A 288,358-nucleotide genomic window follows, 5' to 3' on the forward strand; every position below is an offset into this window, starting at 1 on the left:
AATGGTTTAAATGGCTCTGAGCACTATGGGACTTAAAATCTATGGTCATCAGTGCCCTAGAACTTAGAACTACTTAAACCTAACTAACCTAAGGACATCACACTACACCCAGTCATCACGAGGCAGAGAAAATCCCTTACCCCGCCGGGAATCGAACCCAGGAACCCGGGAGTGGGAAGCGAGAACGCTACCGCATGACCACGAGCTACATCTTGCTGACCAGGTGGTAGAATTTTGTCAGGGTTGGCTCTCCCAAGGCCATCAGTAGTTCTAATGGAATGTTGTCTACTCCTGGGGCCTTGTTTCGACTTAGGTCTTTCAGTACTGTGTCAAACTCTTCACGCAGTGTCATATCTCTCATTTCATCTTATTCTACCTCCTCTTCCATTTCCATAACACTGTCCTCAAGAACATTGCCCTTGTATAGACCCTCTATATACTCCTTCTACCTTTCTGCTTTCCCTTCTTTGCTTAGGTTTCCATCTGAGCTCTTGATACTCATGCAAGTGGTTCTTTTTTCTCCAAAGGTCTGTTTAATTTTCCTGTAGGCAGTATCTATCTTACCCCTCGTGAGATAAGCCTCTACATCCTTACATTTGTCCTCTAGCCATCCCTGCTTAGCCATTTTGCACTTCCTGTCGATCTCATATTTGTGATGTTTGAATTCCTTTTTGCCTACTTCACTTACTGCATTTTTGTATTTTCTCCTTTCATCAACTAAATTCAGTATTTTTCGTTACCCAAGGATTTCTACTAACCTTCGTCTTTTTACCTACTTGATCCTCTGCTGCCTTCACTATTTCATTCCTCATATCTACCTATTCTTCTTCTACTGTATTTCTTGAGTTGATATTAGATGGCGACTAAGACTATTATCAACGTTTCACTGAGTTTGAACGAGGTCGTGTAATAGGACTGCGAGACGCTCAATGATCCTTGTGCGATACTGCAGAAAGACTTCGCATGAATGCAGGCACTGAACATGATTGCTGGCAGCGGTGGACACGAGCATCTACGTTCGCAAGGGGACCGGGCTTCGAACGGCTACGTGGCACTACCGGAAGGACAGATCATCTTGCTCGGCGTATGGCTCTGGCGCATCGTACTGCATCTGCATCAGGAATTTGAGCAGCAGTTAGCTACATTGACCCAAAAAACTCCTACAAATCGGTTGCTTCAAGGACAGTTCCGAGCCAGACGCCGTATAGCGTGCATTCAACTGACGTCAATCCATCACCATTTGCGACTTCAGTAGTGTCAAGGGAGAGCTCATTAGACGACAGGTCGGAGGTGTGTTGTGTTTTTTGATGACAGGTGGTTCTGCCTCGGTGCCAGTGATGGCCATGTGTTGGTTACAAGGAGACCAGTTGAGGACCTGCTCCCAACCTGACTCCAAAACTGTACGGCAGTCTGTGCTGCCTTTCATGAACAGCACTCCAGGGGATGTTTTCCAACAGGATAACGTTCGCCCACATACCTCTGTTGTAACCCAACATTCTCTCCATTGTGTCGACATGGTGATGTGGACTGCTCGATCACCATATCTGTCTCCAATCGAGGACGTCGGACGACAACTCCACTGTCATCCACAAACAGCATTAACCGTCCCTGTTTTATACGACCAAATGCAACAGGCATGCAGTCCATCCCACACTGACATCCACCAGCTGTACAAAACAATGTACGCACATCTGCAAGCTTCCAAGCAACATTCTGGCTGTTACACCGGCTATTAACGTACCAACATTTCACGTTTGCAGTGACTTATCTCGCTCTTACATTAGCTTATGATCTTGTAATGTTAATCGCTTAAATGTGTTACCTGGACAAATGTACTCCGAACATTTCATTACTGTACATTAATTATTTTTTGATGTGATTTTTGTCCGTCATTGTAGTTTAGTACTCTTTCTATTATTATTAAATAGGAAACACTGGCTAATGTTCCGCTAAATTACATTTATTTGGTCATAAATGGCTTTCGGATTCTTAGACCACGTTCAGATGACAATTGAATGTCACAAACAGAGAGAGAATGATGTGCGAGTTACACGGACATTATTTGTACAAAAAAGGCGTAGAGTGTTTACATAAGAAAACATTACGTTTTTGTTGTCACACGGAAATAATTACACTAATTAAAAAAGGGAGAAACAAAGTTTTTGTGAGGAAATACATTTAACAACTGGTGAGAAATAAGCTGAATTTACTATATCAGTGTAGTGGTCGTAACGAAAACTTGACGTAACAAAGAGGAAAAGGAAACTGAGTCTAATCATTCAACACTAAACGTTCTGTATCATGTGCTTGTTGAGTTCCAGTATATCCAGAAGGGTCATCTTCTTACTTTTCTTAAGAGAATGTAAAACTTCACATTGCACATCATATGAATGGTTTTTTGTTAAAAGATGGTAGGCAAAATCTGAATATTTCATCCTTAATCTCCAGCTTCTCTCACGCTCAGATACCCTAACTGGCTAAACTCTGCCTGACAGGCTAGTATATACTTTTCGACACTGCTTGTATGTGATTTTATACACACCACTCTGTTCTCAGGGCTGTCATTTGTCTTTACTACTGAATTAAAAAAAAATGGAAAATCCAGTTAGGAATATCAGCAATGTAGGAAAAGACAGATTACTACTTACCGTAAAGAAGACACGTTAAGTTGGAGACAGGAACACTTAAAAGACACTTACACAAACTTTCAGCCACAGCCTTCATCACTAAAAGCGCGACACCCACCATTCATACAGACAAGCAAGCACAACTCTTGCACACCAACTCTTGCACACATGACCCCCAACTCCGCACATGGCGGACATGTGTGCAATACATGTTCTTGCTTGTCCTTATGAATGGTGTGTTTCTCGATTTTACTCATGAAGGCTGTGGTTGAAAGCTTTATGTGTCTTTTAATTGTGCCTGTCTGCAACTTAACGTGTCTTCTATGCAGTAAGTAGCAATCTACCTGTTGAATAAAATGTTTGATATGTTGCTGGTATTATTAAAAAACATATCTGCACTTGCGAGACTTCAACTTTTTTTCAGGCCTAAGTGAAATGTAGCCCTATATATGGGATTTGAAACCTCCCCTTAGAAAAAATTATTAATGATTGAGCTGATAAACCGCTGACGTTATTTGATTTTCAAACAGCTGAGCAGAACTGAACGTACTCATCACAAATCACTTACCTCACAAAAATCTTTGTTACTCGAACTACTGCAATACAGCGAGCGCCAATACTGCCATCTAAATAAAAGATTATAACTACTGAAGGCACTAACTGATATATATATATATATATATATATATATATATATATATATATATATATCAGTTCATGACATCCAGTCTTACAAACTTACTCTCTCTGATGGACACACGTCCAGATCATCTGCTCTCAAAACTCCGCCATCTCTCTCCCCACATCCACCACTGCTGGCGGCTCACCTCCAACTGCGCAACGCCACGCGCTGTTCACATCCAATTGCCCAACACTACAATGGCGAATATTCCAACAATGCGAACCAGCCACAGAGTGCACACAGCACAGCCAGTGATTTTCATACAGAGCGCTACGTGGCGTTACCAAAATAAAAACCTAAACAGCCTGCTTACAGATTCTACAGCAGTTTCTGTAACTACTGAGTGATTACCATAGGACTACGTACAGAAATGCTATAATTTTACGAATTTTCATTTTTCGTAGTATATTATCAATTGCCATCAGGACAGAGTTATAACCATTGCTGGAAGCGATATGTTTGATCGTCTGCAGTTCCTTTTACAAAGGCTGATTCATATAATGGAACAGATATGAGACGATGCACCATTGAATGGAGATCTGCATGTTTGTAACTGTGTGGATGCTGGTAGCTTGCAGGAATTACTGTTTTTGTAGCTATGACTTTTCTGTAAATCCTAAATACGTGTCTACTTGTGATAACGTCTACATTATGTCAAACACATTTATAGAAGAGCCATCCAAATGCACAGGAAATTTAATTTTCTAATGTCGCTAGTTTGAATATTGTAGTATTGTATCTAAGTGCATAGTGGTAACAGTACATGAACACAGCAAATCATCCACATATCTGAACCAGTATTTAATTTTCCAGCTCAGTGACTCATTCCGTAAGAAAATTTGTTCGGAATTGTCCATTTTACATAGTGTAGAAGTAAAAGGTGAATCCACATGTAGGCCATGAGACTGGCTATAATATTTGTTGTGAAAGCTGTAATTAAGTTGTTGGCGTGAAACAATACTAGTTTAGAACTAGGTGGAATTAGAAAGTGTTTAATTCTCTCCACAAAATCCACGGACTTCTTGATACCAAACTTAGATTTGAAAAAAAAAATTTAATGATGTAATCTAGCTCTTTCGCTACTAGACAACAAAGAGCAAAAGAAGATGGCACTACTGAATGTACTTGAACCCCATCTTTATGTGATTTAGTTGAGCCATATAATGTAAGAGCCATAGTATTCTTATTAAGAAGCATACGGCCGCTCATTTCAGGTATAATACTTTTACATAATTTGAAGGTGTTTTTTACTTGTTAATTGGAAGCTGTAGTCAGATCTTTCTATAGATGTTGGAAATCGGAACTATCAAGGAACTGGTTCAATCAGATAACGCAATCATCATTGTTCAAAGGAACTTAACTACTTGATTTATCGATGACATTGTTCGAGATTATTTTCTCATTAAAGTTAGTTAACGTATTAATTTCACTACGTCAGCCTTCACCACTAACATCTGTAGCAGCTTTTACATCGTGGACTATCAACTGTTTTATAGAAACATCATCACCTAACGACTACTCAAGTTGTTAGTGTACGGGCCGAGCTGTTCTAGGCGCTTCAGTCCGGAACCGCGTAGCTGCTATGGTCGCACGTTCGAATCCTGCCTCGGGCATGGATGTGTGTGGTGTCCTTAGGTTAGTTAGGTTTAAGTAGTTGTAAGTTCTAGGGGACTGATAACCTCAGCAGTTAAGTCCCGTAGTGCTCAGAGCCATTTGAACCATTTTTTTTTTTTTTTTTTGTCTTTGACAGAATAACAATGTGATCGGCAAACCTCAAAGTTTTTATGTCTTCTACGTGAACCTGATTTCTCTCCCTAATTTTCCTCTGGTTTCCTTTATAGCTAGCTCAGTGTAGAGACTGAATAACGTAGGTGATATACTACAACGCTGTCTTCCTCCGTTCACAGCCTTTGCTTACCTTTCTTGCCCTTCGACTCTTATAACTGCTTCCAGCCGCACAGGGCATTCTGGAATTGTGGATGTTCAAGGTTTGTGCCACACAGGGACTCGCACCCCGACTTACCGCATCTCACGAGCAGTTGCCACAAGCGCTTTGGCCATCCTCACCGACACAAATTTCCAGCTTATCGCACACTGCAATGCAGCCTCCCTTGTCCGTTAAACTCCTGCTCGGAAAGCATTGATTCCCGTTGCAGTTCGGACGATATTAGTGCATCCACGCTAAAACAAATGTCAAGGAGCCATTGCGGTAGTACAGAAATGCAGATATACGAGTAGTGTCTGTTCCGTTGGACATCTCCGAAACTATTCGTATCCATACATTCCCGTAAACATGACATGTCCGACAGAGCAGACATATATACATACGGGATGTCTCATTTATCTAGCTCACCCAAAACAACTTATCGTATGATGCGTTAAATGAAAAATTGTTTCGACCAACCATTTTTAAAATCATTGCGTACTTCTTGCTGAGGGTATACGCAAAGATGTAGGAGATTCAGGGTGTACGTCAAATTTTTTAAATGGAATCGTGTGCATTTTATTCAAGAATACACTTACCCTCTCCAAGAGCTATTCAAAAATGTACCACACTGTACCATTTTTGTCAATAAAGCGTAGCTGTGCAAACGATAGAGTACGCAAGTTGTGAAGAAACCGAGCTATTTACTGCCTTAATTGTACACATTCAGTATCCAGTGTAATGATGCTTTAGAAGTGTGAGGTTTGTTTAAAGTTTCAAGCCCAAGTGAAGACCGGTACTCCTCCCCAGCCCCCCTCCCCTGTCCTCCGTGCATCCACTTGTTGTTGCTTTAGCGTACTGTACACTGATACCAGTGCACCCGTGCATCAGAGTAACTTAGTAAATGTATGGCCGTACTACAGATAGTGAATACAGTTTCTATTGTGTAAAGATATATGATGCACACGCATGACGATAAGGTAGAAATGCTGCTGATCTATGGAGAAAGTACGTTGACAGGAAACAATTTAGTAACTTCAATTTTATACTTGTTTTGTAAATAAAACTGCCTTTTCCTACTGCTTGTTAATTTATTTATCCCATACGCGTTTCGCCTTTTCTTCTTCTAAGGCATCATCAGTGGGACCTACAATGATACAGTTTTGTTAGTTTTAGATTATTAAACAGTTCACGTCTCGATTTTTTTGTAAAAAAGTAATTACTTACGATTTGCTGATCTGCGTTTCCTCACGTCTGGTCTGGAGGTCGCACTACCATTTTCATTACTGCCATATAATCTTGGCAGAGTGAGAAACGTGGTGAACAGTGTGGAGAAGGCCAGAACACAAAGTTGTGATTATATGGCAGTAGTAAAAGTGGTAGTGCGACCTCCAGAAGAGATGTGAGGAAACGCAGATCGGCAAATCGTAAGTAATTACTTTTTTACAAAAAAATCGAGACGTGAACTGTTTAATAATCTAAAAGTAACAAAACTGTATCATTGTAGGTCCCACTGATGATGACTTAGAACAGGAAAAGGGGATACGCGTATGGGATAAATAAATTAACTAGCAGCAGCAAAAGGCAGTTTTATTTACAAAACAAGTATTTATACGCTTGCTGCGGAAGATGGCCACACCAACAAACTTAAAATTTTATGTTCAGTACTGTTAGAGAACATTAGGATTATTACGTTAGTATGTCTGTCTTGTACTCTACTGTACATACCTGTACTGCAGTTTGGCGAAATTCTGTTAGGCGCAACTACTGCACAGCAAACGATTCCTTAACAAGCCATCGCCTTTCACTGGACGTTTGGTCGTCTTATTTCTCGTCTACGTGACAGGGAGATTTAAATGCAAGACCTCGAAAACGAAGCAGCTGAAGTCTCTGTGCTCGCTGCCGTAGCCGTGAATCCTCACACGCCGTGGGTGTCTCGGAAACAAGTACGCATCGCACTTTACAATGTGATAAATTCCATACTAGCCATGCCCATTTACACCAAGAACTTCAAGGAAATAACTTCAACAATAGGGTTCAATTTTGTCAGTGAGCTCAGCAACAACTTTTGACTAATCCTTATTTCTTCGCAGATGTTCTTTTTCTCCAGCAAAGGAATTGTCAGTATGAGAAATATGTATTAATGGTCCATCAACAGTCTACGATGGATCCTAAAGGTAGAGCATCAACGTCCACGGAAAGTTTATGTTTGGTGCGGTATTATTGGAGATATCATTATCGGATCTCTCTTTGTAAATGACAACCAAAATGGCAGACAATATGCCCGATTTTTAAGACACCCTCTTCCTGTTGTCTTGGACGCCGTACCTCTGAATCAGAGGATGGTCGTGTGGTATCAGCACGACTGATGCCCTGCACATAACGCTTCTTGAACACGAATTCTGGATCGTAAATACCCTGGTAGGTGGACTGGACATGGTGGGCCAGTTAATTGTTGTGTCCAGTCTCCGGATCTTACACCGCTAGATTTTTTTTCTGTGGGGAACTGTCAAAGATTCTGTGTACTAAAATGTTCCAAGAACACCATACGACAGGTAGCAATGTTTTTCTTAACATCATCGGGTAGTTCTTGCTGACGGTATACGTCTAATGTATCCCCACAGATGTAGGAGATGCGGGGAACTTTGCTTGTACGGCCATCACAGAGGAAGCAGTAGCAAGACGTAGGGTGTCCATCATCCACAGAGCGACCTTATGTACTAACGCCAATGGTCAACCATTTTGAGCATGTGACCTAAACGCTCTGTTTATCATGCAGTAGTGGTATCGCAGTAAAAGTTACTTCAAATGACCACGTTACTTCTGCACTGTCATAAGTACTGTAATTCGGTGCTGTGCAATGACAAGATCCAGTTACTTTACAGTGCAGTACTGTTTCATTCAATGTTTGTTGGTAATTTGTGAAATGTGCAAACGCGCCTTGAAGAGGTTGGATGATTTAGTTAATGAAATGCACTGAATTGGTATTTAAATTGGAGAAGTTGTGTATTATTTATAATTTCCATAGCTACTAGTTTCTTGGATAAAATGGTACAGTGCGATGCAGTTTTCAATAGCTCTTGGAGAGGATGAGTGTATTCTTGAGTAAAATGTACGTGGTTCCACTTAAAAAATTTAACTTCTATCCTATATCTCTTACATTTGTGGGGATACATCAAACTTATACCCTCAACAAGACGTACGTGGGGAGGTTAAAGAAATGTATTAAAATTTGTGCCACGGCCGGGACTTGAAACCCGGTCTCCTTGATTACTAGGTAGTCCATGCAGAAGTGTAAGTTATAGCCGTGTAATGGGTGGTATTCATGTCTAATAAACGCAGGCACGGTAGCTCAGCGGGTTCGGTCGGAGGGTTAGCTGCCCTCTATGATAAAAAGCTGAGAGTGGATCAACACCGAACTTGAACGGATGTCATGGGACGTTCGCCTTAACAAAGGCAACGAACAAAATGAGATTCTTAAAAAAAATAAAATAAGGAGAGCTGTGCAACTTCCTGACAAATTAAAACTGTGTGCCCGACCGAGACTCGAACTCGGGACCTTTGCCTTTCGCGGGCAATTGCTCTACCATCTGAGCTACCGAAGCACGACTCACGCCTGCTCCTCACAGCTTTATTTCTGCCAGTACCTCGTCTCCTACCTTCCAAACTTTACAGAAGCTCTCCTGCGAACCTTGCAGAACTAGCACTCCTGAAAGAAAGGATATAATGGAGACATGGCTTAGCCACAGCCTTGGGGATGTTTCCAGAATGAGATTTTCACTCTGCAGCAGAGTGTACGCCGATATGAAACTTCCTATCAGATTAAAACTGTGTGCCGGACAATGACTCGATCTCAGGACCTTTGAATTTCGCGGACAAGTGCTCTACCAACTGAGCTACCCAAGTACGACTCACGTCCCGTCCTCACAGCTTTCGAGTCTCGGTCCGGCATACAGTTTTAATCTGCCAGGAAGTTTCATGTCAGCGCACAGTCCACTGCAGAGTGAAAATCTCATTCGGGAAGGAGAGCTGTATTCAAGTCCAAGCTGTGGTATAAATGCTGGAAGTCACCAGTTTCCCACCCATCCGTTCCCTTTCTTTCCCTTTCCTCTGTTTCATACTCAAATTTGTGAACAGCCTTTCCCTCCCCTATGTTTTAGCCCTGCTACCTTCAGAATGTGTTTAATGCGGAGTACACACTACTGGCCATTAAAATTGCTACACCAACAAGAAATGCAGATGATAAACTGGTATTCATTGAACAAATATATCATACTAGAATTGAAATGTGATTACATTTTCACGCAATTTGGGTACATAGATCCTAAGACATCAGTACCCACAACAACCACATCTGGCCGTAATAACGGCCTTGAAACGCCTGGACATTGGGTCAAACAGAGCTTGGATGGCGTGTACAGGTACAGCTGCCCATGCAGCTTTAACACGATACCACAGTTCAGCAAGAGTAGTGACTGGCGTATTGTGACGAGCCAGTTGGTCGGCCACCATTAACCACATGTTTTCAATTGGTGAGCGATCCGGAGAATGTGCTGGTCTGGGCAGCAGTCGAACATTTCCTGTATCCAGAAAGGCCCGTACAGGACCTTTGACATGCGGTCGTGCGTTATCCCACTGAAATGTAGGGTTTCGCAGGGATCGGATGAAGGGTAGAGCCACGGATCGTAACACATCTGAAATGTAACGTCCACTTCTCAAGTGCCGTCGGTGCGAACAAGAGGTGACTGAGACGTGTAACCACTGGCACCCAATACCATCACGCCGGGTGATACGCCAGTACGGCGATGACGAATACACGCTTCCAATGTGCGTTCACCGTGATGTCGCCAAACACGGATGCGACCATCATGATGCTATAAACAGAACCTAGATTCATCCAAAAAAATGACGCTTTGCCGTTCGTGCACCCAGGCTCGTCGTTGAGTACACCACCGCAGGCGCTCCTGTCTGTGATGCAGCGTCAAGGGTAACCGCAGCCATGGTCTCAGAGCTGATAGTCCATGCTGCTGCAAACGTCGTCGAACTGTTCGTGCAGATGGTAGCTGTCTTGCAAACGTCCCCATCTGTTGACTCAGGGATCGAGACGTGGCTGCACGATCCGTTACAGCCATACGGATAAGATGCCTGTCATCTCGACTGCTAGTGATACACGGCAGTTGGGATCCAGCACGGCGTTCCGTATTACCCTTCTGAACCCACCGATTCCATATTCTGCTAACAGTCACTGGATCTCGACCAACGCGAGCAGCAATGTCGCGATACGATAAATGGCAATCGCGATAGGCTACAATCCGACCTTTATCGAAGTCGGAAACGTGATGGTACGCATTTCTCCTCCTTACACGAGGCGTCACAACAACGTTTCACCAGGCAACGCCGGTCAACTGCTCTTTGTGTATGAGAAATCGGTCGGAAACTTTCCTCATGTCAGCACATTGTAGATGTCGCCACCGGCGCCAACATTGTGTGAATGCTCTGAAAAGCTAACCTTTTGCATAACACAGCATCTTCCTGTTGGTTAAATTTCGCGTGTGTAGCGCGCCATCTTCGTGGTGCAGCAATTTTAATGGCCTGGAGTGTAAGTGAATAGCAGCAGCGTTAACACGGGAGACGGCCGATGCTTGTCCCCGGTGCGCTGGTCGGCCAGCCAGCCAGCAGCGCCGGGCACGGCGATGGGACGCGATGGCCGCGGCGATAAGCGGGCGGCGGCTGGCGGCGCTGGGGCCTCCTTACCTGTGGCTGCCGCCCCGCCGCTGCTACATATTCATGCGAAACCCAATACAGTAGCAGACCGGGCCGCTCTCTCGCCTTCCAGCTGGACGCGGGCCAGCGGCGGTCCGGGCTGGACCACTGCTCGAGGCAGAGGCCGGCGCCGCAGCTGGTGCGCCCCCAGCTCCTGGAAACCCGAGCACCTGCCGCACTCCCGCCAGCATCGCCCGTCTGCCCTCCGTGGTCCACCAGTTATTCACAGGCGGTCGCTTCCGTTCGACTTTCTTCTCTTGGCCTCTTCTCCCCCAAAACAATGGTTCAAATGGCTCTGAGCACTATGGCACTTAACATCTGAGGTCATCAGTTCCCTAGAACTTAAAACTACTTAAACCTAACTAACCTAAGGACATCACACACGTCCATGCCCGAGGCAGGATTCGAACCTGCGACCGTAGCAGTCCCACGGTTCCGGACTGCAGCGCCAGAACCGCTAGACCACCGCGGCCGGCCGGAAAAGGCTAAAGCAGAAGCCTTACCGTTTACAATTGCTACAAGCCCTGACACCCGATGGCAAAGTCAAACGCTTTGAATTTTCGGCGCGGTTGCAACAGCTCATGGAAGAGGATGCGTTCAGTGCGAAACTTGTTTTCAGTGATGAAGCAACATTTTTTCTTAATGGTGAAGTGAACAGACACAATGTGCGAATCTGGGCGGTAGAGAATCCTCACGCATTCGTGCAGCAAATTCGCAATTCACCAAAAGTTAACGTGTTTTGTGCAATCTCACGGTTTAAAGTTTACGGCCCCTTTTCCTTCTGCGCAAAAAACGTTACAGGACACGTGTATCTGGACATGCTGGAAAATTGGCTCATGCCACAACTGGAGACCGACAGCGCTGACTTCATCTTTCAACAGGATGGTGCTCCACCGCACTTCCATCATGATGTTCGGCATTTCTTAAACAGGAGATTGGAAAACGGATGGATCGGTCGTGGTGGAGATCATGATCAGCAATTCATGTCATGGCCTCCACGCTCTCCCGACTTAACCCCATGCGATTTCTTTCTGTGGGGCTATGTGAAAGATTCAGTGTTCAAACCTCCTCTACCAAGAAACGTGCCAGAGCTGCGAGCTCGCATCAACGATGCTTTCGAACTCATTTATGGGGACATGCTGCGCCGAGTGTGGGAGGAACTTGATTATCGGCTTGATGTCTGCCGAATCACTAAAGGGGCACATATCGAACATTTGTGAATGCCTAAAAAAACTTTTTGAGTTTTTGTATGTGTGTGCAAAGCATTGTGAAAATATCTCAAATAATAAAGTTATTGCAGAACTGTGAAATCGCTTCAATCATTTGTAATAACCCTGTAGATGCAACTCTGAAAATTCTCAAAGAAATCGACTGCAAAGTTTTGAATTTTTCCGAGTGTCTTCGCTGATTAAGTAAGATCGGTTTCTTTTCGACAGCGAGTATGGATCTGTTGTACAGTGCTTGTCTATCAAGTAAGCAATCCGGGTTCGATACCAGGCAGACAAAAGCTTTTAAACAAAAGTTAACGTTCTAGGAGCATTTCGCATGCCGAAGTGGCCGAGTGGTTCTAGGCGCTACAGTCTGGAACCGCGCGACCGCTGCGGTCGCTGGTTCGAATACTGCCTTGGGCTGGATGTGTGTGATATCTTTTAGTTAGGTTTAAGTAGTTCTAAGTTCTAGGAGACTGATGTCCTCAGTAGCTAACTCCCATAGTCCTCAGAGCCATTTGAATCTAGGAGCATTTCCGTAAAGTGTAAAATATATGAAGGCGAAAATAAACAGAGGCACTCGATACTGCTAATCGCTGGTTCAAGTATCGTTTCTCCTTTTTTATTTCGTTCAGTTCATTTAAAATTTAAAATTCAGCAAACATGTTGAAACCTTCCCGTCTGGCTCAAATGGCTCTGAGCACTATGAGACTTAACTTCTGAGGTCGTCAGTCCCCTAGAACTTAGAACTACTTAAACCTAACTAACCTAAGGACATCACACACATCCATGCCCGAGGCACGATTCGAACCTGCGACCGTAGCGGTCGCGCGGTTCCAGACTGTAGCGCCTAGAACCTCTCGGCCACTCCGGCCGGCCTTCCAGTCTGCTCTATATCTCTTTTGTTACGCAACCTCCCCTTTTACAATAGCCTATGACACCTTCCTTTACGGTTTCTACCTCTTGCTTATTATTAACAAATGAAATTTTCCCTTTGAAATTTATTCTCTTTCTCAATCTTCTCATGCAAATTTAAATGCTGCTTATTAAAAGTGATTTTCCGATTATTTCGACGAAATATAGAATGTGTCGTCGTCGTGGCCCTCCGTCGTTATCTGCAATAACCCAAAACTGTTCCTTACCTTCTTTACTGTTACTGGATCGCCATCTGACTGCTACATCGAACTGCGACATGAGTATACTTACTCTGTTTTACTATACTCTGTTGGCTGCTGGTGGGCTTTCATAATAAGTGGCTGTATTTATTACCGATGGTGACGTTATTCTTTAATACCAAAGCTGACGTTATTCTTCAATTACTTTGATTGACGTTACGTAATTCATAGTTAAACCTTTTCTTGACAGCAATAAAATTTTGCAAAGTTTTACGTTGATGTTTTATGGGATGGATTATAATCAGTAACGCAATATTGCTGGCAAAAGTTAATTATATTCTGAAAACGAGTTTTCAAATATTTACTGTTGGTAATGAAATGATTTTACAAACGTTCAAATGGGACTCACTTTTTACAATAATCTTACAACCAGCATTGTGCAAACATACCTTCAGAAGTTTTCAATTTCTCAAAAAAAAAAAAAAAAAAAAAAAAGGTTAATAATATAAGTTCCTCTTATGATAATAGTTAGTTGATGTTTCTCTACATCTGTACATCCGTTTGTACGGTAATCTCTTGTAAATCATAGCTGGTGGCTGGCAAGCACACCGCTCCTCTCAACTTCTCGCTTCAGACCTGCTATCGACTCGCTTCACTTCTCGCTTACTACTGACTTCATATGAACGCTAAAGTGCGGTCTCTCCCGCCAACAATGCTTTCTGGTGCGGACAATCCCTGCTACCATTACAAAATGTATCAATGCGCGGTCTTTCCCGCTCTTTTCTTAAAATGTATCTATACGCAGTCTCTCCTGCGCTTTTTAAAATGATGTCATTGCGCGGTCTCTCCCGCCAACAATACTTTTGTGCAGACATTCCCTGCTACCACAATTATTTCCAACATGACAAAAATGTGGTGTCACCGCCAGGCACCACACTTGCTAGGTGGTAGCCTTTAAATCGGCCGCGGTCCGCTAGTATACGTCGGACCCGCGTGTCGCCACTGTCAGTGATTGCAGACCGAGCGCCGCCACACGGCAGGTCTGGTGAGACTTCCTAGCACTCGCCCCAGTTGTACAGCCGACTTTGCTAGCGATGCTACACTGACAAATACGCTCTCATTTGCCGAGACGATAGTTAGCATAGCCTTCAGCTACGTCATTTGCTACGACCTAGCAAGGCGCCATTTATCCTTTGCTATGTATCTAATGAAGCATGAACCATCAGACCGATGTACACCAATTATGGATTAAAGTTAAGTATTACATCAACTACGTACTTTATTTGCTACTATATATTCCCTTAACTGTTCCAGACCTCACGCCGTCTGCGTGAGCTTAACGCGTGCCTTTCGGCATCCTCGCATAGTGACTTGGCTGTCTTGCCAAGTCACAACAAAAAATTAATTATTCCTACTTAATCCTATTAATAAAGTATAAACATCTTTCAAAATTGTGATTTGACAATAGACAATAGAAATATACACGTCGTACACGGTGGCACTCGATACCGGTAATCGCTGGTTCATCTATCGTTTCGGTCATTACTTTTTTCCTTTCTTATTTCGTTCAACTCATTTTAAATTTAAAATTCATCAAACACGTGCTAGTTGACAAACACGAAGGGCCTTCAATAAGAGATGCAACACTTTTTCCCCGAAACCAGCTGTATATCTTCAGGCTCCAGTACATATTATTCCCCACTCTTTTGGCTACAAAGCCCCATTTTTCAACATAATCTCCGTTCAATGGGACGGCCTTACGCCACCTTACTGGGAGGGTATGTATGCCCATATGGTACCACTCTATCGGTCGATGTCGGAGCCAACGTCTTGCCTCCCTCCCCGTCATCCCCGTACCGCTTCTCGCGGAATGCAGCCCTCACTGGGCCAGACAGATGCTATTCGGAAGGTGTGAGATCCTGGTTGTAGGTTGGGCGCGGAAGAACAGTTCAGTGAAGTTTTGTGAGCTCCTCTTGGGTGCGCAGACAAACGTGTCTCAGGCCTAGCGTTCACGTGGAGAAGCTCGTTTGCGTTTTTGTGGCGACCAGTATCCTGAAGTCGTTTCTTCGATTTCCTGAGGAAAGCACAATACACTTCCGATTTGATCGTTGCGCTATGAGGGACGACATCAAACAGAATAACCACTTGGGAGTCCCAGAAGGCTGTCGCCATGACGTTACCAGCTGGGGGTGCGGCTTTGAACTTTCTTGTCGGAGAAGAGGTGATGTGGCGCCACTCCACGGATTGCTGTTTTGTCTGCGGTTCAGAATAGAGATGGGTAGTTCGCGAACGAACAGGTGCAAAGGAAGAGTTCACCAAGATGAACGAAAAGACCGAGGAACGAATTCCAAGGAACGATCAGTTCATAGTTCACTTCGGTCGCGGCGGTCTACTTATAGTTCCCGGGATCGAGGAACGATCGGTTCATAGTTCACTAGTTCACTTCGGTCGCGGCGGTCACATCGGCAGTTCTCGTTCCAGCCTCGGTCGCGTGCTCGTCTCAGTCTCGGTCTCCCTCGGCCGCACTCGTCGTTCTTCGCATGACCACCTGTCTCAGTTCCACTGCCGACTGCTCCTAGTTAGTTCAGTATCCAGTTGTTCGTTTCGTTCACTGCGCTCGCCAATTTTACGTCTTTTCCAAATTGTTCTTGCACTTGGTTCTGGCTATTCAGCGTCCACGACCGGTAATCAAAAAGTAATTTATAGTTACGTAAATTACATAAAAATTACGTTGTATGTAATAGGTACGTCTTTTCAGGTAACAAAAGGGCATATCAGCTCACTTCATTATATCGATGAACAGCAGAAGACATCCTTATAACAAGGCAAGTTTTTTCTGTTATTCATATATTTATTGGTTTCATCGACTTGATTTAGCAGCTATCTTTCAATAATTTGCTTAATTTTTACTGTAAGAAAATTCATATAAAACGATTTCCGCGTATCTTTCATATACAAAACATTACATTTAGGAAGACTCCAATTATTTTTAAGTTTGGTTGTTCCCAATTTGCATTACCTGTTAGTTTGGTTTCTTTGAAAAAAAAAATGTGGGTTGTGGGTCATTTTGGCTCAGTAGGAAAAGCGGTGCCTCTCCATTTGAAAAGACATAGATTGCCATAAAATCGTATATACTTATTATCTCAAAAACATTTGTTCAGAAGGAGCTTTAAAACCGAAAACTTTATTACTGCGAACTTAATTATTATTATTATTGCTGCATTAACTATAATAATGCAACATGAAAACCTAATTTTTACTACACGTGTGACGCAAGTATGAGAAACCACATTTTATTTTATGCTTGCATAAAGTCTCTACTTTGCCTACGAACTCAGAGACAACGTGAAGTATATATAGGGTGTAAACGATTATTGTTTACAACTTAGCATAGCTATGTAGTGGAAGCCGAAGCGAAGAATTTTATACAAGACACTTGTGGTCTATTAAGTTGGGAAACAGCCACCAACAGGTTTACAAGACTACATGAGCTATAGCCTATGCGCGTCGCGTGAGATTTTCATGTTCTCTTCTCCAGCTCACTACACATCGTCATCGATTGTTTCGCAATTGTTGTTTGCATTAGCTTGTTATTTCTTCACTGCCTAATTATTACATGTTTGTCTGTTTGTTGTATCTGCTCGTAACGGAAAACAGATCGTCTGTAATTGGCGAGCAGTCGGGGACGGTTTTCCGTGCGCCACCCTATATTATTTCCCTGCGATCAGCCACACAACGCTACGGTTGGCTAAACGAGAGGTTCTGCAGAATCACAGAAATTGCTTCTAAAAGTGTGTAAGAATTCTGTAATGAATAAAAACTCTATACTCCAGGAGGCAGGTAAGTGCCCCCTCTTGGTGCCCTCCATCCTTCAGTCACCTACACTATTAGTTTTCAGTTTTTCATAAGAACCATATACCAAGCACAAATGAACGGTGAACGAATAAAAATGAACGGTTCCCAAAAAAGAACGATCAGCAGTGAACTACCGTGCCCATACTATCTCTGACGCCGACAGTCTTCAAGCGGAACTGGAACACCTGCAAAAAGTATTTTTGAAGAATGGCTTTTCACCTAGGCAAGTGAACAGAGTGATGAAGACCTACAAACGACGGAACAAGGAAGAGGAAGAGGCCTTCAGGTCGACTGTTTATCTACCATTTATTGGGAATATTTTTTCACAGATAGGCAGAATATTGAGAAAGTATCAAGTGAGAGTCATCTTTCGCCCTCCTTCCAAAATTTCATCACTGGTGGGATCCGTTAAAGACGACCTGGGCCTGCGTAAACCAGGTGTTTACAAAATTCCGTGTGAATGCGGCAAATCATATATAGGGCAAACAACACGAACTGTGCAGGAACGCATTGTGGAACACCAACGGCATACTCGCCTTCTCCAACCCACCAAGTCCGCAATCGCCGAACATTGTATTTCCACAAACCATTCCATGAATTACAACGACACAAAAATTTTGGCCCATACATCAAACTTTTGGAGCTCGATTATCAATGAATCTGTGGAAATAAGATTGTCTGACAACGAGAGTCTCATCAATCGAGATAGCGGTTATCAGCTGAACTCTGCTTGGAATCCTGTTATAGAGAAACTTCGTAGTCGACGCAGTTATCTGCATAAAGATGGAAATCGACCTGACACCGATACGCCAGGCTTTCGCAGTGGAGGGCGCGAGGCGCAGCGCACGGAGCCGTTATGAACGCGCACGCTGAGCAGCGCATGCGCAATGTCACCTCAGAAGGCTTTAAATAGCGGAGCTCAGCGCGTACTCGCCAGTACTACTACAGTGGCATTCACCTGAAGATGGCCAGAAGACTCTGCGCCGAAATATCGTGGCAGGAAGTTACTGATATCCGGCAGTTCTCCCGTGTTTTTATGGAACAACAGCAGTGAACTAGTTCCCAAGGATGAACGAGTTTGCCCATCTCTAGTTCAGAGTGATGAACCCATGTTTCATCGCCTTTGACCATGTTCAACAAAAAATTGTCACAATCAGCGTCGTAATAGCAAGCAATTTCGCACAGACAGTCCTCCGTTGCTCTTTGAGGTCAGCTGTTAGGCGGGGAGGAACCGATTGGGCTCACAACTTTGAGTATCCCGACTGGTAGACGAGTATGTCGGCGCTACCAACAGAGGCGTGCGGCTGTACAGCAAGGTGTTTAATTGTGCCGGTCGATCACCCTGAATCAGAAGGGTCCCCACGTTCCAACATGGCAGGAGTCACAAGAGTCAGAGCTCTGTGCGGCCGGCAGGCACGTCGGAGATCAGAGGTTTGCGCCACCTTGTTGCGATAATGCTCAACGCCTCGTCCAACGACTCACCGTGCTTTTGTTCACTGAAGGGTCGCCGTGGACATTCTGCAAGTACCTATGAATATTTGCGATGCTCTGGTTTTTGCACCAAAAGAGAGTCAATGACAGGTTTCTGTTTAGAATGCACCTCTGTTACAGCCGTATAGCGCTGCCATCTATCTGAAAGTTATGAAACTATAGGGGATGCAGCGGTAATATTGCACGATGTCCCACAACAAATTGCGCACCGAAACTGCCCGAGAAACAGATGTATTGCATTACTTATTGAACATCCCACATATACACACACCAAAAAATTTTGCATCACCTCGGTTCCGACAGTTCCGGAAACTGTACAGAAAATTGGAATAGAGATCAGCATAAACATCATTTCTGCCATTTTAATTGATCATGAAAATTACACATTGCATGTTCTACCACCAAACAGAAAGACCTTCAGAGGTGGTCATCCAGATTACTGTAAACTGGTATCTCTAATACCCAGTAGCACGTCCTCTTGCATTGATGCATGCCTGTATTCGTCGTGGCACACTATTTACAAGTTCATCAAGGTACTGTTGCTTCACATTGACCCACTCCTCAACGGCGATTCAACGTAGATCCCTCAGAGTGGTTGGTGGGTCACGTCGTCCATAAACAGCCCTTTTCAATCTATCCCAGGCATGTTCGATAAGGGTCACGTCTGGAGAACATGCGATGTCGTTATCCTGAAGGAAGTCATTCACAGGATGTGAACGAAGTGGGCACGAATTCTCGTCCGCGAAGACGAATGTCTCGCTAATAAACTGCCGATATGGTTGCACTATCGCTCGGAGGATGGCATTCACGTATCGTACAACCGTTACCGCGTCTTTCATGACCACCATGCCACCCCAAAACATCAGGCAACTTCCACCTTGCTGCACTCGCTGGACACACTGTCTAAGGCGTTCAGCCTGACCGGGTTCCCTCCAAACACGTCTCCGACGTTTGTGTGGTTGAAGGCACATGCAACACTCATCGGTGAAGAGAGCGTGATGCCAATCCTGAGCGGTCCATTCGGCACGTTGTGGGGTCCATCTGTATCGCGCTGCATGGTGTCGTGGTTGCAAAGATGGACATCGCCTTAGATGTCGGGAGTGAAGTTGTGCATCATGCAGCCTACTGCTCACAGTTTGAGTCGTAACACGACGTCCTGTGGCTAGACGAAAATCATTATTCAACATGTTGGCGTTGCTGTCAGGGTTCCTCCGAGCCATAATCCGTAGGTAGCGGTCATCCACTACAGTAGTAGCCATTGGGCGCCCTGAGCGAGGCATGTCATCGACAGTTCTTGTCTCTCTGTATCTCCTCCATGTCCAAACAACATCGCTTTGGTTCACTCCGAGACGCCTAGACACTTACATTGTTGAGCGCCCTTCCTGGCACAAAGTAACAATGCGAAAGCGATCAAACAGCAGTATTGACCGTCTAGGCGTGGTTGAACTACAGACAACACGAGCCGTGTACCTCCTTCGTGGTGGAATGACTGGAACTGATCGGCTGTCGGACCCCCCTCCGTCTAATAGACGTTGCTCATGCATGGTTGTTCACATCTCTGGGAGGGTTTAGTGACATCTCTGAACAATCAAACGAACTGTGGCTGTGATACAATATTCACAGCCAAAGTGTATCTTCAGGAGTTCTGGGAACCGGGGTGATGCAATACTTACTTTGATGTGTGTATCATTTTCATGAAAAATGCATGTCTTCTCATTCCTAATTACATATCACACACGAAAATTTAGTTTTCTACGAAAGATGGTTAACAGAGCTTGTTTCAATTAAAAAGATTACAAGTTTTCTTTATCTTCATGTCTTTTACTCTTCACGGAAATGCATGTAGAGCAAGCGTCCTTGTTTAAACATTTTTCCTACCTGGGAATAGAACCCAGGACGCCACACAAGGTGAGCTATAGCTCCACCACAAAGCCATGTTGCCTGTCGAAAAGGCACTCTTACTTTAGGGTATAAAAAGCGCCCAGAAAAATGTCGAGTCGATTTTCTCCAGAATTTTGGAGAGTTGCCTGAAGCTGCTTTGTATAACTGATATTTCAGTTATGAACTTGCGTTCCATACATATAAAAATTGCAAAAATCCGGTTGCCGTGTGTTGTCCTTGTGAGCAGACATCGGCGCAAGGTTGATGTCACATTTCTTAACTCCAGGAAGCCAATTGATACAGTTCCGCACTGTCGTTAGCCGGAAAAAATACAAGTTTATAAGTATCGGACCACATTTGAGACTGCGTTCAGTTCTTTCTTCGAGACAGAACTGAACTGGTCGCATTTAACGGAATAAAAGCGACAGAAATAACGGTAATTTCAAGGATTCTTCATTTGTGTAGCCATATTGTCCGTAGTTGCTTTACAATTCCCGAGCGTATTTTTGTTCCGGAGTTTACGGCCACAAGTAAAGCAATAAAAAATAGGCTGCAAGTATCATTGTCTAATAAAGAAAGCACCAAAGACGTGCCAGCATTTCCAGATGTAGGCGAGAGACCAAGCGCAAATCACCGTAAGTAAAAACCAACAAACGGTTAATGAACTGCTTTTCGATCTTAAAAACCAATGGAATTGGAATCTTTTTAATTTCGGACCACTGATGACGCTTTGCCTCAATAAGACGAAACGTGTGTAGTGAAAAAAAAAGAAAAAGAAAAAAAAGAAAAACTACGCGTTTGCTTGTAGTTGGAACGACGGAATGACGATACCCACAGTAATTTCAGGAGTACGCAAGGTTGATAGGACCGTTACCGTTTACAATACAGGGGGTTTCAAAATCAATATACGAATTTTAACCCTTGTAGCATTTATTAAATTCAAGTTACAACTTTGAATAATACATCAAATGAAAGAACAACTCAGTTTTTCTTACACGTATTCAATGTGAGTACCATTCGTAACACATTGAGTACATAGACGGTTGCTTGATCACTGCGCCTGGAGTAATTGTTGCAAACATGCTGTTTCTGAAGTCGGGTAGATCAGCTGGTAGCGGGGGAACATACACGTGGTTCTTTATGAACCCACAAAGGTAAAATCCGCTTGGCGTCATATCGTGTGTGAGCGTGAAGGTTGCACAAAACAAGGTCTGTCATACGGCATCTTGCGACCAATCCACATTGGAATGTGGTTTAACCATTCGCGTACTGAGTCATGCCAGCGAGGCGGCACGCCATCTTACTGTCAAATAAAGTTCTCTGCTTCAGCTTCTTCTTGTTGAGGCAAGATCTATAGTTATAACACATCAAGATAACAAACACCATTTACAGTTGCTTTGCCGAAAAAGAAAGACGCATAAACTTTCCGCCAGGATATAGTACAAAAAAAATCATTCAGTTTACTAGAGTCTCGTTGCAGCTGTAGGCCCATTTCGCGGGCATTTGCTGACCTACAGATCCGCACATTATGTGTTTTCACATTTCCACTTAGGTGATATGTCGACTCATCACAGAAGACGACAGGATTCAGAAAATCTTCATCCTCATTCAGCAACATTTCGTTCGCCAAGTTGGCACGAAAACGGTAATCTGCATGCTTCAGAGCGTGATAACAACTGCAATTGCTTTCACGACTATCCTTCCGGAATGATTTCTTGGGACTACGCGTGAAAGACTGTCATTCGTTCAACACGTCGTTCAGTCACTCTTTGTCGTTCGAAATTCTTCTCTTTGCGTAGAGGTATGCAAACAAAACTCTTTCAGTTGCTCTTTCTTTTGATATACACTCCTGGAAATGGAAAAAAGAACACATTGACACCGGTGTGTCAGACCCACCATACTTGCTCAGGACACTGCGAGAGGGCTGTACAAGCAATGATCACACGCACGGCACAGCGGACACACCAGGAACCGCGGTGTTGGCCGTCGAATGGCGCTAGCTGCGCAGCATTTGTGCACCGTCGCCGTCAGTGTCAGCCAGTTTGCCGTGGCATACGGAGCTCCATCGCAGTCTTTAACACTGGTAGCATGCCGCGACAGCGTGGACGTGAACCGTATGTGCAGTTAACGGACTTTGAGCGAGGGCGTATAGTGGGCATGCGGGAGGCCGGGTGGACGTACCGCCGAATTGCTCAACACGTGGGGTGTGAGGTCTCCACAGTACATCGATGTTGTCGCCAGTGGTCGGCGGAAGGTGCACGTGCCCGTCGACCTGGGACCGGACCGCAGCGACGCACGGATGCACGCCAAGACCGTAGGATCCTACGCAGTGCCGTATGGGACCGCACCGCCACTTCCCAGCAAATTAGGGACACTGTTGCTCCTGGGGTATCGGCGAGGACCATTCGCAACCGTCTCCATGAAGCTGGGCTACGGTCCCGCACACCGTTAGGCCGTCTTCCGCTCACGCCCCAACATCGTGCAGCCCGCCTCCAGCGGTGTCGCGACAGGCGTGAATGGAGGGACGAATGGAGACGTGTCGTCTTCAGCGATGAGAGTCGCTTCTGCCTTGGTGCCAATGATGGTCGTATGCGTGTTTGGCGCCGTGCAGGTGAGCGCCACAATCAGGACTGCATACGACCGAGGCACACAGGGCCAACACCCGGCATCATGGTGTGGGGAGCGATCTCCTACACTGGCCGTACACCACTGGTGATCGTCGAGGGGACACTGAATAGTGCACGGTACATCCAAACCGTCATCGAACCCATCGTTCTACCATTCCTAGACCGGCAAGGGAACTTGCTGTTCCAACAGGACAATGCACGTCCGCATGTATCCCGTGCCACCCAACGTGCTCTAGAAGGTGTAAGTCAACTACCCTGGCCAGCAAGATCTCCGGATCTGTCCCCCATTGAGCATGTTTGGGACTGGATGAAGCGTCGTCTCACGCGGTCTGCACGTCCAGCACGAACGCTGGTCCAACTGAGGCGCCAGGTGGAAATGGCATGGCAAGCCGTTCCACAGGACTACATCCAGCATCTCTACGATCGTCTCCATGGGAGAATAGCAGCCTGCATTGCTGCGAAAGGTGGATATACACTGTACTAGTGCCGACATTGTGCATGCTCTGTTGCCTGTGTCTATGTGCCTGTGGTTCTGTCAGTGTGATCATGTGATTTATCTGACCCCAGGAATGTGTCATAAAGTTTCCCCTTCCTGGGAAAATGCATTCACGGTGTTCTTATTTCAATTTCCAGGAGTGTATTTTTATGATGGTACGTTAAATGCAATAAATGCTACAAAGCCTTAAAACCCGTGAATTTATTTTGAAACAACCTTTATACAGACCGTATAAAAGAGAACGACCCGATTTAAAAACTTCATATTTGTTGATGGAAACATGCTCTGACGAGCAAAACTTCAGGACAAAACTGATTTTCCAATGACGTGTCACTGACTAGTAACATAGCTTGACCATCCATAGAAAGAACTGCTATATTTTAGTACAAAAGGTAACTGGAAGAAATACGCAATGAGACGAACGGAAATTACGCAACCGTCTTAGGTTGTTTGCGGACGATGCTGTCGCTCATCATGTATTAAAGTCATCAGAAGATTATAAAAAACTCCAAAACGGTTTAGAAAAGATACCTGTATGGTGCAAAAATGGAAATTGTTCTTAAATAATGAAAAGTGTGTGGTCATCCACATGAGTGCTAAAAGTAACCCGTTGAACTTCTGTTATACGTTAAACCAGTCAAATTTGAAGGCCGTAAATTCAGATAAACACATAGAAATTACAGTTATGAATAACTAAAATTGGAAAGAAGACATAGAAAATGGGGTGGGGAAGGCAAACCAAAGACTGCGTTTTATTGGCAGAACACTACAAAATGTAACAGTTCTACTAAAGTGACTGCCTACAGTGCCCTTGTCCGTCCATTAAAGGAAAGGGCAGTTTGGAAATGGAATTAAAGTTGAGGGAGTTTAAATAAAAACTGTGAGGTTTGCCAGTGACATTATAATACTGTCAGAGACGGGGAAGAATTTCGAAGAAGAGTTGAACGGAACGGTTACTGAATTTAAAACTGCTTATAATACCGGTCAGTTGCAATTAAAACGCAGCTTGTCATCGAGGCCCAGTGTAGGCTCTAGTTGTCGTATGGCAGTGAAACTCGGTAGCGGTACTAATGAGTTAATGCGGAACCGATTTACGCTTGAAAAAATTAGTTCGAATTTGGGTCACCAGGTGCTTACCTGGCGCTGTGAATGCAAGAAAAAAATAAGTCTATAGAAACGTTTCCACATGTAATGGATTAGGAACGAGACGTGGGCAGAAAAGATAAAAAAAAAAAAATTGGCTGTAAGCACTATGGGACTTAAGGTCTGAGGTCATCAGTCCCCTAGACTTAGAACTACTTAAACGTAACTAACCTAAGGACATCACACACATCCATGCCCGAGGCAGGATTCGAGCCTGCGACCACTGCAGCAGCGCGGTTCCGGACTGAAGCGCCTGGAACCGCTCGGCCACAGCGGCCGGCCAGAAAAGGTCAAACAGGTGAAGAAGATATAATGTATATTTTGTTATTAACCATCTTTCAGGAAACAGTGGTTTCCACATATTTGCGGCCTTCCAAAGCAGGAATGACATGCTTACAAGATTTCGATAGGGTGTAGCGTCACGTTGCACCAGACAAAATGGTTCAAATGGCTCTTAGCACTATGGGACTTAACATCTGAGGTGGTCAGTCCCCTAGAACTTAGAACTACGTAAACCTAACTAACCTAAGGACATCACACACATCCATGCCCGAGGCAGGATTCGAACCCGCGACCGTAGCGGTCGCGCGGTTCCGGACTGAGCGCCTAGAACCGCTAGACCACCGCGGCCGGCTGCACCAGACAGTCCCTCTGCGTGTACTGTCTTCTGTCTTCAAAGAAGAACAGACCGCGAATAAAGGTGCTTGTGAATTCACTCCACAAAGTCAGATACAGCAATTGCAGTGGCTTTCAGTGCACCACACTCAGTGTAACAGTACCCTAAATTCGGTAGGCCTTTGTACTATAATTTAAAAAGTACCTCGTTACCTGCATAGAATATTACCTGGCCACGTGTCATCAACTTCGATCCGTGCCAGAAACCTAAGAGCACACCCAAAACGTTGCTGCTGATCATGAGGTTCCAGCTGCTGCACTGTGTGGATCTTGAACGGGTACCAATCGAAAATAGACCGAAAAACTTCCCATTCTGTTGACAATTCTGACTGAGACTGCGCGAACCCTAGCACTACCCAGGGCACATGCTGCATGGTCAGTTAGAGCAACAGCAACCAAGTAACTTCCACTGGGATAGGACGCCTTCCTCTTCAAGGAATCACATAACTGTAAGTAGGCTGTTTATGTTTTCTTATTGGCAACGTTACGTAGCGCTCTGTATGAAAATCACTGGCTGTGCTGTGTGCAGTCTGTGGCTAGTTTGCATTGTTGTCTGCCATTGTAGTGTTGGGCAGCGGCAGCTGGATGTGAACAGCGCGTAGCGTTGGGCAGTTAGAGGTGAGCCGCCAGCAGTGGTGGATGTGTGGAAGGAAATGGCGGAGTTTTGAAATTACATATATTATGACTTTTGATGATATTAAAGTAAATACAGTGTTTGTTCTCTATTAAAATCTTTCATTTGCTAACTATCCCTATCAGTTGTTAGTGCCTTCTGTAGTTTGAATCTTTTATTTAGCTGGCAATAGTGGCGCTCGCTGTATTGCAGTAGTTCGAGTAAGGAAGATTTTTGTGAGGTAAGTGATTTGTGAAAGGTATAGGTTAAAGTTAGTCAGGGCCATTGTTTTGTAGGGATTATTGAAAGTCAGATTGCGTTGCGCTAAAAAATATTGTGTGTCAGGTTAAGCAGTCTCGTATAATTTTTCTAAGGGGACGTTTCACAACGTACCCGTGACTTCGAATTTCATTATCGCCTTCCTTCAACCATTTAATGACGCCGCGCCCCTCCTCAGACCTTTCTTTGAGCGATACGCTCTCAGTGCAGCACTGCAATTGCTGCTATTCACATAAAACAGTGCCACTGAACAGCACGTGGTCTCTCACGTCGATAGGCACACTGCTCACTCACGTTATGGCCTGTCATATGACAGCGTGGATATCATATCGTCACATAAAACGTGTACAACGCCACATCTGCATATGATGGCCAAAATTGGGACATTTTTTTCTATCGCAAATCGGATCCGCATTGAGTCAAAAGCATGTCTGTTAATTGTCGCTGCCATACCATAATTACAGACCGTATGTAGCTGCACTTCAATTATAACCACCCAGTGTGAACATCAAGAGAAGTTAAACAAGTGCAAAGGAGTGCACTGAAATGAAGTAAGGTGAAGCTGAGGGAATTAGACAAGGAGACACTAAAACCAGTTTTACTATCTCGGCAACAAAATAACTGATTTTGACCAACCAGAGCGCACATAAAATGCACTGCAAAAGTAAGAAAGCGTTTCTGAAAAATAGAAATGTTTAAGATACCGGTGTACACAAATTTAAGCATTAGGAAGTAGTTTTTGAAAGTATTTGTCTAGAGTGTAGCCTCCGGATGGACGATAAGTTTTATGAAGTGTAAACGTGGTTCTAAAGGAGAGTACAGACAGTTAGGTAGAACAGTCGGCGATTCCGTCTGAATGTAGCACTGTAAACGCCACATTAAACAGTTTCATTTAACAGCGCACTGTCTCTCAACTCGATAGCGACACTGTTCACTCCTGTTGTGACCCGTCAAATGGCAGCGTGGATCAGGGAGTAAACTGAGCTGTGGCATTACCTGACTAAAGCAAGCGATCGCTTCATAAGGCACATCCAGAGTGCGAAGGACTAATCAAATTGTTCAAATGGCTCTGAGCATTATGGGACTTAACATCTGAGGTCATCACACCCCTAGAACTTAGAACTACTTACACCTAACCAACCTAAGGACATCACACACATCCATGCCCGAGGCAGGATTCGAACCTGCGACCGTAGCGGTCGCGCGGTTCCGGACTGAAGCGGCTAGAACCGCACGGCCACCAAGGCCGGCAGGGCTAATCAATCAAATTTGTAAAAGAGGGAAATGTGCGAGAAATTGTAGAAGGAGATCAAGGCTTCAGCAGAGTAAGTAGATTCAGATGATGTAGATTCCCGAGCCGTGTAAGGCGCCGGCCGGAGAGGCCGAGCGGTTCTAGGCGCTTCAGTCTGGAATCGCGCTACCGCTACGGTCGCAGGTTCGAATCCTGCCTCGGGCATGGATGTGTGTGATGTCCTTAGGCTAGTTAGGTTTAAGTAGTTTTGAGTTCTAGGGGACTGATGACCTCAGATGTTAAGTCCCATAGTGCTCAGAGCCATTTTTGAACCGTCTAGGGCGCTGCAGTCATAGACTGTGCGGCTGGTCCCGGCGGTGGTTCGAGTCCCCCCTCGGGCATGGGTGTGTGTGTTTGTCCTTAGGATAATGTAGGTTAAGTAGTGCGTAAGGTTAGGAACTGATGACCTGAGCAATTAAGTCCCATAAGATTTCACACACATTTGAACATTTTTTTGGGTCTACGTTCCAGTAGTTACGCAGACATGAAACAGCTCGCACACGATAGACTAGCGTGAAGTTACGTGGGGCTTTCCGCAGGTAACGCTCTTGTATGCAGAGGAGTTTTAATGCGCCAAAGTGTAGCCAACGCAGGAAAAGCTGCACATGATCGACACATGTTGGGGTGTGGGTTGACTGTAAGTATAGTAAGGAGGGTCTCTCGCAATATGAACTGTTCTGCTGGGGCCGTAGCTCATCTACGTACTCCTGGCCTGCACGGAAAGTTGCAAGTTTCTCATTGACGTATGGCGCTACTACCTTTTATGTAGTTTACTTTAAATGCATATTTTTCTACTTGTTTAATCCTCCTCGGTGCTTTCGTAATCACAATCGCGTCATGGTCAGCACCGAAGCAGTCTCGTGACTGAAGACGACCACAACAACAGGTAGGCATTCCAGATTCCTGGTGAACTGAGTGCAACCAGCGTGGCCACGCAACTCGGCTTGCGGTGCCGTGGAGGTGTTGTTGTTGTTGTGGTCTTCAGTCCTGAGAGTGGTTTCATGCAGCTCTCCATGCTACTCTATCCTGTGCAAGCTTCTTCATCTCCCAGTACCTACTGCGACCTACATCCTTCTGAATCTGCTTAGTGTATTCATCTCTTGGTCTCCCTCTACGATTTTTACCCTCCACGCTGCCCTCCAATACTAAATTGGAGATCCCTTGATGCCTCAGAACATGTCCTACCAGCCGATCCCTTCTTCTGGTCAAGTTGTGCCACAAACTTCTCTTCTCCCCAATCCTATTCAATACTTCCTCATTAGTTATGTGATCCACCCATCTAATCTTCAGCATTCTTCTGTAGCACCACATTTCGAAAGCTTCTATTCTCTTCTTGTCCAAACTATTTACCGTCCATGTTTCACTTCCATACATGGCTACACTCCATACAAATACCTTCAGAAATGACTTCCTGACACTTAAATCTATACTCGATGTTAACAAATTTCTATTCTTCAGAAACGCTTTCCTTGCCATTGCCAGTCTACATTTTATATCCTCTCTACTTCGACCATCATCAGTTATTTTGCTCCCCAAATAGCAAAACTCCTTTACTACTTTAAGTGTCTCATTTCCTAATCTAATACCCTCAACATCACCCGACTTAATTCGACTACATTCCATTATCCTCGTTTTGCTTCTGTTGATGTTCATCTTATATCCTCCCTTCAAGACACTATCCATTCCGTTCAACTGCTCTTCCAAGTCCTTTGCCGTCTCTGACAGAATTACAATGTCATCGGCGAACCTCAAAGTTTTTATTTCTTCTCCATGGATTTTAGTACCTACTCCGAATTTTTGTTTTGTTTCCTTTACTGCTTGCTCAATATACAGATTGAATAACATCGGGGAGAGGCTACAACCCTGTCTTACTCCCTTCCGAACCACTGCTTCCCTTTCATGTCCCTCGACCCTTATAACTGCCATCTGGTTTCTGTACAAATTGTAAATAGCCTTTCGCTCCCTGTATTTTACCCCTGCCACCTTTAGAATCTGAGAGAGAGTATTCCAGTCAACATTGTCAAAAGCTTTCTCTAAGTCTACAAACGCTAGAAACGTAGGTTTGCCCTTCCTTAATCTTTCTTCTAAGATAAGTCGTAAGGTCAGTATTGCCTCACGTGTTCCAGTATTTCTACGGAATCCAAACTGATCTTCCCCGAGGTCGGCTTCTACTAGTTTTTCCATTCGTCTGTAAAGAATTCGTGTTAGTATTTTGCAGCTGTGGCTTATTAAACTGATTGTTCGGTAATTTTCACATCTGTCAACACCTGCTTTCTTTGGGATTGGAATGATTATATTCTTCTTGAAGTCTGAGGGTATTTCGCCTGTTTCATACATTTTGCTCACCAGATGGTAGAGTTTTGTCAGGTGCTGTCGGGTCAATTAGTGGTGGCGCGGTGCCGGCACTGAAGGCTCTCCGGGCGGGCGTGCGTGGCCGCGCAGAGCTGGCGGTCGGACGGAGCTCGGCGCCGCACCTGTGGAATGCCAGCACCAGCGCGCTGACAAAAACGCGGCCCTTTTTGTGTGGAGCGGCGCCTGCGGTTCCTGGGAACGGCGGGCAGGTAGTGTATAACAATGGGCGCCGGCGGCCGCTTTGTGGCGCGGCGACGCGCAGCCGGTGGCCCGCGTGGGCGCCCCGCCGGCCAGCAGCTTTGTGTCGCAGAAGCCCGCCCCAAACAACGGCGGGTTTTGTTCTCCGACTCGACTCGGACCTCCTGCGCGACAGCTCCACACCCCTTGCCGGCCCCCTCTCGAAAGAAAGCCTCGTTTCTTCCACACTTTGTTTCAAATGTTTAACGGCATCCGTTTGCCCCTTGAGGACCTCGACATAGCAAACGTTAAAACCTGCGAAGATCCCAGCGAGGATCCCCCCCCCCCCCACTCTACCTCCCTGCGACACTCACCCCGCACTCAGCTCGCTCACGAACGGGACCTCACCCCACCCCCTATAGTTCCCTCACAACGGAAGACCGGAAACAGTACCTGCATTTGCGTATGGAAAATACGACTGTCTCCATAACGTTTTTGTTATCAGTATGATTTTTATATTCTTCATTTCTTTAGGTCTAATGAGTCAAGCTACAATTTATAAACATAAAAATATTGAGTCAAGTGAGGATATTGGGAACAAGTAGGCCTATCTATTCTTATTAGATTATTGCTTCTATTCCGTAGCAGAATATTTTGGATGTTTGAGATACAGAGACTAGAAACAAGATAGTGAAGCTAATGCAAATAGTGCAAGCTGTTTGGTGGATAAAGTTTACATTTATGTCTCTACTGAAATAACACAGTATTTTTACTGTGCTGTTTTGGTTTGTGTTTGTTCTGTGTCTTATAATCTGGAAAGATTTTTTTGGATGAATAAAAGAAATAAACTCTGTTGCCATCTGCGGCATCGTAAGCTTTTATTACCGACATACGTAGCATTTCCAACCACATTATTTGTGAGGTGTAGTTTTCCCGAAAGATCACGTTATATTAAGCGATTAATTTGATGATAATTGGCTCACATTATAATTAACAGACAGCACGTTTGTACTTTGCTTTCATTTATTATTTTAAATCATTCGTGACTTTTTGTTCCGCTTGTTGTAAATACCATTAGGTACCGGAAATCCATTTTAAGTTATAGACACTTCTACTTCATCAATAACACACAGTTATAATCGTACTCGTGTCTGTAAACGTTTACATTAATACCTGAAACTTAAAGTCTTTGCATTATACGTCGGAAATTGTTCATTTTCTAGTTCTCGTTCTAGGAGTAACATATCTGCGACAATGTGTATCGTTTTGCTCCGGTTCGGCGGAGCATCTTGCTGATCAGGGGTGGAGCTTAAGTGGGGTGGGCGGGGACTATGTGTCGGGATCTTCGCAGGTTTTAAGCTCATCTCTCGATCATGGGATAGCAGATATTGATTGCCACGCCGGGCATTTGCCACACTTGCCCCTTCGCCAGGTAGCTTGAGTAGCGGTCCCTCAGGTAAGGGACGCCCTTCCCCGCACTACCTGTGTCCGCTTTCACACCGCCGTATCCACATCTTACTCGATACAACCAGTACATAAGGGACCTTCTTCTTCGACATCTTGGCCAAATGCAGAGCTTCTTTTCCGAAATCAAAATATTTACAACTTTTGGGAAACGAAAGCAATACCGACGATTATGTCAGCATGTAATTAGTTCTGCCAAGTATAAATATACATTCCTCTGTGTGTACGGTAGCTTCCTTTCACGCTTACTGATTGCGATAGAAACAGCCATCGGCATGGGAGCAACAAGAAAGGAACGATGAAACGAGAATGCAAATGTACGCTAATCATTTCTTTTTTTATCGCTGCATTTGTGCCTACTTTAATTACTACAACTGCATACCCAAAAGACAATAGGGAAAGAATAAATGGGTTTGTGAATGTTTGAAAAGAAGAACGACATATTCCATATTAATTTACTCTCTAAAAACATTAGTTAATAAAGTGTAGTGGGACAATGTTCAAAACAACTGAAAACACAGAATGAGATTTTCACTCTGCAGCGGAGTGTGCGCTGATATGAAACTTCCTGGCAGATTAAAACTGTGTGCCCGACCGAGACTCGAACTCGGGACCTTTGCCTTTCACGGGCAAGTGCTCTACCAACTGAGCTACCGAAGCACCACTCACGGCCGGTCTCACAGCTTTATTTCTGCCAGTATCTCGTCTCCTACCTTCCATACTTTACAGAAGCTCTCCTGCGAACCTTGCAGAACTAGCACTCCTGAAAGAAAGGATATTGCGGAGACATGGCTTAGCCACAGCCTGGGGGATGTTTCCCGAGTTCGAGTCTCGGTCAGGCACACAGTTTTAATCTGCCAGGAAGTTTCATATCAGCGCACACTCCGCTGCAGAGTGAAAATCTCATTCTGGAAACATCCCCAAGGCTGTGGCTAAGCCATGTCTCCGCAATATCCTTTCTTTCAGGAGTGCTAGTTCTGCAAGGTTCGCAGGAGAGCTTCTGTAAAGTTTGGAAGGTAGGAGACGAGATACTGGCAGAAATACAGCTGCGAGAGCGGCCGTGAGTCGTGCTTCGGTAGCTCGGTTGGTAGAGCACTTGCCCGTGAAAGGCAAAGGTCCCGAGTTCGAGTCTCGGTCGGGCACACAGTTTTAATCTGCCAGGAAGTTTCAACTGAAAACACGTTCACTAAATAGAGATAAGGATATCTATGATTGACATGTCATCTAAAGTCGACTTACTATTTTAAAATTTTAGAAATAAGGAAATGAAGTAATACAGAATGCTACGGCTGTAACGTACGTTGTTGTTCTACATTGCTTAGCTCTGGTATTTACAGGGTCACAGAGAAAGCATCTTAGGTTCTGGAGGGAAAACCGGAATTGTAATTATCTGCGCTACAACAGAAACAAGAAGGACAACTTAAGGAAAAATAATGTAAGCTCACAATCGACTTTGAAGCAGATAGTTCCTGTGACTTAGTATGGGCAGAGGTTATACTCGACAACCGGAATAAATTAATAACTGGCTCCTTTTACCGAGCCCCTGTCTCAGATGAAACAGTTGCTGAACAGTTCAAAGAAAAGAAAACTTGAGTCTCATCACAAATAGGTACCCTACTCATACAATTATAGTTGGCAGTTACTTCAATCTACCTTCCGCATGTTGACAAAAATACGTTTTCATACCCTATTGTAAATAGAAAACAACTTCCGTAATTGTTCTAAATGCTTTTTTAAAAATTATTTTTAACAATTAGTTGACGAGGTGATTCAAATCTGTAAATGGTTACGAAAACACACTTGACCTCTTAGCCACAAATAATTCTGAGCATCACGACGGATACAGGTTGGTTCAAATGGCTCTGAGCACTATGGCACTTAACATCTATGGTCATCAGTCCCCTAGAACTTAGAACTACTTAAACCTAACTAACCTAAGGACATCACACAACACCCAGTCATCACGAGACAGAGAAAATCCCTGACCCCGCCGGGAATCTAACCCGGGAACCCGGGACGGATACAGGGATTAGTGAACACGCAGTCGTAGAAAGGCTCACTTCCATAACAAAGAAATTCACCAAAACTAAACGCGAAATATATCTATTTATAAAAGCAGCTAAAAATTCAGGTGACGTCTTTCTAAGAGATAGTCTCCAATCCTTCCAAACTATGTAAATGGAGACCATATGTGGCGTAAGTTCAAAGAAATAGTATCAACAGCACTCGAGATATTCATACCAAATAAATTAATAAGAGACGGAACTGATCCCCCATGGTACACAAAACACGACAGAAAGCTGTTGCAGGAACACCGCAAAAGGCACGTATAATTTAGACGAACGCAAAATCTCCAAGATTGGTGAAGTTTTACTGAGGCTCGAAGTTTGGTGCGGATTTCAATGCGAGATGCATTTCATAGTTTTCACAACGAAACTCGCTCTAGAAATGTGACGGAAAATACAAAGAGATACTGGTGTCATGTTAAGTAAACCAGCGGAAAGCCTCAGTAAGTACCTTTACTGCGTGGCAGCGACGGTAATGTTACTGATGACAGTGACACTAAAGTGGAGTTAGTAAATGCATTTTCCGAAATTCCTCCACCAAAGAAGACGAAGTAAATATTCCAGAATTCGAAAAGAGAACAGCTGCAAACATAATTTAGAAGTAGATATCCCTGGTGTTGCAAAGCAACTGAAATTACACTGTCAGTGACAGAGGAAATGATCAAATATCTTTTCAGAAAGTCTCTAATGTATAAGAAAAATAGGTCTAATACATTTGTTTCTGATATTCTTTAGTAACAATTAAATTTCAGTAGTAAGATCCTTGCTTTTACTGACCTGTTTAAAGATAATCAACAATTTAGTAAGAAATTTTAATTTTTAAAGGACTATATCTAAATGTACTTACGTAGATTTACATCTATTATAAATGTTTGCAGCTAAACGTAAATTAAAAATATTTGAGGTGCCAAAATTGTCTACCTTAGCATCAGATCAGTTTTGGAATGTCAATTTTAGGTGCAATTCAAAGGTTCAGTTCCCATTTTCTTTTACGAGAGCGTGTACCATCAGTTTAACAAACCATGATATTTTAGGTGATAGTTGCGATTCTTAAGCTTCAGAAAATTATTTTAGAACTCACAATTATTTAATAGTATGGCCATAATATTGGAAGGCAGAAAAAAGTTATCTTAACGTGACAACAATAGGGATACTTTTGTGCGGCTTGAAACACTTTTTAATTTTTACATTAAAGGCTGATTCGCATCACACTTTGCACAGGCTTTGGACCGTGAAAATGATAAATGACCACTTACCATTCTGGCGTGTGTAAAATCAGCCTAAACACGCTGAACTAATGTACACTCTATTTACAATTACAACTTAATATTAGCTCCGATAATGCTGCTTCAATGTTTTAACAATTTTATGTCAGTAACCTGCGAGGACTCGGTGGTCTGCATAGTTTTTAATACATTATTGTTAACATATTTTAGTCCAGTTTCTGAATATGGGCAATGGCTTTCAAGGTAGGGCCTAATGTTGCCAGTCCCTTCATAATTCTTTATGATTCTCTCTATCCTGTCGTCCAGCTTCAAGTGCTTCTTCTTCCTCTTCTTACCTTCAAGATTCACTTCCAATTTCATGTACATGTAGTTTGTGAGCTCTGCTTCCTTTTTCAAGAACTCCACCAAATAGTTGATTTTTTGGGTGAGGGTTTCCAATAATACTATTTATTTTGTTGTGCCACCCTTCAACAGCATTCGTCGTTCGGTGCCTTTTTTCGTAACAGTCCCACATTTCTATTGCGATAACCTCATTCTCTAGCCAGTTATCCACAAAGTAGTCAAAAAATTGAGAGAACCTTCCGTTATCAGGAGCTTCTGTATGAATCTCAATCCATCCATTGCTTATGGCCTCCGGTTTTACAACTGCCAGCGCTGCACACATGCTGACGTGAAGTCTTAAATCCTCGTTCTAGCAGTACTTCTCAGTAAGACAGAGAACACGAGTTCTTCTCCATAAACTCTTCTTCATATGGAAATAGAATCCATTTACTTCAGTTGGGGAAAAACTTGACAAATGGCCGATATCGCAGCTGTCTCAAAGTCCATCTTTACTTGTTTAGGACACCACTGCCTGTTTTATCAGACGAAACAGACGAACATATGTGTCTTTCTTCTTATTAGGGAGCAGTGCAAGTATATTAGGAAGAATGTTTGTTCTTTAATCGGGCCTCCTAAGTCTACGTGTATGGTGTAGATCTGTGCAAACTGCTTGCTGCATCTCTTAAATGTTCCATCCATAAAAAAATGGGAACATGTTTTTAAACTTTCTTTTCCTTTGCTTCCACTGAAAATCTTTATTCTCACCTCTAATCTACCGTCTTCGAGAAGAAAACTACTGCCATCTCCCATTTTTAATAGATCTTCATGAAGATCAATTTCATAAGAGTTCTTAGGCTCTTGTTGGTTCAAATGGCTCTGAGCACTATGGGACTTAACATCTGAGGTCATCAGTCCCCTAGAACTTAGAACTACTTAAACCTAACTAACCTAAGGACATCACACACATCCATGCCCGAGGCAGGATTCGAACCTGCGAACGTAGCGGTCGCGCGGTTCCAGACTGAAGCGCCTTTAACTGCGTGGCCACACTGGCCGGCTCTTGTTGGTTCCCCCACTCTTGACTCCATCGACGACGCATTGTTCTCTTCGTAGATTCTGAATTAGCTATCACTGTAACAAAGTCATAAGCTTTATTATGTAGATTTCCCATTTCATCCGCGTACGATAACTGTGTGGTTTTTTCTCGAGACCTTCTCTTCGCCCTTTCCACTTGCTTTCTCACTTTCAGAGCTGCATCGTCAGGTGGTCCACAGAGATGTTCTAATACACTCAACACTTCTCCGTTCCTCGAAAGCAGCTTTCCCTTGCAATGATCCGCTTTTCGGCGTAAGCACATCCATGTAACAACACCTTCTTTAGATTCTCTGTGTTTAAGATACGCGTAACCTTTGTAATGAGCAGGAGGCCTGCCCTTGTTCGTTGTAATAACTTCCATACTGATGGTCACGTTAGGAACTTCGAAAGCAAACTGGGCGGGCGGGTGAGGAGGATGAGGAGGGGTGGGGGGGAGGGGGGGAGACAAGGGACCCAACCCTTCGGAGCAGGTTTATTTTATTTATTTATCGTATCCAAGACATCACCATTTTACAAAAAAAAATTATATTACAGTGCAAGAGAAGCAGTTATAATACAATAATACATGGTTATAAGGTAAATTAACTACAATAATATAGGAAAGTACTTAACATATAATGATAAGCGCTAAGGATGCGAAACAGATCGATTTTCATATCGCACGTGAAGCCCAATACACTGCAGCTTGAATAGCCTTGTCATTTGCTTCAAATAGGTCTTGAGTCGAACACGGGTTGTTTACTTTCCTGCAGACCAGTAGGTGTTGTGGGTCTTGCTGTTCTCCACACTCGCAGGGCTCGTCTGCACTGATGTAGCCCCATTTTTCCAAGTTTGCTCTGCATCTTGATACGCCTGTTCGTAGTCTATTCAGGGCTTTCCAGCTCGTATATGGGAGTTCAGAGCCAGCTGTGGGTTCTTCCCTGGGGCTATTCCCTGGTCTTCCTGGGTCCACATTGTACCACAGCTCTTCTCGTCGTGCTCTAGGCGATAAAAGAGTTGCTTCAGTTGTTCGTAGGAAACTCTTCCTTGATTTAAGTCGGCGAGGTTGAAGATTGTATCCGAACATTGGATGCCTGGGCTCTGTCTCCTGTTTATGTTTCTCGATTTCTGCGTCAGTCCTTCTTCTGATGTCTGGCGGGGCTATGCCCATGAGGTGGTACAGCTGCTTTGTGGGAGTTGGGCGGAGGCATCCTGTCACGATGCGTCCAGTCTCATTCAACGCTATGTTTACTTGTTCAGCGTGGATGGAATTTTGCCAAACGGGTGCCGAGTGCTCCGCAGTGGAGAAACATAAACCTAAAGCTGACGTGCGGAGAACTGTAGGTTGCGCTCCCCATCTGCTATTTGTTAGCTTGCGGATGATGTTGTTCCTGGCAGTCACTTTCATCTTTGTGGGCAAACAGTGTTCCTTGTAGGTGAGAGACGGTCAAGTTTAATCCCAAGATATTTTGGTGTGTCGCAGTGAGATAGATGTTGTCCCTTCCAGCTTATGTTGAGTTTCCTCCTTGCTTCCTTATTACGTAGGTGAAAAGCACAGACCTGGGTTTTTGCTGGGTACACGAAAGGAGCCTCCCCGAAGATCATGACAACTATCGGGCGTACCTGGGCAACGCTAGGCCTGTGCCTAACGGTCAATCCTTTCAACACCAAGACACCACAAAAGGTTTTTATCAAAGCCAGCGCTAAATATAATGTCCATAAACATTGAAGGGCTCTCTCATGAGAAAGAAGTGCTACTTGCTGTAGCATGTAAAACAACTGTGATCTCTTACTAATCCAAGAGACCCACATTGGCCCCACAAATAGAAGACCAAAGATCCACGGAATGAAATTAGTAATTGAAAGACCACACGAGCAATATGGCAGCGCAATCTTCGCACAAATTGGGCTTAGGTATTATATCTGCAGAACTGACATCTCATGAAGACATCGAAATCTTGACTGTAGAGCTACAGTCCTGCACTGTGACGTCTATATATAAGCCACCGAGCAGCGAGTTCAGATTCAGTGAGCCAACCGACTTCAACTCACAACCAACGAAAATAGTAATGGGCGACTTCAACTGTCATGGATCGGCCTGGGGGTACAGGCACACGGATAAAAGTGGGGACGACCTAGAAACCTGGGCGGACTCAACTGGCCTTAAATCAATACACGACCCCAAACTTCCATATTCTTTCAACAGCAGCAGGTGGAACCGTGGATACAATCCAGATAACATCTTTGTCAGCGAAAACGTAGCACATCAAACCAGGAAGGAAGTGGGAGAACCCGTCCCACATACACAGCACCGAGCTATATTATGTCTGGTCGGAGCAGGTAAAACCGTGGCAAATGTCCGGCGTGGCAAATGTCCGGACACCGCAGATATTATCCAGCGCCGGGGCTGTACTTCTGGACAGTCTGATCGCTGTTTCCAGTTAGTTACCCTGAAACGTTGCACTGTTTGATGGTAATCTTCTCTGCCGCTGCGGCGCTAGCCTGGACAATATTTTTTCAACAATTTAGAGAGCTGCGCATCTATAATGTTGTGACTTGGCAAGACAGCCAAGCCACTATGATTGGTAGCCGAAAGGCACGCGTTAAGCTCACGCAGGCTGGCGTGAGGTCTGGAACATTTAAGGAAGTTAGACTTTAGCAAAAAAAGGTCGTAGCTGTTGGAATACTTAACTTTAATCCATAATTGGTGAACATCGGTCTGACGGTACATGCATCACAAGATAAATAGCAAATGATAAAGGCGCCTTGCTAGGTCGTAGCAAATGACGTAGCTGAAGGCTATGCTAACTATCGTCTCGGCAAATGAGAGCGTAATTTGTCAGTGAACTATCTCTAGCAAAGTCGGCTGTGTAACTGGGGCGAGTGCTAGGCAGTCCCTCTACACCTGCCGTGTGGCAGCGCTCGGTCTGCAATCACTGACAGTGGCGACACGCGGGTCCGTCGTATACTAACGGACCGCGGCCGATTTAAAGGCTACCACCTAGCAAGTGTGGTGTCTGGCGGTGACACCACACATAACATTACGAAACTTCAGAACTGTTTTCACATTGTCGCTACCTGGATTTGATGAACTCACTTACTATTTAATTCCGCCCACCTGCATCTTTTTTTTCGGTTAGTGTCCTTTTCATTCGTGCCTGACACTATCTACGTAGAAGAAAGTTTCTCTCCTTACTAACTTTTTGTATGCTCTTAGTGCTTCTTTATTTTCTGCAACCTCTCCTTGACATTCCTCCTCCAAACAAGGGGCTCCCCTCCTTGTCACCGAGCGAGGTGGCGCAGTGGTTAGCACACTGGACTCGCATTCGGGAGGACGACGGTTCAATCCCGCGTCGGCCATCCTGATTTAGGTTTTCCGTGATTTCCCTAAATCGATCCAGCCAAATGCTGGGATGGTTCCTCTGAAAGGGCACGGCCGACTTCCTTCCCCGTCCTTCACTAATCCCATGAGACCGATGACCTCGCTGTTTGGTTGGGGTTGGGTTGTTTGGGGGAAGAGACCACACTGCGAGATCATCGGATTAGGGAAGGACGGGGAAGGAAGTCGGCCGTGCCCTTTCGAAGGAACCACCCCGGCACTTGCCTGGAGCGATTTAGGGAAATCACGGAAAACCTAAATCAGGATGGCCGGACGCGGGATTGAACCGTCGTCCTCCCGAATGCGAGTCCAGTGAGCTAACCGCTGTTTGGTCTCTTCCCCCAAACAACCCAACCCAACCCAACCTTCCTAGTCCACCTGCAGTGTGTAATGCATTGTATCGATTCCTGGTGACCACTGCAGTCATCTGCGCCATTTCTATGTAGTCTTCCTCCCCATCTCCGGATTCTTTTTCCTCCGCTGTCTCGTAGTATTTTCCCCAGTCACCAATTGTCATATGCTAAACGTATATCTGCCCGGATAGCCATGCGTGTTAACGCGCCGCTTCCTGGACTGGAAGATAGGCCAGCCCTCGGACGAAACCTCCCGGAATGGAATGTGTGTACCCCAGCTGTTTTCCTGTAGCGTTATTCGTACGAAGGTGGGCAAAAGTTTTCTAAATATTTGCTAAACGTGTAACTGAGAACGGACTTGTGTACCAGCCCGATATTCTAGTGGCATGGGGAAAACAACCTAAAAACCACATCCAGGCTTGTCGGCACACCGACCCTTGGTGCGCCACCAAGAGTAAAGAAAACGCATCAAATTGCACAGAGCGAAGATGAGGAAGAAAATTGACTGAAACGATCCTTGTCGGTTCCACCGTAACGGAGAGTTCGTCGTTTCGTATCTCCAAACAACACACAGTCACAAAAATTGTTTACTTCCCAAGCATGCCTGATGAACCTTTACTCATTGCGTAACATGTTACGTGTAGCTATATTGCTACCTTCTTTACAGTGACATCTGGGGAAAACATGCATTTCGAAATACTCTAAGAAATCCGAATGTGTGAACTGAATGTTGTCCACTTTGATGTTTAAAATATTTATTGGTTCACATCGATCCATGATGAACTTCTAAATATAAATTAACATTTTGTCTATCACTTTTTGGTGATTACACTTGTTTTGACACAGTTACCAAAGTTGCCCATTTTCTGAGGTATTTTTCCATCACTGTTTCAAGCCTTTGTAGCATACAAATGTTTTCTCCGATTGTCATTTTCCCAAAAATTTTGCAATTAGAGATCAAGACTAACGGTGTCAAACAATTCCGAAGCATTTCCGTGCATATCAGTCAGTACAGGCTTCAAAGAAAGAAAGGAGTGGGACAGCTGTCCTTGCTGACTCCACAAGATGTGTTGCAAATGTTACATGCGAGTAGATTCCGTCTTCCGACATTTCAAGTCATTCGACAGTGTATTTCATCATCGGATACTAACCAAGACAGGATCGTGTGAAGGATCTTGACAGGTATGTCACTGCCTCGATGAATGTTTGAGTAGCAGAACCAAGTAGCTCATACCGGACGGCGGATGTTTAGCACAAACGAAAGGAAAGTCGGGAGTGAGACAGGGAGGCCTAATAGGTCCGCTAATGTTCTCAATGGACAAGCGATTTATCACATAGGACCAACAACGCTATTGTCTACAGAAAATATTAAACATTAAGTTTCAAAAAAGAAGTTCTCTGCCGTTCTACGATCGTAAAGGAAAGCAGCAGTACTTGGTCAAAGCTTCCACTTGGCGTAATAAAAGGCAGCTCTGTTTAAATACGAATAACTGCCAGATAATGCCAACAACTGAAAGACCTCGATATCATCTGTGATGAACGCCTCGAGGGCGTCATACATTGTATAAGCGTTTAGGGGTAAAACGTAGACCTATATGATTTTAGATTTATTTGGAGGATTCTGGAAAGGTGCAGTGATCCTTTGAGTAAAGCACATCAAAGACGCTGGCACGACCGATTTTAGAATATTATTTCAACGCCTGGAATGTTTATCAAGTAAGCACGACAATACACATGGGACGAATTTCAGGAGCATAATACATTTGTATAATTTGGAGAACATGAATTGCAACCTTGCAAGAAGACTACTTAGCTCTCGCGGAGACCAGTTGGGTAAATTTCGTGAGCCTGTATTCGAAGAAGACAGACCGCTGATACCATCGTATACCTCGAACAGCATCGTGAGACTAAGACAGGAGAGTTTAGGTCGCATACAAAGGCATATCAACCGATAGTTTCTTTCGCTCGGTACGTGAGGGGAAGAGGATATAAAATTGAGTTTATAAGAAAATGTCGATTATGAAGCACTTATCAGTTTCATATTCACCCAGGAAACATGGCGGTAACAATCGATATTCCAGATCCGTTCATTATTCGGTACATGAGTGTCAGGCTAGTAAAGTAGTCCATGATTTAAGAATGCTTTTCGAAAGCATGGCACAGCGTGTTTGCAGCTGACTCGAAAATACCAGGCATCTCTGCGGAAACCGCATTCGGGTAAACTCTTCTCCCTATTCGTAGAAACGTCAATAGCAACAACTGAGTTACTCTCTATCTTACAGGCCTTACTATAACATTATGCAACATAACACAGGTCGAGAGTCTAGATACGTATCGAATTGAGTTCTCCGTTGTGCGTCGCCAGAGCAGGTTCGGGGAAAACTGAATGCTGTCTTTCGCAGGACGTCCTAAGACACCTTACGAGAGTGAAAGATATCTACAAATCTGTTCCCAACCGATACATTGGCATTATGGGCCGTGAACGCACTGTCTAGCTTGCCAAATGCGCACAAGAACTTGCACTGCCTGCAATATCCCTTACGCACTGTTAATACTACCGACGGCTTGCAGTTAAGTAAGAAGAAGAATGATGAACGTTCTGTAACGAGCACATTAACATCAAAGGAACTTAGTACTGGGCATTCAATAGCACGTAACTCATAAGTCATGGTTTCGAAATTGTGATCTTAAGCGGAAAGAGACGGTTGCCATTCAAGCATTAAGAGCAGGCCACATGGCTGCATACTGAATGAAACACCTGTTAAAGTTAATACATTCTCCGTATTGCGGCTACTGTAATAAGATTGAAGACGACATCCTCCATTTTCATTTGAGTGAGTAAAATTTAAAAAAGGCAAAAACACCGTACTAAGAACACACTATTACTATTTATTTATTGATTACTTCTTATTCTAATTAGTTCTAAGTTCTTAGACTCTTAAGCCTACAATTGCTTTTAGAAGTTGATTAGATTTTGTAAGAAGGATTTTTTTATGATACTTTAAGTTTGTGCTTGTTATCTGCTGGGTTCTTTAATTTAAATAGTTTATAGAATAGTTTAACTTTTAGTGCTATAATGTTACATATATTTACATTCATTATATCAATGTGTACAGATGTTAATTTTAAAAATTCCCTTATGTTCTTGCCCTAAGTGCAGAGCACTTACAATTTAATTTTATCTGTGATTCTGAGCTTTGCCCGTGGTTGTCTGCGCCATTTCCCGAAGCCATTTTACATAAAAGAAACGACCGCATTTTTCCTTTATTTACGTTTCGGCGCCACTGTTGCTGCTATGGTCTTCCGTCCTATAACTGGTTTGCTGTCGCTCTCCGTGATACTCTACGCTGTACAAGCCTCTACATCTTCGAATAACTACTGCAACCTACATCCTTCTGAATCTGCTTAGTGTATTGATCTCTTGGTCTCTCTCTACGATTTTTGCTCTCTACATTTCCCTCCAGCACTAAATTGGTGAGCCCTTGATGTCTCAGAATGTGTCCTATCAACCGATCCACTCTTTGCTCAAGTTGTGCCACAAATTCATTGTCTCTGCAATGCTATTCACTACCTCCTTATTAGTGCCGTGATCTACCCGTCTAATTAAAAAAAATGGTTCAAATGGTTCTGAGCACTACGGGACTTAACATCTGTGGTCATCAGTCCCCTAGAACTTAGAACTACTTAAACCTAACTAACCTAAGGACATCACACACATCCATGCCCGAGGCAGGATTCGAACCTGCGACCGTAGCAGTCGCGCGGTTCCGGACTGAGCGCCTAGAACCGCTAGACCACCGCGGCCGGCGTCTAATTTTCAGCATACTTCTGCAGCACCTTATTTCAAAAGCTTCTCTTCTCTCATCCTCTAAATGTTTTATTGTCCATGTTTCATTTCCGTACATGGCTACACACAAGACAAATACTTTCAGAAAGGTCTTCCTAACACTGAAATGTATATTCGATGTTAACGAAGTTCTCATCTTCAGATATGCTTTTCTTACCATTACCAGTCTATATTTCATATCCTCTCTTCTTCGGCCATCAGCAGTTATTTTGCTGCCCAAATAACAAAACGCATCTCATTGACGTTCGTCTTATATCCTCCTTTCAACACCATGTCAATTCCGTTCAATTGCTGCTCCAAGGCCTTTACTGTCTCTGACAGAACTAAAATTTAATCGACAAACCTCGAAGTTTTTATTTCGTCTCCATGAACTTTAACTCCTTCTCCAAATTTGTCTGTGGTTTCCTTCACTGCTTGCTCACTGTACAGATTGAATAACAGAGTGAATAACAGATATTTCTTCAATCTGTTCCTCGTTTGAAAAGCTAGTTGGCATATAAACTTAAGTACTGTGGTAGCAGATCTACGACGTATCTCACCGAGCGAGGTGGCGCAGTGGTTAGCACACTGGACTCGCATTCGGGAGGACGACGGTTCAATCCAGTCTCCAGCCATCCTGATTTAGGTTTTCCGTGATTTCCCTAAATCGATTCAGGCAAATGCCGGGATGGTTCCTTTGAAAGGGCACGGCCGATTTCCTTCCCAATCCTTCCCTAACCCGAGCTTGCGCTCCGTCTCTAATGACCTCGTTGTCGACGGGACGTTAAACACTAACCACCACCACCACCATGACGTATCTCGGCTACGATAATGCGTTCACTATGCTGCTTATAGTAGCTTACCCGCAATTCCATTTTCTTATCTATTATGAAACCGAGTCCTGCATTACCCCTATTTGATTTTGTGTTTATAACATATATACCTGACCTCTATTCCTGTTCCTCCTGTCACCGAACATCACTAATCCCTTCAGTATCTAACTTTAATTATCCATTTCCTTTTTTAAATTTTCTAACCTACCTACCTGATTAAGGGGTCTGGCATTCGACGCTGTGATCCGTAGAACGCCAGTTTTGTTTCTTCTGATAAAAACGTCCCCGTCCGGAGATCCGAATGGGGGACTATTTTACCTCCGGAATATTTTATGCAAGAGGACGCCATCATCATATAACCATACGGTAAAGCTGCATGCCCTCGGGGAAAATTACGGCTGTGGTTTCCCCTTGCTTTCAGCAGTTCGCAGTGCCAGCATGGGGATGCTGTTTTGGTTGATGTCACAAGGCCAGTTCAATCAGTTATCCAGACTGTTGCCCATGCAACTACTGAAAAGTATGTTGCCCATCTTGAGGAACCACATGTTTGTCTGGCCTCTCAAAAGACACCCCTCCGTTGTGGTTGGACCTACGGTATGGCTATCTCTATCACTGAGGCGCGCAAGCCACAGCATCGATAGTATGGTCCACGGTTCACAGCACACATATCATCATCGCCACCATTAACCACACCAGCCATTCGATATTCACTGTTGATGAAGGGTTCTCTCAAGAATTCTCCGTGCATTAACGGTCTCCAGATCTACGCATACACGAAGCTGCTGCAAGTTTTTCATTGTCAGGGACTGAATAAAACTGGGGAAAAAAGAAATTTATGGCACAATTTGATTAAAAGAACGGAGCGGTTGATAGAACACAAGCTGAGGCATCAAGGAATTCTCAGTCTGGTAGTGGAGGGAAGCGTGGGGGTAAAACTGTAGTGGGAGAGCTAGGCACTGTATAGTAAGCAGGATCAAATGGATGTAGGTCGCACTAGCTATGCACTAGCTTGCACAATATAGAGTAGAATGGAGAGCTGCATAAACCAGACTGAAGACCGCAACAACAACAATAATGTACCACTCGCCATTCCACTTCTCCGTCTATTCGTAGTGGTGATGTGTGGTTTGGGGGGAGGGGGGGGGGGGGCTCAACTGCGCGGTCATCACCGCCTGTACAAATTCCCAATTTTTACACAGTCCAATTTTTGTTTCGCAGTCCAGTCTAGCCACTGTCACGAATGAGGATGATGATGAAATGATGAGGACAACATAAAGACGCTAGTCCCCGGGCAGAGAAAATCCCCAACCCGGTCGGTAATCGAACCCGGGACCCCGTGATCCAGAGGCAGCAACGCTAGCCACTAGACCACGAGCTGCGGACGTCTATTCGTAGTCGCCTATACTTTCGTCTCGCTTGATGTCCCACCCACTGCTGTTACGGTCTTCTTCCCCAGCCTGCTTCGTGATCCATTTATCCCTCCTGGTAGCTGCCGACATGCATCTAGTCCTTGTTCGATTCGTTTCACTCTCACCATTCGCGTTTCTTCGGTTCTTAGGAACCTGCTTTACTTGCACTGCATTTGGTTTCTTTCTGCTCCACTTTCCTTTCGTGCAACACCGCGCCAAGTCGCCTTCACAGAAAATTCACTGTGGCTTAATTCGTTTAGCATTCAGCACTCAGCCAAGAAAACGCAAATGGTGAGAGTGAAACAAAGCTTTTTCTACTTCAGCCTCGCCTGGAAACGTAAAAGCCTGTTGAGGTCAGCTTAATACGTAAGAAAATAAATCACAAACTCCAATGATGATGGGTTGTCAGAGTGAAAAGAGTCTGGTGGAACATATCTGACTTAGCAGTACACAGGGCAGGAAAAAATCAAATTACAATTGTTGTAGGGGAGCTGTTGCAGAAGATGGCCAGCCAAACAAACATACGCTCTAAGGCAGAAAAGAAAGACGCACCACGGAAGAAAAATCCGAATGGGACGGAAATCGTTAGATATAATGTAAATTTACAAAAAAAGTTTATAATTTTAGAAAAATTGGATTATTTATTCGAGAGAAATAGCTTGACAAATTGAGCAAGTCAATAAGGCGTTGGCCCACCTGTGGCCCTTAAGCAAGAAGTTATTCGCCTTGGCATTGACTGATAACGTTGTCGTATGTTCTCCTTAGGGATATCCTGCCAGATTCTGCCCAATTAGTGTGTTAGATCATCAGAATGCCTTGGTGCTTGGAGTGCCATACCTGTAATGTTCCAAAAATTCTCAACTGAAGAGAGATCCTGCAAACCTGCTGGCCAAGGTAAGGTTTGTAAAGCACGAAAACAAGCAGCCGAAATTCTCGCCGTGTGCGGCGGGCGTTATCTTGCTGAACAGTAAGCCCAGTATGGCTTGCTATGCAGGGCAACGAAACAGAGTTTACAATATCGTCGACGTACCGCTGTGTTGTAAGGGTGCCCCAGATGACCACCAAAAGGGCCCTCCAATGAAATGAAATGGCTCCCCAAATTATCACTGCTGGACCGCACGTCGGCCAACGGCAAGGTTGCAAGCGCACAGCTGTCGGGTGCGTGTCCAGACACGTCTTCGATGGTCGTCGGTTCTCAGTTCGAAACGGGACTCTTCTCCGAAGACAATCCTACGCCAGTCAGTGAGATTCCAGGTCGAATGTGTCCGATACTACGGCAAACGAGCTTGTTGGTGTACGGTGGCCAACGGTAATCGGTTCTAGGAGCACCGTTAGCTCAACCACCTTTGTGTGAGCCGGCTGTTAATGTTCCTTGTCGTCACTGAAGCACCAGCTGCACGTCGGATCGATGATGAAGATGAACCCGTGGCGCTGAGTGTCTCTCTGACGACTGCTCGGTCCTCACTTTCTGTCGTCCCTCAACATGGACCACTCTGTTCTCCCATGTACTTCCATGGTTCAGCCATTCCTGCCAACAATTCCGTATAGCAGTATCGCTCCTATTCGAATGTCGATCGATTCACCGATTACTCTAGCTGACCTCTTTGAGCCCAACTATGCGTCCTCTCTCAAATGCTGACATCTACGTATATTGATCACGCGCCTGTCTACGAGGCATTGTTACTGACCAGCTGAATACACGGAATGAAATTTGCGAAGACTTTACGCCCTGGCATCGGCAAGTCCCCTGTTTATTATCCTTACCAGCTGCGAGATGAAATTGCGCTGCAGCGTCATATATTGATCCGTCGGCTGCCAAGGACTACAATTTTGCATTTTCTGTCGATACCTGTAGCCTATAAATATCAATTTGAGACCAATTTTTAGAGTGTGTAATGAAATAAAGCGTTTATTCAGAAATTCAAAAAGAGCATCCGAAGAGGGATTTTTACTCTATTTAAGAATTTTACAGCAGTTATGGTGCCTTGCATAAAAATAAATAAAGATAATTCCAGTAATGGGAAATTTTTGGACGTATGTGTGTCTTGGGGGGAAATAGGAAAATATTCTCGCTGCCAAAGGGAAGAATGTTCAGACTAGGTATTTATGTGTGTGTTTGCGTGTCAGAATGGGGATCAGACTTGTATTGGAACCTGTTCTGTTCGTGTTGTGTCCGTAAGGCCTGCTAGACAATGTAAATAGTAACACACTGTTTACAAATGATGCAGTTAAGCAGTGTCTGAAAAAAAACCTTGAGTCATACCTCGATAAAGTTTGCAAAGTCGTACAAATACTGCACACTTTCTTTAACTGTTCACAATGTACAACTGCGCATTTTTCAACTATACCTTGGAATCAGTCAATTTATTTAATTGCATTGATGTAACGAATTGTGGAGATACGAAATGAAATAATCATGTAGGTTCAGTCACTGATAAAGAAAGCTGCAAACGTAACTTCAGTTGTGGGTGCTGGGTGTATGCAGTTAGTCTAAAGAGGTTACTCTCTACAAAACACTTGAACGGCTCATCATACGCGTATATTTTGTTTCTTCAAATCTAAATCCCTTTTCACAACACATACTACTAGTACAGGGATGAACGAGGTATAGCTGGAAAGGTTTCTTGACCGGCTTCTGACACAGCATACAGATTTTGCGCAAAAACGTACTGCTTGTGGAAAATTTTAACATAAAAGAGTTTTTTAACTATCACAGGCAAAAGGGCGTCATGGATGCCCAGCTTCATACCCATGTTTTACAAGCTAACTCATTAATCACGTATAAGAGACTCCCTTCTCATATTACCTTATTACAAACACTATTTTATTTGTTTTAAAGTATTAATTAACTCGATAATTTGTATACAGCCTTGCCACAGATAATAGCCGTGACCTGCCCGTCGTACAAGTTAACTTTACTGAATGAATGTACTTACTGAAACGAAATACCTATTGCTACTACGGCCTAACGTATTTAGTGTGATTGAAAAGTATGTCGAGTTAAAGTTACAGGTTATGTGCCTCTATTGACAGTCCCTGAACTCTGCCCGTTGTGCAAGCCGGGACAAACATTACGAATTCAAAACACATATCTGGACACATGGAAATGTATATAAATTATTGTTTCACATCGTTCGGTCCATTTTTAAAGATGTTATCTCTTCATTCCTAATGACTACACTTATTCGAAATTATAGAAGGGCGAAAGTTTCGCACAGGTCCTCTGGCCCTACCGTATCTCTCAAGTGTCTGGGACAACAGGGGCAGCGGGAATTGTGCAAAAAACTATTTGTCATGGCATAAATTCATCTAAATGTGTTTCATCTTCACCATATAGTACCGTTTTAGTAATAGAAACTAGTTTATCTTGGTTTTTAAGACTCTTTGGATTTATTAAACAAATAATTGTGAAAGTGTTAAGTTTTGGTGTACTTATTGCTGTGCCCTGTGTGCCGCACAACGAAACTACCAACAGAAATATAAGTAAATACGTTAACAAAATGATTAATCATGCTTATCTGATAATGTACAGATTATAACATATTTATCTCACTATAACATATTTATCTTCCTGGACAGTTGTCTTTTTCGACACATAACCTCACTGGCACTTCATATCAATTACAATGTAAAAATAAATGTAAACGTACCTAATGATGACATCGTGCTGCCGAAACTCGTCATGCTAATAACATATTAGTAACAAATGACTGTTGTAATATACACTGCGTCTAAAATTAAAGCAGCAAACCACTATTTCCCCTCCTGTGTCTAATTCACGATATGATCATACCAACTGCCAACAGATGTCCGTGAGATCGTGTCCTGAACGGAAGATGGGATTCTTGTCAACGGACAACCACGCCATCGATGACATCATGGTACCTACCGAACGGGATAGTGTCTTTTGGGTAGTCCTGCATCAATAATCGCTGAGTACACAGTCACAGACGGTGCAGTATGGCGCAGAGGAGACGCCTACCAGGCTGTCTGCGGTGGAGGGCCGTGGGGAGAATGGAATCAGGACAGCCTCAAACTGATGTGAATCGTTCTGTTGTTTTTCGGTCGTGGCGACAGTTTATAGAGATCGAAACTGTATCCCGAAGACCAGGGCTGGGCCGTCCACATGTACGAGGTGCATTCAAGTTCTAAGGCCTCCGATTTTTTTTTCTAATTAAGTACTCACCAGAAATCGATGAAACTGGGGTTACTTCTCGACGTAATCGCCCTGCAGACGTACACATTTTTCACAACGCTGACGCCATGATTCCATGGCAGCGGCGAAGGCTTCTTTAGGAGTCTGTTTTGACCACTGGAAAATCGCTGAGGCAATAGCAGCACGGCTGGTGAATGTGCGGCCACGGAGAGTGTCTTTCATTATTGGAAAAAGCCAAAAGTCACTAGGAGCCAGGTCAGGTGAGTAGGGAGCATGAGGAATCACTTCAAAGTTGTTATCACGAAGAAACTGTTGCGTAACGTTAGCTCGATGTGCGGGTGCGTTGTCTTGGTGAAACAGCACACGCGCAGCCCTTTCCGTACGTTTTTGTTGCAGTGCAGGAAGGAATTTGTTCTTCAAAACATTTTCGTAGGATGCACCTGTTACCGTAGTGCCCTTTGGAACGCAATGGGTAAGAATTACGCCCTCGCTGTCCCAGAACATGGACACCCATCATTTTTTCAGCACTGGCGGTTACCCGAAATTTTTTTGGTGCGGTGAATCTGTGTGCTTCCATTGAGCTGACTGGCGCTTTGTTTCTGGATTGAAAAATGGGATCCACGTCTCATCCATTGTCACAACCGACGAAAAGAAAGTCCCATTCATGCTGTCGTTGCGCGTCAACATTGCTTGGCAACATGCCACACGGGCAACCATGTGGTCGTCCGTCAGCATTCGTAGCGCCCACCTGGATGACACTTTTCGCATTTTCAGGTCGTCATGCAGGGTTGTGTGCACAGAACCCACAGAAATACCAACTCTGGAGGCGATCTGTTCAACAGTCATTTGGCGATCCCCCAAAACAATTCTCTCCACTTTCTCGATCATGTCGTCAGACCGGCTTGTGCGAGCCCGAGGTTGTTTCGGTTTGTTGTCACACGATGTTCTGCCTTCATTAAACTGTCGCACCCACGACGCACTTTCGACACATCCATAACTCCATCACCACATGTCTCCTTCAACTGTCGATGAATTTGAATTGGTATCACACCACGCAAATTTAGAAAACGAATGATTGCACGCTGTTCAAGTAAGGAAAACGTCGCTATTTTAAGTATTTAAAACAGTTCTCATTCTCGCCGCTGGCGGTAAAATTCCATCTGCCGTACGGTGCTGCCATCTCTGGGACGTATTGACAATGAACGCGGCCTCATTTTAAAACAATGCGCATGTTTCTATCTCTTTCCAGTACGGAGAAAAAAAATCGGAGGCCTTAGTACTGGAATGCACCTCGTAATATCAGAAATATCGTTACTTGGGCGTAAGGACACGATGCTGTCGCCTTAGTACTGCACGGCAACTGGCATGTGACATCGCAGCATCCACTGGACGTGTTGTATCGAGGAAAATGGCGTACAGAAGGATTCGGCAGAGTGGTCTTTAGTGTCGGAGACCTGTAGTATGTATGCCTCTGACACCTCTTCACAGAAGGGAGCGCCTAGAGAGGAGTCGTCAACAAGCCCCCTGGACTCTCGAGTATTGGACCGATGTTTTTCTCACAGATGAGTCCCAATTTAGTCTGCAGAGTGATTCTCGATGGATTTGCACCTGGAGGGAGCGTGGAATACGATTTCGGGACGCAACCATTGTGGAAAGAGACTGATATCGAGGACGATCCCTAATGGTGTGGGCAGGGATTATGTCGACCACTCGAGCACCTCTTCATGAAAGTGTGTGGCTAAATCGGCAAGGTGTAATTGCTGTCTGATATCGTGACCAGATCTTGGGACCTCATGTACAGTTGTTGCGAGCTGGTGTGGACCCCGTTTCCTTATAGCTGGGCGATAATGCTCGACCTCAAACAACAAGCGTGGTTGATGTTTTCTTGGAAACGAAAGATATTACACGTATGGCGTGGCCTTCTCACTCTCCCGATTTGAATCCCATAGACCACGTCTGGGACGCACTAGGGACACGGGCTGCATCACATCAGCAAGCACCAACCAGTTTCCAAGACCTGCGAGTTCCGCAACAGGAAGAATGGGCGTTAGTGCCTCAACATCAGATTGATTACATCAGTCACAGCATGCTTCGTCGTTTGTCAGGGCTGTATTACTGCCAGAGATGGTAGCATCCATACTAAGCGCATTAACCAGTTGTCGGAACGTGTGTACAAATACGTTAAGTTGGAAAAAAACGAAAAATATTTTTGTCTACCGTTAGGTATGTTGCAGTTGTTTACGTTCTGTATTCTTTATGTTGTTTTTACTTTAAAACCACATGATTATACTGTTTTGTGACAAAATAAACGCCACCTTCCAAACTTTCGGTTTGTTGCTTTAATTTTGAACACCAGTGTACATTATTTCATAAAAATCTGACAGTATAGTCGCAGCCCTCAAATACCATCCACATATTATTGATGAATATGGGTGTGACAGGTTTGTTTCACTCACGAAAGAGCGACACGGTCATAATGAAAAACGGTAACTGACAGATACTTGTAGGTACAGCAGACGCCAACTAACCCGGGAAAGTTGCCGCGCCAAAAGGGACAACGTACAAATCTGGTATTGTGGGGTGTAAGGCTAGTTCGCGTCCGTAGTAGAATACTACACGTGCGCCCTGGGTAACGCTAAATGAACTAGCACTAAAGGCAACCAGATAATCCAGATAATCTTGTGCTGGATCTCCTGGTAAACACATCATGAGTGATACCGACCAAATGAACGATGAAGAATTGACTAGAGCACTCGGACCGTGCCTCCGAGTCTGCCACCTAAACATTGAAGGCATAAGTAGGAGCAAATGTGAATTTCTCCAGAGAGTTCTCACTCAGAACAACATCGACGTAGTCGCGATACAAGAGACTCATGCGGAAAACATAGATCAGCTGGCCTCTAGAGGAAAAATCCCTGGATTCGAGATACTGGGAGCCACCTATCACAGCAATTACAGTGTGGCAACCTACATACGAAATAAGATAGAAAATGCTTCCCTGTGTAAGATATCTACAGACAACAACATACATGAAGTTGCTGTCAAAATTGGCGAGACCACTATAGTTAACATCTATAAGCCTCCCGGCTGTCCATGGCCTCCAGAAGTACTCCAAGAATATCCCCACCCTGCTATCTACGTAGGAGACTTTAATAGTCACCATGGGAACTGGAAGTACGCACGAAACGACCAGAACGGTGAATCCCTGATGAGCTGGAGTGAGGAGACTAACACCCACCTGATTTTCGACGCTAAGGACCGCGGAACATTTCGATCAGCAGCATGGAGGCGAGATTATAACCCTGATTTATGTTTTGTCACTAAAAACAAAAACAACCAACCGCTAGCCGCAACTCGTGAAGTCCTGTCTGATTTCCCACATAGCCAGCATCGCCCTGTTATCTTAGAAGTCGGAATTAACATCCCAATCATAAAACCTTTTCCTCGCCCACGATGGAATTTCCAGAAGGCAGACTGGGACACCTTTGCAGAAAACCTTGACAAGTGTCTAGGTTGGTTACCCCCGACTAGGGACAACTATGACAGATTTGTGGGAGCAATCATCGCCACGGCTAAGAGGAATGTACCCAGAGGCTACCGGAAAGAGTACATCCCAGGCTGGAATGAGAGATGCGAAGACCTGTACCAGGAATTTACCGAAACCAACGACCAAGAAATCGCGGGCGAACTGCTGGACAGCTTAGACGCAGCTGGACGGGAAAAATGGATGGACACCGTGGAGAATCTAGATTTCACTAAATCCAGTAGGCAAGCATGGACCCTACTTCGTAACCTGGGAGGCAGTAAACGTAAAATAAAAGACACCCACCCGATAACCCCTGACAATGTGGCCGCACACATATTTAGAACCTCAAGAGCACCAAGGGACAGAACACACACCACGACCGTCAAACATGAACTAAGATCCTTAAAACGAAGGGCATCGCCTTCCTCCGAATTTTCCCAGCCTATCACAGCGGAAGAAGTTGCAGCAGCCTTGTCAAAAATCAAAAGTGGCAAGGCTCGCGGCTTCGATGGCATCCACCCGGAATTCCTACTTCACTGTGGAAAATATACTAGAACATGCCTCGCAAACTTCTTAACAGATATTTTAGAATCGGGTAATATCCCACACCAGCTTAAACGAGCAAAGATTATAGCGATACTAAAGCCAGGCAAACCTAATGACATGCCCCAAAACTACCGCCCTATCGCTCTGCTGAACTGTGTCTATAAGCTGCTGGAACGTATCATCTACAACAGAATAAGCGGAAAAATTCTTGAAGTGGTACCGATTGAACAGGCAGGTTTTCGACCCAACCGCAGTTGCACCGACCAGATCCTCTCCCTAGCAACTCATATAGAGGCGAGCTTTCAGAAAAACTCAAAACATCAGTAGCCTTTATTGACCTATCAGCCGCTTATGATACCGTTTGGCGACAAGGCCTGATATTTAAGTTGCTGCGGGTCATACCATGTAACAAGCTGGCCAACCTCATTGATAACATGCTCACAGATAGAAGTTTCAGAGTCATAATGGGCGACTTAAAAAGTGACCAAATGAAGCTCAACAATGGTTTACCACAAGGCTCCGTTCTGGCGCCATTGATGTTTAACCTCTACATATCTGACTTACCTGAAACCACTTCTCAAAAATTCGGATGTGCCGACGACTGGGCAATAGCTGCAAGAGGCAGATCAATGGAGGCAACGGAAAACACATTAACTGCGGATCTAACAAAGCTGGGAGATTACGTCCGAAGGTGGAGATTACGGCCAAACGCGACAAAAACGGAGGTGACATGCTTTCACCTCGACAATGCCCAAGCAAAAAGAAAGTTCAACGTTCATTTCGAAAACAGGCTGCTAAACCATAATAATTACCGCAGATATCTAGGTGTCACCTTTGATGGAACCCTAACATTCAAGGAACACCTACGTAATACAGCCGCAAAACTTAAAACTCGAAATAATATCATACAGAAGCTATGTGGGACTACGTGGGGCTCTTCCGCGGCTGTACTGAGATCTTCGGCTCTGGGACTTGTCTACACAATAGCAGAATATGCCGCACCGGTATGGCTAAACAGTAAACACACAGGCTTGATCGATGCTCAACTAAACTACACAATGAGGATGATATCAGGAACAATAAAGCCAACGCCTTTACACTGGCTACCTATACTGAGCAACATTCCCCCAACGGACCTGCGCAGAGAGAACGCTCTCTTACGCGAGTATGGAAAAGTGCTGAACAACGAGAAACTGCCAATCCATAAGGATGTTCCTGCCCTGGAGATGAACAGATTGCGCTCCAGACACCCCTCTTTAAAAAAGGCAAAAAATACGCATCCTCTCAACCCGGATTATGGCAACCTCTGGAAAACGCGGTGGAGAGAATCTGTGCCCCAAAACCTGCAGAATATGCCATGTATCAATGTCCAACCACCAGGATTCAATTTGCCAAGGAAAACTTGGACGACCTTGAATCGAATTCGGACAAATAACGGCAGAAGTGCAGACAGCCTCCACAGGTGGGGTAAAATCACCTCCCCGAGATGTGACTGCGGTGCGGACCGGCAGACGATTCGTCACCTCTGAGACGTTTTGCAGGAGACCCCAATGAGTTTCTGACCGCGACTGAAAGTGCAACAGACTATGTCACAAATCTGGATGTTTGTTTGTGAACTTTTGTTTGTCATATACACTATTTTAAGCACTTTTATATCTACAACTATATGTTATACACTGTGACTACTCTTTATTTCTGTGTCTTATGATTTTTATGTCTTTTTTTTATATGATGTGTTACATGCCATAAGCTAAATAAATAAATCTGGTATTGTGGAGTGAGAGGCGCTCGTTGTAGGACCTTTGTGAAGTGGTGCGGGTCGAGTATCGTGTGTGCTTGTGGTGGCGAAGGCGAGGGAAAGGGGGAGGGGTGGTGTGGAGGGGGGGGGAGCCGGAGCGTGAGAGCGGGCGGCGCGGCGCCGTGTCGCGGCCGCGTCTGCAGGTGTGTGCAGCCAGGGAGCGGGCAGGTAGCGGCGTGGGCCGCGCTGGAATGTCCGCCGGCGCCACGGAGTCTGGAGAACACCTGCGCCAGCGCGGCTGCGGCGGGGCCGGGCGCGCTCAATGGCCGCAGGTGCAGCCTCGCCTTGTAAGCGGGCTGACCTATACGCGCAGCCGTGACCCTCCGTGTCGCCGCCAGCCGCTCTGCTGGCCGCTTTGTCTCCTCCTGCGCAGCCTCCAAACCGAGTCCGACTTTAGGCAGTCTCTACACCGTCAGTAAAATTTGACAAGTAGCTGGTACGCGGCGTTGGTCGGACATGTATTCCAGTCCTGTCAGTCCATTTCCATCTTACTCCTTTGTCCACCTCCTCATCCTCCCTCTCCCTGTCCATGTCCTGCTCTCCACTTTGACTGCCCGTCTTCTCCTACGCCCCTCCCTTCTTCTCTTTTGTCTATCTCATCATCACTCCTCAATTAAAGAACAATCGCCTACAGTCAAAATCGTGATGAACAAAACCGATGTAGACCGACAGAGCACCTGAAGATGAGTCCCCAGAGCTCGAAATGCGTCGTGCATTGAAATAAAATTACGACTGCGACTGTAGGCGCTTGTACTTTATTTTACGAAAGTAATACAGCCACGTAGGAAACACTGACAGCAATGGATAAAACTAAGTCATCCTTCATCTTCTACATCTGCAGCTCCTGTCCTTCACGTGTTTACAAGGTACGGGTTCTACCTTTATGCAATAACACTGTTTATCCAAACACGTTTCGTCACCTCCGTGGCATCATCAGTGCGTCTTATTTATTGAAAACTGTAAAAAGTGAACATATTTTAGCTTCTAACTCATCTAACAAAGTGAGGCCTTAAGAAAGTTTTTGTTCGTTTTGCTTCTTACCGTGATTTTACATTATATGGTTCTGGAGGACCACGTGTATGGTGACCTGCACCGATAGCTTGTCATCTGCAAACCAAACGATGGAAATACGAGTTTCATCGGCAAGTTAACACGTCCCTTGATTTTTAAACTTAATGCCGTCGAGGCAAAATGTTATGCGTATATATTTGTTATTACTCACGTTTTGTTGCGATTGATCCTCCTTTTCTTGCACTCTGAGGGCACTGCACACACATGTCATTGTACTTTGTGTGCTTTCGTAAGAAAATTCAAACTCGGCGCCAGAATCTCTCGGTAAGAAATGAACGCCGACGGGCTTAAGAAAAACAACATAGTGTTCACCACGTTTTGCCAAGTGAAAAGGCATTTACAAAAAAACGAAATTACAGAAAGTACATTAATAGGTGTGTGCAGTGCCCTCAGAAAGCAAAAGAAAAAGGATCAGTCACAGCAAAACATGAGTAATAAAAATATATAAGAAAAACATTTTGCCACGACAAAATCACGTTGTTTGAAAATCAAGGGATGTGTTAACTCGCCGATGAATCTGATATTTACATTGTGTGGTTTGCAGATCACAATCTACCAGTACAGAACACCTTACATATGGTGTAACGTAAAACCACGCTTACAAGCAAAACGAACAAAAACTTTCTTTATGCCTCACTTTGTTAGGTCAGTTAAAATCTAAAATATGTTTACTTTTTACACTTTTCAATAAATAAAACCCCCTGATAATGGAACACAGGAGTTGAAACATGTTTGGGTAAAAAGAAAAAAACATTGCTTCTGCATAAAGGCGGAACCTACACCCTATAAATTAAGTCATTCTCTTTCCTTCCTCTGTTCATTTCCCTCTCCCCCTTTTCCTGTACACCTCTTCATCCCACTATCTGGGCCCATCTCCTACTTCCCTCTCTTTTTCCGCCTCCCCTCAGCACCTTTTTTCTTCAAGATATCACACCCACCCTAATGGCAGACCATTTTACCCACAGTATTTCTTTCCAGATGGTGACATGTCTACCAAGTTTGGTTGAAATCTATCCATTGGTTTAGGAGGAGCTTTTTACCTGTGGGTTTGCCAGTGCATGCACATCTGAAATATATTTCACACATATTTGTCCTGTATCTGTGGCGAATATCACCCACCAGTTGTTTTTTGACACAACTCTACCTTTATGTCGTCATAGCTTTTGAAAAATGTCTTTTACAAAGATATAATTTTGCAGGTACATTCAGTGGAATGTTTGGGTACTGTCTCCGAAATTTCTTGTGTGTGGTGTTACTAATAAAGACGTAATAAATTGAAGCATCATGCATGATGCGGCAGTTTTTCACGCATCTCAGTGTCTAAGACGTCATGTCTCCTAAACTAAGATAGGTAGGTGGTTCTTACCCCACAGCGGTTGTTGCCTGACAGTAAGAGAAGTATGTACCAAGGATGTCTGGTAAATGTATTCCACTGTCAGAGGCGTCAGAACTATTTCAACTTACTTCATCTCTGAAGATTTGTAACATAACTACGGAATCACCCATTAGTGCGTGTTATATATATATATATATATATATATATATATATATATATATATATATATATATATATATATGCGGATTTTTTTTGTCAGGCTTGCGCGGCAAAACCTTCGTTTTCTTTGTAATTTAGTCTCTCCATAGCAAGGAGATAAGTTGACTAATTACTCTTTTTCCTTGCCCAATTTATTTGTGATGTCTTGTACGCTTCCATTTATTGTAAAAATGACGCCGAGGTATTTACTGTAAATGTACGGACATTTTTAGTTTTGCAGAGTCCTGCGTTCAAGTCTTCTCGTTGATCTTTACCCACACCGTATTTTCGTTCTTTTTTTTAATTGTCAGGCCCCATTTTGAATATTCTTCGTACAGCTTCCTGTACACTTAACTAAACTCTTTTTTGTCTCCCACTATCAAGATCTCGTCATTGGCGAAGGGTAAAGTATACAGTATTTCTTGCCGTACGGGGATTCCCATACCACGACATTTCGTATTTAAGTTTTGCAAAACTTCCTCTAAGTATTCCTTAAATTAGCTCGGTGCTAATAAGCACTCTCTTCTTGAGATCCTTATTTACAGACTGTTCTTGCAACATTCTGTTACATGCTTTTACAACACTCAAAAGTTCCTCATTACCTGGACATACCTATTACCGATACCAAATACTGTGCAATATTATTGAGGGTCTCCCTAGACTCTCAATAACAAATGTGCTGTAATATTGTGCAATATTTGCTCTGGTTCGGAATGTTGCGCGATGAAGATGCTGCTGCTATGGTAATTGGTTTACTTTATGCTACGCAGGATAAAAAAAAAAGATGTGGACGACAAACTGGTATTAGGGGCGTCCAAGATTCACTCACGAAAACTTGTGAGAGAGTCCCTAATACGAATTTTATGTCCACATTTATTTTATCGCCGTTCGCGGTGGCCGTGCGGTTCTGGCGCTGCAGTCCGGAACCGCGAGGCTGCTACGGTCGCAGGTTCGAATCCTGCCTCGGGCATGGGTGTGTGTGCTGTCCTTAGGTTAGTTAGGTTTAAGTAATTCTAAGTTCTAGGGGACTTATGACCTAAGATGTTGAGTCCCATAGTGCTCAGAGCCATTTGAGCCATTTATTTTATCCTGCTTTGCATAAGGTAAACCAATTAGCACAGCAGCATCATCTTGATCGTCCAACATTCCGAAAAAAAAGTAGGATGTTACGACAAATGTGCTGTAATATTGTGCAATATTTGCTCTGGTTCGGAATGTTGCACGATGGAGACGCTGCTGCTATGGTAATTGGTTTACTTTATGCTACGCAGGATAAAAAAAAAAAGAAAGATGTGGACGACAAACTGGTATTAGGGATGTCCAAGATTCACTCACGAAAACTTGTGAGAGAGTCGCTAATACGAATTTTACGTCCACATTTATTTTATCCTGCTTTGCATAAGGTAAACCAATTAGCACAGCAGCATCATCTTGATCGTCCAACATTCCGAAAAAAAAGTAGGATGTTACGAGAGATGAGTAAGAAAATAGAAATGTTAAGAATGAATCGTATGAGTTGTTGCTCGCAAAATACTGTTACGAAGGACAATGTTTTAAAAAATTTGGTCCAGGCAAAGTTATGAATAAATGTATATATATGTTTTTTAAACATTTTTCTATGTGACGCTATTTTACGAGCAACATCTCATACGATTCATTCTCAATTTTCGATGCACTCTAATACGAACACTCTTCCGTCTTGTTTTGAGTTCATTCCCAAAGCAACAACCAAAGTACAACACAACGACGAGCGGCGAACACAAAGATGCCCGAAGACCTAATAACGCGAGAAACTATCAAGGATATTATCAATATTGCACAATATTTGTCGAGGCAGCGCAATACATTCCAAAAGTTTTGGAGGTGTTGAATATTACTGCATAACCTTCCCCACACGTTCAGTACCGTCGCACAACAGAAATACTGCGCAATAATAATAATCGTCCTTTTGCTTTATCTTAATTTCTTACTAATATTCTTCCGCTGCTTACCTCTACTTCGGTGGCACAAATGCACTCACAGCGCACACGTTAAATTTGCTCCAAATACGCAACGAAACTTGTAGAATTTTCAAAACTACTGAACAGTTCTTACGAATTTAGTCGGAAATGAACTTATTACTGACTACAAAATGTTTCTCTGTCTCACTGTTCACCTGATTGCACACTCGTTTTAGTATCTTTGGGTATGGCGCTTAACCAGCAGAAAACGTACATTTACAGTATTTTTATAAACAAGTTCACGTCTACACTGAGGGGATGAAAGTCATGGGATGGCGATATCCACGTATACAGATGACGGTACTGTCGCTTGCACAAGGTAGGAAAGGGCAGTGCGTTGCTGGAGCTGTCATTTGTACTCACGTGATTTCTGTGAAAAGGAATTCGACTTGGTTTTGGCCGTACGATGGGCGTTAACAGACTTTGAAAGCGGAATTGTAGTTAAGAGCTCGACGCATGGGACATTCCGTTTCGGAAATCATTAGGGAATTCAACATTCAAAGATCCAAGTGTCAAGAATGTGCTGAGAGTACCAAATTTCACGCCTTATCTCTCGCCCCAGACAAAGCAATGGCCGACGGCCGTGATGTAACGACCGGGAGCAGCGGCGTTTGCGTAGTGTTGTCATTGTTAAGGGGCTCCGGAAAGGCTCAAAATCATGAAAAGTTCAATTTTTACTTTTTCGCGTTTTTTGAATCTGCAGACTATTACCTTTTAATAGACATATAATTTATTCAATTCCGAAGACTACAACTATTTTTAAATTTTTTTTGAAATGTGTTCTACATGGGCGTGACCCACTGTGGCGCTGTGCGATATGTTAATTACCTTGGTGACGGTGACTCTAAAAGTTTCAAACATGTTCAAGGACTGAAGCCCTATGGTGATGATGTTGTAGTGCAGAAATTTGAGTGTATTGGACACGTACAGAAGCGAATGGGAACAAGACTTCGGCGACTGAAAGCTTCGTACAAACAACAAAAACTCAGTGATGGTAAAGGGTTGGATGGGAAGGGAAGGTTAACTGACAGTGTAATTGACAAAATACAGAACTATTATGGAATGGCTATTAGGCAAAATACACAAAGTGTCGACGAAATGAAGAAGGCTGTTTGGGCTCTTTTTTTTCATACTCCTTCAACCGATGAAAATCCCCAACATAGCTTGTGTCCCAAAGAAGAAGACAGTTGGTGTAAATATAACAAAGGATTGCTAACTGGTGAAGTGTACACTCATAAGCATAGTCTAACTCATGCAATAATGGAGGTGATAAAACCTATTTTCAGAGACTTAGCAGCACCTGAACTGTTGAAAAAGTGTATTCACGTAAAAACTCAAAACCCCAAAGAAAGTGTAAATAGTGTTATATGGTCGAGAATCCCCAAGACTGTATTTGTTGGAATAGAAACACTTCACTTTGGTGTGTATGATGCTGTTGCGACTTTCAATGATGGCAACATTGTAAGGTGCAAGGTATTTAGAAATATGGGAATGAAGATAGGTTCTAACATGGTACAAGCGATGCTTGCTTTAGACGAGGAACGCCTTTGGGCTGCAGACAGGGCTGTGAAGAGTCTAGAAATACAAGCAAGAGTAAACAGGAGGAGGAACAAGAGGAAGCTGGAGGAGGAGTTTGCAGAGGATGAAGATAATCCATCCTATGGACCTGGAATGCACTAAAAAGTTAATCCAATCTTTGTCGCTCGATTCCCAAAACTTTTATTTTCTCATACTAATTACATGTTTTCTAAGGATCTTCCAAACATATTTGTTTCAAACTTTCAGTAAATGTTACACAGTACCTTCTGCATAATTTAGCACAGCCTTCTTCCAAAAAACTGTATATTTTTGAATATATAAATAAAAAATTGCAAAAAAATGTTGTGAATTTTCATTACAATTGAAAAAAAATCGTCTTTAATAACTGAACTAAAATTTTGTAAAATCCCTGTGTTAAGTTGTAGCCCATATTCCAATAAATAATCTGTAAAAAGTTCAACTTCCTACCTCAAATACTTTGTGAGGAAAGATGTAATTTATAAGCGTTATTTTAACATTGCAAGTATAGGGCGTTCCGGAGCCCCTTAACAGGCAAACGATACTGCGTGAAATAACCTCAGAAATCAACGTGGAATGTACGACGAACGATTCCGTTAGGACAGTGCGGCGAAATGTGGCGTTAATGGGCTACGGCAGCAGGCGACCAACCAGAGTTCCTCTGCTAACATCACGACATCGCCTGCAGCGCCTCTTCTGGGCTGGTGACCATATCGGCTGGAGCCTAGACGACTGGAAAACCGTGGCATGATAAGAAGTGGCCGCCCGATTTCAGTTGGTAAGAGCTGATGGCAGGGTTTGACGGTGGGACGGACCAGACGCCACGAAGCCATGGACCTAAGTTGTCAACTAGAGATGGGCAAAACTGTTCTTTTCAGAGATCGGATCAGAACTGTTCACTCCCTGAAATGAATTAGCTCTTTTTCATGACTTACCACTCATCTACAATAGAAAATAAATGGAAGGCACATTGCCCTTTAAACTTGGTTTATTCCAGTACTATACCTGTATTTTGATCTTATTTGATCCTATTTTGAAGTAACACAGATAATGAGTAAGAATTTTGTATTGTTTATTGAAATTTCCACGATATGACAAAGTTTTTGATTATTGATTTATTTTGCACTATCGTGGTTTTTTGGGTGATCGGAAAATGTTGTAACTTGAGATTTACATTAACAATATATTTGGCTATAATGTATTAAAATTTCATTAACCTCATACAAATACATCGCAAGCCATATATTTTTAAAGTGAACGTTTCCTTCCGAAGACGCCTAAAATCGCAAAATCCGTACCAGAGTAAGAAAAAAATATATAAATTTGACTGTAAAACGAAAGTGCTGCATATAGCCTTACGCAGAATAAAACAAGGAAAATATTGGTGTATCACATTTTGCGATACGTTTATCAGTTCGCTCGTAATTAAAGCGTAAATTCGAGTGTCCATAATAAAAATCCTATAGTAAGAGGAGTCGTCAGGAACCTAATCTGATCAGTTTAATCAAATAAAAATAAAATAAAAACAAATGATGTATACATAACATAATAATGTAATATACATAGCGGTATTACTACGAAGAACAATATCCAGTAGAGACGAACTCCGATGCAGAAGCACTGAGTCGAGCAGGTCGAGCCGCGAGCTGTATTACTGCGTGAGCTAAGACCGCAGAGACCAGAGTGACACCTGAGTTGCTTTGCTCAACGCTCTGGCTAGAGTCGAGAACGGTGGGGTGAGCGTTGAGCGGGTGAGTTCCGAGGGTGGGGGGAGCGGTGAACGGCCATCACTCACCCGCTCCGAGACAAATCGTCCATTCCCTTGCGAGCAGGTTGTTGCAAGTAGTTCCTATGTTATCCGCTAGGTGGCTCTCTGTCCTGTTGCTCACATCAACTGCCCAGAGGGCAGGACGTGCGACTGAAACGATCGCCGACAGAGTGCGATGCGAAGTTAAGCTGCGTCAGACACTGCACGCAGCAGACGATGCACAGAGACGGCACGGCATATGTGAAACACAAAATCCAATGGGGCACTGCACAATGCAGGCAGCCAAGGTAGAAGCAGGGCAGAGGCCGGCGCTGGCTGTGTTGTGTGGCGTGCACTGTGCTGTGACCAGCAGAGGCGCTGCTGATATGCTCCGTCTCTCTCTCTCTCTCTCTCTCTCTCTCTCTCTCTCTCTCTCTCTCTCTGCCGTGGGAAACGTTTGGAGCTACCGTTCTTTTTTTCTGAATCACTGATTGTTCACTCCTTTGAAAGATTCAACTCTATGAATCAGTTCAAGAGCGGATCCCCCATCTCTATTGTCAACAAGGCACTGTGCAAGCTGGTGGTGGCTCCACGATAGCGTGGGTTGTGTTTACATGGTATGGACTGAGTCCTCTGGTCAAACTGAATGTATCACTGACTGGACATGGTTAGGTTCGGCTACTTGGGGACCGTTTTCAGTCATTCGTGGACTTAATGTTTCCAAACAACGATGCGGCATTTCACTGTGCCCCAATCGTTCGCAATTGTTTTGAAGAACATTCTGGGTGATTCGAGTGAATGATTTTCCAATCCAGATCGCCCTAGATTAATCCCATCGAACATCTAAAGGGCTTATTTCAACAGTGGTACAAGTCCTTTTTTGTTCATTCTGAGATACAGAGTCCTAAAGTTAAATGAGTGCTGAAAATTCTGCAGTTGAGATACCAGAAATTTTCAAGCATGTGGCTTCTTGCTAGAGGTGAACCTTTCCTTCTGTTTGTCTGGACCATTAATGTCAGAAGCATTATAGACAGAAAAGTGCTGGTAATCGACTTGTACAACTATCGACATAACCCCTTCATTTGTGGGACATAATCGAGAGGTCTGTTCGTACACAAAATTCTGCAGCGGAAACACTTTCGCAACTATGGACAGCTATAAAGTCAGCATGGCTGAATATTTCTGCAATTCTGACTCCACGCCACGTAGAGCTGTAGCAGTTCGCCTGGCAGAAAGAGGTCCGACATCGTATTAGGGTGTATCTCATGGCTCTTGTCACCTCAGAAAATATTTATTAAAGAATGAGGAAGAAAAAATACAAATAAATACGCTAGGAAAATTTCGTCACACGTCGACTGTTTGTATTTCGGAATTTAGCAAAATGAGGGGGAAATTCAGGAAGGCAATTTAAGTTCTGAGAGAAGAAATAAAAATTTTGATGTTTGCCGATGACATTCCAATTCTGTCAGACATGACAAAGGACCTGGAGCAGATGAATGGAATGTATAATGCGTTGAAAAGAGATTATAAGCTGAGCATCAACAAAAGTAAGACAAGGATAAATGACTGTAGTCGAATTAAATGTTGTAGAGAGAATTATCTCAGGAAATGAGCCACTAAACGTTGTACAGAAATTTCAGTATAACTGATTTTAGCAGAAGTAGAGAGAATGTAAAATGCAGACTGGCAATAGCAAGAAAAGCGTTACTGAAACAGAAAAAAGTTTGTGAACGTAGAAGATAAATTTAAATCTTAGGAAATCTTTTCTGAATGTATTTCTCTGGCGACAATGCTTGTGCGCAAGTGAAATGTGGACAATAAACAAGTCAGACAAGAATAGAATAGAGGTTTTTGAAATGTGATGCTTCAGAAGAATTATAAATATTGATTAGGTCGATCTAATAACTATTGAAGTTCACTGAGGCTTTTTGCGGATGATGCTGTGGTATATCGAGAGGTTTTAACAATGGAAAATTGTACTGAAATGCAGGAGGATCTGGAGCGAATTGACGCATGGTGCAGGGAATGGCAATTGAATCTCAATGTAGACAAGTGTAATGTGCTGCGAATACATAGAAAGATAGATCCCTTATCATTTAGCTACAAAATAGTAGGTCAGCAACTGGAAACAGTTAATTCCATAAATTATCTGGGAGTACGCATTAGGAGTGATTTAAAATGGAATGATCATATAAAGTTAATCGTCGGTAAAACAGATGCTAGACTGAGATTCATTGGAAGAATCCTAAGGAAATGCAATCCCAAAACAAAGGAAGCAGGTTACAGTGCGATTGTTCGCCCACTGCTTGAATACTGCTCATCAGTGTGGGATCCGTACCAGATTGGGTTGATAGAAGAAATAGAGTAGATCCAACGGAGAGCAGCGCGCTTCGTTACAGGATCATTTAGTAATCGCGAAAGCGTTACGGAGATGATAGATAAACTCTAGTGGAACTCGGTAGGGGCTTTTGTTGAAGTTTCGAGAACATACCTTCACCGAAGAGTCAAGCAGTATATTGCTCCCTCTTACGTATATCTCGCGAAGAGACCATGAGGATAAAATCAGAGAGATTAGAGCCCACCCAGAAGCATACCGACAATCCTTCTTTCCAAGAACAATACGAGACTGGAAAAGAAGGGAGAACCGATAGAGGTACTCAAGGTACCCTCCGCCACACACCGTCAGGTGGCTTGCGGAGTATGGATGTATATATTTCGTAGCTTATTAACAATGTTATAGAAATAACAGTTGTATAACTGTGTGTGTACGTGTTTCATTCGTATTTTAGTAAAATTTTCAGTTCTAATTTCTCAATGTAAAAAAAAAAAAAAAACAGCATTTTGGAACTGTCGCTTAAATATTGGCTCAAAGCCGGAGTTGCGGCTGGTAGCTGCATTTTGAAGCCGATTAGCGATGTAGATGTAGATTTATACTGAATCGGGTTGGGGAACAAAAGAAAGTTATAGCACATATTGACCAAAAGAAGGAATCGGTTGGTAGGAGAAACTAAGGCATCCAGCAGTCGTCAATTTGGCAGTGGCGGTAGGGGTGGAGCGTAAAAATTGTTGACGTCAGATGGATACTGAAAGGGGATTTAGTACAGAGATATACCAAACCAGTCGTCGGACAGAAGATAATAACAGCAACAACAACGTACTTCAGAGCGAAAGTTCCATCATCAGGTTTTTCGGCACTCGCATCAAGCTTTCCGTCTAGAACTGGTGAACTAGCGGTGCCCGAGAAATGATATGTTGTTATATTAACGTAAAAATCAAATGATTACAAGCAAAAATAAACTACTTTGGTATAAAATAACTGCATGTTGTGAGTAACTGCTTAGTTGGTGGCCCATGGAGAAATTCCTTGGTATTGTTTGCTGTTTACTATACACGAACGCCGGCCGCGGTGGTCTTGCGGTTCTAAGCGCTGCAGTCCGGAACGGCGGGACTGCTACGGTCGCAGGTTCGAATCCTGCCTCGGGCATGGATGTGTGTGATGTGATTAGGTTAGTTAGGTTTAAGTAGTTCTAAGTTCTAGGGGACTGATGACCTAAGATGTTAAGTCCCATAGTGCTCAGAGCCATTTGAACCATTTTTATACACGAACACAGATCGCCAAACAAAAATCTAAAAGCCAAAATTCACATACCCCGTGCTCTTTTATCGATAAAATATTTATCTTTTACAGTATTTTTATTTCGCATAAAACCATTGTGGATTCGTTAAGAAATCATTCGCAGTTCAGGACATCAGTTGCTAAATGAAGTTCTGTTGTCGCTGTTCGCAGCTTGTCTGGGAAAAAAATGTAGACGAGTGCCAAAGATGCAAAGAAAGCTATAAATCGTCAAGACAATGGCTTCTTAAATGATGTCGGTTGTTCTACATCAAATTACCCCACTAGTTGCACGGCGAATCAGAATACCGGCGGTTTCAGTTGAGAATGGTAAAAGAAGCAAAAAATTGTTTAACATCTCCCGTATCACGATATCACACCTTGTATTACGACTCCCGGCAACAACAACGACCTATAAATACACTGACGGAAGAAAAATGGCAGTACCAAAAAATAATCAGTTTAGAGTAATGAGATTTCGGGAAAAAATTTGTCCCAGCCCTGTATTTAAGCCATTTACATTGTAAGATCACAGGTTAATGTTAGCGCGACACAAGCCACTCAAAACGTGAAATGCTGGTAAGTTAATAACGGGCATAATCGCCAGAATGAGTGAAAACATGCAAACTTGCAAGAATTGTGCTCTACAGGTGCCGAACGTCAGCTTGTGGGATGGAGTTCCATGCGTGTTGCGCTTGGTTGGTCAATACAGGGACGGTCAATATGTTTGTAGATGACACTGGATTTGTTGTCCGATGATGTCCGACATGTTCTCGATTGGAGACTGTTCTGGTTATCGAACAGGCCAAGACAACATGTCGACTCTCTGTAGAGCATGTTGGATTACAACAGCAGTATGTGGGCGTGCGTTAACCTTTTGGAAAAGACCCCATGGAAAGCCTTTCGTGAGTGGCAGCATTACAGATCGAGCCATCAGACTGACATAAAAATTTGCAGTCGGGGTGCGTGGGACAATGACGAGAGTGAAACTTCCTGGCAGATTAAAACTATGTGCCGGACCGAGACTCGAACTCGGGACCCTTTCCTTTGGCGGGCAAGTTCGAGTCTCGGTCCACCCAAGCACGACTCACGACGCGTCCTCACAATTTTACTTCCTCCAGTACCTCGCCTGCTACCTTCCAAACTTCACTCCGTTGCAGAGTGGAAATTTCATTCTGAATGACGAGAGTGCTCCTGCGGTGATAGGACATCGCACCCTAGACCAGGGCTTCCCAACCTTTCCAGCTGGTGGACCCCTTCTTCAGCCGAAAATCCATGGTGGACCCCTAGTCAGTCAACAGCACAGTAACTTTAACTTTCAGAGCGAAACCCATGGGAACTGAAAGCTTCTTGATGCAAGTGCCAAGTTCCCAATGGCTCCTCTCCCTCCCGCCCCCCACCCCCGAAGTATCAATAGTCTTTGCTTTAGAGAGGAATGAAAACAACTTGAAATTAACGACCCATTGAATTCCCACTGTATCCAGACACTTACTAGTGGATTTACTTCCTTTGTTCAACACACTATAGCCTGATTAAAATTACTTGGTAATTGAAATTTCACACGATCGAGCTGTCTTCCTCAAAGAGCAATCAACGTCACGTCCAAACTGGTCGTTGTTCTGCTGCTGCCGCTTATGGTCTGTTCACTTCCACTATTTGGCTACTGTTGTGTAAGGAGCATGCATATTTCGTAACGTGTGTGTGTGTGTGTGTGTGTATGTGTGTGTGTGTCTGTCTGTGTGTGTGTGTGTGTGTGTGTGTGTGTGTGAGTGTGGGTGTGGGTGTGGGTGGTTTTTCGTGAAATACGAAGAAAAATGTTCAAGTGTATGTAAAGTCTTCATTTGGTCGTCCTCCCTTCTCATTCATTTCAAATGGAAACTTCCCTTGTTGTGAAGGCGATGGAGAAACTGCACCCTTCTTCAATGATCCTGACTTCAGCCACCGATCCATGTTAGAAGTAATAAACTGATCAAAAATCGACTTATGAAATAGGTAGTGCACCGACAAAGCAAGTTTAACGTTTAATGATGCCTGGGACCGCATACGTGCCAGCGAGCGCTGTGATTGGTCGACAAAGCTCGCTCCGCGCACGCGTAAAAGGTTTCAGCGCATCTAGCGCCGTGAGGCGGGGCACAAACGACCCCCGTATTGTTGCGACACAGTCGATCAGAGAAGCCGCATTCTCCGCCACTAAACTGTGTACGCGTTCTCACTTAGGAACCGCAAAGGCTGCTTGGGGATACGACCTGAAGTAAAAGTACACATGTTTTTCACACGAAAAAAAAACAGTGATGAATTTGATTTTCACATTTTTATTCAATAATTTTACTCATTATTTTACACGATTTGGTGAAAGATGGCCGCGGACCCCCTAGAAAGAGCCGGCGGACCCCTAAGGGGTCCGCGGACCACAGCTTGGGAAGCCCTGGTCTAGACCATAACTCCAGGTGTAGAGGCAGTGCGTTTAGCACGCACACAGGTTGACTGCAGTCCCTCAACCTCCTTCTAACCGACACACGGCCATCACTGGCACAGGGGCAAAACCAGCTTTGATCAGAAAAGATACCTCCACCCTGCTGACTATTGACTTTGCAAATGGCGGTGGTCTGGACTCAGTGGAATGCACGCTACAAGGCGTCTGGCTCGGAACTGTCCTTGAAGTAACCGATTGGTAACAGTTTGTTGTGATGACCTCAGATGTCAGGTCCCATAGTGCTTAGAGTCATTTGAACCATTTTTTGTTGTGTCACTGAGGTGTCAATTGCTGCTCAAATCGCTGCTGCAGATGCAGTACATTCCCGAGAACACCGCTGCCAGAAATAACGTAATGTGGCTACATACCAGACAAGCCTTTCTGCAATAACGCAGAAGGAACATCCAGCTTCTCGTAGCCCTATTACCGGACGCCGTTTAAACTCAGCGAGGTACTGATAATGGCGCCTCTTTGTCACCATAAAGGCATTCATGACTAGCGTCAACTTACCACATCCAACTAAAAGATAACTAACGTTCAAGACGGTACAATATGTATTTCCAGCAAAGTTGATTTGCATTCTCATAGTGGCGCTACTAAAGCCTCTTTTAAGCGACATGCGCGAAATTTGAATAGGCATCATCTTTTACGCGTAGAAACTCGCCTGTGAAGTTTCCTTTATGTTGCGCAACTCCTTCTTGGTATTGCGATTTTTTTTCCGTCAGTGAATGTGGTATTCTTGCCTGCACTGTCCATGCAAGCACCGAGCGCAACTGTAGCGGACACTTGCAAAGCTATATAAAATCTTTTGAAGAAGGACTTGATGACGGAAGGTTAAGTACACCATATGAACAGATTTTCCACTTGCTAAAATCTTTGCCGTTAACAGTTTGTTTGTTTGTTTCCCTGGTTGCCTCAGGGTCTACTGGTCTCGTTTTCTGTATTAACAAATTATAAGAAGCTGCCTTCTTTATCGCGATCGGTGTATTCCTAGCTCTTTAATTTGGAGCCGCGTGTGTGGCCCCACTCTGTCAGTAAATTCAGCAATGAACCCTGTAGGGCTCTGCTTCACATCAGTCATGTTAGGCTTCAGTGCTCTCGCAAAGACGAGAAAAGCGAGGCTGGACACATTTCGCTCGCCAGTCTTCCACACACAGGTGTTTCTGCAGACGTGACGCGCGCAGACATTTGCGAGACAAAACGTAGCGTCTACACCGCTCTGAATAACTCGTCGGTTACATGTGCATCACGCGGTGAATTCATAAGCTGTGGGGAAAGTATGAGAGAAATAGCGGAACTCGTCAGTGTCACATTACGTAAGAAGGCACGTGCGCATAAATGTGAGATTTGTCGGATTATTAAATCAGGAAAGTCTTGAGCAGAGTGACATACAGAAGACAAGAAAGACTAATTGGACATTACTGGGTGAAGACCAGTTTTTTTTCATCAAGGGAAAACACTAACATTGCGCTTACAAGGAACATACCCCCAGTTAGAACGGCTAAACAGAATAAAAACGATCTGCAAGACGGATATGTGTTAATTCTGCTCCCTCACGGTAATTTACCTGTGATGCTCTGGATCTGTGTACAATCGATGGTTGAAGGCTAAGACATTGTGGAACTATAGAATTATGATCAACAAATTCACAAGATTCATAACTGTGGTAGTATTCCGGAACAGCCTAAACATTTGCGTGAAGCAATATGTGTTAACAGACGCAGTGCTTAAAGAGACACATTCCCCGAAATAGAAGCTGTTGTGTTGTCGTAAGTTCTTCCCTTATTCGTCACTGAAGTACGGATGTGAGGTTTCAGGGAAATGCTGGAAACTCATAGGGATGAAACACTGCCGGCCGTTGTGGCCGAGTGGTTCTAAGCTTCAGTCCGGAACCGAGCGACTGCTACGGTCGCAGGTTCGAATCCTGCCTCGGGCATGGATGTGTGTGATGTCCTTAGGTTAGTTAGGTTTAAGTAGTTCTAAGTTCTATGGGACTGATGACCTCAGAAGTTAAGTCCCATAGTGCTCAGAGCCAATTTTTGATGAAACACTATGCACACTTTACAAGCGCAACAGATTGACACGCTACGTCATTTTCGGCACATCCCACTGCAGTAGTCTGATACCAAAATCGACGGGGACCGCATTATGCAGGTCTTTACCATGTGCCGCGTGCTGTTTCAAAATTTACATAAATTAGACTTAAAACTTACTGAACGTTGATCGTACACACGAGCAACCAGGTACAATTAGATTTTGGTTTACTTTATTAAAAAGGTACCATTACCGGTTTCGAACTTCCGCATTCATTTTTAGATGGGTTACATGTTTTTATCAAAACACGTGGACGTTTGTTTAAAGATGAGTTGCCGTGAAATGGCTACCAGAAAAATTTATTTTTGTTGTATTTCTCGAACGAATAATACATGTGTTGTTCTTCATATTTACACATGATATAAGCGGTGTGCCGGAATAAATTCTGTTATTGCCCAACAAACATGAGTAGTAATAAAGACAGCACTGGGTGTATATGTACTCACGAAGAAGAACGTGGCCTTTATTCTTTCGAGGATGACAATAAAAACAAATGTTCTTAGTGGTCATTTCATGGTGACTCATAGTTAAACCAACATAAACGTGTTTTGACAAGAGTATACGCCATCTGAAGACGAATATATAAATTAGAAACCGCGAGCAGCGGTTTTTTTCTGTTCTACATTCTGTATTGCATGACAGTCACGGTTCTCTCTTAATATCACTATATGACAAAATAGTATAGGCTCAAAACTAGCCCTTTTATTAGAAACAAAAATAGAAGCTCATATCTGAATCTGTAACTGAAAGCTGAGACACATGTCAGGTTGCCAAACGGTACTTGTATTCTTCGTCAATTTCGAAAGTTTGTCAGGAAAACTAAGCCTATAAAGTACTTTCATAAACCAGGGAATAAAATTCTAAAAGCTACTCTCTGATAAAACTAGCCACTGCTGTGGGTTGGCGTTGTTACAGAACACGCATTTAGCAACTTCGCCTCAACAATAACAAAACGCGAATTATTTTATTTTCCACTAAAAGTGAAAGTGTTGCCGTTCTAGTAGCCAGCTAACTTTAACTTAACTTCAAGCAGCACTTACTGGAACTTTGAATCGTATTTACTTCACTGTGGCCCTCAACAGTAGAATACTGAAGGGGGGAAATAATGCACTGCTGCTAAATCATCGTAAAGTGTACTAGTACATATTTATTCAAAGGAAGTTGTATGCATTAGTTAATGACATTAGATCTCTAATGGTATGCTACATGCCAAATTAAGTACAAAATGACCTGTTTTATACCCTACAGCAATCTTAAATTTTACCATAGTTTAGTAATCTTACGTTAATTAAGCTCAGATGCAAATAACAATGCTCTCCGACCTAAAATTTTACAACAGTTCCTGCTGTCATTTCGTGTTTTATTCGTGGTTGTGTCAGTTCCCTCGTATAATTCCTTCCATAGTGGCCAATTGCGTTATATTTCGAAGGTCTATACGTATAATATAATCACAATTAGCTAATGTTTTCATGTAAGTCGTGGTTTACCTTTTAGTTAAGGTACTGGATACTGCTAATCTTCACACCTCTGCGTTTGAGGGGGAGGAGGGAGGGAGGTGATTTTGCGTCGTTAGTGAGCAGCAGATGTTCAGTGCAAGCTGTAGCCGGCCGCGGTGGTCGTGCGTTTCTAGGCGCTCCAGTCCGGAGCCGCGCTGCTGCTACGGTCGCAGGTTCGAATCCTGCCTCGGGCATGGATGTGTGTGATGTCCTTAGGTTAGTTAGGTTTAATTAGTGCTAAGTTCTAGGGGACTGATGACCACAGCAGTTGAGTCCCATAGTGCTCAGAGCCATTTCAACCATTTTTTTGCAAGCTGCAAACCTCTAGCGCTCAGCGACGGCTTCTCAAGTTACATTTAGTTTAGTCAGCAGGGCCGGTTTAAGGCCCAAAAAGAGTCAAAGGTACCCAAGTCCAAGACTTGTATACCGGATGTATCATACGTAGCAGAAGTTTGCATTCGTGTGAGAAGTCGTGCTTCCTTGGATCGAATAACTGTTTACTGTTCAGTTCGCTTCGGAAATAAGCATTCCTCTTACGTACGTTCAGTGAATGTAGCTCCATCTTCTGGTGGAGTATGGGACTACAGCTGTTCAATGTTCAATAAAAACAATACCAATCGCCGTTGTATAGGTTTATTTCTAGGCAACCAGTCGCCATGTTTTTCACATTGAGATAATATTATTCCCTTTCTACTTGGTTTGTCGGTAGAAAACTGTGAAATAGTCACCAATAATACAGCTGGTGGTTATAAATAAACTGACGGTGTCCCGAATGCTATAGAGCAGTCTGTATGTATCGCAGGGCGCTGAAACATCGTAGCTATCGTGTAGAAATATTTCCGCTACGAGTCACAATAAAAGGTTATTTATTTGTCACACATCCTCAGATGTTTATACATTCTTGGATATGTTTATATTGCTGGAGATCACTGTATAAATACAAAAAAATTATTTGGTGGTGATTAAACAGAAACAAGTGGGACAATTGTAAGTGGTAAGGCGAAAATATATCTGTACTTACATAAAGATGAAGCATCATTATTATAGTTACACTGTGGTGATAGCTTTTCCACTTAGATGCACATGTATTATCATTTTGACGTCCATATTTCAGTTTTATAAAGTTTAGCTGCATATTTCACTATTACGATGTTCACTCGTGAAACACGCTGTGTTTACATACAAACATGTGAACTTAGCCATAGCAGATGTAAAGGTGTTGCTCATACAGAAATATGTAGGTTATGGTATGTATGAGCATACCACATGTATGACCAACATCTTTACACCTGCTATTTCTAAGTTCTTGTAAACTGTAAAGATGTTGCTCATACAGGAACATGTAGGTTATGGTATATACGAGCATACCATATGTATTTGACATTGAAACCAAATGTGACATTTGTGTATGTTTACCGCAATTAATTTCAGTGTTTGTGTATTATTAATTTTTGACACGTTTCGAAGCACTGATGCTCATCATCAGTTATCAGAAACATTCAAAGGTGTTGTGACCAAGTTATTTCTCGGTTACGAAGGTCATCGTTGTATTCTTGGCTCTTATACCTGTCTACACCGGAATAGCGGGTGGTTGTAATTAAAGTGTAGCTACTCACGTAGAACCATTATGGCCTGTAATTACCGTATATCAGCGAATCTATTACGTAGAACAACCACTTTATTTTTTTTTTTTTTTTACTCGCACAGCTTCATATGTTATCTCGAAGTGTGACTTTGTTAAGTTGTGCATTTTCAAGTCATGCAACAATGTCGCATGTTCCCCGTTTCGATGGGTAGCCTGAGACGTGTTACTAACGCATCGGGACATTAGCGGAACACGACAAATCGCAGAACAGCCCTGGAAGTTGTCCTCCGACTCGTGTTCCAAGACTTTGTCGCTTTGTGCGTACGCGGCTTTAATTGCCAGTGCGACACGTCACTATCCTCACTGAAGTGGGAAAGTATAATTGTCAATTTTTTCTATTTTTCCGACTAAAAAGGCAGTCTAGGGGAAAAAATTTGTGTCCATCACTTGAAACATATGTTTCTCGTTCTACAGTGTGTTAGGGCTCAAAGTGCAGATATTGTGGTCATTGGTACCTTAGTATCTACTCATTTAAGTGTTTTAGTTTCTTTGTTTTCCTTAGTGTCTGACAATCATCTCACAAACACGTCACACAATTTCCTGTCTGACGTTTCCTGCTTGGTCGTAATCGCACCACTAAGTGGACTAGGTCTGTCTGACCAACTAACACACGTATGGATTTTAACAACTGATCTGCTCACCGAGAGAAAACATGCATTAACTGCTTGCTCTTAGAGGCACTAACCAACGTAAAAACATGGACTATGAGAACAATTTTTGCTTTTGACCAACAGTGTATCAATAAGTGTGTGCACTTGATATCTTTGTTATTGTAATTATGAAAAATTTTATCAAATCGTTATTGGCCATTGCCCAAAACAATTTGTAAAATTTTTGTGGGGAGCATGGGGGCTATGTGAGTAGGCTGTTTAGGGTTTGATGTTGGTAACGTCACGTAGCGCTCTGTATGAAAATCACTGACTGTGCTGTGTGCAGTCTGTGGCTGGTTGGACTCATTGTTGGAATAGTCGCCATTGTAGTGTCGGGCAGTTGGATGTGAACAGCACGTAGCGTTGCGCAGTTGGAGGTGAGCCGCCAGCAGTGGTGGATGTGAGAAGAGAGATGACAGAGTTTTGAGAACGGACGATCTGGATGTGTATCCATCAGAAAAACGAAATTTGTAAGACTGGATATCATGAACTGTTATATATATTATGACTTTTGAACATTATTAAGGTAAATACATTTTACTTTATTTGTGCTGTGAAACCTTGCTTCCTGACGGATCTCATGATTCTACGTCAACGGGAAATAGCCCATAGAGACTGAAAGTGAGTTTCTGTCAAAATATGTGACATAAGTGAGTGAAACTTCTGATCGCATTGATTTACAAGCTTAAATTTTTGACATCGGCAAGGGGTCGTCGACTTACGTATTGAACATAAATTTGAACTTGATACGCCAATTTATTCCAGAGAAAAAGGGGTATTAAGAGTCAAACAGACAGATGGTTAAAAATGAAAAAAATGTATTTTCGTGCAATATAGTTACAAATTAACAATTTCCGGATTGTTTCCTTTACTTGTACTGTGAAACGTTACTTCCTGGCAAATTTCTTATTTTTAGATAAACAGGATGCACACTATAAGTTTTTATTAGTGAATAAAAATGTAAATGTCGCGCGACTAGAGCCTCCCGTCGGGTAGACCGTTCGTCGGGTGCAAGTCTTTCGATTTGACGCCACTTCGGCGATTTGCGCGGAGATTAGTGAGTTTTTGAGTATCAAAATATGTGACATTGGCCATGCTATTTGGCTGCATTGATTTAGAAGCTAACGTTTACTATACAGCCAAGGAAGCGTGGACCCTTGTATGTGGCATAAATTTCAGCTTGATACGTCCAGCCGTTCATGAGACAAAGGGGTCTCTTAATAAACGGACGACAGAGAGGCAGATGAGAAATGTCAATTTTTTTGATTGTTACGACTAAAAATTACAGATTTCGGATTTTTTTCCTTTTGTCGTACTGTGAAAAGTCCCCTTTTCCTAAATTTCATGATTCTAGGCCAACTGGTGGCACCCTACAAGTGCTGATGAGTGAGTTTGCGAGTTTGAAAATATGTGGCATGAATGGCCGTATCTTTTGACTGCATTGACTTAGAGCTCCAATTTTTTACACCGCCAAGGGACCATAGACTCCAGAGTGTGAAATAAATTTCATCTAGATACCTCCATCCACTCCTGAGGAAAAGGGTTTTTAACAGTCGAACAGACGCACAGAAACGAAGTGATCCTGTATGGATTCTGTTTTCGCCGACTGAGGCACGGAATCCTCAAAAACGACGGTGGTAGGAGTGAACACGGCGTGAACTGGTTAAAGTGTGACACTAGCAGGCGACGCCACGCTACCCCGTGTCCGCCGCTTGTGGTCTCGCGGTAGCGTTCTCGCTTCCCGAGCACGGGGTCCCGGGTTCGATTCCCGGCGGGGTCAGGGATTTTCACCTGCCTCGAGATGACTGGGTGTTTGTGTTGTCCTCATCATTTAATCATCATCCAGGGAAGTGGCGAAATTGGACTGCGCAAAGGTTGGGAAATTGTACAGGCGCTGATAACCGCGCTGTTGAGCGCCTCACAAACCAAACATCATCATCATCACGCTACCCCGTTTCTGCGCATGCGCATTGCTTAGAACATTCAGGACTACAGAACTCTACACACGGCACAGTCAACTGATCACTGGCGACAGCGACCCATTCGTGACGTGGTTGCGGCTGATTTGCACGCTGCCATATGACGTGCACTCAGCACGTGTGTGGCAAAAAAAGTCGCTCGTGTAAAACATATTTAAGGGGAGTTTAGTTACATAGGAGTACCAGGATTGTTTCAAATTCTATAACATGGAATTAAAAATATGCAGCAGCCGAGTACAGGAAATGCTTCAAACTGAATGTAGCATGTACTCACTGACATAAAGAGCCGAAGCCATGTCCCCTGGACTCGCATGCAGGAGTACTTGGTTACAAGTCTGCTTTCTCGACCATTGTAATTCGAATTTTCCATTACTCATTCCAGAAAAATTGCAGTACTGTCGTTTCAGTTGGCCCTCGGTGTCCTTCCCCTATCCTTATCCGTTTGACCTACTGCTCAGTCTTCGACGACCTCGACGTTGACAACGCGATAACCTCTCGACCTTCATCCTTCCTGCTGTGGTTCCCCAGTTTCGACGTGTAGAGGAAGAGTGGAGCAAATCTGCTAGAGCGTCAGCTCCTTTCATTTTTCTTCTTATTTCTTTTTGTCATAGCTCCTTCTAGGGACTACGTACCAAATTCAGTTTTTCGACTTTTCTTCTAGTATTCCTTCGTTGTTCCTTCTCCCTTTCCTCCGATCTCTCTGTGTCTGTTTTCTGTCAATTTCTTCCCTCGAAGCCTTCCATTTTTTAAACTTTCCTTCTAACCATTTCTTTTCCTATTGCTTCTTCTACTCTTACGTTCCTTCTTGACCTCTTGAATCTTGTTTATTTAGTCACTTATTTACTTTTCTCGCACAGGTATCTGATGTTCTTTTTCTGTGGTGTGGTACCATTCACACTGTAAATATGTCTGTGGTGTCACCGCCAGACACCACACTTGCTAGGTGGTAGCCTTTAAATCGGCCGCGGTCCGTTAGTATACGTCGGACCCGCGTGTCGCCACTATCAGTGATTGCAGACCGAGCGCCGCCACACGGCAGGTCTAGAGAGACTTCCTAGCACTCGCCCCAGTTGTACAACCGACTTCGCTAGCGATGGTTCACTGACAAAATACGCTCTCATTTGCCGAGAGGATAGTTAGCATAGCCTGAAGCTACGTCATTTGCTACGACCTAGCAAGGCGCCATTACCAGTTACTATTGATACTGTGCATAATGTACCGTCCAGAGCGACGCTCATCATTAATGGATTAAAGTTAAGTATTCCACCAGATACGTCCGTTTTTTCTAATGTCTAAATTCCTTGTCCTGTTCCAGACCTCACGCCAGTCTGCGTGAGCTAAAACGCGTGCCTTTCGGCTTCCTCTCATGTTCCGGGGTTGGCTCTCCTTCCAACCCACAAGAATGTCAAAATGGCAATCTGCCCTTCCCCATCGCTTCTGACATGTTTTCTACGTTCTAATAAATTTCATTAAAATTCTGAAGATTTTAGGGAATCTAATATCTTCCTTAGGCTGCCATTCTAAGTTTACAAGCTTGTAAATCAGTGATAAGCTTTCGAAGGCATAAATGCATCACACAGCTGTGTTCTAGAACCTTATTTTATAATTTTTGGATAAGCGTTTTTGTCACTGTTTTTCGTTTATAACGTTTAAAGACTATTTCGGATTACGTATTTGCTTTTTGGATGCGAATCAGGCCGTTCAGGACTTCACAATCTACTTGGGAAGATAGGTTCATCTTCGTCTGTCATATCCTTTCGCTTTTTGCTATGAACCTGATTTGTTTCTTCGGAACAGGTTTTCCCTACACTACTCTTCAGTTTCTGGCCGATTTTTTAAATTTTAGATTTAAAAAATTCTTCCTCTGTTTTGTCTTGTGTGATCATTGCACTTCTACGACCCCACAGTTGGTTGTGCTCTGAAGTTTCAACCTGAAGTACTTCTTTTGACACCATATGAAGGAAAACTGTGGCTTGTCGCTTCGTCATTCATGGTCAGTCGCTAGAGTCAGACACATCATTTAAATATCTGAGTGTAACGTTACAAGGTGATGTAAAGTAGGTAGTCAAACAGCTGAAATGATTAAACGACTCTGATTTACTCCATGAAATTTGGGTGAGGGATCGTGAGCTTGCACAATTATTGGCGTAGCTCCAGTGATTTCAGTGACGTGGTCTTGGGATGTAGTGTGATGTAGTGTTGGAATTCTAACGAAACAGTCCACAAAAATCGAGAGTTCAGTAAACCACTATCTGCCCAGCAATCTCACGTGAGAATCTTTAAGAGAGAGAAAGTTGTTCTGGCACCATGCTGTTGGAAAAGCTGAAACAATCAACAATCACGATGCAGATGTAAAACAGTTTTGTTGCCTAGCTTGTACATTCCTCTGGTACGAGCTCTCAGTGTGCTTGTGGAAATGTGAAACATATTCTTCCCCAAATTCATTCACTAATGCAACCGAAATGTATAGAGAGACGAAGAATTCTTCGAAGTTCCCCCGGCCATGCACTGTATGGTGCACTGCGGAACATTTACGTAGGTGTACGTGTTTCTCGAGCCACACCGAAAGAGGATCCCAGAAGGTAAGTCAGGCGTGGAAATATCTCCTCCCGTTTGCATAATTATGCCAACAAACCGGTTTCTCGTTAAATTTGCGCGTCACTTTACTAACGGAAACACTAAAATCATTCATCGTTTGGATAGAGTGGCTCTTGACTCGCAAGCAGTTTGAGAACTCATGTCACTTGCGACGTCACTTCAACTGCACGTGGAAACCCGGTCTTTTCCACAAAGCACAACAATACCATACACATAGAAAATTTCCATGATGAAATAGATATAAAGGGAGTCAGCAGATGCACAGTCACCATCGAAAAGTTTTGCGGTCAATATAGCAAGTCCGTAAACCACCACGTTGAAATAGTCCTTAGAACCAGCAATGCTGTTAACCAGTCCCTTGCTGAATTATTAACACACGTGCAAACACTAACAGTCCCAACTTCTCACATATTGTGCATATACTGTGACCAACAGAAACTTGTGCAGTGAAATGAAACTTAATTTGAAGAACTAGTGTCTATACAATTATAAATTTACAACATAAGAATGCAATTACGAAGGTACAAAATACATCATTAAAGAACATAATAATACAGATAACACTTATAGTAATACAGGCTTTACAAAAGAATAGAAATTAACATACACATCAGTGTTAGAGGAATTATGACATAAGTAAATAAATAAGAAAAATGAGAAGAGCTTTCGAAAGATTAACTTCACACTTGAGTATTAATGTCTAAACATCTTTACAAAGTAAATAACATATTATTAATGCAAATTATATTTGAGGATAACAGTATTCCTCATCATAGTGAACAGAAAGCATGCTTGGATGTGTGTACGAAATGTTTGCTCGATTAAAAACTGGCGAAATGTCGACTGATGACAAACCTCGTTCTGGGCGTCCATCAACTGCCCGAATCGACGAAAATGTTGGAAAAATTGGAGAGCTTATGCTCACAGACCATCGACAGACAATCAGAGATTACCAGGTTATCTTGGAAGTCAGTTCAGCGAATATTAACGGAAGATTTGGGAATGAAAAAGCTTGCTCCCAAGTTTGCCACTCAGAACAAAAGGAATGTCTAGTTGAAACATGTAGTGCTTTGAAACAACAGCTTAAAAATGATTCAGATTTTCTGTCAATGGTTGTTACTGGTGATGAGTCATGATGCTATAGTTAAGAACTAGAAACTAAGCAACAGTCAAGCCAATGGACGATGTCATAGTCACCACGTCAAAAAAAAGTCATCAAGTCAAATTAAACAGCAAAACAATGTTGATTTGCTCTTTTAATGGCAAGGACATAATTCATTCAGAGCTTGTTCCCCCAGGTCAGACCATCAATCAAACCTTTTGTTTTGAAGCTTTAAGAAGATTGCGCAAGAGTGTTTGTCAAAAAATATCCGATTTGTGGCAGATAGGGGAATAGTTCTTCCACCAGGACAATGCACGTGCACACACAGACACCTTTGTTAGAAGTTTTTGGCTAAAAGTGGCTTAGTTGCGCTACCCACACACCTTACTTGTCTGACCTGGCTGCGTGCGACTTTTTTTTATTCCCATGCATGAAAATGGACGTGAAAGGAAACCTATTTGACAACATTGAAGAAGTCAAGAAAAAACGAGGGAGCAGCTGTCAGACATTTCTAAAGGTGACTACAAAAACAGTTGAAGCACCGGCGGCACAAAAGTATTAGTTGTAATGGAGAGTATTTTAAAGGAGACAAGGTTGTTTTGTAAACAGTTTGTACGTATATAGCTTTTAAAAAATAATTCCGTTTTTTGGATACTCTCTCGTACAAGAGGCTTCCCGTACAAGCAAGTCATCTGATTAGTCACGAGTTTCTGGGTCCCAATGCACTTCGCCCGTCTTTTTTTTTTATTTTTTTTTTTATTTTAAAAAGCCGATGAGTACTTCATTCCAGTTAGTGACGCGGATGGAGATAGCCACGTCTGTCATTCTACGCTGACCTTCGGAGCTTCTAGTTGGCATGTGGCGCCACAGATAGCACCATTTTTTAATCATACGCCTTCTTTCGAGGCATCGACGTCATCACGTGCTGGGAAGTCCGCACACGGTAACGAATTGCTTTTATCACCACTTGTGACTGCTTATTACGCACTGATGGCGTAGAAAATACTCTCGTGAATCTCGCTGTGGAAACAGATGACGGCAACACTTGCGTCACTAGTAGGCTAATAGGAGGTTGGAGTTCGAACCAGCTTTGTGGGGAAGAAAAGGTGACATCGAGTGGCGCAAGTTTCAAAATAACCACGCCAGTAGCCTCAGATCGTTATTTAGTAAACCATAACTTCACATAAGGAGAGAGAAACACTACGTCATCGTTCCAAACATCGTGTCGGCATGGTTTGAGGAATATGTCAAGGACGTGGGGGTCTTCGTGTGATCACCACTTTACCTAAACTCAGTCCCACTCAGCACATCTGTGTCTGTGATTGAGTATGCTGTGTGCACCTAACACTAGTATCCGTAACTGACAGGTGGCAGCTGTGCTGTCATGTATCTGGATAGCTCCTCGTCACTTTCGATGTCTACTGGAGTCCATATGAAGCTGGATCGCCACGGTCGTCGGAAATAGCACTGACACTACACACTCCTGAACATCTACATCTAATTCAGATGTTCGCAGCTGTGGTGGCGTATTCTCGCAGGTGCGATAGCACTTATTACTGCGTGAGTGTCAGTGGATTTGAATAACATCGTGAGTGTAATAAATAATGCACTGGACCGTGATTCTAACCCACACTTAAACGTTTCCCGGGCAATAATGCTCTATCCTAGGAGGTCATTCTTCTCGTCCAACTCATACTTTCGGTGAGCCGGCATCTCTTTCCTTTTCTTTCGAAAAAGCCCTCCATAATTATATCTTATTTAGCAAGCCATCTTACGGTGTGTGGCGTAGGGTACGTCTGCTACTCCCTCGCTTCCCTATTTCAGCCGTCAATGGTTGCGCGAGATGAGCGAATCCTGTCAATCCTCTGTGTGAGCTTCACTGCCATTTCGTAAGATACACGTAGCAAGAAGCAATAAGTTGATCGATGCTTGTAGGAACGTACCCTGTCGGAACAGTAAACCACATCATGATGCACGATGCCTGTTTCTTAGCTGCTGCCACTCGAGTTGGGGGAGCGTCTCGGCGTCGTTTCAGCACCTACTGAACGAAACCATCTACAGCCACATTTAGATAGATACTCAGCAAACCACCGTACGGTGCACGGCGGAGTGTAGCCTATACCACTACTTGTCATTTCTTTCCTGTTCCGCTCGCAAATAGAGCGAGGGAAAAACGACTGTCTATATGCCTCCGTCTACACCTCCGTCTATTACCATGGTAGCACTTCTACATCTACATCTACATACAGGGTGTTTCAAAAATGAACGGTATATTTGAAACGGTAATAAAAACTAAACGAGCAGCGATAGAAATACACCGTTTGTTGCAATATGCTTGGGACAACAGTACATTTTCAGACAGACAAACTTTCGAAATTACAGTAGTTACAATTTTCAACAACAGATGGCGCTGCGGTCTGGGAAACTCTAATAGTACGATATTTTCCACATATCCACCATGTGTAGCAATAATATGGCGTAGTCTCTGAATGAAATTACCCGAAACCTTTGACAACGTGTCTGGCGGAATGGCTTCACATGCAGATGAGATGTACTGCTTCAGCTGTTCAATTGTTTCTGGATTCTGGCGGTACACCTGGTCTTTCAAGTGTCCCCACAGAAAGAAGTCACAGGGGTTCATGTCTGGCGAATAGGGAGGCCAATCCACGCCGCCTCCTGTATGTTTCGGATAGCCCAAAGCAATCACACGATCATCGAAATATTCATTCAGGAAATTAAAGACGTCGGCCGTGCGATGTGGCCGGGCACCATCTTGCATAAACCACGAGGTGTTCGCAGTGTCGTCTAAGGCAGTTTGTACCGCCACAAATTCACGAAGAATGTCCAGATAGCGTGATGCAGTAATCGTTTCGGATCTGAAAAATGGGCCGATGATTCCTTTGGAAGAAATGGCGGCCCAGACCAGTACTTTTTGAGGATGCAGGGACGATGGGACTGCAACATGGGGCTTTTCGGTTCCCCATATGCGCCAGTTCTGTTTATTGACGAAGCCGTCCAGGTAAAAATAAGCTTCGTCAGTAAACCAAATGCTGCCCACATGCATATCGCCGTCATCAATCCTGTGCACTATATCGTTAGCGAATGTCTCTCCTGCAGCAATGGTAGCGGCGCTGAGGGGTTGCCGCGTTTGAATTTTGTACGGATAGAGGTGTAAACTCTGGTGCATGAGACGATACGTGGACGTTGGCGTCATTTGGTCCGAAGCTGCAACTCGGCGAACGGAAACCCGAGGCCGCTATTGGATCACCTGCTGCACTAGCTGCGCGTTGCCCTCTGTGGTTGCCGTATGCGGTCGCCCTACCTTTCCAGCACGTTCATCCGTCACGTTCCCAGTCCGTTGAAATTTTTGAAACAGATCCTTTATTGTATCGTTTTTCGGGCCTTTGGGTACATTAAACCTCCGTTGAAAACTTCGTCTTGTTGCAACAACACTGTGTTCTAGGCGGTGGAATTCCAACACCAGAAAAATCCTCTGTTCTAAGGAATAAACCATGTTGTCTACAGCACACTTGCACGTTGTGAACAGCTTACGCTTACAGCAGAAAGACGACGTACCGCATGGCGCACCCACAGACTGCGTTGTCTTCTATGTCTTTCACATCACTTGCAGCGCCATCTGTTGTTGAAAATTGTAACTACTGTAATTTCGAAAGTTTGTCCGCCTGAAAATGTACTGTTGTCCCAAGCATGTTGCAACAAACGGTGTATTTCTATCGCTGCTCGTTTAGTTTTTATTGCCGTTTCAAATATACCGGTCATTTTTGAAACACCCTGTACATAGTGCGGTAGCCACTGTACGGTGCTTGTCGGAGGGTACCCTGTACCAGTACTAGTCATTTCCTTTCCTGTTTCATCAGCAGGTAGAGCGAGGGAAAAACGACAAATCACTTCACCCTTGTGTGAACCCGAATTTCTCGCATCATATTTTCGTAGTCCTTAGGCGCTATGTATGTTGGCGGCATTAGAATCGTTCGGCATCAGCTTCAAATGCCGGTTCTCTAAATTTCCTCAATAGTGTTTCTCGTAAAGAACGTCGCCTACCCTTTAGGGATACCCATTTGAGTTCCTGAAGTATCTCCGTAACACTTACGTGTTGTTTCGAACCTACCGGTATCAAATCACCTCTGAATTGCTTCGATGTCTTCCTACAATCCGACCTGGTATGGATCCCAAACACTCTAGCAGTACTGAAGAATAGGTCGCACGAACGTCCTATACGCGGTGTCCTTTACAGGTGAACCTCTCTTTCCTAAAATTCTCCCAACAAACCGATGTCGACCATTCGCCTTCGGTACCACAGTTTTCACATGCTTGTTCCACCTCGTATCGCTTTGCAAAGTGATGACCAGATATTTAAACGACTTGACTGTGTCAAGCAGAACACTAGTAATACGATATCTGAGCATGAGCAAACACCCTGCTCTTCTTACGACCTTACCTGTTTGCTTTGCTAAATTCCCCTGGTAACGGATCCAGATTAAGAAGAAATACTCAGGTACTACTCGAACTAGCGTTTTGTGTATTCCCAAAAGTACTTTCTGGGGAGTCTTTCGATTAACGTCATTTGCTCTTACTAAGATTAATTTTAAGCGGTCTCTCCACTTTAAGGCGCTCTGTACACATGCTAACAGATAATGGATAACTGTTTACAAAAATTGTTCGGTAATTGCGTAATCAAACAGCTACGTTATTTCCACATGTTTATGAGCAATACTTTATATCTGTTTACATCTACTCCACCTGCCAGTCTCTGCAAGTCTGCCTGCATTAAGCTACAGTTTTGTTGCATTTCGACATGTGTTTGCGGAACAGCATCATCCGTGAACAGCCTCTTGGATATTCCGATGGCATCCGCTGGGATATTTTTATACATTGTGAACAGTAATAGTCCTGACAATAAAATTCTTCTGGGTTTGAAGCCGCATTGTCATCTGTAAAATTCCGACGTTTCGGCGACTGTTGCAAGGCGCCTTCCTCAGGGTGTATTGTTAACAGTTAGCAGGACGCTAATATACTGGGTGATCAAAAAGTCAGTAAAAATTTGAAAACTGAATAAATCACGGAATAATGTAGTTAGAGAGGTGCAAATTGACACACATGCTTGGAATGACATGGGGTTTTATTAGAACCAAAGAAATACAAAAGTTCACAAAATGTCCGACAGATGGGGCTTTATCTTATCAGAATAGCAATAATTAGCATAACAAAGTAAGACAAAGCAAAGATGATGTTCTTTACAGGAAATGCTCAATATGTCCACCATCATTCCTCAACAATAGCTGTAGTCGAGGAATAATGTTGTGAACAGCACTGTAAAGCATGTCCGGAGTTATGGCGAGGAATTGGCGTCGGATGTTGTCTTTCAGCATCCCTAGAGATGTCGGTCGATCACGATACGCTTGCGACTTCAGGTAACCCCAAAGCCAATAATCGCACGCACTGAAGTCTGGGAACCTGGGAGGCCAAGCATGACGAAAGTGGCGGCTGAGTACAAGATCATCACCAAACGACGCGCGCAAGAGATTTTTCACACGTCTAGCAATTTTTTTTGGTTCTCATAAAACCCCATGTCATTCCAAGCATATGTGTCCATTTTTACCTCTCTATCTACATTATTCCGCCGTTTATTAAGTTCTCAAATTTATACTGACTTTTTGATCACCCGGTAATAACATGAAAAACAAGGATCCCAACATACTTCCCTAGGGCACGCCTGAAGTTACTTGTACTTCCGACGCTGATTCTCATCCAAACAACATGCTGCATCCTGCGTACTTAGAAATTCTCAACGCTATCGCTAACTTAGTTAATAATCCATATATTCATACTTTTGTTAGTAAACGCTTATGTCGTACCGAGACAAAAACATTTCGGGAGTCAAAAAATACTGTATTTACCTGAGTTCCTTGAACCATGGCTTTGAAGATTTCGTGTGAGAGAAGTGCAAGTTGGGTTTCGCTTGATTTATGTCTTCGGAATCCATGCCAGTTGGCATGGACGACGTCATTGTGTTCGACATGCATTATTGGCCCTAGCAAAGTACGCAGCACTAACTTGGTGAAGTGGCTGTATGAGCTACGGGGTGAAAAACGCAACAAATAAACAAAAAAAAAAAAAAAGAATCTTAGCAAGGCTTGGATTGCTATGTGGGAAACGACTGCACATTGTTGTTTTGTGAGTACTGTTAGGATGGTTCAAATTGCTCTAAGCACAATGGGACTTAACATCTGAGGTCATCAGTCCCCTAGACTTAGAACTACTTTAACATAACTAGCCTAAGGACATCATATACATCCATGCCCGAGGCAGGATTCCAACCTGCGACCGTAGCAGAAACGCGGTTCCGGAGCAAAGCGCCTAGAACCGTTCGGCCACATCGGCCTGCGCTGTTAGGATGGGGCAGCTGGTAAGGACATTAGTTGGCAAAAGCAAAGCTAGATTTGTGTTCGGAACACACTTCGAACCTGCCGCTAATTTTCTGTACTAAGTAGGCTCCACTGCAGAGTGAAAGCTATACTCGGGTGCAGTACGTTTATCTGGCCACTTGCATCCGGCAACTAGCTGTGACCGAAGAAAGTGCTAACGACTGCAGTGCTGATTCTTTCGTCACGTGCGCCTTCCCTAGCAGCAAAGAACGCTCGTTGACTTAAAACGGGACAATGTGAGGTAAAACGTGCCCATCATGATATCGTACCTTTTCGCTAATTAAGAATGATTTTACCTGTTTTGGTTTTTTAGCACTAAAAGTATTTTTATATGAGGAAACGTAGGTTTACGTCCCTTAAAACAACGAAGTTCACGGCACATTCGTATTTTTATTAGCCCTCAAAAAGGCTCAAAAGGCTCTCAGCACTATGGGACTTAACATCGGAGGTCATCAGTTCCCTAGAACTTAGAACTACTTAAACCTAACTAACCTAAGGACATCATACACACCCATGCCCGAGGCAGGATTCGAACCTGCGACTGTAGCAATCGCGCGGTTCCGGACTGAAGCGCCTAGAACCGCTCGGCCACATCGGCTGGCTTTATTATCCATTATTGGTTTCGTGAATTACCATACCTAATTACAAAATAAAGTAAAAGCGCCTAGAACCGCTCGGCCACATCGGCTGGCTTTATTATCCATTATTGGTTTCGTGAATTACCATACCTAATTACGAAATAAAGTAAAATCCTCAAATTAGGAACCAAGACTGTCAACAAGGTACTCAAAATTATATGCTAATGCCAAAAAACTGTAAACACTATCTACGGGTTCGAGAAATACCCATATATAGGGGTGTTAAACTAATTCTGTTCGACTAAACTTGCGACTGGGGAATAATCGGAACCCGAAGCCGATTTTGACACCACGCCTTCGTGGAGATTGTTATTTAATGCGGCTGGGATTATTTGATTTAATTAGATACAGTCGGAGCGTTCCACTGTGAGGCTGTAAATATATAATTAAAAATGTTAGAAGAGCAGTACCGTGAAAGATTCGCTGTCTGCGTTTCTAAATTTGGTACTGGTAAAGAATAGGAAGAGAAGTAAGTAGATGAAGGGTTGTACGGAAATGTGGGGAGCCTAGTACGAGCTGTTTATTCCGCTGCGGTGCAACCTTGAAAAGCGTGCCGTTCGCCGGTCTACGCCAGCTGCTCAAGTGCTGAGAGTTGTGTTCCGGACTGTTTCAAGAACAAGCCTACTGCGCACGGTGGTGACGGCGCGTGTCGCCGAACAAATATTTGCCCGTTGCCGAGGTCCGATGTCCTCTGATTCTGCAAGTTTAGTCGGGATGACGAAATGGTGGGCCGCTGCGCCGGCTAACGACACACTGCCACTCGCCAATGCGTTAGGCGAAGGCGTTGGTTTAATCTAACGCAGACGAGAAAGTATTCCGAAGAATCTAACTCATTTCGTAAATGTCAAGTGTACGCCAACTCCAGACGTACTTTAAGTGGTTCACTGCCCAAGACTGCAGATTATAGGGATTCCAGTTAGTTGTTACGCATGTAGAGATGCTGAAAGTCTTCCTGTATATACTCCAAGATGCTACTCCAGGCGAGTGTAAAAAGAATGTGCGCAACGGAAAATAATAAACGCTAAAATGAAGATTTGACCCCCTAAAGCAGATCCTAAGATCTGCTTAATTCTATAAACTACAATCTAAACATAAATGAAAGTTGACTACTACTAAATGATAAACGTTGTTCCTGTTTATATATTATTATAGATTAAAAAACCTTAATATTACAAAGTTTACATTTCTTAAGTAAATTACTGATCAAGTGTCCAACTTTGCACCTTATTATGACTGCGCGGTCTAATATCAATAACACGAAATGACTGACATCATCTACGTACCAAACACTAGAAGACACTACTTTCAAAGTTGATCTACGGTGGTGTGGAACCTCAGTGGAAATAAACTAACGTGATCACAGCTGTTTAGATTTTGTAGCACCAATAAGCCGAAGCAGTTTGCGATATCACCGTATGTACTCCGTCCGGTGCGTCGAAATGATGGTTCTCGTACTCGACTGCGAGGATGGAAGAACTGCAGCCACAAATAAACTCTTTGAAACACTAGGACGGCAGAAGGCGGTCCTCTGACTAGTATACTCCAAAAAATTTTCAATTGTGTGTGAAATCTTATGGGACTTAACTGCTAAAGACATCAGTCCCTACGCCTACACACTACTTAACCTAAATTATCCTAAGGAGAAACACACACACCCATGCCAGAGGGAGGACTCGAACCTCCGCCGGGACCAGCCGCACAGTCCATGACTGCAGCGCCCCAGACCGCTCGGCCAATCCGGCGCGGCTAATACACTCCAATACTGTCTTCTCCTCCCTGTGTTCTACAGACGAGAAACACGAACTCCCAACCACAAGGACGGAGTTCAGATAACGTCTCAAAGTACAGGCAGAGGAAGTGCTCTCATTACTGAACGCTATGTACTCATCGACCACTTCCAAACCGGAGGTGAAGTGCAGAATCATATAGGTTCACAACAGTACAGTTATTAACTGTTCTAACTATAAACCCTACTGAGACTCTGAGAGCAAAGACATCAAGTCCGTCTGTACCAACAAAAGCTGATATCGAGATATCGAGCGACCGTCAGACGGGCGCTCACAATGGAAGATCACGTCTCTCCAGCGCTGGCTTCCCAGCAAGGCTTCCCCCCCCCCCCCCTCCCCGCCCACTATCGTAATTCCGAAAACGAATCATATTCTCGAAACCAGGGAATATTCTCCCTTTCTACAGATTCTTCCGAATGCCGGCCAACCATATTTTAGTCTTCTATCGTCCAACGCGGTAAGTTTGCGAAGAGAAACCTATACTCGTACAATGGTACGCTTCTGAGTAAAAATCCTTGGAAATAACCCAGCCTGCGTGGTTTCTGAGGTGCCGCTTCTTCGTTCCTCTCGCCTGCGTCCAAGATTTTCAGCGTTCGGAAGTATTATCCGGTTATCCTTCCGGCCCCTGCTACAATAGCGGCCGGCCGTCAGCCTATTGTGCTCCAGAGCTGAGGTTCAAAAAAATGGTTCAAATGGCTCTGAGCACTATGGGACTTAACACCTGTGGTCAGCAGTCCCCTAGAACTTAGAACTACTTAAACCTAACTAACCTAAGGACATCACACACATCCATGCCCGAGGGAGGATTCGAACCTGCGACCGTAGCAGTCACGCGGTTCAGGACTGAGCGCCTAGAACCGCACGGCCACCGCGGCCGGCCAGAGCTCAGGTGCCACGACGTGAATCTAGCTGCTTCCTGTGTTTAACCAGGACCAACACCTCTACGGGCCTTCCACCTAGAGCTTGAGTTCTGCCTGCTGTTTCATCTCCACTGGCGCTCCAACCACTACTAGTATAGGCAATCATTCATTACGTCGTTTCGATAATAAAGACACTACGTCACCTTTCATGCAATAAGAATTAACAATTATTTATAAGACGTACGTGACAATGTCAGTCTCCTTTATATACAGGGCTATTACAAATGATTGAAGCGATTTCACAAATTCACTGTAGCTCCATTCATTGACATATGGTCACGACACACTAAAGATACGTAGGAAAACTCATAAAGTTTTGTTCGGCTGAAGCCGCACTTCAGGATTCTGCTGTCAGAGCGCTCGAGAGTGCAGTGAGACAAAATGGCGACAGGGGCCGAGAAAGCGTATGTCGTGCTTGAAATGCACTCACATCAGTCAGTCATAACAGTGCAACGACGCTTCAGGACGAAGTTCAACAAAGATCCACCAACTGCTAACTCCATTCGGCGATGGTATGCGCAGTTTAAAGCTTCTGGATGCCTCTGTAAGGGGAAATCAACGGGTCGGCCCGCAGTGAGCGAAGAAACGGTTGAACGCGTGCGGGCAAGTTTCACGCGTAGCCCGCGGAAAATTGGCTCATGCCACAACTGGAGACCGACAGCGCCGACTTTATCTTTCAACAGGATGGTGCTCCACCACACTTCCATCATGATGTTCGGCATTTCTTAAACAGGAGATTGGAAAACCGATGGATCGGTCGTGGTGGAGATCATGATCAGCAATTCATGTCATGGCGTCCACGCTCTCCCGACTTAACCCCATGCGATTTCTTTCTGTAGGTTTATGTGAAAGATTCAGTGTTTAAACCTCCTCTACCAAGAAACGTACCAGAACTGCAAGCTTGCATCAACGATGCTTTCGAACTCATTGATGGGGACATGCTGCGCCGAGTGTGGGAGGAACTTGATTATCGGCTTCATGTCTGCTCAATCACTAAAGGGACACATATCGAACGTTTGTGAATGCCTAAAAAAAGTTTTTGAGTTTTTGTATGTGTGTGCAAAACATTGTGAAAATATCTCAAATAATAAAGTTATTGTAGAGCTGTGAAATCGCTTCAATCATTTGTAATAACCCTGTATTCCTATATACGATATACAACCTTTCACATGATACCTAATTGTGTTTATAGATGAAGGCAAAGTATATGGATGAGTTCTTGTGAGGTGCGAAATTATAGCCACCTTACAATACATATACACTCCTGGAAATTGAAATAAGAACACCGTGAATTCATTGTCCCAGGAAGGGGAAACTTTATTGACACATTCCTGGGGTCAGATACATCACATGATCACACTGACAGAACCACAGGCACATAGACACAGGCAACAGAGCATGCACAATGTCGGCACTAGTACAGTGTATATCCACCTTTCGCAGCAATGCAGGCTGCTATTCTCCCATGGAGACGATCGTAGAGATGCTGGATGTAGTCCTGTGGAACGGCTTGCCATGCCATTTCCACCTGGCGCCTCAGTTGGACCAGCGTTCGTGTTGGACGTGCAGACCGCGTGAGACGACGCTTCATCCAGTCCCAAACATGCTCAATGGGGGACAGATCCGGAGATTTTGCTGGCCAGGGTAGTTGACTTACACCTTCTAGAGCACGTTGGGTGGCACGGGATACATGCGGACGTGCATTGTCCTGTTGGAACAGCAAGTTCCCTTGCCGGTCTAGGAATGGTAGAACGATGGGTTCGATGACGGTTTGGATGTACCGTGCACTATTCAGTGTCCCCTCGACGATCACCAGTGGTGTACGGCCAGAGTAGGAGATCGCTCCCCACACCATGATGCGGGTGTTGGCCCTGTGTGCCTCGGTCGTATGCAGTCCTGATTGTGGCGCTCATCTGCACGGCGCCAAACACGCATACGACCATCATTGGCACCAAGGCAGAAGCGACTCTCCTCGCTGAAGACGACACGTCTCCATTCGTCCCTCCATTCACGCCTGTCGCGACACCACTGGAGGCGGGCTGCACGATGTTGAGGCGTGAGCGGAAGACGGCCTAACGGTGTGTGGGACCGTAGCCCAACTTCATGGAGACGGTTGCGAATGGTCCTCGCCGATACCCCAGGAGCAACAGTGTCCCTAATTTGCTGGGAAGTGGCGGTGCGGTCCCCTATGGCACTGCGTAGGATCCTACGGTCTTGGCGTGCATCCGTGCGTCGCTGCGGTCCGGTCCCAGGTCGACAGGCACGTGCACCTTCCGCCGACCACTGGCGACAACATCGATGTACTGTGGAGACCTCACGCCCCACGTGTTGAGCAATTCGGCGGTACGACCACCCGGCCTCCCGCATGCCCACTATACGCCCTCGCTCAAAGTCCGTCAACTGCACATACGGTTCACGTCCACGCTGTCGCGGCATGCTACCAGTGTTAAAGACTGCGATGGAGCTCCGTATGCCACGGCAAACTGGCTGACACTGACGGCGGCGGTGCACAAATGCTGCGCAGCTAGCGCCATTCGACGGCCAACACCGCGGTTCCTGGTGTGTCCGCTGTGCCGTGCGTGTGATCATTGCTTGTACAGCCCTCTCGCAGTATCCGGAGCAAGTTTGGTGGGTCTGACACACCGGTGTCAATGTGTTCTTTTTTCCATTTCCAGGAGTGTATATCTACATATCCTTTTACACTGAGATCACAAAAGTCATGGGATATCGATATGCACATATTCAGGTGGTGGTTATATCGGCTGCACGAGGTATAAAAGGGCAGTGCGATGGCGGAGCTGTGAATTACACTCAGGTGATTCATTCGAAAAGCTCTCTGGCTTGATTGTGGCAGCAGGACACGAGTTAACAGACTTTGAACGCAGGATGATAGTTGCAACTAGACGCATGGCACATTCCATTACGGAATTCGGTGTTCCGAGATACACAGTGTCGTGAACGTTAGTTCTCAGCTCGAACAAGGCAGTGGACTCTGGCACTCACTTAACGACCGAGAGCAGCGGCGTTTGCGTCGAGTTGCCAGTGCTAACAGGCCAGCACTCTGCGTGAAGTAACCGCAGCAATCAATGTGGGACTTAGGACGAACGTATCCGTTAGGACAGTGTAGCGAAATTTGGCATCAGTGGGCTGTGGCAGCAGACGACTGACGCGAGTGCCTTTGCTAACAGCACGACATCGCCTGCAGTGCCTGTCCTGGGCTCCTCGCAACATCGGTTGCACCCTAGACGACTGGAAAACCGAGTGAAACGTCCCCTTACACCAATTGTACACGACTGTGCTTAAACTGACACACAATATTTTTTTTTAGCGCAACGCAATCTGACTTTCAAAGATCCCTACAAAAGATCTTCTTCAAGACTGCATGGAAATCCACTACTACCAGGTGCATTGTCTTTTACTGCTCAGACTTTGAGAAAAAAAAACACTGAAATTTTATTGTGATGAACAATCTGGACTGTCTTTATGGACTGTGAGAAAATTTTAGCTTTTGACCAACATTGTATCAATAAGTGTGTGCATTTGATTTCTTTGTTATTTTAATTATGAAAAATTTTATCAAATCATTATTGGCCACTGCCCAAAACAATTTGTAAAATTTTTTGTGGGGAGCATGGGGGCTATGTAAGTAGGCTGTTTATGTTTTCTTGTTGGACTATGTAAGTAGGCTGTTTATGTTTTCTTATCGGCAACGTTACGTAGCGCTCTGTATGAAAATCACTGGCTGTGCTGTGTGCAGTCTGTGGCTAGTTTGCATTGTTGTCTGCCATTGTAGTGTTGGGCAGCGGCAGCTGGATGTGAACAGCGCGTGGCGTTGCGCAGTTGGAGGTGAGCCGCCAGCAGTGGTGGATGTGGGGAGAGAGATGGCGGAGTTTTGAAGTTTGTAATACTGGATATCATATATTATGACTATTAAGGTAAATACATTGTTTGTTCTCTATTAAAATCTTTCATTTGCTAACTATCCCTATCAGTAGTTAGTGCCTTCCGTAGTTTGAATCTTTTATTTAGCTGGCAGTAGTGGCGCTCGCTGTATTGCAGTAGTTCGAGTAACGGAGATTTTTGGTGAGGTAAGTGATTTGTGAAAGGTACAGGTTAATGTTAGTCAGGGCCATTCTTTTGTAGGGATCTTTGAAAGTCAGATTGCGTTGCGCTAAAAAAAATATTGTGTGTCAGTTTAAGCACAGTCGTGTACAATTGGTCTAAGGGGACGTTTCACGAGGCCTGGTCATATGAGCCCCGATTTCAGTTGATAAGAGCTGATGGTAGGGTGCGCCTGTGGCGCGTACCCCACGAAGCCACGGAACTAGGTTGTCTACAAGGCACTGTGCAAGCTGGTGATGTGGGCTGTGTGTGCACAGAATTAAACGGGTGCTCGGTAACGTTTGGCTTCTTGCAGGAAATTTGCAGCCACTCATGGATTCCACGTTTCTAAATAACGATGTAATTTTTATGGATGACAGTGTGCCATGTCAGAACATTCTGGACGATTCGAGCGAATCGTTTGGTAATCCAGATTGCCCGACACGAATCCCATCGAATATTTATGGGACATAATCGAAGGGGGCAGTTCGCGCACAAAAATCATCCACCGACAACACTTTCGCTGTTATGGACGGCTGCAGAGTCAGCATGGCTCAATATTTCTGCAGGGCACTTTCAACGACTTGTTGAGGCCATGCAGCTCGGGCTGCGGCACTATACCGGGGAGAAAGAAGTCCGACATGGTTCAAATGGTTCAAACGGCTCTGAGCACTATGGAACTCAACTTCTGAGGTCATCAGTCCCCTACAACTTAGAACCAGTTAAGGGGGTCCGTAACGCCTTATACTTGCAATGTTAAAATAACGCTTATATTACATCTTTCCTCACAAAGTATTTGAGGTAGGAAGTTGAACTATTTACAGATTATTTATTGGAATATGGGCTACAACTTAACACAGGGACTTTACAAAATTTTAGTTCAGTTATTAAAGATGATTTTTTTTTCAATTGTAATGAAAATTCACAAAATTTTTTTGCAATTTTTTATTTATATATTCAAAAATATACAGTTTTTTTGGAAAAAGGCTGTGTTAAATTATGCAGAAGGTACTGTGCAACATTTACTGAAAGTTTGAAACAAATATGTTTGGAAGGTCCTTAGAACACATGTAATTAGTATGAGAAAATAAAAGTTTTGGGAATCGAGCGACAAAGATTGGATTAACTTTTTAGTGCATTCCAGGTCCATAGGATGGATTATCTTTATCCTCTGCAAACTCCTCCTCCAGCTTCCTCTTGTTCCTCCTCCTGTTTACTCTTGCTTGTATTTCTAGACTCTTTACAGCCCTGTCTGCAGCCCGAAGGCGTTCCTTGTCTAAAGCAAGCATCGCTCGTACCATGTTAGAACCTATCTTCATTCCCATATTTCTAAATACCTTGCACCTTACAATGTTGCCATCATTGAAAGTCGAACTATGTATTTCTAATAACTTTACTTTTACTCATTACTATACTTCAACAAAACAGAGACTCAAGAAACAGAATTAATTACGAATATTTTCGAGATAACGACAGAGTAAATAAACATGAAACAATCGACAATCACACCAGCGATATATATTGAACCATCACAGGTTAGCCACAACACATACTTTATCTCACATCACTAAAATGTACCTGATGAACACGGACGTTAATAATAACACCATTTGACAGCAGTTTAACAGCGCCACAGTGGGTCACGCCCATGTAGAACACATTTCAAAAAAAAATTTAAAAATAGTTGTACTCTTCGGAATTGAATAAATTATATATCTATTAAAAGGTAATAGTCTGCAAATTCAGAAAACGCAAGAAAGTAAAAATTGAACTTTTCATGATTTTGAGCCTTTCCGGAGCCCCTTAAACCTAACTAACCTAAGGACATCACACACATCCATGCCCGAAGCAGGATTCGAACCTGTGACCGCAGCGGCCTCGCGGTTCCAGACTGCAGCGCCTAGAACCGCTCGGCCACTTCGGCCGGCGGGTCCGACATGGTATTAGGAGGTAACGCATCTCTTTTGTCACCTTAGTGTACACTACGCAAATCACTCTACAGTGCACGGCGTACTGTATTATTGATTCTCCTATTACATTCGCGTACTGAGGGAGTGAAAAATGGCTGTATGCCTCTGTAGTGGCCTGTGTCTCTCATTCTATTGATCCCTACGCGTGATGTTCGAGAGGACCAGCGTAATGATCGCACAATTCTCGCAAAATAGGGTTTGGCGAGTACTAGGCCGTCTTTCTTGTAAGGATTCCCATTTAATTTACCCCAACATTTCTGTTATACTTTCGTGTGGACTTTGCCCATTCATTAAGATCCTAGCAGCAGGTTACTGGTTTAGATGGATGCCTACTGTGACTCATGCTTCATGCAATCTCCAAATACTGTATTAGCTTCAGTTCTGATTTTATATTTAATGAATGAAAAATTTATGTTGGTGGTCAGTGACTGTTCTGGGACGAAATAAGATTGAAAATTGACGTGATTCACCAAAATTATAGGATATTTTCGAAATGTATACTACTTACCATAGAAAGCAATTGAAACATGTGCAATACAAAAAAGCTCAGTACTAAATACCTAAAAATTATGAAAAGAGTCTCCCTGGAATTTAAATAAAATAGGTAGCTGCAGAATACAGTGACATCGCAAAAAAAATTCGCTGGCATGTTGAGATGAATCTACAGTATAGATATATTAGCATATTTCAGTATATTCTAAATACATTTTACGCCGAAATAACTGAAAACAAAGAACAATTATCTTTATTTATCGAAGACATGCTGACATTGCGATAAACAGCTTTCTTCAAGCACATATAGCCACCTACTAGGAAAATGCAGAAACAAAAAGAAATAATGCTCAGAAATCACATGGTGTAACGTATACGCTACAATCAGGCACAGCAAGCTTAACCAGTTCCCTCAACTAGGAAAAATCAACGTTGCATGTATCGTACACAAAGAGTGAGATGATTATACTGATTTCATTGATCGTCCCATTTCGTATCGCTTCCTAGAATACTTGTAGGTTGTAGCGTGCTCAAGATGTACACCACCGATCCTCTAATCGGATACTGCCGATTTCTTTATCTTTGTAGTAACGAGTAGCTTACGTTAATCGCGATTTAAATGCATTAATTAGACCGAGTCCAAACATTTTTCCAAGTCCGTCTGCATTTGATTACGATCGTCCGGCGACGATATTTTCCCGCAGGTAACAGCATGGTCAGAGCATAACCGTGTAACACCGCTGATATTAACTAATTAGTCGTTTGTTCACATTGAGAACATTAGAGATAATATCAGATATCTTTGAACACATCTGATGCTAATTTCCGACTCAAAACTTTACAGAATGAGTCACGAGAGACTGCATACATTCTGCATTCATCACGCAGATTGACCAGGGTGCTAAAATCAAAGAAACGTGTGGTCATTCATATGGGGTGCAAGCAGCCCTTCTTCCCAAAAACCATCACATTTTCGTTTTCGGAGAAATCACGCAATCAGTCATCGTACAAATAATTTTACTGTCCATCTCGATTACATCAATTTTTAAAATTTCCAACCATTTCGGTCCCACTGAATGTTTTCAGATATGTATATATCGGCTGCAACAGTAACTCGTCAAATTCACCTATAAAATTACATGCATGTAATTGTGCTGTCGTACCATGTTCATCTTTCCTTCTCCCACGTCCATTAGAGTCAGTGCCTTTAGCTTTAATACATCTCCCTCTAAGGAGTCTTAGGCGCTTCACGTTTCATGAACGAGTATGATCCGTGTTTTTTTTCCTCCTGTAGCTTTTTCTACTTATCAAATATTTATGCCATGGTGTTACGTTGTTTCATTTGTTGTGGTGTTTTATGTTGTTTTATGTTGTGTTGGAATATTATTTGGACAAGATTTTGGTTTGTGCTGTTGACTTTCAAGTAATGTACTGTTAACTAAACTCGTTGTTTGCGCAATATGTTGAGTGCCTAAATCTTGGTAAAGCGCTGTTGACGCTGTTTCATTATGAGTTCTTGAGTCTGTAAAGAATCGCCGTGTGATTGCAGATTAGTTCGGCATGTTGACGTCAACGTAGATATCTGGAGCTCTCTAGATATTTAAGAGAATGTGTAAGTTGACTGTATACATCTTTATGTTGGTAACGCCACGTAGCGCTTTGTATGAAAATCACTTACCTGTGTGCAGTCTGTGGCTGGAAGGACTCATTGTTGGAATATTCGCTTGTGTAGTGTTGGATAGTTGGATGTGAACAGCACGTAGCGTTGGGCAGTTGGATGTGAGACGCCAACTGTGGTGGATGTGGAGAGAGAGATGCCAGAGTTTTGAGAGGTTACTATAAGTGGACGATCTGGAAAAAGGAAATTTGTAAAGATGGTTGTCATTAATTGATAGATATGTATGATGACTTTTGAACATTATTAAGGTAAATACATGGTTTATTTTCTATCAAAATCTTTCATTTGCTAACTATGCCTCTCAACAGTTAGTGCCATCAGTAGGTATAATCTTTTATTTAACTGGCAGTATTGGCGCTCGCTGTATTGCAGTACGAGTAACGAAGATTTTTGTGAGGTAAGTGATTCATGAAAGGTATAGGTTATTGTCAGTCAGGGCCATTCTTTTGCAGGGATTATTGAAAGTCAGATTGCGTAGCGCTAAAAATATTGTGTGTCAGTTTGGTGTTGATCAGATTAAGTAAAGAGAGAAGTGTCTGAGTACGTTGAGTTTTGCTCAGCTGTTTGAAAATCTAATAACGCAAGGGGTTTACCAGTACAGTAACTCATCAATTTTTCTAAGGGGACGTTACAAATGTAACTGTAGAGGAATAATTAATTTGGAGTCTCACTTATTAATTGGTTTATATGAGCTCTTTTATTTCTTCTGGTACAATGAAATATATCTATAGAGCTATAGTAGTTATATATAATCTTATGGAGAACAAGAATCCGTAGAACTATAGTCAGAATAATTAACATTCCAGATTACAACAAAAACTACACTTAAATCAGAGACTTATTGTATTGTTCATATCTCTCTGCGAGATTGTAGCGTATTTGATTCCTGCATACGTCGCATAGTGTCAAACAGTCAATCCCACTAAAAAATTTGTCCATATTAAACTGTGACATTACAATACTTATTTCTAAGTGCTGGCTTCCCTGTTAAACGTAAGACTTCTACTAAGAAGTGCTTTGTGGTGAATATAGTATACAATATTCAAAGTGTATGGTTAAATATAAGAAATGGTCTCATGACCATAACTTTTTCACGATAAAGAAGACAATAAATAAATAAAGATGTATAAAAAATTAATGTTCAAATGTCGCTGTCATCTCCAACAGTCACATTGAAACGTCCCCTTATAACAATTTATACACGACTGTGCTTAACCTGACACACAATATTATTTAGCGCAACGCAATCTGACTATCAAAGATCCCTGCAAAAGAATGGCCCTGAGTAACATTAAACTATACCTTTCAGAAATCACTTACCTCACAAAAATCTTCATTACTCGAACTACAGCAATACAGTGAGCGCCACTACTGCCAGCTAAATAAAAGATTCAAACTACGGAAGTCACTAACTACTGATAGGGATAGTTAGCAAATGAAAGATTTTACTAGAGAACAAACACTGTATTTACCTTAATAATCATAATATATATAGCAGTTCAATTTCAAAACTTCCACCATCTCTCTCCCCACATCCACCACTGCTGGCGGCTCACCTCCCACTGCGCAACGCTACGCGCTGTTCACATCCAGCTGCCGCTGCCCAACACTACAATGGCAGACAACAATGCAAACTAGCCACAGACTGCACACAGCACAGCCAGTGATTTTCATATAGAGCGCTACGTGGCATTACCAATATAAAAATCAAAACAGCCTCCTTCCATAGCCCCAATGCTCCCCACAAAAAATTTTACAAATTTTTTTGGCCAGTGGCCAATAATGATTTGATAAAATTTCTCATAATTACAATAACAAAGATATCAAATGCACACACTTATTTATACAATGTTGGTCAAAAGCCAAAATTTTCTCACAGTCCATAAAGACAGTCCCGATTGTTCATCACAGTAAAATTTCAGTGTTTTTTTTTTTTTTTCAAAGTCTGAGCAGTAAAAGACAATGCACACGGAAGTAGTGGATTTCCATGCAGTCTTGAAGAAGTAGTGGTGTCCTTCCAACGGAAAGACAGGGCTGACTCTTGACATGCTGAAAGGTAATGGGCCACAACAGAGCAAAGCCACAGCAGAGCCATTCGACGTTTTGAAGAGGATTGGTAGGTAGGTCATCACAGAGCAGACCCACTGTAGTCCTGGTAGAGAGTATGGTATTGGTGGGCCACCAGAGGTGCAGACCCACTGCAGTCCTTGTAGAAATAATGTTACTGGTGAGTCAGCAAAGGTGTAGACCCACTGTAGTCCTTGTAGAGACGGCCAGCAGCCATCTGTTGCGACTGTGCAGGTGCACATTCACCATCGAAGAGTCTTGCGGAGAATATAGCAAGTCCATAAACCACCACTTGTGCACTCACAAAGTTTTTGGAATTGTCCTTAGAACCAGCAATGCTGTTATCCAGTCCCTTGCTGAATTATCAACACACATGTAAACACTAAGAGCCCCAACTTCTCACATATTGTCCATATACTATAACCAACAGAAATGTGCGCAGTGAAATGAATGCTTACAAGTTACTTAATTTGATTAACTGGCGTCAATTACAATATTATAACATGAGAATACAATTACAAAGGTACAAAATACATCATTAAAAACATAACAATACAGATAACATTTGTAGTACAGACTTTACAACAGAATAGAAATGAACATATACATCAGTGTTACAGGAATTATGACATGAGTACATACATAAAAGATCAGAATAATTATTGAAACATCAACTTCACACATGAGCATTAAAACAAAACAGAATAAATAATGTCTAAGCAATAACATATTATTAATGCCAATTATATTTGAGGATAACAGCATTCCTCATCATAGTGAATGTAGCTTAATATTAAAAGAAGAAAAAATTCTATGAAACTACACAGAGACAGGAAGAAAACAAATACACAAGGGTACACAAACACATAGTGGGATAACACAAAAGGAAAGGACAGGGTTTGTTTTCAGTGTAACATTTGGTACTGCAGTCCACCCCACAACTTCATTCGATAGATCTTTCGTCTTATTTCAACATTTGTTTCCACCAAAAAAATCCTGTCCAAGCATGCTTTCTGTATTCTGCTCACATCCTCTTTCAAAAATAGTTTTTCTCCACTGTGCACTACTTTTTCTGGCCAAACTATTTTCTTATAGCTTCTTAATGCATTTCTTCCAATTCATTATAGTTAGTTTCTTATATAGTCTACCCCTTCTTAATAACTTAAATCTACTGAGCTCAGATGCTAAACTAAGGGACGAGGTAATGCAGCAGCGCAAAACGATTAACACAAACATCAATGACAAAAAAATTCAAATTGGCAAAGCAATTGCAATATTACAACTAATATAAGGCACTGTGCAGCAAACAAGAAAACTAAAGCATTAGTAAAACTGGCTTAACAGAATAATACAAAGTCAAATTCAATAACACTATGCCTGGCAAACAGCAGCAACTTATACCTAGACATGACATAGCTCAAGCAGAAAAAATATTACAGTAAAAACAACAATGCAGATAAGGGAAATGTATATTCACACCTTAATGTCTATGTAATTAAAGTGGTGCACCACAACAACTTATTGTAAAAAAATATTACCACGTACTTGAAAAGAAAATTATGTGTTACTGTTACTAGTTCCTTCTTAATGTTCTTTCCTTTCCAAGTGCTCCTTTTTTAAAGAATGTGGATCATAAAATAATTATTTAATAGATCTGTTGACAGAAAGTGTTCACATTAGCAAATGCATTTTATTTTATAAAAGCAATGCTGCAACACAGCCTGAAACCAGATATCAAATGAAATAAGCAATTACGCAAACCAAAGCATAAAAATATCATTCAATAGTCATGTGACATTTCAAAAGTTAGTAGAAATTCTCTCAACTCTCGTAGAAAGACGCTTGTCGTAATCAGGTGTGCAGATGTAAAAATATTTCTCGTCATTTCATTAGGCATTTCAGTAAATATCATAAATTACGAGCTCCACAGTATGCTTTCAACAAGCAAATGTCAATAGCGAGGATAATGGCCTCCCTTTTTTTTCTACCTGTGCTTCCGGAAAGGCACACCCTAATGGCTTGTTCTCCAGGTGTCTGACACAGCTGTGTGCCGACGACGCACGTGCAGGTGGTCACTTAACTTTTTTACGGAAATATTTACAACAGCAGTTTCCACTACAGTGACAGTCTCATATAAAAATATTTCACAGGTCGAGAATTTGCATTGCAAATGTGGAGAAACAAAATCTTATGAATATAACAGTGTCCAAAAAATTTTCGCCGGCATTGTGATACATTCACGCATTTACACACATTTCATAACTCTTAAAGTACGATTCTTGGTTTCCAACATCCTTTTTCACAAGTCAAGAGTCCCTAACTTCTATTCATTACTAATATACATATAAACACGTTATCACATTCCTCATATAAGGTAGCATCATCTTATTGACATAAACATACCTCAACAGCATAATACACATCGTCGTCGTAAAAATAACATCACAACACCTCAGTCAAATCTCAAAAAAGTCGTAGCTTTCTGCAACAATTTCAAACCATAAAAAATATTCTCTGCTCATTTCAATAGTGTCATCTGCCTCAAACGTACTTTAAAAATCGTGATCCCATAGAAAATACATCATTCAAAGCTCTCATAGTATCACAATGGTTCTGAAAAAATATGAACAGTTCGCAAAGTACAGACAAAATACAATTTCTTAAGTGTGAAGTTACCCAACTGTGTAATTGCGTAAACATCTGTCACTGACGTAGTAAAAAGTTTGTCCCTCTCAGTTACATGATCAGATAGCTGTGTAATTCTGTGTTGGAGAAATATGGTACCGATGTGTAAAGTTGTATAAGCAAATACCATATTAGCTAGAGCTCCTTGTGCTTGCCACACACATGGTACACAAAGTAGGCGTGTACCCCCCTGAGGATTAATGTAATTATACCCTCAGGTGTTACAGATTACAGCAATGGAATGAAATGTATCACGGAAAACTTTCTTTGTAATTCAAAAATCTTTAAAAATAAATGTTTTAAGTACAAAATTAATCACTGAAATGCATGTCCTGTAGCGCTAAAGGTGCATCTTGTTGTAAGATAATCTCTGTGGAAGTATCGTAGTTATTTTCCTCCGAAAGCTAAGTTCTGCAGAAGACAATGTACTTACCTCATGATAAACAAAAGTGAAATGCTTTGCATATAGATATCTTAGTTATTACGCTTATTGTCGTGGTGAAGAACGTACTGTGCTGTAACGTATTGTTGTGCTACGAAAGAGGCTGTCTCATTGTAGCTATACCACAAAAGTTACTACTAAAACATGTTTTACTTCCCAGAATAATACAGAAAAACTGTGCAGATATGAAACAGAAACACCGCAAACAGATTCTAAGTCTGACAAAGCATACTAGTAATGTAAAGTGAAAAGTTATATGTCAAAGACAAAGTTAAAAGGCAGATTATCTTTCAATAAACGGTTTTACATGTGAAATGTGGTGTAAACCTTTACTCTTCCTAGTACACAGAGTTTCAACTCCAACGCAATTATCATGTGGTATACGTCGGATTCTGTAAGGTCCATTGTAAACTAGAAAGAATTTGTGACTCAAGTGTTTCTTCTTATGTGACAATGAATGAGCTTTAATGAGAACTTTCTGACCAATATATAATTTCTTTGCATTTGCTTTACCGTGTAGTTTTCTCCTTTTGTCTGCTGCAGATTTTATATTTTTAAGAGTCAAATCAATTATGTCTTTGTGTCGAAGTTTACGTGTATTCGGGAAAGGTACAAGCTCTCTGATTCTGTTCGGTGGTTCTTCATTCTTCAGTACAAGAGTAGGTGGTAAAGCAATGGAGTCATGAGGCATTTCATTCAGCACGTTTTGAAATAAGTGTAAATATCTGTCCCAATGCTGATGCTTCCTGTGACAATAAAGTCTGCAAGGCTTATTGATTTCTTTCATAATCCGTTCGGAGGGGTTACAATGTGGTGAATACAATGAAATAAAAACAAGTTTGATTTTATGATTCCGAAGCATGCGGGACCAAACAGCAGATCTGAATTGCGGTCCGTTATCTGAAATGACTTTACTAACGTGTCCAACTTCACGTAAGAAATTTTTAACAAAGGCGTTGGATACAGACCGTCCAGTGGCTTTACGTAACGGAGTGAAAGAAACGAATTTTGAAGTAAGTTCAACAGCGACTAGAACGTACGAAAATCCATTCAATGTTCTGACAAGGGGACCCAAGAGATCAACAGCAGCAAATTCTTTTAATTTAGAAGGAATAATAGGAAACAACGGAGCACGATGTGAGATGACAAAGTTTACAAATAGACAAGACTCTTCGAATTTGCTTTTCCATATTGTTAAAATAACAAGTCGTTCGAAGAATATGATATCATTTTCGTGGATCAAAATGTGCGTAGCTGAGATGAATGTACCAAATGAGCTTATTAACAAAATTGTCTGGAATGCAAAGTACCCATAGCTTGTTATCAACAGTGCAGCGTTTGAAGAGTATGTTGTTTCTAACCAGGTAATAATGCCGAATCTGAGTGTGTGTCTTTTCATGCCATTTACTTTTGATGTCTTTCCAAATCGGATCTTTATCTTGTTCATGAGCAATGTCCTTTAAAGATGTGGTGATGAAGTTTTCAAAGGCGACTTTCTGAATGTAAAGAATACTGAAATTTTTCTCAAGGTTGCCTTCTGTGTTACTTTTCTCAAGCCCAGCTGGTGCGCGTGACAGCGCGTCCGCAACAATGTTCTCCTTGCCGGGAATGTAGACTATTGTGAAGCGGAATTCTTGCAGAAACAATGCCCAACGTTTTAACCTGTCATGATTTAACTTTGAAGACATAAGAAATTGTAATGCACGATGATCACTGTATACTTTTACGTGCTTACCAGAAAGAAAGAAACGGAATTTGTTAAATGCCCAAACGATCGCTAAAGTTTCTAATTCAGTAACGGAATAATTTTTTTCAGATTTTGTTAGCACTCGGCTAGCAAAAGCAATGGTTTTCTGAACAGTAATGTCATCTTCTATGGCTTCTTGAAATAAATGGGCACCAAGACCGACTTGAAAGAATCCGTGCTAAGGCAGAAATCTTGTGACAGATCTGGATGAGCTAGTATTGGCGCGTGAAGTAACGCTTCTTTCAAAGAATTGAATTCCAACTGTGCTTGTTCGTCCCAGTTCCAAATAGTATTTTTTCCAGTGAGAGAACAAAGTTTTGGTGTAACAAGAATTTGCATATTCAGAAAACGACGGTAAAAATTTACGAGACCTAGAAAACTGCGGACTTGTTTTTTTGTGGATGGAACTGGAATGGCTCTGATTGCTTCTAACTTTTCAGGATCCGGCTGATTGTCTTCAGAAGAAATAATATGCCCAAAAACTTCACCTTTGTCCTACCGAATTCAGACTTTTCCAAGTTAACTGTAATTCCAGATTCTGCAAAAATACGTAACAAACTGTTGAGGATGCGATTATGTTGTTCCCATGAAGCTTCTGCTATTAGAATATCGTCCACATATAAGGTGATGTGACGTTTTAAGAACTCAGGTAATATGGAATTTAACCCACGAATGAATGCTGCTGAAGAAATGTTCAAACCAAAAGGAAGTTTCCGAAACTGATAACAAACGCCGAAACAAAGGAAAGCTGTGTATTTTCTACATTCTGGATGAAGTTCGATTAGATAAAAGCTGGATCTGAGACCAGTGGAAGACAACACTTTTACACCATTAAAATTTTGAAGAAGTTCTTCCATCGTCTGCGGCCTCTCTGTTTCAGGAATAATGATAGTATCGATTTGTCTCGAATCTAAGACAAGCCTGATCGATCCATTTTTCTTCTCAACAACATGTAATGGGTTGTTGTATGAGCTTACTGCAGGCTCAACAATGCCCTCATTAAGCATAGATTGTATTTCTGTTCTAACACGGTCCCTATAAGGCGCCGAAATTACGTATGGTCTAACACAAAATTTAGTATGCTCACGAACACGAAATTGGTATTGAAATCCCTTGATCGTTCCTGTTTTGTGAGTAAAAACTGTGGAATGTGCTTGTAAAATTTCAAAAAGGTCCTGCCTATCAGTGTCATTACAATTCTCAATTGTTTGAATTTTATTCTGAATTAACTCATTAATTTCAAATATGCCGTCGATATCATCCCTGTCAGTACTTGCAGAGTGATCGTTAGTGTCTAGTTCCGTAGAAAATTCCGAACTGTTGTCTAACAGAACGTAAAGCCGATTAATTTCCTCATCATGGTTTGAGAGCCAGTCTTCAAATTTCAAAGCTATTGACTTACCTTCTTTCTCTAAACTTATTTCAGCATCGTGAAAGCTTAAGACTGCTTTGTATTCATTCAAAAAGTCTACTCCCAGTATAATTTCCGTCGACAATAATGGAACAATAAGAAAGTTCATAGAGAAGCTGTGGCTTTGGCAAAAGAATTCTAAATTGGTTTGTTGGCGTACATCTACACTTTTTCCAAAGATTGCACCTTGTAATTTAATCTTACGTAACGGAAGTGTGGGGCAATCGTTCGATTTGTTGCATTTGCTAAAAGCTGTTTCACTAATTACTGAAATGGGACTGCCAGAGTCAAGTACTGCCGTAAATTTTACGTCATTTACAGAAATGTGAATCACAGGATATGCAATGTTGTTATGTTTTACGTCGTGTTCCTGGAGTAAGATGTCCATAATGTCTTCCATTTTTACGTAATTACTAGCTACGGCAGCTGCGTCGTCAGTTTCATAAGTACGTCTTGTGGCTGCCAGCGGTGTGATTCATTGCCTATTGTCTCTTTGTTGGCGCGCGTCGTTATTGGGATTTGGAGACCTAACTTCTACAAATTCACCGTGAGGAGAATCCCGCCAGTTCTGATGCAGTTCAGGTCTGTCGTTACGATCATATCGTCTGTCGTCATGTCAGTAGATTCCATAGTTTCTTTCTTGTCGGTCACGTGGTGGAGAATTTCTCCCTGAGTCGTAACTGCGCGCTGGACCGTTGCGTCTAAAGTTATTCTGTCTCCCTTGATAATAATACTTCTGGTTGCCAAATTGTCTGTTTCTCTGATTGTCTCTGTGATAGTCATTACTGCGGAAAGGTGATCTTTCCCTGTAACTATTACTCTGCCAGTGGTTGTGATATGGATGGTGTCTGTTTTGGTCACGATTTACGTTGTAAGAATAGGTTTGTCGTGGCCATTTATTGTTCCTGTCGTCATGGAATTGTGACGGATGTGACCTGTACTGATTGTTTTCCTGTTTTCGCATCCCGCGACTGTCTGTGTCAATTTCTAATTCTTGTAAGAGTCCCTGAAAAGCTTCAATGTCGTCTTTGCAACGTCCTGCCAAAATAATATACCGTAAATGTTAAGGTAATTTGATTAAACAAATGCGGATGAGTTCTGAGGGGCTGTATGGGTTTGACAGGTACTGATTCTTGTGCAACATGTCTTCAAAATATTTGACAAGACTGGAAAATTCAGATTGTTCAAAGTGTTTCATCATCATGATGCTATGTTTTACTCGGTCTTGTGTAGCTTCTGACCAATATGCTGAGAGGAACGCATGGTAAAATTCTCCTTCACTATAACAATCGTGAATGACCGATCGCATTCTTAGAGCTGGTTCATTCTCCAAGTAGCCACACATAAATTCTAATCTGTGTTCTAATGACCAGTTGGGAGGAAACCAATGAGAGAATTGATGAAGCCACGCTTGTGGATGAATGTCGTTGGCAGAATTCTTAAATGTTTTGAATTTACGTGTAGTAATGAACAGCTTATAGTCAAAGTCATCGTGTCGGCGAGTAGCATATCGGTCATTGTTACGTCGTGTCAGCGGTTCCATCTCAAAATTCGGTCCACCTTGCCAATTCCTTTCATAATTACCGAAATGCCCTGTGTTATTATTTTGTGGCTTTTCCGTATTTCTAAGTTCCTCTTCCCGTGTTGGAGCGCGAGTGTCCTCTGAAATATGTAATTCTTGTATCACCTGCGTCAACTGATCTTGTACTTCCCGGATTTCTCATTTGTACTGTGTATTGATTTGATTTTGATTTTGTTTGAATTTTCTTATTTGTTCATACTCTTCCGTGTCAGTAAAAGCTACAGGTCTTGTGTCATTCAGATCATCATCTACCTTTGTAGATAAGTTAGTGACCTGATCCGAAAGTTCGGCTACTTTCTCCGATAGTGAACACATTTCCTCAGTGTGTTTTTCTGAACCAAGTTTCAGAGTGTCCATTTGTGTTGAAATCGAATCTACTGTGTCCTTTAAGTTTTCCTGAGTTTTTGCAAGTTGCGTAACCGAATCGGTAGATGCAACTGAGTCAATTTTAGCCCACAAGGTCTCATGATTTTCATGAACAATGGTTTGCAGTTCTTTTATGTCTGCTTCGTGATTCTGTAATGCATTTTCATGCTGCGAAAAAACAGGTTGAAAATGCTCACAAATTTGTGTTTTTACGTCATTACAGATTTTTTGACATTTCGATTCGATGTTATGTAACTCAGTAGTTAAATTTTCACGTGTTTGTTCAAGTGTGGTGTCTAATTTTTTAAGATTTTGTTCCACTGTGTCTAACTTTTTAAGATTTCGTTCCACTGTGTCTAACTTTTGAAGATTTTGTCCCATTGTGTCTAACTGTTGCTGTGTTTGTCTCTGATTTTGTTCCATTTGTTGCATTAGTTGTAATAACAATGCATTAGTGTCTGGAATCTGTTCCTCTACGCTTTTCGGCAGTGAATTTGCACCGGCAACATTCACATTTTGACAAGCTGAAAATGTGTCTTGACTCATTTGAGAAAACGGTGAGAACCCAAAACCTGAGTCTACAGTATTTGCAATATTGTGTTCTGTCATTTCGGATTCCTGAGGCGAACTGTTGCCGACCGATCGACCGATAATGCTTCCCTGTTCACTAATTGTTTCACTGTCTACACCATTGTTTGCAGCCCGCTCCATTTCCCTATGAACAATTACCAAACTACTACTTTGAACATTAGTTAATTCATTACTCGGTGGCGCTAAGACACTGCTTTCGTCTTCACTGTCATTTCTCAGTTTACTTTGGAGCCTAGTATTACGTTTTTCACACGCCATTATTGTCACAATATTTCACACGACAACACAGAAAAGTACAATTTTAAGAGCAAAAATAAGAGAACACATTAACATAGAACTGAAAATAATATCTAGTTAATTGTAGCTGCGAAATATTTGGTGCAAATCTATATGCATGCCACAACTGTTTTACTGCACGACAATGAAAGACTGCAACTACAAAGGAGATTCTCTCTACAATTACGCAATAGCAATAAACAAAATCTACACTAATTACACAAACTACAAGAAAAAATCAGAAGATTCCAGTGAGGTATCCTCGGCTAAGGGTCGACATATGAAACGACCCCTTATAACAATTTATACACGACTGTGCTTAACCTGACACACAATATTATTTAGCGCAACGCAATCTGACTATCAAAGATCCCTGCAAAATTATGGCCCTGAGTAACATTAAACTATACCTTTCAGAAATCACTTACCTCACAAAAATCTTCATTACTCGAACTACAGCAATACAGTGAGCGTCACTACTGCCAGCTAAATAAAAGATTCAAACTACGGAAGTCACTAACTACTGATAGGGATAGTTAGCAAATGAAAGATTTTACTAGAGAACAAACACTGTATTTACCTTAATAATCATAATATATATAGCAGTTCAATTTCAAAACTTCCGCCATCTCTCTCCCCACAACCACCACTGCTGGCGGCTCACCTCCCACTGCGCAACGCTACGCGCTGTTCACATCCAGCTGCTGCTGCCCAACACTACAATGGCAGACAACAATGCAAACTAGCCACAGACTGCACACAGCACAGCCAGTGATTTTCATATAGAGCGCTACGTGGCATTACCAATATAAAAATCTAAACAGCCTACTTACAACATCTTTACCCGCACGGTGTGTCCCCTTAGTCGATTGCCACATGTTTTCTAACGAATACAAAATAGTTGTGGCATAAGTTGCCAAAACAGCTTATTATCTGCACATTCTGTCCATTTTTTGAATCAAATAAGGAAAGTGAAATCCCGATTCTGGGAGGCCACGTGAACGGCGTTTGGTACGGGCGGAACAGGAAGGGTGGTCTACCATCTCAGACGTTGATCAGTTTGGGCCCTTGTAAATCGTTTGTTTGGTACTGTCAGATGAGGACTCGTGGCCAATTTGGTGTCGTCGTAATTCCTGTCTGGTCGGTATTACTGGTCTCACCCATCCAGCTGTGAACGGGCACGAAACGGCACTATTGAGACGTGACGTGGTGTTTAAACTTGTCATTTGTTATGGTTGAAACAGTGGCAACGTAAAAACAGCCAGCAGTTTGTTTATGCTTAAGATCTGAGCAAAGAACGTCCTGAAAAAATAGAAACATCATACGAAAGTTTTCCTTAAGTAAGTTTTCTACCTTTTTCGTAAAGACGTATCTCCGACAACACTGCCTCGAATTCCTCCGCCCAGTTTTGGTAATGAATAACCTTCAGGCTCTTCATAATTGGTTTGCAGAATTTCATCGTAGTCATCCTTCTGTCAGCCTTCAATTTCGAGGAAGTCGATCAAAACATGTTGTTTTTTAAAAAAATAATAAAAAGAGAGACCATAGAACGAAAAACCAATCAAAGTCGCAAATATTTAATTATTATACGATAGCTAATTTGGGGCCGATAACCATTTTCAAATCAACATAACACAGTCGAAAATGGCATTTCTGAAGATGTCAAAAAATGTGTAATGCACTGTTGGTGTATGTTACACATTTTTTTCACATCTTCGAGAATGCCGTTTTCGACTTCGTTACAGTATGTGATCAAAAGTATCCGGACACTCCCAAAAACATACTTTTTCCATATTAGGTGCATTGTGCTGCCACCTACTGCCAGGTACACCATCTCAGCGACCTCAGTAGTCATTACACATCATGAGAGAGCAGAATGGGGCACGCACTTCGAAAGTGGTCAGGTGACTGGGTGTCACTTATGTCATACGCCTGTACGCGAGATATCCACACTCCTAAACCTCCCTAGGTCCACTGATTCGTATGTGATAGTGAAGTGGAAACGGGAAGGGATACGTACAGCACAAAAGCGTACAGGCCGACCTCGTCTGTCGACTGACAGAGACCGCCGACATTTGAATAGGGTCGTAATGTGTAATAGGCAGACATCTATCCAGACCATCACACAGGGATTCCAAACTGCATCAGGATCCACTCCAAGTACTATGACAGATAGGCGGCAAGTGAGAAAACTTGGATTTCAAGGTCCAAGATGCTACCCCAGGCGGGTGTAAAATTAATGCGCGCAACGGTAAATAATGAACGCTAAAATGATGATTTGGCCCTGTCAGACTATCCCCCTGAAGCAGATCTTAGAATCTCGTAATGCTCTTTAACATATAAATTACAACCTAAACAATAATGAATGATTAAGGCAACTAATACTACTAAATGATAAATGTTGTTTCTTATTATACATTTATTGTAGATTAAAAAACAACCCTTTATTACAGATGTCTGTATTTCCTAACTAAAGTTCCTGATCAGTTGCCCAACTCTGCCCCTTTTTATGGCCACGCGATCTAACATAAATAACGCGGAATGACTGACATCATCTACGTGCCAAACACTAGAAGACGCTACTTTCAAAGATGATCTACGGTGGTGTGGAACCTCTGTGGAAATAAAGTGATCACAGCTGTTTAGCTTTATAGCTCTAATAAGCCGAAGCAATTAGCAATATCACTGTATGTACTGCGTCCGGTGCGTCGGAGTGATGGTTCTCATACTCGTCTGCGATGATGGAAGGGCTGCAGCCATAAAATAAACTCTTTCAAACACTAGGACGGCAGAAGGCGGTGCTGTGACAAATATATTCTAATACTGTCTTCTCCTCTCTGTGTTCTACAGAAGAGAACTGCGAACTCGCAGTCACAAGGACGGAGTCCAAATAAGTATAAGCAGAAGAAAAGCTCTCAAACACTGAACGCTATCTACTCAATGACGATTTCCAACCTGAAGGCAAAGTCCAGAATCGTGTAAGTTCGCAACAGTGCAGTGCCTAACCGTTCTAACTATAAACTCTCATGAGCGCAATGACAAGTCCGTCTGTGCCAACAAAGCTGATAGTGATCTACCGTCACACACGGGCGCTCAAAACGGAACACCTCTTCCTCTCCACCGCTGGCTTCCCAGCAAGACTCGGCTCCCCTCCCTCGTAACTGCAGATGGCGAATCATATCCTCGAAACCCCGGAATATTCTCCCTCTCTATGGATTCTTCCGAATACCGACCAACCATATTTTAGTATTTTGTCGTCCAGCGCGGAAAGTTTGACAGGGAATACCTCGGCTCGTACAATGGTACGCGTCAGAGTAAAAATCCTTGGAAATAACCCAGACTGCTTGATTTCCGAGGTGACGCTTCCTCGTTCCTCTCACCTGCGTCCAAGATTTGCAGAGTTCCCGGTTATCCTTCCGGTCCCGCTACAAGGACCGCTAATTTATGAATCATCCCCTTAGAAAAATTATACATGACTGTGCTTAAATTGACACACAATATTTTTGGCGCAACGCAATCTGACTTTCAAAAATCCCTCCAAAAGAATGGCCCTGACTAACATTAATCTATACCTTTCACAAATCACTTACCTCACCAAAAATCTTCGTAACTCGAACTACTGCAACACAGCGAGCGCCACTACTGCCAGCTAAATAAAAGATTCAAACTACTGAAGGCACTAACTACTGATAGGCATAGTTAGCAAATGAAAGATTTTAATAGAGAACAAACAATGTATTTACCTTAATAGTGTTGAAAAACCATAATATACATAGCAGCTCATTTCATCCAGTCTTACAAATTTCAAAACTCCGCCATTTCTCTCCCCACATCCACCACTGCTGGCGGCTCACCTCCAACTGCGCAGCGCTACGCGCTGTTAACATCCAGCTGCCCAACACTACAATGGCAGACAACAATGCAAACTAGCCACAGACTGCACACAGCACAGCCAGTGATTTTCATACAGAGCGCTACGTAACGTTGCCAATAAGAAAACATAAACAGCCTACTTACAATTTGTTGTGCGCCATCGCTCAGGTGCCCCAACATCGGTTTTTCTACTTCCTGTGTTTAAACAGGACCGACACCCTGCCATTTCGTCTCCACTGGCGTTCCACCCTCTACTAGTATAGGCAATCATTCGTTACGCTGTTTTGATTATAAAGACACTCCGTCACCTTTCATGCAAAAGTGTCAACAATTATTTACAAGGTGTTCGTGACAATGGCAGTCTCTTTAAATATTCATATATATGATGTACAGCCTATCAAATGATACCTAATTGTGGTTGTAGATCACGGCAAGGTATGTAGATGAGTGCTTGTAAGATGCGAAATTATAGCCACCTTACAATGGTAGAGCGACTGCTCATAAGACATAACGCCAGTAAATGACAAACGGCGCCTCGCTTGGTGTAAGGAGCGTAAACATTGGACTGTTGAACAACGGAGAAACGTTGTGTGGAGTGACAGATCACGGTACACAATGTGGCGATCCGATGGCAGGGTGTGGGTATAGGGAATGCCCGGGTAAGGATCCCACACCGCGCAGCAATATTGTGACAGAGGACGAACGAGTGTAGTGTAAGCTGTCTCTTTAGTGGACTTGTTGCATCTTCTAAGTGTCCTGCCAATGAAACGCAACCTCTGGCTCTCCTTTCCCACAATATTATCTATGTGGTCTTTCCAACTGAAGTTGTTCGTAATTTTAACACGCAGGTACTTAGTTGAATTGATAGCCTTGAGAATTTAACTATTTATCGAGTAAACGAATTCCAACGGATTTCTTTTGGAACTCATGTGGATCACCTCACACTTCTCGTTATTTAGCGTCAACTGCCACCTGCCACACCATACAGCAATCTTTTCTAAATCGCTTTGCAACTGATACTGGCCTTCGGATGACCTTACTAGACGGTAAATTACAGCATCATCTGCGAACAACCTAAGAGAACTGCTCGGATTGTCACCCAGGTCATTTATATAGATCAAACAGCAGAGCTCCCAGGACGCTTCCCTGGGGAACACCTGATATCACTTCAGTTTTACTCGATGATTTGCCGTCTATTACTACGAACTGCGACCTTCCTGACAGGAAATCACGAATCCAGTCGCACAACTGAGACGATACCCCATAGGCCCGCAGCTTGATTAGAAGTCGCTTGTGAGGGACGGTGTCAAAAGCTTTCCGGAAATCCAGAAATACGGAATCAACCTGAGATCCCCTGTCGATAGCGGCCATTGCTTCGTGCGAATAGAGAGCTAGCTGCGTTGCACAAGAACGATGTTTTCTGAAACCATGCTGATTACGTATCAATAGATCGTTCCCTTCGAGGTGATTCATAATGTTTGAATACAATATATGCTCCAAAACCCTACTGCAAATCGACGTCAATGATATAGGTCTGTAGTTCGATGGATTACTCCTATTACCCTTCTTAAACACTGGTGCGACCTGCGCAATTTTCCAATCTGTAGGTACAGATCTATCGGTGAGCGAGCGGTTGTATATGATTGCTAAGTATGGAGCTATTGTATCAGCGTAATCTGAAAGGAACCTAATCGGTATACAATCTGGACCTGAAGACTTGCCCGTATCAAGCGATTTGAGTTGCTTCGCAACCCCTAAAGTATCTACTTCTAAGAAACTCATGCTAGCAGCTGTTCGTGTTTCAAATTCTTGAATATTCTATTCGTCTTCTCTGGTGAAGGAATTTCGGAAAACTGCGTTCAATAACTCCGCTTTAGCGGCACAGTCGTCGATAATAGTACCATCGGCACTGCGCAGCGAAGGTATTGACTGTGTCTTGCCGCTTGTGTACTTTACATACGACCTGAATTTCTTCGGATTTTCTACCAAATTTCGAGACCATGTTTCGTTGTGGAACCTATTAAAGGCATCTCGCATTGAAGTCCGTGCCAAATTTCGCGAGTCTGTAAATTTTAGCCAATCTTCGGGATTTCGCGTTCTTCTGAACTTCGCATGCTTTTTCCGTTGCCTCTGCAACAGCGTTCGGATCTGTTTTGTGTACCACGGGGGATCAGTTCCATCTCTTACCAATTTATGAGGTATGAATCTCTCAATTGCTGTTGCTACTATATCTTTGAATTTGAGCCACATCTCGTCTACATTTGCATAGTGAGTTCGGAAGGAATGGAGATTGTCTCTTAGGAAGGCTTCTAGTGACACTTTATCCGCGTTTTTAAATAAAATTATTATGCGTTTGTTACTGGTGGATTTGGAAGAAACGGTATTGAGCCTAGCTACAACGACCTTGTGATCACTAATCCCTGTATCAGTCATGATGCTCTCTATTAGCTCTGGATTGTTTGTGGCTAAGAGGTCAAGTGTATTTTCGCAACCATTTACAATTCGCGTGGGTTCGTGGACTAACTGCTCGAAATAATTTTCGGAGAAAGCATTTAGGACAATCTCGGAAGATGTTTTCCGCCTACCACCGGTTTTGAACAAGTATTTTTGCCAACATATCGAGGGAAGGTTGTAGTCCCCACCAACTATAACCGTATGAGTGGGGTATTTATTTGTTACGAGACTCAAATTCTCTCTGAACTGTTCAGCAACTATATCATCGGAGTCTGGGGGTCGGTAGAAGGAGCCAATTATTAACTTAGTTCGGCTGTTAAGTATAACCTCCACCCATACCAATTCGCACGGAGTATCTACTTCGACTTCACTACAAGATAAACCACTACTGACAGACACAAACACTCCACCACCAATTCTGCCTAATCTATCTTTCCTGAACACCGTCTGAGACTTCGTAAAAATTTCTGCAGAGCTTATTTCAGGCTTTAGCCAGCTTTCTGTGCCTATAACGATTTCAGCCTCTGTACTTTCTATTAGCGCTTGTAACTCAGGGCTTTTCCCAGCACAACTACAACAATTTACAACTACAATTCCGACTGTTTCTCGATCCAAGCACGTCCTGTATTTGCCATGCACCCTTTGAGATTGCAGCCCACCCCGTACTTTCCCGAGGCCTTCTGACCTAAAAAACCGCCCAGTCCACGCCACACAGCCTCCGCTACCCGTGTAGCCGCCAGCTGAGTGTAGTGAACTCCTGACCTATTCAGTGGAACCCGAAACCCCAACGCCCTATGGCGCAAGTCAAGGAATCTGCAGCCAACACGGTCGCAAAACCGCCTGAGCCTCTGATTCAGACCCTCCACACGGCTCTGCACCGAAGGTTCGCAGTCGGTTCTATCTACGATGGTGCAGATGGCGAGCTCTGCCTTCATCTCGTAAGCAAGACCAGCAGCCTTCACCAAATCAGATAGCCGCTGGAATCCAGAGAGAATTTCCTCAGATCCAAAGCGACACACGTCATTAGTGCCGACATGTGCCACCACCTGCAGCTGGCTGCACCCTGTGCTCTTCATGGCATCCGGAAGGACCCTTTCCACATCAGATATGACTCCACCCGGAATGCACACGGAGTGCACACTGGATTTCTTCCCCTCCTTAGCCGCCATATCCCTAAGGGGCCCCATTAGGAGCTCCCAACTACCAATAAGCGCACCCTCTGCGATTGCCCGTACGTTGAAGGCTGAGAATCACCCTCTGAAACAGGGCAGGCAGCTGCATCTGGCTCAGCCAGAGACAGTGCCTGAAACCTGTTTGTCAGACGCACCGGGGAGGCTTTCTGATCAGCCTCCGGGGACGTCTTTCGCTGCCTGCCACGCCTTGGAACGACCTCCCAATCAACCACAGGCGAGGGCTCAGCCCCACTGCGGGCAGCAACCGGGGTAACCACAGCGGCAGACCGATCTGGGGACAGACGGGACGAGGTTGACATCCCCGTGATACCAAAGCCCGGCTCTCCGCAGTGGTGCCCATTGGTAACATCCTCAAGCTGCGCGACCGAAGTCAGCGCCGCTTGCAGCTGTGAGCGAAGGGATGCCAATTCAGCCCTCATCCGAACACAGCAATCACAGTCCCTGTCCATTCTAATCGATGTTGAACAACAGTTACTGAAACACGAGTCCGTGCCTAGATAACGCAAGAGAAACACGCAAATAATGTATGAATGTATGTACAAATGCCTAACGACTGCGCTACAATCTGCCTGAATTTACGATTACGATAGCTAAAACTCGAAATTACACCCCCTATACGAAACTCACACTCAATTTAAGTAAGAATCTACGAAGTAAACACTAAAGCGCGATGCTACAACTCTCAAATACTATAATACGCCCGAAATTTATGAGTTAAACAATGCAAGTATCCAAAAACACGCAAAGAAATTAAGAATTAAACTATGTAACAAATAAGTAAGCTAGGGGTATACGACTTGCTGCTGGCAGCTGTTTATCCAGCGGCGGCAGGGAGCACACGATCGAGCACCTGTTCATAATGCACGGCCTGTGGCGGAGTGGTTACATGACAATAACATCCCTGTAGTGGACTGGCCTGGACAGAGCCCTGACCTGAATCCTATAGAATATCTTTGGGATGTTTTGGAACGCCGACTTCGTGCCAGGCCTTATGCATAACTCTGCTCAGTGCAGCACTCCGTGAAGAATGGGCTGCCATTCCCAAAGAAATCTTCCAGCACCTGATGGAACGTATGCCTGCGAGAGTGGAAGCTGTCATCAAGGCTAAGGGTGGGCCAAGACCATATTGAATTCCAGCATTACTGACGCAGGGCGCCACAAACGTGTAAGTCATTTTCAGTCAGGTGTCCGGATACTTTCGATTACATAGTGTATGCTGCTCTGAAAATGGGTCTCGGTCAGAAAGCAATCATGGAATGAAAAATACAATATTTGCAACGCAGACTGGTTTCTCGCTCTATTGATTAACATAAGTTGCTGAGCCAAGTTACTCCAGCATGTTGGAAGTTCGTAAAAAGATCGACTTTGATGCCATGCGCAGCATGATGAGAGAGTATCGGCATGTTGCTTACGGTGAGATTTATCCTATCTGATCAAAATTATACGGATACCTGTTAGTGGGCGTTAATGCAGTGTGTAAACTCTTCGCCTTTATGACAGTTTGAACTATGCTGAGGAAACTTTCAGTGAGATGTCTAAATGTCTTTGGAGGAATGGCAGCCCATTCTTGCGCAGGAGCCGAAACTAGAGCTGATAGTGATGTTGGATGCCGGGATGTATAACGAGGTCGACGTTCTGCCTCATGCCAAAGATGTTCCACTCGATTCAGGTCGGGACTCTGGGTAGGCCATTCCAATTCAGGAATGTTATTTCGTCCACAAACCGTTGTTTCTCAGATTCTGCTTTAGGACAGGTGTATACGCTGGAAAAATTATACATTTAAAGCCGGCTGCAGGCATAAAACGACATCCGAAATTGTACTGAATGCTTTTTCAGAAAATTATTTTGAACAATTAGTTCATGAACGAAAGCATACTCGACCTCTTAGCAACAAATAATCCTGGACGAATAGGGAGTATCGTGACGGATACAGGGATTAGCGACTAGAAGGCAGTTGCTGCTAGGCTGAACACCCTAACACCCACGTCATCAAAAAGAAACGCAAAGTACATCTATTTGAAAAAGCTGATAAAACTGTTGTTAAAGCCTTTTTCAGAGACAGTCTTCACTCCTTCCGATCTGATTATGTAAGCGTAGGAAAGATGTGAAATGATTTCAGAGAGATAGTATCGACGGGAATTGAGAGATATGTACCACATACGTTAATAAGTTGTTCTCCAAGGAAGTGTTATAGGCCCTCTGTTGTTCCTGATCTATATTAACGACACAGGAGACAATCTGAGTAGCCCTCTTAGATTGTTTGCAGATGATGCTGTCATTTACCGTCTTGTAAAGTCTTCAGATGACCAAAACGATTTGCAAAATGATATCTGTATGGTGCGAAAAGTGGCAATTGACTCTGAATAAAAAAAAGTTTTAAGTTATTCACGTGAGTACTAAAAGAAATCCGCTAAATTTCGATTACGCGATAAGTCACACAAATCTTAAGGCTGTAAATTCAACGAAATACTTAGGGATTACAATTACAGATAACCTAAATTGGAACGATCACATAGATAATGATGTGGGTAGAGCAAACCAAAGACTGCGTTTCATTGGCAGAACACTTAGAAGGTGCAACAGGTCTTACTAAAGAGACTGTTTACACCACGCTAGTCCGCTCTATTCTGGAGTATTGCTGTGCGGTGTGGGATCCGCATCAGGTGGGACTGACGGATGTCATCGAAAAAGTTCAAAGAAGGGCAGCTCGTTTTGTATTATCGTGCAACAGGGGAGATAGTGTCACAGACATGATACGTGAACTGGAGTGGCAATCATTAAAAGGAAGGCGTTTTTCGTTGCAACGGAATTTTCTCATGAACTTTCAATCACCAGTTTTCTCCTCTGTTGGCACAGACCTACACAGGGAGAAATGATCACTGCGATAAAGTAAGAGAAGTCAGGCCTCGCACAGACAAATTTAAGTACTCTTTTTTCCCGCGCGCCGTTCGAGAGTGGAACGGTAGAGACATCTTGAAGGTGGTTCATTGAGCCCTCTGCCAGGCACTTTATTGTGAATAGCAGAGTAATCAGGTAAATGTAGATGTAGATTGTTATGATAATACTGACAGGGTCTCCGAACAGATGCTGTACTGTACGCAATACACAACGATGTCAAATGAGTTCATATCCTTCTGAATTTTGCACTTTCTTAAACGCAATAGAGGCGTCACACCTTAACCACGAAAAATATCACCGTAGAGTAACAATACCTGCTCCTCAGTTCATTGTTCGCGCTACACATGATGAAAGGTAATGTTCGCCAGGCACATGTCAAACCCAAACATCTTGACCGAATTTCCTACACGATATAGCGTGATTCGTCACTCCCACTCATTTTCATCATTCTCAATGCAGTGGCTTAGCACTGACTGCAGAAATTAGTGTGTCATAAGGAGTTTCCAGACTGTTCTCCCCAATTCTCTTTAATGCCTTACCGAGAGTCATTGCGTTAGCTTGACTGCAGGTGTCACTTCGGAACTCGCGAGTTGCTGCTTCCGCTAATTTCGTGCGATATTTTACAGCCACCCCACGCACTGCACGACGGTCCCCGTCCGCCAGTATATGAGGTCTGCCTGTCCCTTCGCGTTTCCAATTCACGAACACATCACCAGAAGTCGACATGGGCAATTTCAAAAGGATTAAAATATCTCTGATAAATTGTTACTGTTGTGGGTCGGCAGCAGAGCCAACACCGGTTTTGAGAGGAAGCCGAAAGGCACGCGTTTTAGCTCACACAGGCTGGCGTGAGGTCTGGAACAGGTTAAGGAAATTAGACTTTAGCAAAAAACGTACGTAGCTGCTGGAATACTTAACTTTAATCCATCGCTCTTGACGGTACATTTTTACAGCATCAATAGTAACTGGTAATGGCGCCTTGCTAGGTCGTAGCAAATGACGTAGCTGAAAGCTATGCTAACTATCGTCTCGGCAAATGAGAGCGTATTTTGTCAGTGAACCATCGCTAGCAAAGTCGGTTGTACCACTGGGACGAGTGCTAGGAAGTCTCTCTAGACCTGCCGTGTGGCGGCGCTCGGTCTGCAATCACTGATAGTGGCGACACGCGGGTCCGACGTATACTAACGGACCGCGGCCGATTTAAAGGCTACCACCTAGCAAGTGTGGTGTCTGGCGGTGACACCACAGTTACTCAGTCGACATGCGATGCCTAGTTGTTATCCAGTCGACAAGCGATGCCTAGTTCACGTTCAAAGTCACTGACCTTTCCTGAGCTACCTATTACCGTACTGCTTTTCTACAGAAAACACAATGTACCCCGCCTATTTTTATCCTCTCGTGACATATAGTGGTCAGATCCGCACTACATACTGTTGTCGGGATGCTTTTGATAAGATAATGTATTTGTGAACGAGATTTGTTACCAACGGATTCCGAAGAAAATGATGAATTTATTTGCTTTATTTTGCTGGAACTGTCACGAGCATTTCTTTAGATGTTCAAATAACATACGGGTTTGTTGCCGGGTGACATCGTCGACCACCGCCGATATTTCGACAGGAGCACACCCTGCGATTCTCAAGGCACAAATGCAAAGAGGAAGCAATCTGCAAGGGAATTTAATACCTCGGTTCACAGAGGAGAAACAAGGAAGATACCACACACAAAACAAGTGTCAACACAAACAAAGATATCCAACATCAGAAATATCGATAGTGACTATTAATCAACAGGTGAGGTAGCACTAATTCTGTCCCTCTGGTTTTTGATGAGAGACTGAGCCGGATTCCAAGCAGCAGTTAAACAAAATCCACCATCTCTGTTTATACTGTTTATAAGGTTGCTTGATAGTTTGATATCGACAGCTTCCTTAATAACACTATCCCAATAGCTGGACGTGCAAGCCAGAATATCCGTGTTGTTGTATTCCATAGGATGACCGGTGTCATGGCAATGTTCTACAATAGCGGAATTGCTCGGCTGTTGTAAGCGTGTGTGACGCTTATGTTCAATACACCGGTCTTCCACAGTCCTGATTGTCTGACCAGTATGTGACATGCCACAACTGCAAGGAATACGATAGACACCAGCCCTACGCAAACCAAGATCATGTTTTACGGACGCCAACAGGGCCTTAATCTTAGAAGGTGGTCGAAAAACACATTTCACATCATATATCCGCAAAAAGTTGACGCTTGTTCTGTGTGTAGTATCTTCCTTGTTTCTCCTCTGTGAACCGAGGTATTAAATTCCCTTGCACATTGCTTCCTCCTTGCATTTGTGACTTGAGAATGGCAGGGTGTGCTCCTGTCGAAATATCGGCGGTGGTCGACGACGTCACCCGGCAGCAAACCCGTACGTTATTTAAACATTCAATTCGCCGGGAAAAGTTAAAGTCTCACATTGTTTTAGATGGTTGCGGAACAGTTCATACTGGGTAGCATATAACAATTTATTTGCTGCAAATCATAGATGAAGTCAAGGAAAAAAAACCGGAAATGTCGCAACATTTGAAGTCGTAAACTGTATGGAAATTATAAAAAGGCTGGATCAGCTGAAAATGCCCTCGACTGTTCAACAGCTGTAGGATAATTGCAGTGTACTATGCAGCATGACTTCTGTAGGGAAAAGAAAATACACGAGCAACGCAGAACAGAAGCTAGTCCGTGTCAGCAACAGTCCGGCATGAGTTGTTTGCGGAGCAATAGGACGAAGGACCAGGCTTTCAAAGCGTCGACACTTCACTTGGTTGTGTTCGCTGGCTTACAATTAGTGACGCCAAGACTGGAAGGTGCCAGCCATTTGAATTAGTCTGTTTGACGAATTTGTTGACATGTGGGGATTATTGAACCGAATTCGCTTTGAGGCCTTCCGAAACGGACTGAAGAGGAATTTCCAAAACTGGTCGTCAGCTTTGACTAATGACGTAATGGTTATTGCTGTTGTGACGCCAAATCATGGTAAATATTTTGAATCATATTTCCCTATGTCGTTCGTCGTTCGTCGGTTTCGAACTAATTATTCGTCTCTCTGTGCTAAGTAATAGAAACAAATACAATGCTCCCTGTTTCGCCCGTAATTCTAATATTCGCCGAGTTATCAGACTTCTGCATTGGAAATAAGGTGGCGGATTCATTCTGCTAATGTTTTTGAAGGTAGTGGATGTGTCGACCCTGAGATACTGAGAGTGCTTTTCATTATTATGCAATCCACTAAAGAGATTAGAGCTTCGATGATCACCGTTAGCTTCTTGAACCAAAGATACATAACTGGACGAAAAATGTAAGTAAAGTGACTTGCATAACCATGTGTTGTCGGGGTCTTCAGTCCAGAGACTGGTTTGATGCAGCTCTCCATGCTACTCTATCCTGTGCAAGCTTCTTCATCTCCAAGTACCTACTGCAACCTACATCCTTCTGAATCTGCTTAGTGTATTCATCTCTTGGTCACCCTCTACGGTTTTTACCATTCACGCTGCCCTCCAGTACTAAATTGGTGATCCCTTGATGCCTCAGAACATGTCCTACCAACCGATCCCTTCTTCTAGTCAAGCTGTGCCAGAAATTTCACTTCATCTCAATTCTACTCAGTACCTCATTAGTTATGTGGTCTACCCATCTAATCTTGAGCATACTTCTGTAGCATCAAATTTCGAAAGCTTCTATTCTCTTCTTGTCTACACTATTTATCGTCCATGTTTCACTTTCATGCATGGCTATACTCCATACAAATACTTTCAGAAAGGACTTCCTGACACTTAAATCTATACTTCATATTAACAAACTTATCTTCTTGAAGAATGCTTTCTTTGCCATAGCGAGTCTACACTTTATATCATCTCTACTTCGACCATCGTCAGTTATTTTGCTTCCGAAATAGCAAATTTCCTCTGCTACTTTAAGTGTCTCATTTCCTAATCTTATTCCCTCATCATCACCCGATTTAATTCGACTACATTCCATTATCCTGGTTTTGCTTTTGTTCAACTGCTCTTCCAGGTCGTTGCTGTCTCTGACAGACGTACAATGTCGTCCGTAAATCTCAAAATTTTTATTTATTCTCCATGGATTTTACTTCCTACTGCATATTTTTCTTTTCTTTGCTTTACTGCTTGCTCAATATATAAATTGACATGGTGAGACCGTGGCTGTGTACAATTAATGTAGGTTAATTCTTACAGAGAAGAAAACAGCAGCTAGCCACTATTAATACTGCTATTTATTTAGGTAAACAGCGCTGTTACCGGTTTCGAACTGGCAAGTACATCATCAGATGGCTGTTCACATGATTTTCAAGATACACTTTACATTATGTTCCGTTTCCGATTTTTATTGTTCCACTGTGGCGAAGTATTTTGGTGTGTTGCCGTCGAAAATTCCACGCTGTTTTCTTGTGAAGTTGCAGGATTGTATTTTTCGAATATTACAAAATATATCCAGCACTTATGCAATTTGTACCTCACCATATTGTGCAAAGCACCACACATACACACACCAAAAAGAATTTGCCACATGTGAAGTTATCACAAGATTGCAGATTTACAAACACAACAGTGTCAGAGACATTCTCTCTCCAAATTTACCAAACAATTACACAAAATTTGCCAAAAAGTAACGTCGAATTTGTTAAGAAATAACACCGAATTTTGCCAAAAATAGAATTATTTTCTGTGTACCTATGCGTACATTATATCACAATCGGTCAATGGCGTTTCGCAATGTAGGCACAGGCATTCTGGTGGCGGTGACGACACATGCCTTTTTTGGATAACTGTTGCTTTTGCAGCTCTACCAGCCCGTAATTTTTCCTCGCAGTTTCACTTGTCCTTCGGTCGTTCAGAGGCCCTGGCTTGCAGCGTGGACTTATGACGTCACGACCCCCCAACACGCCACGCGACTTGCTGGAAGGCCACGTTCCCGCAGCGCCAGCCAGTGTTTTATTGTGTGTGGCCCGCAATTACCGCACTGCAGGGAGCAGAGCGGGTGCGAACAGGCGGCTATGCAAATCGATTCCCCCGCCCTAAACGCCTTTTAGAGCGCAGACTGTTGCGTGCAAACAGTCATTAGCATAACTTCGGACGGCCGACAATTATACCGGCCGCGTAAATCAAGACGGCCACGGTTCGCGTTGTGAGGGAGGGGAGCCGGTTTCCCTGAAGGTGAGGACGTGCCAGGGGGGGGGGGGGGGATCTGCTGACGTGTGTATGCGTTCCGCTCCGCTCCGTTTAACGCGCTGTGTCTGCGGCACTGTAGTTCAGACGTCGAGAACGTGTTGGCCGTCCTCTCGGACTACAAACAGAATTCATTACACGTAACTTCACACTCCACAGTAGCGCGACGACAAATTGCTGTCGAAATGAAAGGCCGACCTCGCAACCTCGTACTCTGCTCCAGAACCACTGCTGTCACTTTTCCATATTTATGTGCATGCGTTACAACAGCGTGCAATGAAGTACGGCACGCTCAGTTGAACGCAGTTGTACCAACATACATACGCGCTCTGGAGGGACGGGTAGCTGCACTGCACATAACGAACAAGCCGCCGATTCTTCGAATTTGCACACGTAAACAGCTCCTCGAATATCTAGTACCCCACCGTATTTGTGCATAGGACACATTGTCACAGAAGTAATCTAAAACAGGTATTACTGTGCGGCTGGTCCCGGCGGAGGTTCGAGTCCTCCCTCGGGCATGGGTGTGTGTGTTTGTCCTTAGGATAATTTAGGTTAAGTAGTGTGCAAGCTTAGGGACTGATGACCTTAGCAGTTAAGTCCCATAAGATTTCACACACATAAAACAGGTACCAGTCAACTTGCTTCCGACCTAGGTTTTTCGGAGGCGTCCCTCGGTTGTAGTGCCGGAACCGGAAATTGCCCCGCAAACATTCCCTACTGTGTTTCTCTGTTGTTTGTCGGAAAAGAGCAGGACTTTACAATGGGCCTCATCTCGAAAACCACACTCTACACTTTGGTATAGGGTAGTGGTGGTCAAACGTTTTTGGTCAAGAGCCAAAATTGGCATTTTGGAGTGGCACCTCCGGCCTCATATATACTGGTCTTAATACTAATTGGAAACGTACGTTATAAGCCCCGAGTAGGCTATCTGTAATAAAGGCGCAATAAGTTGGCCTCCGGCCCCCAGGTACTGTTCGTTAAAACTCGGCACAATTCGGAACACTTAGTGTTGACTGTTCTCTGTTTGAGATTGCTGCCGCCACCCCCAGCGACTGAAAGCTGTGACACTGTATGTGTCTGACGAAGTCTTGTTGTGTTATCAGATGATTGATTGATTAATAAAAAAGTAATTTTTGCTTATATTTAACTTTATTATGCAATATGTGACACGAACATAAACGTTTACTAAATGTTTTGAATGTCGTTTTCCTTCATTCACTGTGTTGTATTACAATAGCTTTCCTTGTTACAGGTATGCAGATGACCGTCCCTGTAATGTGCACACACGAAACCATATTACTTCCGTCTGAAATTTGTACCATATTAGCTGATCGGTACGAGAAGCACATTCGCGTGTGTTGTCAGTATTGCAAGAAAAAAAATAAGGAAAAAAAACAGCCCCTCTGTCACATACGCTAGTTTCCCCTGAGGGAAGTGGCCAACTTTACTTAGCTCACGCGCAAATTCACCAACGTCAATTACAATGAATCACTTCATAAAAACATTACTGTGTCTGTAAGCATTTTTGTTTGTTACTAAGCAAGAAAACTTTAGATTAAAGAAACTCTTAACATTATTAAACAGTTTTGGATTCAGTTATTCTTTGCTAGATGCCTATTATTATAAAATACTGAAACGTCCCCTTAGAACAATTATACATGACTGTGCTTAAACTGACACACAATATTTTTAGCGCAACGCAATTTGACTTTCAAAAATCCCTACAAAAGAATGGCCCTGACTAACATTAACCTATACGTTTCACAAATCACTTACCTCGCAAAAATCTTGGTTACTCGAACTACTGCAATACAGCGAGCGCCACTACTGCCAGCTAACTAAAAGATTCAAACTACGGAAGGCACTAACTACTGATAGGCATAGTTAGCAAATGAAAGATTTTAATAGAGAACAAACAATGTATTTACCTAATAGTGTTGAAAAATCATAATATACATAGCAGTTCATGACATCCACTCTTACAAATTTCAAAACTCCGCCATTTCTCTCCGCACATCCACCACTGCTGGCGGCTCACCTCGAACTGCGCAACGCTACGCGCTGTTCACATCCAGCTGCCCAACACTACAATGGCAGACAACAACGCAAACTAGCCACAGACTGCACACAGCGTAGCCAGTGATTTTCATACAGAGCGCTACGCGGCGTTACCAATAAGAAAACCGAAACAGCCTACTTACAATACCTCTGAGAACGGGAGGCCGCAGTTTGACTACCACTGGAGTAGAAAATGAAACGAATGTACTGGGTGATGCCATGATGATATAACAGAGTTTCAGGGATTGTGGAGAATGGTGAATGTATCCCTGGTCCGAGTCGAAAGTTATAAGAGTAAACCGCTCTCTCTGATGCCTCTGACAGTGGATGTCTCCTACAGCAATTCCTTTGCTTTCCATATTCTGGGAGGAGGTAGTGTGGATCAGACCAAGAAAAAATTACCCGGTACACATTCGTTCTAAAATACATACCTTAAGAGTACTCGTTCAACAGAAGAAACGCGTTTCACAGTAGCAGAGGAGAACAAGAGCTCGTCACTTTTAATGTATGCAAAAAAATGGCTCTGTCCACTATGGGACTCAACTGCTGTGGTCGTAAGTCCCCTAGAACTTAGAACTACTTAAACCTAACTAACCTAAGGACATCACACACATCCATGCCCGAGGCAGGATTCGAACCTGCGACCGTAGTCGTCGTGCGGTTCCAGACTGTAGCGCCTTTAACCGCTCGGCCACTCCGGCCGGCTTAATGTATGCACGTTAGAGCTCATGCTTATCGGACTTTTTTTCGTGTTCTAGTATATACTACTTCTTTCCAAAATATGGAAAGCGAAGCGCATGCAGTAATAGAGGTACATGGTCACAAGCAAAAAAAAAAAGTGAAATAAGCGTTAGGCATCATTGGCGGGGAAGTTCGGCCGCAAAGTACAAGTCTTATTTCATTGGGCGAAATCATGATGAGGACAACACAACACCCAGTCCACGGGCGGAGAAAATCTCCAACGCGGCCGGGAATCGAACCCGAGCCCCCTTGTATCGGAGGTAAGCACGGTACCACCCAGCTAAGTAGGCAGTCACATTATCAGAAGTATCAGGACGATTAGGCCGTCTCCGGGCTTTGGTCCCTTGTCTCAAATTGATGAATTTACACTACCTTTCTCCATGAGCCCCGAAAGTTGTAACATCACCACAGAATCAGCTCGTGGTCTTGCGGTAGCGTTCTCGATTCCAGCGCACGGGGTCCCGGGTTCGATTCCCGGCGGGGTCAGCGATTTTCCCTACCTCGAGATGACTGGGTGTTGTTGTGTCGTCTTCATCGTCTTAATTCATCCCCATTACGGTCGGAGGAAGGCAATGGCAAACCACCTCCGCTAGGACCTTGCCTAGTCGGCAGTGCGGGTCTCCCGCATCGTCCCCTTACGCTCCTCAGAGTATGGGATATCATCATTTATATATATCCAATATATATATATGATGCTGTCCCATACTCTGAGGAGCGTAAGGGGACGATGTGGGAGACCCGCACTGCCGACTAGGCAAGATCATAGACAGGGCGTTACAAAAAGGTACTGCCAAACTTTCAGGAAACATTCCTCACACACAAAGAAAGAAAATAGGTTATGTGGACATGTGTCCGGAAACGCTTACTTTCCATGTTAGAGCTCATTTTATTACTTCTCTTCAGATCACATTAATCACGGGATGGAAACACACAGCAACAAAACGTACCAGCGTGACTTCAATCACTTTGTTACAGGAAATGTTCAAAATGTGCTCCGTTAGCGAGGATACATGCATCCATCCATCCGTCGCATGGAATCCCTGGTGCGCTGATGCAGCCCTGGAGAATGGCGTATTGTATCACAGCCGTCCACAATACGAGTACGAAGAGTCTCTACATTTGGAACCGGGGCTGCGTAGACAAGAGCTTTCAAATGCCCCCATAAATGAAAGTCAAGAGGGTTGAGGTCAGGAGAGCGTGGGGGCCACGGAATTGGTCCGCCTCTACCAATCCATCGGTCACCGAATCTGTTGTTGAGAAGCGTACGAACACTTCGCCTGAAATGTGCAGTAGCTCCATCATGCATGAACCACAAAAAAAATGGCTCTAATCACTATGGGACTCAACATCTTAGGTCATAAGTCCCCTAGAACTTAGAACTACTTAAACCTAACTAACCTAAGGACATCACACACACCCATGCCCGAGGCAGGATTTGAACCTGCGACCGTAGCAGTCCCGCGGTTCCGGACTGCAGCGCCAGAACCGCTAGACCACCGCGGCCGGCGCATGAACCACATGTTCTGTCATACTTGTAACGGCACATGTTCTAGCCGCACAGGTAGAGTATCCCGTATGAAATCATGATAACGTGCTCCATTGAGCGTAGGTGGAAGAACAAACTAAAATGAGCTCTAACATGGAAATTAAGCGTTTCCGGACATATGTCCACAATGTCCACATAACATCTTTTCTTTATTTGTGTGTGAGGAATGTTTCCTGAAAGTTTGGCCGTACCTTTTTGTTACATCCTGTATATATATGAAAAATATAATGATCACCTGTTTAAGAGATGGTTTTTCCGTCTTTGGAGCGAAATATATCAAGAATCCGACAGTGCCGGCCGCTGTGGCCGAGCAGTTCTAGCCGCTTCAGTCCGGAACCGCGCTGCTGCTGTGATCGCAGGTTCGAATCCTGCCTCGGGCATGGATATATGTGATGCGCCAGTTCTGTTTATTGACGAAGCCGTCCAGGTAAAAATAAGCTTCGTCAGTAAACCAAATGCTGCCCACATGCATATCGCCGTCATCAATCCTGTGCACTATATCGTTAGCGAATGTCTCTCGTGCAGCAATGGGAGCGGCGCTGAGGGGTTGGCGCGTTTGAATTTTGTATGGATAGAGGTGTAAACTCTGGCGCACGAGACGATACGTGGACGTAGGCGTCATTTGGACCGCAGCTGCAACACGGCGAACGGAAACCCGAGGCCGCTGTCGGATCACCTGCTGCACTAGCTGCGCGTTGCCCTCTGTGGTTGCCGTACGTGGTCGCCCTACCTTTCCAGCACGTTCATCCATCACGTCCCCAGTCCGTTGAAATTTTTCAGACATATCCTTTATTGTATCGCTTTTCGGTCCTTTGGTTACATTAAACCTCCGTTGAAAACTTCGTCTTGTTGCAACAACACTGTGTTTTAGGCGGTGGAATTCCAACACCAGAAAAATCCTCTGTTCTAAGGAATAAACCATGTTGTCTACAGCACACTTGCACGTTGTGAACAGCACACGCTTACAGCAGAAAGACGACGTACAGAATGGCGCACCCACCGACTGCGTTGTCTTCTATATCTTTCACATCACTTGCAGCGCCATCTGTTGTTGAAAATTGTAACTACTGTAATTTCGAAAGTTTGTCCGCCTGAAAATGTACTTTTGTCCCAAGCATATTGCAACAAACGGTGTATTTCTATCGCTGCTCGTTTAGTTTTAATTGCCGTTTCGAATATACCGGTCATTTTTGAAACACCCTGTAGATAACGGCGTTTATAGAGACGACTATTGACCTAGCGTAGAAAGAATGTGATTCACCCGAAGAGCCGACAAGTTTCCATTGTTCGACGGTCGAATTCCGATGGTCCTGTGTTTACTGCAATCGTGATTGATAACGTCGCTGGATCCACATGTGTTCCGTACGATGAACGGTGCTCTCCGAAACACTTGCACGTGCACCAGGATTGCGCTCGTTCGGTAGAGGTGCCACAGATCACCATCTGTCCTACTTTGCAGACCAGACAAACATCCGAACCGCACGTTCGGCGCCTAGTGGTAGTTTCACTGTCCTTCTACCTCTTTCCGTAGATGCTCACGACAGTAGCAGGTGAAGATTCAATCAGTTTCGCCGTTTTCTAAATACTCGTTCACCGGCTCTTCAAAATAATAATCTGCCCATTGTCCAAGTCGCTTATCTCAATGGGTATCCTCATTTGCAATCCATATCTTCGCTAGGTTGATTCCAGAGGTAGAAGGACAATGAAACTACCTCTAGACGCCACCTGGTTGGGAGTCCACGAGTTCTGTATCTGCTCTGCTTACATACTTAGGTTATCGCGTCACGTGCCGCAGCGCAACCAGGTAGCATCCAACGTGGCGGTGGACAGTGGTTATAATGTTTTGGCTTATCAGTGTATGTGTACACAAATAAGTGAAGATCCCAGAAGACATGATCGTACATCAATGTAACTTCGTACATGTAGAGACCTTCGGTGGGTATGTAAATGAGTCGAGTTTCAATTCTCTGTAACCAGACACCAGGGTACATTAGTCTTGTCCAGGTTTAAGGAAGTTACGTGGCAGCCTGCATCTCGTGGTCGTGCGGTAGCGTTCTCGCTTCCCACGTCCGGGTTCCCGGGTTCGATTCCCGGCGGGGTCAGAGATTTTCTCTGCCTCGTGATGGCTGGGTGTTGTGTGCTGTCCTTAGGTTACTTAGGTTTAAGTAGTTCTAAGTTCTAGGGGACTGATGACCATAGATGTTAAGTCCCATAGTGCTCAGAGCCATTTGAACCAGTAACGTGGCGTTGAAGGGTACTTGAGGGACGTCAATAGCTTCAGATGCTCAGCGATGACTGTGAAACACACGGAAATATCGCGTACCCTTAGAGACAGCTTAATCAGCACCGACAGAGTTTCAAAGTGACCTCATTGTTGTTCTATTTGAGCGGCTGGTCGCATCGTGTAATATTCAGATCTGTGGGCCATTCGGATGTGACAGTGTCCAGATTTTGAACCGCATGGCTACGTGAGGGGAGGTATAGGTGCTGTTAAGGTTCCAGTAGATCACGTCTGAGCCCCTCGAAGGAAGATCCCCATGTGGTGCACCCAGCACATCGCAACCCCTTCACAGCTGCGCCTGCCGTCCAGTAACAAATAATAGACTCAAAAAATGTGTGTGAAATCTTATGGGACTTAACTGCTAAGGTCATCAGTCCCTAAGCTTACACACTACTTAACCTAAATTATCCTAAGGACAAACACACACACCCATGCCCGAGGGAGTACTCGAACCTCCGCCGGGACCAGCCGCACAGTCCACGACTGCAGCGCCTGAGACCGCTCGGCTAATCCTGCGCGGCAGTAATAGACTCCCTACAACTTTCTGTGTCATCCCACACCATTGGTCGGAGAGTAGTAGCAGGTAGACTAGGAAATTACTGTCCCGTGTGTAGCCTGCCATTAGCACTGTAACACAAACGGCTGTGTTTGGAGTGGGAAGTATGGCCTATGGGGATCACATTGTGTTCAGCGATGAATCGCGGTTCTGCACTACCCTCGCTGACCGTCATCGGTGAGTATGGTCTGTACGTGGGGAGAGGTCCGTTCTTCCAGTGGTCTGGAAAGGGTGATGTTATCCCTGTGGTAACGCTATGGGGAAACAAGTTATAACGTCAGTCTCTGTCGGTCCATTATGGCCAGAGAAAATGTTATGACGTCAGGTGGCTAGCAGCCACTGAGTGAACTCTAATGCTCGTACACACATGGTACGTTTCTCTGAGCGACCGCTACGGTCGCAGGTTCGAATCCTGCCTCGGGCATGGATGTGTGTGATGTCCTTAGGTTAGTTAGGTTTAATTAGTTCTAAGTTCTAGGCGACTGATGACCTCAGACGTTAAGTCGCATAGTGCTCAGAACCATTTGAACCATTGGAACGTTTCTTTATTAACTGCCTGCATTCTGTCGATGAACTCCTGGGGGCAGCAAGATTCCCAGATCTGTCCCTGACAGAACATGTTTGGAACCACCCCTTCCTCCAGCAGCATCCAGGACTTCTAGAACGAGTAACTACAGCTGTAGACAAGTTTCCCTCAGGAAAGGATACAAAGCTTTTATGGCACTTTTCCTAACGGAATCAGTGCGTGCAGCCAGACCAGAGGCAGTGCACCATCATACTGATAAGTGGGCCCGCCCTACCGCGCTGTTTGTAAATTTGGCTCAATTTTGTGCTCATTGAAATAACATTGTTGTGGCGTAGGAAGACAGCCACGCCACTCGGAGGTAGCCGAAATGCACGCGTACACACACGCCGGCTGGCGTGAGGTCTGGAACAGGATACGTTATGAATGCTATAAAGAAAAGTACGTAGCTGCTAGAATACTTAACTTTACTCCATCATTTGTATACAGCATTCTTGATGATACAAGTGAGACACTCTCCAGAAATGGTTAATGACGCCTTGCTAGGTCGTAGCCATGGACTTAGCTGAAGGCTATTCTAACTGTCTCTCGGCAAATGAGAGAAAGGCTTCGTCAGTGTAGTCGCTAGCAAAGTCGTCGTACAACTGGGCGAGTGCTAGTACGTCTCTCTAGACCTGCCGTGTGGTGGCGCTCGGTCTGCAATTACTGACAGTGGCGACACGCGGGTCCGACATGTACTAATGGACCGCGGCCGATTTAAAGGTACCACCTAGCAAGTGTGGTGTCTGGCGGTGACACCACAAACATCACATGCTCTCTAAACCCGTGTAGTTTCATTTCGCTTCCTCCACCATATGTGGGTGTCTCATTTTCTCTGCCAGGCAGTACAGAGGGTGTTTCCTCAAGAGCGTGCAGAAATGTAGGAGGACACAGAGAATACTCCATTGAACAATTTGAGGTAGTGAATCTGGAGTCGGAAGACCCAGATTAAGGACATATGGAAGTAAAACTGTCTACGGCATTGTCTAGCATTACTGTTTTCCAGCTTATTTACAACTAACATGCGTGCAAGTTTACACTTGCTGTGCTGTTTACTTACACGTACCTTCTTTATTTCCTGCAAGGAAACAAGGAGGACAAGTCTGATTACTAGGAAGTCATGATGTTGGTTTTGTTTTCTGTACTTGTTCATAAGGTGGCACTGTTGTATCGAATTTACATTGTTCCAGGACAGGTGCTTGAACCGTAAATTTACTTTCAAAATCTTTTCTTAAAGAATTTACCTTATTAACTAGCAATTCATCAAGAACATTAACACATTTAACCACACTAGGTGAGCGTGGAGGTAGTTGCCAGGAAGTAACTAATGGAAAATGAAATTACTTTTAACAAATGTGAATTTTATTCCTAAAAGCTTTTTCAAAAACAGATTTAAAATTGTAAGCAGAAAAGCACCCTCGAAATATCAAGTTACAATTTTATTTAGAGCCAGAAAGAACAATATTAACAGTATGAGCCTTCGGGCTGAGAAGCTTGCCTGCTCCCTTTCAACACGGCCGTAGTCATGACTGCTCACAACAACCTCTGAAAGAGTACACTGGTGCAAATCTGCAACAAACCAGATTACTTTAAACTAAAAATTTTTTTAACAACTCACACAAACACGTAAACTATGCACCCCATAAGAGGGATGGAAATGGTACAACACCAAATTATTTGCCACCGAAAGTGCAATTTGTTTTTCTTTTTAAAGGACTCTTACGGTGGAAAGGTGGCAACGTTATAGCCTAAAATGACTATTCAAATAAAACCCATAAAATGCAGACTTACATAAAATGTACAACATGCTCTACATTACACATATACCACCTCGCAAGATGATAGGCAAGATAGGCAACTTATTTCAAGAATTCGGCCTTCAAGCAATAAATTCGTTAACACCGAATCCGACAAACATGACAGAGGCAGCTATTAACGTATGACAGATTGACAGGGGGGTTACTAAACAACCCGAACCGCAGAGTGCTCTAAACCTACCCAGTTCCACAAGGGAAAAACGGACCACCCAATTCACAAGTAACCACCTTCCCGCGGGTGGGCAAACGGGGGAGAATGGTGGGACGACCCCAAAACAAAGCGGCTGGTGACCTCACCAAGAAAACAAGTAGAAGTAAATGAAACAACATATCTCCAATCACTTAACTTCTAATAAACTGCTATTTCTGGTGAAGACCTGGCGCAGCACCCCCAACGCTCACCCGAACCATCCGCTGCCAGCCGCTTTAACGGACGCAGCAAGGCGCGCCGATCACCCGTCTCACGGCGTCGCAGCTCGCCCCGGCCAGCTCGATGTCGTGTTTCCGCTCCTGTTGCTCTCGTGTGGACCGCGAAGCCACTACCCCTTGCTGGCGCTGCCCACTGGACTCACGTGGGGGCCTCACATGCGCCGACGCTCAAGGCGGACAAGTCATTTCCTGTCTCAGCGTGCGACCGATAAACCGACCGGACCAACCGCCAATCACCGTTGCCCGAGCAACTCGAGCAGACTTGGGGCCTAACGCGCAGACTCAGATGCAGGAACTCAGCACCGACCGGGCGACCACTAGCTGAGTTCTGTCACTGGCGGAGTGGCAAGACTCTCATTTTCTGGCTTTAAAGTTTGATCCAAACGAGAGACATACTAGCACTCCGACGACAGACAGACACTAACTGCCGAACAAATGCAAACGGGAGACAGACTAGCAACTGGTGACGCGAGACTGACCTAGCCTCACTTCGACTGACCAACTGACCGACTCGCCGAGACTGACAGACTGACCCCCCTGCCGATTTTTTTTCCTTTATTGTTATTTTTAAACTTTTTTACAGGCAGGCCAGCAGCAGCATACTACGCCGCTCTTTGGCCTCAGAGAAACACAAAAGATACAAATGAAGACATTTAGAGAAGAAACATGGTGGACATAGAAACGGAGACAAACACTTTTGAAAATACATGGAGCCGTTCACGGGCATAGAGTCCAAGACAAAATTTGTTCAGACACCTGGACACATACATAGATGAAGATTGTCACACGTGAACGTAGGTGCACAAAACGAAGAACACTGAACCACTGCACAAAACGACAGCACACACAGAAACACGAGGCGTTGATCTCCGGCGCGCGAAAGTTCACTAACCGTGTACAAGCCGGGGACCTGCCAAGAAAGGAGGAGGGGGTGGGAGAGGGAGAGGGGAGAGCAGATGCCATGGGCAGGGGAGATAGGGGGAAGGGAGGAAGGGGGACTGGAAGCCCGGGGGAAGAGGGGTGGAGGAAGGGGACGGGGGAAAAGGAAAGAGAAGGGAGGGAGGGTGCCTAAAGGAAAGGACACAGGAAGTGGGGGGAGGATCAAAGTTGATAGGAGGTGTAGATGGAGGGGAGAAGGACATCATCAGGGAGGGGGAGTCCGCCGCTCGTGGTCTCGCGGTAGCGTTCTCGCTTCCCGAGCACGGGGTCCCGGGTTCGATTCCCGGCGGGGTCAGGGATTTTCACCTGCCTCGAGATGACTGGGTGTTTGTGTTGTCCTCATCCTTTCATCATCATCCAGGAAAGTGGCGAAATTGGACTGAGCAAAGATTGGATAATTGTACGGGCGCTGATCACCACGCAGTTGAGTGCCCCACAAACCAAACATCATCATCATCATCAGGGAGGGGGAGCTGGCGGAAGCCACCTTGGGAGAGGGTAAGGAGGGTGGAGAGATGGAGACCAGGTGGGACGTGGGAATACAGGCGCGGCAGTGGGTGGGGGTGGGAGAGGATGGGTGAGACAAGCGGGTGAGGAGGATCGAGTTTGTGGGAGGTGTACAGGATCCATATCCTTTCAAGGAAAAGGAGGAGGTGGGGGAAGGGGATGAGATCGTACAGGATGCGCGTGGGGAGGGGAGACGGATGCGATAGGCGAGGCGGAGAGCATGGCGTTCAAGGATTTGGATGGATTTATAAAAGGTAGGGGGGGGGGTGGAGATCCAGGCCGGATGGGTGTAACAAAGGATAGGGCGGATGAGGGATTTATGGGTGTGGAGGATGGTGGAGGGGTCCAGAGCTTGAGGAGATGGAGTCGGGACCGTGCCTTGGCTTGGATTGTCCGGAGATGGGGAGTCCAGGAGAGGCGACGGTCAAGGGTGATGCCAAGGTACTTAAGGGTGGGAGTGAGGGCGATAGGACGGCCATAGATGGTGAGATAGAAATCAAGGAGGCGGAAGGAAGGGATAGTTTTGCCTACAATGATCGCCTGGGTTTTGGAGGGATTGACCTTGAGCAACCACTGGTTGCACCAAGCGGTGAACGGGTCAAGATGGGTTTGGAGAAGGTGTTGGGAGCGCAGCAGGGTGGGGGCAAGGGCAAGGAAGGCGGCAAACTGGAGAAGGTGGATGGGGGTTGACGGCGGCGGCATGTCCGCCGTGTACCAAAGGTACAGAAGGGGGGAGAGGACGTAGCCTTGGGGCACACCGGCGGAGGGGGAAAAGGTGTAGAAATCTGTGTTATGGATGGTGACGTAGGAAGGACGGTGGGAGAGAAAGGAGCTGATCAGACGGACGTAGTTAATGGGAAGGGCGAAGGTTTGGAGCTTGAAGAGGAGACCGGAATGCCATACGCGGTCATTAGCACGTTCGAGGTCCAGGGAGAGGAAGATTGCGGAGCGACGGGAATTAAGCTGGTCGGAAAGGAGATGAGTGAGGTGAAGGAGAAGGTCGTCGGAAGAGAAGGACGGCCGAAAGCCACACTGGGTAACGGGAAGGAGGCGGTGCTGGCGGAGATGCTGGTGGATGCGTCGGGTGAGGATAGATTCCAGGAACTTGCTGAAGACCGAGGTAAGGCTGATGGGACGGTAGGAGGAGACGGCGGACGGCGGTTTGCCAGGTTTAAGGAACATCAGGATAGGGGAGGTTTTTCACAGGGGGGTAGTAACCGCTGGGCAGTACTACATTGTAGAGCCTGGCCAGGGTGGAGAGGAAAGAGACAGGAGCTTCCCGAAGGTGACGGTAGGTGACACGATCGTGACCAGGAGCGGTGTTGCGTTTAGTGCGGAGTGTAGCAATGAGATCATTCCCTGCCGAGCTAATAGCGCCCTTTAAATGCACGTGAACAGGCAACCTTTCCGCTTTCCCACCAGAGTGAGACACCAAAGCTGTGATTACCACAGTGGCGCCACCGCCAGAAACGGAGGGCGACTGCTTCACAAAACGCGCTGCGGCGCGCTCTTCAAAACAGCAATTTTTTACCACGGCTCAGAGCTATGTGCCGAAGACAGACCTATTCATTTCTCAGTGCTACGTAGAGTCGCACAGTACAATACGATGGAGCAGTAGCAGTACAGTTGCGCAGAACTGACTGACATGCGCCTTGCGTATGGGGAAGTACGTTGCATTGCTGCCGCTGCTGAAAGGCCGTACAGGAAACGATTTCCTAACAGGCATCGTCCGTCAGGACTAGAGTTGTTTCTCTCGATCGACGAATGCGAGAGACTGGTTTATTGGAAAGAAGAAATGAGGGACCTAGCAATATCAGAACCAGTCGCACATCCGATTTTGAAGAGGAGGTGCTGGAACATGTAGTGGACTCCACTAGAAGTACTCATTGTTTTGCACGTGGAATGGGCGCGGCACATACTAGCGCGTGGCGAGTATTTGGCTCAAATGGCTCTGAGCAGTATGGGACTTCTGAGGCCATCAGTAGCCTAGAACTTAGAACTGCTTAAACCTAACTAGCCTAAGGACATCACACACATCCATGCCCGAGGCAGGATTCGAACCTGCGACCTTAGCGGTCGCGCGGTTCCAGACTGTGACGCCTAGAACCGCTCGGCCACTCCGGTCGGCGGCGAGTAGTCCACGAACAACAACTGCACCCACATCACTCACAACGATACCATCCTATGCATTTGACTGACTTTGCACTAAGAGTCGCATTGTGTCAGTGGTTGCTCGAACAATGGATTGATCGCCGGCCGCGGTGGTCTAGTGGTTCTAGGCGCTCAGTCCGGAACCGCGGGACTGCTACGGTCGCAGGTTCGAATCTTGCCTCGGGCATGGATGTGTGTGATGTCCTTAGGTTAGTTAGGTTTAAGTAGTTCTAAGTTCTAGGGGACTGATGACCACAGATGTTAAGTCCCATAGTGCTCTGAGCCATTTGAAACAACAATGGATTGATCGACCAACATTTCCTACAGATCGTCCTGTTTACCGACGAGGCCTCATTTGATCGTGATAGTATTTCGAACAGCGGGGATAGCCAGGTGTGGGATGAGGAAAACCCTCCCATTGTAGAAGAGTCACACAATCAAGTACGTTTTGCTGTGAATATTTGGTCCATATGTTCTACCTGGCCGTCTGAGTGGCCACCTGTACTTGAAGTTCGTGCAAAGAGTTCTACCTAAATTGTTGGTGACTGTACTCTTGGCTGTTCGTGAGAGGACAACATGATGGTGCATCGCCTCACTTCAGTGTGGATGTCCGAAACCACCTCACTTCTGTATTTCGTGGTCGCTGGATTAGGAGGGAGGATCCTAGTCCATGGTCTGCGAGACGACCCAACCTGAAGCCCCTTGATTATTTCTTATGGGGATAAGTCACTTGTGTATGAGACCCCAGTGGGCACGGAGATGGAATTAGTTGTCAGAATTGTAGCTGCCTGTGATGTGATTCGAAACACACCAGGGATACTTGTCAGGGCGCGTCAGAATCTTGTTCGCCGATGTCATGCTTGCATTGACGTTGATAGCCGTCAGTTTCAGCACATGGTACGTTCATTGAGTCAATGATGGTATTTTCACATACCTGCAACTAATATAAATATAAAAAGTACACGGTATTGATTTTATTCCTATTAGCTCCTTAGGCCGGCTTCTCCGACTCTAGGTTCCTTACCTTAAGCTGTTCAATGGAGCATCCTCTGTGTTCTGTTAAATTTTAGCACCTCTTACGGAAACACCCTGTATATCAGATTAAAGTTGAATTTAAAAGAATGCAGCTTCATGTTAACAAAGACGCGTGATCATGTGGATGAGAGACACCTGCCGTTTTTGACGGAGAATTGGCTCCTGCTGCCACGGCGTGTTACGTGAGTGCTGTATCGTCAGATACTGTACTGGTCATCAATTTGATAGGCGGGCGCAAGATGAATAAGGCGCACGGTGTAAGCGTATTACATATCAGTAGTACCTTGGGTAATCGCCTCTACATTCGAGGCTTATTAGCATTAGATCAGTATATTTGCTGGAAATGGTCGATGAGCTCTATAAACCTAGCGTGATTGTTCTTCATTATGCTGTGTACTACCTCCTCGGCGCTTTCGCCGTTGACGAGACCGCCCGAGCGCAAAGTAGCCCCCGCGCCGCGCACCTTCTGACAGCTGCGAATACGTAGGCTCTCGCGGCCACTGTCAGTCTCACTAAAATCCTTCTGGGTATACTGCCGCGTAATCTTATAAATCGCTTAAATTACTAAAACGTTGCGACGTTTCAGTAGAGCTGCTGTGGCCTTCCTCGGGCAAAGCTGCAGCTCGGCCGAAACGTAGATTTATTTTAGTGCTTTAAGGGGCTCCGGAAAGGCTCAAAACCATGAAAAGTTCAATTTTTACTTTTTTGCGTTTTATGAATCTGAAGACTATTACCTTTTAATAGATATATAATTTATTCAATTCCGAAGACTACAACTATTTCTAAATTTTTTTTGAAATGTGTTCTACATGGGCGTGACCCACTGTGGCGCTGTTAAACTGCTGTCAAATGGTGTTATTATTAACGTCCGTGTTCATCAGGTACATTTTAGTGATGTGAGATAAAGTATGTGTTGTGGCTAACCTGTGATGGTTCAATATATATCGCTGGTGTGATTGTCGATTGTTTCATGTTTATTTACTCTGTCGTTATCTCGAAAATATTCGTAATTAATTCTGTTTCTTGAGTCTCTGTTTTGTTGAAGTATAATAATGAGTAAAAGTAAAGTTGCTGTTGCGACTTTCAATGATGGCAACATTGTAAGGTGCAAGGTATTTAGAAATATGGGAATGAAGATAGGTGCTAACATGGTACGAGCGATGCTTGCTTTAGACAAGGAACGCCTTCGGGCTGCAGACAGGGCTGTAAAGAGTCTAGAAATACAAGCAAGAGTAAACAGGAGGAGGAACAAGAGGAAGCTGGAGGAGGAGTTTGCAGACGATGAAGATAATCCATCCTATGGACCTGGAATGCACTAAAAAGTTAATCCAATCTTTGTCGCTCGATTCCCAAAACTTTTATTTTCTCATACTAATTACATGTTTTCTCAGGATCTTCCAAACATATTTGTTTCAAACTTTCAGTAAATGTTACACAGTACCTTCTGCATAATTTAACACAGCCTTTTTCCAAAAAACTGTATATTTTTGAATATATAAATAAAAAATTGCAAAAAAATGTTGTCAATTTTCATTACAATTGAAAAAAAATCATCTTTAATAACTGAACTAAAATTTTGTAAAATCCCTGTGTTAAGTTGTAGCCCATATTCCAATAAATAATCTGTAAAAAGTTCAACTTCCTACCTCAAATACTTTGTGAGGAAAGATGTAATTTATAAGCGTTATTTTAACATTGCAAGTATAGGGCGTTCCGGAGCCCCTTAAGCATTTTATAAGATTATGCCGAAGTACACCCAGAAGGAGTTTTGATCAATTCTGACCGATATGCAAATTTTTTTTTTAAATTACCGCTACCAGTCACAAAACTTGTCAACTTTTGTATTAATTATTTGTCTAGCGAAATGTTTCGAGCGTTATACCTCATCTTCAAGCTAAATGGCATTACAAAAACAACTTTACAATAATGGTCATACTGATGTTACATAAATGCTGTAGTCACACTGTGGAAGAAGAGAAAACTTTGTAAGAGGCGATGGCACTTTGGAAGCTGGACTGATGTTTGCACGAAAATGTTTTGTAACGGTGACTGACTTTGTTCTTCTGGCGTGGCAGTCTCGTTGTGACGCACTGAGGTGTTTCCATTTCCGTGGCTCCCTCGGTCACTGTACACAAACTGTCACTAACATGGCAGTAACTTGGAAACACGATCACAAACCTTTCTGTAGTGCAGCGGACACTGCCAACCTGAGAGATGTAACGCATTGCGAAGAGATTGTGGTGCCTCTTTCTGTTGTGTCACCCGTTAATACGTCTCTTGAAGAGTGGCGAAGTGGCTCCTGGACAATCACTGGCAGCGCCAGATACTTTTCCCACACCTCAGACAAGGGAAAGGAGTGCTACTTTACGAAACGGAGGTAGAAAAAAAATTAAGTGTCACTGAATGTTGCGAGCAGAGGAGCGAAAATAAAGAATTGCTCCACCCTCTCTCTAAGCCGAGAAGGAAACAGTGAGAAACAAGCTTCAGCTCTGTGAGAAGAATTCGGAGTCCTGTTTGCGAGCTGACTAAATGAGATCGACTCTCGTTGACACCCGTTTCCATCTGTCACCTCTTTTATCGCTGACGTGGCCCATTTGCATGTTGGAGTCGACCTCCAGAGGGTCGATATAGATCACTTTGGGAATCACTGACGTAGAAAATCGTTTCTGCCATCGCTCCGTTTGTGAGTGGAACAGGAATGGGAATGACTAATAGAGGTACAAGGTAAGCTTCGCTATGCACCGAATAGTGGCCTGCGGAATGTATGTGTAGATGCAGGTGGGAAGCGGGATCGAGAGGAAATACGTTGTAACCTCGCAGCGCAAGTTTTACCTGTAATACTTGCTCCGTGTAGCAGCGGAGTCTGGCTTGCCAGACCGATTTGGTGGCGTTTACTCCCCTATAGCAGACTGAGCACATTTCTCTGATACTTTTGCGAAATGTTACACCGGCGTCATTAACAAACGGTGAGTCACTGTACATATAATTCCAAGAAAAGTACATCCTTCCATAAAAAGAAAAAAGGGAAAATATTACTTCATCTAATATCTCGGTAGATATAAGAGTTAAGAGTATTAACCATTGAATTCAATTTTGAGTGCCTCTGTGTACTATCATTTACCGAAAACCTCGTTTTGATAGCTTGAACCGTTCAAGGTATATTCCGTTCTCTTCAAGCGCTTACACACTAGGCCAACGAAGGGCAATGAACATTGGTCGCCAATGCATTGGCGCCTGCTGGTCGGCTTCTCATACACACCAAACGAAGGTCTCGGGGACAAGGGATTCGGCCATATGGAATCACAGTTGGCTGTGGCAACTTGCAGAAGCTGCAGAAGTTTTGTTATTTATAAAAGTAGCGTTTTATTTCTATTTCACGGGCCGATATAATGAGGGAAGATGAATATTTAACAGTCTCCGCGCAGCATTTATTTTACTGCAAGAAGCGGGCACTCATGAAAAGAAGAAGAAAGTAAAACGACGCTGTTGGACGACCTCTATTTCAAAAAATAGGGAGCTGTGTTGTGGGACAAAACTAGTATAACACTTTAAGACTGAACTGGAATGCGGACTATTTCATAATTTTTTCCCTGATGAAAATTAAAGATTTCGAACTGTTACTGAATCGCGTAGGCCCTAAAATTTCCAGAGGTAACACCTCCTTCAGCACAGCAGCACTTGTTGTTGTTGTTGTTGTAGTCTTCAGTCCTGAGACTGGTTTGATGCAGCTCTCCATGATACTCAATCCTGTGCAAGCTTCTTCATCTCCCAGTACCTACTGCAACCTACATCTTTCTGAATCTGCTTAGTGGTCTCCCTCTACGATTTTTACCCGCCACGCTGCCCTCCAATACTAAATTGGTGACCCCTTGATGCCTCAGAACATGTCCTACCAACCGATCCCTTCTTCTAGTCAAGTTGTGCCACAAACTTTCTCTTCTCCCCAATTCTATTCAATACCTCCTCATTAGTTATGTGATCTACCCATCTAATCTTTAGCCTTCTTCTGTAGCACCACATTTCGAAAGCTTCTATTCTCTTTGATGTGTTGGCAGAAGAGCCAACACCGTGTTACTAAAGGGGGCCGAAATGCACGCGTTTAAGCTCACGCAGACTGGCGTGAGGTCTGGAACAAGGTATAGTAGTTGAGTCTAGTAAGAAAAGAACGTAGTTGCTGGAATACTTAACTTTAATCCATAATTGGAGAACATCGCTCTTGTTAGACATGAATTACAACCTTAATATAAACTGGTAATGGCGCCTTGCTAGGTCGTAGCAAATGACGTAGCTGAAGGCTATGCTAACTATCGTCTCGGCAAATGAGAGCGTATTTGTAAGTGTAGCTTCGCTAGCAAAGTGCTAGGACGTCTCTCTAGACCTGCCGTGTGGCGGCGCTCGGTCTGCAATCACTGACAGTGGCGACACGCGGGTCCGACGTATACTAATGGAACGCGGCCGATTTAAAGCTACCACCTAGCAAGTGTGGTGACCGGCGGTGACACCACACTCTTCTTGTCTAAACTATTTATCGTCCATGTTTCACTTCCATACATGGCTACACTCGATACAAATACTTTCAGAAACGACTTCCTGACACTTAAATCTATACTCGATGTTAACAAATTTCTCTTCTTCAGAAACGCTTTCCTTGCCATTGCCAGTCTACATTTTATATCCTCTCTACTTCGACCATCATCAGTTATTTTGCTCCCCAAATAGCAAAACTCCTTTACTACTTTAAGTGTCTCATTTCCTAATCTAATTCCCTCAGCATCACTCGACTTAATTCGACTACATTCCATTATCCTCGTTTTGCTTTTGTTGGTGTTCATCTTATATCCTCCTATCAAGACACTGTCCATTCCGTTCAACTCCGCTCTTCCAAGTCCTTTGCTGTCTCTGACAGAATTACAATGTCATCGGCAAACCTCAAAGTTTTCATTTCTTCTCCCTGGATTTTAATTCCTACTCTGAATTTTTCTTTTGTTTCCTTCACTGCTTGCTCAGTATACAGATTGAATAACATCGGGGATAGACTACAACCATGTCTCATTCCCTTCCCAACCACTGCTTCCCTCTTATGCCCCTTGACTCTTATAACTACCATCTGGTTTCTGTACAAATTGTAAATAGCCTATCGCTCCCTGTATTTTACCCCTGCCACCTTCAGAATTTGAAAGAGAGTATTCCAGTCAACATTGTCAAACGCTTTCTCTAAGTCTACAAATGCTAGAAACGTAGGTTTGCCTTTCCTTAATCTAGCTTCTAAGATAAGTCGTAGGATCAGTATTGCCTCACGCGTTCCAATATTTCTACGGAATCCAAACTGATCTTCCCCAAGGTCGGCTTCCACTAGTTTTGCATTCGTCTGTAAAGAATTCGCGTTAGTATTTTGCAGCAGTGACTTCTTAAACTGATAGTTCGGTAATTTCCACATCTGTCAACACCTGCTTTCTTTGGGATTGGAATTATTACATTCTTCTTGAAGTCTGAAGATATTTCACCTGTCTCATACATCTTGCTCACCAGATGGTAGAGTTTTGTCAGGACTGGCTCTCCCAAGGCTGTCAGTAGTTCTAAGGGAATGTTGTCTATTCTCGGGGCCTTGTTTCGACTGAGGTCTTTCAGTGCTCTGTCAAACTCTTCACGCAGAATCATATCTCCCATTTCATCTTCATCCTCTTCCATTTCCATAATATTGTCCTCAAGTACATCGCCCTTGAATAGGCCCTCTATATACTCCTTCCACGTTTCTGCTTTCCCTTCTTTGCTTATAACTGGGTTTCCATCTGAGCTCTTGATATTAATACAAGTGGTTCTCTTTCTCCAAAGATCTCTGTAATTTTCCTGTAGGCAATATCTATCTTACCCCTAGTGAGAACAGCCTCTACATCCTTACATTTGTCCTCTAGCCATGTGTGCTTAGCCATTTTGCACTTACTGTCGATCTCATTTTTGAGACGTTTGTATTTCTCTTTGCCTGCTTCATTTACTGCATTTTTATATTTTCTCCTTTCGTCAATTAAATTCAATATTTCTTCTGTAACCCAAGGATTTCTACTAGCCCTCGTCTTTTTACCCACTTGATCCTCTGCTGCCTTCACTACTTCATCCCTCAAAGCTACCCATTCTTCTTCTACTGTACTTCTTTCCCCCTTTCCTGTCAATTGTTCCCTTATGCTCTCCCTGAAACTCTGTACAACCTCTGGTTTAGTCAGTTTATCCAGGTCCCATCTCCTTAATTCCCACCTTTTTGCAGTTTCTTCAGTTTTATTCTACAGTTCATAAGTAATAGATTGTGGTCGGAGTCCACATCTGCCCCTGGAAATGTCTTACAATTTAAAACCTGGTTCCTAAATCTGTCTTACCATTATATAATCTATCTGAAACCTGTATGTATCTCCAGGCTTCTTCCAGGTATACAACCTTTTTTATGATTCTTGAATCAAGTGTTAGCTGTGATTAAGTTGTGCTCTGTGCAAAATTCTACCAGACGGCTTCCTCTTTCATTTCTCTCCCCCAATCCATATTCACCCACTAAGTTTCCTTCTCTCCCTTTTCCTACTGACGAATTCCAGTCACCCATGACTATTAAATTTTCGTCTCCCTTCACTATCTGAATAATTTCTTTTATCTCATCATACATTTCATCAATTTCTTCGTCATCTGCAGAGCTAGTTGGCATATAAAATTGTACTACTGTAGTAGGCGTGGGCTTCGTGTCTATCTTGGCCACAATAATGCGTTCACTATGTTGTTTGTAGTAGCTTACCCGCACCTCTATTTTTTTATTCATTATTAAACCTACTCCTGCATTACCCCTGTTTGATTTTGCACGCGACCGCTACGGTCGCAGGTTCGAATCCTGCCTCGGGCATGGATGTGTGTGATGTCCTTAGGTTAGTTAGGTTTAAGTAGTTCTAAGTTCTAGGGGACTGATGACCTCAGAAGTTAAGTCCCATAGTGCTCAGAGCCATTTGAACCATTTTTTTGATTTTGCATTTATAACCCTGTATTCACCTGACCAAAGGTCTTGTTCCTCCCGCCACCGAACTTCACTAATTCCCACTATATCTAACTTTAACCTATCCATTTCCCTTTTTAAATTTTCTAACCTACCTGCCCGATTAAGGGATCTGACATTCCACCATTTTCTTTTTCTCATCCTGCATATCACTTTCTAATGGGTGAGTTATTTTCCTCCAAGCGTCTAGTCTTTTCGATTTGTTTTTATAATCGCAGCTCGTGAAGGCCCGTGAACATTCCCGTACACGAGAAAACTCTATCGGCTTTAATGGTCTCTCTCCATATTCCATTCTATACTCTAGCATTTTTGAACACAATAAATACATGCCCTTAGCCAGAGCAAGCATTGGCGGCTGGGGAAACAGCGACTGTTGAGTTCAAGGTTTTCAGGAGAGCCACTAGTCGCACTTAGTATGTTTTATTGACTGGTTTCGCTCTTTAGTTTAACAGCAAACTACAAACTACTGTACTTTAAACTGTACATTCCAGAGATCTGATGGTGCTCGTGTTAAATTAACGAGTGTAACATACTGATTGCGAGTTGTGGCTGTCCTCAAAAACTTAAATGCACACCCTTACCAGAACACAACAAATAGTTATTGTGTAAGTAGGCTGTTTATGTTTTCTTTATGTAAGTGGGCTGTTTATGTTTTCTTATTGGCAACGTTACGTAGCGCTCTGTATGAAAATCACTAGCTGTGGTGTGGGCAGTCTGTGGCTAGTTTGCATTGTTGTCTGCCATTGCAGTGTTGGGCAGCGGCAGCTGGATGTGAACAGCGCGTAGCGTTGCGCAGTTGGAGGTGAGCCGCCAGCAGTGGTGGATGTGGGGAGAGAGATGGCGGAGTTTTGAAATTTGTTATACTGGATATTATGAACTGCTATATATATTATGACTATTAAGGTAAATACATTGTTTGTTCTCTATTAAAATCTTTCATTTGCTAACTATCCCTATCAGTAGTTAGTGACTTCCGTAGTTTGAATCTTTTATTTAGCTGGCAGTAGTGGTGCTCGCTGTATTGCAGTAGTTCGAGTAACGAAGATTTTTGGTGAGGTAAGTGATTTGTGAAAGGCATAGATTAATGTTAGTCAGGGCCATTCTTTTGTAGGGATTTTTGAAAGTCAGATTGCGTTGCGCTAAAAAAAAATATGCTAACTATCCCTATCAGTAGTTAGTGCCTTCCGTAGTTTGAATCTTTTATTTAGCTGGCAGTAGTGGCGCTCGCTGTATTGCAGTAGTTCGAGTAATGAAGATTTTTGTGAGGTAAGTGATTTCTGAAAGGTATAGTTTAATGTTACTCAGGGCCATTCTTTTGCAGGGATCTTTGATAGTCAGATTGCGTTGCGCTAAAAATATTGTGTGTCAGTTTAAGCACAGTCTTGTATAAATGTTCTAAGGGGACGTTTCAATTGAATCAACGAACTTTCGATCCAGCGTCCATCTACATCTGTTTAGATACTCTGCAAATCACCTTGAGGTGTATGGCAGAGAGCTCGTCCCTCGGTACCAGTTATTAGGGTTTCTTACTGTTCCATCCACGTGTGGAGCGCAGGAACAATGATTATTTGAAGGTCTCTGTGCATGCTGTAATCATTCTAACTTTATCCTCACGATCACCATGTGTGTGATACGTAGGAGGTTGTGGTATATTCCTAGAAAAATTATTTAAAGCCACTTCTTAAAACTTTGTTAATAGACTTTCTCGGGATAGTTTACGTCTGTCTTCAAGAGTATTCCATTTCAGTTCCTCAGTAGCTCTGCGACACTCTACCACGTATTAAATTAATCAGTGACCATTCGTGTCGCCCTTCTCTGTATGTGTTCAATATCCCCTGTGACGCGATATTGCCCCCATTTAGTTGACGGTCTCTCTGAAACCTGTCCTCTAAAACGCCTGGCTGTATTTTCCCGAAAAGCAAATCTGTTTTACTCACACAGCCAGTAATTACTAAAATCAAGTGTGTCTCAAAGCAAAGTGTCTTTCTGTGGTCAGTTTCGTTAGGTGGGTGAAATCTTCCCATGCACACGACCCTGAGGCGAAGTTTCTCAAAAAAATTTGAATATGCCTGCACACCACACTTGGAGAGGGGTCCCCAACTCCTACCCACCGCTCTGATGTTACCGCCAGTAGACCGAAACGCAACACAGGCCAAACGTTTCGTTGCCGCCCGCACACACTAAGCGAATCTCCACCAACGAAGCGGTTGGCTGTCGTTCTTTGGCCTTCGTTGTCCTAGCGCAGGGGCGGGCAAACGTTGCACGCGGCTCATGAGCGCACAGCGCTGCACGTGTGCTGCTCGCGTGCAGGCGTCGACCGGGGCTGTGGCGACAGCCGGCAGGTTGCGGCAGTGTAGTGCCAGGCTAAGCTGCGGACGTTGATGCGAAGCGAGCACCATGTAGTGAACGTTGTATTTCAAGAAACGGAGAAGTGGAGATTTGCTATCTTTTAAAAAGTAATGGGAGAATCATTTTTTCTTTGTGCAAAAACGTGAAAATTCGAAATGTTTAATATGTGGCAGTATTCTCGCTGGTCAACGGAAGTTTATATTGAAGGCCATTATAATAAATTTCACAAGGACGAGTACAATTTATTGTCGGATTCTGAGCGGATGGGGAATTGACTGAGCTGGCCGACCGGAGTGGCCGAGCGGTTCTAGGCACTACAGTCTGGAACCGCGTTACCGCTATGGTCGCAGGTTCGAATCCTGCCTCGGGCATGGATGTGTGTGATGTCCTTAGGTTAGTTAGGTTTAAGTAGTTCTAAGTTATAGGGGACTGATGACCACAGCAGTTAAGTCCCATAGTGCTCAGGGGCATTTGAATTTGTCGTAGTTGCTGTTGTCACGAGAGATCTGCGACTTTCTCTCGTCATGTCTCTCATCTAACTGATTTAACATTTTATGGAGCACTGTTTTCAAGTTTTCAGGACGACAACAATAATAGCCCAGCGGTATGTGCAAGTTATAAGACTGTGCTTAATATAGCGAGAGCTGGAAAACCATTTGCTGAATTAATAAGTCTCGGTTAAGAGCAAACATCAGTGATGAAAATTGACGTAACTGTTTGTGTTTGTCTGTATGTAGAAATTTTGTTCTAGATATTAAACGTATTGTAAACTCCACCTGTGATAATTAAATAAAACGTATCGTATGTAATAGGTACTCTTTCAAACCATGATTTCTTTCAAGCACTCCTACTAACCTTATTCATTCACTCAATAAAGCAAGCTAGGAAACAAAACGCATTACAGAGGAAGGAGCGGACAGAAGGTATGGTGGGGATGGGAGATAAGCGGGTGGCCAGCTTGCGTCTGTGTGCACGCGGAACACCTGTTAACTGCACGCGTGCAGGTGCACCGCACACGTGCAGGATTCCTGCCCGCCCCTGTCCTAGCGTGTACACGCCTTTACGCGAGCCGTACAGTACATCTGTTGAATGGAAGCTGCTGACAGCAGTGCCGCCTAGTATGGGCACGTGCAGGTTTTGCTGCGGCGAGCAGACAGCGCTGTCCGACGGGAACACGCACTGACTGCTGCTGCTGCTGCAGACAGCGGCGCCGGCGCCGCCGACTGGACAGGCGCGGCGCCACGCTGACCACAGACCCAGTCAGCTGCTGACAGTCGCAGCTCGCCACGTGCTGCGCCGAGCACCGCGTGGGCTGCCCGCTTGCGGAATACAACTCCCCCGTCCACCACCAGGTTTCACGTACTCTCGCAGTATTCTTGCAAGCTCTCAGCCTCCTTGCTCTCACCTCAACCACTCAGTTTAGCACTGACAGTCACGAATTAAGCCCAACCTGATTTTCAACTTTGGTATATCTGTCGCCCTCAGTTGCGTGTACTATTACGGCATATTGATAATTTTTACTTTCGGACCGTGCAATTACAAATGAATGAAAACCACAATTCTCGTACCATAAGCGTTTCGCATTTATTCTATGCAAGGCATCTTCGGGGAATATGCACATATTTTTGTTTATGCTATTTAGTTTAGATTTTTGGACGATTTATACAGCTATAGCTTACAAAGAATTCTGGCTGTTGGCTTTTCTAGGATGTAGTGATAATTTAAAATTCTGCTTACAGGTTCCGCGGATGCTATTCTACATATTGTGTTTTTGTTCCATGTTTGGCGCTGTTCTTCTTCTTATAAGTGCCATTTGAAATTGTCTTTTTCAGACTTCACAGCACTACGAACTGAACATTTGTTTTGATGATATGTTTTGGTTGGAGTTGTCTACCATAAAATGTTATTATTAAAGAGCAACTGTTATTGCCAAATACTCAATGTAATAATTTTTTGATATCTGTGATGTGTTTTTGAGTTCGTGTGAGTGTGTGTGTATGTGTGTGTGTGTGTGTGTGTGTGTGTGTGTGTGTCTGAGTGTGTGTGTGTGTCTGTGTGTGTGTGTGTGTGTGTGTGTGGACTGGTATTTGCTTTGGTATGATTAGCTGATAGCATGTGTACACTTTTCTTTAATTTTTATTTTCTTTTATTTTTTGGCATGTGAATGTGTGTGTGTATGATGATACTCGTTTTGGTATATTTTTTTATTTTTTATTTATTTATTAATTTTTTATGATTTTGTGTGTATATGTACGTGTGTGACCATAGGGAGAGAGAGAGAGAGAGAGAGGATGTGTGTTTGTTTTAATGTGGCTGTATGTGCAAGTCAGATGATTTTTCTGTCATCATTTCTTTCATGAACTGTAATACAGAGTCTGTATTGACGTTTGTTTCCTCATTTCTTACGTGCTTGTTTTGAGCTATGGCTTTATGAATGCAGAAGTTCTCTTGCGTTTATATGAGGTATTTGTCATGGTTGTTTATTCTTATTATTTTCTTATCTTGTTCCATGTTTGGATGATGGTGGTTATGGTATTTTAAGTGCTCTGCAAATGTGGAATGGTTTGTTCCATACTTCCAACACCCGATGTGTTCTTGGGACAGTGTTTCAAAATTCCTGCATGTCATGCCTATGTATACTGCATCACAACTTTGACATTCAAGTTTGTACATTGCTGATCCTTGGAATTTGTCCCTCTAATTTCTCCCTCTAATTTGTCCCTCTTTATTGTTAGTTGAATTAAGTTTGATAGTAATGTTTGCACAGTTTTATATGCTATTTAGAAGCCCTGTTTGCTTAGTATAAATTGCCACTCTGCTCTACACTTTTCTTTATTTTTTATTTTATTTTAGTTTTTAGTGTGGGAATGTGTGTGTGTGTGTGTGTGTGTGTGTGTGTGTGTGTGTGTGTGTGATGTGTGTGTGTATGATGGTACTTGTTTTGGCATAGTTTCTTATTTTTTATTTATTTATTAATTTTTTATGATTTTGTGTGTATATGTACGTGTGTGACCAGAGGGAGAGGGAGTGGATATGTATTTGTTTTAATGTGGCTGCCTGTGCAAGTGAAATGATTTTTATGTCATCATTTCTTTTATTAACTGTAGTACAGAGTCTGTATTGATGTATGTTTGCTCATTTGTTACGTGCTTGTTTTCAGCTATGGCTTTCTGAATGTGGAAGTTTTCTTGCGTTTGTATGAGGTATTTGTCATGATTGTTTATTGTTATTATTTTCGTATCTTGTTCCATGTTTGGATGTTGGTGGTTGCGGTGTTTTAAGTGCTCTGCAAATGGTGAATGGTTTGTTTCATTCATCCAACACCAGATGTGTTCTTTGGACTGTGTTTCAAAATTCCTGCATGTCATGCCTATGTATACTGCATCACAAATTTGACATTCAAGTTTGTACATTCCTGATCCTTGGAATTTGTCCCTCTTGATTGTTAGTTAGATTAAGTTTGATGGTAGTGTTTGCACAGTTTTATATGCTATTTAGAAGCCTTGTTTACTTCGTATAAACTGCCACTCTGCGTGTTCAGTATTGTGTATGAGTTATGGTGTACCATCTGCTCCTTTTCTATAAGATGTTGTCAAGTGTATGTGTGTTGAGTGTGTTTGTGAGTTTGCAGTTTGTGAATTGTCTTGCGTTCTGCAGATGCTGGATATGTTGTGTTTGTTTTGTATTTGTGGTTTTTAGTTTTTGATTGAGTCTGTGTACTACAGGTGTGTCATACCCATTTTTCCTAGCTATTTGTACGATTGTGCCCACTTACTTTGCGTAGTTTCTCATTTAGAGCGGAATCTTGTTTAATGTTTATAACATATATCTTACTGCTGCAAGCTTCTGTTTGTGGGGATGATTAGATGTGGAATGTATTGTTGTCTGTGCCCGTTAGTTTTTGTCACTCGAGGGAGACTGTAACGCTGCCATACACTTCCTTAAACACAAAGTTCTTTCTCTGGAGAAACCCGTTACAGCCCTTGTGCCGAGATAGTGTCAACAGGTCGTCCCGTTGCTTCGTGGCAGAAAACAGCGATATACAGGTTAGAAACTCTAGGGATTGATCAATGAGAGGATGCGGAACAAGAAAGGTCTAATGAGTTTATGTACGGAAATGCATGGTTTTCATGCTAGAGACCATTTATTCAAGCATACTTTGTTACAGAGACTGCAGCCTAATAAGCATTGTACCATGCAGCCACACATACAGTATGCATGATTTCCTCCTGGAGGGAGCTACTGTTCCTCATATCACTTGCTCTGAATCACCTTGTAATCGATGAGGTACGCTATTGTATACAGTGATTCCGTATTCGGATCGAGAGCTTGCCGACATGTTGTTTACTTACGGAAAGGCAAATGGCAACGAGCAGCGGGCAACAAGGTTGTATCAGGAGACCTATCCCCGCCGACAACAACCACAGCATTCACTGTTTCGCATTCGGAAGGACGACGGTTCAATCCCGCGTCCGGCCATCCTGATTTAGGTTTTCCGTGATTTCCCTAAATCGCTCCAGGCAAATGCCGGGATGGTTCCTTTGAAAGGGCACGGCCGACTTCCTTCCCCGTCCTTCCCTAATTCGATGAGACCGATGACCTCGCTGTTTGGTCTCTTCCCCCAAAACAACCAACAAGCATTCACTGTTTGCAACAGTGTTTCGCCGTTTGCCTGAGACAGGGTCGCTTCAAGAAGCAGGAAATCATGGAGGACGTACCCGAAATGTTGGGACACCAGACCTGTAGGAAAATATGAAACTATGATTAACTCAGTGGAAGGCGACCGCCATGACAGTACCAGGCAATTGGCCCGCCAGTACGGGTAAGTAAAAAAAAAATTAAAAAAAAAGGCTCTGAGCACTATGGGACTTAACATCTGAGGTCATCGGTCCCCTAGAACTACTTAAACCTAACTAACCTAAGAACATCGCACACATCAATCCACGAGGCAGGATTCGAACCTGCGACCGTAGCGCTCGCGCGGTTCCAGACTGAAGCGCCTACAACCACTCGGACTGGTAAGTCAGACAACCAGCAGTTTTGTTACTGTTTTCTTCACCAGGCAACAATGATTCCGAGATTTGTATCATCCATCCTATTCACAGTTGAGGCCACCTTTACGAGGAGTGATATCTTCCACTTTCATAACAGTCATCTGTTGGGTAGTTGAAAGGTCTCTCTTGGATTCCTTTCATGTTAATTTCTTAAATCTGTTGTCATTTACGGCATAAATTCCTCTTCTAAATTTACTGTGGCGTTTCTGACTATCTGGGAGGAGACTGAGTAGTGGAACGTGTTACTTTCACACATAAACAAGAACGATCTGTCACACTACTACACTTTAAAAACACAGTTTATATGTAATTCATGTCACACAGTCTCATACGGAACCTACATCCGCTTTCTTTTATATACTGTATATGATAAGATACTGTCATCCCCCTTCCCTTCTATGTGAGAGGATGAATGAGCAAATGTATTTCTAGTTGCATGCTTGAGGGTAGCAGACAAGCCTGTCTGCTAGAGAACAGTAGGACCAACGTCGGAACAGGTAGCTACGCTTTCTAAAAGCAAAGAGGTTTCTATCCTTAGTATGGTCCTGTCTGTCCCTTGTCATGTTGGTATAGGAAGCTGCCCCTCTGGCCACTTCCGTTTGTATTTGTGAGCCACCCTCACGAAGGGACCAGGGCAGTCTGTCCGTGGCGAGCGTCTGAAGTAAGATCTCCGGCTAAGCGCGTGTCTGCTAAGTCCGTAGGACAATGGATTTCTTAAGTTCAGTCTAACTGAGAATTTAATCACCTTTATTTCAGGTTTAGCTCTAAAATATCTAATGTTATCTTAAATTGAAACGCAGTGTAATTCGAGTGTGAAGTTCAGAATATATTTCGGTAGTTGCTTTGTCACTACTTTGTGAGTAAAGTGGAACCACGTGTTGATCAGTAACTCTAACTAAGTTCATCAACCTTAAATGCGAATGTGCGTGAGATTATAACGTCTCGTCTTGACAATATTTTTCAATATAGCAACTTTTCTTTATGTTCAGCCCACGTGGGGTGTACTTTGTGAAACCAGTACCACGTGCTTATACAATTGTTTGACCCATCAGGTTAATAGTAAGACGATAGTAACCAGTTCGAGGTTTTTCTTTCGTAAATTGCTTTTCGATCAAATTTATTTTAAGTATCAAAATTATTGTGGAGTTACACTCTTTGTGTAAACCAAGTTGACCACGTGAAGCATGTGGCGTAATCATCAAAGTAGCCCTCAGCTATTCTTTTCGGGAAGATTTCACAGAGAGTTAGTATGAATTTAGTATACCAGTGTGTGGTAATTACATGACGGACAGGACGGCGCTACGAACGTAACTTCTCTGGGTGAAAATTGAATCGGTTGGTTGTGGTTAATTTCCTCTTGCCTATGTTTCAACGTTCTTTGTGTGTTGTTTTATGAATCCAGTGTTGTATGTAGTCTCCCAATCTTGGCTCCCTATTTGATGTGTTCCGTAAGATTACAAACTCACATTTTCACAATCCTAAATAAGGCACCAGTTTAGTTATGAATCAAGTTTAGTATGCTGAAATTTCAATTATCAATGTTAAAATAAATTTCCAAATATAAACCGATTTATTTCTTTTTACTTAAACTCTCTTTTATATATATATCATCGGTGGTCGTATGACTATTAAAAGATTATAATTAATGTTAGTCTGGTTGGGAATTTGGTAAGCTAGACTGGATACCTGGTGAAACAGTTGCTCAGTAATGCAAGGTTAACTTCCCCAGACAGCTCACAGCTTTTAACCCGCTTTTATTGTCTATCAGCAGCGTTTTCATAGCAAATTAAAGCAACAACGTTACATAGTATGCAGAACCCCCTTAATATGGTGACAGCGTATCGTCAGCCTCGGCGCAGCCGGAATGCGTAAGTCGGCATGGTTGGCGACCGTATGTTGGGAGCAGTCTTCCTTCCACGTCACCTCATAGGCTGCAACTTTCGGCGTGACACGTGGGTGAATTTGCCTCCCCTGCTGGAGGAAGTGTCGTTGATGCTCTGAAGGGTTATGTGGCTGATTCATGATGGTGCTCCAGACCACTTCGCCGTTAGCGTCCGGACGCTTCTGAATCGCGTCTTCCCTGGTCGATGGACCGGACGATTGGGTCCAGTTTCATGGCCTGCTCGTTCATCGGATCACAACCGGTGCGATTTGCGGTTATGGGGCCATCTCGAAAGTATTGTGTATGCGGAGCCCATTCCAGATGCGGAGACATTGGAGCAGCGTATTAATGCTGCCTTTGACGCTCCTCGGATGCAGGCTCGCCGATGTGAACGTGTGAGACTGAACATGCTAAGGCGCGTGCACGAATGTGATGAGGCACGTGGAAACCATTTTCAACAGGTACTGTAACTGTGGCTGCGTGGTACACCGCGTATTAAACCGCAGACACTGTAAGAATGTATGATTCAGTAAGTGGTCTCTAGCATGGAAACCACGCATTTCTGGACATAAGTTCATTAGACCTTTTTTCCGTATCCTTTCATCGATCAATTCCTAGAGTTTGTACACGGTGGAAAAATTCACGCTGTATATACAGGGTGTTTCAAAAATGACCGGTATATTTGAAACGGCAATAAAAACTAAACGAGCAGCGATAGAAATACACCGTTTGTTGCAATATGCTTGGGACAACAGTACATTTTCAGGCAGACAAACTTTCGAAATTACAGTAGTTACAATTTTCAACAACAGATGGCGCTGCGGTCTGGGAAACTCTATAGTACGATATTTTCCACATATCCACCATGCGTAGCAATAATATGGCGTAGTCTCTGAATGAAATTACCCGAAACCTTTGACAACGTGTCTGGCGGAATGGCTTCACATGCAGATGAGATGTACTGCTTCAGCTGTTCAATTGTTTCTGGATTCTGGCGGTACACCTGGTCTATCAAGTGTCCCCACAGAAAGAAGTCACAGGGGTTCATGTCTGGCGAATAGGGAGGCCAATTCACGCCGCCTCCTGTATGTTTCGGATAGCCCAAAGCAAGCACACGATCATCGAAATATTCATTCAGGAAATTAAAGACGTCGGCCGTGCGATGTGGCCGGGCACCATCTTGCATAAACCACGAGGTGTTCGCAGTGTCGTCTAAGGCAGTTTGTACCGCCACAAATTCACGAAGAATGTCCAGATAGCGTGATGCAGTAATCGTTTCGGATCTGAAAAATGGGCCAATGATTCCTTTGGAAGAAATGGCGGCCCAGACCAGTACTTTTTGAGGATGCAGGGACGATGGGACTGCAACATGGGGCTTTTCGGTTCCCCATATGCGCCAGTTCTGTTTATTGGCGAAGCCGTCCAGGTAAAAATAAGCTTCGTCAGTAACCCAAATGCTGCCCACATGCATATCGCCGTCATCAATCCTGTGCACTATATCGTTAGCGAATGTCTCTCGTGCAGCAATGGTAGCGGCGCTGAGGGGTTGCCGCGTTTGAATTTTGTATGGATAGAGGTGTAAACTCTGGCGCACGAGACGATATGTGGACGTTGGCGTCATTTGGACCGCAGCTGCAACACGGCGAACGGAAACCCGAGGCCGCTGTCGGATCACCTGCTGCACTAGCTGCGCGTTGCCCTCTGTGGTTGCCGTACGTGGTCGCCCTACCTTTCCAGCACGTTCATCCGTCACGTTCCCAGTCCGTTGAAATTTTTCAAACAGATCCTTTATTGTATCGCTTTTCGGTCCTTTGGTTACATTAAACCTCCGTTGAAAACGACGTCTTGTTGCAACAACACTGTGTTCTAGGCGGTGGAATTCCAACACCAGAAAAATCCTCTGTTCTAAGGAATAAACCATGATGTCTACAGCACACGTGCACGTTGTAAACAGCACACGCTTACAGCAGAAAGACGACGTACAGAATGGCGCACCCACAGACTGCGTTGTCTTCTATATCTTTCACATCACTTACAGCGCCATCTGTTGTTGAAAATTGTAACTACTGTAATTTCGAACGTTTGTCCGCCTGAAAATGTACTATTGTCCCAAGCATATTGCAACAAACGGTGTATTTCTATCGCTGCTCGTTTAGTTTTTATTGCCGTTTCAAATATACCGGTCATTTTTGAAACACCCTGTAGATAGTAGATACCTGTGGAGAGGACAGACTAACTTAATGCTTCCTGTAAAGGGGGAATCACCTTGCAGGGGAACAGTTTACATTTACATCTGTTCCTTAGGTTCAACTGTCATTTCCTCCCCTTTCCTGTTCCAGTCATCGATCGTGCCCGGTAAGGACGATCGTCGGCGGGCATCCATATGAGAATGTATCTCTCTAACTCCATGGTCTTTTCGCGAGATATACGTTGCAGCGAGCAGTACATTGGTTGACTCAACTAGAGACGTGCTGGGAAATTTTACGAGTAAAGCTCACAGTCATGGTTGCGTCTGCCACTGGAGTTGGCTGAAGATCTCCGTCATTTTTTCGCCCCTACTCAACGAACCTTGGACTAAACGTGCAGCTCTTATCTATTTTGCCCATCAGTCCTACCCCGTACGGGTGTCAGACTAAGGAGTAACATTGAATGTCGGTTCTGTAAGAAACCTCCTCCCTCAATACTGTTGTAGCAGATCACATTGTCGCATCTGCGCTTCCTGCACGTACACTACTGGCCATTAAAATTGCTACATCACGAAGAGCACGTGCTACAGACGCGAAATTTAACCGACAGGAAGAAGATGCTGTGATATGCAAATGATTAGCTTTTCAGAGCATTCACACAAGGTTGGCGCCAGTGGCGACACCTAAAACGTGCTGACATGAGGGAAAGTTTCCAACCGATTTCTCATACACAAACAGCAGTTGACCGGCGTTGCCTGGTGAGACGTTGTTGTGATGCCTCGTTTAAGGAGGAGAGATGCGTACCATCACGTTTCCGACTTTGATAAAGGTCGCATTGTAGCCTATCGCGATTGCGGTTTATCGTATCGCGACATTGCTGCCCGCGTTGGTCGAGATCCAATGACTGTTAGCAGAATATGGAATCGGTGGGTTCAGGAAGGTAATACGGAACGCCGTACGGGATCCCAACGGCTTCGTATCACTAGCAGTCGAGATGACAGGCATCTTATCCGCATGGCTGTAACGGATCGTACAGCCACGTCTCGATCCCTGAGTCAACAGATGGGGGCATTTACAGGACAACAACCACCTGTACGAACAGTTCGACGACGTTTGCAGCAGCATGGACTATCAGCTCGGAGACCATGGCTGCTGTTACCCTTGACGCTGCATCACAGACAGGGGCGCCTGCGATGGTGTACTCAACGACGAACCTGGGTGCACGAATGGCAAAACGTCATTTTTTCGGATGAATCCAGGTTCTGTTTATAGCATCATGACTGTCGCATGCGTGTTTGGCGGTATCGCGGTGAACGCACATCGGAAGCGTGTATTCGTCATCGCCATACTGGTGTATCACCCGGCGTGATGGTATGGAGTGCCATTGGTCACACGTGTCGGTCACCTCTTGTTCGCATTGACGGCACTTTGAACAGTGGACGTTACATTTCAGATGTGCTACGACCCGTGGCTCTACCCTTCATTCGATCCCTGCGAAACTCTACATTTCAGCAGGATAATGCACGACCGCATGATGCAGGTCCTGTACGGGCCTTTCTCGATACAGAAAATGTTCGACTGCTGCCCTGGCCAGCACATTCTCCAGATCTCTCACCAATTGAAAACGTCTGCTCAATGGTGGCCGAGCAATTGGTTCGTCACAATACGCCAGTCACTACTCTCGATGAACTGTGGTATCGTGTTGAAGCTGCATGGGCAGCTGTACCTGTACATGCCATCCAAGCTCTGTTTGACTCAATGCCCAGGCGTGTCAAGGCCGTTATTACGACCAGAGGTGGTTGTTCTGGGTATTGATTTTCCAGGATCTATGCACCCAAATTGCGTGAAAATGTGATCACATGTCAGTTCTAGTATAATATATTTGTCCAATGAATACCCGTCTATCATCTGCATTTCATCTTGGTGTAGCAACTGTAGTGGATAGTAGTGTAGTTACATGTAGTGTTTCGACTTGAAATCGCTCCACACATATTTGCAGACATTTAATGGATGTAGCTTCATCCAGTGGTTGTTATTTAATCGTGAAATCGTATAGTACCGAATTTTTCTACCTATTTGTACCTAACGAATTCCATTTCTTTATATTGTGCGTTAACGGCCAATTACTGCATCAGGGATAGCTCGTTTGCAACTCTTTTTGTATTTCGCTACAGTTTTTTACCGTTGGGACTGCTCTGCGTACGCAACACCACCATCGACGAGCAACCTCACGCTCATGGAGCCTCCCAATTTTTCCTCTAGTCTGCATTGTTAACTGATCCAGCCTTGTAAGATTAGCCAATACAGCAGTCCTATGTTGGTTCTGCGATCGGATGACACCAAGGGGAAATTTCTGTTATTATATCCCCCGCGGACATGCAGCTCTGCTTTACTTCTTAATGACGACGCCATTTCCTTGGGCAATATATTCTAAAGTAAAATAGTCCTCCATTCGCGTCTCCGGCCTGGTACTACGCAGGAGGATGTTGACATCAGGAGAAAGAAAACTGACGTTCTACGTGTCAGACTGTTGTCCGTTAGATCTCTTAATAGGGTACATGGGTAACAGAAATCAAAAAGATAAGTGGGTGCTTTGAGTTAGATACAGCGGAAATTAGTGAGATGCAGTGGCAGGGAAAAAAAATGGTTCAAATGGCTCTGAGCACTATGGGACTCAACTGCTGAGGTCATGAGTCCCCTAGAACTTAGAACTAGTGAAACCTAACTAACCTAAGGACATCACACACATCCATGCCCGAGGCAGGATTCGAACCCGCGACCGTAGCGGTCTCGCGGTTCCAGATTTCAGCGCCAGAACCGCGCGGCCATTTCGGCCGGCAGTGGCAGGAAAGAAAAAGGCCTTTTGGTCAGGGAAATACAGCGTTACCAACAGAAAAGCAAATCCTGTGCCAACGTCTTCATCTCAATTTAAAATTTTATAAATCATTGTGTGACTGGAGCATAGTGATCTGTATAAAATGCTAAAAATCACATAAATACAGCCTCGATCGCGTTTTCACATGTTTTGTTTGTTAGCAAGCGGTTTCGGCCCTTTCCTGAGACTATCTTCAGGCTTTTCACCGCCATTATGGTTGCTGGTGGCGGCAGACGGAGCGAGATCCGCAGAAGTACGGTTGTAACTGCTCCGTCTTGTCTCGCTCCGTCTGCTGCCAGCAGCAGCAATAATGGCGGTGAAAAGCCTGAAGATGTCTGAGGAAAGGGCCGAAACCGCTTGCTAACTAACAAAACATCTGAAAACGCGATCGACACTTTATTTTTAATTACTTGAATATGTTCCATTTTCTGTCTTCCACTACCATTACTACCCTTTGCAGATCCCTCTAGTACCTTGAATTGTCAACACATGTCCAATCATCCTGACCGTTGTTTGCCGGTGACCTCCTCATTTCCTTACTTATTAGTTCGCTATATTTTCAGAATATTTTCTATAAAACGATATCTTTAACCTTTCGATTCTCTTCTTTCTCGCCTCCCCACACTCAGTGATTCACTTCTTACAATGCTATTCTCGACACGTGCATCCTGAGAAAAGTCTTTCTCGACGTAGGCCTGTACTCATTCCATTCGGTGAGCAATGCTCTGACAATGAATAGTTCTTCATTGCATCATCTGTTACGCGTTACTCTACCTTCAAGGTCGCAAAAATCCTCCATTTCTTCTGCTACATGATTCCCAAAAAGCGTATGACGTAACTATTATGCTAGTGGTAGGAATATATTTTTACTTATTAAGAACGCTTTTGTTTCATTTTCCTCACAAAATGCAAGGAAAAAAGGGAATGGTTTGCCTCTTTTCCTCAAATGCTAAAACCACTTGTATTTGCCTGTGAGGAAAAGCAGGGAGATGATGAAACATTCCGTACTCTTGTTTACATCTTGTTCTCGAGACTCATGAAACGAGGCACTGTCTCGTTTACTTCTGGTTTCCGTATTCAGACATTTGGCTCCTCCACTGTTTTGATGATAGCAAAGCTGTTGGCAATCGCGGAAGGTGTCGGACAAACTGTTTGGAAGACAGGGTCCTCTGACGCTGTGATTTGGTCGCTCTGTCGAGGAAATTTATTGCCTGTTTTGCAGCTTTGGCGTTTTGTCACAAATCGTGGTGCAATCTGTCACGTCATGTGACAGACAAACCCGGCTTGAAGTCAGCTAACCGTGACTCCCGATAACTCTGAGCCTCGACAGCTTTCCTGCCGGTTTCACAACGAGACTGAGAGACGTCCAACAGCGGCTAATCGGTACCGTAGACGGTCGCCGGATTGTCAATGTACCCAGGTAGCGAAAACAATGCTACATTGTCGATAGTGTGGTACACAAATCGTCTCCACAAAACAGTTGTTCTGGATTTTTTTTTTTTTTGTGGGGAACATGTCTTAGGAAAATCGAATAAGATCTGACAAGCCAATTGGGTACATGTTTCCGGAAACTCCGTAATAATTCAGAGTATGTATGGGCAAATGATGACATGTGTGAAGCTGAAAATGTAATTCAACGATTAATCTGTTTTCATCTGCCTCTGCACCATATCTGTCAGCATCATTTTCTATGTTTATCACGAAGAGTCCTGTGCGCTTCACTCGTCTTGGTTCCGACATCAACAGAGATTATACAAAGTAGAAGTAACATTACTGATATCTATGATATATAACAAATAATGACGCCTTCGACAACTTCATATCCTCGTAACAATTTTTTAGCTGAATGTATGCATATGTAAATCTCAGAATATTTGATTATTACGAAACATCATCTTTGGAATACGCTGAAAAGCACTACGTACAACACTTGTCACATTATGGTTGTATAGAAAACTACTAAGTTCCTGTTATTCTGGTCTTCAGTTCGAAGGCTAGTTTGATGCAGCTGTTCATGCTACTCTATCCTGTGCAATGCTCTTTTTTTCCGAATAACTGCTGCTGCCTACATCCTTTCTAAACTGCTAACTGCATTCATCTCCTACGATTTTTACCCGCATTCTGCCCACCAATACTACATCGGTGATCGCTTGATGTCTCAGAATATGTCCTATAAGCCGATCGCTTCTTTTAGTCAAGTTGTGCCACAAATTTCTTTTCTTCCCATTGTTCAGTACCTCATCACTAGTTTCATTATCCATCTAATTATCAACATTCTTCCGTAGCACCAAGTTTTAAAAGGTTCGGTGCTCTTCTTCTCTGAACTATTTAGCGTCCATGTTCCACTATCATACTTGGCTACACTCCAGACAAATACACTCCTGGAAATTGAAATAAGAACACCGTGAATTCATTGTCCCAGGAAGGGGAAACTTTATTCACACATTCCTGGGGTCAGATACATCACATGATCACACTGACAGAACCACAGGCACATAGACACAGGCAACAGAGCATGCACAATGTCGGCACTAGTACAGTGTATATCCACCTTTCGCAGCAATACAGGCTGCTATTCTCCCATGGAGACGATCGTAGAGATGCTGGATGTAGTCCTGTAGAACGGCTTGCCATGCCATTTCCACCTGGCGCCTCAGTTGGACCAGCGTTCGTGCTGGACGTGCAGACGGCGTGAGACGACGCTTCATCCAGTCCCAAACATGCTCAATGGGGGACAGATCCGGAGATCTTGCTGGCCAGGGTAGTTGACTTACACCTTCTAGAGCATGTTGGGTGGCACGGGATACATGCGGACGTGCATTGTCCTGTTGGAACAGCAAGTTCCCTTGCCGGTCTAGGAATGGTAGAACGATGGGTTCGATGACGGTTTGTATGTACCGTGCACTATTCAGTGTCCCCTCGACGATCACCAGTGGTGTACGGCCAGTGTAGGAGATCGCTCCCCACACCATGATGCCGGGTATTGGCCCTGTGTGTCTCGGTCGTATGCAGTCCTGATTGTGGCGCTCACCTGCACGGCGCCAAACACGCATACGACCATCATTGCCACCAAGGCAGAAGCGACTCTCATCGCTGAAGACGACACGTCTCCTTTCGTCCCTCCATTCACGCCTGTCGCGACACCACTGGAGGCGGGCTGCACGATGTTGGGGCGTGAGCGGAAGACGGCCTAACGGTGTGCGGGACCGTAGCCCAGCTTCATGGAGACGGTTGCGAATGGTCCTCGCCGATACCCCAGGAGCAACAGTGTCCCTAATTTGCTGGGAAGTGGCGGTGCGGTCCCCTACGGCACTGCGTAGGATCCTACGGTCTTGGCGTGCATCCGTGCGTCGCTGCGGTCCGGTCCCAGGTCGACGGGCACGTGCACCTTCCGCCGACCACTGGCGACAACATCGATGTACTGTGGAGACCTCACGCCCCACGTGTTGAGCAATTCGGTGGTACGTCCACCCGGCCTCCCGCATGCCCACTATACGCCCTCGCTCAAAGTCCGTCAACTGCACATACGGTTCACGTCCACGCTGTCGCGGCATGCCACCAGTGATAAAGACTGCGATGAAGCTCCGTATGCCACGGCAAACTGGCTGACACTGACGGCGGCGGTGCACAAATACTGCGCAGCTAGCGCCATTCGACGGCCAACACCGCGGTTCCTGGTGTGTCCGCTGTGCCGTGCGTGTGATCATTGCTTGTACAGCCCTCTCGCAGTGTCCGGAGCAAGTATGGTGGGTCTGACACACCGGTGTCAATGTGTTCTTTTTTCCATTTCCAGGAGTGTATATTCTGAAAGGACTAATTAAATGGTTCAAATGGCCGTGAGCACTGCAGGACTTAACTTCTGAGGCCATCAGTCCCCTTGAGCTTAGGACTACTTAAACCTAACTAACCTAAGGACATCACACACATCCATGCGACCGTAGGGGTGGCGCGGTTCCAGACTGTAGCGCCTAGAATCGCTCGGCCTGGTAAGTCAGACAACCAGCAGTTTTGTTACTGCCCGGCCGCCAGAAAGGACTACCTGACACTTACATCTATATTCGATGTCAATAAATTTCTCTTCTTAAGAAACGTTTATCTTTCCGTTGCCAGTCTACATTTTATATCCTCTCTACCTCGGCCATCATCAGTTATTTTACTGCCCAAATAACAAAACTCATCTACTACTCTTGGCATCTCGTTTCCTAATCTCACTCCCTCAGCCCCAGGTGTGTTAGTTCTGCTACATTCAATTACCGTAGTTTTGCTTTGATGATGTTCACCTCGTACCCGCCTTTCATGACACTATCCATTCCATTCAACTGCTCTTCCAAGCCCTTTGCTGTCCCTCGGGAAAATGAACACGGGTACGGTACGGCATAAGGGGCTCTGCAGTAGTAGTCGGAGTTGGGCATCGATCTGAGAAACACGTGCTGGATCGAGGAGGCTCTCCTGGAAAAAGTGGTTTCGTTGAGCCTCGGATGCGCTGTTTCCGACGTCTATACAGCATGACAATATTCCATAGGCACTAAATGGAAAAGCATTGCGACGCCATGAAGAAGTAAAGTGCCGATATTTCATGAGCCATTGCTGTAATTGCACGTGTGCTTTGTGCCTCGCCATCTCGCCGCCTGCCGACCGCCTCATCGATACGAACAGGTTGAAACTTTTAGTACTGTATTCGTGTGGACCAGTGTTACTTTTGCTACATACTGTTCAATAACAACTTAAATTTTACCAGAACTGTCCTATCAATTAATTATCCTCACAACTAACCTAGACAGGGTCCTTTCCACATGTTGTGCAATCCGAGTGTCCCAAGATGAAGATTTAAAGTTTATGTTAATAATAGTTACCTCCAGACCTATCAATGTTAAAATGATGTTTGAAGAACTTTGTTGTTAATGAAATACTGGACGAATAATATAGGTCTGACCAAGTTGGAAGATAATGTTGAAATTGGTTTAGTAATGAAGTTTATTTAAATTGAGACAAAAATAACGGTAGTTAAATGAGCAGGAAACTAAGATAAAAAGAGCGGTAAATCATATTTTGGAAATCTTGAATGCTTAATGCTCTCAATAATCGAACTTTCACTACAGTGATCATAATAGTTTCAGGGTCCCCCCCCCTTTTTTTTCTTTTCTATTTCATTTGAATTCTGAAGTGTACTGAACTGATTTGACCAGCAAAGTTAAAGTCAATATAAAACCTAAATTTATCAGTGTTTTACCCTTCTTAAAATTGACATTGTATGTGTGTTTCAAAAGTGCTATTCAGTCGGATCAATAGACAAAACGCAGTTTGTAGTAATCATTATAGTGTAATGTTGTGTATTTATAGCCTGTCCAAATTAGTACAGAAAGTGAGATTCTTAGTTCAGTAGATTTTTCTGGTTCTAAAATTTACCATATAATGCAGTATTACTACGTGTTGTTATGCTTGAACGTACTTCCTCTTGTACAGGGAAGAAACTCAGTTAATGCCTAATTAGGCTGGCGACCGTATTATTAACAATTGGTAGCATCTGCTGTGTATGTTTCTTGTCCATCCGAACGTGTAGTTGCACTTTAGACTTGCTTGACGTATCATTGTTGTTACTGAGTGGGTGTCAGTCTGATTTTGCCTCCATTCAGGTACACGCGGTCAACATATTTACTAAAATCCTTTCTTATAAGGTGAAGCCCGTCAACTTACCATAGTACAGGCCTTAAAGAGTTAACGTGCGCTCGAGCGTAGGCGTTACAAGTCACAAGTCATCTGTGAAAAAATAAAATAAATTGGCCCCCTCTCCGGCTGTCCAGATGGCATGTCGACGACTCCGCTCTAGACTTTCGCCCTTGAAGACACGTCAGCGGCACACATACGGCAGGTCTCCGATAATAGAGTCCACTTCTTCGAAGCCTTCTCTACAGCGTTTGCCTCAATTCAACATCTCCAGTGGATGCTTCGAAGTCCAATGCCAATTGCTATGCAGTAAATAATAACGGTCCTCTCTCTCTGATATCGGACGTGCCCCCCCCCCCCCCCCTGTCCTGATCTCCATGATACAGTTTCGGTCTCTATAAACAGTCGCCACACCCGAGAAACGACAGAACAATTCACGTTAAGCCATCGGGCCACGTGAGTATGCGACCGTCCTGCTCCAATTCTTCCTAAGGCCCTCCACAGCAGGCGTCTTCTCTGTGCCATACTGCATCGTCTGTGACTGTACACAGCTATTGTGGAGGTGAGACTACCCGACAGACTCTATGTCGTTTGATAGGCGCCCTGACGTCATATTGGCGTGGTTTTCCCCTGACCGGAATGCCATCTTCCGCGCAGAACACGATCGTACGGACATCTGTTCAAATGGTTCAAATGGCTCTGAGCACTATGGGACTTAACAGCTTAGGTCATCAGTCCCCTAGAACTTAGAACTAATTAAGTCTAACTAACCTAAGTACATCACTCACAGCCATGCCCGAGGCACGATTCGAACCTGCGACCGTAGCGGTCGCGCGGTTCCAGACTGAAGCGCCTAGAACCGCTCGCCCACTGAGGCCGGCGGACGACAGTTTGCATGATTATATCGTGAATTAAAGGCGGAACAGAGAAACAGCGGTTTGTTGCTTTAATTTTGGACACAAAAGTACAACGACAGTCGAGAATGGAATTAAAAAATTCTTCCAGTATTGTTGACATGCGTTGACGTAGCATTTAAATGAGTTTGCAAACGAAAGAAAATGTTAAAGAGAAAATTGTAGAAAGAATGTGAATGGATAATGAACAAACAGAAGAATGTAAAACATAGGCAAACAGAGATCCGCGGCGCCGTGAATACCGCATTGTCATAGACTGACAGCCGAGCTAGTGGTATCTCGGTGTGGCACATAGCTGTAGCGCGAAATGTTTCGCAACAATCATCAGACACGGTTGAAAAACGGGACAGAGTCTGTCCCTGTGGAACATGGAAAATTATGCGAGAAATACGGGACATCCAAGAAAATATGGGACGTCCGGCAACAGTAATGATTATGTAAATAAGAACAACGATGCTGATGGTACTTTATACCTTTTCATTCTTTCTACAGTTCTCCTGTCTCACCATCCTTGCGCTGTTCCAGAACTGATGCAAATATGCGCGAAATTTTGTTTTTACTGTTTTGTCCTTCTGACTAAATTTGGGTAAATTATCTGCAGCAGCGTTATCTCTGCTGTCAGCTCGTGACCTTGCAAGCTGTTTACGACCACTACGTGCAACACGCCAAGAGAAAACATTCCACGGAAACGTACTTGCTACACCAGTTTCCAACTAAGCGGAGGTCAGATATTTCCCATCCTTTTGCACTTCACAACATTCCATTTGCTGGTTCTCCCCCGAGACTAGCGCGTGACATCCAGAAGACCTCCATCGCAGACCGGCATTCTACTTGTTAAACAAAACTGATCAGTAAAAATCAAAACGCTGTAGCTACATCTCTTATAAGAGTTGTTTACAATTCCGATTACAAACTTGCAGAGTATGTGAGGAAAACGTTGCAGATACAGTTTCATACAGAGAGTTAGGTCCAGAAACGCGATGGACGAATCAGCGGAACAGAATTGTCAACCGATATTAATTAAATCGTCATGTTCCGTACATCCAGCCGTAGAGGACAACCGTCAAGGGTGTGGAACGAATCAATTTTTACAATAATAGAACAGAAGCAACTTTTCCAGTCATTCATTCGTCTTCTTGCGTAGATCCTTACAAGTTGGGGAACGTATGTAGATATATATTAGCTGTAAAGCGTAAGGCTAGATTTAACCTCGTAAATTAGAATAAAAGCTGCTACTTTGAAGAAAAAGAAAAAGCTGTTGATGCTTCAGTTATATTAAGTAACTGCTATTCATCGGTAGCTTAGTATTTACTTCATGACATGGCTATTTGTCAAAGTAAATAATTACCTATGTCTGAAAATATTGAGCCCTGTTTACATTACATTACTGGCTGTCACGCAAGTGTGCAGAAAACGCTGATACTTGCCATGTAGCCTACAGAACTTTTCAATCCTTTAATCTTGTCATTCAGATAATTAGCAGGAAATGCCGGTAAAGAGAGATGTTTTTAACTTCCTTTTGAATTGTTCGGTATTCACAATTTCTTGCTCAATGTTAGATGGGGGCTTGTTGAATACTTTTTCAATAGAGTACGTGAGGGCACTCTGAACCCTAGGGACGGGGGCAAAATCTACTTGGAAATTATTTTTCTGTCTTACATTGAGATTGTGTCGTTCACAAAGCGGCTGAAACTGATTTTTACTGTGAACAACAAAAACTACTAGTAAATAATTGCGTTTGGAAGTGAGTGTAAGAATTCCTAGACGTCTGAACAACTATGTACTGGGAAGCGAGAGAAAGAATTCGAAGATCTCTAAAGAAATTTCCGCAAGATTTGTGGTTACGTACATTACCCAGTGATCGTACTGCTCGATTCTGCCGAAGTTACTTAGGTAAGATGCCGAAGAACATAATCCCATCAGACAATAAAGGGTGAAAATATGTGAAATAAGCTAATATTCTATCCCTTAGCTCAGCACAATAACAACATTTCTGAGGTCACCACATGCTGAAATAAGCTACGCCGAATAAGGACCTTGATCTTTATGAATCACCCCATTAAAAACTCGAAAATCACATGACAATGACATATTTAATTTTTCGCTACGTTCTTTTTTATAAGATGCTTTCTAACCGTTTTTGAGTTAGTGCAGGTGCAGCTGACTTCACTATTTTCGCGCTCGTGTTTTCTGAGGTACTAATGGTAAGTCCGCTTTCATCTAAGTCACATGATGTTTACCCAGAGGCGATTCAGGGAACATTTTCGTTGTTGTGCTTCTCTCTCTTCCCTTGCATTTAAAATGCAAGTAAACAAACCAGACGTTTGCAGCTGAAAGCAGAAAACACTAATAATGTGAGGATAAAAATGTTAAGTACATATGAAAGGTGGCTACACTGTATGAAAGGTGGCTACACTGAGCCACAGCGCCAAAAATCGCGCCAGAGAGAGTATTGTTCCGCCGCCTCCACTGGCAGTGCTCATTGAGAGGTAGCGGCAGGCAGTCCTTGCCGAGCAGTTGTGGTAGACACTGCTTGTATCTGAAGTTGGAATGAGATGGGGTAGCAGTGAGTGTTTGTTCGATGTTTTATGCAGCTATGTGATGGGAGAGATAGTAGATGTTGTTCCAATGGAGATATTGTAATGACCTGAGTGCTTTTCGTCAATATAAATTAAGGTAACTAAGTACTGTTCTTTATTTTCTTATTATTTGTGTGTCCTGAATAATGCTTCATTACAGGTTCAGTCAACAAAGCATCTGGCGTGTGTTCTTGTATTAGAGTGTAATTCTGGGTTTCGTGCACAATTATAGTATTTCCAATTTTCTTTTATCACGTCAGTATAAATGATATTTAAAAATTCTTGTCTTGTTGAAGAAGAACCGTGCCAGATGTGCGTTGAGTCACACTCCCACACACAAAACAGTTATACTTGTGCTTTGGTTTCGTAGGTTTTATAGTTGCTGGGGACTTAATTAATTAATTGTGTTAACGAAAATTTTCATTTCATTCTTTGTTGTCATTCTATGCAGTCAGATAGCGTAACAATTAGTTGTAATGAAGCATTATTCAGGACACACAAATAATAAGAAAATAAAGAACAGTAGTTAGTTACCTTAATTTATATTGACGAAAAGCACTCAGGTCATTACAATATCTCCATTGGAACAACATCTACTATCTCTCCCATCACATAGCTGCATAAAACATCGAACAAACACTCACTACTACCCCATCTCATTCCAACTTCAGATACAAGCAGTGTCTACCACAACTGCTCGGCAAGGACTGCCTGCCGCTACCTCTCAATGAGCACTGCCAGTGGAGGCGGCGGAACAATACTCTCTCTGGCGCGATTTTTGGCGCTGTGGCTCAGTGTAGCCACCTTTCATACAGTGTAGCCACCTTTCACATATCGACACAGAAAGTAGTTGTAGGAGACTTCAGATAGTACGCAAAGTTCTGATATACTCTAAAGAATAGAAAAGAAACTTTGGAAACAGAAATAAAAGCGTAGTAATACTGTGTCTCTTCGTGACTGACTTTGTTATCGCCAGACTAAGGACGTACAATGATAAGAGTTGAGAGGCATAAACTGAGTACTCTGGGGAAAGAAAATTGCCGTCAAGGGGAAGAACTGATCTAAAACAGAGCAGCCTGGAAGTTGGAAGTGGGAGTTACGAAAGTAACATTACAGCAGCACGAACTTCAAGTGGGTACAAAAATGTTGAAGAAGTGGGAGGTACCCACTCGTCAAGCATGACGAAGCAACGCCGTATTACACAACCGGTACCATGTAGAACTCCACCTTGGTTGAAATGGCTCTGAGCACTATGGAACTTAACGCCTGAGGTCATCAGTCCCCTAGAACTTAGAACTACTTAATCCTAACTAACCTAAGGACATCACACACATCCATGCCCGAGGCAGGATTCGAACTTGCGACCGTAGTAGCAGGGCGGTTCCGGACTGAAAAGCCTAGAAGCGCTCGGCCACAGCGGCCGGCTGAACTCCAGCTTGGAAATAAACCATATCTAGATACTTTCTGTTTCGACGGAATCTTGATTTTTTTCACACATTTTTTGCATACCTTACAACAAATGTACGTTCCAGATTTCCGGACACACTGACGCACTGCTTGCTGAATATCCTCCACCGTCTCATAGCGTTGGTCTGGGATCTGTTCCTTAACGGAACCGAAAAGATGGTAGCCGGATTGTACCAAGTCTAACCTGAAGGGAGGCTGTGGTGGAGTTTCCCACCCAGATGCTCCGACCCACTCCACAGTGGTAGGAACACTGTGAGGAGGCGATTTATCCTGTTGTAGTGTGATCTTCTCCTCGGGAAGTTTATAATTCAACGCACGACGGAGCTTCAGAAGTGTCTGGACACAGTGGGCAGCATTTGCGGTAGTCCACGTTCAAGAAAAATCAACCAGAATGCGTCTCCGTTCAGCCTGTGGAGGCAGTTTGAGGGAAACCGCTCGAGGCTCATCGTGGGCATTCGTGTTTCCATATTAGAAATGTTTCCCCCATGTCCTAACACCGCTGCCGCCCATGCAGACATCCCCACAGGCACTTTGCAATCTTTGGTGAACTTTAGCAGCACATTTTCCATCTTTAACGACAGCATGGTGTCACAACGGATTTTTGATGTCGGGCAGTTCAGAAGTTCTACCTGTGGTCACGTGATAGGTGCTAATGTCATCAAAATATGGCAACGTGTGGTATAATATCTGTAGATTACTCTCCGTTTTTGTTACATTGTCGAAACTGAAATTTTAACAGTCCCCACGACTTCCATGATGGCGTGCGTGCATGTAAATAATCTATGCCCTAAAATCTACGGAACGATGAAAAGTACCGGGTGTCCCACTCAGACCTGATTTCAAAGACCCAGGGAAAAAAAACACAATAGATACGACAGTGAAAAATGCACCACATTGTAGAGTATTTCAAAGAATTTATTTATGTACCATCAATACACATCTACATGTGAACCATTTGTAGCACGAATAATATCGAGTCTACATTCAATTTCTTGTCAAGTTCTTTGTAACATTTCCTCTCTTATTGTTGCAATCACACTAGTGATACGATGTCGTAACGTAAGAATATCGTCCTCTTGGGTCGCATACACGCGGTCCTTCACGAATCCCCGCATGAAGAAATCAAGAGGCGTAATGTCGGGCGAACGTGGTGGCCGGGCAATGGGTCCTCGCATCCGATCCAGCGACTGGGGAATTTCCTATCCAGGAACTTGTGCACAGCCGTTCACCAATGCGGCGGAGCTCCATCTTGTTGAAAAATGATGTTGGGTTGCAAGTCTTGTATCTGAGGGTAGACAAACTGCTCCAACATATCCAGATACACTGATCCATTCACTGTTTGTTCTGCAAAGGACAGTCCAGCAATCCTGTCGTGCATTAGCCCACATCATACATTTAGTTTAGGGCTATCACGAACATGTTCAGTGACAACATGCGGATTTTTTTAACCCCAAATCCGAACATTATGCCTATTAATTCTTCCTGATAGGTCTAAGGTTGCCTCATTTGAGAATAAACATCTTTTCAGGAAGCTGGCATCCATATCAATACACTGCAGCATATCCACAGCAAGTTGTTGTGGCATGGTGCAGAATTTGCACTTTGTAACCAGAAATACGAAGACGCTGCGCTCTGACGACGATATTTGGCACTTCTGACACGGGAGTATAAATTCTTTGAGATGCTCTACAATGTGCTGCATTTTTCATTGTCATATCTAGTGTGGTTTATCTCTCCTGAGTCCTTGAAATCAGAGAGGTTTGAGTCGGACTCCCTGTATTTGCTTTTGGTTCCAAAGTTAAACCAAAAAGCTTAGTTACGTTTAATGAACGGTCGGGACTTTTTCGTTGATCCCTCAATATTTAGTGTTACAGTTACTCGTGAATTTTAGTTACTAAAATGTAAGAAAATAAAAAGAACCGCTAGTTTTCCCTCAATAAAATATCTCTCATCCTTATTTCGGAGGAAGGTTAGCGTTTAATGTCGACAAGATAATTTGAAACAGAGCATAAGCTCAGGATGAGGAAATAAATCGACTGTGTAATCTTCTAAGTAAAGCATTTGCATTTACAGCTACATCTGCATCTATGAAGGGCGTTCAGTAAATAATGCATCATATATTTTTTCTGAAAGCAGGCTGGTGTTTTTAAGGTTTACAATACACCATATTATTCCCCACTCTTCTGGCAACAAAACTCTATTTTTCACGATAAACTTCGTTCACTGCGGCTGCCTTACACAACCGTATTTGAAGGGCCTGAATGCCCTCATAGTACCACTCGTTGCGGAAGTCCAACTCCTCACTGCATCAATAATCTCTCCATCATCCATGTACTGCTCCCCGCGACTTTGTTGCGATGTTGATAGACTCCTCGCCCAACGAGTCATGGAGCTTTTGTTCATTGCCAGTTCTCCGTAAATACACAGACGAGCCAAAGAAACTGGTACACCTGCCTAATATCGTGTAGGGTCCCCGCAAGCACGCCGAAGTGCCTCAACACAAGTTGGCATGGGCTCGACTAACGCCTGAAGAATTGCTAGAGGGAACTGACACCATGAGTCCTCCAGGGCTGTCCATAAATCCGTAAGAGTACAAGGAGGTGGAGATCTTTCCTGAACAGCACGTTACAAGGCATCCCAGATATGCTCAATAATGTTCATGTCAGGGGAGTTTGGTGATCAGCGGAAGTATTTAAACTCAGAACAGTGTCCCTGGAGCCACTCTGTAGAAGACATGGACGTGTTGGGTGTCGCATTGGAATTGCCCAAGTCCATCTGACTGCACAATGGAAATAAATGGTTGCAGGTGATCAGACAGTACGCTTACATACGCGTCACCTGTCAGAGTTGTACCTAGACTTATCAGTGGTCCCATATCACTCCAACTGAACACGCCCCACACCATTACAGAGCCTATACCAGCTCGAACAGTCTCCTGCTGACATGCAGTGTCCATGGATTCATGAGGCTGTCTCCATATCCATACACATCCATCCACTCGATACAATTTGAAACGATATTCGTCCGACCAGGCAACATGTTTCCAGTCATGAACAGTCCAATGTCGGTGTTGACGGGCCCAGGCAAGGTGTAAAGCTTTGTGTCGTGTAGTCATCAAGGGTACACGAGCGGGCCTCCGGCTCTGGGAGCCCATATCGATGACGTGTCGTTTAATGGTTCGCACGCTGACGCTTGCTGATGGCCCAGCACTGAAATCTTCAGAAATATGCGGAAGGGTTGCACTTCTGTCAGGCTTTGTAAGTAGGCTGTTTATGTTTTCTTATTGGCAACGTTACGTAGCGCTCTGTACGAAAATCACTGGCTGTGCTGTGTGCAGTCTGTGGCTAGTTTGCATTGTTGTCTGCCATTGTAGAGGGGCAGCTGAATGTTAACAGCGCGTAGCGTTGTGCAGTTGGAGGTGAGCCGCCAGCAGTGGTGGATGTGAGGAGAGAGATGGCGGAGTTTTGAAATTACATATATTATGACTTGTGATGATATTAAGGTAAATACATTGTTTGTTCTCCATTAAAATCTTTCAATTGCTAACTATCCCTATCAGTAGTTAGTGCCTTCCGTAGTTTGAATCTTTTATTTAGCTGGCAGTGGTGGCGCTCGCTGTATTGCAGTAGTTCGAGTAAGGAAGATTTTTGGTGAGGTAAGTGATTTGTGAAACGTATAGTTTAATGTTTGTCTGGGCCATTCTTTTGTAGGGATTTTTGATAGTCAGATTGCGTTGCGCTAAAAATATATTGTGTGTCAGTTTAAGGACAGTCATGTAAAATTGTTCTAAGGGGACGTTTCAGCTTCACAAGCGTCCTATTGTGGTCTCCTCCACAGCTGAACACCACTTTCGTAAAATTCTCCCAATAAACTGAAGTCAGCCATCTGCCTTCCCTACTACAATCATAATGTGCTCGTCCCACTTCATACCGCTTTGCAACGTTACGGCCAGATACTCAAACGACGTCACTGTTTCAAGTACTACCCTACTAATGCTATACTTGAACATTATGGGTTTGTTTTTCCTACTCATCTGCGTTAACGTACATTATTTTTTACATTTGGAGCTAGCTGCCATTCATCACACCAACTGGAAATTTTGTCTAAGTCACATTGTGGCCTCCTACAGTCACTTGTCGACGGTAGCTTCCCGTGCACTACGGCGTCATCAGCAAACAGCCGCTGATTGCTGCCCACCGTGTCCGGCAGATCGTTTGTGAATACAGAGAACAAGAGTGGTCTTATCACACATCCCTGAGGCACTCCTGACAATCCCTTGTCTCTGATGATTACAAGCCGCCGAGGACAACAAAGTGGGTTGTATTACTTAACAAGTCTTCGAAGCATCGCATATCTGGGAACCCATTCTATATGCTCGTACCTTTGTTAACAAAAAAATGGCTCTGAGCACTATGGGACTCAACTGCTGTGGTCATAAGTCCCCTAGAACTTAGAACTACTTAAACCTAACTAACCTAAGGACATCACACACATCCATGCCCGAGGCAGGATTCGAACCTGCGACCGTCTTGGTCGTGCGGGTCCAGACTGTAGCGCCTTTAACCGCTCGGCCACTCCGGCCGGCCCTTCGTTAAGAGTCTGCAGGGTGGCAACGTGACAACGTGACAGTGTAGGAAATGAGGTAATAACTACGGCAAAAATAAACCGTTTTTAGGTCTAAACTTCGTTAGAACAATTATCACTTACGATATGTTTAACTTTTACACAAGTGAATTATAAATACCAATTGGGAATGACACAAAGGTATTGAAACTAGTTTGTGCGTTTATGTAATCTGAATAAGAGGCCGGCCTGAATTGCCATTAACAGTCTACAAACATGACTGCTAAAACTACTCAAAAAAATGATTAAAAATAGATACATTACACGAGTACACTCACTGAAGAAGGTGCATCTTGTTACGCTACAATGAAAATCTGTAAATATTGAAAATAAGTACTAAATCTGTATCCTCCGATAAAGATCATAGTCTGAAAGTTTCTCCATCTACAGGGCTATTACAAATGATTGAAGCGATTTCATAAATTCACTGTAGCTCCATTCATTGACATATGGTCACGACACACTACAGATACGTAGAAAAACTCATAAAGTTTTGTTCGGCTGAAGCCGCACCTCAGGTTTCTGCCGCCAGAGCGCTCGAGAGCGCAGTGAGACAAAATGGCGACAGGAGCCGAGAAAGCGTATGTCGTGCTTGAAATGCACTCACATCAGTCAGTCATAACAGTGCAACGACACTTCAGGACGAAGTTCAACAAAGATTCACCAACTGCTAACTCCATTCGGCGATGGTATGCGCAGTTTAAAGCTTCTGGATGCCTCTGTAAGGGGAAATCAACGGGTCGGCCTGCAGTGAGCGAAGAAACGGTTGAACGCGTGCGGGCAAGTTTCACGCGTAGCCCGCGGAAGTCGACGAATAAAGCAAGCAGGGAGCCAAACGTACCACAGCCGACGGTTTGGAAAATCTTACGGAAAAGGCTAAGGCAGAAGCCTTAACGTTTACAATTGCTACAAGCCCTGACACCCGATGACAAAGTCAAACGCTTTGAATTTTCGGCGCGGTTGCAACAGCTCTTGGAAGAGGATGCGTTCAGTGCGAAACTTATTTTCAGTGACGAAGCAAAATTTTTTCTTAATGGTGAAGTGAAAGACACAATGTGCGAATCTGGGCGGTACAGAATCCTCACGCATTCGTGCAGCAAATTCGCAATTCACCAAAAGTTAACGTGTTTTGTGCAATTCACGGTTTAAAGTTTACGGCCCCTTTTTCTTCTGCGAAAAAAACGTTACAGGACACGTGTATCTGGACATGCTGGAAAATTGGCTCATGCCACAACTGGAGGCCGACAGCGCCGACTTCATCTTTCAACAGGATGGTGCTCCACCGCACTTCCATCATGATGTTCGGCATTTCTTAAACAGGAGATTGGAAAACCGATGGATCGGTCGTGGTGGAGATCATGATCAGCAATTCATGTCATGGCCTCCACGCTCTCCCGACTTAACCCCATGCGATTTCTTTCTGTGGGGTTATGTGAAAGATTCAGTGTTTAAATCTCCTCTACCGAGAAACGTGCCAGAACTGCGAGCTCGCATCAACGATGCTTTCGAACTCATTGATGGGGACATGCTGCACCGAGTGTGGGAGGAACTTGATTATCGGCTTGATGTCTGCCGAATCACTAAAGGGACACATATCGAACATTTGTGAATGCCTAAAAAAACTTTTTGAGTTTTTGTATGTGTGTGCAAAGCATTGTGAAAATATCTCAAATAATAAAGTTATTGTAGAGCTGTGAAATCGCTTCAATCATTTGTAATAACCCTGTACTTCTGCGCGTGAAGTTGCAAAAAATTGAAATGTGTATCTAGCAGTTACAGGAAGTACGTGTTTGCAGTTACGTATCATTAAGATTTGCTCTCTTATGCAACCTAAAAGAAGCTCCATCATTCATACAATACTTCTTAAGCTTTTCTTTTTCATATTTTTTCTGGTTGTTTGGTTTGATAAAATACTATCTAGAGACAACATAAATATTGCTCTGTGTCTAGAGCTAAAGAAAGTTCTGAATGACGGAAAAAGAAAATCCTTTTTTTAGAGAAGGCCGAACAAGCAATCGTGCGTCGTGACGTCATGGTGCGACACATGACGCGTATTCAGGCTGACGACGGCTCCTATCCGCATCCGGTCGTCCGAAATTAGGCTCAACAGCCGTTTCTTGCTGTACCTTCGAGAACCTCAGTGGCTGTCTTCCTACGTCAAAAGAGAGAGAGAGAGAGTGAGAGATGGTATCGCATACATGGGGAATAAAAGAGCACTGCATTGGCGTGGCTGTCTTTTGTAGCCAGGTGATTCATGTGAAGAGGGGTTCGTCGTGATTATGGCCGCAGGGCAGAAATTAACAGACTCTTAACGCGGAATGGTTGTTGGTGTTAGACACACGGGACACTGCATTTCGGAAATCATTAAGGGGTTCAATATTCCGAGATCCACAGAATGCACTAAGAATATCAAATTTCAGGCATTACATCTCACCACATACAACGCATTGAGCAACGACCTTCACTTAACGACCGAGAACAGCAGCCTTTAGTTAGAGCTGTCAGTGCTAAGAGACAAGCAACAGTGTGTGAAATAAGCGCAGAAATTAATGTGGGACGTGGGACGGATGTACCCGTTAGGACAGTGCGGCTTAATTTGTCGTTAATGGGCTATGGCAGCAGACGACATAGCCTTCAGCGGCTTTCCTGCACTCATGACCACATCAGTTAGAGCCTAGATTAGTGCAAAAGAGTGGCCTGGTCAGATGACTCTGTATTTCAGTTGGTAAGAGCTGATGGCAGTGTTCGAGTGTGCCGTAAAGCCCACGATACCATGGACCCAAGCTGTCAACAAAGCTGTGTGCAAACTGCTAGGGGCTACATAATGGTGCGGGCTGTGTTTACATGGAACGAACCGGGTCCTCTGGTCCAACTGCAACGATTATTGAGTGGATTTGGTAATCTGTATGTCCATCGTTTTAGATATGGTTGCGGGACTCAGCTGTTCTGTACAGGATGTCAAATTCGACCCCCTTCAGCCGTCTAGTTTCGAAAATTGTTTTATTTGGCCCAGTTTCAGCGTTTTACTATTCCATCTTCAGGCCCCAGACCGACAGTGGTTGAACTGATCGATCACTTCAACCATCACCTGGTCGGCAGATGATGGCTGAAGTGATCGATCAATTGAACCATCATCTTCCGACCGGCGGTCAGGGGCCTGAAGATGGAATAGTAAAACGCTGAAACTGGTAGCCGGATAAGTAAGTTTGGAAACTAGACGGCTGATAGGTCTTTAACTTGACATTCTGGAAATGGTTATGTTCGGTTATTTCGAAACCATTTGCAGCGAAACGACGATCCGATTTTTATAGATGACAATGCATCATGTCATCAGGCCAGAATTGTTCGCGATTGGTTTGAAGAGCGTTCTGGGCAATTCGAGCGAATGATTTGGCCACCCAGATCACTGGACACAAATCCAGTGGAACATTTGGGGGACATAATGGAGTGGTCAGATCACAGCGTCAGGGTAGCCGAGAGCGCTTCCGCCCTCCTTCCTGAACTCGGGTAGGCGCGCCGGCCCCGTATCGAATCCGCCCGACGGATTAACGACGATGGCCAGTGCTCCGGCTAGCCTGGATGTGGTTTTTAGGCGGTTTTCCACATCCTACTAGTTGAATACCGGGCTGGTCCCCACGTCCCGCCTCAGTTACACGACTCGCAGACATCTGAAACACATTCACACTATTTCACGATTTACACTGGACGCAATCAGCTGGGGTACTCTAATTCCGTCCTGGGGGTATGGGATGGCGGCAGGAAGGGCATCCAACCACCTCTTAAAATTAACCATGCCAACTCCGTACTTAACCCTGCCGACCCTGCCCACAATGTGGGATAATGGCGGTAGCAAAAGAAAGAAACAAAGAATGGAGTGGTCAGGTCGTGCACAAAAGCCTGCAGCGGAAACACTTTCGCAGTTGTGGATGGCTATAGAACCAGCGTTGTGTACATAGTTCCGCGTAGTCAGCGCGTACACAACTTTCCCACTAGAGCGCCCCCCGCTAAGCACAACAGCGCAGGCGCAGCACTCGTCCGTCTCCGCACTATGAGATGGCGCTGTCTTAGAGACGAACCAAATTCTGCTTCCGCCGATCCGCGTATTAATATGTAACGCAGCCAATGAGATTGCTGCTAACGTAGAACCTTTTCTCCTCGCGGATAACACTCGCGCAGTGATACCTGAACGTTCGAGGTATTATAGTGAGTGTACAGATCTCCGATTAGAGTCTGCACGAGTCTGTACCAGTCTGCATTAGTCTGTGCCAGTCTATAGTCAAGTTTCAGTCTGCGCCTAAGAAGATTATCACATTCCTGTACATAGCCATGAAGAGAAATGTATAGACTCTTTGTCAAGTATCAGAGATATGTGAGAATTGTTGTGTCTAGACAAGACAGTCTAGACACAAGACGAGGAAGCCGAAAGGGCACGCGCTTAATTCACGCAGGCTTGCTTATGTCTGAAACAGGATACGTAATGAATGCTATAAAGAAAAGTACGTAGCTGCTGGAATACTTAATTTTAATCCATCATTTGTATACAGCATTCTTGATGATACAAGTGAGACTCTCTCTAGAAATGGTTAATGGCGCCTTGCTAGGTCGTAGCCCTGGACTTAGATGAAGGCTATTCTAACTGTCTCTCGGCAAATGAGAGTAAGGCTTCGTCAGTGTAGTCGCTAGCAAAGTCGTCCGTACAACTGGGGCGAGTGCTAGTACGTCTCTCTTGACCTTCCGTGTGGTGGCGCTCGGTCTGCAATTACTGACAGTGGCGACACGCGGGTCCGACATGTACTAATGGACCGCGGCCGATTTAAAGCTAGCACCTAGCAAGTGTGGTGTCTGGCGGTGACACCACAAGAATAAGATTAACGTACCAAGACCAAAGGAACTTCAGATTGTCAATTGTAAACAGCATCCAGAATCATGTTCCGTAATGTCTATATTTTTTATTATTTTAATAAATGTCTCTACCAGTCTATAATCAAGTTCTGTTTAAAGTTGGTCACTGTCAATCTGCTACTCTAAGCGTGCAAGTGGCATTTCTATTGTCTGACCTAACGGCAGAAGATAAACACGCCACTATAAGACCAAGAGACATATTGCTGACACTCGCCTACTTCGTTAGAGCGACAAGTCAAATAATCTGATGGTGTGTGTCCCGAAGGTCTTACAGTACGCACACCAGAGCCAGCATGGCTCGACATATCTGGAGGGGACCTCCAACGAGTTGTTTTAGTCCGTGCTACGTCGAGCTGCTGGACTACGCCGGGCGAAAGGCGGTCCGCCACCGTACTGGGAGGTATCCCTCAGTGTAATGTAAGATCTTCCAAAGTATTATTTCCTTGAAACTTCCTGGCAGATTAAAACCGACCAAGACTCGAACTCGGGACCTTTGCCTTTCGCGGGCAAGTGCTCTACCAACTGAGCTACCGAAGCACGACTCACGCCCGGTACTCACAGCTTTACTTCTGCCAGTACCTCGTCTCCTACCTTCCAAACTTTACAGAAGCTCTCCTGCGAACCTTGCAGAACTAGCACTCCTGAAAGAAAGGATATTGCGGAGACATGGCTTAGCCACAGCCTGGGGGGATGTTTCCAGAATGAGATTTTCACTCTGCAGCGGAGTGTGCGCTGATATGAAACTTTTTTAATCTGCCAGGAAGTTTCATATCAGCGCACACTCCGTTGCAGAGTGAAAATCTCATTCTGGTATTATTTCCTTATTTCCCTCCCCTCCCCCACCTCTACCCCTTTCAGCCAGCTGCACCTCTTCATCCGCGCATTTCCTCACTCGGAGCCGATAGCAGCTGCCGGGCTATTTTCGACGCATCTCCTTTAGCCGACTTCCTGGTTTTCCACTGTGTGCGGGTGGGTGGAGTGCTACGTGCGCCGGGCGACAGCGCCTGTTGTGTTGGCACGGGAAGGCCGTGACGCGGCGGCGGCGGCGCCAGGGCGGCGCGGGTCGCGGGGTCAGCGCGAGATAAGGCGGCAGCTGGCCGCACAGTGGCTGCTGGCGCCAGCCGGCGACCCCGCGACCCGCGACGCGTTTCAAAACTCGGCCGCGCGGCGCGGCGCGCAGCTGCAGCCGCGGCAAAAAGTAGAAGAGTGCAGTGAGCGGGCGGGCCCGCCAGTAAACAGCGCAGATAGCGCAGCCACGCCGGCCGGCTTCGCGCGCCATTAGTCCCCGGCGTTAACGTAGCACATTCATTCAGCTCGGACCAGCAGCTGGTCTCGGCGATACTCTGCTTTAATTTTAGACACGGTGCCTTTTTTCCTCTGCGGCATCAATCATCCGACTGGTTCGACGCGTCCCGGCGCAACTTCCTCTTACGTGCCAACCTCTTCGCCAAGGAGTAGCCCTTACACCAAACGTCCTCAATAATTTCGTGCAAGTATTCCAATGCGGATGACTTACTTGTGATTGTAGATTCGATTGAAAGTTTGCAAAGTAATATTTCAGAGCTAGATCAGAAATGTAAGGACTATGGTATGAAGATTAGCATCGCCAAAACGAAAGTAATGTCAGTGGGAAAGAAATATAAACGGATTGAGTGCCAAATAGGAGGAACAAAGTTAGAACAGGTGGACGGTTTCAAGTACTTAGGATGCATATTCTCACAGGATGGCAACATAGTGAAAGAACTGGAAGCGAGGTGTAGCAAAGCTAATGCAGTGAGCGCTGAGCTAGGATCTACTCTGTTCTGCAAGAAGGAAGTCAGTACCAAGACTAAGTTATCTGTGCACCGTTCAATCTTTCGACCAACTTTGTTGTATGGGAGCGAAAGCTGGGTGGATTCAGGTTACCTTATCAACAAGGTTGAGGTTACGGATATGAAAGTAGCTAGGATGATTGCAGGTACTAGTAGATGGGAACAATGGCAGGAGGGTGTCAACAATGAGGAAATCAAAGAAAAACTGGGAATGAGCTCTATAGATGTAGCAGTCAGGGCGAACAGGCTTAGATGGTGGGGTCATGTTACACGCATGGGAGAAGCAAGGTTACCCAAGAGACTCATGGATTCAGCAGTAGAGGGTAGGAGGAGTCGGGGCAGACCGAGGAGAAGGTACCTGGATTCGGTTAAGAATGATTTTGAAGTAATATGTTTAACATCAGAAGAGGCACCAATGTTAGCACTGAATAGGGGATCATGGAGAACTGTATAAGGGGGGCTATGCTCCAGACTGAACGCTGAAAGGCATAATCAGTCTTAAATGATGATGATGATGATGATGATGAGTATTCCAATTTCTATCATCCCTTATTGATTTTATCCTCTACACCTCTCTCTAGTCCCATAGTAGCGCTTCTACACTACTGGCCATTAAAACTGCTACACCACGAAGATAACGAGCTACAGACGCGATATTTAACCGACTGGAAGCAGATGCTGTGATACGCAAATGATTAGCTTTTCACAGCATATGCAATGTGCTGACATGAGGAAAGTTTCCAACCGATTTCTCATACGCAAAGAGCAGTTGACCGCCATTGCCTGGTGAAACGTTGTTGTGATGCCTCGTGTGAAGAGGAGAAATGCGTACCATCACATTTCCGACTTTGATAAAGGTCGGATTGTAGCCTATCGCGATTGCGGTTTATCGTATCGAGACACTGCTGCTCCCTTGGTCGAGACCCAATGACTGTTAGCGGAATATGGAATCGGTGCGTTCGGAAGGGTAATACGGAACGCCGTGCTGGATCCCAACTGCCTCGTATCACTAGCAGTCGAGATGACAGCCATCTTGTCCACATGGCTGTAACGGATCGTGCAGCCACGGCTCTATCCCTGAGTCAACAGATGGGGACGTTTGCAAGACAACAACCATCTGCACTAACAGTTCGACGACGTTTGCAGCAGCATGGGCTATCAGCTCGGAGACCATGGCTGCAATTACCCCTGACGCTGCTTCACAGACAGGAGCGCCTGCGATGGTGTACTCAACGACGAACCTGGGTGCACGAATGGCAAAACGTTATTTTTTCGGATGAATTCAGGTTCTGTTTACAGCATCATGATGGTCGCATACCTGTTTGGCGACATCGCGTGAACGCACATTGGAAGCATGTATTCGTCATCGCCGTACTGGCGTATCACCCGGCGTGATGCTATGGGGTGCCATTGGTTACACTATGAAACATCCCCTTAGAAAAATTTATGAACGATTTGGTCATAAACCCCTTGCGTTATTTGATTTTGAAACAGCTGACCAGAACTGAACGTACTCAGACATTTCGCTCTTTACTTATTCTGATCAACACTAAACCGAGACACAATATTTTTAGCGCAACGCAATCTGACTTTCAATAATCCCTACAAAAGAATGGCCCTGACTAATAATAACCTATACCTTTCATGAATCACTTACCTCACAAAAATCTTCGTTTCTCGAGCTACTGCAATATAGCGAGCGCCAATACTGCCAGCTAAATAAAAGATTCAAACTATTGAAGACACTAACTACTGACAGGCAAATGATAGATTTTGATAGAGAACAAACAATATATTTACCTTAATGATGTTAAAATGTCATCATATATCAGTTCATGATATCCAGTATTACAAATTTACTCTTTCTGGTGGACACACGTCGAGATCGTCCGCTCTCAAAATTCTGCCATCTCTCTCCCCACATCCACCACTGCTAGCGGCTCACCTCGAACTGCACAACGCTACGCGCTGTTCACATCCAAGTACCCAACACTACAATAGCGAATTGCAACAATCCTAACCAGCCACAAACTGCACACACACAGCACAGTCAGTGATTTTCATACAGACCGCTACGTGGCGTTACCAACATAAAAACCTAAACAGCCTACTTACAACACGTCTCGGTCACCTCTTGTTCGCACTGACGGCACTTCGAACAGTGGACGTAACATTTCAGATGTGTTACGAACCGTGGCTCTACCCTTCATTCGATCCCTGCGGAACCCTACATTTCAGCTGGATAATGCACGACCGCATGTTGCAGGTCCTGTACGGGCCTTTCTCGATACAGAAAATGTTCGACTGCTGCTCTGGCCAGTACATTCTTCAGATCTCTCACCAATTGTAAACGTCTGGTCAATGGTGGCCGAGCAACTGGCTCGTCACAATACGCCAGTCACTACTCTTGATGAACTGTGGTATCGTGTTGAAGCTGCATGGGCAGCTGTACCTGTACACGCCATCCAAGCTCTTTTTGACTCAATGCCCAGGCGTATCAAGGCCGTTATTACGGCCAGAGGTGGTTGTTCTGGATACTGATTTCTCAGGATCTATGCACTTAAATTGCGCGAAAATGTAATCACATGTCAGTTCTAGTATAATATATTTGTCCAATGAATACCCGTTTATCATCTGCATTTCTTCTTGGTGTAGCAATTTTAGTGGCCAGTAGTGTACATCTACATGGACTGTTCAAAAAATTTCTTGAACGTCGCCCACAAGATTTTTCTGCACTTACCTTTTAGTTATTGTGCGTAGTATTATTCGAAATACTGTACTCCACAATTGATACACGGATCCCAATGCCGTTTCCACTTTCGGAAGCAGTCTTGGTACGCCTCTAGCTGGGTCGTAAGAAGCGCCGTCTGCGAATTTTCATCTCGTCTATCACAGTCGGCAGAGGCCAGGTCCGAAGAGTACGGAGGGTGAGGCAGTACAGTCATTTCGTTTTTTGTGCAACACTCACGCGAAGCAGTCACATGTTTGATGCCGCAAAGGAAAAAAAGGCACCAGGAGGGAAAAATGTGTCAGTCCGTTATCATGATGCAATAGTCATGGATTGTCTCGCCGTTTCCATCTCATACTTTCTCGCAGGCGTCGCAACATGTCCCTTCAGTACCACTGATTAACAGCCTGTACCTGTGGCACGAATTCATGACGAATTAATACTTTAAGGGGCTCCGGAACGCCCTATACTTGCAATGTTAAAATAACGCTTATAAATTACATCTTTCCTCACAAAGTATTTGAGGTAGGAAGTTGAACTTTTTACAGATTATTTATTGGAATATGGGCTACAACCTGACACAGGGATTTTACAAAATTTTAGTTCAGTTATTAAAGATGATTTTTTTTCAATTGTAATGAAAATTCACAACATTTTTTGCAATTTTTTATTTATATATTCAAAAATATACAGTTTTTTGGAAAAAGGCTGTGTTAAATTATGCAGAGGGTACTGTGTAACATTTACTGAAAGTTTGAAACAAATATGTTTGGAAGATCCTTAGAAAACATGTAATTACACTCCTGGAAATTGAAATAAGAACACCGTGAATTCATTGTCCCAGGAAGGGGAAACTTTATTGACACATTCCTGGGGTCAGATACATCACATGATCACACTGACAGAACCACAGGCACATAGACACAGGCAACAGAGCATGCACAATGTCGGCACTAGTACAGTGTATATCCACCTTTCGCAGCAATGCAGGCTGCTATTCTCCCATGGAGACGATCGTAGAGATGCTGGATGTAGTCCTGTGGAACGGCTTGCCATGCCATTTCCACCTGGCGCCTCAGTTGGACCAGCGTTCGTGCTGGACGTGCAGACCGCGTGAGACGACGCTTCATCCAGTCCCAAACATGCTCAATGGGGGACAGATACGGAGATCTTGCTGGCCAGGGTAGTTGACTTACACCTTCTAGAGCACGTTGGGTGGCACGGGATACATGCGGACGTGCATTGTCCTGTTGGAACAGAAAGTTCCCTTGCCGGTCTAGGAATGGTAGAACCATGGGTTCGATGACGGTTTGGATGTACCGTGCACTATTCAGTGTCCCCTCGACGATCACCAGTGGTGTACGGCCAGTGTAGGAGATCGCTCCCCACACCATGATGCCGGGTGTTGGCCCTGTGTGCCTCGGTCGTATGCAGTCCTGATTGTGGCGCTCACCTGCACGGCGCCAAACACGCATACGACCATCATTGGCACCAAGGCAGAAGCGACTCTCATCGCTGAAGACAACACGTCTCCATTCGTCCCTCCATTCACGCCTGTCGCGACACCACTGGAGGCGGGCTGCACGATGTTGGGGCGTGAGCGGAAGACGGCCTAACGGTGTGCGGGACCGTAGCCCAGCTTCATGGAGACGGTTGCGAATGGTCCTCGCCGATACCCCAAGAGCAACAGTGTCCCTAATTTGCTGGGAAGTGGCGGTGCGGTCCCCTACGGCACTGCGTAGGATCCTACGATCCTACGGTCTTGGCGTGCATCCGTGCGTCGCTGCGGTCCGGTCCCAGGTCGACGGGCACGTGCACCTTCCGCCGACCACTGGCGACAACATCGATGTACTGTGGAGACCTCACGCCCCACGTGTTGAGCAATTCGGCGGTACGTCCACCCGGCCTCCCGCATGCCCACTATACGCCCTCGCTCAAAGTCCGTCAACTGCACATACGGTTCACGTCCACGCTGTCGCGGCATGCTACCAGTGTTAAAGACTGCGATGGAGCTCCGTATGCCACGGCAAACCGGCTGACACTGACGGCGGCGGTGCACAAATGCTGCGCAGCTAGTGCCATTCGACGGCCAACACCGCGGTTCCTGGTGTGTCCGCTGTACCGTGCGTGTGATCATTGCTTGTACAGCCCTCTCGCAGTGTCCGGAGCAAGTATGGTGGGTCTGACACCCCGGTGTCAATGTGTTCTTTTTTCCATTTCCAGGAGTGTAGTATGAGAAAATAAAAGTTTTGGGAATCGAGCGACAAAGATTGGATTAACTTTTTAGTGCATTCCAGGTCCATAGGATGGATTATCTTCATCCTCTGCAAACTCCTCCTCCAGCTTCCTCTTGTTCCTCCTCCTGTTTACTCTTGCTTGTATTTCTAGACTCTTTACAGCCCTGTCTGCAGCCCGAAGGCGTTCCTGGTCTAAAGCAAGCATCGCTCGTACCGTGTTAGAACCTATCTTCATTCCCATATTTCTAAATACCTTGCACCTTACAATGTTGCCATCATTGAAAGTCGCAACAGCAACTTTACTTTTACTCATTATTATACTTCAACAAAACAGAGAATCAAGAAACAGAATTAATTACGAATATTTTCGAGATAACGACAGAGTAAATAAACATGAAACAATCGACAATCACACCAGCGATATATATTGAATCATTACAGGTTAGCCACAACACATACTTTATGTCACATCACTAAAATGTACCTGATGAACACGGACGTTAATAATAACACCATTTGACAGCAGTTTAACAGCGCCACAGTGGGTCACGCCCATGTAGAACACATTTCAAAAAAAATTTAAATATAGTTGTAGTATTCGGAATTGAATAAATTATATATCTATTAAAAGGTAATAGTCTGCAGATTCAGAAAACGCAAAACAGTACAAATTGAACTTTTCATGATTTTGAGCCTTTCCGGAGCCCCTTAAAGTCAGAGAAAACTATCAACATGGCTTTGACATTTGATCTGACTTGAAGGGCTTTCTTTGTTCTGGGAAAAACTTTCCCGACCCACTGTGAAGACTGAACCTTCATCTCAACATCATAACCGTAGACCCACGTCTGATCACCAGTTACCATTCTCTTAAGCAGCATCTCATTCTCATTTGCTGGATCCAAGAGCTCTTCACAGATTGCGAGGGAAGGTCTTTCTGCTCTTGACTCATGAGCCGTGGAACGAATTTCGCGGCAACACGATGGAATCCAATATGCTGTGTCACGATTTTATGACATGATCAAGCTGAAATGTTACATTCTTCTGCAATTTCTCGGACCGTCAATTTCGTTGACGCTCCTGACCTGACATCGGTAGACGTCGAAGGTCGTTCTGAACGAGGGTCGTCTTTAATTTCCGTCCCACCACTTTTAAGCCGTGTAAACCATTTATAACACCGAGCTCGGTTTAAGCAATCATCACCTTGGGCTTCCTGCATCATTTGGTGCGCCTCTGTAAAGGTTTTCTTGAGTTTCGCGCAAAATTTAATGCAGACGCGTTGCTCCTCTAACTGTGCCATCTCGAAATTCGCAAACTGTGCGGCACACAGTTTTACTCAGTACAGCACTGAACAATAACTAACGGACATAAGACGATGAAACTTCCGGCAGTTACACATTAAACACTGGCGTGAGCAGGGCTCCAACCGCATTTCTTTCCAACGCACCAATGGCGCGAAATTACGAATGTTCTGCGATTCTCTGAACAGACTTCGTACGTCTACGTACGTGGTACGGAAACCACCGTACAGTGCGTGTCGAAGGATATCCTGTACCGCTATTAATCATTTCCTTTCTTTTTCGACTCACAAACAGAGCGAAGGAGAAACAAGTGCCTTTGTGCCTCTGTGTAAGCCTTAATTTCTCGCATCTTATCTTTATGGTCCTGCGCGAAATTTGGGCGGCGATAGAACAGTTCTACAGTCGGCTTCAAGGGCCAGTTTTCTAAATTTTCTCAGTATTGTACCTCTAAAATAACGTCGCCTTCCCTCCAGGGATTTCCATTCTAGTTCCTAAAGCACTTCCGTAATACTTGCACGTGTAACTCGAACCTGCCGGTAACAAATTTAGCAACCGGCCTCTGAATTTCTTCAGCGTCTTCCTTTAATCCGACCCATGTGCGGATCACATACACTCGAGCAGTGCTCAAGAATAAGTAGCACCAGCATCCTACACGTGGTCTCCTTTACAGATGAACGACACTTCCCCATAATTCTCCCAACAAAGCGAAGTCGACCATTAGCCTTCCCTATTGCGAGCCTTACATGCTTGTTTCATTTCATATCCCTCTGCAACGTTACGCCCAGGTATTTAAACACCGTGACTGTAACAAGCAGCTCATTACTAATGCTCTATTCGAATATTAAAAGTTTGTTTCTCATACTCATCCGCATTAGCTTACACTTTTTGACGTTTAGAGCTGGGTGCCGTCATCACACCGAATAGAAATTTTATCTGTCGTATGCCCTCCTACAGTCATTCAACGACGGTACCTTCCCGTACACCACAGCGTCATCAGCAAACAATCTCAGATTATTGCCCACTCTGTCTGCCACGTCATTTATGTATATAGAAGATAACAGAGGTCCTAGCACCACTCCCCTGGGGCATTCCTGACGGTACCCTTGTGTCTGATGAACAGTCGCTGTCGAGGACAATGTGCTGGGTTCTTCGAGCGACCCACATATCAGAGAAGCTATTCCATATACTCTTACCTTCGTTAACAGTCTGCAGTGGGCACATTGTTTTCCTTGAAAGGTAGCAGACTTCCTTCATATCATCCACTTCGTGGTCCCTAGTTTTGATGTTTAATTTTACCGCTAGTCGCGCTTTGCTATATTTCATCGCTTTCGTCTTTCTTTATCATTCTCTTCAGTACATCCTGTCAGTTTTCCCACTTCCACTGAGGACAGCAATGTCACCTATGAGTGATAATCTTTCGGCCTGAATTTAAATCTCACTCATGAGCCTGTCTTTAATTTCCGTCGCTTCATATTCGAGGTGCAGACTGAACAGGCACGGGGAGAGGCAGCATCATCATGATACATCCATTTTAACCTAGACACTGTTTTTCTTGGTCTTACATTTACGCTGCTCCTTCCTGGTTTTTATTATTTATTTTATGGCCTTCATTGGACCACTGTAGTCAAAAATACAAAGTTCTAAACAAGTTGTTACAAATGGATTCAATTTGGTTCGAAAATAACTTAATATGTTTAGGTAATATAATTATTAGAGGCTATTCTTATATGAAAGGTGTTTTGCTCTTCTGTCTGCCCAATATTTCTTCATTCTTTCAGATATTTTCTTTCTTTCTTTCTTCATCTGAGACAACTCTTCCTGTACTCCTTTTATTGATTTTCATTTGTAGTCTGGTTTGCGGGTCTTGCAGTATTCTGGTTTTCTCTGTCTTGTTTTTTAGGTCATCTACTGTAATTTGAAGTTCTTTTATATCGTCCTTCATTTCTGTGATCCATTTAATGTCGCTCTTGCTATTCCACAATTTTTGTATTATTTTTTTACTAATTCTGTTTTCTGGAGTTCTCATCAGATGTCCAAAGAATGAGATGCGTTTCTTCCTGATTGTGCTCATGACTGGTTCTATTTTCTTATACACTGTTTCATTTGATGCTATTCTCCAATGTCCATTTATTTTATACTGTTTATTTATACATGTCCTAATTATTCTTCTTTCTATTTTCAGTATTCTGTCAATTTCTGCTGTATTAGTTGTTTTGAAGATAGTTTCAGCTGCATCCGTTATTTCTGGTTGTGTAACTGTTTTATAGTGTTTTAATTTTGCATCTATAGATAGGCTTTTTTTGTTGTATGTAGTTTTGGTAATGTAATTTGCATAGTTCAGTTTTTTTATTCTGTTTTGCCATGATGGCTTCTCATTTAGATTGTATGTTATTATTTCGCCTAAATACTTAAATTTATCAACAATTTTGATTTCCTGTTCTCCTATTGTAATTTTGTTTGCAAGTGGTGGATCAGTTAGCATAATCTCCGTTTTTTCAAATGATATTCTAAGGCCTACTTTCTCCTGGTTTACATACATTTTCTATATTACAGAACTTTCCCTGTGGCTTATCGTTATTTTTTCCGAGAATTTCCTACGTTGAGCCTTGCTGCGGCTCACGTTGGTGCTGTTTGTAGGTTTCCGCCCTCTGCTGGAGGCCAGACGGTATCTAGTTGGCGTAGTTGGTGTTGTTTGTCCTCTTCTCGTGTTGACTGACACCGCAAGCGTTGCCTGTCCGCTAGTGGCACCAGCGGCGGTTATCGATATGTAGTAACGCCCTATCGTTGGGGCGACGTCGTTCTTTTTCCGGCTCGTATGAGTGGGAGTATAGATTTAAGTGTCAGGAAGTCGTTTCTGAAAGTATTTGTACGGAGTGTAGCCATGTATGGAAGTGAAACGTGGACGATCAATAGTTTAGACAAAAAGAGAATAGAAGCTTTCGAAATGTGGTGCTACAGAAGAATGCTGAAGGTTAGATGGGTAGATCACGTAACTAATGAGGAGGTATTGAATAGGATTGGAGAGAAGAGAAATTTGTGGCACAACTTGACTAGAAGAAGGGATCGGTTGGTAGGGCATATTCTGAGACATCAAGGGATCACCAATTTAGTATAGGAGGGCAGCACGGAGGGTAAAAATCGTAGAGGTAGACCAAGAGATGAATACACTAAACAGATTCAGAAGGATGTAGGTTGCAGTAGGTAGTGGGAGATGATGCTTGCACAGGATAGAGTAGCATGGAGAACTGCACCAAACCAGTCTCTGGACTGAAGACTACAACAACAACATGTACTGGTCCTTGTGTTTTATTATTGTATTATTTATTACAATACCTTGTAATGCCTACATTAAAGGTTATAAGAGTATTTGTCTAGTTAATAGTTCTGGTCGCCTTCTGGAATAAATCTAGCAGCCTAGTGTTCAGTGAATGTTAAGGGTTGTGTTACAAAGTTTATCATCATCTTGTTTCACCTGTTTGGTGATCAGTTCCTTGTTTTTTTAGTTAACCTTTGCTATTGCATTTGCTGTTTTACAGCAGGTTTATATTGTTTATATTGTTGTCGTTCCTAGCGTGTAAGGCCTTCAGCCGTGATTGTGGTCACTTACCTTAAAATTCTAATTTGGTATTTGTATTTACGCAGTAAGCCTTTAAAACCTTATTTGCTGCCATTCCTTGCGTCTGATGCCTTCTGCTGTATTTGTGGCGACTTGCCTTTATTATTTCAATACCTGTAATTTGTAAGTTGCAGCGAGTTTTAAACAATTCTTAATTTATTGCCATTCTTGGCGTGTAAGGACTCCTGCCCAAATCACAGTGGCTTGCTTTAAAACATTATCTGTTGTATCTGTACTTAATGGTGATTTGCTAAATTGTAAGTCACTGAAAACACTATTATTTACAGTTGTTTATTCCTTCATCAATAAAGTGTGATATTTTTATTTATTGTTGAGTCTGGAATTACTGGTTTAAAATAGATTTGTGTAACTGTAAAAGGCAACCAATAGAAGCTGATTACGGCCCCGTCCACAATCGTAACCGAATTCTGCCTTCCCTTGAGCACCCGGTTTCATACGTTTTGCACCATTTTACATTGACGAGCGAGTTTTCTAGATAGACAGATTATGAAGCTGTCTTGACCTTGTTTAAGTCTTGCAACAGCTGGGGAGCGTGGCATCACGCCACGCTTAAGGCTATGTGTCCACCACCTCCTCCGCCCGAGAGTATTTCTGTCGTATGTCAAGCGACAGCAGGAAGTGTATTTCCCTTCCATACAATCGAATGACGTCAACCAAAGTGTGTATCTGTCTGGTGACCACATAAGATTAGTAAACACTACAGTAGTCAAAGATAACAATTTCTGTTTTGAGGACAGTTGTAACACATAGCATGAAAACGTTGAAGACGTGGAGCCACAAGTAGTTGTGAGGGACGTACCACAATTTAAAACGCCAGTTCTTTCAAACAGACTTTTGAAAAAGAAAGAGGTCTCTCCTGTCCAGGAAGCAGTATGCTGTATGAAATCGTTTGCCTCATCCAGACACGAATAGACGTTGTTTAGTGAACTAACAGGAAACGAACTGAGGAACGACAAGCAACCAAAATTGGAGATATCTCTTGTTCAACATACACAGTGCTATACTTGGTTTGGAAATCGGACTGTATGAGTTCCAAGCGTACTTTCTACATCAACGTCCTCTTCCTCCATGAGTCCAACAGTTCAGGACGTTACTGCATTTATGCTTCCTCTCCTGCATCTGTAGGAAATCATGAAAACACCGGCAGAAGTGTCTCTGAGAACATTTATACTTACCTCAATAGTTTGACAGATATGCAGTGCTCTTAAAGAGTTCGTAAGCCGTTCTTTCACTTGATTTATTAATAATTAATTATATATTTTTGGTACCATAAGGTAATGTCAGTATTTTTTTTCTTGTATATCACACTCAATTTATATGTTATTTCATAAATATGAATGTTTATCTGTAATTAGTTTATGATTACAAATACCTTCAGAGACTGTACCATGGTTTCATGCACTTCATGGACAATCTCTGATACAGCTTCCTTTGAGGTCCTTCTGAACGATTCTACACTTGCTGAATAACGTAGTGTCACTACAAATCTCAGAGAAGGTGGCATGATTTATCTAAATCTATTTCTTTCTATATTTTCCTGCCTTGGACTCAAATGGGATATACGTTTAGACACATAGTTGGCGACATATGAAAATTTAGGTCTAGTCATGAGTCATGCACGTATAGACAAACGGTAAGGCGATCGCTCGCGATAAGCGGTAAGTTATGATTCGAGTCCCGGTTTCGCTGTCATCATTCTATCATACAGCTGATGGTAGTCCATATTCGCAACTACGAATACATTTTACGTATTTCATGACGGCTGTTGCCGCATCGTAATTTGGAATAACACACGCGCTGCAATACCGTATCTTATCGTTGACAGATATCTTGTCTGATTCATTTTGCAATTGTTCATGATCATCTGCAGACATTCTAAGAGGGCCGCTCAGATTGTCTCCTAAATCTAGACCGAGAATAGCAGTGGGCCTGCAATGCTTCCTTGGGGAACGTCATTATTTCTGTTTTTCTCGATGAGTTTCCATCAGTTACAGCGAACTGTGACCTTTCTGACAGGAAATCACGAATCCAGTCGCACAACTAAGACGATACTCCACAGGCACTCAGTTTGATTTTGTGAGGAATGGTGTCAAAAGCCTTCAGGAAAAGTAAAAATGTGGTATCAATTTGAAGTCCCCTGTCGATAGCACTCATTACTTCGTGAGAATAACGAGGTACCTGTGTTTCACAAGATCCATATTTTCTGAATGTGTATTGGTTGTTTGTCAATAAATCGTTTTCTTCGAGGTAATCCATAATGTCAGAACACAGTATATGTTCCAAAATCCAGTTGCAGATCGACGTTAGCGATATGGGTCTGTAATTCAGCGAATTACTGTTATTTCTTTTCTTGGTAATTGGTGTGATTTGTACAATTTTCTGGTCTTCAGTACCCATCTCTTGACGAGTCAGCAGTTATGGAGCTATTGTGTCAGTATACTCTGAAAGGTACCTGACGGGTATACAATTTGGACCGGAGCGTGTCTACGTCTAACTTACGTTGGCAGTTGTTCTTGATTGGAATTATGGAATATTTATTCCGTCTTTCTTGGTGAAGGAATTTCGGAAGCCTGCATGTAATAACTCTGCTTTAGTGGCACTGTCATCAGTAACATAAGTACTATCATTGCGCGGTGAAGATATTGGTTTTCCGCTTAAATGCAATATAGAAGTACGCTATAACACTGACGGCACGAATCAAGCTAGCGGTCAACTGACCTGGAAAAGTGCAACTTTTGATGCATTTGCCCGAAGTGATTTAGGGAAATCACAGAAAACCTGAATCAGAGTGGCTGGACGCGTGTTTGAACCGTCGTCCTGCCGAATGCGAGTGAGTGTATTAACCACTGCGCCATCTCCCTCGGTAGTGTGAAGTTTAAAAAAAGTGCAAGTTGTGCAGTGCTAAGAAAATACTTTAGTAACCATTATAATGAAGCATCCAACGACAATACGGTATGTTCTTTTGCCTAAAATGAAAGAGACCAATAAGTGCACTTTGTCATCAAAAGTATCCGGACATCTGGCTGAAAATGATACCACTCATTTGCTGAACATATTAATTCCTAAATCATTATCTGTATTTTATAAGCATATGTTGGTTTTTAATTATTTATAAAGAAATATGCTATTTACTCATTCCACTATTCGAAGGTGAATGATATATAGATTAAAATTAAATTTAGCAATGTGACTTGTGAATCAGTTCTTAAACGAATGTTGTAAGTCTGTAATGCTAACATAGCTGACAACATTTTCAGTGTTTTAGTCAGTTCAGACACTTTATGATAAGTGTCTGCCAAACAGTGACACAGGGCGTGGGGCCCTCCCCTCTCCCTTCCCCTTTTTCACTGCCCCCTCCATGGCCTTATTACGTGACTGGATGCATTGGAGCTGATGTGACATTTCCTGGTATGGCCGTGGAGTTAATGAAGTGCTGATCCTGATATGACGTGTATAACCATCTCAGCTTACACACCGAGCGAGGTGGCGCAGTGGTTAGCACACTGGACTCGCATTCGGGAGGACGACGGTTCAATCCCGCGTCCGGCCATCCTGATTTAGGTTTTCCGTGATTTCCCTAAATCGCTCCAGGCAAATGCCGGGATGGTTCCTCTGAAAGGGCACGGCCGACTTCCCTCCCTGTCCTTCCCTACTCCGATGAGACTGATGACCTCGCTGTTTGGTCTCTTCCCCCAAACAATACAATACAATGTAATATTACAGTGCTCGTTCTCTCCGTTACCCATTACTACTAAAACTGACATATGACAAGCAAAACCTTTCAACTTTCAATCTCAAACCTCCAGCTGCACTGCAAATTAGGATGTGGCTGCAATTAAGATCTTGTATTCTCACTCATTGGCTTCAGTTCACACTCAGGTTGTTTCCTTCCAACATACCTAGATATTGCACTAGGCTAAAGATCAGTCTTTCACCAATACTTTCATTCCAGAAAATGATTATTGGTGCAAAATAAATGTTGTCAGTGTTGTGTTCTATCTCTGTTTGCTCGTGTACAACGTGAGACACCATATATTATTACATTACGGTCATGGCTGACGTCTGGTATCAGTACTTTCAACCGACACCAAAATTTTTCAGGATGGTTTACACTGTATCGGAGCTCTAATGCCACAGGTATCTCTCCATTCCAGTCCATACGATTTTTGGCGTTATGATGTCATCATTATGTAGAGTGAACAATGGCCATGTATTATTTCTGATGGGCTGCCATCAGTAGTCATTTGCTCCTGATGAAGACGATGACAGTAATAATTTAAAACTCGACTTCTTACTCTGATTATGTGCAGCAAGGGTATCGAGACGTCGGTTGAAAACAAAACATTGGCTCACAGACAGATCCCATTGAAACATCCCCTTTGAAAAATTATACAAGACTGTGCTTAAACTGACACACAATATTTTTAGCGCAACGCAATCTGACTATCAAAAATCCCAACAAAAGAATGGCCCTGACTAACATTAAACTATACCTTTCACAAATCACTTACCTCACAAACATCTTCATTACTCGAACTACTGAAATACAGCGAGCGCCACTACTGCCAGCTAAATAAAAGATTCAAACTACGGAAGGCACTAACTACTGATAGGCATAGTTAGCAAATGAAAGATTTTAATAGAGAACAAACAATGTATTTACCTTAATAATCATAATATATATAGCAGTCCATGCCATTCAGTATTACAAGTCTCAAAACTCCGCCATCTCTCTCCCCACATCCACCACTGCTGGCGGCTCACCTCCAACTGCGCAACGCTACGCGCTGTTCACATCCAGCTGCCGCTGCCCAACACTACAATGGCAGACAACAATGCAAACTAGCCACAGACTGCACACAGCACAGCCAGTGATTTTCATATAGAGCGCTACGTAACGTTGCCAATAAGAAAACATAAACAGCCTACTTACATAGCCTACTTACACCATCCGATCACTGAAGTTAATCACTGTTGGACACATTTGTTACTTCGATGGGTGATCATCTGGGTTACCAAGCGCTGTTGACCAACCGAGGTGCACTCAGTTGTGAGTCCAATAGAGGAGCCACTTGAGCGAGCAGTAGCAGCTTCAGGTCACAAAAACTGACAACGACCAGGAGAGCGGTGTGCTGACCCAACTCTCCCGTGAGAGTGCATCCAGTGACACCATTCAGCTGATGATGAAACGGCGGTCGTCGGTACTGTTGGGCCTTCTGAGGTCTGTTTGGAGAGAGTTTGTGGGATCTGTGTGGACTTGGATACTGAGTTCTATATATTGCTTTGTATTTTCCAATTTCTGTCTTTAACGTTACGCAGCGTGCACATATCCTCACAGATACCGAAATTGTAAAAATTCTTGCACTTGCTTAAGATTAGTAACAGTCGATATTTCAAGCGTTGTTTAGATTTTTTATAGCAGTTGAAGTTGGTGCAACATTATTTACGACAAATAACCGGCTGGTAATTAAAACTACATCATGAAGGCAGTTTGTGGAAAATTCAGATTGGCATGAAGTGTGTCTATGTCTCGGATATGAAGGTCATTAGCATTTCACAGAAACCTGCTGAAGTAGGCAGGAGCAAACTAAATTCTCGATTCTACATTACGTGTGAATGATCGTGTTATACTTTGTGTAAGTATGAGAAATATCTACCAGCGCTATGTCTGGACTCGACAGTGGTATGGTCATGGCCTGCAGAGTGAGATATATGGTTCTGCTCATGAAAGCCGGTGTCCCAAGACTGCTGCGTGAAAATAGAACCATCAGGTTCAGGAGCGCCTTACTGAACGACACGCAGGATCTCAGTGGCTCCACATGACTAGCACCTGAGTGGACAGACAGATTGTTTGCTTCGCTATGCAGGATCATACAGCCATGTCACATAACTTGAGGAAGGAAATGGGCTTGTATGCAGCAAGACAAGTAGCCACACAGACAGTGCAAGGACGTCTGGAGTGCCCGCATCTTCCTTTGACGTGTCAGCAGGGACATGCATGCTGACACTGGTGCACCTATGGACAACAGTGGGCGCAGGAGTGTTATGATGACGTTTTTTTTCCGAGGAGCCCCAGTCGTTAGTGCAGGGTCATGATGGACATACCCACATGCAGAGACTACAAGGAGAATCAACATAACCTGATTGCATTCCCCTTCATCATCTGGGCTCAGCATTAGGTGTGTTGGTGTGGGGAGGCACTGGATACACATATATGGTAATTTGGACAGCAGCCCTTAAATTTGGACTAGCTAAGGCTAATGGTCCGGCCCTGTCTTTGAGGTTCCCGTGATGGTAACTGTGAACAAAATAATGCTCTTGCTGTCATCACGTACCTCGACATACAGGACGTTCGGCTGATGCTCTGGTCAGTATTTTTTTCGAGATCTATCAATCATTTAAAACATCTTGTCATGAGTTGCCGAAAGACTGTCATGCCTCCATTCAGCAGCTACTACAACAGACAAAATCTGGCATAGAACAAAGGCAGCATGGTGTCACAAACTCAAATTTATCATGCAAGCTCAGTTAGACTCCGTGCCCAGATTGGTTAGATATATTCTTGCTTCGTGGGGTATCAGTTATGTTAATAAATTTCACCGTCTGCACAGCGCCAAATAGTCTAGAAATTTAAGAATATTTTCTCTCAACCATAATGTACTCACACAACAAGTAAAATTTCGTTACTTGTTCCCCTTCCCGGTGTTGGTTTTTTAATGGCCAGCAGCGTACTTGCAAGCTGTGGGGTTCCAACTACTCACAGTGTTCCCACGCACACATTCATTCAGCTGCCTCTACCAGTGGGTTTTATCCAGGCCAAACTGCCCTCAAATATCATGCACAAGAATTTCAAATTCTCTCCCTCGGTGTGTGCAAACTGTTAGCCTTATATAGAAATTGGAAAGGACCTTTTTGTCGCAAATTTAAGGTAGCTACGTTTTGTACTGGAATACGTTTTCGTTGGAGGCCGCAGCTTTCGATTTATTCAAGAAAAACGCATTTTGGGGTCACATTTTTTCTTAATTCGTAAACCACGGCAGCGAAAACGCAGGCCAGTACAGAATTTAACTACATTAAATTTCCTACAAAAATGCCCTGTTCATTTTTTCTTTAGGGTTAATAGTTTACACGTAGCGAGCGAGACAATATGATAATTAGAAGGTGTTGCAGGTTGCATAAAACCCAAGAGTATGGGCAGCTGAATCACGCTGTTTGCAGGGTGCTTGGAGTATAAATGAAGATACTTTTATTGGTGAGTGAGGACAGTGTTGTGAACAACATTACATTAGCATTCATTTCAGATGCAGACTAATAACTGCAGCTGTAAGGAGTAGTACGTTTTTTGGTTAGTTAATTTGGAATTGATGCTTATTTTCCCATGGCCAGCAGGTCAAGTGCTGAAATGTGGATGCGTGATCGCAAAACGGTTTATACTGATAGGCATAGTCCATTTAGTGTTGTGGTTACGACCGTGCAGAAAACATTAGGTAGTAAACTATCTAACAAGCTTGGGAGAAGACTTCTGGAGGCAGAGAAAAAACAACTAACGCAATAACGTGGATACATATTAAGGCACCAAAGATCACAATACAGTATCTGCATCCTGTATATACGGTGTGTCGTAGGAGGAATGATCGGGGTTCAGGAATATGACGGGAACAATCATTAGAAGCAAAGAAATGTGTAGTAAATATGGGCTCAAAAGTGCGTGGCTCACACCTGTGAACAGCTGTTCATCTTCGCTACTGTGAAACACGTCTGTTCTGGAGAAACGTCAGAAGAATCGTTGAACGAACTTCGGCCGAAGAACGCGAGACAGAAGCCAACATGCAAGATACCAACAAGTGCTCACGAAAGCCTTAACAATTTTGTAGTTCTGCATTTGTTAGGGGCTACACCGTAAGTTGACAGATCACACTGAACATACAGTACTGTGATAAAAGTGTACATGTTTCGTCTGAGGGTTGTTTCATTACTCTTTGTTGCCTGTTGAGTACTTTGGTTATTGCATATTACTGGCTTCTTCACTGTTGTGAAGATATTTTCACAGAAGCGAGTGTGACCGCGGTAACAATACACAGTAACGGGACGCCGGAGACCGTCGACACCTTGTACTAAAATACTCAAGAGGTATCCGTGAACGCTCTTGAAAGTTTGTAGGTTCACCCTGTATGTATATAAGCACAGCAAAATGGGGATACATTGGAAATATCAATGTATTATTAAACACTGTTAGCACTTTGACTCGCATTCAGGAGGACGACGGTTCAGACCAGCGCCCGCCCATCCTGATTTATTTTTTCCGTGATTTCCCTAAATCGCCTCAGGGAAATGCCACGATGGTTCCTCTGAAAGGGCACGCCCAACTCCCTCCCCCATCTTTTCCAAATCTGGTGAGACCGGTCATATCGCTATTTGGTCCCCTCCTACAAATCAACCAACCAACCAAAAGATTGTACATAGTATATTCAGATCACATTGTAGGTAATATTTTGGTAATTTAAAATCAGCTACTTCACATCATCTACATCTACATTTACATTTATACTGCGGAAATCACCCAACGGTGTGTGGCGGAGGGCACTTTACGTGCCACTGTCATTACCTCCCTTTCCTGCTCCAGTCTCGTATGGTTCGCGGGAAGAACGACTGCCGGAAAGCCTCCGTGCGCGCTCGAATCTCTCTAGGGAGGTATAAGTAGGGGGGAAGCAATAAGTTCGATACCTCATCCAGAAACGCACCCTCTCGAAACCTGGACAGCAACCTACACCGCGATGCAGTGCGTCTCTCTTGCAGAGTCTGCCACTTGAGTTTCCTAAACATCTCCGTAACGCTATCACGCTTACCAAATAACCCTGTGACGAAACGCGCCGCTCTTCTTTGGAACTTCTCTATCTCCTCTGTCAACCCGACCTGGTACGGATCCCACACTGACGAGCAATACTCAAGTATAGGTCGAACGAGTGTTTTGTAAGCCACCTCCTTTGTTGATGAACTACATTTTCTAAGGACTCTCCCAATGAATCTAAACCTGGCACCCGCCTTACCAACAATTAATTTGAGATGATCATTCCACTTCAAATCGTTCCGTATGCATACTCCCAGATATTTTACAGAAGAAACTGCTACCAGTGTTCGTTCCGCTATCATATAATCATACAATAAAGAATCCTTCTTTCTATGTATTCGCAATACATTACATTTGTCTATGTTAAGGGTCAGTTGCCACTCCCTGCACCAAGTGCCTATCCGCTGCAGATCTTCCTGCATTTCGCTGCTACTTCTCTGTATACTACAGCACCATCCGCGAAAAGCCGCATGGAACTTCCGACACTCTCTACTAGGTCATATATATATATTGCATAGTTCCATCGAATCTCCTTATTGGGCATATTATAGCCATGTGCTAGATGGTTTGAGGCACGTTGTGACGGCCGCAGAATGGATTTTCAGATTTTCCCCATTTGTGAAGCCAGAATTGACATCTTCCATGATTTACCCCAGTTCTGTTTAAAGATACCCCTTCCTTCTTCCTAAACTGGAAACAGGAGGAGCTCTGCATGGATCGTCGACTAAACCTAGGTGGTCAGGATATGAAGTGGTCCACTCTTCAGGCCAGGTCAGATTCGGTTTGTTGAGTTTGTCTCCAGCTTTTCATGATTTGATTCTTGATCGCAATTTGTCCTGTTTCTGGAGCATACAGACCTGATGTAAGAGCGGTTGGACGTTACTACGATACTTATGTCATTACGATATGCAGTGCTTGTGTTGTTACACAATACGACGCAATGTTCCTTCTAACATGCGTGTATATCCGAAGGAACATTGCATCATTCTTCTTAAGAGCGCAGGCACGGCAACATCGTATGTGTCCGGTGACACCAGGCGGCTACTTTCAGACAAAGTGTCCGCCCCTTACGGGAAATTCATGATTTGTGTAGGAGTACAGGTTGTGACGCTCGAACGACGACCTATGGAAGTTTGGGCCTGGCTGTGAGTCGCGCACGGAGAGCCAAGGCTGTTAGTGCCATCGCTCGCGTAAAGTCCAGGTTCGAATCCCGGTCGGGCAGAAAGTTTCATTGTCGTTATTCCCTTATACGGCCGATGGTTGTCCATAATCAGCGACTTAAACCTAACTTGAAGAAATCTGAGGTAAGCTGCTGCCAACTAGATAACCAAAGAGTCAACTACGTACCGCAAATGAAATTTTACTACCAAAAACTAAAGCACAATCCTTGCCTAAAATAACTGGGCGTCACGACGAACCGAACACTGACACATAAACAACAGCTATATAATACTGCAACATGGACAATAACGAAGAATAAAGTCCTCGACCCTTGCCTTGGTCAATCCATTTGCAGACTATTGCTTTGCTGTGTGGTACAACAGCGCACACTGCTGAAGTTGCCACCCACCCGCACAATGCAATGGGCACAACAACAGGCTCCATCAAACTGACACCTCTGAAGTAATTGTCAGTGTATCCAACACCTATTCCCCTCATGTCCGAAGACAAACAGCTCTCGTAAGAGGTGCTTGTTTTATTCTGTAAATCTTTAGATACCATGTATTAATTAGAAATGTAGTATACGTTGTAAGCTGTATAAATTATTCTGTATTATGATGTAATTATCCTGGGTTAATGCTGTGGTGTCACCGCTAGCCACCACAATGGCAAGGTTAGAGACTTCAAATCGGCCGCGGTCCGTCGGTAACACACCGGACCCGCGAGCAGCCACTGTCGACGCTAGCGGACCGAGCGCCGCCACTCGGGTGGTCTTACGAGACAAGCTAGCGCACTGCCCAGTTCTACAGCCGACTTTAATAGGAGTGATTCACTCGGTATAGCTTCAGAGATCTCATTTGCAGAGACGCTAGTTAGCATAGCCTTCAGCTAAGTCAGTAGCTACGACCTAGCCAGGCACCACAGAGTTTATGCATTGCCAATTGATCTGTATCTGTGAAGCAATCACAATTGTAAAGAAGTATTCGCAGTTCAGTCTATAACTGCACTTGTAAATTGAAGTGTCGGCAGACGCCGACACTGTTTTTAGAGAAGGAGGCCGAAATGCACGCGTCAACTCACGCAGGTGGATGGTAGGTCTGAAACAGGATACGTAATGAATGCTATAAAGAAAAGTACGTAGCTTATGGAATACTTAACTTTAATCCATCATTTGTATACAGCATTCTTGATGATACAAGTGAGACTCTCTCTAGAAATGGTTAATGGCGCCTTGCTAGGTCGTAGCCATGGACTTAGCTGAAGGCTATTCTAACTATCTCTCGGCAAATGAGAGAAAGGCTTCGTCAGTGTAGTCGCTAGCAAAGTCGTCCGTACAACTGGGACGAGTCCTAGTACGTCTCTCTAGACCTGCCGTGTGGTGGCGCTCGGTCTGCAATTACTGACAGTGCCGACACGCGGGTCCGACATGTACTAATGGACCGCGGCCGATTTAAAGCTACCATCTAGCAAGTGTGGTGTCTGGCGGTGACACCACATAAATATTATTGTACAAAGTCAAGATCTGAATTAAAGCTAAGTGTTTAATGGTATTCTTGTCTACTAACTTCCTAATCACCTAAGATGTTCGAGATACACCCCATCAGGTATAGTTCAATGATCCTCATGTCAGCCTACGAGATCAACGCGAATTAATGGCCACAGTTCGTGATCATACTAACAGTTAAATTGCGTGACTCAGCCGAGTCGCCCTTTCCCCATGAGGCCCATAGTTCCGCTTCATACATAAAAAATGCCTCTTTTTGTTTCGTACTTTACATGATTGATGGCACAGTTTTGTGTATTAAAAGTAATTTCCATGTAAGTAGAAAGCGGAGGAGTAGAATATGTTGTTTATTAGATAACTTCTACAGTTTCTTTTCAGATACCACTACCCAGTCGAAAATCAAATTCATTAGGCATACGTGCTCACGATCATATTATTACATTAATCAATTAGTAAGGGAGGGGAGATGGGGGTTATAAATGCAGTTTCGGCGCTTATGAAGTCTTTGGAGCCTGCAGTCGGAGCTACGTCATCTGCATATGTGACTTTCCTTGAAATAGTTTCTAGACTATTTGCAGTGTAAATGCTGCAGGGATGGGAAAAGCCGACCAGTTTAGTTCTGAATAACCAGTATCTTTCTGTATTTGTCTAGTATCGGTTATAACAGGTACTTTTTCCCTTTTTACTAATAAACAGGTAAGAAAATCGATATACCAGTCATCGATGGCAGAAATGCTATAATTTTTGGTATTTAAATACATCTTTTTTAAAGAAACGAGTAATTTTTATTCTTAAAACTTCCATTGCTTTGAAACATCGCGTTATTACAGAAAATGGCAAAAGCGATCAGTGATATTTTGGTAATAATGCCGAAAGAAACGGGCAATAAACACATAACATAAGAATTGGTGCATCATTGCTGAGACAATACTGTACCGGTTACTTTGTGGCGTGGCCTAATTGGCGGTACACACGTTAATGCAGTCAGCGAGACTCGAACCATCTGGTCTACACAGTAGTTTCTCGCTGTCGGCGTCGAGCGCTAGTTGTATTATAGAATGGCACTATCCCTACTCTGGGAGTACCTACGGAATGCAAAGCCTTATTTGCTTCAAAAGATTAAGAACAGGGGGAGCCACAACAAATGTGCGACAACGTATAAGGAGAAAACTTAAAACTTAACAGTTCATTCGTAGTCTACATTAAAATAGAAAGTAGCTGATCTGATGCCTGCGTCTACATAATATGCCTTATCTGCTTGCAGCTTTTGAAACGGACAAATTAACATGAAAAATAGTTTTTCAACAACAATTTTCATCTTCTGGCGCTGACCATTCATAGTGCCCAAATAGTGGTGTGATCTTCGATTACAGCATGATTTTTGAGCTAAGTACCAAAAAATTAGGAACAGTAGGAGAATATTGCTATGTGTTTTCTAGTGTTCAAGCACTTACCACCTTTCGGTAAAAGCAGCGAACGGTGGACGGATTAACTTTTCTTTTATTTGCCTCTTAATTTGATATTTCGTTTCTATGTATCTTGAAACTGACAGAGTCAAAAATTTTCAATCTTTATTCGATTTCGACGTTTATTGCAGGAGATAAAAGGAATAAAACATCAAAAACCGTTCATTTCGGAAACCGGTTATTTTGAGTGGTTTCAACGGTCTGGTTAAACTGGCGTCGAAGGGCGCTGTTCTTGAGGACAATATTATGGAAATAGAAGACGATGTAGATGAAAATGAAATGGCAGATATGATACTGCGTGAAGAGTTTGACACAGCACTGAAAGACCTAACTCGAAACAAGGCCCCGGGAGTAGTCAACATTCCATTAGAACTACTGATAGCCTTGGGAGAGCCAGCCCTAACGAAACTCTTCCGTCTTGTGAGCAAGATCTATGAGACAGGCGAAATACCCTCAGACTTCAAGAAGAATATAATAATTCCAATCCTAAAGAAAGCAGGTGATGACACATGTGAAAATTACCCATCAGTTTAATAAGCCACGGCTGCAAAATACTAACACGAATTCTTTACAGACGAATGGAAAAACTAGTGGAAGCCGACCTCGGGGAAGATCAGTTTGGATTCCGTAGAAATACTGGAACACGTGAGGCAATACTGACCTTACGACTTACCTTAGAAGAAAGATTAAGGAAAGGCAAACCTACGTTTCTAGCATTTGTAGACTTAGAGAAAGCCTTTGACAAGGTTGGTTGGAATACTCTCTTTCAAATTCTAAAGGTGGCAGGGGTAAAATACAGGGAGCGAAAGGCTATTTACAATTTGTACAGAAACCAGATGGCAGTTATAAGAGTCGAGAGGCATGAAAGGGAAGCAGTGGTTGGGAAGGGAGTGAGACAGGGTTGTAGCCTGTCCCCGATGTTATTCAATCTGTATATTGAGCAAACAGTAGAAGAAACAAAAGAAAAATTCGGAGTAGGTATTAAAATCCATGGAGAAGAAATAAAAACTTTGAGGTTCGCCGATGACATTGTAATTCTGTCAGAGACAGCGAAGGACTTGGAAGAGCAGTTGAATGGAATGGACAGTGTCTTGAAAGGAGGATATAAGATGAACATCAACAAAAGCAAAACGAGGATAATGGAATGTAGTCGAATTAAGTCGGGTGATGTTGAGGGAATTAGATTAGGAAATGAGACACTTAAAGTAGTAAAGGAGTTTTGCTATTTGGGGAGCAAAATACCTGATGATGGTCAAAGTAGAGAGGATATAAAATGTAGACTGGCAGTGGCAAGGAAAGCGTTTCTGAAGAAGAGAAATTTGTATACAGCGAATATAGATTTAAGTGTGAGGAAGTCGTTTCTGAAAGTATTTGTATGGAGTGTAGCCATGTATGGAAGTGAAACATGGACGGTAAATAGTTTGGACAAGAAGAGATTAGAAGCTTTCGAAATGTGGTGTTACAGAAGAATGCTGAAGAATAGATGGGTAGATCACATAACTAATGAGGAAGTATTGAATAGGATTGGGGTGAAGAGAAGTTTGTGGCACAACTTGACCAGAAGAAGGGATCGGTTGGTAGGACATGTTCTGAGGCATCAAGGGATCACCAGTTTAGTATTGGAGGGCAGCGTGGAGGGTAAAGTCGTAGAGGGAGACCAAGAGATGAATACACTAAGCAAATTCAGAAGGATGTAGGTTGCAGTAGGTGCTGGGAGATGAAGCAGCTTGCACAGGATAGAGTAGCATGGAGAGCTGCATCAAAACAGTCTCAGGACTGAAGACCACAACAACATCAACATCACATAACTAATGAGGAGGTATTGAATAGAACTGGGGAGAAGAGAAATTTGTGGCACAACTTGACTAGAAGGAGGGATGGATTGGTAGGACATGTTCTGAGGCATCAAGGGATCACCAATTTAGAATTGGAGGTTAGCGCCGAGGGTAAAAATCGTAGAGGGAGACCAAGAGATGAATACACTAAACAGATTCAGAAGGATGTAGTTTGCAGTAGGTAGTGGGAGATGAAGAAGCTGGGACAGTAGTATGGTGAGCTGCATCAAACTAGTCTGCGGACCGAAGATGACACCAACAAATATATACAGGGTGTTTCAAAAATGACCGGTATATTTGAAACGGCAATACAAACTAAACGAGCAGCGATAGAAATACACCGTTTGTTGCAATATGCTTGGGACAACAGTACATTTTCAGGCAGACAAACTTTCGAAATTACAGTAGTTACAATTGTCACCAACAGATGGCGCTGCAGTCTGGGAAACTCTATAGTACGATATTTTCCACATATCCACCAAGCGTAGTAATAATATGGCGTAGTCTCTGAATGAAATTACCCGAAACCTTTGACAACGTGTCTGGCGGAATGGCTTCACATGCAGATGAGATGTACTGCTTCAGCTGTTCAATTGTTTCTGGAGTCTGGCGGTACACCTGGTCTTTCACGTGTCCCCACAGAAAGAAGTCACAAGGGTTCATGTCTGGCGAATAGGGAGGCCAATCCACGCCGCCTCCTGTATGTTTCAGATAGCCCAAAGCAATCACACGATCATCGAAATATTCATTCTGGAAATTAAAGACGTCGGCCGTGCGATGTTGCCGGGCACCATCTTGCATAAACCACGAGGTGTTCGCAGTGTCGTCTAAGGCAGTTTGTACCGCCACAAATTCACGAAGAATGTCCAGATAGCGAGATGCAGTAACCGTTTCGGATCTGAAAAATGGGCCAATGATTCCTTTGGAAGAAATGGCGGCCCAGACCAGTACTTTTTTGAGGATGCAGGGACGATGCGACTGCAACATGGGGCTTTTCGGTTCCCCATATGCGCCAGTTCTGTTTATTGACGAAGCCGTCCAGGTAAAAATAAGCTTCGTCAGTAAACCAAATGCTGCCCACACGCATATCGCCGTCATCAATCCTGTGCACTATATCGTTAGCGAATGTTTCTCGTGCAGCAATGGTAGCGGCGCTGAGGGGTTGCCGCGTTTGAATTTTGTAGGGATACAGGTGTAAACTCTGGCGCATGAGACGATACGTGGACGTTGGCGTCATTTGGACCGCAGCTGCAACACAGCGAACGGAAACCCGAGGCCGCTGTCGGATCACCTGCTGCACTAGCTGCGCGTTGCCCTCTGTGGTTGCCGTACGCGGTCGCCCTACTTTTCCGGCACGTTCATCCGTCACGCTCCCAGTCCGTTGAAATTTTTCAAACAGATCCTTTAATGTATCGCTTTTCGGTCCTTTGGTTACATTAAAACTCCGTTGAAAACTTCGTCTTGTTGCAACAACACTGTGTTCTAGGCGATGGAATTCCAACACCAGAAAAATCCTCTGTTCTAAGGAATAAACCATGTTGTCGACAGCACACTTGCACGTTGTGAACAGCACACGCTTACAGCAGAAAGACGACGTACAGAATGGCGCACCCACAGACTGCGTTGTCTTCTATATCTTTCACATCACTTGCAGCGCCATCTGTTGTTGACAATTGTAACTACTGTAATTTCGAAAGTTTGTCCGCCTGAAAATGTACTGTTGTCCCAAGCATATTGCAACAAACGGTGTATTTCTATCGCTGCTCGTTTAGTTTTTATTGCCGTTTCAAATATACCGGTCATTTTTGAAACATCCTGTATAACTGATCCTTGTGGTGAAGCATCTTTAGTACATACGTCTTGCTCACACTGGCGTTTGACTGTATTTCGAATACTCTCTTGCGTAGCACGTTACTGAATAGTTTTAGGAGGTCTTCACAGCGAGAAGCCCCACTGCAGAAGACGGAGGGAGCGCCGTTGCAGAAACGCAGCCGCCGCGGCGGTGGGGTCGCGCGCGCCTGAGCGCTCGCCGCCCGCCATTCACGGCGGGCCGCGACCATTGAGGCCGGGCCCCGCTCATTGAGCAGAGCGCGCGGCCGCCTCATTAGCCGCGCAGGCCGGCGGTTATTCATAACCCGGCGGCCGCCATTCGCGGGGCTGTTTGCTCGGCGCCGTATGCAGCCTAGCGTAGCGCTGCCTGCCGGTCTCGGCAGGCAGGTGTGGGAGTGCCGTGTCCAGGGTCTCGCCGCTCCCGGCTGGCTGCCTGCCCAGCGTCAGCTGCTACACTGTCGTACACGTGTGTGTGGTCACATCGTCGTGTGGCCCCTCGAAAGCGTGTACAGTCCAGCCCCTTTTCACAAACATTTACTCAGTGAAGAAAGGGGCAGACACTGAGGTCACCAAAGTTGTGGGACACCTGGAAATATCGTGTAGGAACTCCTTTTGTCACCTCCTTTTGGCCGGTTTAGTGCACTCCTCAAGTCAGTGGAAGGTCCCTACAAATACTGAGCGATGCTGCCACTGTAGCTGTCCGCACTTGCATACTTGGAAGTCGGGCGATCTTGGTGGCCAAATCATTTGCTTGAACTGTCAAGAATGTTTCCAGAATGAGATTTTCACTCTGCAGCGGAGTGTGCGCTCATATGAAACTTCCTGGCAGATTAAAACTGTGTGCCCGACCGAGACTCGAACTCGGGACCTTTGCCTTTCGCGGGCAAGTGCTCTACCAACTGAGCTACCGAAGCACGACTCACGCCCGGTACTCACAGCTTTACTTCTGCCAGTACCTCGTCTCCTACCTTCCAAACTTTACAGAAGCTCTCCTGCGAACCATGCAGAACTAGCACTCCTGAAAGAAAGGATATTGCGGAGACATGGCTTAGCCACAGCCTGGGGGATGTTTCCAGAATGAGATTTTCACTCTGCAGCGGAGTGTGCGCTGATATGAAAGTTTGGAAGGTAGGAGACGAGGTACTGGCAGAAGTAAAGCTGTGAGTACCGGGCGTGAGTCGTGCTTCGGTAGCTCAGTTGGTAGAGCACTTGCCCGCGGAAGGCAAAGGTCCCGATTTCGAGTCTCGGTCGGGCACACAGTTTTAATATGCCAGGAAGTTTCATGTCAAGAATGTCTTTGGAAGCAGTCGCGTACAAGTGTGGGCCAGTGAGATGGTGCAATGTCACCCATAAAAACTCGATCGTTTTTTGGTAACATGAAGTCCATTGATGCCCGCAGACGGTTTGCAAGCAACCAAAGAGAGCCATTTCCAGTCAATAATCGATTCAGTTGTACCAGAGGGCCGAGTCCGTTCCAGGTAACACAGCCCGCTGCTTACACAGTACCTTGTTCGTAACTTGGATCTATGCCTACGAGGCGTCTGCGCGACACTCGGACCCTACCGTCGGCTCCGGCCAACTGAAATCGGGACTCTGGTGACCGGGTCACGGTTTTCCAGTCGTCTAGGGTCCAACCGATACGGTCACGGGCCTAGGAGAGCAGCTGCAGGCGATCTCGTGCTGCCAGCAAAGTCACTCCCGTCGGTCGTCTGCTGCCACAGCCCATTAACGCCGAATTTCACCACATTGTCATAACGGATACGTTCGTCGTAAGTCTGACATTGATTGCTGTGGTTATTTCGTGCAGTGTTGCTTTCCCGTTAGCACTACCAACTCTATGCAAACGCCGCTGCTCTGAGTCTGGAAGGAAAGGGCATCAGCAACTGCGTTGTCAACGGTGAGAGGTAATGCCTCGAATTTGGTACTCTCGGCACACTAATGAAACTGCAAATGGAATGTCCCATGCGTCTAGGTCGAACTACCGTCCTATGTTTTAAGTCTATCAGTTCCCATTGTGCGACGCTAATCACGTCGGACGCCTTTTCACATGAATCAACTAAGTATAAATGATCCGCCAATGCACTATCGTTTCATACCTCGTGTACGTGATACTACCGCTATCTGCAAATGTGCATATCGCTATCCCACGACTTTTGCCGCCTCAGTGTACAAATTAGTGAACAATCAAAGAGGAATAGTTCGAGCAACCACAAAAAGTGACTCGAATGTTGGTACCATCTCAAACCACAGATAATATACTAAGATTGCACAAAAAAGTGAAAACACAGCGCCGGCTGATGTGGTCGAGCGGTTCTAGGCGCTTCAAAAAATGGGTCAAATGGCTCTGAGCACTATGGGACTCAACTGCTGTGGTCATAAGTCCCCTAGAACTTAGAACTACTTAAACCTAACTAACCTAAGGACAGCACACAACACCCAGCCATCACGAGGCAGAGAAAATCCCTGACCCCTCCGGGAATCGAACCCGGGAACCCGGGCGTGGGAAGCAAGAACGCTACCGCACGACCACGAGATGCGGGCTAGGCGCTTCAAAAATGGCTCTTAGCGCTATGGGACTTACATCTTAGGTCATCAGCCCCTAGAACTAAGAACTACTTAAACCCAACTAACCTAAGAACATTACACGCATCCATGCCCGAAGCAGGATTCGAACCTGCGACCGTAGCAGTACCGCGGACTGCAGCGCCTACAACCGCACGGCCGCTACGGCCGGCTAGGCGCTTCAGTCCGGCGCCGCGTGGCTGCTACGGTCGCAGGTTCGAATCCTGCCTCGGGCATGGATGCGTGTAATGTTCTTAGGTTAGTTGGGTTTAAGCGGTTCTAAGTCTAGGGGACTGACGACCTCCGATGTTAAGTCCCACAGTGCTCAGAGCCATTTGAACCATTTGAATTTGATGGTTGCGTTAAGCAGATCCTCCAGTGGGCGAGCGACATGAGGTGTTGCCCTGCCTTGCATGAAGACAGTGATCCCCACACGGTTGCGCTCTTCCAAAGCAGGAATCACAAGCTGCACAACGAGGTCTCAATAACTCAGTACGTAGTTCTCGACGGCGAGTATTCATCAGAGACAGGACAGCTGTTGTTCTGTATACATTAAGTGACCAAAAGTATCCGGACACCATAAAAAACGTAAGTTTTCACTATTAGGTGCATTGCGCTGCCACCTTCTGCCAGGTACTCCACATCAGCGACTTCAGTAGTCTTTAGACATCGTGGGAGAGCATAATGGGGCACTCCGCAGAACTCACGGACTTCGAATGTCGTCACGTGATTTGGTGTCACTTGTGTCATACGTCTGTACGTGAGATTTCCACACTCTTAGACATCCCTAGGTCCACTTTTTCCGATGTGATTGTCAAATCCATGCGTGAACATAAACGCAAATGCTAGCCAAGCCTGCAGATTACACTGTTGTATCTGACTAAGAAAGGCTCATTTGCAGTGCCCTCAATACTTGGCAAGTGTGAGTTGTGGAAAGAACAGTGTTCTGTGTTGTGGTTGGCAGGAGAGCCAACACCGTGTTACTAGAGGAAGCCGAAAGGCACGCGTTTTAGCTCACGCAGGCTGGCGTGAGGTCTGGAGCAGGACAAGGAAATTAGAATTTAGAAAAAACAGACGTAGCTGGTGGAATACTTAACTTTAATCCATTAATGGTGAACGTCGCTCTTGACGGTACATGATTCAAAGTATCACTAGTAACGTAATGGCGCCTTGCTAGGTCGTAGCAAATGACGTAGCTGAAGGCTATGCTAACTATCGTCTCGGCAAATGAGATCGTATTTTGTCAGTGAACCATCGCTAGCAAAGTCGGCTGTACAACTGGGGCGAGTGCTAGGAAGTCTCTCTAGACCTGCCGTGTGGCGGCGCTCGGTCTGCAATCACTGATAGTGGCGACACGCGGGTCCGACGTGTACTAACGGACCGCGGCCGATTTAAAGGCTACCACCTAGCAAGTGTGGTGTCTGGCGGTGACACCACATTCTGCGCAGTTGTGAGTGAGATATGTCGGATGTGAGTGAGTTACAACACCCGTAAGGGCTGGTCCTCGAGTGGTGGGTGATCCTGCAAGCAAGTAGATGTCCAGTGAGTAGTGTAGCAACTTAAATCACTTCCGGTCCAGACTGTATACCAATTACGTCCCTTTCAAAGTATGCAGATGCAATAGTTCCATACTTAACAATCACATACAACCGCTCGCTCGACGAAAGATCCATACCCTAAGACTGGAAATTTGCACAAGTCATACTAATACTCAAGAAAGGTAGTAGCAGTAATCTACTAAATTACAGGTCCGTATCACTAACGTCGATATGCAGTACGATTCTAGAACATATACTGTGCTCGATCATTATGAATTACCTCGATGCTAATGGTCTATTGGCACACAGTCAACGCGTATTTACAAAGCATAGTTCTTGTGACACATAACTAGCTATTTAATCGCACGAACTCTTGAGCGCTATTGACAAGGAATTTCAAATACATTCCGTATTTCGATATTTCCAGCAGGCTTTTGACACCGTACCACACAACTGTCAAGATGAGAAACATAGAAGTAGATATCCTCAGTGTAACAAAACAGCTTAAGTCACTTAATAAAGGCAAGGCCTCCGGTCCAGATTGTATACCAGTCAGGTTGAAACGTCCCCTTTGAACATTTAAACATGACTGTGCTCAAACTGACACACAATATTTTTTTAGCGCAACGCAATCCGACTTTCAGATATCCCTACAAAGGAATGGCCCTGACTAACATTAACCTGTACCTTTGACAAATCACTTACCTCACAAAAATCTTCGTTACTCAAGCTACTGCAATACTGCGAGCGCCACTACTGCCAGCTAAATAAAAGATTCAAACTACAGAAGGCACTAACTACTGATAGGCATAGTTAGCAAATGAAAGATTTTAATAGAGAACAAACAATGTATTTACCTTAATAGTCATCAAAAGTCATAATACATACAGCAGCTTATGACATCCATTTTTAGAAATTTCAAAACTCCGCCATCTCTCTCCCCACATCCACCACTGCTGGCGGCTCACCTCCAACTGCGCAACGCTACGCGCTGTTCACATCCAGCTGCCGCTGTCCAACACTACAATGGCAGACAACAATGCAAACTGGCCACAGACTGCACACAGCACAGCCAGTGATTTTCATACAGAGAGCGCTACGTGGTGGCGGCGTTACCAATATAAGAACCTAAACAGCCTACTTACAAGGTTCCTCTCAGAGTACGCTCATAAAGTAGCTCCATATTTAGCAATTATGTACAACCACTCGCTCACAGAAAGATCCGTACCCAAAGACTGGAAAATTGCTCAAGTCACACCAATACCCAAAAAGGGAAGTAGGAGTAATACGCTGAATTACAGGCCTATATCACTAACGTCGATTTGCAGTAGGGTTTTAGAACATATACTGTCTTCGAACATTATGAACTACCTCGAAGAAAACGATTTATTGACATATTGTCAGCACGGATTCAGAAAATATCGTTCTTGTGAAACACAACTAGCTCTTTATACTCATGAAGTAATAAGTGCTACCGACTGGGGATGTCAAATTGATTCCATAGAAGGTTGTATACATGGAAGAACCCTGGAGATACTAAAAGGTATCAGATAGATTATATAATGGTAAGACAGAGATTTAGGAACCAGGTTTTAAATTGTAAGACATTTCCAGGGGCAGATGTGGACTCTGACCACAATCTATTGAATATGACCTGTAGATTAAAACTGAAGAAACTGCAAAAAGGTGGGAATTTAAGGAGATGGGACCTGGATAAACTGAAAGAACCAGAGGTTGTACAGAGTTTCAGGGAGAGCATAAGGGAACAATTGACAGAAATGGGGGAAAGAAATACAGTAGAAGAAGAATGGGTAGCTTTGAGGGATGAAGTAGTGAAGGCAGCAGAGGATCAAGTAGGTAAAAAGACGAGGGCTAGTAGAAATCCTTGGGTAACAGAAGAAATATTGAATTTAATTGATGAAAGGAGAAAATATAAAAATGCAGTAAATGAAGCAGGCAAAAAGGAATACAAACGTCTCAAAAATGAGATCGACAGGAAGTGCAAAATGGTTAAGCAGGGATGGCTAGAGGACAAATGTAAGGATGTAGAGGCTTATCTCACTAGGGGTAAGATAGATACTGACTACAGGAAAATTAAAGAGACCTTTGGAGATAAGAGAACCACTTGTATGAACATCAAGAGCTCAGATGGAAACCCAGTTCTAAGCAAAGAAGGGAAAGCAGGAAGGTGGAAGGAGTATATAGAGGGTCTATACAAGGGCGATGTCCTTGAGGACAATATTATGGAAATGGAAGAGGATGTAGATGAAGATGAAATGGGATATACGATACTGCGTGAAGAGTTTGACAGAGCACTGCAAGACCTGAGTCGAAACAAGGCCCCCGGAGTAGACAACATTCCATTGGAACTACTGACGGCCTTGGGAGAGCCAGTCCTGACAAAACTCTACCATCTGGTGAGCAAGATGTATGAAACAGGCGAAATACCCTCAGACTTCAAGAAGAATATAATAATTCCAATCCCAAAGAAAGCAGGTGTTGACAGAAGTGAGAATTACCGAACAATCAATTTTATAAGCCACAGCTGCAAAATACTAACACGAATTCTTTACAGACGAATAGAAATACTAGTAGAAGCCGACCTCGGGGAAGATCAGTTTGGATTCCGTAGAAATACTGGAACACGTGAGGCAATACTGACCTTACGACTTGTCTTAGAAGAAAGATTAAGGAAAGGCAAACCTACGTTTCTAGCATTTGTAGACTTAGAGAAAGCTTTTGACAATGTTGACTCGAATACTCTCTTTCATATTCTAAAGGTGACAGGGGTAAAATACAGGGAGCGAAAGGCTATTTACAATTTGTACAGAAAGCAGATGGCAGTTATAAGAGTCGAGAGACATGAAAGGGAAGCAGTGGTTGGGAAGGGAGTAAGACAGGGTTGTAGCCTCTCCCCGATGTTATTCAATCTGTATATTGAGCAAGCAGTGAAGGAAACAAAAGAAAAATTCGGAATAGGTATTAAAATCCATGGAGAAGAAATAAAAACTTTGAGGTTCGCCGATGACATTGTAATTCTGTTAGAGACAGCAAAGGACTTGGAAGAGCAGTTGAACGGAATGGATGGTGTCTTGAAGGGAGGATATAAGATGAACACCAACAAAAGCAAAACGAGGATAATGGAATGTAGTCGAATTAAGTCGGGAGATGTTGAGGGTATTAGATTAGGAAATGAGACACTTAAAGTAGTAAAGGAGTTTTGCTATTTGGGGAGCAAAATAACTGATGATGGTCGAAGTAGAGAGGATATAAAATGTAGACTGGCAATGGCAAGGAAAGCGTTTCTGAAGAAGAGAAATTTGTTAACATCGAGTATAGATTTAAGTGTCAGGAAGTCATTTCTGAAAGTATTTGTATGAAGCGTAGCCATGTATGGAAGTGAAACATGGACGATAAATAGTTTGGACAAGAAGAGAATAGAAGCTTTCGAAATGTGGTGCTACAGAAGAATGCTGAAGATTATATGGGTAGATCACATAACTAATGAGGAGGTACTGAATAGGATTTGGGAGAAGAGGAGTTTGTGGCACAACTTGACCAGAAGAAGGGATCGTTTGGTAGGACATGTTCTGAGGCATCAACGGATCACCAATTTAGTATTGGAGGGCAGCGTGGAGGGTAAAAATCGTAGGGGGAGACCAAGAGATGAATACACTAAGCAGATTCAGAAAGATGTAGGTTGTAGTAGGTACTGGGAGATGAAGAAGCTTGCACAGGATAGAGTAGCATGGAGAGCTGCATCAAACCAGTCTCAGGACTGAAGACCATAACAACAACAACAACAATTTTTAGATTTCCAGAAGGCTTTCGACACTGTTCCTCACAAGCGTCTTCTAATCAAACTGCGTGCCTACGGAGTATCGCCTCAGTTGTGCGACTGGATTCGTGATTTCCTGTCAGAAAGGTCACAGTTCATAGTAATAGACGGAAAGTCAACGAGTAAAGCAGAAGTAATACCCGGCGTTCCCCAAGGAAGTGTTATAGGCCCTCTGTTGTTCCTGATCTATATTAACGAAATAGGAGACAATCTGAGTAGCCGTCTTAGATTGTTTGCAGATGATGCTAACATTTACCGTCTTGTAAAGTCATCAGCCGATCAAAACGACTTGCAAAATGATTTAGATAAGATATCTGTATGCTGCGAAAAGTGGCAATTGACCCTGAACAAAGAAAAGTGCGAAGTTATTCACATGAGTACTAAAAGAAATCACCAATATTCGATTGAAGTCACACAAACCTGAGCACTGTAAATTCAACCAAATACTTAGGGATTTCAACTACAAATAACCTAAATTGGAACGATCGCATAAATAATATTGTGGGTAGAGCAAACCAAAGACTGCGATTCATTGGCAGAACACTTAGGAGGTGCAACAGGTCTACGAAAGAGACTGCTTACACCACGCTTGTCCGCCCTATTCTGGAATATTGCAGTGCTATGTGGGATCCGCATCAGGTGGGACTGACGGATGACGTCGAAAAAGTACAAAGAAGGGCACCTCGTTTTGTATTATCGCGAAATGGGGGAGATAGTGCCACAGACATGATACGTGAATTGGAGTGGTAATCATTAAAACAAAGGCGTTTTTCGTTGTGACGGGATCTCATGAAATTTAAATCACCAGTTTTCTCCTCCGATTGCGAAAACATCCTGTTGGCACCCACCTATATATAGAGAGAAATGATCATCACGATAAAATAAGAGAAATCGAGACTCGCACTGAACAACTGAAGTGCTCGTTTTTCCCGCGCTCCGTTCGAGAGTGGAACGGTAGAGAGACAGCATGAAGGTGGTTCATTGCACCCTCTGTCAGGCACTTTATTGTGAATAGCAGAGTAATCACGTAGACGTAGATGTAGACAAGTGGCTCGTACTGAAATTGCGTGCTCATCGAATATCGTTTCAGTTAAGTGACTGGGTCGTGATTTCTTGTCAGAGAGTTCACAGTTCGTAGTAAACGACACACGGAAACTCATCGATTAAAAGGACGGAAACTCATCGATAAAAACAGAAGTTATTGCTGGCGTTTCCCAAGCAGTGTTCTAGGCGCTCTGCGATTTGGAAGACAATCCGAGCAGGCGTCTTAGGTTGTTTGCAGATGATGCTGTCGTTTATCTTCAGGTAAAATTGTCAGAAGATGAAAACAAATTGCAAAACGATTTATTAAAAGGTATTTGTATGGCGAGAAAATTGACAGTTGAATCTAATTAGTAAAAAGTGTGAAGCCATCCACATGAGTTCTAAAAGGAGTCCGTTAAACTTCGGTTACTCGATAAGGCATTCAAATCTCAAGGCCGTAAATTCAACTAAATACCCATGATTTACAATTACGATCAATTTAAACAGGAAAGAACTCAAAATACTGTGGGCAAGGGTAACCAAAGACTGCGTTTTATTGGTAGGATACTTAGAACATGCAACATATCTCCTAAACAGAGTGTCGACACTATCCTTGTTCATCCTCTTTTGGAGTACTGCTGCGCGGTCTGGGATCCTTACCATACAAAATTAACGGAGTACACCGAGGAAGTTCAAGAATGAGCAGAGCGTTCTCTATTATTACGAAATAGGGGAGAGAGTGTGACCGATATGATGCAGGATTTGGGGTGGACATCGTGAAAACAAAGGCGTTTTTCGTTGCGCCGGTATCTTCTTACGAAATTTCAATTCCAAGATGTTACTCCAGGTGTCAAAATAAAAAATAAAATAAATGCCTGGCAGAGGGTTCAATGAACCACCTTCATGCTTTATCTCTACCGTTCCACTCTCCAACGGCACACAGGAAAAACGAGCACTTCAATTTTTCAGCGCGAGCCCTGATTTCTCTTATTTTATCATGATGATCATTTCTCTCCCCATCATCGTAATTCAGAAAACGAATCATATTCGCGAAACCACGGAATATTCTCCCTCTGCACAGACTCTTCCGGACGCCGACCTACCATATTTTAGTCTTTTGTCGTCCAGCGCGGAAAGTTTGTGAGGAAAAACCTATACTCGTACAATGGTACGCTTCTGAGTAAAAATCCTTGGAAATAACCCAGCCTGCATGGCTTCAGAGGTGCCACTTCTTCGTTCCTCTCACGTGCGTCCAAGATTTGCTGAGTTCGGAAGTATTACCCCGTTATCCTTCCGGTCCTGCTACAATAGCGGCCGGCCGTCACCCTATTGTGCTCCATAGCTCAGCTGCCACGACGTCCGTCTAGCTACTTCCTGTGTTTAAGCAGGACCAACACCTCTACAGGCCTTTCATCCACAGCTTGAGTTCTGCCTGCCGTTTCATCTCCACTGAGTTCCAACCTCTACTAGTATACTCATTGCGCAGTTTTTATAATAAAGACACTCCGTCACCTTTCACACAATAGCCGGCCGGTGTGGCCGTGCGGTTCTAGGCGCTACAGTCTGGAACCGCAGGACCGCTACGGTCGCAGGTTCGAATCCTGCCTCGGGCATGGATGTGTGTGATGTCTTTAGGTTAGTTAGGTTTAAGTAGTTCTACATCTACATCTACATTTATACTCCGCAAGCCACCCAAGAGTGTGTGGCGGAGGGCACTTTACGTCCCACTGTCATTACCTCCCTTTCCTGTTCCAGTCGCGTATGGTTCGCGGGAAGAACGACTGTCTGAAAGCCTCTGTGCGCGCTCTAATCTCTCTAATTTTGCATTCGTGATCTCCTCGGGAGGTATAAGTAGGGGGAAGCAATATATTCGATACCTCATCCAGAAACGCACCCTCTCGAAAACTGGCGAGCAAGCTACACCGCGATGCAGAGCGCCTCTCTTGCAGAGTCTGCCACTTGAGTTTGCTAAACATCTCCGTAACGCTATCACGCTTACCAAATAACCCTGTGACGAAACACGCCGCTCTTCTTTGGATCTTCTCTATCTCCTCCGTCAACCCGGTCTGGTACGGATCCCACACTGATGAGCAATACTCAAGTATAGGTCGAACGAGTGTTTTGTAAGCCACCTCCTTTGTTGATGGACTACATTTTCTAAGGACTCTCCCAATGAATCTCAACCTGGTACCCGCCTTACCAACAATTAATTTTATATGATCATTCCACTTCAAATCGTTCCGCACGCATACTCCCAGATATTTTACAGAAGTAACTGCTACCAGTGTTTGTTCCGCTATCATATAATCATACAATAAAGGATCCTTCTTTCTATGTATTCTCAATACATTACATTTGTCTATGTTAAGGGTCAATTGCCACTCCCTGCACCAAGTGCCTATCCGCTGCAGATCTTCCTGCATTTCGCTACAATTTTCTAATGCTGCAACTTCTCTGTATACTACAGCATCATCCGCGAAAAGCCGCATGGAACTTCCGACACTATCTACTAGGTCATTTATATATATTGTGAAAAGCAATGGTCCCATAACACTCCCCTGTGGCACGCCAGAGGTTACTTTAACGTCTGTAGACGTCTCTCCGTTGAGAACAACATGCTGTGTTCTGTTTGCTAAAAACTCTTCAATCCAGCCACACAGCTGGTCTGATATTCCGTAGGCTCTTACTTTGTTTATCAGGCGACATTGCGGAACTGTATCGAACGCCTTCCGGAAGTCAAGAAAAATAGCATCTACCTGGGAGCCTGTATCTAATATTTTCTGGGTCTCATGAACAAATAGAGCGAGTTGGCTCTCACACGATCGCTGTTTCCGGAATCCATGTTGATTCCTACATAGTAGATTCTGAGTTTCCAAAAACGACATGATACTCGAGCAAAAAACATGTTCTAAAATTCTACAACAGATCGACGTCAGAGATATAGGTCTATAGTTTTGCGCATCTGCTCGACGACCCTTCTTGAAGACTGGGACTACCTGTGCTCTTTTCCAATCATTTGGAACCTTCCGTTCCTCTAGAGACTTGCGGTACACGGCTGTTAGAAGGGGGGCAAGTTCTTTCGCGTACTCTGTGTAGAATCGAATTGGTATCCCGTCAGGTCCAGTGGACTTTCCTCTGTTGAGTGATTCCAGTTGCTTTTCTATTCCTTGGACACTTATTTCGATGTCAGCCATTTTTTCGTTTGTGCGAGGATTTAGAGAAGGAACTGCAGTGCGGTCTTCCTCTGTGAAACAGCTTTGGAAAAAGGTGTTTAGTATTTCAGCTTTACGCTTGTCATCCTCTGTTTCAATGCCATCATCATCCCGGAGTGTCTGGACATGCTGTTTCGAGCCACTTACTGATTTAACGTAAGACCAGAACTTCCTAGGATTTTCTGTCAAGTCGGTACCTAGTATTTTACTTTCGAATTCACTAAACGCTTCACGCATAGCCCTCCTTAAGCTAACTTTGACATCGTTTAGCTTCTGTTTGTCTGAGAGGTTTTGGCTGCATTTAAATTTGGAGTGAAGCTCTCTTTGCTTTGGCAGTAATTTCCTAACTTTGTTGTTGTACCACGGTGGGTTTTTCCCGTCCCTCACAGTTTTACTCGGCACGTACCTGTCTAAAACGCATTTTACGATTGCTTTGAACTTTTTCCATAAACACTCAACATTGTCAGTGTCGGAACAGAAATTTTCGTTTTGATCTGTTAGGTAGCCTGAAATCTGCCTTCTATTACTCTTGCTAAACAGATAAACCTTCCTCCCTTTTTTTTATATTCCTATTAACTTCCATATTCAGGGATGCTGCAACGGCCTTATGATCACTGATTCCCTGTTCTGCGCTTACAGAGTCGAAAAGTTCGGGTCTGTTTGTTATCAGTAGGTCCAAGATGTTATCTCCACGAGTCGGTTCTCTGTTTAATCGCTGGAGGTAATTTTCGGATAGTGCACTCAGTATAATGTCACTCGATGCTCTGTCCCTACCACCCGTCCTAAACATCTGAGTGTCCCAGTCTATATCTGGTAAATTGAAATCTCCACCTAAGACTATAACATGCTGAGAAAATTTATGTGAAATGTATTCCAAATTTTCTCTCAGCTGTTCTGCCACTAATGCTGCTGAGTCGGGGGGTCGGTAAAAGGAGCCAATTATTAACCTAGCTCGGTTGTTGAGTGTAACCTCCACCCATAATAATTCACAGGAACTATCCACTTCTACTTCACTACAGGATAAACTACTACTAACAGCAACGAACACTCCACCACCGGTTGCATGCAATCTATCCTTTCTAAACACCGTCTGTACGTTTGTAAAAATTTCGGCAGAATTTATCTCTGGCTTCAGCCAGCTTTCTGTACCTATAACGATTTCAGCTTCGGTGCTTTCTATCAGCGCTTGAAGTTCCGGTACTTTACCAACGCAGCTTCGACAGTTTACAATTACAATACCGATTGCTGCTTGGTCCCCGCATGTCCTGACTTTGCACCGCACCCGTTGAGGCTGTTGCCCTTTCTGTACTTGCCCGAGGCCATCTAACCTAAAAAACCGCCCAGCCCACGCCACACAACCCCTGCTACCCGTGTAGCCGCTTGTTGCGTGTAGTGGACTCCTGACCTATCCAGCGTAACCCGAAACCCCACCACCCTATGGCGCAAGTCGAGGAATCTGCAGCCCACACGGTCGCAGAGCCGTCTCAGCCTCTGATTCAGACCCTCCACTCGGCTCTGTACCAAAGGTCCGCAGTCAGTCCTGTCGACGATGCTGCAGATGGTGAGCTCTGCTTTCATCCCGCTAGCGAGACTGGCAGTCTTCACCAAATCAGATAGCCGCTGGAAGCCAGAGAGGATTTCCTCCGATCCATAGCGACACACATCATTGGTGCCGACATGAGCGACCACCTGCAGATGTGTGCACCCTGTACCCTTCATGGCATCCGGAAGGACCCTTTCCACATCTGGAATGACTCCCCCCGGTATGCACACGGAGTGCACTTTGGTTTTCTTCCCCTCCCTTGCTGCCATATCCCTAAGGGGCCCCATTACGCGCCTAAGTTCTAGGGGACTGATGACCTCAGAAGTTAAGTTCCATAGTGCTCAGAGCCATTTGAACCATTTTTTCACGCAATAAGCGTTAAAATTATTTACAAGGCGTATGTGACAATGTCAGTCTCCTTTAAATATTCATATATATACGATGTACAACCTATCAAATGATATATAGTTATGGTAGTAGTTTACGGCAAAGTATGTGGATGGGTGGTTGTAAGGTGCCAAATTATAGCCACCTTACACCATCACCAACCTTCTCGCCGGCCGGCGTGGCCGAACGGTTCTAGGCGCTTCAGTCTGGAACCGCGCGACTGCTACGGTCCCAGGTTCAAATTCTGCCTCGAGCATGGATGTGTGTGATGTCCTTAGGTTGGTTAGATTTAAGTAGTTCCAAGTCTAGGGGATTGATGACCTCAGATGTTAAGTCCCATAGCGCTCAGAGCCATTTGTAGCAACCTTCTCCTCCGAATACGACAATGTTTTGCTGACGCCGACCTACACATGGAGAAACGATCATAATAATAAAGTAAGTCAAATCAGAGCTCGCACTGATAGGTATAGGTGTTCGTTTTTTCCGCGTGCTGTTAGAGATTGAAGTAACAGAGAATTATTGTGAAGGTGGTTCGGTTAACACTCTGACAGGGACTTAGGTATGATTTGAAGGGTTTTCATGTAGATGTAATAAATGAAGGTAGCAGAAGTATTTAGTGTCTTAAGATGTACCGTATGGAAGATTTCTGCCACATATAGCAAAAGCGGGAAAAACTGAATCCACAAAGTCACGTTGTTGATGTTGTGGTCTTCAGTCCTGAGACTGGTTTGATGCAGCTCTCCATGCTACTCTATCCTGTGAAAGCTTCTTCATCTTCCAGTACCTACTGCAACCTACATCCTTCTGAATCTGCTTAGTGTATTCATCTCCTGTTCTCACTCTACGATTTTTACCCTCGACACTGTCCTCCAGTACTAAATCGGTGATCCCTTGATGCCTCAGAACATGTCCTACCAACCGATCCCTTCTTCTAGTGAAGTTGTGCCACGAACTTCTCTTCTCTCCAATCCTATTCAATACCTCCTCATTAGTTATGTGATCTACCCACTAATCTTCAGCATTCTTCTGTAACACCACATTTTGAAAGCTTCTGTTCTCTTCTTGTTTAAACTATTTATCGTCAATGTTTCACTTCCATACAAATACTTTCAGAAACGACTTCCTGACACTTAAATTTATGCTCGATGTTAACAAATATCTCTTCTTCAGAAACGCTTTCCTTGCCATTGCCAGTCTACATTTTATATACTCTCTACTTCAACCATCGTCAGTTATTTTGCTCCCCACATAGCAAAACTCCTTTGCTACTTTAAGTGTCTCATTTCCTAATCTAATTCCCTCAGCATCACCCGACTTAATTCGACTGCATTCCATTATCCTCGTTTTCCTTTGTTGATGTTCATCTTATATCCTTCTTTCCAGACACTGTCCATTGCGTTCAACTGCTCTTCCAAGTCACAACGCGGACGAAAGTATGCGTTGAGTGGTCGCGACAGACGGTAATTACACAGGATTGTGACGGAAAGTAAGGGGACGACCAAAAAAAAAAATCTCGAATGCATCTCCATAAGCTGGGAGTTGCAGGACGATCTGGAATCCCGACATCACTCATGAGTCAGATACCCGCATCATGAAAAAGTATTTAGAAAGCCATAAAACCTGGGTTGCGGGGCAGTGGGAGGAAGTCATTTGGTCGGATGAGTCTCGCGGCATCCCGTTTCCAAATTCTGGCCGATGTTACGTCCCTGAAGTGAAACATGGCGGCTTTCGGTGATGTTTTGGGGAGCCATAGCGTTGTATTCCGTGGTTACTTGGCAAGATCGCATTACTGACAAGGGTTATGTGACCAGCCGCGCGGAGTGGCCACGTGGTTTGAGGCGTCATGTCACGGACTGCGCGGCCGCTCCCGCCGGAGGTTCGACTCCGCCCTCGGGCATGGGTGTGTGTTGTTCTTAGCATAAGTTAGTTAGTAGAGTGTAAGTATAGGGACCGATGACCTCAGGAGTTTGGTCCCTTAGGAATTCGCACACATTTGAACATTTGGTTTTGTGATCAGTCTGGTTGATCAGGTCCATTCCATGGTGCAATGTATGGTCCCCAGTAGTGATGCTGTGTTTCAAGGCGCCAGGGCCCCCGTTGACACGGCTCGCATCGGCCGGGACTGTTTTTATTAGCACCATGATGAATTGTTGCGTCTCCACTGGCCACCAAAGTGACTACAGAATTATTGAGCCTTATTGGTCTATTTTGGAGAGAATGGTGCATGACCCTATCCACCTCCGTTTCCGTTATCTGTACCCGCCACTATTTTGCAGGAAAAATGGTATCAAATTTCTTTGAGAAATCTACAGAACCGGCATCTGTCCATCCCCAGACGACTGGAAGCTGTTCGGAATGCCAACGATATTCCTACAACGTGTTAAACATGATAATGTTTTGTTTTTTTTTTGTTTTTGGTGATTCCATATTTCTGTTCAATCCCTGTAGACTGCGCATGAAGTCATTATATTGAAACGAACATCTCGACCAGCTGTCTAGTGGTAGCATCCAATTGCGAGCGACTTCTGGAATACTATCCACTTTATCTCAGTTGTAGTATTTTCAGTATGGGTTACTTTATTACGAAGGTGAAACGTGGTGCGGCGTTTGGTTGCCCCGAAAAATATTGAAAGGAAGTAATATTTCGTTCCATGGGTAAAATTGTTTAAAAAACGTAAAGTAATTCGCGAAGATACGTCTCTAGATTAAGTTAGCTGCAAAATATGGATAAAATTAAATTAAGTTAGTGAATTTATAAACTGAGGACAAGGAGCTATATCGTTATCGATCACATGCGAACCGTCTTCTATTTGAGAGTATTTATTTGTGTTCAATAATAAGAATTGAAATGTAAGTATCATTACATAGAGAGTAAACCGGAACTCCATTGACAAACTTTCAGAGGCGATAGTATAGGCCAAACCAAGAGAAAAACGCCTAATTAACACGGATTATAAAATGCATATCTTAAGAATTACAGCACTTGCTTATTTCGATATTGAAAAACTCGTCTCTTCTACTGCAAGTTCTTTGCTTTCCATATATTAGAAAAGAGGTTGTTTGGACAAAAACAAGACAAAAATGTCCAGTAAGCATGGGCTATAAAATACATACATAAAATACATGCGAACTATGAGAACTTGTTCAGTAAAGGAGATGTGTTACACATTAGCGAAGATGAACAAGTACTCATGGCTCTTAACATGCGTATTTTAGAGCCCATATTTACTATACTTTTTCCATTTTTGGCCCATATTACCACCTCTGAGGGTTCTTCGTGGGGGTACTGGTACACCTTGTATATTCCTCGTAAAAATACGTCGGTGCCCAGATCTAAAACTCGATGAAACACTGTTTTGAGACGACATAATGGTAATATCTGACTCACTACAGGAATTTTCTTATGACGAGCGTTTCCTTATATATTGTGCTTCGTATCTTGACTTTGTTTAGGTAAGCAAAAGTGATAAAACACAAACCCATATTTTTTGTAAAATCCGGATGTTATGAATAGAAACGGATTTTATTTCTTATAATGCACAATAAAACTTTTCATACGTATTGTTGAGGATTCTCCGGAAAAGTAATTGTTTCCTGCCAAACTGATATTTTATCTTTTAATCCAGAGAAGCGGTGACACGCAGCGCATCAAATACAGGGTTTCACTGAAGAATTATGGTTCTGTGTTTGTAAAAAGAAAGAAGGGTTAACATAGTGTTTCGAACTGTTTGTTAATGTATCAGCAGAACAAATGTAAAACTGGTAACCATCGCATTAGTATTGGGAATTTCGGAGAAACTAGGTTAACTGTGTGACAATACACGTAGTACAACTACAAGTCGTTCAGTTGTGAAAATCAGTGATTGATTTCAGGTATAAATAAGAAAAATGTGAAAGTCGGATCCACAACCCACAGTCCATGATGGCTGACCTCCGTCACGTGACTTAGATGTTCGTCTCAAATCTGAACACGGCAGAAGTATGGACGAGCGTGGTCATTTATACGTATCCGTGTTCTAAGAATACCTCAGTATCATTGTACAAGACTCTACAAAACGCTAACTGCAGGCGCTCCTATCCGCTTATCTCGTCTGTTCACACCAACGGCTGCATCCCTTAAAAGAAAACGCCATTTGCACCGTAATAGTGGGCGTCTATTTCATCAAAAAGTATTTACATGTACCTTGACATTCCACCCATCATTTCCTTCTTGCAGTTATTTTTTATTTTATCGCACTCTTTGATTTTTTATGTGAGATTTTCATGTTATATTGCTTAGATGTTTTATTCAATTGGTAAAGTAACCTCATTGATTGCTATCAGTACAGCATCATCAGCAAGACTATAATATTTATCACGTTATTTCACAATTTATATCCTGCATTCTTTCTTATGGCATCAGTGATGTGGTACTTTATTAAACTGAACGGGAAAGGGCTTAATGAGTCTCCTTGACTAATTCCTTTATTCTCGTTTTGTTACCTTTGTATATATATTCTATGATTTTTAGTATACCGATTGGCACTATCTTGTGGATGAAGGTTTGATTTGAAATATTTCCTTTTTTCTAATCCTATGAAAAGCTTCTGACGAGTCGACAGAATACAGGATTTACCCACAGTCTCTCTTAGAGCGAAAATAACATCTACTGTGCTCCCGTTTTTCCTGAATTCTTGTTGCTCTTCTACTGTTTCTATATAATTCTGTTTTATGTATCTAATTACTGATGCTAACTCTTTTAAAGTGGTTTCAAGCAGCGTAATTTCCCAGAAATTATCTAATACTTATCTGTCTCCTTTTTTATATACTTAATTTGTAATACTTTCTTTCCATGCTCTTGGTATTCTACCATCCTTCATAATATTGTTAAAGAAATTATTAAGCTGTTCATATAATACTTGCCCCACATATTTTATTAATTAATTGCGAATGCCATCTGGCCCTGCAGATTTTCTGTTTTTAAGTCTTTTTGTTGCAGTGCTTAGTCCCTTCAGTGAGAAGTCTATTTGGTTTTTTCATTTGACACTGATTTGTGTAACCCTGCCCCGTCAGTCCAAAAAGTTTCGAGAGTGGATAAATAAAACACAGAGAAGAGTTAAGATGATGGTTTTAATGCTTCACTTGTTCTACATAGTCTTCCTCCATTTGAGTCCACTGCACAGAGCGTTCATACAGCCACAGAAAACTCTCAGAACAGACCTTCTTTGCGATATCTATCAATTCGTGCATCACATTGGCTTCACTGTCGGCTATGTCGTCAAAGCGTTGACCCTTCTTGTGAATTTCCGCACTTTGTCATTTTGTGGTAGGTTTGTTAGGTATGTTGATTTTTTCCCAGAAAAGAATCGTCGTTGTTTTGCACTTTAATCAAGTCGCAGAATACGTCCACGGGACGTTGTTATTGTTAGGGAATGAAGGTGTTCAGAACAAACTTTGCGTACACTTTTCTCTACTTCAAAGCATTGTGGAGAACGTCCTGAAAACTTGGATTCAGAGATATTACTGTATTCCGGTTCGTGACACGACAACTTTGACACAACACACTACGATCTCACGTTCACTACTTAACGCCACCTGCTCACAACTGCCTGCTCTAATGCACGTGCGTTGTTTACAGTTGTCATTTCAAGCTGCCACCATAGCTACTGGGCTAACATCGCTTATATGCCAGGAACAAAGTCAGTCACGGATTGTTTTTTTTTTTTGACGCTGTGTACGTAAACACATTTATTTTATTGCAAATGTTATGCAAGCACCTTCCATTAGGTCATGGTCTCGTCCTTTATTATCTCTAGGAGTCCAATAGAGATCATTAAACCACCTACCATCTACTTGCTCCAAGTCCCGGCCACCTATATTTAAACTACCCTAGTGGCAAAGTTACGTCTTCAATTGCAATCTCTTCAGATCCTTTTCTTAGTTTTCACATCTCTCCCACTATATCCCAACATTCAACTCTCCATTGCTCACTGAACAACCCTTAATTTTTGAATGACTTTCACCGATCCCTTGTATCACAATTCAAAACTGGTAATTAATATTCCTTTCCAGACATTTCGTTCCAGATATTTTGGAAATTTAGTTATGAAAACTTTATTTAGCTTACCAAAAGCATTGCTGTCCATTTTTAGGTGTCGTTTCTTTCTTGTATCTTCCTATTGACCAAGTACATCACGTAACAACTTCAGTTTCACTTCTTTCTTCGTTCTTTCTATTTTTTCAAATCACATTCACCTTCTCCCCATTACGTCTTTTCTTTCTTCTGTCCACGTCGTTCCCAATTTCTTATTTCTGCTGCCTTGAAAGTCTGAAGAAATAATAAATCTGGAACGGCATCGGCAGAAGACTGGAAAAGACAAGACGAAGAGAAAAGGAAGCAGTTGGTCAGTAGGAAGATAGAAAAAAAACGGAAGACTAAAAATGGAACGGAATGCTTTTAGTAAGCTAAATAAAGTTTTCATTGCTAAATTTCAAATGTATCTCTTTCTTTTTGCTGTACAAGCAAATATAAAAAAGTCCTTTCTTGGTTCTATGTTTTCTCCTTCAGAGCACCTAAAAACAACGTTATCATTTCTCTAATTCTGCTGTATCTGTTCACGTTTTTGTTCTTTTTTTTCTTCGTTTCTTCCTTCTGCTACCCATTTTCTTTGCTCAGTTCTTGAAACTCTTTGAAACCTTCCCGACTCTTTACTATGTTTCTGTATTTCGTCCTTTCATTTGTTTCTTCCTTACTTATGCCAGTTTCTTCTGGATCTTCACATTCTTCCCTAAACTAGTTAAGTTTCCTTTTTAATTCTTTAGCATTGTTTTTCTAATTTTTGCGATGTGTTTACTCTATTCTTTACAATTTCTCAGTTGAAATGATTCTGTTTCTTAATATTTTTCTCACAGTATTTTTTTTTTTACTTTTTCATAATTTCTTCATTTTCTTTGATCGACTCTAAAATTAATATTTATGTTGACTACGTGAAATATGCGAGTGTAAGAGTGCACTAATAATGAATTTTTACGCTTCTAGAGAACGAGGTTTTGTTGCAAACATTTCGTGCCGAGTGCAGTGCTAAATCTATCTTTTGTAATAGCTTCTTTCCCTCGAATTTGTATCTTCATCTGAAAATTCCATACTTTGTAATAAATTTTGATGATGAAGTCTTGTTGTTAGGCAATAAGTCTGTTTTTCGAAGCGTTTTACAGTCCAGGTTTTTCTGCTGTTTAGTATTTCTGTTTACGTTTATACTGGTGCTTGTTATTATACTCTATGGTTTGTGAATAAACAATCAGAGGACATTGTGAACATTTTTTAAGAGTTTCAAGAACTTTGTAAAACGGTCTTCCATAATAACAAAGAATCTTAGATCCCTTGTTACTTCGATGTTAGGAGCCCGTCTCCAACTTTTGCAGTAAGTATTTATGATACACCAGGTATGAAAAATACTTTCTGCATTCACTTTACGGCGATTTGCAGAGTGCGGAGGAAAAGTTAAGTCTTGCCGACGACACAGCGGCACGCCTATCAGATCATCCACAGATTCGAGGAAGAGAAAGTTCTCCACCTTTGCTAAGACCTACCGAAGAGAAGAATGTGGAATACACGAAGCTGCTATCACGATTTGTATCTGGTTAAGGATTCTGGTAATCGTGCACAGCGAATTTAAAGCGTAAATGGGTGACGAGCGTTGCAGTCTGCGAGTGATCGGAAGATTTGTCTGAAAATCGTGCACGATCAGTCCCTCTGGCCAGCTTTCTGGCTTCTTACTTAAGAGTTTTTAGCTGTGAATACGAAGTAAAATAACAGCGACTTAAAATGCTTATTGTAAAGACTACCCATTGTTGTTGTTGTTGTTGTGGTCTTCAGTCCTGAGACTGGTTTGATGCAGCTCTCCATGCTACTCTATCCTGTGCAAGCTTCTTCATCTCCCACTACCTACTGCAACCTACATCCTTCTGAATCTGCTTAGTGTATTCATCTCTTGGATCCCCCTACGATTTTTACCCTCCGCGCTGCCCTCCAATACTAAATTGGTGATCCCTTGATCCCTCAGAACATGTCCTACCAACCGATCCCTTCTTCTGGTCAAGTTATGCCACAAACTTCTCTTCTCCCCAATCCTATTCAATACTTCCTCATTAGTTATGTGATCTACCCATCTAATCTTCAGCATTCTTCTGTAGCACCACATTTCGAAAGCTTCTATTCTCTTCTTGTCCAAACTATTTACCGTCCATGTTTCACTTCCATACATGGCTACACTCCATACAAATACTTTCAGAAATGACTTCCTGACACTTAAATCTATACTCGATGTTAACAAATTTCTCTTCTTCAGAAACGCTTTCCTTGCCATTGCCAGTCTACATTTTATATCCTCTCTACTTCGACTATCATCAGTTATTTTGCTCCCGAAATAGCAAAACTCCTTTACTACTTTAAGTGTCTCATTTTCTAATCTAATACCCTCAACATCACCCGACTTAATTTGACTACATTCCATTATCCTCGTTTTGTTTTTATTGATGTTCATCTTATATCCTCCCTTCAAGACACCATCCATTCCATTCAACTGCTCTTCCAAGTCCTTTGCTGTCTCTGACAGAATTACAATGTCATCGGCGAACCTCAAAGTTTTTATTTCTTCTCCATGGATTTTAATACCTACTCCGAATTTTTCTTTTGTTTCCTTTACTGCTTGCTCAATATACAGATTGAATAACATCGGGGAGAGGCTACAACCCTGTCTCACTCCCTTCCCAACCACTGCTTCCCTTTCATGTCCCTCGACTCTTATAACTGCCATCTGGTTTCTGTACAAATTGTAAATAGCCTTTCACCGAGCGAGGTGGCGCAGTGGTTCGCACACTGGACTCGCATTCGGGAGGACGACGGTTCAATCCCGTCTCCGGCCATCCTGATTTAGGTTTTCCGTGATTTCCCTAAATCGCTTCAGGCAAATGCCGGTATGGTTCCTTTGAAAGGGCACGGCCGATTTCCTTCCCCATCCTTCCCTCACCAGAGCTTGCGCTCCGTCTCTAATGACCTCGTTGTCGACGGGACGTTAAACACTAATATCCTCCTCCTCCTTAAATAGCCTTTCGCTCCCTGTATTTTACCCCTGCCACCTTTAGAATTTGAAAGAGAGTATTCCAGTGAACATTGTCAAAAGCTCTCTCTAAGTCTACAAATGCTAGAAACGTAGGTTTGCCTTTCCTTAATCTTTCTTCTAAGATAAGTCGTAAGGTCAGTATTGCCTCACATGTTCCAGTATTTCTACGGAATCCAAACTGATGTTCCCCGAGGTCGGCTTCTACTAGTTTTTCCATTCGTCTGTAAAGAATTCGTGTTAGTATTTTGCAGCTGTGGCTTATTAAACTGATTGTTCGGTAACTTTCACATCTGTCAAAACCTGCTTTCTTTGGTATTGGAATTATTATATTCTTCTTGAAGTCTGAGGGTATTTCGCCTGTTTCATACATCTTGCTCACCAGATGGTAGAGTTTTGTCAGGACTGGCTCTCCCAAGGCCATCAGTAGTTCCAATGGAATGTTGTCTATTCCGGGGGCCTTGCTTCGACTCAGGTCTTTCAGTGCTCTGTCAAACTCTTCACGCAGTATCGTATCTCCCATTTCATCTTCATCTACATCCTCTTCCATTTCCATAATATTGTCCTCAAGTACATCGCCCTTGTATAGACCCTCTATATACTCCTTCCACCTCTCTGCTTTCCCTTCTTTGCTTATAACTGGGTTTCCATCTGAGCTCTTGATGTCCATACAAGTGGTTCTGTTATCTCCAAAGGTCTCTTTAATTTTCCTGTAGGCAGTATCGATCTTACCCCTAGTGAAATAAGCCTCTACATCCTTACTACCCATCTAGAAGATTAAATCATCTAATACCAAAAAAATCTTTTGTCTTAAAATTATGCAGAAGGACGCATTGTATTTTCTTTACAGTTTATATGTACTTAGTACCAGAGACATTCAGCATGTCACTCCATGTATCAACATCGACAGCATAAAACTCGTCCGAGCCTGCACAGTGAGGGAGACCACGAGGCAGGGATGCTGCCGCCGGCTCAATCACCTCTTAAAATCTTCCTCGGGCACCGCCACTGGCACTTACGACGACCCACACAGGTGGAGGACGCTGTGGTCCACAGACGAGAGCAAACAGAAACCCATTAGCGTGAAGGAAGCGACCAGCAGGCGTGAGTCATAAGCCATTCACCACGTACTCGTGAATCATGAGCAGCTGTAACATTCCCTTCGTCGAAACTTGAGTGTCAGCTGTAAACTCTACTGCACCAGGTCTGTTTGTCTCGCAGATTAAACGTAGACTGCGGCTTTCTTCATAAACACAGTCTTAACAGTGCATCAACGTTGATATTATTCACTTAAATAGCAGCTTACTAACCGGAGCAGGGATGTGCAGGAACATTGTTAATTAAAAGTAACATTTCCATCCTTATCGCGACACAAAATATTGCGGCGCCAGGTCCGGCGCGAAATTTTCCGAAGCATAGGCAGTGTGATGATTTCCTTAAATGCTTCCGTCACAAATGGTCTAAATGGCTCTGAGCACTATGGGAGTTAACATCTGAGGTCATCAGTCCCCTAGAACTTAGAACTACTTAAACCTAACTAACCTAAAGACATGACACACATCCATGCCCGGGGCAGGATTCGAACCTACGACCGTAGCGGTCGCGCGGTTCCACAATGAAGCGCCTAGAACCGCTCGGCTACTGTGGCCGGCCCTTCCTCACAGCTCGCTTCAATTCATCAGTTGTCCACGTGTAACTGTCGCATGATGTCAGATCTGGACTCTTCGGAAGCTCTGGCAGATCCACATGAAACGGCTCTGTAGAGTCGTTTCTCATAAAACTTTTCCTTCATTTTATTCAATTACCACTCACGTGGTTCACCGAATAATTGCGGTTGCGCTTATTAACCATCCCAGGAGGAGTGAACAGCGGAACTAAGTGGAATTGTAGCACTACGCGACGTCAAATGCACGGATCTTGTAGCAGTGCATTAATATTTTGATATATTATGTTCCATTTTATCTTTCCTGATCCACCTCTATCATGTTCCCTCCTCGCTTTACCTTGTCTGTGCGTGAATATGGGTGAATGAATGGCGTTTGATATGCTTCTGAGTTTATTTTGTGGTAGGAGCGGAGATTGGTTGTCATCTACTGAGAGCAGGAGAGGTGTGCTCCTCGTTACGAGGGGAACACAGGATGACCAACTTAGGACCCCGGGCAGAGAGGCTTATGTCTTTTGGTCAGAGGTTTGTTTGTCTGTCAGGTTGGTGGAAGAAGCGAATCCCTCTGGTAGCTTCGGTTGTAGGAGGATGCTAAGTTCACCGGACTTGCATACGATGTGACGTCATTATGACGTATACACCCTACATCGAAAACGATAGAAACCGTATATCGACTATTCGACTTTTGTGAACTTTCGAGAGGTTGTGACAGGGTAGCGCTGTGCTCTGCGCCATTCGTTTAAATGTGTTTTGCGTTCCTTGCGTTTAAATCGTGTATTGTACTCTGTGTGTGTCCTGTGCGTTGTTTTTCGTTGCTCGTCTCTAATTATGTGTTCATCATTCGAGAGACTAATGAGAGAAAAGCTGAAAAGAGTTCAGCATCGATGACGACGGGCAATTGCATGGTTATTGTGAATCTCAAGCTGAAATTGATGTACTTCTGACCCAGCTGAAGTGCGTCGGTTATTCGTACTCGGTGAGAAGAAGCACTCAGCAGCCAAAATCTTTAGATGCGTCAAGACACTAACCTTTGGTTAAGGTTACATTGAGAAATCCACTTCCCCCTCGTATTTCATCTCCGGTCGACGATTTTTCTTCAACAATGCCTCATATTTTTCTTCTTAATTTCGAAATTCAATCATTCTACAGACCAGTCATTACTGGACACTAAGGTACCTGTCTCTGCGGTCCGAGTGTAAAATTACTTGGAATTATGGTTGATAAAAGACTATCTTGGGATGGACATATAAATTACTTAGCTAAAAAACTTGCACGAGTTCTCTTTCAGCTATATAAATTAAGAAAAATAGTCAGCAAGAGTATGGTGCTACAATCTAATATGTACTGACAAGACCAATTCGATGAAACCATACTAAAATATTGATAATAAATAAATATTATTTTCGGCGTAAGCATTCAGTACAACAATCACACAATCTAATCTGGTCGGGACATAAGAAGACTTCACTTTTTTACGAAACGTGTTGTCCGTGGTGTTTTCAAGGCCACGGTCAGGAATATTTATATTAATATCCAGCTCTTTTATTTTGGCGAAATACATATACGCTGCCACACTGAGCTGTTATCAGAATCGAACGTGTCAAAACACACCACTAGCTGACGACAGTTTAGAATCTCGAACGTTCGTAAAAGTCGATAGGTGTGTTAATCGACTAAAGCGTATATACGTGATAATGACGTCACATCATATCCAGGTTGGGTGAACTTAGCATCCTCCTCGGTTGTACAGGTACGTAGTTGCCAGAAGCTCCGTGGCGAACAGACGCTCTTCCTCCAGTTCTTTGCAAGTGCGGATGTAGACCCTAAGTTAGGGTGGAAATAGCGTGTACGTAGAGTCGCCTTTTAAGTGTCGTTGAAATACTTAAGTTCTGCGACTTAGCTAAAGCGTCATGATTTCACAGTCAGTTTCTGCTACGAGTTTTCAATATTAGCTAATGATTGTGTTCGATGGTCATACTGATCGTCCCTTGGTTTGTTCCTTTGTGACCACGTTGTGGATGCACCACATGCATGATTAGATTGCTCTGACGAACCTATCTCTAGTGTGAATGTGAGTGTAACTGAATCTTCGTATGTGTGTGAGATTACTTTTCTCTTCTTCCATGATTTTTAGAATCTATTTTTGGTTTACTTTTATCTTCAGGTTGTAGCTTGTACCTGATCTACTACTGCACTTTAAAGCTTGTCACTTGCTGATTTATTTGTTTTGTACTCGTTATATTTGTAGAATTATCTGATCTTCGTGGTTTAAAGGACACCTTTTGTAACGGTTTAGGTCGGTGGGTACCACGTGTGCTTCGGATGATCGATGTTCTCAGCCTTGGCGATTTAATTCTAAATTGTTCTGTTTCTTTTGTTGTTATGGTTTTGACTAGGAATTTTGTCTACTTTGTGGTTTGAGAAATCTGTCTATTCTTTCACTGGACTCCACGTTGTGAGCGCGATTGGCCGTTGCGGGTATTCACTGCTTACAATTCCACAAATGGCATAACCGTTTCTACACAGTAGTGCACGTCAGGAATGGTCCTGTTTTGTTCATCTCAACCTTTATTTTTTTGTTGTATGAATCCAGTGTGAATGATAGAGTGTATGATTTCCCTGGTTCTTTGTGTGTTTTTTTTATTCTTTCCATATTAAGTCGTCTTATGAGCACTCACTTCACTGATGCAAGAGACAGTCATTTAATTTTTTGGTCAGGCATCACGTACTTGTAGTCAGAGCATTTCCTCCCTCAATATGATGTTGTTCGGTGAATAGAAACTGTTTTATTAATGATAACATTTTGCCTTCTCTATGTTACTCACTGCACGCCAGTTTAGTACATTGCTTCTTATATTTTTTAAAAAAAATATTATTTAACACCCTGATTCATTAAAAAGTTGATTGGATCAGAGATTCTTCATAAGGGCAGCGACGTGGCTGATTTATGCACTCGTAAATAATTATTCTTGCTAAATTGGAAAGTTGATTTATTCTTTAAAAAACACTTAATATTCCAAATTTTCCAGCTCAATTTTCTCAAAATTTAGGAAGGCCTTTGGCTGGTGGCGACCGTGAAATTAATACTAATATTAGGTCTAGATGCTCTCCCACTCTCAGTTGGGACGTCTTACACATGGACGATCGTGACTCTGCTGAGCTAGACGTGAAATCTTCGGATAATTAGTCTTAGTCTTTATGTTTAGTAGCCTACATACGTGAATTTCTTCCTCACAGCGCTCAAACAATTTCTGTGTTGTTTGAGACAAAGGTATTGTTCTCGTCGTCGTGAATGGCGTTGTTTGTTGTTTATGTATTTTATTCTGTGATTTTGTTATTTTTGTGTGACATTTTATATTCTGAATTGTGTTTTTCATGTGACAAAGTTGAGTGCAGGTCGCATTTTTTAAGGAGTGTTTTCGCACTGTAAAATGAACGTGTGTTATCGTATTCCTTGGTCAGTGGGCATGTATATTTTTTTTTTTATTCTGTGTTATTTTTAACTATAAAACATGGATACGCGTAGCCGTGTGAAAAATACCAGTCGCGGTAATCAAGAAGATAATAATATGGGGCCGAACGCAGAAAATGAGTCTTTAGAACACATAGGAAACGCGGTGTTCAACTCAGTTAATCAAACTGAAGGAGTGGAACATCCGAATTGTTAGCAACTACAGGACATGGGGGACCCTAATAGGCAACGTAATAAATCAAATACGCGTGATAGGCATAATGAACCAACCAATAGCCAACTTAACATTGCGAGTGCGTCGCAGGTTCGACTCCTGCCTCGGGCATGGATGTGTGTGATGTCCTTAGGTTAGTTAGGTTTAAGTAGTTCTAAGTTCTAGGGGACTGCTGACCTCAGCAGTTAAGTCCCATAGTGCTCAGAGCCATTTGAACCATTTGAACCATTGCGAGTGCGCTGGTAGATACGGGCGGGTTCTTGCAAAACATGATGTGGCAATTGAGTAAAATCGGCGAGGAACATAAGTCTACGAAGGTGGTGTTAGAAGTAGCAAATGCGAAGCTAGAGAAGAACATGGAAAGTAGTCAAAAGAGTTTCAGACTACGCTGAGAAGCGAAATAGCGGTTGAAATGGGCAAAGTGGTAAGCGTTGTGGGGCAGTGCTTCGGTCAAGTTGAAAAAGAACATTAAATGAAACAACAAGTTTACTGTTGCCAGTCACCGTTTTATTTTATTTTTTCCACGACACGTTTCGAAGGTTTAAACCTCCATCATCGGGTGGATTTACATTAGTTAGTATTACATATGTGTGTATGTTGTGTTACGATTTTGGAGGAACTTGTGGCACTGCCTAGTGGGGAAACAAGATACTATTTCAGAATATAGTTTTGGATAACTTTTGACAAAAAATAAACTGATATCTAATGGTAAACTTTAATAAGTAAACTAGAGTACCTCCAGTGGTCACAGGTTCCTTTTTCTGTCGTAACACTTCACATGTATACTGCCACATTTGTAAACAAATATGGCGTCTGGAATCAGCTGGGTGCAAGGTTCGTACAGCAGAATAGAAGACATAATCGCAAAGGGCAAAGAATATAGATCGTAACAACCTGTGACCACTGGAGGTACTCTAGTTTACTTATTAAAGTTTACCATTAGATATCAGTTTATTTTTTGTCAAAAGTTATCCAAAACCATATTCTGAAATAGTGTCTTGTTTCCCCACTAGGCAGTGCCACAAGTTCCTCCAAAATCGTAACACAACATACACACATATGTAATACTAACTAATGTAAATCCACCCGATGATGGAGGTTTAAACCTTCGAAACGTGTCGTGAAAAAAAAAATAAAATAAAACGGTGACTGGTAACAGTAAACTTGTTGTTTCATTTAATGTCAGTAACAGTCACGGTAAAGCCTAACCTAAAAAATGTTCGCATTTGAAAAAGAACAGTTAAGACCTAATAAGGCGGTCGACGAGCAGGCGTGCACAATGACGGAGAAATTCCAGGCTTTGGAAACTCAGTCAGAACGGGACCGCGCAGAGCTTTTGTCCCAAGCGCAGGTAGCGAGCGCGCAGTGTCCAGAGGCTATTAGGACCCAAGTAGCAGCTGAGCGATTAGCGCGCTCCAACAAAAGCTGGAGGGAAGCAAACATGAAAATGCTTCTCACATGCGAGACCGGCGAAATAAGCTCACGAAGGTCGTCCAAATGGCAGATGGCAATTCCGGTGTAGGGATTAGAGAGAATACCGAATATAGTCTGCCGGCTGCGGTGAGCAGCACTGAAGAAGCGCGGTCCTCGCTGAAGTTCCAGCATGGACAGTATCTAATAAACCGCCCGCAACCTGGGGTAAACCGTCAGTTAAATTAAAGTGTGGCGGACCTCGAAACACGTGTGGAACTTGGTCGAGGGGCGGCCGCACGAAATAAAGCACACAGAAATGGAAGCACTGAGAGAGGCTGAGCATGAGAACGGAGGGAACTCTAGCGACAACGACTTCGCTGAAAATACATAGAGACGAAAAAAAGATTCATGCGAACGATCTCCGCGAAGAGAAAGGCAGCAATCTGATTTCAAACATTTTCTTTCGCTAAGGAAGTTCGATGTGTTTAAAAACGCAAGTGAGGGAATCCACCCCGTCAGTTGGACAGAACAGTTCGAAGAATGAAATTTTCATTCTGCAGAGGAGTGTGCACTAAAGTGAAACTTCCTGGAAGATTAAAACTGTCTACCGGACCGAGTCTCGAACTCAGGACCTTTGCCTTTCACGGGCAAGTGCTCTACCGAGCTTGGGTAGCTCAGTCGGTAGAGGACTTGACCGCTTATGGCAAAGGTCCTGAGTTCGAGTCTCGGGCCGGCAAATTTGCTAGGAAGTTTCAGAACAGTTTGAGATTGCGATACCTCCAGTGTGACTCATACCTGTAAAATTGAATTAATGTGTGCTTTCCTAGCGGGCGAGCTGCCCACGCGTATGAGAACCGTAGTGACACAGTATGTGACTTTAGACAAGCTTTCCTCTCAGCCGACTGATCTGAAGCGGCGGAGGGGCAGGGTAAAGAATAAGATGAGACCTTCCTTGAGAAACTCAGGTTTCACGAGCACAGCTGGTCTGTTCGATCGCGTGCTGCAAGCGAATCAATACTTGTATGACCCATTCGGACGAGCAGAGCCAATCATTATTTGTCCAACAAATTTCCCCGCAGAGATGCGACACATCACCCCCGCCATAAGGTGTAAATATGGTGTGGAAGCAGTTAAAGGAATACCGCAGGAATCACAATATGATTCAGAAGCGCCGACCGGTGTGGCCGAGCGGTTCTAGGCGCTTCATTCTGGAACCGCGCGACCGCTACGGTCGCAGGTTGGAGTCCTGCCTAGGGCATGGTTGTGTGTGATGTCCGTAGGTTAGTTAGGTTTCAAGCAGTTCTAAGTTCTAGGGGACTGATGACTTCAGATGTTAAGTCCCATAGTGCTCAGAGCCATTTTTGATTCAGAAGCGTATGCGTCCAACTACGCGGACAGACTCCGTGGTCTAGAGGCGCGAGACAACAGCCGGGCACGTATCAGAAGACGCGGGCAAGAAAGATTCAGAGGTCGTGACCGCAATTGATCACGGGGCCGTCATAACACAGAAATAGTAATGATGTATAGGCAATCCCGTAGGGAATAACTGGGGAAATGAGTCGAATAGAAACTTCCGTTTTGGAAATGAGAGGGCGGATGCATATTATCATGCAAACCCTGGAATTGGTGTAAACCAAAATCAGGAGGATAGAGACAAGTTACATAGAGAAAGTAGGGACAAGTTACATAGAGAAAGTAACGAGGATAGAAATGCTGGTGTGGGACCAGCACTTGATGTGGAAATTAGGCCCGCGAACCCACGACGCAATCCTGCTAATGAGAATGAGCGGCAAGAAATGTAACTTCTGGACGGCTCGGAACGGAACTGCTGTCAGGCCTACTGTGAGTGTTAAGTGCATGGAAAGCGACGATATACGGGAAGAGGCTCCAGGCCTTCGACCATAAATATAATAGACTGGCCCTGACGTCATTTTCGTGGCTCCAACATCTCAGGGCTAAAGTCACGTGATTGTTGCTAAAACATGGTTGTTGCGTGTTGCGCTTACGGCTGTACTCAGCGTTTTGTCGGGGAAATGGCATTACATTTCACGTGTAAGTGTTCCTATGATGGTGCAGATGCGTTTATGGAAATCTGCTGAAGTGACCTTTATGTTTTTTTACACTTGAAATAGAGTATCACGTATATTAAAGTGTTGAAAGTGATGCCCGTAAAGTCAGACTCATATTCCATTTTCGAAAGTATCTGTGATAATTCGGTTACAGAAGTAAGTATAACTGTTTCTCGTTCCTACTCATAGGTTCCCTAAGGATGAAAACCGAAGGCAGCTTTGGATACAGGCCCTGAAATGGAAAAAACTTTAAGCCATCTGCACATACGCGCCTTTTTGTATATACAAGTGAGATTATAATAAGGTATGAGCACCTATAGTCGACACATGAAGAGAATTTTTTTCTACCTTCTGATACTATTAAATAAATGTAGGCTCCTAAATTACTTTCTGAAACTTCAAAGTCTCACCTTTCATCTAAAATATCATTTTTTTTTAAACTGATAATTTAAACTTTTGTAAAAATAGTAGGAACTGAACCTTTAGAGTGCACCTAAAATTGATACTCTAAAATGGACCTGCTCCTAAAGTCGACAATTTTGGCACCTATAGTTGACGTAATTCCCATATCCCATTTTCTTTTATAAGTGGCTAGAGCTCAAAACGCGGCGAATCCAATGTTAGAAGTTTTGACAGGAGCCCACTCTTACCGTTTAAAAGAATTTTACTTTAATTGATAGTTTATAGTAATTTCGTCCCGCTGGGCACCAGAGGGGCGTTCGATGTATTTGTTAGATTTTATAAATGGTACTGTGAACAAATCCAGGTCAAATGTAGTTCTGACATAATTTTTCGCAAATAAAAAAGTAATTTTTGTTGGAAGCGTTTGGCAGTCAACTGAGAAATGTGGGTGAAACACGATACAAACATAGGATGGCAGACCGCTGATTTGAAATCCCGCCACGTTTTGCCAACAGTCATGTGGTTTATGTTGGAGCCACACCAATCCTATAGCTTATGCACAGCAAGGCCAGTCTACTAGTATCTATGGTCGAAGCTCCAGGCAGGTAAGTAGAAGTCTTTGCGCCCGTTGTCACTTTCTCAATTAGAGAGTGGCAAGTAAAATGCATTTCGGACACGGGGAGTTATTGGCGACAGCACATTCAGTGAAGGCGAGAAGACTGGAGATTGGCCCGTTCTTCTTGAGCGGGGGACAAAAGTAAGGGGAGCGATTTACGGGAAAAGCGTGGAGATCCAAAGGCAAGCTCGGACTAACTACAAATCTCAGCCGGCCGCGGTGGTCTAGCGGTTCTGGCGCTGCAGTCCGGAACCGCGGGACTGCTACGGTCGCAGGTTCGAATCCTGCCTCGGGCATGGGTGTGTGTGATGTCCTTAGGTTAGTTAGGTTTAAGTAGTTCTAAGTTCTAGGGGACTTATGACCTAAGATGTTGAGTCCCATAGTGCTCAGAGCCATTTGAACCATTTTTTTTACAAATCTCAAGGCTCTCAATCTGATTTTGATTTTTATATGGTACCCCTAATGCGGGTGGCGGACCGATTTTATGTGTGCGGATGATGCTATATTCGACTTTTGTGGAGGTTTTATGACGATGGAGGTTCAGGGAAAGCCCGTCAGTTGAAGTTTTGATGAGCACGAGCTCAGCAAGGGATGTGAAGTGAGTTGCCTGAGATTTCCTGCTTGTACTGAATCGCAACCCGCCCTTGAGTTCAACGTTAACCCAGTGGGACGCGTCGGTTTCGACGTCCACCGAGCAGTCAGGGTAGTGTTTTTGTCAGTGTTCTGAATGAGCGGACTTCCTGTTCCGGAAATGTGGACACCGACCGACCGGGAAGCTTTTGCGTCACACAATTATAAGCACGCAAGCATGTTTATAGAAACACCAGGGACGATAAAGGGTTTCGATTACACGTTCAGCTTACGTGAACACAAACCTTTTTTCGTGAAGCCGTATCCTATTCCACTTGCGTATAAGTGAAACGTCCCCTTAGAAAAATTATAAATTACTGTGCTGGTAAACTTCTACGTTATTTGACACAGAGACAGCTGAGTAAAACTGAACGTACTCAGACATTTCTCTCTTTACTTGTTCTGGTCATCAATAAACTGACACAATATTTTTAGCGCAATGCAATCTGACTTTCAACAATCCCTACAAAAGAATGGCCCTGACCAACAATAACCTACACCTCTCATGAATCACCTCACAAAAATCCTCCTTAGTTGAACTACTCCAATACAGCGAGCGCCAATACTGCCAGCTAAATAAAAGATTCTAACTACGGAAGCCACTAACTACTGATAGGCATAGTTAGCAAATGAAAGATTTTAATAAAGAACAAACAATGTATTTAACTTGATAATGTTCAAAATTCATCATATATATATCAGTTCATGATATCCAGTCTTACAAATTTCCTCTTTCTGACGGACACACGTCCATATCGTCCGCTCTCAAAACTCTGGCATCTCTGTCCCCACATCCACCACTGCTGGCGGCTCACCTCCGACTGCGCAACGCTACGCGCTGTTCAAATCCAACTGCCCAATACTACACTAGCGAAAATTCTAACAATGCCAACCAGCCACAGACTGCATACAGCACAGTCAGTGATTTTCATACAGAGCGCTACGTGGCGTTACCAACATAAAAACCTAAACAGCCTACTTACATAGGGCGCGCATAGAAAAGGAATTACAAAAGATGTTAGAGCAGGGAATTATTGAGCGGTCAAGAAGCTCATACAGTTCGCCCTTATTGCTGATGCCAAAGCGGAACAATTCTGTCCGTTTAGTGTTGCGCTCCCGTCAAACAAATATTTCAGGAATGCCCAAAAGAGAAAAACCAGATAGCCTGGACGAGCTTCTGCAACGCTTCCACGGTGTTAAAATATTACTGTCGATCGATCTCTCATAGAGCTTTTGGCAGATTGCCGTCGATCAGTCCCGCAGGCAACATACTGCTTTTTTGTGTTATGGAAATTGTTTCCAGTTCCGCCACCTCCCGTTCAGACTAAACATATCTGCTGCTGCTTTCATGAGAATATTAAGCGTTATATTACCCGACCATATAAAAGCACAAGTGTTGTTGTTGTGGTCTTCAGTCCTGAGACTGGTTTGATGCAGCTCTCCATGCTACTCTATCCTGTGCAAGCTTCTTCATCTCCCAGTATCTACTGCAACCTACATCCTTCTGAATCTGCTTAGTGTATTCATCTCTTGGTCTCCCTCTACGATTTTTACCCTCCACACTGCCCTCCAATGCTAAATTTGTGATCCCTTGATGCCTCAAAACATGTCCTACCAACCGATCCCTTCTTCTAGTTAAGTTGTGCCACAAACTTCTCTTCTCCCCAATCCTATTCAATACCTCCTCATTAGTTACGTGATCTACCCACCTTATCTTCAGCATTATTCTGTAGCACCACATTTCGAAAGCTTCTATTCTCTTCTTGTCCAAACTAGTTATCGTCCATGTTTCACTTCCATACATGGCTACACTCCATACAAATACTTTCAGAAACAACTTCCTGACACTTAAATCTATACTCGATGTTAACAAATTCCTCTTCTTGAGAAACGCTTTCCTTGCCATTGCCAGTCTACATTTTATATCCTCTCTACTTCGACCATCATCAGTTATTTTGCTCCCCAAATAGCAAAACTCCTTTACTACTTTAAGTGTCTCATTTCCTAATCTAATTCCCTCAGCATCACCCGACTTAATTCGACTGCATTCCGTTATCCTCGTTTTCCTTTGTTGATGTTGATCTTATATCCTCCTTTCAAGACACTGTCCATTCCGTTCAACTGCTCTTCCAAGTCCTTTGCTGTCTCTGACAGAATTACAATGTCATCGGCGAACCTCAAAGTTTTTACTTCTTCTCCATGAATTTTAATACCTACTCCGAATTTTTCTTTTGTTTCCTTTTGAAACGTCCCCTTTGAACAATTTTACATGTGAAACGTCCACTTAGAACAATTATACAAGCCTGTGCTTAACCTGACACACAATATTATTTAGCGCAACGCAATCTGACTTTCAATAACCCCTACAAAACAATGGCCCTGACTAACTTTAACCTATACCTTTTACAAATCACTTACCTCACAAAAATCTTCGCTACTCAAGCTACTGCAAAACAGCGAGCGCCACTATTGCCAGCTAAATAAAAGATTCAAACCACTGAAGGTACTAACTACTGATAGGGATAGTTAGCAAATGAAAGATATTAATAGAGAACAAACAATGTATTTACCTTAATATTCATAATTGACATTCAGTCTTACAGATTATCAAAACTCCGCCATCTCTCTCCCCACATCCACCACTGCTGGCGGCTCACTCTGTATGAAAATCACTGGCTGTGCTGTGTGCAGTATGTGGCTAGTTTGCATTGTTGTCTGCCATTGTTGTCATGAACTGCTATAGCTGGATGCGAACAGCGCGTAGCGCTGGGCAGTTGGAGGTGAGCCGCCAGCAGTGGTGGATGTGGGGAGAGAGATGGCGGAGTTTTGATAATCTGTAAGACTGAATGTCAATTATGAATATTAAGGTAAATACATTGTTTGTTCTCTATTAATATCTTTCATTTGCTAACTATCCCTATCAGTAGTTAGTACCTTCAGTGGTTTGAATCTTTTATTTAGCTGGCAATAGTGGCGCTCGCTGTTTTGCAGTAGCTTGAGTAGCGAAGATTTTTGTGAGGTAAGTGATTTGTAAAAGGTATAGGTTAAAGTTAGTCAGGGCCATTGTTTTGTATTCATTCAAAAAGTCTACTCCCAGTATAATTTCCGTCGACAATAATGGAACAATAAGAAAGTTCATAGAAAAGCTGTGGCTTTGGCAAAAGAATTCTAAATTGGTTTGTTGGCGTACATCTACACTTTTTCCAAAGATTGCACCTTGTAATTTAATCTTACGTAACGGAAGTGTGGGGCAATCGTTCGATTTGTTGCATTTGCTAAAAGCTGTTTCACTAATTACTGAAATGGGACTGCCAGAGTCAAGTACTGCCGTAAATTTTACATCATTTACAGTAATGTGGATCACAGGATATGCAATGTTGTTACGTGTTACGTCGTGTTCCTGGAGTAAGATGTCTCTAATGTCTTCCATTTTTACGTAATTACTAGCTACGGCAGCTGCGTCATCAGTTTCATAAGTACGTCTTGTGGCTGCCAGTGGTGTGAGTCATCGCCTATTGTCTCTTTGTTGGCGCGCGTCGTTATTGGGATTTGGAGGCCTAACTTCCACAAATTCGCCTTGCCCAGAGGGCCCAGCTCTGTTTAAAACTCGCCAGTTCTGATGCAATTCAGGTCTGTCGTTACGATCATATCGTCTGTCGTCATGTCGGTAGGTTCGATAGTTTCTTTCTTGTCGGTCATGTGGTGGAGAATTTCTGCCTGAGTCGTCACTGCGTGCTGGACCGTTGCGTCTAAAGTTATTCTGTCTCCCTTGATAATAATTGTTTTGGTTCCCATATTGTCTGTTTCTCTGATTGTCTCTGTGATAGTCATTACTGCGGAAAGGTGATCTTTCCCTGTAACTATTACTCTGCCAGTGGTTGTCATATGGGTGGTGTCTGTTTTGGTCACGATTTACGTTGTAAGAATAGGTTTGTCGTCGCCATTTATTGTTTCTGTCGTCACGGAATTGTGACGGATGTGACCTGTAATGATTGTTTTCCTGTTTTCGCATCCCGCGACTGTCTGTGTCAATTTCCAGTTCTTGTAACAGTCCCTGAAAAGCTTCAATGTCGTCTTTGCAACGTCCTGCTAAAATAATATGTCGTAAATGTTCAGGCAGTTTGATTAAGCAAATGCGGATGAGTTCTGAGGGGCTGTATGGGTTTGATAGGTACTGATTCTTGTGCAACATGTCTTCAAAATATTTGACAAGACTGGAAAATTCAGATTGTTCAAAGTGTTTCATCATCATGATGCTATGTTTTACGCGGTCTTGTGTGGCTTGAGACCAATATGCTGAGAGGAAGGCATGGTAAAATTCTCCTTCACTGTGGCAATCGTGAATGACCGATCGCATTCTTACAGCTGGTTCATTCTCTAAGTAGCCACACATAAATTCTAACCTGTGCTCCAATGGCCAGTTGGGAGGGAAACAATGAGAGAATTGATGGAGCCATGCTTGTGGATGAATGTCGTTGCCAGAATTCTTAAATGTTTTGAATTTACGTGTAGTAATGAACAGCTTATAGTCAAAATCATCGTGTCGGCGAGTAGCATGTCGGTCATTGTCACGTCGTTTCGGCGGTTCCGTCTCAAAATTCGGTGTACCTTGCCAATTTCTTTCATAATTACCGAAATGCCCTGTGCTATTATTTTGTGGCTTTTCCGTATTTCTAAGTTCCTCTTCCCGTGTTGGAGCGCGAGTATCCTCTGAAATATGTAATTCTTGTATTACCTGTGTCAGCTGATCTTGTAATTCCCGCATTTCTCTTTTGTACTGTGTGTTGATTTGATTTTGATTTTGTTTGAATTTTCTAATTTGTTCATACTCTTCTGTGTCAGTGAAGGCTACGGGTCTTGTGTCATTCAGATCATCATCTACCTTTGTAGATAAGTTAGTGACCTGATCCGAAAGTTCGGCTACTTTCTCTGATAATGAACTAATTTCCCCCATGTGTCTTTCTACTGTGTCCTTTAAGTTTTCCTGAGTTTTTGCAAGTTGCGTAACCGAATCGGTAGATGCAACTGAGTCCATTTTAGCTTGCAAGGTCTCATGATTTTCATGAACAATAGTTTGCAGTTCTTTTATGGCTGCTTCGTGATTCTGTAATGCATTTTCATGCCGCGAAAAAATAGGCTGAAAATGCTCACAAATTTGTGTTTTTACGTCATTACAGACTTTTTGGCATTTCGATTCAATTTTATGTAACTCAGTAGTTAGATCTTCACGTGTTTGTTCAAGTGTGGTGTCTAACTTCCGAAGATTTTGTTCCATTGTGTCTAACGTTTGAAGATTTTGTTCCACTGTGTCTAACTTTTTAAGATTTTGTTCCACTGTGTCTAACTTTTTAAGATTTTGTTCCATTGTGTCTAACTTTTGAAGATTTTGTCCCATCTGTCTCTGATTTTGTTCCATTTGTTGCATTAGTTGTAATAACAATGCATTAGTGTCTGGAATCTGTTCCTCTACTCTTTTCGGCAGTGCATTTGCGCCGGCAACATTCACATTTTGACAAGCTGAAAATGTGTCTTGACTTATTTGAGAAAACGGTGAGGACGCAAAACCTGAATCTACAGTATTTGCAATATTGTGTCCTATCATTTCGGATTCCTGAGGCGAGCTGTTGCCGACCGACCGATCGATAATGCTTCCCTGTTCACTACCTGTTTGACTGTCTACGCCATTGTTTGACGTCCGCTCCATTTCCCTATGCACAGTTACCAAATTACTACTTTGAACATTAGTTAACTCATTACACAGTGGCGCTAACACATTGCTTTCGTCTTCACTGTCGTTTCTCAGTTTACTTTGGAGCCGAGTGTTACGTTTTTCACACGCCATTATTGTGACAATATTTCACACGATAACACAGAAAAACACAATTTGAAGAGCAAAAATAGGAGAACACATTAACATAGCACTGAAAATAATATCTAGTTAATTGCAGCTGCGAAATACTTGGTGCAAATCTACATGCATGCCACAACTGTTTTACAGTACAACAATGAAAGGCTGCAACTACAAAGGAGATTCCCTCTACAATTACGCACTAGCAATAAACAAAATCTACACTAATTACACAAACTACAAGAAAAAATCAGAAGATTCCAGTGAGGTATCCTAGGCTAAGGGTCGACATATGAAACGTCCCCTTTGAACAATTTTACATGTGAAACGTCCACTTAGAACAATTATACAAGCCTGTGCTTAACCTGACACACAATATTATTTAGCGCAACGCAATCTGACTTTCAATAACCCCTACAAAACAATGGCCCTGACTAACTTTAACCTATACCTTTTACAAATCACTTACCTCACAAAAATCTTCGCTACTCAAGCTACTGCAAAACAGCGAGCGCCACTATTGCCAGCTAAATAAAAGATTCAAACCACTGAAGGTACTAACTACTGATAGGGATAGTTAGCAAATGAAAGATATTAATAGAGAACAAACAATGTATTTACCTTAATATTCATAATTGACATTCAGTCTTACAGATTATCAAAACTCCGCCATCTCTCTCCCCACATCCACCACTGCTGGCGGCTCACCTCCAACTGCCCAGCGCTACGCGCTGTTCGCATCCAGCTATAGCAGTTCATGACAACAATGGCAGACAACAATGCAAACTAGCCACATACTGCACACAGCACAGCCAGTGATTTTCATACAGAGTGCTATGTAACGTTGCCAATAAAAAACATAAACAGCCTACTTACACTTTACTGCTTGCTCAATATACAGATTGAATAACATCGGGGAGAGGCTACAACCCTGTCTTACTCCTTTCCCAACCACTGCTTCCCTTTCATGCCCCTCGACTCTTATAACTGTCATCTGGTTTCTGTACAAACAGTAAATAGCCTTTCGCTCCCTGTATTTTACCCCTGCCACCTTCAGAATTTGAAAGAGAGTATTCCAGTTAACATTGTCAAAAGCTTTCTCTAAGTCTACAAATGCTAGAAACGTAGGTTTGCCTTTTCTTAATCTTTCTTCTAAGATAAGTCGTAAGGTCAGTATTGCCTCACGTGTTCCAACATTTCTACGGAATCCAAACTGATCTTCCCCGAGGTCGGCTTCTACCAGTTTTTCCATTCGTCTGTAAAGAATTCGCGTTAGTATTTTGCAGCTGTGACTTATTAAACTGATAGTTCGGTAATTTTCACATCTGTCAACACCTGCTTTCAATATATAAATTGATGACATTTTAATCGCTGAGGTCGTGGGCGGATCATAACTGGGCCCTGAATAGATTTTTGGACGTCTTTGCAGAGGCTAGGATAACTGTGAACCTCGAAAAATCGCAATTCGGACGCAAAGAAATTAAATTCTTAGGACATTTTATGGATCCGGCCTGATCCGGATAAAGTCGCGACCATTGCCGAATGTGCAACTCCCACAACAAAAATACAACTGAGGGGATTTCTAGGGCTCCGTAATTTTTACAAAAGATTTATCAACGTCTGATTTCCCTTACTAGTAAAAATGCTATCTGAATGTGAGACAACAGACAGATGACGAATTTAATAGCTTAGAGAGTGCGTTAGTTAGCGCACCCCTACTTTCATATCCAAATTTGAATCAGGATTTTTATTTAATGACGGACAGCTCGGTAAGTGGTTTGGGGGCGGTCTTGTTTCCAGCAGGTGGAGCAGACGACCTCACGGAAAGGAAAACCATTTCGTTCGCCAGCAGCGTGCTCACTCGCAGTGAGCGAAATCATTCAGTAGCGGAGCTCGGGGCGCTGGCAGTTGTATGGGCTTCCAAAGGGATCCGGTATTGCCTGTTCGGTCGAACGACGAGGGTGTTCACTGACCACAGGGCCTTACAATTTTTTATGAGTGCAAAAATTGGACAGGGAGGATTTGGGAGGTGGATGTCATTGCTCCAAGAGTGTCAGTTCATTACAGAATACATTCCGGGAGAAAAGAATGTGATTGCGGACGCACTCTCACGAATTGCAGGAGGGCTAAAACATAGTGATGAAAGAGATTTAGGAGAGAGTAACTTTACTGTCGTTTACATCAAGGGAGTTGCATTTGAAATCCGTATCACTGCCTCGCTGAGTCACATGAGTCGCAAGCAAGGTAAGAATGAAGTGTGGCGCAATATTAGAACGACAGGAGTAATAACACGTTGCGGCAATATTACCTCGTGCAGAACGGTATTCTACACTCCTGGAAATTGAAATAAGAACACCGTGAATTCATTGTCCCAGGAAGGGGAAACTTTATTGACACATTCCTGGGGTCAGATACATCACATGATCACACTGACAGAACCACAGGCACATAGACACAGGCAACAGAGCATGCACAATGTCGGCACTAGTACAGTGTATATCCACCTTTCGCAGCAATGCAGGCTGCTATTCTCCCATGGAGACGATCGTAGAGATGCTGGATGTAGTCCAGTGGAACGGCTTGCCATGCCATTTCCACCTGGCGCCTCAGTTGGACCAGCGTTCGTGCTGGACGTGCAGACCGCGTGAGACGACGCTTCATCCAGTCCCAAACATGCTCAATGGGGGACAGATCCGGAGATCTTGCTGGCCAGGGTAGTTGACTTACACCTTCTAGAGCACGTTGGGTGGCACGGGATACATGCGGACGTGCATTGTCCTGTTGGAACAGCAAGTTCCCTTGCCGGTCTAGGAATGGTAGAACGATGGGTTCGATGACGGTTTGGATGTACCGTGCACTATTCAGTGTCCCCTGGACGATCACCAGTGGTGTACGGCCAGTGTAGGAGATCGCTCCCCACACCATGATGCCGGGTGTTGGCCCTGTGTGCCTCGGTCGTATGCAGTCCTGATTGTGGTGCTCACCTGCACGGCGCCAAACACGCATACGACCATCATTGGCACCAAGGCAGAAGCGACTCTCATCGCTGAAGACGACACGTCTCCATTCGTCCCTCCATTCACGCCTGTCGCGACACCACTGGAGGCGGGCTGCACGATGTTGGGGCGTGAGCGGAAGACGGCCTAACGGTGTGCGGGACCGTAGCCCAGCTTCATGGAGACGGTTGCGAATGGTCCTCGCCGATACCCCAGGAGCAACAGTGTCCCTAATTTGCTGGGAAGTGGCGGTGCGGTCCCCTACGGCACTGCGTAGGATCCTACGGTCTTGGCGTGCATCCGTGCGTCGCTGCGGTCCGGTCCCAGGTCGACGGGCACGTGCACCTTCCGCCGACCACTGGCGACAACATCGATGTACTGTGGAGACCTCACGCCCCACGTGTTGAGCAATTCGGCGGTACGTCCACCCGGCCTCCCGCATGCCCACTATACGCCCTCGCTCAAAGTCCGTCAACTGCACATACGGTTCACGTCCACGCTGTCGCGGCATGCTACCAGTGTTAAAGACTGCGATGGAGCTCCGTATGCCACGGCAAACTGGCTGACACTGACGGCGGCGGTGCACAAATGCTGCGCAGCTAGCGCCATTCGAGGGCCAACACCGCGGTTCCTGGTGTGTCCGCTGTGCCGTGCGTGTGATCATTGCTTGTACAGCCCTCTTGCAGTGTCCGGAGCAAGTATGGTGGGTCTGACACACCGGTGTCAATGTGTTCTTTTTTCCATTTCCAGGAGTGTATTTAAGAGGCGAGGAATCGATAGCGCCTGATCGATCATAGCTATTTCCGACGAGCTAGCGAACAAACTGGTATGGTATGTGCACTTGACTTACCGTTTGGTGCACGGCAGTGCTTTGAAAAGCTGCGGTAGACCTGTTACTTCAATGACATGTTGAATCCAGTTCATTGCGTCATTGGAGTTTGTAGGCCCTATCAGAGAACAAATTCACCCACTCTGTCACACGTCGCACCACTACATCCCATTGTTCCTAGCAGGCTCAGGGAACACGCGGCTGTTGACCTTTTAGGACATGTCGTGCGTTCTCAGAGACGCTATGCGTTTGTGTTAGTCGCGATCGAACTCACCTCAAAAGAAGCCGGTGCCGTGAAGCTCGTCGTCTCAGACAACGGGCCGCAGTTCCAATCCAGGCACTGGGAACGTTTATTGAGGAGAAGGAATATTAAGACGATATTTATATCTTTATTTTACGCAATCTCCAGTCCAAATGAACGAACGATTAAAGAGACAAACAAATTGTGTCTTTTATATCGTAGTCGCAATCATCGGTCGTGGGATACCCACGTAAGTACCTTCCAAGCCCAATGGCTCATCGATGCTACCCCCAGTCCCGATGCTCTAGAACACTGGTCCACCGAGTAAGATTAAAGAGATTGTGCCTTGGCCAGAAATACCGAGGTCACGGCAGAGAGCTGTGACAAACCTCGCAGTTGAGAACATTTAAAAGGCGGCCGATGCCAGAGTAAGAACATATAAAATGAGAACCAGAGAATTAGAGTTCGCAGTGGGGCAAAACGTTCCTATCAGAGCACACAAGTTGTCAAATAAACGGGCAGGGATGTTTTTTAAATTATTCACTGGACCTTGCCGAGGTACGTGTATCCCACATGCGAATCTCGTGGAAATGTAAGGGCTACGGAGCCGGAAATCAAAAGGGTTGCACCACATTTCGAATGAGAAACCAGTTTTGGAATGGTGATATTCGTTATTGAGTCATTTTTGTTTAGTGAAGGTGTGTTTTCCTTTGAGGAAGAATGAAAAGAGACGGCTTATAAGTAGTTACTTAGTAGTGGGATATTTATATTTTATTTCAGTTGTGTTGTGTCAAGCAATAACGTATAGAGAGGTACTGTGTACAAAATTTAACTGTATGGATGTATTGTCGTTGTGTTCTGAAGTGTATGTTCAAGGAGACTTTCCTGGGAGCGGGTTGTCGTTCCAGCAAATGACACCGCGTCGAACAAGAAGAGGAGGCAGGAGACTGCTGATCATGATGATAGAATTTAGACTTATTTGTTTGCTAGCATGATGCTCAGTAATTAATTTTAAATTAATAAATTGGTGAAAACTTTTAAAAAAGTAATTTTGAATGTAAAATAATCGCATGTTGTTTAATAATGACTATTTCAGAGATAATGTTCTATGTATGTAATTTTAGCAGTGTAATAATGTGTGACATTTACGTATGTTCAAGGGCGTGCCAGTAAACGTTTTCACTCGAGACCGCGAACGAATGTTGCGAGCTCGAGAGAGAGAGAGAGACAGAGAGAGAGAGAGAGAGAGAGAGAGAGAGAGGGACAGAGAGAGACCGCCGCAACACAGACCTGGATAATTGTGGTATTCTGTATCGAACACAAGTACTGCGCAAACGATTTAAAATTAGCAAACGCGTTTCACTGCGATAACAAGTAGATGTTGCATTTGGTTCTATGTGGAGATGTAGTTTAAATAGTTAGCAGGTGTTCGATTATCACTAACCCATTTTCCTTGTGCTGTTTGTATTCTTACTCCCAAAATGTATACACAATTTCTTTGCCAAGAGCTAGAATAAATTTTTCTGGTATTATAATTTAAGTCGATGACGTAGTTGTCACTTATCGCAGTGTAATTGAAGGAGGAGATCTACAAATTGCTTAGTTAATAATTATATTGTTTATTATTGTGTGTAGACTATTGATTTCGGCCGGCCGCGGTGGTCTAGCGGTTCTGGCGCTGCAGTCCGGAACCGCGGGACTGCTACGGTCGCAGGTTCGAATCCTGCCTCGGGCATGGGTGTGTGTGATGTCCTTAGGTTAGTTAGGTTTAAGTAGTTCTAAGTTCTAGGGGACTTATGACCTAAGATGTTGAGTCCCATAGTGCTCAGAGCCATTTGAACCATTTTTTTATTGATTTCGTGTGAATTTTATATGATTATTGATTTTGGAGAATAAGCTTTCCTTGATGAGTGAGCATAGATCTCGAATGTAATTTTCATTTAATAATTTATTTTTTGGTTCTTTGATGCAGTAGTGCTAAATGAAATCAATCCATCAAACTCTATAGAGATAAGGTTGCATGTTTGTATAGTGATTACTGAACATCTGTTTAAGAAGTTTGCCTTACCATTAAAATTTTTATATTTGTTCTATAAGGGTTCGCTGCTAAAATTTCTTGTCTTTTGGTGCAAGTAATCATTTGGGACTTTGACATTTAGAATTTTATGTCTTCCAATTTTATTTTCGATAGATCGTTTATCATGTGTCAATTCTCTAGTTCAATATTAATTAGGTATATGACAATTATAAAGTTTTCCAGAGACGTGGAGGACACTGATGGACGGTGCAGCCAGTTAACAGTGTGAGTCTGCCGGTGGGATATGGAAGTTCCCGTAAAACACTTTCGGAGACGCGGCCGCAGCAGGAGAAAGGGTGAGGCAGCCACCTGTACCTTCACCTCCCCCACCTCGCGTCGGCTCAAAGGACTGCCGGATGCGGCGAGGGTGTCCGCGGCACCCACTAACGGAATCGTCCAGCCGGTTCGGAGGCCGAACACAGATAAACAGCAGATAACAGGTACCGCCGCAGCCGGAGATGAGGAAGGTCTGGGCAGTTGTCAAACCGCAGCCACCTGGACATCTGAGACGACAACAGTCCTAAACCAGATTAGACGAGGGCTTGCCTGAGAAACTGACAGCTGCACGGAGACGCTGGGCTGTGTTACTGAAGGACGGCGGAAACTTGAAATGGCCAGTGTCCTCTGCTGCCTAAGATGCTGCCCAGAAGAGGCAACAAGCGCCATGTTTGCGCGAGGGCATCCTACCAACCACGAATAGTCACTGAACCACAAATAAATGAGTATGACAAGACGACCTGAACCGGGAGATTGAATGGGTATGTCTGCCGTTATGGGACGCTGCTGAGGTTCCATTTCGTCACGATGTCACCTGGAAAAGCTCATGGGCAGTTGCTGCTAGACAATTCTGGTGGCAATACATATTGGCTACGAAGTCTTTCGCGACGTATTCCTTGAATAAAAATCTCTCGGTGTACGTGCCGCGTCAGTTCAGGATAAAACTCCAAGCATTCGACCACTACCTCCGTGGTCGTCGTCAGGGTCAAAACTGACTGTCGTCAGTCGCTAGTATACGACAGTCAGTTTTAGCCCTAACGACGATCGGCAGCTTGGAGTGTTATCCTGAACTGACGCGGCATGTACACCGAGAGATTTTTATTCAGGCAATACATATTGGTCGACGCTCCTCAGTGCAGAGGGTGGCGCAAAGAAGAGCCAGTTGGTGTCGCTCTCGCACCAGAGTATCCACATGACCAAGAACAGCACTGAATCAGAAGAAAGGAAGAAGTGTTTGAGGTCTGTTTCTCCTGGTACGGTCTGCTCCACGTCACTGAACCGACGGTAGCCAAGAACAAATTTGCATGACGTTTCTGGGCACTGGGACCATGGCGGATACCACGTGTGCTTTGGATGATCTGAGGCCCCCAGCCTTGCTGATTTCATTCTAAATTCTTCTGTTTCATTTCCTATTGTGCTTATGACTAGGAATTTGGCCTGCTTTGTGGCTTGAGAAATCTTTCTAGTCTTCCATTGGACTCGTGTGAGATCGATTTCACCACACAGTCAGTTTGTTTGCACGTTGGGTGCGCGATTGGTCATTGCTGGTATTTACTGCTTAGAATTCAACAAACGGCATAAACCTTTCCGCGCTGTATCGCATGTCAGGAACGGTAGTGTTTTGTTCTTCTCAACCTTTATTTTCTGTTGTATGAATGGTTGAAATGGCTCTGAGCACTATGGGACTTAGCATCTGAGGTCATCAGTCCCCTAGAACTTAGAACTACTTAAACCTAACTAACCTAAGGACATCATACACATCCATGCCCGAGGCAGGATTCTAACCTGAGACCGTAGTAGCCGCGCGGTTCCGGACTGAAGAGCCTAGAACCGCTCGGCTACTCCGGCCGGCTGTTGTATGAATCCAGTGTGAATAACAGGGTATGCTTTCGCTGTTCGTTGGTTTTTTCCCTGTTTTTTTTTTTTTTCGTTCATTCCATATTAAGTCGTCTTACAAGATCTCACTGATCCGATAAACAATAATAACGTACCACGTACTTACAGTGAAATGATTTCTTCCCTTAGCAAAATGTTTTTCAGTGAAATGATAACATTGTGTCTCCTGTACGTTATTTACCGCACACTAATTTAGTATGGAGAAGAAATAAAAACGTTGAGGTTCGCCGATGACATTGTAATTCTGTCAGAGACAGCAAAGGACTTGGAAGAGCAGTTGAACGGAATGGATAGTGTCTTTAAGGGAGGATATAAGATGAACACCAACAAAAGCAAAACGAGGATAATGGAATGTAGTCGAATTAAGTCGGGTGATGTTGAGGGTATTAGACTAGGAAATGAGAGGCTTAAAGTAGTAAAGGAGTTTTGCTATTTGGGGAGCAAAATAAAATGTAGACTGGCAATGGCAAGGAAAGTGTTTCTGAAGAAGAGAAATTTGTTAACATCGAGTATAGATTTAAGTGTCAGGAAGTCATTTCTGAAAGTATTTGTATGGAGTGTAGCCATGTATGGAAGTGAAACATGGACGGTAAATAGTTTGGACAAAAAGAGAATAGAAGCTTTCGAAATGTGGTGCTATAGAAGAATGCTGAAGATTAGATGGGTAGATCACATAACTAATGATGAAGTATTGAATAGGATTGGGGAGAAGAGAAGTTTGTGGCACAACTTGACCAGAAGAAGGGATCGGTTGGTAGGACATGTTCTGAGGCATCAAGGGATCACCAATTTAGTATTGGAGGGCAGCGTGGAGGGTAAAAATCGTAGGGGGAGACCAAGAGATGAATACACTAAGCAGATTCAGAAAGATGTAGGTTGCAGTAGGTACTGGGAGATGAAAAGCTTGCACAGGATAGAGTAGCATGGAGAGCTGCATCAAATCAGTCTCAGGACTGAAGACCACAACAACAACAACAATTTAGTATCTTGCTTCTTATATTTAAAAAAAAAAATTGACGTCCTGATTCATTAATTGGATTCTAGATTCTCCTTAAGGGCAGTAAGTGGCTAATTTATACACTCACAAATAATTATTCTTGCCAAATTGGATCGTTCTTTTACTCTTTAAAAAGAATACTTAATATTCAGAATTTTCCTGTTCAATTTTCTTGAACTTTAGGAAGGGCGTGGGCTGGTGGCGACCGTGAAATTAATACTAACTTTAGGGCTAGATGCTTTCCTGCGATCATTTACATCATGTTACACACTAATGCTCTCCGCATCTACACCGGCGGTAACACTTTTCACAAGTATTGTGTAATACGGAGAGCGTAGTGGGAAGCCAACTGTCACCAAGCATGTTCAGTATGTGGAGCTCAGGAATAAACCATTCACGCAACATTTGCAAGTAAGAATCTTGCTTCACTGCACGGTCGAAGGAGTACGACGCCGTGGGGTGCCTACTGGATACTGCAGCCCAAATTCTCTAACTCTTCATAATAATATTATCCTTGCTTCAGAAAAAATTTCCGTATTCACTAAGATCGATAAACTGCACATTCATCTGAGAAGAAAACTTTGCCCCGCTGTGTGAGCGTCATAAACAGATCGAGTAATTCTGAGCAAGCTTCATGCCTTCGCCTTATGTACTGATCACTCAACTCGTTTACGAATTTTAGCCAAATTAATTTCAGATCTTTTTTTCATGTGCGTCAGCATTGTGGTTTTCGGAATCCCCAGTTTCAGCAGATTCTTTCCGCAATGATTTTATGAGAGACCTGGTCACAGAAACCGCCACTGCTGCACATGTCTGTTGATGGTCGACCTGTCCTCTTTCGATCCGAAACGAGTCCCCTTCTGAAGAGTTTCTGCAGCCATCGCAGTATCGTTCGCTTTGGTGCAGCTTCTTTATGGCTCAAATGGCTCTGAGCACTATGGGACTTAACATCTATGGTCATCAGTCCCCTAGAACTTAGAACTACTTAAACCTAACTAACCTAAGGACATCACACAAGCTTCTTTATGGAATCCTGCCGCAGAATCCCGTTGGTTTTCCCCGAGTGTGCGCGTTCGTGAGCCCATGCACTTGCCAGAACAAGTTCTTCCACACTACAGGTACTTGCGTCCGCCATCTGAAAAGAAAGGAAAAGACATATGGAGTATAAATTTACGCCATGACCAAAAAAGAGGCGGGTGGCAGGACTTTCGGAATTTACTGTACAATGAAAAAACAAGATCATCACAAAAATAAAACTCTAATTATGTATCAAAACGGAGTTGTAGTTAAGGAAAGGGTTGATTATTGGTAAGGGGTGTTTTTCTGTATGGTTGTGAAAGATGGACACAGAAGACAGAAAGAGACAAAATTCATGGTTTCGAGATGCGGGTTTGGAGGAGAATGGAGGAAATGAAATGGCTGCAAAAAGCGAAAAATTTGTCTAAAGGGTGGAGGGAGAAAGAACTGTCATAAAACATGTTACAGTAAAGAAAGCGAACAGCGTTGGACGTATATTGCGAGTAAAGGAATTCTGAAAACAGCAATCGAAGGTGGTACAGTGGAAGGAAAAACGAAATAGAAAGGAAAAGAAAAAAAAAGACGACTGCTGTATGAAGTGGTTCATTGGAAACTTTACTGTTAATGTTGTATATTAATGATTTTGTAGTCAACATTTATAATATTTCAGAATTTTCGCAGATGGCGCATGAGCGTAAGATTCCAAATTAGTGTAAATATTGTCGACTCGCTTTAAATGTTCGAAAATGTAAAATTTTGCATTTCACATCACCAAAGCGCGTGTGAATACAGGAACAAATACTTGGGTGTAACGGTTTGTAGGGACATGATATGGAACGGTCATACAGGCTCCGTCGTAGGTAAAGCAGGGGTCAGACTGCGATTCATTGCTAGAATACTACAGAAATGCGATCAGTCTACAAAAGAGATTACTTACAAAACATTCTTGCGATCCACCTAAGAATACTGCTCAAGTGTGAGGGACCCATACCAAACAGGACTGACAGAGAACGTTCTACACATACAGAGAAGGTCGGGCCGAATGCTCATAGGTCCCTTTGACGCATGGGGAGTGTCATGGCGGTGCTGAAAGAACGTAATTGGCAAACGCTATTCCGCGAAAACCTATTTAATAAGTGTCAAGAATAAGCTGTAAGTGATGAATCAAGGAATATGCAACGTGTCCATAAAGTCCCGCTATCATTTCAAAACCCGGAACTTGGGAACTATTAGATATACAGAATCGTGGTCGTTCGTATTGTAAAACGTTTAGCAACTCGTAAAGTTTTTTTTTTCCTTTCTCCTTTGTTGCAGATTTAGGTTGGAGTGCATCAAAATGGCGACAGATAGGGAGAAGGCGCCATGTGTCATCTGGTACGCAGAATCCAAATCTGTGACAACGATAGTGCGTAACTGTCGATGCCGATATGGGAGAGCATCACCGGTAAAAACAAAGCATAATGAGCTGGTTCAAAAACCCTGAAGAAACTGTCAGAGCATTGATTACCGAGAGATGCTCGAGCAGTTGATGCTACTACAGATCAAAGAGTTTGTAAGTAGGCTGTTTATGTTTTCTTATTGGCAACGTTACGTAGCGCTCTGATGAAAATCACTGGCTATGCTGTGTGCAGTCTGTAGCTAGTTTGCATTGTTGTCTGCCATTGTAGTGTTGGGCAGCGGCAGCTGGATGTGAACAGCACGTAGCGTTGCGCAGTTGGAGGTGAGCCGCCAGCAGTGGTGGATGTGGGGAGAGAGATGGCGGAGTTTTGTAATTTGTCATGAACTGCTATATATATTATGACTATTAAGGTAAATACATTGTTTGTTCTCTATTAATATCTTTCATTTGCTAACTATCCCTATCAGTAGTTAGTGCCTTCCGTAGTTTGAATCTTTTATTTAGCTGGCAGTAGTGGCGCTCGCTGTACTGCAGTAGTTCGAGTAACGAAGATTGTTGTGAGGTAAGTGATTTGTGAAAGGTATAGTTAAATGTTTGTCTGGGCCATTCCTTTGTAGGGATTTTTGATAGTCAGATTGCGTTGCGCTAAAATTATTGTGTGTCAGTTTAAGCACAGTCGTGTACAATTGTTTTAAGGGGACGTTTCAAGTTGCAGCCGCCCATCTTCTTCTAGCACCACGGTGCACACTGGAGTCTGAACGTGCAGGATGTGCTGAATGACACATTTCCTGTGGATGGGTCATGACGGTCCCACAGCATGGTCCCGGCGCTCTCCCGCTGTCGTGCCATTAGGACTTATTTTTTGCTGGGTTACATCGAGGCCCGCGTTCACACAGCGCCAGTCCGTGACACTCCTACCCTCCGCGCACAGATCAATGGAGCAATCACAACTGTCGATACTGCAATGCTGAAACGTAAATGGTGCAGATCTCGTTTGTGGCCTCGATGTTATGTGAGCGATGGGTGGGGCGTCCGATGAATTTCTGGCAAAACAGGATAAAGCCTCGAGAGCAGCTAAACGTTTTACAGTAAAAGACGATGCTCTCTCTCTAATATTTTACGAGATGTGTTTCTTTGAACTGATAGCGGGGCTTTGTGGACACCCTGTATTGCAAGCCCCTGTACGTGTTGCTCCCGTCAGCCTCGTCGACGAGACTGACTTTCGCAGAGAGATAGGATTAGGGAGTGCCATGAACAACATCAAGGCCGGCCGCGGTGGCCGAGCGGCTCTAGGCGCTTCAGTCCGGAACCGTGCGACCACTACGGTCGCAGGTTCGAATCCTGCCTCGGGCAGGATGTGTGTGATGTCCTTAGGTTAGTTAGGTTTAAGGGGCTCCGGAACGCCCTATACTTGCAATGTTAAAATAACGCTTATAAATTACATCTTTCCTCACAAAGTATTTGAGGTAGGAGGTTGAACTTTTTACAGATTATTTATTGGAATATGGGCTACAACTTAACACAGGGATTTTACAAAATTTTAGATCAGTTATTAAAGATGATTTTTTTTCCAATTGTAATGAAAATTCACAAAATTTTTTTGCAATTTTTTATTTATATCTTCAAAAATATACAGTTTTTTGGAAAAAGGCTGTGTTAAATTATGCAGAAGGTACTGTGTAACATTTACTGAAAGTTTGAAACAAATATGTTTGGACGATCCTTAGAAAACATGTAATTAGTATGAGAAAATAAAAGTTTTGGGAATCGAGCGACAAAGATTGGATTAACTTTTTAGTGCATTCCAGGTCCATAGGATGGAATATCTTCATCCTCTGCAAACTCCTCCTCCAGCTTCCTCTTGTTCCTCCTCCTGTTTACTCTTGCTTGTATTTCTAGACTCTTTACAGCCCTGTCTGCAGCCCGAAGGCGTTCCTTGTCTAAAGCAAGCATCGCTCGTACCGTGTTAGAACCTATCTTCATTCCCATATTTCTAAATACCTTCCACCTTACAATGTTACCATCATTGAAAGTCGCAACAGCAACTTTACTTTTACTCATTATTATACTTCAACAAAACAGAGACTCGAGAAACAGAATTAATTACGAATATTTTCGAGATAACGACAGAGTAAATAAACATGAAACAATCGACAATCACACCAGCGATATATATTGAACCATCACAGGTTAGCCACAACACATACTTTATCTCACATCACTAAAATGTACCTGATGAACACGGACGTTAATAATAACACCATTTGACAGCAGTTTAACAGCGCCACAGTGGGTCACGCCCATGTAGAACACATTTCAAAAAAAAAAAAAATTAAAAATAGTTGTAGTCTTCGGAATTGAATAAATTATATATCTATTAAAAGGTAATAGTCTGCAGATTCAGAAAACGCAAGAAAGTAAAAATTGAACTTTTCATGATTTTGAGCCTTTCCGGAGCCCCTTAAGTAGTTCTACATTCTAGGGGACTGGTGACCTCAGATGTTAAGTCCCACAGTGCTCAGAGCCATTTGAACCATAAAAATCCCGACCTGTGGCGACTGAGCGTAGGGGTGGGGGAGGGTCATAGGTCACTGTTTTATGTTTTTCTTGAATGGCTCGAAAACTACACATTTTAGCGAAAATGTTTACAATACAAGTTTAAACTACATTAAATTTCCTAAAAAAAAGTCCTATTCATTTTTACATCCTATTCATTTTTTCTCTAAGACTATTAATTTCAACGTTGCACGGAATGGAAAAATCAGATGTTATTAAAAATGGTGGTTTAATGGTAATGAACTAATGTTTATTCTTTAACTAAGTGAGTTAAGAACGAATATTAAATTGTGTACCACGTCATACTGCAACAGAACAGTATTAAGCGATAAAGTGTGTTCTGGGTGTAGCAGGGGCATAGGACCAAAGTCTTCCGCAAGTAGGCTTGCCCTGCAGTTAGCAGCATATATGCCTCCCTAACAAGCACCAGCAGGTAGCATCCCCGAATCCTCCGTGCCTCTTCGGACTGGTAGTTGGTGGGCTCAGGTTTTTGTCTACAGCAGATCGCTTCATAGAGAACGTGTCCTCAGGCGCTGTTGCAGTTAACAGTGAGTAGAACGGGAAAGAAAGTGCTGCCTCCATTGAAGACAACGACGTGCCCGAGAGCCAAGGCGACCACAACCATAACCACCCAGGAATAGCTGGTGATAAAATTCATAGGAAGAACATAGTTTGTGAGGAAAGTTACAGAGTATGTATGTGAGAGAGCATCGAAACATATATAACCAACTGGAAGGAGAGCACACGGAGGAGATTACCATTTAAGGTGTCAGCAGGTTTCGCAAACCCATTTACAGAACTAGGCGCAAAATTCTACCGAAAATACTTACCGGTATTGTGGAAGTTGATGTTGTTCTGAACACATTAAAAGTGAAAACTACAGATGTGGCGGGCTTGTTGTCATATATCTAAGCTGACAAGAACGTTGCAATATTCCGTGAGGCTGAAAAACGTCAAAATGCTTAGTCAGTGTAACTTTCAAATGTTCCGCCAAGTTTTTTGTCATCTATTTACTATCCATGGCCTTATTATTGGACATTACATTCCAATGGTGTATTTCTTTGTTGATCGATAACAAAACTTCACCTTATCAGCTCGTCTTTCCAAGAGTTGTTGATAAATGTAGTAATATGTCTGCCGGCCGTAGTGGCCGAGCGATTCTAGGCGCTACAGTCTGGAACCGCGCGACCGCTACGGTCGCAGGTTCGAATCCTGCCTCGGGCATGGATGTGTGTGATGTCGTTAGGTTAGTTAGGTTTACGTAGTTCTAAGTTCTAGGGGACTGATGACCTCAGAAGTTAAGTCCCATAGTACTCAGAGCCATTTGAACTACTTTTTTTAATAATATGTCTGAAATTATCTTCGTTAACAGTGCTTTCATAGTTTGAAGAAAGCATAATGAAAGCTAGATATGAAGTGTGGACAAATGTAAGAATCCATGGTTGTAAATTTCATCTAACACAGAGCTGACGTAAGAAGATACAAACGTTGGGACTCGCGCAAGACTACTGTTCCAGAAATGAAATCGAGAATTTTCTGTCTTTATATATTGCTTTGCCAATGCTGGATCCTGATGTGCTCGGTAATGTTTTGTTGAGGACTTAATGTCAGCGATGTCTGCATGTGAAAAACTACAAACGTCTTGCGAGTACTGAGTAGCTGATTGTATAGACAAAACCTCACTGCTCCCACCGTCCACGTGGACAGAACTAACTGGCAATAGACAGAAACTATCAATGTTTCTGAAAGTTTCCATAGCAAGTTCAGTAGTCAGTTCTATTTCTGCAGCTCAGGTACACACAGATTTATTAAGGCACTGAAGTAAATTCTATACTTGATACCAAAATTCTTAAAGAATTGAAAATTCATAAAGTAACAAATGGCAAACTTGGAAGCTGGAAAAATTAGTCCGACTCTCCGTCCGAACAGGCCTTGTAAGACTCAACGCTGCCGACCGGCCGCCGTGTCATCCCCAGCCCACAGGCGTCACTGGATGTGGATGTCGAGGGGCATGTGGTCAGCACACAGCTCTCCCGGCCGTTTGTCAGTTTCCGAAACCGGAGCCGCTACTTCTCAGTCAAGTAGCTCCTCAGTTTGCCTCACAAGGGCTGAGTGCACCCCGCTTGCCAACAGCGCTCGGCAGACCGGATGGTCACCCATCCAAGTGCTAGCCCAGCCCGACAGCGCTTAGCTTCGGTGATCTGTCGGCTGGCGTGGAAAAATTATGTGACTGTATAACTATGTGTATTAGTTATCTATAAAGTAAAATCTGAGACAGCTCGTCTCCTCGTGGTGCACTGACTCATATTTATGCACTAGCGGGATAATCAGAGTCGTATTTTCTCATTACTTCGACTAGAAGTGTGTATAATGAGGTGACAAAAATCGTGGGACGCTTCTTAATACCCTGTCGGTCCTCCTTATGCCCGGCGTAGTGCAGCAACTCGAAGCTGTTGGAAGCCCCCTGCAGATGTGTTGAGTCATGCTGTCTCTACAGCGATGCATAATTGCTAAAGTGTTCCCAGTGCAGGATTTTGTGCACGAACTGACCTCTCTATTGTGTTCCATAATTGATCGATGGGATTCGTCTGGGAAATCCTGGTGACAAAGTCATTCGCTCGAATTGTCCAGTTTGTTCGTCAAACCAATCGCGAACAATTGTGGCCCAATGACGAGGCGCAACGTTGTTTGGAAACACGAAGTCCACGAATGGATGCAAATAGTCTCCAAGAAGCCGATCATCTCCATTTCCAGTGAGTGGTCGGTTCAGTTGGACTAGAGGACCAGACCGTTCCATGTAACCACAGCCCACAGCATTATACAGCCACCACTAGTTTCCACAGTGCCTTGTTGACAATCTAGGTCCATGGCTGCGTGTGGTCTACGCCATACTCGAACCCAACCATCAGCTTCAACCTTTAATTTTCTTTTTTTTTGTTATCTAAAAATTTTAAAAACCTCTCTCACACCGGCCTGATTTAGCTTCACTGATCAGGATAGTAAAAAACATGCGTATGTTCAATACTGTTCTATCCTGATTAAATTGAGCTTAGCTTAAGGCAGTGAAGCAATTTCGAAGTCTCGGTGCGACGAAAATTGTCAGTCGATCTCCTGGAAACATTTGTAATAATTATTAACTTTCGGTGATCACATGGGGAAGACCGGAGATCTGCTGGTAAGACCGTGTTAGCCTATTTATTTGAAATAACTGGATATCTTGAGCATACAAAACGGCAGGTTCGTCCAGTGTAAATCAGACGTTCCCCACTGATCCCGTGCAACACAGCGTAGTAAGCAGACACTGTCAATAATAATCAGTTAGATAATACGCGAACGCACTTACTTTAGTTTAGTTCATGTATTAAATTCCTTCTCATACAGAATCTCATCAAGATGGCAACTAGCTCAACAATACATACATATACATCCTCCGTCTTTCACGACTAATCGGCAAGAAGTCCCCCCTTCTTTTCATAAGAGAAAACATAGATAGCAGAGAAACTATTCCATGGAGTAAATGGACGCTCCAAGGAATAATTGGGCTTGAAACTACTTTGCACTGATAATCGGTAAGATAAAAAGAGATATTTCGAGATATGTACTGTGTTATATAATTTATAAAATTTCTGAAAATATCGCGGAGATACCGCTGCAAGAGACATTACAAACCATCAGCTTTCGCCACCTGAAATCGGGACTTATGTCACCAGGCCACGGTTTTTAAGTTGCCTAGGGTCCAACCGAATTGTTATGAAGTCCAGGAGGGGCGCTGCAGGGAACGTCGTGATGTTAGCAAAGCCACTCGCGTCGGTCGTTGCTGCCACAGCCCATTAATGCCAAATTTCGCCGCATTGTCCTTACTGGTAGCTTAGTCGTGTGTCCCACATTGATTTCTATGGTTATTTCACGCAGTGCTGCTTGTCTGATAGCTCTGACAGCTCTACGCAAACGCCGCTACTTTAGGTTGCTAAGTATGTCGGCCACTGCGTTGTCTATGGTGAGAGATAATGCTTGAAATTTGGTATTCTCGGTACGCTTCTGATACCGCAGATCACAGAGTAATGAATTCCCTAACGATTTCCGAAATGGAATGTCCCATGTGTCCAGTCCACGCTCAGAGTCTGTTGATTCCCGTCATGCGGCTATAATCACGTCGGAAACCTTTCTCACACGAATCATCTGAGTAGAAATGACAGCTACGCCGGTGCTCTGCACTTTTATACTTCGTGTATGCGATACTACCGCCACCTGTTTATATGTATATCGCTACAGCAAGACTTTGTTCACCTCAGTGTGTGTTACTGCCTGCTTTGAACGGGAGAACTGGCCGCGGGAGGCTTAGCTCCCGCCCTCGTAACAGGTCGGAGCGGGGAGAGGAAGATATGTATCGGGAATGTGGTCATGCATTAAGGTGAAACTGATTCTTAGTCATCCCATATCCAGCTATAGCGTTCTTCCGGGAAAGGCAACTTCCCCCACCAAGTGTGCTGCTTGCTTTTTTGTTTACAGACAGACTCCACCTCCTCAGCATTTCCCTTCCAGTTCTCTTACATGTTGTTGTTGTGGTCTTCCGTCCTGAGACTGGTTTGATGCAGCTCTCCATGCTACCCTATCCTGTGCAAGCTTCTTCATCTCCCAGTACCTACTGCAACCTACATCCTTCTGAATCTGCTTAGTGTATTCATCTCTTGGTCTCCCCCTACGATTTTTACCCTTCTTCTTGTCAAGTTGTACCACAAACTCCTCCCCAATTCTATTCAATACTTCATCATTAGTTATGTGATCTACCCATCTAATCTTCAGCATTCTTCTGTAGCACCACATTTCGAAAGCTTCTATTCTCTTCTTGTCCAAACTATTTACCGTCCATGTTTCACTTCCATACATGGCTACACTCCATACAAATACTTTCACAAAAGACTTCCTGACACTTAAATCTATACTCGATGTTAACAAATTTCTCTTCTTCAGAAACGCTTTCCTTGCCATTGCCAGTCTACATTTTATATCCTCTCTACTTCCACCATCATCAGTTATTTTGCTCCCCAAATAGCAAAACTCCTTTACTACTTTAAGTGTCTCATTTCCTAATCTAATTCCCTCAGCATCACCCGACTTAATTCGAACACATTCCATTATCCTCGTTTTGCTTTTATTGATGTTCATCTTATATCCTCTCTTCAAGACACTGTGCATTCCGTTCAACTGCTCTTCCAAGTCCTTTGCTGTCTCTGATAGAATTACAATGTCATCGGCGAACCTCAAAGTTTTTATTTCTCCTCCATGGATTTTAATACCTACTCCGAATTTTTGTTTTGTTTCTTCTACTGCTTGCTCAATATCCAGATTGAATAACATCGGGGAGAGGCTACAAACCTGTCTGACTCCCTTCCCAACCACTGCCTCCCTTTCATGCCCCTCGACTCTTATAACTGCCATCTGCTTTCTGTACAAATTGTAAATAGCCTTTCGCTCCCTGTATTTTACCCCTGCCACCTTTAGAATTTGAAAGAGAGTATTCCAGTCAACATTGTCAAAAGCTTTCTCTAAGTCTACAAATGCTAGAAACGTACGTTTGCCTTTCCTTAATCTTTCTTCTAAGATAAGTCGTAAGGTCAGTATTGCCTCACGTGTTCCAACATTTCTACGGAATCCAAACTGATCTTCCCCGAGGTCGGCGTCCACCAGTTTTTCCATTCGTCTGTAAAGAATTCGCGTCAGTATTTTGCAGCTGTGACTTATTAAACTGATTATTCGGTAATTTTCACATCTCTCAACACCTGCTTTCTTTGGGATTGGAAATATTATATTCTTCTTGAAGTCTGAGGGTATTTCGCCTGTCTCATACATCTTGCTTACCAGATGGTAGAGTTTTGTCAGGACTGGCTCTCCCAAGGCTGTCAGTAGTTCTAATGGAATGTTGTCTACTCCCAGGGCCTTGTTTCGACTCAGGTCTTTCAGTGCTCTGTCAAACTCTTCACGCAGTATCGTGTCTCCCATTTCATCTTCATCTACATCCTCTTCCATTTTCATAATATTGTCCTCAAGTACATCGCCCTTGTATAGACCCTCTACATACTCCTTCCACCTTTCTGCTTTCCCTTCTTTGGTTAGAACTGCGTTTCCATCTGAGGTCTTGATATTAATACAAGTGGTTCTCTTTCTCCAAAGGTCTCTGTAATTTTCCTGTAGGCAGTATCTATATTACCCCTAGTTTTAGATTAGCCTCTACATCCTTACATTTGTCCTCTAGCCATGCCTGCTTAGCCATTTTGCACTTCCTGTCTATCTCATTTTTGAGACGTCTGTATTCCTTTTTGCCTGCTTCATTTACTGCATTTTTATATTTTCTCCTTTCATCAATTAAATTCAATATTTCTTCTGTTACCCAAAGATTTATAGCAGCCCTCGTCTTTTTACCTACTTGATCCTCTGCTGCCTTCACTACTTCATCCCTCAGAGCAACCCTTTCTTCTTCTACTGTACTTCTTTCCCCCATTCCTGTCAATTGTTCCCTTATGCTCTCCCTGAAACTCTGTACAACCTGTGGTTCTTTCAGTTTATCCGGGTCCCATCTCCTTAAATTCCCACCTTTTTGCAGTTTCTTCAACTTTAATCTACAGTTCATAACCAATAGATTGTGGTCAGAGTCCACATCTGCCCCTGGAAATGTCTTATAATTAAAAACCTGGTTCCTAAATCTCTGTCTTACCTTTATAAAATCTATCTGTTACCTTCTAGTATCTCCAGTATTCTTCCATGTATGCAACCTTCTTTCATGATTCTTGAACCAACATGCGCAGGCAAAATGGGATCATGTTTATATACTGGAGTTAGTTTCAGTTTATTAAGTGAGTTCTTATTTACGCTTATTAGTTGAGTGTTCAAGAAAAACACTAAGAAAAGACCTTTAAAACTGCCTCACACCGACGCAGACACCCTACCGGTCGAGGTTTTTATTGTGTAGTTCATAGCATTCGTTTCTTCCGTTGTATAAAACTTTGCGGCTACATGAAATTTTTCCCACTATTCGATATTTTTTGTTATTCGTTGACTGGGCTGGAAAGAGATCGCGAGGACAAGATTAGATTAACTGCAGCACGCATAGAGGCGTATGAACGATCATTCCTCCTGCTCTCCATACTTGAATGAAACGGATTACGATGATGAGGTCCCATACTCCGAGGAGCGTAGGGGACGATGCGGGAGACCCTCACCGCTGTTCAAGGCAAGGTCCGTGGAGGTGGTTTGCCATTGCCTTCCTCTGACCGTAATGGGAATGAAAGATGATGTTGAAGACGACGCATCACCCAGTCATCTCGAGGCACAAAAGTTCCCCGAACCCGCGGGGAATCGAATCCGGGACCCCGTCAGTGGGTTTGCGAAAACGGTACCGCAAGACCACGAGCTGCCTACAATGAAACTGATCAAATGTCTTAATTACTGGTACCATGGGAAGTATCATCTGCCACGCACTTTCGACATTGGATCCAGACTAGGGAGCTGCTGACTGGAAACAGTATCAGCTGCAGACAGCGATGTTGTTGGGAACCGTCAATAGGCAGAACGCCTTGTGATGATGGTGACAGATACTTCCTTGGGATCTGCGTATCGCGAGCAGCAGAGTACGAACGGAATACGAACGTGATGCTGTCACTACAGACTGATCAAAATTGCTCGCTGGTTGATGTTAGTCACTTGCCGCTACAATGTTGCCACCTCGGCTGAAACTCGGTTGAAGACGTCACCCAAACAGAACGGGTCACTTCACAGGTGCTGAGATGCAGTTGCATGCAACGCGGAGCAATGTTGGAAGCGGCTGCCGTCAGGCGTGACGGGAAAGCGAGATTTTCTGTGCACAGCAGATTCTTAGTGACCAATGACTGACCTGCGGGAGACGACGTGTTTTGTAGTGCTGGATATGCACTCTTGTCCTAATCTAATCTGACCGCAGCCTGGTGGTGTGCAATGTATCTAGGAAAATGGCTCAAATGGCTCTGAGCACTATGGGACTTAACATCTATGGTCATCAGTCCCCTAGAACTTAGAACTACTTAAACCTAACTAACCTAAGGACATCACACAACACCCAGCCATCACGAGGCAGAGAAAATCCCTGACCCCGCCGGGAATCGAACCCGGGAACCCGGGCGTGGGAAGCGAGAACGCTATCCAGGAAAACGACGGTGGACGACCTGCGGTAGGACTATTAATCACGCTCGCTTTGTTCATGATCTATACGAGCAAACTGAAGACAGAACATTTTCGGTTTCAGTACTAAGAACGAACTGTAATTTCTCGCTTTCACTGGTTACCTGAAGCTATCCTCACACTGTTTGCACGAGATGAGGCAGTACCAGCTGATGAAAAGTCCTAGTTGGCACTCGGGTACATGTTGTAGGCTAAGCAGGCAGATTCCAAACGAAAAAAGAAAGAAAAGGAAGAAAAATTAAGAGCAAAACAAAAGTCAATACGATGATTAAAATGACGTGACAAAGGACTGGAAATTAAAAAAAAATTAAATTTAACCTTAGATTAACAAACCATCGTAAAATTTACGGTTGCATTTGGTACCAATTGGCGGTTCCCGAAAATCTGGCATTATCAGCATAGGGAGTAAAACAGAACGTTTTATTTATTCCTCGACAGCATCAGTCGCAAGATGATTTGCTGCCTTCAAAAAGTTCACCCTCGTGCACTGTCATATGAAGCTTACGTTCTGTAGGCTAATCTCTGCGATGATGATAACTGAATATGTGACGCCGAATCGCGTCTTGTGCGAAAGGATCCCGTAGCCCCTCTTGGCTAGTGCTATGTATGAATCGTGTGTATTTCGTTACATCAGTCTTTGTGTTTGCGTATGTGTGTTATTTTTGCTGTGGTTATCATGTCTTATATAATGCTAAATAAAAGGGCCACACCCAGAAATGTGGAACCAAACACATCAAGAATAAAGCCTCACAAGCAACTGGAAATGAACTAACCATTTGTTATGGCAGGTTAGTAATGGGAAACACTTCGGCCGTCATGCTGAGCGCTCTGATTGGAAGAAATCGGTTCCAACACGTAAGTGTGAATTTTCAAGTAATTTTAACCCTAGAGCACTGGAGGGGAGGAAATGTTACACTGCTACTAAACCATCGTAAATTTTACTACTCCAAACTTTATTGAAATGAAATCATAATGTATAGGTTATGTACAAGTTCATTACAATTAGTAGATAAACAGTGTTGTGTTACGTACAAAATTTCACGTTTTATGTCTACAGTGACAATTTTACTGCTAAAACTGTTACTGGAAAAGGGTTGTTAGGAAGACGTTATAATAATTGTTAATTCCAAGAGTAGGAGTAGATTCTCCTGCTTTAGACAGTGTCATTACAGTCTGAGCAACACCTAGCTCAGTGTTTTGCACAAATTGCCTTTGAGCAGTGGTTACAAAATCTCGTCATTCTCCATTTGCTCGAAGGACTAAAACTTTCCTCTCTTGTGGCTCTAGGTTCTGCTGCTGCTGCCCAGATGCAATTCCCCGAGCAAATAGTCCAGTATGTTAGTGTCAAAATCAAATACAGCACCATCCACATTGTACTAATTTCAGTAGCAAAAGACAAGATTAACACTGAAGAGGGCGAATCTCTACAGACAATGTCCCGACTCATTTACTCACTCAATTACTCATCATCTCCCAGCCGAAACCACTAGGGATAGAAATATGATATTTGGAGAGAGTATTGATCTCAAGAAGGGGTTTGTCGAAATCCCACTCCTTAGGGGATGAAATAGGTGATGAAAGGCTTTTTAAAAATATGTTTTTATTAAGGCAATTTTGGAACTAACCTACGAAAATCGGTACTTGGTTTCTCAGTCAGAAATTTGAAAAAGAGGTATTCATTTCAGCATTTTTGGAAATTGAACCACTGAGGGCGTGAAGTAGAGGGTGAAAGTGTTTTTGATAGTAAATCGTTATTAAAGAACTAATCAAGCATTTCTAGATTTACAGGTATGAAAACTGGTATTTGACTTCTCAGTTGGAAATAAAAAAAAAAAATTAAAAGAAAACGTAGTACATTGGTTTTGGAAATCCAACCCGTTGAGGGAGTATAAAAGGGAATAACAAGTTTTACGATATTGTTTAATTACGAAAGTTTTTTCAAAGTTAAATCTAGTGAAGGGGTGGGGTGAATCAGTGGATGATTATTTTTAAGAAAATATTTCGCTACATCAAGAATTGAAAGTTAATTTAGTGACTGAAATTAATAGTGAACTTTGTTTCTGAAGCACTAGGAAATGAAATAAAATAAGGTTAGTCTTGGGCTACCTCAACAATCACCTCAAAAGTAACTTGAATCTACGCAATTTAGAGATAAGAGATTTTACTTTGAACTTGAATTAATGATTTTGAACAATTAACAATAGTAAAATGTAGTACGTACCACACTGAGCTGCAGTCACAGATAAGCTAAAATATGGTAACAAAACTAGCACTCTTAATTTGTGCTTGTGTAATCTAAATATAGTTCTGTTTGGTTATTGTAGCCAGCTATGAATACTTTAACTGAACTTTGAAATTAAAGCAGTGAAATCTAATGATATTACTTTAATGCTGGCGTTTGAATTTCAACGACACTCGGGTTCATTTCTGAAAAGGAAGGGACCCTGCTTGGTAATGCAATTGGGACAATGAGCAACAAAGGTTCATGCTAAGTTGCTGTATTTTAGTGATGCAAATGGAACAGTTTGAAAAGCTGAGGTCTGCCATACAGTTCTAAAACTTTACGTCTTCCTTGTTGGTTGATTGAAGGTTCGTAGTCGTTGCTCGAGGAGGTCCGACAATCTCTTATTGTCGGCCGTCGCTGTTGCAGAAGCTGGATGTTGGCGCGCCTTCTTCTCGACACGGTCACCAGGCGAAACGGGCTCTTGATGTGTGCCAGCTAATGTTTCCCGTCCGCGACACCGCGCCAGAAACTATCATAGCAAGTCGAGCGCAATTACATGCTGCCAAACATGTACATGCTCAACACACCTGCTCCACCGCCCTACTCCAGCCAGACTCTGCCTTGCCCGCGCTCCACGCGGCAGAGTCTTTGGTTCTCCACACGACCTATCGATGTAATCGTTCGATAGCATAGTTTCCCCTAGGCAAGACCCAGCGTAAAAATACAAATAATATTTACTAAACAAACCAATTATACATCGACATAAATGCATATATATATATATATATATATATATATATATATATATATATATATATATACAAATTGTAAAATAATTACAATAGATAAAGACACAGAAATGTCATTTCTTGAGGTAACAAAATAAGGAAAAAATTTATAGTGCAATAGATGGAAATGGGAGGATATGCATTTCCAGCGTTACAAGGTGTCGCTCAAGTGCCCAGATTGGCGGGAACTGCGAAGAGATACCAAATGTAGTCGTGAATTGGTAATCTAGGTTTAAGGGGCTCCGGAACGCCCCATACTTGCAATGTTAAAATAACGCTTATAAATTACATCTTTCCTCACAAAGTATTTGAGGTAGGAAGTTGAACTTTTTACAGATTATTTATTGGAATATGGGCTACAACTTAACAGAGGGATTTTAAAAAATTTTAGTTCAGTTATTAAAGATGATTTTTTTTTCAATTGTAATGAAAATTCACAACATTTTTTTGCAATTTTTTATTTATATATTCAAAAATATACAGTTTTTTGCAAAAAGGCTGTGTTAAATTATGCAGAAGGTACTGTGTAACATGTACTGAAAGTTTGAAACAAATATGTTTGGAAGATCCTTAGAAAACATGTAATTAGTATGAGAAAATAAAAGTTTTGGGAATCGAGCGACAAAGATTGGATTAACTTTTTAGTGCATTCCAGGTCCATACGATGGATTATCTTCATCCTCTGCAAACTCCTCCTCCAGCTTCCTCTTGTTCCTCCTCCTGTTTACTCTTGCTTGTATTTCTAGACTCTTTACAGCCCTGTCTGCAGCCCGAAGGCGTTCCTTGTCTAAAACAAGCATCGCTCGTACCGTGTTAGAACCTATCTTCATTCCCATATTTCTAAATACCTTGCACCTTACAATGTTGCCATCATTGAAAGTCGCAACAGCATCATACACACCAAAGTGAAGTGTTTCTATTCCAACAAATACAGCCTTGGGGATTCTCGACCATATAACACTATTTACACTTTCATTGGGGTTTTGAGTTTTTCCGTGAATACACTTTTTCAACGGTTCAGGTGCTGCTAAGTCTCTGAAAATAGGTTAGCCACAACACATACTTTATCTCACATCACTAAAATGTACCTTATGAACACGGACGTTAATAATAACACCATTTGACAGCAGTTTAACAGCGCCACAGTGGGTCACGCCCATGTAGAACACATTTAAAAAAAAAATTAAAAATAGTTGTAGTCTTCGGAATTGAATAAATTATATATCTATTAAAAGGTAATAGTCTGCAGATTCAGAAAACGCAAAAAAGTAAAAATTGAACTTTTTATGATTTTGAGCCTTTCCGGGGCCTCTTAATGAGACTATTGTCCTCAGTTTGTGTGCAGCTAGTAATGAAGCGCTGGACGAGTTCTCGGAGGAAGATGCCCGAACCCCGTCAGGGCTCATGTGAGATAACACTCAGGGGTAAGGGATGGGGGAAGTGGTAGCAGTAGCAGGAAAGCAGGACGGCCTAGGGGTAAGAGCGTCGGCACCACACAGCTAGCTCCTAGCCTAGCCTAGTCCGGCGTGGGCCGGCCGCGCGGCGCCGGCTGCGTGAGCGGCGGCCTTGTCGGCCAGCTGCAGCGCTCGCAGCTGTGCGGCAGCCCGCCCCGCATTGTCACAGCGCTGTTAATAGAGAGACAGCGCGGCAACAGCTGGCCGCTCGCCGCTCACTTTGGCTGCGTTTGGTTTTACCCTCGCAGCTGCGGAATCTGCAACGCGGCGACGGGCCGGCTGCGAACGCGCCCCACGCTAATAATAAACGGCTGTCTCTCTCCTCTGTCTTCTGGGTTGTCTGAGAGTCCCAGTCGCAAGCACTCCCGTTTTATGGGGCTCCGGAAAGGCTCAAAATCATGAAAAGTTCAATTTTTACTTTTTGCGTTTTCTGAATCTGCAGACTATTACCTTTTAATAGATATATAATTTATTCAATTCCGAAGACTACAACTATTTTTAATTTTTTTTTTTAATGTGTTCTACATGGGCGTGACCCACTGTGGCGCTGTTAAACTGCTGTCAAATGGTGTTATTATTAACGTCCGTGTTCATCAGGTACATTTTAGTGATGTGAGATAAAGTATGTGTTGTAGCTAACCTGTGATGATTCAATATATATCGCTGGTGTGATTGTCGATTGTTTCATGTTTATTTACTCTGTCGTTATCTCGAAAATATTCGTAATTAATTCTGTTTCTTGAGTGTTTTGTTGAAGTATAATAATGAGTAAAAGTAAAGTTGTTGTTGCGACTTTCAATGATGGCAACATTGTAAGGTGCAAGGTATTTAGAAATATGGGAATGAAGATAGGTTCTAACACGGTACGAGCGATGCTTGCTTTAGACAAGGAACGCCTTCGGGCTGCAGACAGGGCTGTAAAGAGTCTAGAAATACAAGCAAGAGTAAACAGGAGGAGGAACAAGAGGAAGCTGGAGGAGGAGTTTGCAGAGGATGAAGATAATCCATCCTATGGACCTGGAATGCACTAAAAAGTTAATCCAATCTTTGTCGCTCGATTCCCAAAACTTTTATTTTCTCATACTAATTACATGTTTTCTAAGGAGATTCCAAACATATTTGTTTCAAACTTTCAGTAAATGTTACACAGTACCTTCTGCATAATTTAACACAGCCTTTTTCCAAAAAACTGTATATTTTTGAATATATAAATAAAAAATTGCAAAAAAATGTTGTGAATTTTCATTACAATTGAAAAAAAATCATTTTTAATAACTGAACTAAAATTTTGTAAAATCCCTGTGTTAAGTTGTAGCCGATATTCCAATAAATAATCTGTAAAAAGTTCAACTTCCTACCTGAAATACTTTGTGAGGAAAGATGTAATTTATAAGCGTTATTTTAACATTGCAAGTATAGGGCGTTCCGGAGCCCCTTAAAGTCCCTGTTACACGACAGGCTTTCTGATCAAAATCGACTGCACGAAGGGTGTGCGCCTTTCGTGCCTGAGTGTAGATCAGCAACCAACCAAGTCGCGTGTGTGCCTGTGCCGAGTTCTAAATTTCCGAGTACACTGCACATAACGGCCGCGGTGGCCGTGCGGTTCTGGCGCTGCAATCCGGCACCGCGGGACTGCTACGGTCGCAGGTTCGAATCCTGCCTCGGGCATGGGTGTGTGTGATGTCCTTAGGTTGGTTAGGTTTAAGTAGTCCTAAGTTCTAGGGGACTTATGACCTAAGATGTTGAGTCCCATAGTGCTCAGAGCCATTTGAATCATTTTGAACACTGCACATGCGCAGAGACAAGGGACTATGGCAGCATGTGCTAACAGCGGAAGTTACAACCTATGCTCGTCGAGATCGTTCCAATTATGTAAACTAATTTTGTGTTTTCGTGTCTTCTTAATCTTTATTGTGTTGTTTGCTTTATTTTCGCAGCAGTGCAAATGGAAATGAGCGTTTGGCGTCATTGGTCGGGAAGCCTCTTATGGAGCAGGTCCGGCCGCCTTGGTGCAGGTCTTATTACATTCGACGCCACATTGGGCGAGCTGCGCGCCGGATGGGGATGAAATCATGATGAAGACAACACAACACCCAGTCCCTGAGCGGCGAAAATCACTAACCCAGGCGGGAATCGAACCCGCGCCCGTAGGATGGCAATCCATCAAGCTGACAGCTATCTACATCTACATTTATACTCCGCAAGCCACCCAACGGTGTGTGGCGGAGGGCACTTTACGGGTCACTATTATTACCTCCTTTTCCTGTTCCAGTTGCGTATGGTTCGCGGGAAGAACGACTGCCGGAAAGCCTCCGTGCGCTCTCGAATCTCTCTAATTTTACATTCGTGATGTCCTCGGGAGATATAAGTAGGGGGAAGCAATATATTCGATACCTCATCCAGAAACGCACCCTCTCGAAACCTGGACAGCAAGCTACACCGCGATGCAGAGCGCCTCTCTTGCAGAGTCTGCCACTTGAGTTTACTAAACATCTCCGCAACGCTATCACGCTTACCAAATAACTCTGTGACGAAACGAGCCGCTCTTCTTTGGATCTTCTCTACCTCCTCCGTCAACCCGACCTGGTACGGATCCCACACTGATGAGCAGTACACAAGTATAGGTCGAACGAGAGTTTTGTAAGCCACCTCCTTTGTTGATGGATTAATTTTATATTATCATTCCACTTCAAATCGTTCCGTACACATACTCCCAGATATTTTACAGAAGTAACTGCTACCAGTGTTTGTTCCGCTATCATACAGGGTGTTTCAAAAATGACCGGTATATTTGAAACGGCAATAAAAACTAAACGAGCAGCGATAGAAATACACCGTTTGTTGCAATATGCTTGGGACAACAGTACATTTTCAGGCAGACAAACTTTCGAAATTACAGTAGTTACAATTGTCACCAACAGATGGCGCTGCGGTCTGGGAAACTCTATAGTACGATATTTTCCACATATCCACCATGCGTAGCAATAATATGGCGTAGCCTCTGAATGAAATTACCCGAAACCTTTGACAACGTGTCTGGCGGAATGGCTTCACATGGAGATGAGATGTACTGCTTCAGCTGTTCAATTGTTTCTGGATTCTGGCGGTACACCTGGTCTTTCAAGTGTCCCCACAGAAAGAAGTCACAGGGGTTCATGTCTGGCGAATAGGGAGGCCAATCCACGCCGCCTCCTGTATGTTTCGGATGGCCCAAAGCAATCACACGATCATCGAAATATTCATTCAGGAAATTAAAGACGTCGGCCGTGCGATGTGGCCGGGCACCATCTTGCATAAACCACGAGGTGTTCGCAGTGTCGTCTAAGGCAGTTTGTACCGCCACAAATTCACGAAGAATGTCCAGATAGCGTGATGCAGTAATCGTTTCGGATCTGAAAAATGGGCCAATGATTCCTTTGGAAGAAATGGCGGCCCAGACCAGTACTTTTTGAGGATGCAGGGACGATGGGACTGCAACATGGGGCTTTTCGGTTCCCCATATGCGCCAGTTCTGTTTATTGACGAAGTCGTCCAGGTAAAAATAAGCTTCGTCAGTAAACCAAATGCTGCCCACATGCATATCGTCGTCATCAATCCTGTGCACTATATCGTTAGCGAATGTCTCTCGTGCAGCAACGGTAGCGGCGCTGAGGGGTTGCCGCGTTTGAATTTTGTATGGATAGAGGTGTAAACTCTGGCGCATGAGACGATACGTGGACGTTGGCGTCATTTGGACCGCAGCTGCAACACGGCGAACGGAAACCCGAGGCCGCTGTTGGATCACCTGCTGCACTAGCTGCACGTTGCCCTCTGTGGTTGCCGTACACCGTCGCCCAACCTTTCCAGCACGTTCATCCGTCACGTTCCCAGTCCGTTGAAATTTTTCAAACAGATCCTTTATTGTATCGCTTTTCGGTCCTTTGGTTACATTAAACCTCCGTTGAAAACTTCGTCTTGTTGCAACGACACTGTGTTCTAGGCGGTGGAATTCCAACACCAGAAAAATCCTCTGTTCTAAGGAATAAACCATGTCGTCCACAGCACACTTGCACGTTGTGAACAGCACACGCTTACAGCAGAAAGACGACGTACAGAATGGCGCACCCACAGACTGCGTTGTCTTCTATATCTTTCACATCACTTGCAGCGCCATCTGTTGTTGAAAATTGTAACTACTGTAATTTCGAAAGTTTGTCTGCCTGAAAATGTACTGTTGTCCCAAGCATATTGCAACAAACGGTGTATTTCTATCGCTGCTCGTTTAGTTTTTATTGCCGTTTCAAATATACCGGTCATTTTTGAAACACCCTGTATAATCATACAATAAAGGATCCTTCTTTCTATGTATTCGCAACACATTACATTTGCCTATGTTAAGGGTCAGTTGCCACTCCCTGCACCAAGTGCCTATCCGCTGCAGATCTTCCTGCATTTCGCTGCAATTTTCTAGTGCTATCGGGGCGGACTTCGTATCAGTTTGAAAGTTACACACCGTATTGGTATTTTTTTTTCCAAGTAGTGTTCTTTTAGTCTACAAGAGAGACGGACTATCTGAAAGCAATAAGAATTTACGTTCTACAGAGAAGAAAACCTACGCTATACATAAATAAGAACGAAAATATGTAAACGTGTGTAACGAAAATTATTTCAACAGTGAAAAATTCAAAATTATTGTGGAAGAATAATCTTCACTGTTATCTGACAGTTATCAAGAAAACAAGATACAAAGGATAAAGCTAAAAGACACTGTTTACTGCGTTCTACAAACAGTCTGACGTGTTTCCAAGAAAGTATTTTCTCTAGGAAATAAATGTATATGTTCTGAAATGTTTGGATGGCGCTTTTCCTACTCTTTCAGTGATTATGAGTGTAAACAATTTATCACACCGCATTTGAAAAAAATTCCTCTATGAATTCTGCTTCAGCCATTAATAAACTCTATCGTCATTGCTTGTCCCTACATTGCCCAAGCATATTTCGATTTTTCCGTAAAAGTATAGTTCCCCATAACCTCACTTTCACCACTCAGACGCCAAACTCCACAGCAGACAGCTCTTACAACACCTGCAGCTGACCGGTGTGGCCGAGTGGTTCTAGGCGCTACAGTGTGGAACCGCGCGACCGCTAGGGTCGCAGGTTCGAATCCTGCCTCGGGCATGGGTGTGTGTGATGTCCTTAGGTTAGTTAGGTTTAAGTAGTTCTAAGTTCCAGGGGACTGATGACCTCAGAAGTTAAGTCCCATAGTGATCAGAGCCATTCGAACCATTTGAACACCTGCAATTTTGGGCGCTGACTTGTAAACGAAAATGACCACGCAAAACAGACGAGATTCAGTACGGGAATGGGCTCTGCAGTAGACACACTTGACTCGTGTAGTCAGACAACGAAGTCGATCGTGTGATCGGCTGATCACAAAATGATTTTACTACGACAATAATACACTCAAAGAAAACAAACGACGCACCACGAAGGAATTATCCGAATGGGACGGAAGTCACTAGATGTCGTGTACATGTGCAGACAAATGTTTAAGATTTCAGATTGGATGATTTATTCGAGAGAAAAAGTTCCACAAACTGAATTAGTTAATAGTTCGTTGGTCTACCTCTGAGCCTTAAGCAAGTAGTTACTCGCTATGGCACTCATGGATAAAGTTGTTGCTGAACTCCACAGGGATATCGTGCCAAATTCCGTCCAATTTACGTGTTACATCGTCGAAATCCCCAGCTGTTTGGAGGGCCATGCCCACAATACTCCATACATGTTCTGTTACGCAGAGATCCGACAACCTTGCTCGCCAAGTTATGGTTTGGGAAGCACGAAGACAAGCAGTGGAAACTGCCGCCCTGTGCGGACGGTCATTATCTTGGCGAAATGTAACCCCAGGATGGCTTTCCATGAACGGCAAGAAAACTGCGCGTAAAATGCCGTCGGCGTACCGCTGGCTCCAAGGGTGTCGCGGATGACAACGAAAGGGGTCCTGTTATGAAAAGAAATTACATCTCAGACCATGTGGGTGTCGGCGCGTATGACGGGTACGGTATCCCGCCTCTGCCCGGTACGTCTCCAGACACATCTTCGGATTGGAATCTCATAGACTGGAGTAGAATTGTCTTCAGTGATGAATCCCATTTCGAAATGAGCCCTGATGATCCCGACGAAAATATCTTTAAATATTTGTGGATCAACGCAAATAACATATGTACGAATATCGACTATCGCCAAGCAACAGTTACTACTCACAATCGTCATTATTACCATTGAGCAATATTACTTGTAACTGCAGTATAATGATCATGTGTTCTTTCGTCTTTTTGCACGTGTGTCTGCTTTCCATCTATAGTTTTGAGGTAATTTGGGAAATGAGATCGGTAATAAAACAATTTTGTTACATTTATCTTATCTACGGTAGTCTTCCCTGCAACACAAATAATTTGGAGCCCTTTCCATATCTTATTATTTCTATGGGAGTCGTAGCTCCAAGTAAATATTCGTAGTGTAAAAACTATAAGACATTCCTCGTTGCCAAAAATCTGTGAACAAATTAAAATATCAACTGAATAGTTTCCATCTGTGTGGAAACTGTATACGGCTGAATCTTTTCTAAGCTGTAATGTATGCTCTCTTTCTTAAATGCAGTTACGTTTCAGTGCATGAAATACTACCACAAACGACAGTCTGATACATAATATGTGGTGACATAATTGTAAGCAAGGTATCAAAATGCTGATAGACATTTCAGTGTACTCCCAAAATTTTGAATGTGTTCTTCATTCTTTATACCACCTAACGAAGTGTCCTTTCACCTGTCTTGCTGTTATCACTGAATACTCCCAGTATTATAGCCGCCGTTTCTTCTATCACCATTTTATAAAAAGAGCGAAAAGGCTTGCAACCATATCAGAGTCCATGTTTACGTCGACTGTTCGACCGATTAACAAATCGCTCATGAGCGCACAGTTACCGACAGCTCTGGGAATGCTCGATGCTCGCTATTAGCCGAGTAAAATCGATCAGCGTTACAGAAGCGTCCGATTCCACTCGTCTGCTTTCACCCATGGCGGAAACGGCTACATCCAACGTATACAAAATGGCAACGACGTCACTACGTACACAAGCCAACAAACGCGAACAAAATAATGAAAATACACATTAACGTCTAACCCTAAAAAGAAAATGAAACCATCGGGACAACCGCGACAAATTGTGGATTTAGCCCGGGCACAAGGTACTACGTCTGCAACCGAACGCTGGCTGGGGTGAGGAGGCACGCTTCTGACGTTTCAGCTAAGTACAGCTGTTGACGTGGTACACACGTACCGCTCATTTTACATTTCATGCGACTCTTTTGCGCTTTTGGTCGTTCTGTATTAATGTTGGACCATGCCTCTTTAGGCAGTTTGTAGTTTTAGTATGTTCCGAACATGGCGTGGTTATCCGCTCCGAAACCTAGGTCAACATCCGGTTTCTATTTTCAGTCGAGGCGGATTCTTTATAATCATTAGTCCACTTTATTACGCAGATGACAGGAAGATTTACTTAACTTGATACAACCCCTTACCACAGATGTGCTTGATAATTTAAAGTGTCATCGGGTATTAAATTATCGCTTGATGCGCTAATTAACAAATTCTTTTTCTGAAGTACAATGTTCAACGTTTACAAAAGTATACTTCCATTTGAGACCTGAATAACGCTATAGTCCTACACGATGATGTTGACTGCTTCAACTGAGGTGACAAACTGGGGCAGAGTGCTTCCATGCTTGGCTCTATATTGACCTCCGTGTGAGGGTACTGCTAAACTGAGACTGTTGTTGCGGATTGCAGCGAGACATGGCAGTACGATATTAAGATGGTATTATTCAGAATGTCATGCGTGATGTTGTAAACCAATCCATGAATATTTTTCACTACGGCTGTGATTCACCAGTCTTGGAGGACGAGGGCCTCCAGTTCTCTTGCTACCCCCAGTTCCCCACAGAGAAATGGCCCGCCACTTCGTTCTTCGTCTTTCAGGCTTGTCTGACCACACTGTAAGCGTCTGTGCCACCTAACCAGTGTAGCATAGGATACTGAACTACAACCGTACATTTTATCAAGACAGCATGGATTGGTGCAGTGAAGTTCCCCTTCAAATGCAGAAAGCGAATTACCACACGATACACAACTACATTAATGGGCTGTACCACCTTGTTTTCGCTCCTATAGCGGCTGCAAACGTGTACCTGCAGACAAACAAATAATTAATTACTTAACTTTGTGACCACCCTCGTACAAATCTTCCAAGCAATTTCGTGTGTCCTCATATCGTTCAGTTTTTACAGTGGAAGCGATGCCGATTTGATAGTCTTTCAGATTTGTTCGTCATTCGGAGCACCGTAATCTAGTTACAGTATCAGACTCAAAATAGCTTCTACATCTACGTCATGTTCCGCAAGCCACCTAACGGTGTGCGGCGGAGAGTATTTCTGGTACCATTAACTGATCCCTCCCTTCCCTGTTCCACTAGCGGGTGGCGTGTGCGAAGAATACTTCTGTATTAGCACTCTCTAATTTCTCGAATTTTCTCGCCGTGGTCATTTCACGAGACGTGGGAAGAAGTAATGCGATGTCTGACTTTTCCCGAAAAGTGCTCATTCGGAATTTCAATATTAAATCTCTCCGTGATACACAACGTCTGGACTACTGGAGTTTGTTGAGCTTTCTCGCCGACTGAACGATCCCGTGACGGAACGCGCAGCTCTTCTCTGTCTCCTCTATCAGCCTTAATTGGTAAGGATCGCAGACTGATGAACAGTACTCAGCCTTATCAGTCATGCCCTTCGTGGCTGAGTTACATTTTCTTAAGATTCTTCTTATGTATCACAGTCTGGCACCTGCTCTCCCTGTGTTGTCATGACAGTTACTGTCGCTCTGGATAGTTACGCCTAGATATTTTACAGCAGACTCTCTTCCCAGCAGTTTATCACCAACGGTGTAGTACTGCAGTAGTGGATTTCTTTTTCTATGTACACGCAATACGCTACATTTATTCACGTTCAGGACATCTGCCAGAGCCTGCACTATTAATCAATCCTCTGAGGGTCATTCTGCAAAACGGTACTGTATTCTGGCGTTGCTACTTCGGTATAGACAACGGCGTCATCTGCGAACAGTCTTAAAGACCTTCCGACGATTTCTGCTAGACCATTTATCGTTTACATACATTGTAAACAGTAACCCTTCCTCGGGGTACTCCGGAAATCACCTTCGTATCTGTCGATTTTGTTTCGTTGATGGCGACGTGTTGGGTTATCTCCGCAAGGAAATGTTGAATCCACTCGCAAATCTGGCCCGATATTCGATAATCTCCTATTTTTTTTCACTGACCGGCAGTGCGGGACGGTGCCAAATACCTTCCTGCAGTAGGTATCGGGACCTCCCCTTTCTAGACACCAGGTCATTTACAATTGACTTTAAATGACAAAGTAGATCTATTTGCGAAGGAGGCCAGAGTTTCCATCCCCATATAGAACGCCAGTCCGCCATCCTTCGATATCAGGATAGGGATATAGAATCTGTCTGAGGAAGAATGACCCTTTCTATCTGACAGTAAGGTCTCTACCACGCCGCGCTCCCAATGGTATTTAAAAACTCAATATGGCTGTGAAAACTACTCAAGTACGAATGCGTACCAACAGTGATTTAACTCCATCCCAATGCGTATCAAGGTCACAGCTGAAATCTGTCAACTCATACAAATATCTGTGTGTAATAATTTGTAGGGCTATGAAATGATCACATTATCTCAGTCGTTGGTGAAGTACATGGCAGACTGCAGTTCATTGGTAGAATACTAGGGAAATGCAATCAACATACAACGGCGACTGTACACAAAATACTTATGCGACCCATTGCAGAATATTGTTCAAGTGTGTCGGACGCGTATCAAACAGGACTCGCAGCGAGTGCTGAACGAGTTGAGAGAAGGGCAGCAAGAATGCTCACAGGTCTGTCTGACCCGCGGGAGAGTGTCACTGATACTGAAAGAACTGAACTGCCAAGTTCTTGAAGATAGACGGAAACTATACCGAGAATGGCTGCTAACAAAGAATCAGGAACCGGCTTAAATGATGACTTTGCGAGTATACTACAACCCCCTACGTATCGCCGGCAGGAGTGGCCGTGCGGTTCTAGGCGCTACCGTCTGGAACCGAGCGACCGCTACGGTCGCAGGTTCCAATCCTGCCTCTGGCATGGATGTGTGTGATGTCCTTAGGTCAGTTAGGTTGCATTAGTTCTAGGCGACTGATGACCTCAGAAGTTAAGTCGCATAGCGCTCAGAGCCTTTTTGAGCCTACGTATCGCTCACATAGGGATCGTGAGGACAAGATTAGAACAATTACAACACGCACAGAAGCATTTAAGCACTCATTCTTCTAGCGCTCCATGTGTGAATGAAACGAGAAAAAGCTCTAATAACCGGTACAGTGGGACGTACTCTTTGCCATGTACTTCACAGTGGTTTGTAGAGTACAAATGTAGATGTAGAAGGATAACTCTTTATGCGACTGTGAGAAGAAAGAAGAAAGAGATATAAACCACTCGATGTGTCCTTAATTTTTTTCAAACCACAGTAATACCGCTTATTGTGACATCTCGTGAAAATGAAAGCGATCCTACCAGTAAGTGTTCATGTTTTCAAAAAATAATTCAAATGGCTCTAAGCACTATGGCACTTAACATCTGAGGTCATTAGTCCCCTAGAACTTAGAACTACTTAAACCTAACTAACCTAATGACATCACACACACTGATGCCCGAGGCAGGATTCGAACCTGCGACCGTAGCAGCAGCACGGTTCCGGACTGAAGCGCCTAGAACCGCTCGGGCACAGTTGCCAGCGTTCATGTTTCATTATGTCACGAAGAAACTCAAATGCAGGCAACCATTTTTGAGTTTATATGATAGAGTAACATATTTTTATGTTTTTGCAACAGTTTTTCGTCGTTTGTCTGAGTCACGGTTCTTTCTGGAAGCAGGATATCGTGAAAAGAATGTATCCGAAATGTCTGGACACCAGATT

At 43.6% G+C, this 288,358-nt stretch overlaps 1 non-coding gene across 1 annotated transcript; it reads right to left on the bottom strand.

Moving 5' to 3' along the window:
- Positions 1–32,249: 32,249 nt before the first annotated feature.
- Trnas-uga (transfer RNA serine (anticodon UGA)) lies at positions 32,250–32,324 on the bottom strand. The gene has a single exon. It is a non-coding gene; the product is annotated as a tRNA-Ser (tRNA).
- Positions 32,325–288,358: the final 256,034 nt, after the last annotated feature.

The sequence above is a fragment of the Schistocerca cancellata genome, chromosome 3, assembly GCF_023864275.1.
Source record: "Schistocerca cancellata isolate TAMUIC-IGC-003103 chromosome 3, iqSchCanc2.1, whole genome shotgun sequence".
NCBI lineage: Eukaryota > Metazoa > Arthropoda > Insecta > Orthoptera > Acrididae > Schistocerca > Schistocerca cancellata.